We start from the raw sequence: 288358 nt of genomic DNA, 5'->3' as shown, positions 1-288358 counted from the left end.
AGTGCCACAATCACCACACCTAGGGATCCTTAAGTTAGGTGTGTTCAATGGCCTCGGTTGGCTAGCTCTGTGGCTAACGCCCTAGCCCCTCTTATTCTCCCACTTTACACACTTAGGGCATATCAAGGGCAGGACACACCTAGGGTGGTTACACTTGCCTATGGTTAGATGACCTATCTCGCTAAGCTACACCCACCACACCTCCCTTATGCACGAACTGGGTTCTCAAGTGTGGGACAACACCCCAAGTTTGCCTACGGTTCAAACCAACTTCCAGTTTGAGAGTAGAGTTTTGATGCTGAGAAGTGCTTAAAAATAGCCAAAATTTACGAATATCAAGGGAAAAATATTCAACATCGAAGGCGGCGGCTCCAGCTCTAGGACGATTTTAAGCACCAAGTGAAATATGACTCTTAAAAGGCGCTTAAGCGACACTTGTTGATTTTTGATAATTTTTCAAACTGCCGTGTGGGTTGTCAGGAGTTTCCGGCCAATGCGGGATGTCAAGCCAGACACACAAAAATTTACAGCACTCGAATCGGAGCCAGGACAGGGAAATGGCCACAAAAGGGGCAAGATATGAAAAGGTGGACATTTGAGAGGGCCAAAAGGGGTGCCCTTTGGGGGAATTTTAACCCCTCTTCAATTTTTGAGTTTGGGGGCCATCAAAAAACGTGGAGAGAGAATGGAAGAAGAAGGCACCATCTTCATGCTGAAAAATGCACCATGTGGAGATGGAGATTATGATTGCAGCTTGCAAATAACCCACCTAATCGATTATACCCCCGATCTTCTCCCTCTTTGCCAGTCTTATCGCCTGTCTTTGCCTATACAATGGTGGCCTAAATGAAGAGAGCCAATTCTAGTCTTTCTCTCTCTTCCCTTTCTCTCCCCTAAGGGGCTGTTCTTGTGTGCAAGAGGAAAATGAAGAATGGTGAAGGAAAGCTTGTCTGGATGAGATCGGATTGCTTCCGGATGGATGTAGACATGAAGATTGCTGATCTTGAAGGTGCTGGACATTGAATGAGGGCTGACCCACAGTCCCGTACCAAAACCGAGATCTCGAGACATGAAGCCTAAGCGGTAATTCAAATTTTATGAAGAAAAAATGAGTTTTTATGCTATTTGGTTGATGAAATATTGTTCCCATGGGCTGCATATGCATCATGATGTTGTTTGCTATGAGTTTTATCAGTTCATGCTCTGAAAATCAGAAAATCATAAGTGATATGGCTGAAATTAGTGGTATAAAACCCGTAAAACACGCGTTTAAGGGGTAAAATGGGGTTTTTTTTTTGCAAAGTAAAGGGGAAATATGAGACATAACATCAATAAAACCTGAAATTTTGCTGTCAAGGAACCTAAGGGCCACAACCCACAATCAATCTTAATTTTTAGTCATTTTTATTGAAGAAAATAGAGGAAAAAATACCAAAAAATGGTGAAAATGGAATTTAAATGGGAGAAAATTAGGAAATGGTAAAAAGAAAATTCTAGAAAATTACATAAGTGTTTGTGCAATGTAAAATGAAGGTAGAGCATGAGGTTGGCCTTGGTTTACCCTTGTTTCTATGTTTTTGTCCGTGTTTATCGCTTTCTCTATAAAGAAATACACATAAAATCACTCTTACACCTATCAGCGAATGCAAAACATTAAAGGTAGGGTGAGAGGGGAGTTTGAGCGTCAAAATACAATCTTAAATCTGATTTATGTATTGCATCATGCTTATAGGACGTTGTTTTAAAATAAAGGAAAAGGCAGCATGAGTGTAAGGCTCGGTGTCTCTCCTCGTTTCATTATATAAACGCTAGTATGGAAATCATGGAAAGATTGGTTTCACACGATACACAATGTTGAATTTCTTTTGTTTATGCACTAAACCATTCACATTATGCACTATGCATGGTTCATGGTATCAACAGAAAAGCTCCTAGACTGCATAGCAATTATTTTCTTAGGACTTTGACCCACGATTGAGAGTGTGAGGTTATCCTTTGCCGTAGGGTAGAGGGTCGGTTTCCTAAGAGACTATTAAGTGAGGAAGCATGGTATATCTCCTGGAAATATGAGAAATATAAAAGAGAGGAGGTTGTGTTTGACTGTGTTATATGTTTAGTAGCACATCAAAGGGCCAATCCTTGCGATGTAGGAGAGCTGCAATGGGGCCGCGATGTTTTTACTGTGAGGTTGTCTCCATATGTGTGTGATCGTGGCATTGCCAATAAGTATGGGTTCTCCCTCTGAGGAGTTTAAGGGAAACGTTGGACTATAAACTATGAATGCATAGATTAAGCTTTATGGCAGTTTGTCCTTTAGCATTAGATTGACACTCCTAGTTCACGAGGCCGTGAGGGTGTTTGTGTGTCATGAGCATGAGGTTTGGCTAGTGCTATAGCTAGTGCCGGCCCATTTTAGGTCCCATCAGTGGTGCGTCTACCGGGAGCTGCCGATAAGCGGTGGTCTCCAAATCTTGGTCTCATAAGGGACTTGTTAGCTTTATTCTATTGGTCGATAGCCGCCTTGAAGCGGTGGATATCAAGTTAGTCTGATAAAGACCTTGGTCATCAGTATGGCAGTCAATCCAAGAAATCCCCAACACCCAAAGGATACTTTGTCTATCTTGAACAATCTAGTGGGATCTTTGACACGTCGGGTGATTGACTATTTTACCCTTTGCCCTGAAAGTGATACAATGCTTGAGTTTAGGTCACTATGAAAAAATACCCATGGAGCTACCTCTAAGATTAACAGCCCATGGAGATTAGAGAAAAGGGAAAGTGAAAGTAGTGCTACGATGACACAGTCATCTATGATCATTCATGATGATAATGTCATAGAAAAGACTGTGACAATGATGGTTAATATGCACATAGGAGGACATGATGATTATGATCTAAAGATACATCTGATGCTAGTGCCTGACGCAGTTGGGTACCATAGTGTGATTGCCAAGATCCATAAAGCATTGGATGATGTCCATGTGTGTGGAAAACCATTGTTAGTAAGGAAGACTTCATTAGGACCTATCCTAAGTTCTAGCAAAGTGGTGGCAGATGAGAATAGGCTTACTAGAACACCATTAGCAGATGATGGGATAGATTCCCTATTGCATAGTGTTGGACTCCCTAAACCACTTTGTGAGTTGGCAGAAAGGGAAGGTCATGGAATTAGTGAATCTTCCACACCAGTAAAGGTGGAAATGGAAGAGATTAAAGACCCTTACACACTGGTATTAGATCAAGAGGAATATGAAGATTTTGATGACCCAGTCTTGATCCCAAAGGAGAGGATTAAATGCCCTTCTCTTTATAGGGATCTCCCAGTGTTTTATGGGTTGCCAAATGAGGATCTGATGGTGCATTTGAGAGAATACGACCTAACTTGCATTGCAAGTGTTTTCGACGATATTGTAAGAAGTTGGAAATAGTTAAAATGTTGATAATATGCCATGTCACACTGACATTGGTATATAAGGAGATAAGTTGTAAATTTCCAGATCTTTTTGACATATCAATACAATTACAAACTTTCTCTCCCTTCTTGCTCCAAGCTTCCATGGCTTCTTCATCTTTCCTGTCTTTCTCTCTCCAATTCTAGTCTTTCTCTCTCCTCGTCACTCTATTTCTCTCTCTTCCTGCAGTCTTTCTCTCTCCTCTGCAGTCTTTCTCTCTCCTCTTTCTCTCTCCCTAGTTCTCTCTCTGACAAGTGGTATCAGAGCTTCAGTCTTTGATCCATTATTTTCTTCCATTTTCACTCCTATTTTCCTATTTCAAAACCAATTTCAGACAAAAATGGTACAAGACAGTGACTAGTGGAGTGCTGCAGGACAACCACAGTTAGCAATGACTACATCTGGAGATATCCAAGGTCAGATATGGCGGGTAAAGGCTTAAATGGCTGGACGTCATCAAATTTCATGCAAAAATGGAGGTACACAAGTACGGGAGCAGTAGGGGAGTTTCCAAAGCATCTCTGGACCACAAGGACTGCATGCAGAAGCATTAATGGCAGCTTTCTTGGGAGTTTACACCTCCTGACCACAAGGACTGCATGCAGAAGCATTAATGGCAGTTTTCTTGGGAGTTTACACCTCCTGACCACAAGGACTGCATGCAGGAGCATTAATGGCAGCTTTCTTGGGAATTTACACCTCCAGACCACAAGGACTGCATGCAGGAACATTAATAGAACTGTGGCTGTGCCTTCAATAAAGCTGAAAAGAAGTCTCCATGCCTATACTATCATCCATAACCAGGAAATGGCCTGGCATCCATATCAGAAAACAGCATCACTTTTCTATATGATTTAAGACAGTGCGTGTGACTTAGAAGAGAAAGGGCGTGCCTAAAGAGAAGGACATATCTGGCCAAGGCCTGAAGCTCGGCCGTTTTCACTTCTTCATTTTCTTGCACCTGTGACTTGTTAGGCGATATAGTGGAAAAGGAAGGGGACGGCTTGGCCTTGAGAAGGACTAGTTTCCGGTAGCAGGACGAGCAGAGGTTCATGGTGGTGGAAGAACCAAAGAAGCTGCAGTTGCCATCCAGAGCAAGCCATCATGCATCAGAAGGCTCTGCTGTTCCAGGACGAGAGGATGGCGGAGAGGATCATGAGATAAGCTAGCTTCAGGCTTGCTTAACCCGTTTGTCTCGCACAGCAGAATACGGCGGTCTTCTGTGGAGACCGCAATCGAAGCCAACATATTTGTCAGAGTTTTCTTCCTCTGAATTCTTAGAAGAGACTGCCTTCACATTCTTCTCCTCTTCTCCATTTCCAGAATCTGCCTCAGTCAATCCATAAGCAGCCATTGCCCGGTCTGCCACAGAGTTTATCATGACGCCTTTCATCTTGTAATAGAATACAGAGTTCGATGACGGAATCACGTGTTCATCTATAATGCTCAAGATGTCGCGGCATATGTTTGATCCGCCAGGAAGCTCGGCAAGCACTGATCACATTCTTGTAGCCGACTGACAGGAGGTTGCGTTCTTCGACGACGTATCCATCGTGCTCCTCACAGGGTTTATCATGATGCCTTTCATCTTCCTTGCCTGTCTAAGCTCTATGCTACCTCCATTCTCTACAATGTCAGTATCGAAGCTGCTCTTCGTCGTGGATCCGTGCATGCTCTCAGGTGTTCCTAGCGTCTGATACGTTTGATCAGAAAGATCAGATTTGAATCCTTCAGGAGCTTCAATTCCAGCTCTATCAGGAGTCTCTTGCTTGTCGAATTCCCGGACGGGATCCTGGACCTTGAACCTAGCAAGTCCAACAAGGACATAAGATGACGAGATGCATTGTTATCCACAGCATCAAGTTGGTTTTCAACCCCCATGCTCTTATGCCAGACCATCGAATTCATTTGGGGTGACTTATGCAGGCAGCGTAATTGGCAACATGGTGCTCAGGGTGGGTTAGGCGGTAAATCGACAGCAGTTGCAACTGCTTAGAGTGGTAGCCCAATGATGAATTGCAGTGATAGCATAGGATGATGCACTTGGTGATGTTGCATCTACTGCAGTGCGTCCACTTCCTGATGCACCGCCACATGGGTAACTGCCTTCGTGACCATGACCCATTTTAATGTACTGGCCTTTCTAGGGAACATATGCGTGTTTTTCCACTGCTGCTGCAGAAGCAATCTTATTCTGTCCTATAACAGTGCTGGTAACAGCTAGCATTCCCTGAAGTTTTGATGCCATATTCTAGAAGATATAGCAAAGGCACTCCGTGAAGCGGCAGGAGCTTTGGAGGCGCAATAAGAAGGCTTCACTGTTAGTGTCGAGGGTGTAGTCTTCTCCGGAGTTCCCAACAATCGACAGGAGAAGGCCTTCAGGAGAAATCCTCACTCTGCAGTGAAGTATTACCTCTCCTTGGTTGAGCATTGTGTTGGCTAGAAATAGGAGAATCTAGCTCTTTGGGCACAGTGGCACCAGGGCCCCTAAAACATTCAATTCACTAGTGGATGTTGTGACTGCTTTTGGAAGCTGTACAGCCTTGGCATCAACCTGCTTCTTTGCATCTACATCTTGCATTTTGTGCCCCTCCCCAGACTTGCTGAGATGTAGGGTCTTTTCTGGACATTGAAGAACTCCCTTCCAGTTTCACTGCAGTAGAGGCCTGTACACATGTTGCAGCTTCCTGCACCGGCTAGAAGAACTGGGAGCTTTCTTCTTGCTTTGCAACCTTGAAATTTTTCTCACCCACATGCATCTGGCCTCCCTTGGCCAAGGGCCTGCATCGTGAAATCAAATGCATCCTTGAAATCTGTGAGTCGTTGGCGTGGATCTGCATACACTAGTCCAAGTATCAACTTAATGACTACCTCTCTCATGTTTTGTATCTGAGCAGGAGAGAACTTCAGCAAAATCTCCTCAATGTTCACCTTGCCACTTCTAATATCATCTTCTGGTATAAAGACCGAGTACTTATTGTGATTCTGTGGGAGGTGCCACACATACTGAGTATAAGCAAAGTGCACATGGAACAGATCTTGGCTCATTCTCAGAACTGTGAATGCACACATAGGCTAAAATGTTGCATCATGAGGATCATCATTTAGAGTCAAGCGAGAGTTCTTCAAAACCTGTCTGTGAGTTCCACTGTCAAATCGAGGAAGGGCATTCTCCCTTGCAACTAGAAGAGATGGTTTCCTAGCTGCAAGGACACCTGCATATGCCTGTGTTCATTCTGCTTTCATCTACAAGGGTGTTGGCGCCATTCCCTTGCGCATAGGCATTTTCCTAAGGTAGACAGAAGTTGTACATGCTTACAGAGTCCATGAGCAATGGAGGGGAACATTCTGCTGAATTGTTCACTTCACCTCCTCAAGGTTTTGGAAAACAGAATGTTGTTGATGGCTTATCATCACCTGAATTGTGTGGAGAGATTAGCGCAGGGATATTGGACCTGCACTCCATCGATGACATAGAGCTTCTATCTAAGGATGCTATTCATGAACCTTTTGAGGCTTCTCCATGCCTACAACAATCTAAGTGACTCTTAAGCTTCCCACCCGTGTCAACTCATGTTGTGCCCATCAAGAGGAGATACATCATTGGATGACAGACTGTTGCTCAGAATGTAGGTGATGCTAGTGTAGCAGACTTTTCCATTTTCAGATTCAGGACATAAACACATCCTTGCTGGCCTTGAGTTCAGGCTTACATTAGGAGCTACAGTTGCAGAAGAAATGCTTGACAGAAGTTCAGAATGACTTGTACTAATGGACTGAGTATACTCAAGATCACCTTGCATTGAACTAGAAAGGGAGCTATAGAAGAGCTTATTGCAGAATTCTTCCAGAAGACATGTCTTCAGGATGGATCAGAAGATACTGAAAGATCACAGCTTGAAAATGTAGAGTTTCCAAAAGCATTTGGGACAGATATAATTCATGTCAAGGCAAGCAAGGGAACAGATTTGGAAAAGTTTCTACAGAAACTAGTAGCATCATTCTAACGACAAAGGAACAACTGGAAGTGATATTAGACATCATAAGCTTCGAGTGGAGCCATCAAACGTCTCTTTTGGACACATATTTCTCGAACTAGAGCCTATTTGGTACCGGCAGTTCACTAGCAGTTTATTGTGGACAGTTCTGGAAATTCTTAAACAGAGAGGGGTATTGCTACTCCTAAATTCAAACCAGGATTTCTACTTGATACTAGACATCCTAACCTTCGAGTCAAGCTATCATACACCTTATTTGGACCTCTATTTTTCAAGGAACAACATATTTCTTCAACTTGACTACAATGGCAGCTGAGAACAATAGTTCCAGCTCTAGTGAACAACGTTGGCTTCAAATACATGCTAAAATGGACAAATTTGTACAAGATCAGCTTCAAATACAAGCTAATATTGACAAACTTGTAGCTTCGAATGAACAGTGTATTGCTCTTATAAAGGCATATATGGAAAAAATAGCAAGACCTGAACCAAATGCTTATGCTCATGGCCAGCATCAATATGCTGATGGTACACTTGGATCAAATGCTTATGCCTATGGACAACATGTATATGCTGATGAGTATCATCCCATTGAACCTTGGCAGCAGAATGGTTATTATGGTCAACATGCTTATGCTTATGAGCATCCATCTCTTCAGCAAAATAGTTCTTACGGATGTAACAGAAATGATTATGCTTATCAGTACACTTCTAGCTTTGATCAACAGCAAGCAAGTGATTATGACCAGTACAGTGGGATCAATGATCAAAGGCAATATGCTTATGTATATGAGCAGCAAACATCAGTAGAAGCAAATGTATATGCTCAACCAAACTGTTCCTCTGATGTGCAGCAGGGCTATTATCACCATATGCAGTATGAACAGCATGAGCAATATGGTTATGAGTATGGACAGCCATCTGTTGTACATGATGAGCATGGACAGCCATCTGTTATGCATGAGCAGCAAGATGACTATGAGCAGCATGTCAAAAATATCATAGAGCTGACTAATGGTGATGAACAGGTGTGTAAATTGCTATCTAAATCTAAACGTGTTAGACACCTTACTAGTGATACAATACGGGAACTGCATGCTGCGGGCTTATGCTATCGTTGTGCGAAGCCACTATCTTGTAATCACCAAGCCACATGTAGGGCAAAGTCTGCCAAAATAATCTTGCTATTTGAATATTATGATGTAAATGATGGAGAACATCTTGTTGAAGACCATTCTGGTATGAGTCCACAACAAGAAGTTCAGTTCAAGAAGGCAGATTATGGACAGCATGTGGACTTGGAAGACCATCATGCAATGGAGACTTTATTAGTGAGTACTATCATGATGATCGTGTTTCCAGCAGTATTTGATTTCGATCTTATGAAAGTTGATCCTATGCATGGCAAAGATACAACTTTTCCTTTTGATCCGGGAGGCTACAGGCTGATTTTGACCTCCTGTATAGATTAGTACTACTATTGAGTATTAGGTAATCTTTTCTTTTATCCCTTGTAATGCTGTACAGAGTAGTACTCTGTTCTATCCATCTCCTTTTTAGCTTGTTTCTAGGTTTGTTTTTGAGGACAAAAACTTTTGGGAAGGGATGGATTGTAAGAAGTTGGAAATAGTTAAAATGTTGATAATATGCCATGTCACACTGACATTGGTATATAAGGAGATAAGTTGTAAATTTCCAGATCTTTTTGACATATCAATACAATTACAAACTTTCTCTCCCTTCTTGCTCCAAGCTTCCATGGCTTCTTCATCTTTCCTGTCTTTCTCTCTCCAATTCTAGTCTTTCTCTCTCCTCGTCACTCTATTTCTCTCTCTTCCTGCAGTCTTTCTCTCTCCTCTGCAGTCTTTCTCTCTCCTCTTTCTCTCTCCCTAGTTCTCTCTCTGACAGATATACATAGGATGCTCATATTCCCAAGTACCCTAAAGGGAGAGGCAAGGAAATGGTACTGGAGCCTCCCAAGAGGGTCGATCAAATCATTTGAGGAGTCTTGTGATAGATTTCTAGATGAGTATGAAAAGAAGTTCCCTATGATTCAGGTCTTAGGGCGGCTTAGGTAGTTTAGACAGGAGTCTTATCTTTCTATTAAAGAGTATGCTAGAGCCTTTGATAGTACTTTTAAGCTTTGGCCAAGAAGAGCCAGTGCACTACTGGATGATGTGCTATGTGAGCTCTTTCTGAATGGCCTAGAGATTAATACGCAAATCCAAGTGGGACTGCGGAATCCTAAGTCATTAAAGGAAGCAAAAATGCATGCCATTGATTATGAGGGTCATATTCAGAGATGTTGGGAAAACTTTTAGAGTTTTTCCCGCTCAGTACAAGTGCATCCTAGCTTCCAACCATTTCTACAAGGAGATAGCTCACTTGTTGATACCAAGGAAGCCTATGAGGGGAACCTTGGTGGCCAAAATCTCAAAGCAGAAAAGGGCAAGTCTATGAGTAGTAATGACATGCCTCTCAGTGAAAAGATTCCAAGCCATGCAAGTCCCATTAGGGCTTGCAACACTTCCATGAGAGGTAGTTGTGATGGCAACATGGATAGAACCATTGGGCCTATGAGTGTTGATAAGCATTCTGTGTGTGGTTCTAATTTTGTTGCTAGTAAAGCTTTTGAGAGACCTTTATCATCTCCAAGTGAATCATGCTTCCGAGTGGATGTTGTTCCCTTTAGCGAAAGCATGGTCCCTATGAGTAACAAGTTAGAGTGTGGACATAAACAAGTAAAGACATCTTTTGTAAAGAGAATGCAAAATGCTAAAATTCCACCTGTGCTTCATAAAGGTCATAAGGACGTGAGGCCATTTGGCCATAGGGATAAGTTTGCATTGAGTTCATTAGACCAGTGCAGCAAATTGAAGGAATGCAAGAATATTAAGGGAAATGTGAGATGGGTTTGGAGACCCAAAATCTCCAAAAGTATGGCAGGAGTGTCAGATGCAAGGCCAAGGATCCCATCTGGATATATTTTATTGAACCCCCAAGAGGATAAGACTGGATATACATCTGACAATATACACTGCCTTGGGATACACCTATGTGATGTGCCTAGGCTTGAAGCTCTACCTAGGTTGGATAGCAGCACTGATTTATGTGAAAACCCGAATAGGGAGGGTTCAAATGAGCAGAAAGCTATGATTCTTTCTGCCAAAGGAGCCACTCAGCCGCTTGAACGACTAGTTTATTCGGATGACAATAAATGTGGGACATGCGAGCACACTGAGGCCGTTCATTCAGCTCATAGTGCCCAAGAAGGGATCGGCCTTATTGATGAGTTATTTGTGGAAAGGCTTGGACTTGTATCTCTATATTTAAAAAAAAAAACCTAAGATCGAAAAACACAAGATCAAGCTTTTAGCTAACTTGCATGAGTAGCATGGGGCTAGTCGACCTATTATATGTTATCCTTGGCACCCTAGGTAGTCTGATAGGGTGTGATGTATATGCCAAGGATATTAGTATTACATGGACTAAAATGATCTATCTATTTTTAAGTTAGGAGGCTAGCTGCTTTGGATATTACGTCCAAATTTCATTAGGCCAAGAGGGCCGATCTGTTTTTGTCGTGAAGTACTTTATTTCATTAGGCCAAGAGGGCGAGTTGTCTGTTTAGTATAGGTGCGGTTAATGGTTTCTTGTTTTAGTCTTGTGCTAGACAGGTTTGAAGAAGAGCTTGGAAGGAGCCTTTGTTGCGCGGAAGCTTCTCGTGGCCCTATCCAGGTGATATCTCTCCTTTACGAGTACCGTGTTTTTATGCTATATGTGTCTGTGTACTTGTAGGGGATTTTCTTTTCTTGTTGGGAACCGGCAACCAAGGCATGAAGTCCCAGGTTTAGGTTCAGTATATTTGAGGGAGGTCTGAGTAGTTGTTGCCTCCTGTAAAGACATTGTCAGGCATCGAAAGACCTATTTCAGGAAGCAGTCCTAGTGACCCTGTTTTGCTAGCCTGCTAGGCAGCCATTCTAGGAGTTCTTGGTAGTTGTGAGGTAGTTAGAAAATCCTGCTAGAAGAAAAATAATGATGGTAGGGGAAAAGAAACCCTGAATATCTTAAAGGTGATTAGTATATACAAAGGTGTGTAAAAAGGGGTTCTAACCCTATAAAAATCAAAAGAAAAAGAAAGGAAAATTTATATGCAGTTGATCATCACCTAGTGAAGGCCTGGTAGGTTCCTGGGGACGAGTCAAACCCGGGGCCGATGCCTTGTCTTCCTAGGGGTGGCATCTTGTTGGAAAAGAAGAAAGTAAGGAAGGTTGGAGCGAAAATAAAAGTGAGCATCAGAAAAGGATTAAGCGTCGCCTTGCAAGGGCTTGGTAGGTTCTTGGGTACCGAGACAGGATCTGAAGCCGATGCCCTGTTCTCCTTGGGTCACTACGCTCAGCTCCCTCCTTTTTACATACCCGAGTATGGAATATAAAACCCTAAAAGAAGTAATGTATTGAAAGAAAATATTACTTGATCAGGCTATAGGAGTCCTCGCCTAGTAGAAGCTCCTGGTTGTGTTGTCCTTAGTTAGGTAGGTAGTTCAAACCACCACTTAGGGCAACCTCTTTGATAGTTCTTTTTAGTTTGGCCATGTTGGAGCAATTGGTTGGTGACTAGCTTCGGACTTTCTATCAAATTATGCTAGGCCTACCCTTGTGGATGTCATGCCTTGGTTTTGTCAGGGGGTAGGGTGAGATTGTGCTATGTTTAGTATGTATCTATTTTGTATTAGCTTGATGCTTTCTTTGGTTGTTTTGTGTAGATATGTTGTGGGATTCGACGGGCTGAGTCACCCTATCCCGTGGTCGCCAATGAGAGCGGAGTTTTGATGCCGAGAAGTGCTTAAAAATAGCGAAAAATTACAAATATCAAGGAAAAAATATTCAACGTCAAAGGCGTCGGCTCCAGAGGACGATTTTAAGCACCAAGTGAAATACGACTCTTAAAAGGCGCCCAAGCGACACTTGTTGATTTTTGATAATTTTTCAGATTGCCATGCGGGTTGTCAGGAGTTTCTGGACAATGCGGGATGCCAAGCCAGATACACAAAAATTTATAGCACTCGAATCGGAGCCAGGATGGGGAAATGGCCACAAAAGGGGCAAGATATGAAAATGTGGATATTTGAGAGGGCCAAAAGGGGTGCCCTTTGGGGGAATTTTAACCCCCCTTCAATTTTTGAGTTTGGGGGCCATCAAAAAACGTGGAGAGAGAATGGAGGAAGAGGGCGCCATCTTCAAGCTGAAAAATGTGCCATGTGGAGATGGAGATCATGATTGCAGCCTGCAAATAACCCACATAATCGATCATACCCCCGATCTTCTCCCTCTTTGCCAGTCTTATCGCCTGTCTTCGCCCGTACAATGGTGGCCTGAATGAAGAGAGCCAATTCTAGTCTTTCTCTCTCCTCCCTCTCGCTCCCCTAAGGGGCTGTTCTTATGTGCAATAGGAAAATGAAGAATGGTGAAGGAAAGCTTGTCTGGATGAGACCGGATTGCTTCCGGATGGATGTAGACATGAAGATTGCTGATCTTGAAGGTGCTGGACATTGAATGAGGGCTGACCCACAGTCCCGTACCAAAACCGAGATCCCGAGACATGAAGCCTAAGCGGTAATTCAAATTTTATGAAGAAAAAATGAGTTTTTATGCTATTTGGTTGATGAAATATTGTTCCCATGGGCTGAATATGCATCATGATGTTGTTTGCTATGAGTTTTATTAGTTTATGCTCTAAAAATTAGAAAATCATAAGTGATATGGCTGAAATTAGTGGTATAAAACCCGTAAAACACGTGTTTAAGGGGTAAAATGGGGTTTTTTTTTGCAAAATAAAGGGGAAATATGAGACATAACATCAATAAAACCTGAAATTTTACTGTCAAGGAACCTAAGGGCCAAATCCACAATCAATCTTGATTTCTAGTCATTTTTTATTGAAGAAAATAGAGGAAAAATACCGAAAAATGGTGAAAAATGGAGTTTAAATGGGAGAAAATTAGGAAACAGTAAAAAAAAATTCTAAAAAATTACATAAGTGTTTGTGCAATGTATAATGAAGGTAGAGCACGAGGTTGGCCTCGGTTTACCCTCGTTTCTATGTTTTTGTCCGTGTTTATCACTTTCTCTGTAAAGAAATACACATAAAATCACTCTTACACCTATCAGCGAATGCAAAACATTAAACAGTAGGGTGAGAGGGGAGTTTGAGCGTCAAAATACAATCTTGAATTTGATTTATGTGTTGCATCATGCTTATAGGACGTTGTTTTAAAATAAAGGAAAAGGCAGCATGAGCATAAGGCTCGGTGTCTCTCCTCGTTTCATTATATAAACGCTAGTATGGAAATCATGGAAAGATTGGTTTCGCACGATACACAATGTTGATTTTCTTTTATTTGTGCACTAAACCATTCACATTATGCACTATGCATGGTTCATAGTATCAACAGAAAAGCTCCTGGACTGCATAGCAATTGTTTTCTTAGGACTTTGACCCACGATTGAGAGTGTGAGGTTATCCCTTGCCATAGGGTAGAGGGTCGATTTCCTAAGGGACTATTAAGTGAGGAAGCATGGTATATCTCCTGGAAATACTAGATATATAAAAGAGAGGAGGTTGTGTTCGACTGTGTTATATGTTTAGCAACGCATCAAAGGGCCAATCCCTGCGATGTAGGAGAGTTGCAGTGGGGCCATGGTGTTTCTATCGTGAGGTTGCCTCCATATGTGTGTGATCGTGGCATTGTCAATAAGTATGGGTTCTTCCTCTGAGGAGTTTAAGGGAAACATTGGACTATAAACTATAAATGCATCAATTAAGCTTTACGGCAGTTTGTCCTTTAGCATTAGATAGACGGTCCTAGTCCGCGAGGCCGTGAGGGTGTTTGTGTGTCATGAGTATGAGGTTCGGCTAGTGCTATAGCCAGTGCCAGCCCATTTTAGGTCCCATCACAGTTCCAATGGCATGGACACAATACACTACACAGTAAGATAGACACGCCCCCTAGACAATGCACCTTCTTGTCTTTTTTAGGTGAATCCAATGCCCCCGCAACTAGATTTTTAAACTGTAAGAGTATTGGATTCTCAAACTGGGTTCTCAAGTGTGGGACAACACCCCAAGTTTGCCTACGGTTCAACCCAACCTCCAGTTCCAATGGCATGGACACAATTTACTACACAATAAGATAGACACACCCCCTAGACAATGCACCTTCTTTTCTTTTTCAAGTGAATCCAATGCCCCCTAGATTGAGTGAGGGAGTGTAAGAGAGTGAGAGAGTGAGTGTGTGAGGGTGAGGGACTGTGGTGGAGAAGCTCTCCATATTCTCCTCTCTTCTTTTGCTTTCTTCCCTCTTCTCATCTCTTATCTCGCATAGCTATGAAGCATGGAGCTTGAAGATGGAGGGTTGAGGTTTCTTGAGCTTCCATCTCGGATTGTGGAGCTACTGAAAGGTTTGCAAGAGAAGGGTACTCGATTGGGCATGTAGATAAGCTCACTACACATAGGATTAAGGGTGCACATGGCTATGTGAGAGATAGGTATTAGCATTCGACCCTCAAAACGCTTGAGCAATAAGTGGTCCATAGGTCTTGAAAATAGAGTGAAAGCTCCCACAATCAATTTATTAGGGAGATATTCCCCCCCTCCATTTGACCTTTAGCACTTAACTTTCAAGCTTGTTTCTATTTTAACAATAGCCTTGAAAGTTTTGAAGTACTCAAACACATTAGTCTTTTCCTTCATGCAATACACCCATAGATTTCTTGAATAATCATTAATAAATATGATAAAGTATTTGCTATCACCAAGAGGTATATTTTATATAGACCCCCAAACATCTATATGCACAATATCATGTATATTCTTGCTCATATCTCTATCATGTGAAAAAGATTGTATTGCTTGCTTTAAACCAAATTGACATGCTTCACACACTTGATGAAATTATATAACTCTAAAAGTAAGCAATCATATAACCAAACCTTTGGAATGCATAAATTTCAACCTTTGTATATTTGCATGTCTAATATGTTTGTGCCATATTTTAATGTCTACAATAACCACTCATTTGCCTTTAGCATGCATAGCAATATTTATAGCAAGAACTCTAGCATCTAAAGTAAACATGCGACTAACTCTACTTTCTTTTGTGATCAACCTACACTTATCGTTAAAGTCTTTCATAAAACAACCTTTTGTATTAAATCAAACCTGCAACTCTATTGAAAAACACGGGATCTAGAGCATGGCAGTGATTATGGAGGGTGGAAGATGAAGACATAGCTCATGATGACATGACAAGGACTAGACTTGACAAAGATAGATACTTAGACTAGACTAACTGACAATAACAAAGACACTAACTGAAAAGAGAAAGCATCATGATATTGCATTCATCTCATATGAAAGTGACAACCAAGTACAATGGTATATAGAGATGGGTAAGTGCCAGTCTTTCTCTCTATGCCTATGGGATTCTTGTAGCCTGCATGTCCTCTGCCCATCTGCTCTTACAAAGAGGTAGCATGGATGCGATTGCAAATCTCAACACCTCTCCTCAGACATTACAAGGCATAGAAGGACTAATGAGGCTTTTCCTTCTCCATGGTCTTCTTCTTCTTTCACTATAGCAAGGTAGGCCTTCTGGGACCTCTTTCTAGAGAGGCAGAACTTCTTAGTGTGTCCGATCCTCTTGCAAAAATCATAGAAAAGCTGGTCCTTCTTGTCTTTGTACATATTGCCAACATATAACACTTGTTCATCTCTAGAGGCACGTGGTTATTCTTTAGTTTTCAACTTCTTTTCCTCCTCTAACATTGATGCTTGGATATCAAGCTTAGGGTTTGGCATATTGATTAGAGTTGTTGATACATTATTATATTCAAGTGGCAAACTTTTAAGTAGAACACCAATACAAACATCTTCTTCTATTTTAATGTTGATTCTTGCAAACTGGGTTAGAAGTCCTTCCATGTAATTTAGATGTGTGGCAAGTGGTGTGTTGGACTTCATGTCAAGCCTAAAAAATTCAATCAAGAGACCATACTTTGATGACTTAGACTGTGCACCAAACAAAGTGTCAAGCCTCTTCCATATATCATGTGAAGTATTACAGTTATCCACATGGTGGATACAGCTATCGTCTAGCTCCAGTTTGATAATGACATGAGCCCTATCATCATCCTTTTGCCAAGTGATTGCTAGGTCCGCATCACGAGGCTTCTTTTCTTTGCCATTTGTAATGGCCCATATACCCTTCTTCATTAGGACTTGATGCAGGTCTGCCACGTGTGAAACCTGACCCCTTTGAACCTGATGGTTGGAGAGTCTTTTCCCATGTTGGAGTTGCAGGAACAATAGCAAATTAGCTCCAAATTTCTCAAATTTCAGTAGTAGAAGAAATCATCTTGAGTGTGCACAAGTGTCAAGAGACACTAGATGAGTAGTATCAAGAGATACTAGTTATGACAAATTGAGTGTTGCTTGCTTTGTTGGGCTTGAGGTCTTCAAGAACCTTTAGAAATCTACTCCAAATCTTCCAAATCCCCTCCTTGATTTGATGTTGGTATGGTTTGGTAGTAGACTCAAGTGACAAGGTAAAAATGAAGCTTGAGAAGGGCTATGCTTTAAAAGATTTGCTAGAAAAGTCTAAAAAATCTTCCCTCCTTAATGGTGTGAGGATAAATCTTGTTGGAGTCTTCAGTGGCCCAGCAAATCAGAGTGACAATGTCTTAATCCAAGTGGTAAGAGAGAGAAAATGAAGAAGAGGGAAAGCTTGAGTAATCTTGGCTATGGTGGACCTGAGTTTAGGGTTTCTGGATGATTGATTAATCAGTCCGTGCAGCTTGACTAAGCAATCATTTCGGGATCTCTTTGGTGGGGAGTAAGCCTATAGGGTAAGCTAAGGAATTGTTATGGTGGAGGCATCTATGAGGAATAAATATTGCATGTCAACATATCATCACTTAAAGTGATCGAAGCACAATTAAAGCAAGGGCCATCCAATGACCAACAATTGTTGTGATAGGCAAAAGTGAGGGCTTTTTTAAAATGATGGAAGGCATTGTTGTACATTTACATTTCATAAAGATTTCTTATTGTAATTCTCCTCAAAGATTAGGGAGCTCATGCCATGGATGAGAATGAAACCACATGTGAACTGTTGTAAATTTTGGCTAATGGTTGGCCATTGTACTTTCTACTTGTCTTTGAAAGACTCGATTTCTTCAGACAATATATATCACAAGTGTTGTATTTGCAATGCATTGCAATAGATTTTAAAGCTTAATGTTGAGAAATGAATATCATACAAAGTTGTAACCTAGCTAGTACTATTATGTGGTAATTATCATGCTTAGTGACAAACACGTACGTGCTATTTTGCTATACATATAAGGATTTTGAAGCTACCAATCCTTTTATCTTGTTAGGTGAATGAGGAAGTTCATGATGGTTGAAGAGTTGTGAATCTTTGGGCTTAAAAAAGTGTTGCACACATTGTAGGATTATGAAGGAACTTAGTGCAGTCATTGTGGGCTATGCTTCTAGCCTTGGAAACTATGTTGATTATAATCATGCTCCTAATAAACTATGTTGATTATAGCAATGCTTCTAATAACAAGGATTGCACCATGCCAAGAGTGTGGATTAATGTATTGCTCAATCTCTATTCATGAAGTTTTTGTGATGAATTTAGACATCAAAAGGTCGAGGTTCAAGGATTTGGTTTGTTCAATGCTTAGTAAATGTGTGCTACAAAAAACCTTGATATCAAGGAAAGAGTGCTTATAGTTTATTGATAGACAATGAGATTGTGAGTATTTCAAAGATTTTTGTTGTATGATAGCACAATCAAACAAAGCTATCAAAATGCATGTATTTTTGCGAAGTCAACCTTTTACATATAGAGTTGCAAATGTTTGTATCATATACTAAGTTTTTAATGGAAAATATCATTGAATTTTTAAACTAACAATGCCTTATAAATGATAGCGATGTGGATACGTACATTAAGTCTTTTGATAATTGAGAGGATCACACATGTATTGATCAAGGTGTTTTGAGAGAGAGACTAAAGGTCATAGCAAAGGCACCAATTGTGATTAGTATCCAAGCTTGCATGTAACCTAAAACAAACCTCTTACCCATTATATATCTCTTTTAACTATTTTAGCTAAGAAGCTAAGACATCACAAGATTAGTGATTGATCTTGCGTGCAACTTGATTCAACCAATTAACTCTTTCAACTTAGTTGCTAAGATACAATAGGCATGTTATTTTTGAAGTATAGTTTAGAAATAGCTATAATGATTCTCTCTCTCTCTCTCATTCTCTCTCTCTCTCTCTCTCTCTCTCTCTCTCTCTCTCTCTCTCTCTCTCTCTCTCTTCTCTCTCTTTGTGTGCCCCCACTTACATGTTCCCATTTATGCCAAGCATGGAGGTGTCTATCAATGCATATCTAAGAAATGACCTATCCTCTTTGGAATTGGTGTACCAAATATAATTTTCTAATTGTTGTTGCAAGTACTCAATGGAATAACCTCAATAGGGTGAAAATGTTAAAGATCTAAAATCGAAGTGGCCATGAAATCAATCATGAGTATAATTGTGAAGTGTGATGCCATGTACTTCAAAGCGCACTACCATTAATGTTCTAGCAATGAAGGCAAGCATCAATGCTACACAAGAAATTATATGTTGCTTTGCTCACATTAATAAAAATAATTCATTAATGTGCCCTCTTTTAGCTTATGGAAAATTTTTATGGAATTTGTGAAGAATGTTTGCTTTCATTATACTTATGCGAGACAAATAGATGACAATTGTATTGACATGAATTGACAAAAGGGGTAAAAGTAGTACAATAATGCGCATGCACAAATACAAAAACACATACGTGAATGCACTATTAGACATCGATGCATATATGTTGTCAAAGCACATGGCTAACTGCATGCTTATATATGATGGTCTCAATAACTTACATCTTTAAATTGGTGGAATTTTACATGAGGCATGGATCACATTGTTTATTGTGCACGAAGCACACCTTATTTTGTGAGAAAAGGCCACTTCCCTTTGCTCACAAGATCACAAAGCAAACAAGGCAAATCCTTATGAGCTTTGCAACTTCATAAAGGGCGCAATGCATTAGCGGGTCTAGCTTATGTGCCAAATCAACTGCTGTAACATCAATCGTAACACTTTTATAAAAGGAAAAAACAAACTAATATTACCTTAGACTAAGGGGGAACCCTAATGTAGCCCCCTTGCTACCTCTTGTCATGCCATCATCTCCATTCCATTGCCTCCCTCTCGTGCTCATCGTGTGCCCAAGGCTCCGACTTGCCACCTATGGGGTTGGAACCATGGGATGGGAATTGCCAATGTTGCCACATGTTGCCAAGGCTAGACATGTTGGCTAAACATGCCATCTATTGAATACAACACTTCTTTGATCTCATCAAGGTTGAACCCTCGCCTTATATCCTTGAAAATGTTGCCCTAGGTCAAAAACACCAACCTTGTGCCTAGCAATGCTGCCTAAGGACTAGAAACACTGCCTTTTGTGTGCCAAAATACCTACTTGGAGTCTCGCTAAGGTACGAGGGCCAAGGCCCCTGATACCAAAATAGTGGGAGCTTCTCGCTCAACTACCAAGACCCACAGACTGGCCAGTTGTCACTTCAAGTGTTTCAAGCCAAGTGCAATGACTACCTCTCACATAGTTGTGCACACTCTCACACCTATGAGTGTAGTGAGCTTACATTCATGCCCAATCGAGTTGCCTCATCCCTCAAGCTCTTCGGTAGCTCCACAATCCAAGGTGTAAGCTCAAGCAAGCTCGATCCTCAAGCTCCAAGCTCCATTGCTGCACACGAGACAAGAGAAGAAGAAGAAGAAGAAGAAGAAGAAGAAGAAGAAGAAGAAGAAGAAGAAGAAGAAGAAGAAGAAGAAGAAGAAGAAGAAGAAGAAGAAGAAGAAGAAGATGTAGAGCTTCTCTTCCATGGTCCCTCGTCCTCACACACTCACTCCCTCTCTCAAGCATAAGCATAAGCACAAGCAAGAGCTAGAAGAAGAGAGATAGTTTTGACCACACACAAGAATGAGCTTCTCCATTCACTTTTTGCACTTTTATGCATGCCCTACTCCTCTTGGGTACCCATCTCTTTTTTACATGATCGACCATTTTAGCATATGTTCTAGTTCTCTGTTTCCTTCCTATTTACATTGTTCCTTCTTCCAGGCCTGTCTATATTTATAAATAGCACAAGAGGGAGCCTAGTGCTCTTTTACAAGAATTTAGCATGCACTTTCACATAAAAAATGAGTGAGACACAACTTTTGTGGTTGGCCTTTTCACCACTCAAGCTTCGGCATGTGAATTGAGCAGTGCCCTCTCGGGTTGAAGTGTGGCCTTTCCCCTTTTGCACTTACCTTGGACTTTTAGGGTTACTTCTTATGCTTTTGGCCCTTTTCCTCATGTTTTTCTATTCGATCGCCTTTTTCTACTTTTTCTTGTGTCTTTTAATCTTTTTTACTTTTTATGTGCTTTCTTTGGACCGAGGTTAACATTACCCCCCTCCTAGCCAAGTGACTGTCCCATGGCACTTGTTGGTGAGATTGGTTGTGAAGAAGAAACATAAAAAATGGATGAGTGGTTTTGGAGGCCAAGGATAGATTGGGTGGTGATGGGGCCTCTGATATCGATGGTTGATCAGGAATTGTCGAGTGTACTTGAAAAGGAAAAGGAACTGCACTACTTGGGAGCGTGTCTACCTCACCGTGTAGTGCATGGTGTCTGTAAAGTACCAATGGAATTGGGAGTTGGGTTGAACCTTGTGCAAAACCCGTGGTGTCATTCCACACTTGAGGACCCAGTTTGTGTACAAGGGGAGGTGCTATGGGTGTGACTTAGGGAGACATGTCTAACCATAGGCGAGTGGGAGCTCCTTAGGTGTGTCCTACCCTTGATGTGCCCTACGTATGTGAAGTAAGGGAGGGGGACTAGGGATATCATTGTCCTAGGTGTAATGTCTGTGGCACTCCGATGGTACATGAGAATCCTAGTTTGTCCTTTTCTTGTGCTTCATCTCAATCTCTTCTTTTCCTTTTTTCTTTTTTTTCTATTTTCTATTATTTTCTTTTCCCCCTTTTTTGGTATTTTGTTTTAATACTTAATACATGGGGAGGGAGTACACTAGATGCCATCCCTATGCTCTTCATTAGGGGCTACACTATGAGGGGGACTAAGGGACTTGGTAAGGAAGGGTTTACTCTGCAAGTAGCCTTTATGTTGATGCATTTATTTAGAGGTATTGTTGGTAGGAAGGGGCTGTTGCACTTAGTGAAATGGCTATCATTCATATCTTCGAGGATGGCCATACATTGTATTGTGTTGGCCCTAGCATGGCCAAGGGTATGGATATAGTTGAGGCTTTTACCTTGGCCTTCTTTGGGATCTTTTCTTGGTTCTACATCCACAGCAATAGGCCTCTTCATTCCTAGTGGTAAGACTCCTCCACTAGCTCTGTTGGTCCAAGTTGCTACATCATGTTGACTAGGTCTTGTACCCAGGCCATCACATTACTTTGGTCCATTGTCGCATCCACGGTTTCTTCAATGTAGTAGTGGTGGTAACCATGAGGGGCGGGGGTAGTTCCAATGGGGCCTTTCCTTTGCCTTCTACCACGGGTCCTCTAGCCTCTTTTGCTGATGTAGAGCTAGTTCTTCCAAGCGCATCATCTAAGCTCCTTTTGGCTAGCTATTCAATGCAAGAGGGTTGCTTGATCAAACAACATGATGGGGAGAGACATCTGCTTATCCTCTTCCCTCAGTCTTTCCTCCTCCTCTTGTCACTTCTTCCTTCATTCTTCCACCGTCCTTTGAGGTTCTTCTTCTGCCTTTCGATGTTCCTCCTCTTCTTCCTACTTCTTCTTCTTCTTGCTTGGAATTTTCAGCAAGATTTTCTTGTGCTTCCCCTCTCTCGATGGGAGCAAGCCCTCCTCACCTTGCTCACTAATGGTCCTTTCACTTGCACCCTTCTACTACTACTGTGCTTAGAGTTGAGCTTCTTTTTTCCTTGTAGCTTGCTCTATTTCTTCTTTTTGTAGCCTGATAGCTTCTTCGTCTCCCATGTTTCCTATTTTTGGAGATGTTGATGGGCTTTTTGTGACCGAGGAGTGGTGTTTCTCTTGAATAGGAGATCCAATGTCTCCCCTACTTCTTCCTCCCTTTCCATCTCTCTCATAGCTTCTTGGACAATGGCCAAAACACCCCTCCAAACCTTATCATGGATGCTTTCGATACATGTGTTTTTTTTTTCAATTAAGACGTGGTGGTTGGTGACTCATCTCTTGCAAGTCTTTGGCCTGATGACTGCCTTGGCTGATGATTCAATCATTTTGTGGACATATGCATTCATATTTATTTCGTCTAGGGTCCCTGGCTGTGATGCTTTCAAGAATGACATTTATATCCAAGTCATGAGTGCATTGCATCAGTGGACTAGAGAAAGAGCATGCACCATCTTTGCGTGTAGCTGGATGATGGGGTTAGGGATGTTTGGTGGACTAATCCCATCATTGGTGTGCACCTTTGTCTTCACATCTTTAGCATGCCATAAACATCCCTTTTCAGTCTCTTTCCTTGTGTGTTGGTCAACCCCAAAGCCTTCTTCATTGTATCATAGCTAATCATAACTTCTACCCTTTTGCATGAGCCTTCCTGACAGTTACCATGCCATTGTTATTTCTTGTATCAAAGGTTCTCAGGAACTCTATGCACCTACTGCGGTTGATCTTATGGGCAACCTTCTCTATGTATCTATGGAGATTGCATTGATCAACTATTGTCTCACAGTGCCTTCCTTGTTCACCAACTCCCCCAAATTGTTGACCTTATGGTACTTTAGCTGGTTATAGACTTATATTTCAGTGGCCAATCAAGACCTATTGTGCTCTTCCTCTGAGAATGGAAGTTGTCCTACCATCTTGAGTTTCTATTATGGCACAACAACTTACAATTAGCTCATTTGAAAGTACCTTTTGCAAAAAATGAAAAAGTTTAATAACAAACACTACGGAATGGTGCGATGCTCCAATATGGAATGGAAATTTTTTATGCTTCAAGCAATCCATACATTCTAAGAATGAATTTCATAAAAAAGTTTTCTTCAAGTACAAGTTTCATCCTCTTTTAGTTTTGAAGTCCGGTTTGAGGTTTTGAAATTCAAGTTCTTTCCCACTTCACCCCCTCCCCTCTGGGAATGATTAAGATCCTTCCTAGGATTGGAGGATGGAGGGCTAGGGGTGTTAAGCACTTGCTTGTTGTGCTTTATTTCTTCATGGGCCAAGCATAGAACTATGGGTTATACTCTAAGTGGGTGTGATGGTCTATGTTTTGAGTCCTAATGCCTATGTATATAATGTAGGTCAAGACATCGGATAGGAGGTTACCAAAGTTCATCCTACTAGTGATGTGCAATTCTTCCTCAGTCAAGAGTCAATCCAAATAGGGATGGGCCATAACATGTTCTTCTAAAGGTCAGTTGCATGTGATGGCTAATACTCTAAACGAGGTAGGAGCCACATAGGTCGTCGGATAATACTCAGAGGTTTTGATTGCACATCTATGCTCGGTGTTGATCATAATTTGGCAGCCCTCTTGTTCCTATAGGAGATGTAGAGCATACCATTTTCACAAAAAGAAAGAGTCAAACTCAGCTAATCATTTCAGCTCTTCTAGTTCTTGGGTTTTTGTAGAGACTTTGCTCTTCCTATAGGAGGAGAGCAACCATTGTTTGAAAGCTTGCTCTCAAGAAATTTTGTTAGCAATCAAGGCCTCGGCCACCGTGAGAATCTTGATGAACATGAATTCATATTACTCCCAAGTGCATGGTAAGGAGCATACTTCTATTGCTAACAACTCATCGAGGAGGCCTAAATCCAACCATTCATAGCTTTTAGCAAACATGGTGAAGGTAGCATCCAAGCATCTGATGTAGGTGACAAGGTCATCCCTTGTGTCTGCAGCTAAGTGTGAGTCCAAAGTAAGGATGGATCTCTACTTATTGGAGGGTTTAAGGCCTGTGGGAGGTTGGGGTTTGATTGAGATGGATGACTCCACTATTGATGCCTATCCCTTGGGCTATTTAGTGGGGTGTTTGTCAGACCCTTATTCAATGGATTGGTCTTGCTGCTTAGTTGATGCACTACTCGCTACTTCTAGAGCAATTGGAATAGCTAAAGTATCAAGTTGAGTTGGTTCATTGTAGTTGACCGCAATTTTGGTTGATAGACTTCTTGGGGCTCAATGGGTTTGGTTCCTTTTGGGGTAGTTCATTTCTCATACCTAGCTGTCTTACAGTCTTGTGAAGATGGCTTGGAAAGCGGCGGTTGAGTGATATCATGCCACTCATGGACTTTGGCAACTAGATCCAAGTGTTGCCTTCATAGTAGCGTTGAGCATGCAATAGGGCTTTGAGCACCCATCGCGGCTTGACAGTTTGTCGGCTTCTGTAGTGCCAATTGTATCTCCTAGGCCTAGGGCATGTGGTTTTGGGATTATGAGTTCATGTGGATTGGCTTCTAGCAATTGCGATTGTCATTTGGACACCCATTTGAGCCGTTGCTCAGTTGCTTTGGGTGCATGTGCTAGTGGTTGTTGCCAGTTAGTTGTGATGGGTTGTGATAAGGTGCAACCCCCCTCACTCTTGGCACTAAGTTACTCTACTAGTGGCAGTGAGGTCTTAGATGGAGCCATGTTGTCCTTTTACGGAAATCCATCACTATTCGAACATTGCCAATGGCAAGGTGAATGCACTGTGAGTCATAGCTGACATTGCATTGTGCTTATTTCTTGAATGCACGTCCTAGCAGCAATTCCTTACCAATGGCTTTGTTGTTAGGCATCACGTAGAAGATCATCGATAGGCTCTCAATCTCGATAGAGACCACTACCTTGCACTTTCCCAACAATGAATAAGAGTGCCTCCCAAATGGGCTAAGTTTTGTGTTAGTAGGTTGTAACTTGGGTCGACTAATGAGGGTCCAATGATCGTGTGTAAGGATATTACAATCACCTCCCTTGTAAATGAGTGCATCAAAGGCATATATCTTGTGGCAGGTGTAACTGATATGTGCAAGTACGTAGGTGCCACTACTTCCTTGTCCTTGTCCTCTATCTCAGTGATGGTGGCTACTCTTATGTTTACAAGTGGGCCTAGCATTGAAGGATCATGTGGTGGGTGTGCTAGAGGGTAGTTTTTCCTAAGGTAACTACTATTAAAGAAGCTTATGCTTTCCTCCTCTTTTTCAGTTAGGTCATTGGCTCAATGAATACGGGTCGAGGCTTTTTACCTTCCCTGGCTAAGTTGGCCTCCTTGACCTTATGTGAGAGCTTTCGCTCAACCGCCAAGACCCACGGACCGCTTATTGTTCAAGCGTTCCAAGACGAGCACTAATAGCTACCTCTCACATAGCCGACGCGCCATCCATATCTATGGGTGTAGTGAGCTTACCTCCATGCCGATCGAGTTACCTCCTCTCCCGCGCACTCCGGTAGCTCCATGATCCAAGTGCAAGCTTCAAGCAAGCTCCAACCCCCATCCTCAAGCTCCACGCTCCAAGCTCCATTGCCGCGAGCAAGAGAAGAGAAGAGAAGAGAAGAGAAGAGAAGAGAAGAGAAGAGAAGAGAAGAGAAGAGAAGAGAAGAAGAGAGGAGAAGATGGAGAGCTTCTCCTCCTCGGTCCCTCACCCTCACACACTCACTCCCTCACACTCTCACACTCCCTCTCTCAAGCACAGGCTCAAGCAAGCAAGAAGAAGAAGAAGAGGAGGAGAGCCACTTTTTGCCACACACAAGAATGAGCTTCTCATTCACTTTTCAACTTTATATACAAAACCCTAAATCCCTTTTGGGCGGTCATCCCCTTTTTCCCTTTTTACATGGCCAGCCGTAGCCTAGGCCATTTTTCCCATTGTCCTTCTATCTTCCTAGCTTCCTTTCCACCACCCGTCTACATTTAGAAATTGCACGGGTGAGAGCCCGGCGCTCTTTTACAAGATTTCAGGGTGCGCCTTTTTATTTTAAAATGCGCCTTTCTCCTTTTGCATTTGCCTTGGACTTTTAAGGTTGCCCTTGCACTTTTGGCCTTTTCTCCTATTCTTTCTTCAATCGGGCTACCTTTTTTTCGCCTTTACCTTGTGTCTTTTTTATTTCCTTTTGCTTCTTTGTGTTAGGGTTAACATTACCCCCCTCCTAGATGAGTGCCAGTCCCATGGCACTCACCGTTGTAGGTAGCACGCTGTAGCATGCACCAAAGACGTGGGTGACAAGGACGCCTGTGGTTTACGTGGAGGAGTGTTGGTGGTGGTGTGAAAGAAGGTCCTGGGGGCCTGTTGGTGGCCAAGGTGGCTGGTGGAAGGGTTGTTGGAGTTGGTGGTAGGGCTGTTTTGTGTTGGGGATTGCATTGATGGTCAGCACAAGTGTAGGTTTGTTGGGGATTCTGCACATGATGATTCTTTGTGGGCTTGTCGGATGGTAAGGGATAAGCATTCGGAGTTGGGTGTCGGTAAAGAGCGATTGAAATTTCGTTGGAGGCTTCAATACTTGCAATTTGAAAACCTCTCGTGTGGTCTCTCCCTAAGGGGTAGTGCTAGTCTTCTTATCGTGCACAAGACATATTTGATTAGTTTGGGAGACAGGTCAAACTCTAAGCAAGTTGAGAGTATTGTCCTGCACTTGACAACCCAAACTGTGTATATACTTCGGTGCAGATATTATGTAAGTGCTCGTGCATACTTAGATATTACATAGTTAGAAGACCGTGGGCTAGTTTCTCGTAACAATGTGTGGATGAAGCAAAGTTGGCCATGTTGAGAAGAAGTACACGTGAAGGTATATGAGACATCCTTTGCATTGTGACTGCACGACAGAGCATAATTGAATACAGGGACACCGCACTTTCGGTAACTGGAGGCTATTGGAATTGCTTGATGAGGACGGTGTACTTTTCATGGCCAATCGTGCGGTGCTTACCACCACTGATTGCAATGGTACTAAGGCAGAGTGCAAGAGAGAATTGTGCAAGTAGGTTAGGGTGACAGGTCTAACCATAGGCGAGACAAGCTCCCTAGGTATGTCCTACCCTTGATGTGCCCTGAACAATTGTGGGTGATGCTAAATGGCTAGGGGACTAGGGATGGAGACAGTCGACCAAGGTCAGTGGACGTACCTAATTTGAGGACCCCTAGGTGTTGTGCTGTGATCATGGGTGCTTCTTATCTTTTCGTTCGTTTCTTCTCTTTTTTTTTCTTTTTTTTTTCTTTCTTTCTTTCTTTTGTTCTGTTCTCTTTGTTTTTTTTCTCTTTTTCTCTTTTTTTCTTTTTCTTTTTTTGGGACTTGCCTGAGTACAGCCATTACAATATGTTGAGGCTATCAGCCTTTCAATGGGTTGGAAAATGTCAAGCTTCGAAGGCTCAGGAAATGGATATTACAGTGATGATTGTACCCTAGCCTCGTTGTTAGAGAAGCATTTGTTGAGATGGGGAGATACACTTGAGATATTGCAAACCTCCTTGCGACACACGCGATGTTGGTACAATTGAGGTAACGACAGTTATGAGCCAATTATAGAGCTTGATCCAAAAAGAGAGCGTAGCCCATGAATATGCTTTGGGCCATGCGATGTGGGTGGTCGGCAAGGGTGATTTTTGCTTTCGACAGCGTGGCTTTGTCGCGGCTCTTTGTGGGGTCAATGGTCTTGCAGTGATCGGGCATTGAACACTTTCACACAAGAACTTGTATTATCCTGCATCCACTTGTCACTTCGTGAGAGTATATGCTCGCTTGTGTTAAGTACATCAAACAAATGCAATCATGTTAAGACATAAATTTTTAGAATTCTATGATGTCTATTGGGATGCCTATTTCCTTGCTTGTTAAGGTCACATACAGTAACGAGAGGTAACGGGAATGTGTACAAGTGGGGATCTTGCGCCTTTACTCATCAAAAAACAAAATGTTCTGGCATGCTGACTTGTCAAGCTACTTGTACATCAGAGGGGTTTAGTCGATAGTTACGAGGCGGGGTGAGTCCGGTTGGCTAGGCGACCGGGGCGGTGCTAGTGCGGGGCTCCCATGAGGCTTCACAGGGAACATGTCGGCTGGGACATGAATGGTGTAGTCCCGAGCCGCTACCTTTCCAGAATGCCTTTAAAAAATTCATTAAATTATGCCCTATCCCTGGCCGCCTTGTCACTTCGTGAACACCTAGTGCCCGAGCATGCGTTGGGGGTCTGTGCAATTGGCGTTTCCACATTTTGTGTGCCTCCCTGAGCGTCTGGTCCCCTGGCTCGCGGGTTCTTCAGCCTTCGTTCGGGGCGGTGTCGCTTGGGGCCACGTTTCTTGGCGTACCTTTTAAGAGTGGGCACGTAGTGCACTGGGAGAGGGGCATGTGCTGTATGTTCCCGTCGGCTGCGGAGAACGTCCTTGCAAGCTAGCTGCCCTTGGTTCTCCATGTTTTCCTCGCGGGGGGCCTGTAAGATGTGAATCAAGGATTAGGATTTGTTACATGATAAGACCATTCATATGTAAGGGATTATAGTGTAGATTATCAAGCGCATAGGACGAGAAGGGGAGGGGTTGGGCATGCAGTGCTTGTTGTAGAGGGATGGCCCTTGCGATGTATATTTAGCCTCTTGCCATTAGCAGATCTTGGTTCACGCCGAGTTACCTCGGTTGGCGGTCATGGATTTAGGCAGGGCTCCTCCTTGGAAGGATAGACCGGAAAGGGAAGAAGGTGTATAGAAAGGGACTATACCCTGTCTACACCATTAGAGTTGTTGGTCAAGGCTTTCTATGGCGGTAATGTGGGTTGCATGCCCTTCACTTGGAGGTGGGGATGGTCACACGGCTTTTAAATGCGTGATGAGAGGAGGACTTGAGAAGCTTAGCCTGTCAGACCCAACTCTTCTCCCTGCGCTTTACTATCATTGCTTGTGTGTGTTGATATTGTTTATACACGGTGACACAAAAATCAGTGTTTATTTATATACATATTTATGAATCCATGTCACTTCACAAGGATAAGAACCAATTGTAGAACTCGGGGTTGTACTGGAGCGTGGCACACACATCCAACACTCGTGGTAGCTTACTTAGTACCGACAGATATTTTGCCACATCGAGCAGCATGGACCCTTGTCCGAGTCTACTGGCAACATATAACTCCTCTTCAGTGAGAACCTTATCAAACAGAGAGTTCTCTTGGCTAGTTTTAGCTAAGTCCGTACCCCGAATGGCAGTCAGCACTCGAAGGGAAGTTGGTGCTACATAGGTTGGGTCTCTTTGAGACCGCCATTTGGCCAATCGCTCCTCTGAGATTGTCATGATCTGGGCTCCTACTTCGGCCATTGCAATGCGATTTTCACACCAAAGTTGTTCAAATTGACTCTGGCCTGCTGACAGTCGCTTTAGTTGCTCTAGGTCTACGAGATTCGGTTGGCAGAGCACTTCATTGAACGTGACGGTTAAGCACAGTTCGTCGGCTTCCTCGTCAGAGATGAGTCGCATGCGTTCATACAGGAGCCTATCATAGTGCTCGTTAAGATGTTCCTGCTCTTCCCAAGATAAAGGGAAGGGCGGGTAATCTCCAAGCTGCTCCTTGGGGATTGTGCCCATGTCTGCAAGGACGTAAACACGTGCAAACACCTTGAGCTTAGCATCCAACTCAGTTAAGCATTTTGCGACACTTCTATGTTCGACGAGGGCTTGCTTGGTTGCTATCTCATGCAAGGTTCTAGGAGTTTGTCTAGGCTTTAGCATAGCTGGGGGTTCAGGCCTAATTGAGCAAGATTGGTCAATGCTAGGATTGCTCATGCTCTTGGGGTTTCCCTGTTTCTCTTGAGGCTTTGTTATTGCGTCATGGTTCTTCTTGGGTGTGATTGGTGTGGATTCGTCATCCCATCGTGACAGTGTTGTATCCACTCTTGATTGGTCGATGTGAGTTTTATTATCGGTGGATTGATTGTTGAAAGCAACTGTTGATGGCAACAACTGCTTTGATTTTTCAGAGCACACGGATGTGTCTGAGGTTTCACTGCTATTAGCAGAGACATCAATGGACTCACTGGTGGATGGACTTGATGCTTTATTCCCCAGCTCTCTAGCGCTCTTGGTCTCAATGTTCGTGGGGTCCACAACCACCTGTAGCTGCTGTTGTTTTTGATGTTTTCTCCTCTTTTTCTTGGTTAGTGAAGGTGCATCTCTTAGGACCCTGGACTAGATCAACCGTTGATGTGCTTGGTTGGGCCTCAGCATTCTCTTTCTCTAGTGTGTCCTTATGGGACATGGCCGTGGCCTACTGAATAGCCTCGCTAGGTTGTGAGAGCACAACTGCCTCCCTTTTCGGAGAGTCTAGCTCTTCAACCAACTCCCTTGTGTGTAACTCCTCCAGCCTAGGCTTTAGGCACTTTGAAAGTGTTGGAGTTGTCGAGGGAGTTGGTTGCGACACCTCCTCCACAGGTAAACCACTAAGGACACGTTCCGCAAGGGGTGTTTTCACGGCCAAAGATTGTGACTGCTGTGGTCCCTGATTGGAAGTAGTGGTGGCTAGTTCAGTGGACTGGCTACCATTGGTAGACTGCGGTGTCAAGTCCTTAGGTAGATCAGAAGTGGTCGTGCCTTTTGTTGCCCTTTGCACATTCACTTGTGTAGTTTGAGCAGTGGCACGAGGCTGCTGCTGCCGTGCTTCCCCTCTCCATTTAGGTGAAGAGGGTGTAGGAGATTTGGGACTCCTACGTGGGCTTGGCACTGAGACTGGAGAATTTTCTCGTGATTGTTAGATGATTTTGTCATTAGCTATGTTGAGCAATCAGCCTCATCCTGAGCAATGTTGTGCCTGTGGTGCTCATTATCCTCTTGGGAAATCAAAGGCTCCCTGGGCACTAGTGGACCTTGTGCATGCTCGACAGTTACCTCTGCTATCTACTTGCTAAGTACGCCATGCTGGGGATCTACTTTTTGATAGGCCATGTTTGGTTTCTTGATTTCAATAGCGAGGGGCTCAATCACTCCAATATTTTTGGTTCGAGACTTGGATTTTCGTTTAGGTTTCCTCCTATGCCTCTTTGCTTTGGACATAATTTCGGCTTCTGATAGAGGTGGCTTAGAAGGGAGTTTTGGTACCCAAATCCATTGATTGCCTGCATAATACCCTTGAGCACAAAGCAACGCCTTGGATATCCATCATGGCGTTGTGCTAGCTCTCTATTGATGCCTTCGTCTATACGGCTTGGGCTTCTTTCGTGGTCTTCTACGATATTTGTAAGTCCAAACCCCATCCTTGGCCTTGTCTCCTAACCTTTTTGTTTCAAGCATGGCCTCACTCACTGGTTCTCGTTGCTCGACCTGTGCTTGTATCAACTCTTCCAACAAGTCCTTGCCCTTGTTAATAGGCTTGACTGTTATGTCAGCACCTTCCTTGTCTTTCCCTGGAGGTTTGATGAGGTCACCCTTGCTAAAGGTTGTGACTATGCTCACACCCGGTAGTGTCAGGTGTATCCTCTGTGCTACATAGTCGGCCTCACACTTGGTCGCCCTTTTGAAGTGTCTTCCTAGGAGGGTTTCTTTAAAGCAGCTAGCACTATTTGGAGGAACATGAAATAGGATAGGCAAGCTTTCCGTTTCAATTGTCTCAAGCATTTTGCACTTCCCTATGAGTTGTTGTGGATGTCCCCCATAAGGGCTAAGAGTTGCATCAGTTGGTTTGAGCTCTGGTTGACCTAGTAGAGTCCATGCTTCGTAAGTCAAGATATTGAAATCTGCTCCTTCATCAATGAGAGCATCAACACTATGCTCTCTTTTTGCAGTGAGTTTGACCCTAAGATAAGCAGGTGGTACTATGTCTTCATCTTTTGGGTCTTGGCTTGTAAATTTAAGCCTTCTGACAGATGCCCTTGAGTTCTCAACTGCACGACCAGATGTGGATTCTCCACTGATGTCTTGGATCGTCAGTGCAGTGCTATTCAAGGTACATCTCTCGTCAAGAGTGTCATGTCTAGTCATCCTCACATTGATAGCTTGATGATGCTGCATTCTACTTCGACTAGATGCAGTTTGAACACAATGTGCATGTGCTCTTGTGGTGTGGCCTTTTTGTCCTAGATGGCTAGATTGGCCCGTTGAGGTTCTAGGGTCTCTGTTTCTCTCTGTTCGGGTATGGGCTTTTGGTTGCTCTTTTACAAGTGAGGACCCGTGCTCGTGTAGAGCCATTACTACACTAGGGTCTAATTTGGAGAACTTGTCACGGCACGCGTTTTCTCTCCAACCTACTTGGGGGAGGTGCGGAGGGGGGCATAGCCCCCTCTACGGGGGTCCCGGGGGGGGGGGGGGGGGTAGTCCCTACGGCCCGCAGGGCCGTTATGGTAAAAGCCATGCACAATTTGGAGGACCGTTTATACCCAAAATTTGAACTACATGCTCTAAATTTTAGCCCAGTGATGGATTTGTGATGTGCCTTTAGCTCTATGTAGCCTTTGGGGTCAATCTCGGGGTTTAGATGTGTCAAAATTTTTGTTCTAGATACCTGTCCGATTTTGACAATTTTCTGTCCGATTCTCAGATGTTCAATTTTCAAGAGTCTGATTATCAGAATCGGACGTCCGATTCTGGGTGGTCTGATTTTGGTCATGTCCGATTTTGGGAATCGGATCGGACAGGGTAGTCTGATTCTGGACTGATTCGATTTTGGACTGGTCTAATTCTGGGAATCGGATCGGACAAGGTGGACCGATTGCCTCGATCGGACGATAGGACAGGATGGTCCGAGTAGTCCGAGTCCAAGTGTCCGAGTGGTCCGATTTCCAAGATCGGACAGGTTGGTCCGAGTGGTCTGATCGGACAGGATGGTTCGAGTGGTCTGAGTTCGAGTCCGAGTGTCCGAGCGGTCCGATTTCCAAGAACGGACAGGTTGGTCCGAGTGGTCCGATTGGACAGGATGGTCTGGTCTGATTCTGGATTGGTCCGATTCTGGGACTCGGACGGCCTGGTCCGACTATGTGGCCGACGGCCCGTGAGTTGTACGCGATGCCTCTAGGCTGACGTCTACCTCACCAAATCATCCAGCGCCTTCCAGATAGGTGCAGAACATTACAAGGCAATGCCAGACACGCCTGGAATCACTGTGGTGCTCAAATCAAATGGCACTTCAAGGATCTATGCCCCTATTTCTTGTGCCCCTATTTCCCTGTTTCAACCTGTTATACAACAACAGAAAACCCTACTGTTTGCTTCTTTTTCTTTGTTTTTTCCTATCCTAAATGCATACAAATCACAAAGCAATCACCTACACTACTCCATCTCACATTATAAATCTCAAAAAATCAAAAAACCTACTTGCCAAGGAGATCGAATACCATCTTCAACCCCCTCACTTCCTACCTATCTCAAGTACTGGTTCGGGGGAAACCCCTTACTTTGATGCTCGATTCAAAGAGTGCAAGCGCTCAAGGCTTGAATCTGTTGCTCCCCGCAATGGAACTAAAATGTGGGAGCTTTCGCTGAACCGCCAAGACCCACGGACTGCTTATTGTTTCAAGCATTCCAAGCCGAGCACTAATGGCTACCTCTCACATAGCCGACGTGCCATCCATATCTATGGGTGTAGTGAGCCTACCTCCATGCCGATCGAGTTACCTCCTCTCCCGCGCACTCCGGTAGCTCCACGATCCAAGTGCAAGCTTCAAGCAAGCTCCATCCTCAAGCTCCACACTCCAAGCTCCATTGCCGCGAGCAAGACTAGAGAAGAGAACAGAAAAGAAGAAGAGAGGAGAAGATGGAGAGCTTCTCCTCCTCGGTCCCTCACCCTCACACACTCACTCCCTCACACTCTCACACTCCCTCTCTCAAGCACAAGCTCAAGCAAGCAAGAAGAAGAAGAAGAGGAGAGCCACTTTTTGCCACACACAAGAATGAGCTTCTCATTCACTTTTCAACTTTATATACAAAACCCTAAATCCCTTTTGGGCGGTCATCCCCTTTTCCCCTTTTTACATGGCCGACCGTAGCCTAGGCCCTTTTTCCCATTGTCCTTCTATCTTCCTAGCTTCCTTTCCACCACCCGTCTACATTTAGAAATTGCATGGGTGAGAGCCCGGCGCTCTTTTACAAGATTTCAGGGTGCGCCTTTTATTTTAAAATGCAATTTTCCCCTTTTGCATTTGCCTTGGACTTTTAAGGTTGCCCTTGCACTTTTGGCCTTTTCTCCTATTCTTTCTTCAATCGGACTACCTTTTTTTCGCCTTTACCATGTGTCTTTTTTATTTCCTTTTGCTTCTTGGTGTTGGGGTTAACATTACCCCCCTCCTAGATGAGTGCTAGTCCCATGGCACTCACTGTTGTAGGTAGCAGGCTGTAGCATGCACCAAAGACGTGGGTGACAAGGGCGCTTGTGGTTTACGTGGAGGAGTGTTGATGGTGGTGTGAAAGAAGGTCTTGGGGGCCTATTGGTGGCCAAGGTGGCTGGTGGAAGGGTTGTTGGAGTTGGTGGTAGGGCTCTTCTGTGTTGGGGATTGCATTGATGGTCAGCACAAGTGTAGGTTTGTTGGGGATTCTGCACATGATGATTCTTTGCGGGCTTGTCGGATGGTAAGGGATAAGCATTCGGAGTTAGGTGTCGATAAAGAGCGATTGAAATTTCGTTGGAGGCTTCAATACATGCAATTTGAAAACCTCTCGTGTGGTCTCTCCCTAAGGGGTAGTGCTAGTCTTCTTATCGTGCACAAGACATATTTGATTAGTTTGGGATCTCTCAATAATGGTCGTAGCTCTTTTTGAGGATCTAGAGACAATGCCCTCTTAGATTGTGGCTCTAGAGCTTCTCTCCTTAAGCAGGTCATCCATGCATATGGCTTCTTCAAAGACCCTAGCTAGCATGTCCCTTTGTAGGTTCAAATTGCTCACCAAGGCCTTGTAGAGCTCTTTACTTCGAATTCTATTTATGTGAATATAGTGGAGACCACTCATTCATTAGGTCATTTTTCTAGTAGGATTCTCTTAAAGAGAATCTGCACACATGGGTGACATAGTCTTGGATATCCTCCTTATCATTCTGGGCTAACATTCATCAACTTGACAATGAGGGTGTCAGAGTATCCCACTTCAGAGAACCTCTTGATGAAGAGACTCTTGAGGATATTTTAAAATTATTTCATTTGGCATTGTCCAGGCTTGTAAATTACATCCACCCTTTGTCTCCTAAGCAAAATCCAAAAGCTTGTGCTCATTGAGCAAGGTCTGTGTGAGGTGATTTGCCTCGCATATTTGCTCATACTGCTCCACAAAGCTGTATGAATCATTGCAAGCCTAATACTTGTCAAGTTGCTTAGCAACCACAAGTATTTTGGTCAAGCTCTTAGAGCTTGGTGCGATTCCTAATCTTGCTAGCAATGTAGTTGCTAGGATTACTCTACTCTGCTCTATAGCTACATTGTCTAAGAGTTGCTTCATGAGGAGCTCACTCAACGTAAAACCAGCCTCTAATGCTCTCTCCCTCTCAAAATTTGATCTTGCCCTAGTTCTATTGGCAAGAGCTAAGATGCATTGGACCTCATGCATTTCTATGTCTTGTCATAGCTTCTAGGCTCACTACTCTTGGTCGTAGGCGGTAGTCGTAGGCGGCTATACTTTGCAATGCTTTCCTTCCCAACCTTCTCTCTTCCTTGAGATCGGCTATGATGTCTTTGGCTAGTTGACCATTGATACACCATTTTGGATTGCAAGTTGTATTAGTTTACCATTTACTGAATGTTAACTAGGAATTCTCCCAAGTCAAGCTCGTTATCTACAGGGCCAATGCTAGTTCCCAACATGTTGGCGGTTTCATGAGCAACTAGTGTGTCAATCAGATTGATTAGATTGGGCAAAGTTGTGTCCCTAATCGTGTCGGTTCTCTCTCCCTTCTCTGTCACTTGACAATTTGTAGTAGGGTCTCCTACAGCTAAGGCTTGACAATTTGTAGTAGGTCTCCTACATCTAAGGCTTGACAATTTGTAGTAGGGTCTCCTACAACTAAGGCTTATTGGCCCCTATATAGGGTCTAGGAAGGTCAGATTTTGTCAAAAATTGATGTTCGATTTTCACATCTGATTTGCAGGTTTTCTGGTTCGATTCTAGGTTGTTTGATCCTGGACTATCTGAGTCTAATTTATCCGAATCAGTTTTTGGGTTGTCCAATTCTAAAATGATTAGGGTTTTTCGATTGGACAATCTGATTGTGTCCGATTTTGAAAATTGGACGACTTTGGGGTAGTCACACGATTTGATTTTGGGAATCGGACAGTCCTGAAGGGGATGTAATGGCAGCGGAGAAGGAGAAGAGGAAGATGCAGGAGAGAAGAGCACACACAATGTAGGTTCTCTCCAACTAACCTGACAGTCTTATTGCACTATCATATTACATATGAATAAAAAATGGGCGGTCATAGTGTACATAGGCAAGCCCTGAGTCCTTTTACCCCAATAACCTCCCACTAAAAGGCCAATGTGCTTGCGGAGTGAAAATAAAGAAAATAAAAAAAAAGACAAGGTGAGGAATCATGACATCTCACCCAACGCCCAATCGAAAAGCGAGCTATGCAAGAAGTGTCGGGAACCTCTGCAGAAGAAGAGTCAAGCATCCTCAAGTCCATGACATCCAAGAGATAAGCCATCCCATAGCTCCATACAATGGAGCAATCTAAGAATGCTTCTCATGAAGCAAGTACAACTCATCAGTGCACGGTTGCAAAGTATCAAAGTCGCACATAGCATCACCGTGGCGCATACAAGACATCAAAGAGCAGTCAAACTCTCCAGAGTCAATCACTGAAAAAGAGCCAACATCCCAAACACTCATCCAACGGGGTCTCAAGACTACATGTGGACTCAACGAAGCGGAAGACTAACATATGGCTAACTGTCCAGCTTGCAAAACTACAAGAAAATGGTTCTCATGAGCCTACAAGGGGTCTAGCAACTGATCACCAAAATCCTAACCCTGACTGCTATGCATAGCTATGTCATCTGGGCCAATAAGTGCCTCATTTTCACGATAAACAGCTTGCTGTAATGGCACTATACCTACTATAAAATCAGCCATAAAGCGTATTGAATGCTCATCAAGAGGCCTGAGAGGTGTTTGCATCTCATAGAAGATAGCATGATGGCTGTATATGACCTATTGATCATCTAAATCCCATAAGCTGTAGGCCTTAAAGTCACCATCTCCATAACCAATGAGGATACATCTATGTGACATAGGCTCATGTGGCATACGTATAGATGCCTAGCAGCCAAACATCCTCAAGTAATCATAAGAGGGCTGCATGCCACTCCATGGCTCATGGCGTGTAATACCATCCAAGGTCAAGCACGGCATCCTGTTAACCAAATAGATTGCCGTCATAAGGTCCTCAGCCCAAAATCCATGAGAAACCCAGCTATGATAAGCATAGAAGCAACCTTTGCCTGTAAGGTCAGGCACATGCCATGAGCAATCCCATAATACCATGGGCACAAGAAATCAATGCCATATTGCTGACAAGAGGTCCGAAAGCTGGGAGAGAGAGCATGACTCTCATAATCTATCTGCAAGCACCTAGGCTTCCTACCAACATAATCCATAAACCTGTCAAGCATAACTGCAACATCCTTAATCTGCACCAAGGGAAAAGCCCAAACACGGTGGGTAGCATGATCAACAAAGGTCACAAAGTACGACGCTCCACCAAGTGACTCGGAAGGCATAGGTCCATACATTGCACAATGGACAAGATCTAGAGAAGCATGCCTCGTACGATTGCCATAAGCCAAGGGGGCTCTACAAGGACCAAGAGTACAATCAGGGCAAGCATCAAGATCTATAAGTGACATAGGAGGCAGTAATGAGTCTGAGTGAGACAAGTTCTCCATCTCTTTGTGGTAACTTTGTCTACTATCATATACTTTACAGAGCCACTTATTTGGATGCTATTGTACAGATACTTGGGCTTCTCTTGGAGCTTGACCATTGTAGGATCTTATGCCACTTACCCGTCTTGCATTGACTTGGATGCTACTATGTGGTTTGATGTACTGTAGAGTCATGTTTGCCATTATGGTTATGGGTTGATTTCATGGCTGAATACCATATGATCTTATTATAGATGTCTTATGCTTTACCAAACTGTGGTTGGTTATGTCATGTAGTTATGAAAGGTGAGAAGGATCGAAGCTTGCACTCGAGAGCTATGGCAGGAGAGCAAGAGCAAGAAAGAGAGAGACAAGAAATGGGAACTCCAACAGTCACAATGTGTGATTGGGCCTTCCTTTATTCAAACTGTCACTAAAAGAATAAAGAATAAAGTGATGGTGATGGGCGCCCGCCACCTGTAGTGTGCAGTGGCGGTGACTGTCAGTGTAGTAATACACGGGCGGCTAGGCGGAGGTGCCTTTACCCCCAACAACCTCCCACTTAAAGGTGAATCATCCCTAGTGAGGAGTGAAAAGAAAAAGAAAGAAAAGATAGTACAACATGTACACATGTACAACTGGATGGGAAAAGACGTCATCTTATCCCATGCCCATCAACCTCTTGAGGAAGGCAAAGCGCTCTGTAGAGAGGCTTTTCGTGAGTAGATCTGTAGGATTCTGGTCAGTCGAAATCTTGACAAGATCAACAGACTTGCTTGGACATCCAAGAAACAGCACCTCCAGCATAAGTGAATGCATAGTCGGAAGTGGACTTCCTACTATATGCATGTCCTGCATAATCAGAGTTAGTGTACCCCATGACTCCTGTATCCTGGCTGCCATAGCATATGCACATATCTGCAGTGCCCTTCAGGTACCTCATGATACCCTTCACGGCATTCCAATGCTTCTTGCTAGGTGTAGCCATATAGCATGCCACAACACCAACTGCAAAGGAAATATCTGGACGAGTGGCGATCATGGCATATATAAGACTGCCCACTGTAGATGCATAGGAAATTTTGGCCATCTCGGCCCTTTGCTCATCTGTCTGCAGACAATTAGCTTGTGATACCTTCACATAAGAAGGCAATGGATAGCCAATAGGCTTTTTATTTTCATTCCCTTCAAAGACATATGGCCCAAACGGGCATGCCAAAGAGATACATGTGGGATAAAACCCACAAAAAAAACATGATCAAGGGAAGAAGCGAATACAATCAAGGGATAGAGCTAGCCTTGGCACCTCTCGCAATCACAAGTCTACCACGAGTGATCTTTCATGTAGAGTCTCCAAAAGATACATGATAACCTGCGTCATCAAGCTGTCCAGCTGACATGAGACTGTGTGTCAATAGGTACATGACGTACATCCTACATAACAAAACTGCTGCCAGAAGGAAACTGTAGCCTAACATCACCAATATCCACAATATTAAGAAAGCTGTCATCACCTAAGCGCACAAAACCCGAAACAGTACGGTATGAACGAAACCACTCTCGGGAAGGTGTCACATGAAAGGACGCACCTGAGTCCAAGAGCCAACACTGTGCATACATAGAGTGTATCTCTGTCATCTGCGAAGCACAAGAAGAAGCTGCAAGGATATAATCATCATCAACATCCTCAAGCTACATAACATTGATCTCTTCAATTTTAACACTGGACTTTGCAGGCACTATGTTGCGATCAGAAGACTTATCCTACACTTTGTCTTCCCCCTTATCTTTGAGCCTTTCATTGCACAATTCATGGCATTGTGGCCTAATATGGCCCTTTTTCCCGGAATGGTGACAAGTAACATCTGCATTCCTGCCACGAGATTTGCTATGTGACTTCCCACGAGACTTGGACCAAGATTTTTGAGAATCTCATCCACGGCCACTACCACTGGCATGCTTTCCATATCCATCATTCCTGCCTCTAAATGTCATAGCATGCGACACACGAGAAGCATCCAAATTCTTATGGTTAACCTCTTCTTACAAAAGAGCACTCTCAACATCAGATAATTTCAAGGTAGCAGTAGAGGCACATAATGCAGTGCGAAATACATCCCATGACTCATTAAGAGTACCAAGCAAGAAAAGAGGAGTGACATCCTCTGCAAAAGTGATGTCATGCGAAGTCAAGTTCTTAAGTATAGCATGGAATTGGCTCAAGTGAGCAGACATGGTCACATTCTCCTTCATGCGCACATCCATAAGCTGCTTCAGCCAATACATCTGATTCGCTGGACTTTTCTTGTCATAGAGATTCTTGATTTTATTCCACAACTGCCATGCACTCTGTTCTTCCTCAAATACATTGTAATGAACTTGTTCTATGAGAGATAATACAATAGTGGACTTGCATAACTCATCAAGCTCAAGCCATTCCTCATCTGCCCGCTCAACCTCAATAGTTTGATCTACGATTTCTGCACCAACACCTGCCAAATCTGGCTCTTCCAATAAGAGTAATTTGCACCATCAAGCTTAGTGATGTTGAAAATAGCATGATCAGTGGACAAACTCGCCATAATGTAAGCTAGAAGTCTATAGACAATTCAAAATTGCTTGTTGTTTACTGCAGAAAATGACCAAAAAATCACCAAAATCGAGAGAAAATGGCGAGAAAAGTGTAACCAAAGTTGTTGCCCACCAAGTACTGGTGAAAGTACATCATTTCAAAATATTTTAGCATGAAAAACCCATGTCAGCTTAGAGTTATGTGCTTGATGTAATAAATGACAGCAAGATACTGTGAGAGGAAATTGCTGACCAAATCATTGCACCAAGTCAAGAAATAAAAACCAAGACATGACCAGCCATAAATGGGCATAAATCAGCACCAAACAGTCATCAAGACCCTGAGAAAATATCCAAACATGTCACCAAATCATCCGTCAGTGAGTAGGCATACCCCATGGACAATAGGGCAAAGTATACATAACACTAGCAAGACCTGACACCAGTAGGTGTATGCTCACAAGAGTGCAAAGCCCAAGCTCAGGTCAAAAGCAACTCTAAGATATCATTGCATGGACCATGCATCATTTAAGTGTAAGAGATCCCAAAGTCTCAAGTATCTACAAAATGCTCAAAATAGCATAAACCTCATGCTCAATGTCGGTCAAGCATATAAGATGCTCCCACAGGCACAAAAAGGCGGATAAACGAGCTCAACAGCTCAAGCAAACCAAGTCAAAGTACCAAAAACGTGTAACCAAGACAATGCCTCAATAGCATCCAAGGTCGTAATGGAAAAAGCCAAGTCGTAATAGAAAAATCCAAGTCAATGTCCAACTACTCAAGAGAATACTCAAATGAATGTCGAGAGGAGCTCAAACAACTGCCATCCATAGCCAAAGCATAAAGCATTCACCAAGACATCATAACCGGTACTGGGTAGCCTAGGCATAAACCATGTCATAGATGAAATGCTAGCTATAAAGAAGTGGCAGTCAAACCCAAATCGAGCTCTAATCTCAGCTCAAAATCATTTCGGAGCATAAACAAGACATGTGGCATAGTCCAAATACATCATGACATCATACCGAGTAGTCGAGAGCACCCCGTGACCAATAGGCATAACCCAACTGTAGCACAAATAGCTTCAGTCTTGAAGTTTCCAGCAGCATATAACCTTTGTAAATTGAGCAAATCAGTCCTCAATCCAAGCTCAAATCCATAGGCAAACCATAACATACATTTATGTATGTATAGGCACCAATCGGGCATAATTGGGCATCAAATGCCAAGACCTGTAAGCATAAAATTGAAGTAACAGATGGTTGCATCTCTCTTCGGCCGTCTTTCCACCTTGTTGGCTAGACCCAATGCCTTCTCCACCAACTCGGGTGTCAACTCAATCTGTACATGGTGGTTTTCCTCTCCTTTTTGCATGGTCATAGTGTTGCCGTTACCATTGAAGGTCCAAAGGAACTCTACACACTTATTATAGTCCACCATTTGGCCAACTACCTCCATGTACTTGTGCATATTACATTACTACACAATCTATTTTATGGCTTTCTCCTCCATGGCTATATCATCCAAGTTCAAGACAAGCCTGAACTTGAACTGATTAAAGGCCCTCATTTCAACTGAGAGGCCATACTTTGCTTGCTCTTTCTCCAAAACGGCGATTTGCTAGTCTTTTCTTGTCCTACCATAGTGGGTGCCTGTTATTAAGCCATGCTCACGATTAGTTATCTTAAAATAATTTCTTGTGGAAATAAAAAAGATTATGTGCTTATGGACAGTTGAAATGCTTAAGTATAGAAAGAGACTTTTCCTTCAGCAGTTCTATCCATTTTCAAAATTCTATGACACTTTTTCTCAATCACAAAAAGGTCAAGGGCATTCAACGCATGCTCATGGTGATTTACTTTCGCATGAGCCAAGCATAGAAGTTCAGATTTTATTCTAGGTTAGCATAGTGGTCCATGTCGAAAGGACGGATGCCTACTTGAGTGATGTAGGTGAGAACATCTGTGAGGAACTCAATGGAGTCAATTCAACTGGAAATATGTAACTCCTCCTTAGTCAAAATTTGATCTAAATACGGGTGGGTCAAGAGGTGCTCTTCTAGGGGTCGGTTACGAATGGTGGTCAACACCTTATAAGAGGTTTGAGCCACATAAATGGGGTCATACAACGAGGTTTTGATTGCATGTCATTGCTCCGTGTTGGTCATGATTTGGTAGCCCTCTTGCTCCCATTGAAGTCAAAGAGCATACCATTTCCTCAAGAAAGAGGAGTCGTTGTCACCAAGCCATTTCAACTCCTCCATTTCGTGGTCAGTGGCAAGGGCTATGCTCTTGTCATAAGAGGTAATTAGGCGTTGTTTTCGTGCATGTTCTTGGGATATCTCGGTGGCAATTAATTCCTTGCCTTCTTGGGGAGCCTTAACAAATAGGAATTTAGATTCCTTCGATGAGTAAGGTAGCATACGTACCTCTTTTGCTAAAGGCTCATCCAAAAGACCTAGGTCTAGTCGATCATTGCTTTTAGCAAGTGTAGTAAATGTGGCATCCAACCGTCGAAGGCAAGCAACCAAGTCATCGCTTTTATTTTCAGCAAAGTCTACAGTGAAAGTGAGAATTGATCTTCATTCATAAGAGAATCTAAGGCCTATAGGGTGGTTGGGGTTTGATAGAACTAGATAATTCAGCAGCAGCTGATGGTCGCGGCTTTGGTTGTTCTTGATGGTGCAGTTGAGCCATTAGTGCACTCAGCTTGGCTTGTGATGTGAATGTTGAGCTACTAGACATTGATGAGGTTTTAGGGACACTAGCAAGACTAGGTTGAGGCAACATGTGAGTAGCAGGCTGTTGTGGCTTTGGTTGATAGACTTGTTTAGTCTTTGCCAACTTATGCATTTGAGGTTTTGTGGGCTTCACAACCTGAGTTGTTTGTGGGATTAAGGCATTTTCTATCACATGGCTTGGTGTGGTCAAGTTTGAGGGCAACATTTGAGTAGTACCCTTAGCCACCTTGGCTTTAGGTACCCAAATCTAGGCATTACCCTGGTAGTAGCCTTGTGCTTGCAATAAGGTCTTGGGGACCCATTGTTGTTTGACCATTCGTCAATGTCTATAGTTCATTATGTGCCTCCTAGGTTTCGAATATGAGACCCTAGCATTGCGAGGTTGTGAGTGTGCACTTTTAGCTAGCGACTATTGATAAATATGACATATCCTAAGTCATATCCTATGGATGTATGTATCTAAAGTAGAAGCATATGTAAAGTGTCCTTAAGTTGGGGGTATCTATCACTTTTGAGGATACTAGTTGCATGAGACTAAAAAAAAAGAATGGAAGAAGGATAATGAAAAAGGAAGACAATGAAGAAAGCTCGAGCCTCCATATCTATATCTAAATCACCTTTCGCTGCACTCCTCCATTGAATCTATCATCTACTTTCAATTGGTATCAGAGCTACGCTCTGTGTAAGGATCCTCAAAATATCTTGTTCTTGCCAATTCAGCTATGAGCCTTGCCTTCATTGAGTAGTCCAGAGGTTCCAAACTCTGAGCTGCTCCATGCAAGTGCCTAGACTATATCACCTACCATTGATAGGCATCATGTTCTAAAAGATCCACATGACTGGACACAATTGGATGATAGTCCAAAGATGGAAGAAGTCATTCCCTAGGGTATGGCAACGCATAGTCCATATTGTAATTTGGTTGACAAATAGGCATAGGGACCATTCGTGCTGGTGGGACTACCCTTGCTGATGGGCCTACCCTTGATAGAGCTGCAACTTGGCGTGGTGCTTTGCCATTGGCAAAATTTTGGGGACCAGTACTTTTGACACATGGTTGATGAGTTATTTCTTTCTCAGGCTTGGGCTTTGATGGGTTATGAGAATCAAGTCGATGGAAGAGCTTCATCAGTTTCTGAAACCTCCTAGAAGACTCCTTGAATGCATTAGGAACCAAATTCATACCACTAGCTGAGCTTGCCCTATACACCCCTTGCAAAATCCTCTTGTCAATGTCAAACATGAACAACTTGTTCCCTTTCTTCACTTGCTCGACAACACCTTTCTTAGAATCTGGAAGTCCAAAGTCCCTATGCTTGAAGCAATCTTCCTTCGTACACTTGTTGCACATGAATATTAAACTAGCAAGATCCGCGTTTTCAAAGACGAATGCCATGAGGACATGCCATGGGGTAGTGCAAGAAATCGGCACCATGAATGGCCATTAGCAGCTCACACTAATTTCGTTTGGATAAGGCTTACTAAGCCTTAAACACTAAGGCTTACATTTGTTTTGTGTTCACATTGGAACTCGAAGAAACTGGCTATTTTTGTGGAGCTGCTTTCACACTAGAAGGAAGACATGAATTGGTTATTGCCCAAACTGGTTCATAGTCAATCAGATCATACTACAGAGAAGAAGAACTAGTTGGTTTGAAAACTAAAAAAGGGCAGTTTCTATGCAACTTACGGGAGGCTATTTAGAGGTCGATTTTTGCTCAAAAAATTTTGGAAAAATTTTCTATAACTTCAGCTTGACAAATACTTTCATCTTGGCACAAACAATTGCATAAAAATTGTGGAAAAATTGGTTAATTTTAGACCAGTGTTTTGATGCATTTTGGGTCATACAAACATCATGTGGGATCTGAATTGGATGTATCTTGTTGGGAACTGAATGTATGACATGTTGGCATCATGGATGGATGCATATGATAGTTTTTTGGACACATGTATAACAATCATATTGCTAGAAGCTATTTTTACATGCATTTTGGGCTATTTTTTATGTTTTTTGGTCTCGAATTAGACCATTGATGTTCCAGATTGGGGCATGCTGCTAAATACCATTTGTGGGCAGTTTGTTTTGCTATTTTTTCTAAATTTGTAGCAGGCATAATGTCTGACATGGCACAAATCACTCAGATTGTTGGAGATAAATTGAACAAAGACAACTATAGTGTTTGGTCTTATAGGATGGAGAATTTTTTGATGAGTAGAGGTCTATGGGACCTCATAATAGGTGATGATGAATGTCCAGAAGTTCTTGAACATCCAACTGAAGAGCAAAGAAAGCGTATAAGGATTGGACAGGGAAGAACATGAAGGTTTTACATTGGATCTCCATATGTATTTTAGAAGCCTTGATTCCTCATATAAAAAAGGCAAGCACTTGTAAGGAGGCATGGGAAATCATAGAAAAAATGTATGGAACATGTACAAAGGCTTGTAAGATACAACTCAAGTAGAGATTACATGGTGCATGGAGAGGTAATCGCAGTATCAGTGACTATGTGGCAAAAATCAAGCAAATTGCAGAAGACCTTGCATCCATTAATGCACCTGTTTTTGATGATGATGATTTAGTGTCAGTGACACTAAATGGACTTGGACCAGCTTTCAAATCTTTGGATACCTCTATTTCAATTAGAGGAGGCTCTATGCCTAACTTTAAGGAGCTTATTGGATTTCTACTTACAAAAGAAATCAAGTTGGGATTGAATGCATCTAGTAGTGGCAAAAATGCAGGTGGAGATAGTGTTTTCTATCACCAGAGAGGTCGTGGCATCTCATCTAGAGCTAGAGGCTCTTCACTTAGTTGTAGTAATTATGGTTTTGTTCGTGGAAGAGGTAACTTTGGTCATGGTGACTTCATACATAGAGGCAGGGGGAGATTTTTCCTAGAGGTAGAGGACGGTCTAGTCCTTTATAGAGAGATGGCACTTGTCATTATTGTGGGCAGTTTGGTCATTTTGAGAAGGATTGTTATCACAAACAGAATGCCATGTCTAGGGGTTGTGGAAGGATCCAATATGGCCACTATGCATGCACTTATGGTGGTATAGGTTACGAACCTAGAGGTGGATCTACCCAGAAAGGTCCTCATCATCTAGAATTAACAAGTCACCTCTGAGGTACATATAGGACATCAACATTGAATCTGGGACTACCGAAACCTCAAACACCATCATGACCACTTCTGACAACAAATCCGCAGACCAAGTTCCACTCCAGTCATCCTCTGGAGGTGATAAATCCATGGTTGAAAGTTTAACATAAAAAGCTAACTTCTGTTGTTGGTAATGAACAAAGAAAGAGTGGGAGGGAGGAATAAACTCCATAAACTGCTCAAAAGTAGTCCATAAGATATCCATTCTAGACTGCAATCTCTCAACCTTGGCCTAAAATACAAGACATAAAGTGGCATTCCGTTGTAAAACAACCAAGTTCTGCTGAGGCATAGAAGGAATCATGGGAACACTGGGACTTCGGGGAATGGATCGTGACTGTGCCAATTGGTCCTTCAACTGTTTAATCTAGGAGGCTTGAGATTCCACTGTATTGTGAGTTTTCTACAAATCTGACAGCTTCGTATCTAGAAGAGTGTTAAACTCTTGAGCTTATTTGGACATGTCCTCTTTCTCTTTAGAAACCCTAATGACCTCTGACTCAGCTTCTACTAACTGATTTTTCAAAGAAGACATTTCTTCTCTCTGGGTCTCAATCATGTTGGTCTGCTGCTCTATCTACTTAAACATATCGGAAAGGGTGTCTTTGGCAGAGGCTAGCTCTGTGGTTGCCTTATTTATTTGGTTTGGATTGCATCAATTATTCATAGAAAGAAGAATATAATTGTTGAACATAAGCTGTCACTGAGAGTTCAATAAAACTCTAGATGTCTTTACAAAGGAAAGGAATAGCATCCCCTATCACTAAGCAGTTCAGCGAAGCAACTAATATATCCAAAGAACCCTCTCGATGTGCCATGAATAAGTTGTTGCATGTGAGGTAGGCAGGGAGTTCACTTGCACAGGTAGTAGGAACTGACATTGAAGGAACGACTGGTGGAATTGTCTCTACTACACACTTCAAGCGCTTCCACTGAATGACCAGTGGAGGGGGGGAATCAATATCCTCTATGTCAATGGATTCTGGATCTTCTTAAGGTGGAGGGGGAGGGAGTGGATCAGATGGATGAGGAGGTAAAACACCCTTCTTAAGGCCTGAATAGGTCAAAAAAGCATATAAATATGAACCAAAGGTTACACTGGTAACATTCCCTCTAGTCACCTTGACAAAATGCCAGTCCATCTTCGTAAGAAGGTAAGTGCTCCAGTCAATGGCAACCCCTTTTAAAACCATCCTGGAAGCTGTGAAGAGCTCGTTGGACCAGTAGTGAGATGGTATCTTGGCAGGCATGAACCTGTCCTAGAGAAATTGGCAGAGTAGCTTCCAAAGAGGATTAGTGATCATTGAGAAAGACACTCTTGAAATGTTAATCACCTTCTTGACATCGAGGATCTCTTTAGTCTGCTTCTGTAACAGCTTGAGGATCTCTTCATTTGAGAATAATTGTCTGGTTGTGGCAAAGGGTTTCCCTTTTTAGGAAAGGGACAACAACCCTCTAGGTGTTAGGACCATGGAAGTACCACGAACCAAGCTCTATTTCTTACTGTATGACGCAAGAAACTCGTCACAAAGGGCTGGATCGTTTGGAATCAGAGGGAGAGGAGCAGCTACAAAAGATGCAATGCCAGCTTTTGCAATAGGCTCAAATGTCAGTAGGAAAGAATAATCCCTACTAATCAGTGAAACATACTAAATAGGAGGAGGTATACGAGGTGCCATTCAGATATTGAACACACAACACAACTCACAAATGGTGCTTTTAAGGAATCCTAGACTTCAATACCTTGACTGGGTCTCTAAATGAAAAGTTGTTAATTAAGAATTTAATGTGTCTGAAGTGCTGTGCTTTTTCAATACATACATTTTTGTGACGGCTGGTTCATTTTTAATTAAAATTAAGGTGACTCTAAAGCGCACGTAGTGCGTGCAAAGTGAATGGCTGGTTGATTCTTATTTAATTAAAAAGAATGTGTGTTGAGCGTGGATGCACGTGCTATGGTGGTAATTAGGGTTCACTTTAGGAATTAATAGGTGAATTTTGGGGTAGCGGTAAAAATAAACGAGAAGGGGAAAAGAATTTGGTTGGGGTTAATGCGTCGGTGGTATGTTGACTTTTGTTGTTTTTTTTGTTATTTTTAATGAAGAAATCCCAAAAAAATATTTCAAATTTTAAGTATGATGTTTCAACCAGGCAACATGAGGAAAAACTTAACTAAAAAATTTTCAACAAGGTGTCTATATTTTTCCAACATTTTTCTATTTATATTTGGCATTTAACATGCTTTTTTCAAAAATTTTGCCCAAAAATAAAAATTTAACCATTTTGTAAAGCATTTTTAGTTTTTTTTTAAATTCAAAATTTTTAAAGAAGGTGGACAAAATTTTCTATTATTTTTATATTTTTTATTTTTATTTAAATTTAATGATTTTTTACCATTTTTAATGGATTTTAAATGAATTTTGAAGTTTTTGAATTTTTTGCAATTAAATTTTTGAATTTCTACTTTGAAAAGTAATTTAGAAGATGTCTATTTGGTCAAAGGAATTTTTAGCTATTTTTAAATGAAAATTTTAGGAATTTTCATTAATTATTTTTTATTTTTATGTGTTTTTTAGGATGTTTGACAGTTTTTAAATTAAAAAAGGATACCCGATTGCATGTGAACAACAGCTTATGCTTGAACGGTCATGCACCACCCACGAATAAGGCCGACGCGCGTAAACACCTACGTAGACCACGGCCACACCGACCACGTACGAAAAACCACACCTAGTGGCATGTGAATAACTGTTACGAACCCACAAACACATCCCCACACATGAATCCACACATACGTCCACTCATAGTTGGGGGGTAGATATGGGTATCGAAAGAGAGATGCGCGAGGGAAAGGTGGCTAAAGGGGTTTTTTGTGGGGGGGGGGGGGGGGGGGGGGGGGGGGTTTAAGGTGGGGTGGGGGGTAGTGAGTATGGGCGGTGGGGAATTTGGAGGGGGAATGGGTGGGTGGGAGGAAAAGCAACAGGGGGCAAGTTCGATTTTTATGTGTTTTTTCGGGTGTTTGACAGTTTTTAAATTAAAAATGGATACCCAGTTGCGTGTGAACAACAGCTTCTGCTCGAACGGTCATGCACCACCCACGAACGAGGCTGATGCACGTAAACACCTACGTAGACCATGGCCACACCAACCACGTACGAAAAACCACACATAGTGGCGTGTGAATAACTGTTACGAACCCGCAAACACATCCCCGCGCATGAATCCACACATACATCCACTCATAGTTGGGGGGTAGATATGGGTATTGAAAGAGAGATGCGCGAGGGAAAGGGGGTTTTGGGGGGGGGGGGGGGGGGGGGGGGGCGGGTTAGTGGGTATGCGCAGTGGGGAATTTGGAGGGGACATGGGCAGGCGGGAGGAAAAGCAACAGGGGGGCAAGAAAACGGTCGAGGAGGGGGCAAAGATTGCCGCGGGGGGGGGGGGGGGGGGGGGCTCAAAAACGACCGAGCCAGGGGAGGAGGGGAGAACGGCCCGCAAGGGGGGCAAGAATGGGGGCGGGGCAGGCGGGGGGAAGAGAGAGAGAGAGAGAGAGAGAGAGAGAGAGAGAGAGAGAGAGAGAGGAGGGGAGAGAAACCGTCAAGTGGGGGCCACCGGGGGGGGTGGGGTACTTTTATTTTATTTTATTTATTTATTTTAACCCCCCTCGTCCCGCGCATAAACGCAGTGCGAGGTTTAAAAAAATTTTGCAATGGCAAAAAGCAATGGGGGTCTTGATGGCAGCACGGGTGCGGGATGACACGACGGACGCGATGTCGTGAGTTTTTTTTAAAAAATAGGCAGTCACCCACGACGTGAGTAGCTCGACGGGCACAAATTAGCGAAAAAATTGCATAAAACCCAAACCGTGCATCTGAACGAAATGTGGTAAAAAGGAAAATGGTGCCAAAAGTTCAGAGGGAGATAGTGGAAGAAGGCAATTGGGTGTCTTAAGATCAATTTAGGGCGTTCACATGGAAAAAACGAGAGAGAAGAAGGGGAGGGGAGAGAAACCATCGAGTGGGGGCGTGGGGGGTATTTTTATTCTATTTTATTTATTTATTTTAAACCCCCTCGTCCCTCGCATAAATGCAGTGCGAGGTTAAAAAAATTTTTGCAATGGCGAAAAGCAATGGGGGTCTGGACGGCAGCACAGGTGTGGGATGATGTGACGGACATGATGTCATGAGTAAAAATGAAAAAAAGAGGCAGTCACACACAACGTGAGCGGCTCGACTGTCGCAAATTAGCCAAAATATTGCATAAAACCCAAACTGTGCATCTGAACAAAATGTGCGAAAAAGGAAAATGGTGCCAAAAGTTGAGAGGGAGATAGTGAAAGAAGGCAACTGGGTGTCTTGAGAACAATTTAGGACGTTCACATGGAAAAAATGAGAGAGAAGAAGGGGAGGGAAGAGAAACCGTCGGGTGGGGACATGGGGGTATTTTTATTTTATTTTATTTATTTATTTTAACCCCCCTTGTCCCACGCATAAACGCAGTGTGAGGTTTAAAAAAAATTTGCAATGGCGAAAAGCAATGGGGGTCCGGACGGCAGCACGGGTGCAAGATGACGTGATGGACATGATGTCATGAGTAAAAATAAAAAAAACAGGCGGTCACGCACGACGTGAGCGGCTCGACGGGCACAAATTAGCCAAAAATTTTCATAAAACCCAAACTGTGCACCAAAACGAAATGTGGGAAAAAGAAAAATGGTGCCAAAAGTTGAGAGAGAGATAGTGGAAGAAGGCAAGTGGGTGTCTTGAGAACAAATTAGGGCGTTCACATGGAAAAAACGAGAAAATCGGGCTTGACAAAACACATACAAAAATTAATATCGAAAAATCCATGGGCCGAAATGAAACGCAAGAAAAAGGAAAAATGTGCAAAAAGGCATGTTGAATAGGCTTGTCATGTCAAAACACAATTTCAATGGAGATAAAATCTGTTCACATGGAAAAACCCAAAAATTGTATCCGAAAAGAGATTCGGAAATTAATATTGAAGGATCTGTGCACCGGAACGAAGGGCAATAAAAAGGAAAAATGTTAGGACACATATGATCTTTAGGCTGTCACATCAAGTCTTAGTTCGGATGGGGTGAGGAGGCAGTCACATGGAAAAAATAAAAAAATGGAGCTCGAAAACACCAATAAAAATTAATAACAAAAAATCCAAAGGGCAAAACAGGGTGGAGGAAAAAGTAAAATTGTACAAAAGGGTGGCCGGACAAGGCTATCTAGTTAGAATTGAATTCCGAAGGGAAGAGGGCATGTTCACATAGAAAAAGGTCAAAATCGTACGCGAAAAATGCACAAAACCACACAAATTAATTAAGGACAAACCGTACATCAGAATAACAGATGGGTAAAAGGAAAAATGTCCATGGGAAGGCATAGGATAGGATTGGTACATCAAAGCACTGTTTCGAAGATATAAGAGTGTGTTCGCATGGAAATATGCCCAATTTTTCAAAAAAAAGCTTAAAAAATTAATAACGCAAAAACAATAAGCCAAAACAGGGGGATATAAAAAGAAAAAGTGTGTCATTCAAAGGGACGAACATGATTATAAGGTTGGATCGGGAGGTTGGTGAACGTAGAGTATGTTCATATAGAAAATGAAAAAAATTGTGCAATAAAAGGGACCGCAAGGGAAATGGCTGCGACGACGACAGGGGGTATGAGGGTGGGTGGATGGGTGGGTGGCGAAGGGACCCCATAAGGATAGAACTACGACGTGGTAGACCCACATGTTTGGTTAATGACATATGCAAGGGAGGTATACACAACAGACGCGCAGGGACGCCTCCCCATACTTAAGACCTTACCGGTTAGGGTAGATTGATTGACACGGCCTCAAACTTGTCAACCGACTGGATGCTAATGTCCCCACACTTAAGACATAACATGCACTTCCAAACAAAAAGGTAGGGTTAGGAACACTTGACACATTTCATAAATGGTTGAAGGGAACAATCGTTGTTGATGTAGGAAGATTGAAGTCGTTGTCGAGTGGCAGGAGGGATGTAGGCACACCATAGAATACATCCAGCATGGCAGGGACCATGCAAGAGCACCTAGGGAGGTAGCTTTATCGGTAAAGTCCGCCGATTCAAGTGTCGCTGACGAAGATTAGAACTCTCAACTCATGGGCACTCATGAGGATGATAGAATAGTCGCTCACCCCATGACTCACATCACTTGGGGTAATATTTATGGAATCCCAGATCGCACACCCAGTTTAGGAATTGACAATGAGGATGGTGCAGAGGGAGTATGCCAAGGTGAACAATTGATGGTGCATTAGTACATCCAACCTAGTCTGGCATAGGTGCGAGAAAGAAGGCTAGGGAGCCTTGTCGTGGAGTGTATTGAATAGGGTGGCATGGCGTGTCATGGTGGCAGAGTCCCATCCCATGTGTGCATAGGGAAATGGGAATGTACATTACTCCCATGGTCGTAACATCCCTCAATCCACACCTCTCGATGATTGTTTTAAGGACACACCAATCACACTCTAACCCCCCTCTATCGCACACTCTGTTTGAGAATATAGGAGGGCAGCCCATTCCTTACACCCATTGTTGTATCTCTTGTGCGCATTTGATGGTGCATTAATGCATCCCGCCTTCTGCCAGCATATGGTGCAAGAAGAAAGGCCAGGGAATCTTATAGTACAATGCACATGAACAGATCGTGCTTTGTGCATTGAGAAGCACAACCCGTGCACGCAACACTCCATTCACATATCACACCTCTCAATTGAATTTGAAGGGAAATAACTGGTCACTCGGCCCACCCTTCTTCGCGTGCTCATTTGATAGATACAGGAGGGCAACCCGTGCTCACATCCCCATCTAGTTAGGATGAAAACTCACATCACTCAATGTGTTGTTGATGAAGATCATTGGTTGGTTGTCGACAAGGTGCCGATAAAAGGGCGTACCCAGAGAGGTAGCCAACACATCTGGTACTTGATTTTATCTGTAGAGCAGGTCATCTTTGGAAAAGATAATCTACTGTAGGGAAGCAGTCCTTCGAATGAGATGGCTAATATAGCGCACCAAGGAAGGTGGCTTTGGAAAGTTACATCTAAAAAAGTTCATCGGCTAGTGATTCAACTGTTCTGGATTGTGTGGTATTTCCACCTTTTCTACAGTCAGCTTCCCATCCAGGGGTATTTACCACCTTTTCTTGGAACGAGGCCTGCTATGAAAAGGAATTGCTTCCTTTCCTCCCATAGTAGTGTTTTTTTTCTTCTTCTTCTTTCCTACTCCCGAGGGTGTTTCCACCTTTTCTCGAAGAATAGGTCGGCATGACAGGGACCTAAGTCCTTTTCTCCCATGACCAATATATATATATATATTCTTTTTTCTTTTTTCCTTAATAAAGAGAATGGTAGAAATACCATGTATTAGGACTATCCTCATTGCCACTGCTCGATCAAATGAGAGAAGAACAAAGTAAGGATGGGAGGTATCTGGGAGGGGCAAGTAGAACGATGCCGCCTCATGAGGAAGATCATAAGGGCTATCGGGAGCACGAGGAGAAGGACACATGGACCTCTTGGTCGAAAGGAATATAACAATTCACAACCCACAAACTGGCCCTCTTGGCCTTATGAAATAAAACATTAGAACCCAACTAAAATGGCCATCTTGACCTAATGAAATAATCCACTTTATGACCATTCAATAGTGTACTACTGAAACAAACCCTTGGTCCTGATATAACTCTACTAAAGCACAAGATCGACCAAGGATAAAGGCTTCTTGGGCCCTGCACTAAGTGCATCAGGTTATTAGCTAATCCCCCTGCATAGATAGCAAGGGGTGCCCGACAAATATGATGATTCGCAATCCTATGCATCCATGACAGAGTAGGAAGGTGCTCACTTGCTACTTGACTCATAACCCAAACTAACCAGTGGTGTCCGAAATATGACATGTCAGTAAGAAGGCCCCAAAGTAGTGCAGGGCTACTATTAGAAGGTAGTTGTAAGGGCTCCCCTAGACCACAATTAAAAAAGACATCTTCAACGAAAGCATAGAGTATATCTTTCTTGTATCACTTTTGCCTCTCCCAACAAATGATTGAGAGCAAAACATGCAGTGGGTAGCTCTATTTCCAATAGAAAAGCACACTCTTTCCCATACACTAGCTTGAATAGGGTGTGGCCTATAGCTCTCTTAAATGTCGTGTTATAAGCCCACACTACTAGATATAATTTCTTATCCCAATTACACTTGCTTTTCAATACTATCTTGGATAAGATTTCCACCAACTGTTTATTTATTGTCTCAAACCTGACCATTTGCTTGAGGATTATACGGGGTAGTCTTGTTATGCTTAATCTTTAAAGCTTCAGTCAAATATACTATAACTTTGTTCAAGAAGTGTGTATGTTAACCCTAGTTCGAAACCAAGAAAAAGAAGTCCAAGAAAACTCCAAATACAGACACAAAGGAAGAAGCAAGAAGTGAAATGACCAAAAGTGCAAGGGTAGCCACAAAAGCTAAGTCAAAGGAAAAAGCACATTTTTAAATGCAAGGTGCCCATAAAGCTTTTGAAAAAGAGTGCCATGCTCCCTCCTGTGCATGTTGTAAAGTCTAAACGGACAGAGGTGAAGGGCTAAGGCAACTAGAAGGGAATAGAGAAAGAGGACATTGGCAAGATGCCCGATCATGTAAAAAAGGGGATGGGTGCCCAAGGGATTTAGGATTTTGTATATAAACTCAAAAAGCGAATGAAAGGCTCATTCTTGGTGTGTGGCTAAAATGGTCTCTTCTTCTTCCCTTCTTCTCTCCTTCTTGCTTGCTTGTGTGTGCTTGAGAGAGGGAGTGTGAGAGTGTGAGGGTGAGTGTGAGGGATCAAGGAGAAGGAGCTCTCTACAATCTCCTCTCTTCTTCTTCTCTTCTCTTGTCTTGCATGTGGCTATGGAGGATGGATCTTGAAGGTGGAGGCTTGAGGTTGCTTGAGCTCGTATCTCGAATCATGGAGCTATCCAGTTGCTTGAGGGAGGAGGCTACTCTTTCGCGCACTAAGGTAAGCTCACTACATCCTCATAGGATTGAAGGCACGTTGGCTAGGTGACCGATAGTCATCTATACTCACTTGAAAAACTTGAAGTAATAAGTGGTCTGTGGGTCTTGGCGATTGAGCGTGAGCTCCCACTACATTTTGGTTCCGTTTTCACGACCAACAAATTCAAGCTTGAGCACTTGCATGCCTCAAATTGAGCATCAAAGTAGGGTTGCATCCTCGAACATGAGCTTGATATAGGTAGGAGATTTCAGGGTTTTAATCTTCACAACAAGCAAGTATTTTGGTTTTTTAATGGTTAGGGAAGCAAGAGGAATCAATTCACTATGTGGGTTTTGATTTTTATTGCATTTAGAGTAGGATAGGATCAAAAGATTGTGGCAAGATGCTTTAAGGTTGCTGCTGTGAAACATGCCCAAACATGACATAAACAAGGGAAAAATGGAAAAAAGAGTGCTTAAATGTGTCAATGTTGCAAGGGAGTGATTGGAGAGGTCAAGGCTAAGTGTAGCAAGGGTATAAAACCCAAAAGGGCAAGGATCAAGCTCATTTGTGACCACAACATTGAAAGAGAGAGAGAGAGAGAGAGAGAGCTTGGAAATACCTAGCCTTTTCGACGAATTGATTGGTGCATATAGGTGTTCTTCGACCACACCAGGTATACACAAATCTTGATTATTGTCCATAGTAGTGATCTAGAGCTACTTGAAGCATTACATTCTTAAAATCGTCTTGTTTTGATGTTTTTTGTCGATTTTGACTCTTTGATTGTCGGAATCAACAGACCTCACAGTGTCCGATTTCCAGTATCAAATATGTGACACTCGGACAACCTTGCCAGTTTGATCGAACCATTGGATATTTGATTAGACGAATTGCACCCTCGGATTAGATAGTCAACACTCGGACCACCCTACCCTATACAATTTTGAGAATCGGACATTGGACTTGACTATTGTATCCAATTGGATATACCCTATTCGTTTTTGACGATTGAACACACCAGTTTGATTTTGAAAATCGAACTTGACAAAATCAAACAAAGTGAATTGGACACGCAACAATCAGATCATGAAAATTGGACACATGTCAAAATCGAAAGTCCGATTCTAGGAATCAGACACTGTATAATTGGACTTTGCAAAATTGAACTAGACTTTGACAAGCAAAAATTGACAAATTTAGTGCATCCCACATGAAGGACATGAAGGAGAGCACTGCTCGCAACACGGGAATCCGTCGAAAGCATTCTGACCTTAGAAATCATAGTTGGATGGCTAGACATGCCACTGACAGTCCCTACAGCCCCCCTTAGCCCCTGTTAGAGATGATGATTGACCAGTAGACCTTGATTATCCTTGAATGAGTGAAAAGATGCAGCACAGACCCTAGAGACCAATGAGAGTGGCTAGGAACCAAGCCTAATGCCCTATTAGACTGAGTATGTAAACGAGAGTGCGAGAGCCAAACCTACCACCTTGTGTTTGCACTCATATGGTTTTTGACACTTGAAGTGTAGTTAAACTGAAAGCTTGATTTTGCACCGTGCATGGAAAAGAGTACGCACACACACTAATTGAATGTTAATTGAGGATTGTTTGTAAATAACAAGGAACACACTCGGACTTAACAACTCAAACAAACCCATTAGTAGGAGAAGACCCTTAAACTTAGTTAGGCGATCGAGAACCCCAAGGGTAGGACCAAGAGGAAGACATGACATAGGAGTCAGACACATCAAGGACCGACATCATTAGGGAAGTGAATCCACCCGACTTGATCAACCTCATTGACACCTTGGTGGATCAAGAGATCGCAAACATGGCAGAGACCAACACGAATTGTAGACACAACAAAGAGCTTGATCTGGGGGATTTCCCATATGAAATCCAACAAATGGTGAGCGAGTACGACTTGTAGACTTGGGTGGACCACCATGGTAGGCTATCCGAGGATATCACAACAGACCTCGAAGAGGAGAGGAAAATAGTGCGGAAAGCTTTGCAAGGCATGGTGGCATACAATTAGGAATGACAAGCTAGAAGCTTGTGATAGAACATAGAAATGTGGGAGATCCAACAAGTGTTAGCTTTAGCAAACAAAAATTTAACAGGACTTGACACAAAGAGAGAGAGTGCTAGAAGGAGACCTTACGTTGAGTAAGCCTCTCATGAAGCGACTATTAGATAACACATCAGTAGAGTAGAGCACAATAGCACTGGCAAACTCATTGCTCTAGGATTAGGAGTTACCGAAGGCTCCAAGAGCTAGTCGAGGATCCCCATGGTTGTGAAACAACTAGACAAGTACCAGCCGAGCAACGACCCGTATAGTTTTGTAGAGCAGTTTGAGTAGGTCTACGAGGCTAATGGCCTCACGGAGCTTGCCTAGAACTCATAGGCTTTTGGCCTATGCTTAGGCAACAAAGGATGGTTATGGTACACTAGTTTGGACAATGTTGAACGCAATGACTTCAACAAAGGACGGTTATAGTACACTAGTTTGGAAAATGTTGAACGCAATGCTTAGGCAACAAAGGATGGTTATGGTACAATAGTTTGAGGTAGGGTACTAAGACAATTTGATTGTATGGCTCATGAACATAAAGTAGAGACATAAGGAAGATATCAAGGATTATGTGACCCATGTGAGGAGTTTCTTTAAGAGAATCCTGACAAATGAATGACCCAGGGAAAGAGCGGTGTCCATGGTCTTTATCAATGGAATATGAAGTGAGAAACTCTACAAGGCCTTGGTAGGCAACTCAAGCTTGCAAGGAGATACACTAACTAGGGTCTTTGAAGAGGCCATAAGAGTGGATGACTAGCTCAAGGAAAGGATCTCCACAAGCTCAAGCAGTGATGAGAATAGCTCTAGAACCTCAGAAAGGGCAATGACATCTAGTGAAAGATTGGTCCCAAGTAGCCAGGATAAGGGAAAGTGTATTGACTAGAACCAGGAGCTAATGGAGATGAAGGTAGAGCTAGCGAAACTACAAGAGATGATGAGGAGACCTACATGCCCACATGTGCAGTGTGTGTATTATGGCAGAAACCACAGATGAGTTTAGTGTTAGGACCCTAGGTCCCGATCTTGCGCCAATTGCGGTAGGTTCGGTCACGATGCTATGCATTGCAGACTACTGAGAGACGACTCCCATACTCACAACCCTAGGACCAGCCTTATCTAGGGAATAGGCCATTGAATTTCTTTGCGAGGGGAGACCCATTGGCTCTCTTGGCACCTAATGACGCTAAACCAACCATTCCTAGGATGGACATAAATCCCACAAACATACCCTAGCTACCTAGACCTTTCATAACCCATCCATCGAGCGACACTCTAGTCCACTATGTGGAGGAGCCGAATGAGGTGAGCCCTATGTGGACACTTACATCTCTTGTGACGAAGAGGGCAATCCAATCCTCATGGATAATCAACCAGTACCGATGACGACACTAGATAGAGGTAGAGTTAGAGGCTTAGGAGGGTAGACCTAAGATCTGATCTCATATTGGACTTGCGGTCACCCAAGACACATCTCTTCATGCTGCCCTAAAAGGGAAGAAGCTAATCAAGACAAGGCTGATCTTAGATGCGTTGAGTGTGGATTCACATATCTCTTTGCTGATTTCCCTAGATGGAAGTCATCCACTAGCTCAGCAATCATGCCATCAATCCCATTAGGGTTGTGTCAAAACACTTGACAGTAAGGCCACACCCATCTCGTTGCATGTCATGACTCAAGTGCAAATAAAGTAGGCTGATATATCAGTGCCAAGGCCTAGCAACTTAGACATAGCCTCAATCAAAAAGAAGAGCTGTAGGCAAAGAGAAAAGAAAACTGACGTAAAGGTCACACTCAAAATTGAGAGTACCACAACATTGCCTATTGGAAAGAAGGTCACAAATGCAAAGGCAGAAATATCATCTCCAAAGGTTGCTGAGAAGGGGAGTGCTAAGGTAAGGGAGTACCCCAACCTAAAGCACCAACTAGAAGCCATAGAAAAAATGAAGGAGTGGGTGAAAGGAGCACCTTAAGGATGCTGAGCCCATCTTGGAGGATGAGATCAATGATCTCTCAAACATAAGCACACCAATTTTGCCTTCACGACCAAAATCGAGAGATGCAATTGCACCACAAGCAGTGCCACTTAGATAGAGTTTAAACACTACGAGTCATTGAACCAGTCAATACTGTGGGCCAAGAAGCACAGAATTAGAGGACAAGAAAGTGGTGAGCAATCTTCTCACAACGTTGGTAACCACCCATGTAACCCTAAGCTTAGGAGACCTGCTTAGGCAACAACCGATGCTATGGTAGGAGCTAAAGGAGTGGATGGAAGGATTAGGGAAGTGAGCTATCATCAACTTGCAAGACCACGATACAATAACACAAATATTGAGCCTGACACTGCACTCAATGCCAAAATGTTGAGAGTGGAAAAAGATTGAAATTTTGACTAATTTTTCTCATTTTTGAGGCTTGAATGGTTGATTTTTGATGGATTTTGAGTTATGTTTGGTTTTTTCGGAAGTGTTTGAGAGTGTTTTGGATGAAATTGATTATATTTTGGAAGCTCATGATGATTCTCAGTAGAAATATGAGGCTCTATGATGTTCTAGTAGGTTCTATTGAGGTTTTGATTGGTTCTGATACCTTCTGTTTAGCTTTTGTTTTGTTATGATTTTCTTCTGTATGAATCATGGAATGATGATTGATGAAGGTTATGATAGTTAGAATGGTTTTAGTATGAGTTATGAGGTTATGATGTTCTCTGTTGACCCTCTATAGACCTTCTGTAGACCTTCTGTAGAGTCTCTATTCTTGCTCTATTTCTGTTCTGTAAATCCTATGGAGATCTTCTGTAAGTATTCTGTGATATGAGGGTGTACTTTGGAAAATTTTTCTAACTTTTGAAAAGGATGAATCTGAGTTCAAAAGAGCTAAAACAAATGAAAGAAGCAGCTCTTGATAACTAAAGTGAAGTGACAGTAGTGAGCTATGAAGAGTCACTGTAGTGGCTCTGGTGTCCTTTCATACCTTCCATACCTCTTGGAAGTAATATCCACGACCTAAGAAAGATTATTGAGAGTGATTAATTGAGCATTGTAGTGAGGAGATGATGTACTATTGAGTGAGAGAGGAAGAGAGAGCCAGAGATAGCCAATTCTATCAAAACAATGTATCTTTTTATGAGAGATTGAGAGAGAGAACTATGAAGACAATGAATAAGGATCATATGTGATCATTTCCATTCAAAAGTGGTGTATTCTTTTGTGTTTCTTGTTCTATTTATGGATTCTATGAAGAAGTTGAAGATTATACGGAGGAATGAACTGTTGAATTTTCCAGAACCAAGTATGCATCCAATTTTTTGTAAATATATATTCAGATACATATGATTACCTGTGTATCTTTGCCTATCCATGTCTATATCTTGAAGTACTTATCGGGGAGCATACTTAACTCTTGACTATATTGTAATCTCTCCCTTCTTAACAACCTCTTTTTTCCTAACCGTATTGAATCTATGTTTAATGCTTAGAAAACTTGATTTATATATGGTTGATTCTATCAAATCCTTGGGAGATATCTATTATGATGCTACGTGAAGATTTGTTCTTTTCCTTGTTTTGGTTCTCTAAAGAATTAAAAAAAAGCTTTTTGATGTTACAATATAGATTTTCTTGCAATAGAAATCCCTTTTCCTTGGTGTCTCTCTTGGGGCTCCATGTTTTTGGTGCACAGCCAGGGAATCTTGCCATCAACAAGCACCAAAAGAGGCTCAAAATGAAGGAAATGGCATTGCCAAGAAGAGGAGAATTCAATGGACGTTTGCAAAGTTCATTCTTCCACTGAAGAGTTGGAGATTCTTATGGCAAAAGCTACTTTCCACAAGAAGTTCATCCCACAATGGTGGAAACATATTACCATCATGGTGCAAGCTCTATGTGGTGGACTATTTCCTCTTGCAGTTGAAGCAACATAAACTTGTATCTTGGTGGCAAATTGTTTGGGAACAAATAGAAAAGTAGAAACAGAGAGAATGACCATCCATGGAATATTTGGCATTCATTAAGAAGTTTCCAGACATCATTGAGTGGGAGATCATGAAGAAGCTTCAAGAGTCGTGGTTAGTGGAGGTTCACAAAAAGAAGAAAGAAAAGAGTTGAAATTTGTTCGTGGATGCTCGACAGCAGGACACGTGGGATGCTTGGTGTTCTGACAATCTTCTGTTTATCCAACTAGCCAACCCCCACTGGTTCAACAATAGTGGAACCCTACCAACTGGAATCAACAACCCCAAGTCTCAATAGGGACTCTGAATCGGAACCAGAATAGAGGACCTCCTAGATCAACCCAACCCATGTATGCAGTAATCATAGAAGCTTACCAAAACCCTAATACAAGTGCTTCAGGAGGTGAGAATTTGAAGGACTACCTATCCAATTCAATGGCAAGTATTAAGAAAGAGCTTATGGATGTGATTACAGAACAACTACAGACACTGAAGGTAAATACCACCAATATATCCACTCATACGGGAGGTGGGAAAGATGTGATGTGTTTTAATACATGGTGCGAAAAGTGCCATCAACTGGGATATTTAGCCACTGAATGTACCCGAAAACCAACTATTCATGGAGCCTTCTATTCATACTATTTGAGGAAGAACCATACAAAGGATATTTGCTCTCTAAAAGAGATGCATGAATGAAGAAAGAAAGATGAAGACACAAGATTCAACTTACTAGAATCCAAAATGACAACGCAGGATATTGGACCAAATTCTAGGGAGTTTGGTCCAAGGCAATTTCCCTCTCAAAGTTATAGAGGACAACAGTCTAGTGGTGGTCAAAGATCGGAAGTGGAATGTTACAGATGTGGAGAAAAGGATCATATTTCACCGAATTGTCCAAACCCTAGAAGATCTATGGATTGCAAGTCCTTATGCAGTTGATGCAAAGGAGAAGGCCACATTGCAAGGGATTGTCCAAGTCCAGCCCCTGTGAAATCTACTTCTGATACCCAATAAAAGACTCGAGAACTTACTTCCAATTTGGTGGAATTGGAAGTGGCCACAATAACGCATACAAAGAAAGGAGAACCCGTAGTTCCAAAAGAGAACGTTCCTTCTGCCAAGACTGTGAAGTTCAATCTCCCTCAGAAAAAACATAACAATGCAATCCACAGTAAGGAAGTACAGAGCACTACAAAGCCACAAAGAGCTACAGAGACAGGACCAGAGGTCTAGGAAATAGAGGATGCAGAAGTACCTCCTCATGAAGAAGAAGCGCAGATGTTGCCACTCCTAGAAGAAAAAGGGAAGATAAAAGTGGGCGTGGCCCCATTTCCCAGTCGATTGGAAAAGCCCATGGATCCTATTAAAGAGCATGATTTGGTCAAAGACCTAGACAACTTTAAACCAAACCTAACATGTCTCCCAATTGCCGAAAAAGATTTAAAAGCATCTTGACAAAAAGATGCGGCCTAAGGATTGCTCCCCCAATAATAGCAAAGTCCAACAAAGCCCTAGAACCCGTGAAGGAAGTAGATGTAGCTAATGCCTTCCTGGATCCTGGAACCCCGGAGATTAGCATATGGATAGAAGGATGATTTATCATAGATGCATTGATCGATGGAGGTTCATCAGTAAACATAATGACGGATGTGACAATGAAGGATCTAGGCTTGCAAGGAATGCAACCTACATAGTGGCTTATCAGATTGGTAGACCAAAGCAGAATCAAACCGGTGAACATCCTCCCATATGTAAAAACAACCCTTGTGGGAAGAGACTATTGGCTGACATATTTGGTGGTCAAAACAAATTCCCGCAGGACCTCATACCCTCCTCTACTGCTGGGAAGACCTTGGCTGTTTGAAGAAAGAGCAAGGACAGATTGGTTTAAAGGAACCCTAACCCTAGGCAGAGGACCCAACAAAGTGGTGTTGAAATTGTATGGATCGCAAAAAGGAATTGGATCCACATCCATCGAAGTCATAACAAACTCCTCCAATGAAGTAACAAATGGTACATCAGGAGAGAAGAGGCTGTCAAACAAATCTTTCCCAAAAAAATAGAGGCATAGTCCCTAACAGTGGGCACTGTAAGCCAACTACCGAAGGAAGCAAAGTCTTTGTCCATAGGAGAATACCTACTACATAAACCTGAATTAACTTCTGAAATCACCTCTAATAGCGAAATAGAAGCATGGATGTATTGTTCTCCCTGTTACATAGCAATTGCAGAGTCAAAGGCAGAAGCAGAGATAGAAATAGAGCAGAAGCAGAGATAGAGACAGAGACAGAAATAGAGACAAAAGCAAAGTCAAAGACAGAGACAGAGGCAAAAGTAGAGATAGAGACAAAGGCAGAAGCAGAAGTAGACACAGAGATGGAGGACATGTTCTTCTCCTACAGAGCCTCTATAGAAGCAGAGACAGAGCCTCCAGAGGAAGAGGATGAAAATGATGAGGAAGAAAAAGAAGCAGGTTATGAAAGTGCAGTTGAAGAAGTTCCTCTGATAGTGAATGATCTTGTTGATGTCCCTACAGAGACCTCAGAGGTTGAGGATCTTGGGGTGTTGGATGGAATGGCCATGGTTCCATTTGGATTGACCAATGGACCACAAAGTATGCAGAATTTGCATAAGCAATGGATCAAATGTATAAAAATTAAGTTCACCAGTGGATCATGTAGCCTTGACCATTCATTCTGGAGAAAAGATGATGATGATGCCCCTTATCAATAGAAGTCAGAGCCATTAGAGCCACAACTTATAGAAGGTCGATGCTATGTGACATTCTTGGATGCATCCTGTGAAGATGAATCCCTGAGTCCAGAAGAAATCACCATTCACACAGAAGCAAACAAAGCTCTGATACCCTTTTAGCAATCTAAATAGACAAACGAGTCATTTGTTGAGAAGGAGGACACTGGTTCTAGTGGAACATCAGATGATGACACTACTCCCTTGAAGGAGTCAGATCTCTATCTAGAAGCAATTTGTGGGACATTTATCTACGAAGTGGAAGGTGAAAGGCAATTGACGTTCTTGGATACTGACGGTACTGAACGTCACCTGAAAGTGGGCCTAAATCTTCCAGAAGAAGAACTAATGGTCTTGCAAGACCTACTAAAGAAGAACTTAGACATGTTTGCTTGGTTGTAAAAAGACCTGAAGGGATGTGACCCTATAGTTTGTCAACGTCATATTGACCTTGAGCCTGATGCAAAACCTACGAGACAAGGACAGAGGCGTATGAATCCCAATTATTCTACTTTGGTAAAGGTTGAATTATTGAAGCTTCTTGAAGTTGAGTTTATTTATCCTGTGGCTAACAATGAATGGGTTTCGCCCATTGTGGTCGTACCCAAGAAGAATGGGAAACTTCGAATATGTGTGGACTTTCAAAACTTGAACTCGAAAACAAAGAAGGATCACTTTCCCATCCCTTTCACAGACCAATTGTTGGATACAACGGCAAGCTATGAGTTGTATTCCCTCTTGGATGGATTTAGTGGATACAACCAAGTCCAAATCACAGAAGAGGACCAATCCAAAACAACATTCACAACCAAATGGGGAACCTATGGTTACAAAGTGATGCCATTTGGGCTCTGTAATGCTTCTGCTACCTTCCAACGAGTAATAATGGCTACCTTCCAAAACCATTTGCATGATTTCATTGAGGTGTATCTCGATGACTTTTGTGTCTATAGCCTAATCCGTGAGCACTGGGGACACCTAGAGCAATGTTTTGAAAGATGCCGAGAGTATGTGATTTCTCTCAACCTCGACAAATGTGTCTTTGGTGTCTCATCAGGAGTTCCTTTGAGACATATTGTCTCTGCACAAGGGATAGCAACAGACCTAGCTAAGACTGAGAAGATTGTAGCCTTGACAATCCCAACTAACCTCAAGCAATTGGGGGGATTTCTTGGCCATGTGAGCTACTACATAAGATTTATTACACATTTTTCAACCAAGGCAACCCCTTTGCACAAGGTCATAAGGAAAGATGCGGATTTCCTTTGGACAGATGATTTCCTTTGGACAGATGATGTCTTATGCCAAAAGGGCCTCTCTAAATTAGATCAACCAATCTATTATGCAAGTCAGAAAGTAACCGACCAAGAGTGGAACTATATAGTGACAGAGCTTGAGTGCTTAGCAATGGTGTTTGGTTTGGAGAAATTCTGACATTATCTATTGTCAACGCATTTTAAATTCTATATGGACCATGAAGCCTTGTCCTTCTTGATAAACAAAGCAAATGTCAAAGGATGAATGATGAGATGGTTGCTCCTGTTCTAGGAGTTTGATTTTGAAGTGGTCACTAAGCTTGGCCATTCCCATATCTTAGCCGATTATTTGTCATGGATCCCTCAAATTGCAGAAGAAGAGCAAGATGATTTGAACATTCCTGATGCTTCCTTGTTTCTAGTTGAAACAGTTACCCCATGGTATGCCGAGATAGTGAACCTCCTGGAAACCCAGCAGTATCCTCCTGGCATCTCAAGCCGTGAGAAGAAGAAGCATATGTTAGAATCAACCCCCTACACCTTGTTAGGTGGCGCATTGTACAAGAAATGCAAAGATGAAGTACTCAGAAAAGGTGTCGCTGCAGGAGACGAGATCAATATTATTCTTAAGGCTTGTCATAATGAGCCATGTGGTGGACACTTCGTAGGAGGAGTCACGGGTAGAAAGGCCCTGTTAGCAAGATACTTGTGGCCAACCCTCCACAAGGATGCCTATGACTATTGCAAGAGATGCGATGCTTATCAACAATGTCAAGATTGTGGGAGAGAAGGAAGGAGTCTCACTTGAAGCTTTCTTGCTTGCACAATGGGGGAATACACACAAGGGTGGAGGCTGAAAAAAGGTTTCCTCTTCTTAGTTGTGGAAGCCAAAAGAACTCTCTTACAAAGAAATAGAAGAACCCTATATATGGGTCTCAAAACCAAACTCAACTAACTAAGGTGGCATACTAACTGAGCCACGAACTAGAGTAGATAAGGATAGCTGTCATGTAGCTATTATTCATGGGCGGTGTACCAACCGCGTCTGCACAACTGATAAGTCGGTGACATAAATACACAACGGTCACCCTGGCATATCACGAGTGGAGCTCGATATCTCAACACTCCCCCTCGAGCTCAATCCCAATTCCTGCACACCAAGCAGGTCTCTGAACTTGCGCAGCTTCTCTGCGCCCAATGCCTTCGTGAATATGTCAGCTATCTGATCCTCTGTGCTGACATAAACTAGATCGATAAAACCTAGTAAAACCCTCTCTCGCACATAGTGATAATGCACCTCAATGTGCTTTGTTCTAGCATGATAGACTGGGTTATTTGCCAAGTGTATACTACTCATGTTGTCACAATAAATGACAACTGGCCCATCTGTAGACTGATGCATACCATAAAGTAGCTTATGCAACCAACCTACCTCACAAGCAGCCATTGCTGCACCCCTGTACTCAGCCTCTGTGCTCGACAAGGCAACTGTAGGCTGTTTTTTGCTGCTCCAAGTGACTGCAGCACTCCCAAAAGAAAACACATATCCACTGGTAGATCGTCTATCAGAAATACTACCAGCCCAATCAGCATCAGTGTATCCATGCAACTATATCTGAACCCCAGTCTCATAAAATAGTCCATACTGCAATGTGGACTTCACATACATGAGTATGCGTCTAGCCGCATCCAAATGTGGTTTCCTTGGAGCCTGCATAAACTGACTTACCAATCCAACAGTATAGCTCAAATCTAGCCTGGTAATAGTCATATAAATCAAGCTTCCTACTATGCGTCTATACATAGTAGGGTCTTCCAGAAGCTCACCTGCATCTGTGCTCAGCTTCACATTCTGCTCCAAAGGAACTGAAATAGGCTTACAGCCTGTCATCCCATATTTGGACAGCATGTTCAATCCATACTGCCTCTGCAAGAGTTGTATCCCACTTGGTGATCTAATCACCTCAATGCCCAAGAAATAACGCAGCTCTCCCAAATCCTTCATCTCAAACTTCTGCTTCAATAGCATTTTCACATGAAGGATATCTTCATCACTGTCACCTGTCATAATCAAATCATCAACATAAATGACAAGTAGCATAATACCTTTCTCTGTTTTTCTCACATAAAGTGAGAAATCTGCCTTGGACATCTGAAAGCCAATAGTGACAATATACTGTCCTATCTTGTCAGACCATGCTCTAGGTGCTTGCTTCAAGCCATACAAGGCTTTCTTCAACCTGCAAACAAACTCAGGATGAATAGCATGCACATAACCTGGTGGCTGCTCCATATAGACCTCTTCTTGTAAATCACCATGCAAGAAGGCATTCTTTACATCCATCTGATTGTAAAGACCATCCCTTTGATGCAGCCATAGCAATGACTGCTCTTACGGTTGCCATCCTTGCAACAGGACTGAATGTTTCTTCATAGTCAATGCCATATGTTTGTGCATACCCCTTGACTACTAATCTTGCCTTGTATCTATTTCACAGAACCATCTGCATTGTGCTTCACCTTATAAACCCACTTACAGCCAATTGCATTCTTACCTTTAGGCAAAGGTACTAACTCCCATGTAGCATTTGCTTCCAAGGCATCCATTTCTTCGTCCATGGCTTTCTCCCATTTTTCTTTTCCCATGGCTTGCTCAAAAGAAGTGGGTTCTAGTTCCTGTATCACTTTGACCATATAGGCATAGTGAATGGCTGTAAATCTATCATATTTCAGCCTATCTACACGATACCTAGCTCTCGTAGACCTGCGTAAAATAGGTTCACTCCCAGGTGCTCTCAAAACATCCCTGGTCTTCCTTACTCCAGGTGTAACAATAGAAAAAATACCCACCTCATCATCAATGCTCTGTTCTGAGCCATTGAATTCACCATCCACATAAGAGTGACCTGCATTCACATCAAGCATGGGCTGATCAACCTTCTCTTTTCCTTTTCGTGATACCTGCATACCACTATCTGCATTTCTTTGAGAAGATTCTCCTGATCTCAATCTGCCTATCCATGTCGAAGAATGTGAACCACTGCTAGAGGACGCTCCAGGTCCACTAATATTTTGTGACTGCTGCTGTGAATTCTGTCCAGCATTACCATTTTGTGCATCTACATCATCAATCACATTTACTGGTTTATACCAGCTACTCATCTCATCAAAAACAACATCTCTGCTCACTGTAAACTTATGAGTAGAAGGGTTATAGCATCTATACCCTTTTTGCTGCAGAGAGTAACCAATAAAGATGCACTTCTCAGCTTTTGGACCCAACTTGGATCTCAACTCATCTGGCACATGTACATAGGCAATGCAACCAAAAATTTTCAAATGAGAAATATATGGTTTCCTACCAGTATACCTCTCCTCTGGAGTCATCCCATGTATTGCTGCAGTGGGTGTCCTGTTCATTATGTAGACTGTTGTAGCAACTGCTTCAGCCCAATAAAAATCTGGCAAGTCTTTTTCATTGAGCATGGCACGAGATACCTCTCCAATATGCCTATTTTTCCTTTCTGCAATTCCATTTTGTTGTGGGGTATGACTGCATGAATATTGCTGCTTTATGCCATGCTCCTGCATGAACCTTGCAAACTCATTTGAGAGGTACTCTCCCCCTCCATCTGACCTTAGGCATTTTATTTGCAGGCCTATTTCTTTTTCAACCATAGCTTTAAGAGTTTTGAAATGCCCAAACACTTCACTTTTCTTTTTCATAAAATACACCCAAATTTTTCTGCTATAGTCATTAATAAAACTGACAAAATAATGACAGCCTCCAAGAGATGCAGCTTTAGTAGTCCACACATCAGAGTGGATTAATTCCAATGGCTTCTTACTCTCTTGAACATGTCTAGGAAATGGTTTCCTTGCCTGTTTTCCAAACTGACAGGCTTCACATACCTTATGCATTTTTGCAACCTTGAATTTGGGCAATCCTACAACAATATTTTGGGCTTGCATTGATTTAAGTCGTTGTACATTAACATGACCAATGCGTTTATGCTAGATATCAATATCTGCAACTACACCAGTCCCATGTGCAAACATTGCTGCACTCAATTCAGGCATGTCTGCATCCAATGTAAACATTCTGTCATTCTTCTTTCCTTTTGCTATCAAGTGACCTTTATTTTTCATATCCTCAACAAAGCATCCGTGAGGATTAAATCTGACCTGCAAGCCCTGCTCAACCATTTGACCAACAGAAACCAGATTCTTGGTGATATTCGGGACATGAAATACATCGGACAGGTATTTCTTTTTCCCATCCTGCATAGACAAATGAATTTTTCCAATCTACACAATAGGATGTGCAGTATCATCACCAGTCTCCACAAATCCTGGTTTTTTCATTTTTCTTGTATTCTCCATCCATTCTGCATGACCTGTCATGTGGTTTGATGCACCTCAGTCAACATACCATACATCATTGCTTTCTTCTGCACTTGTCACAGAATTATTCATATGCTGCATCATAAACAAGTGCTCATTTCTGTCATCACCCTGTCTACTAGAAGATGCATAATTCCCTTGTTGCAGTTTTCCATTCATGATGTCATTCTGCTTTTTATAGCAGTCTTTAGCCATATGACCCATTTTACCACAGTAGTAGCATTCAACATTACTATTTGCATTTTGGCCTCTTTGCCATCCACCACGACCTCTTTGGCTCCCCCTGCCTCTAGAGTTACCACATCCTCCTCCATAGGACTGGTTTTCTTGAGTTTGCTGCATATTCTGATTTCTACCACGGCCTCCATATCGGCCTCCTCTACCTCTGCCTCTACCTCTTCCAACATTTGAGTAGAAGACAGCTTCTTTTAAAGTTCCTCCTGAAGAAGATGCACCACCATTTCTCTGCTCCTCAGAAATTGGAAGAGCAATCAACTCCTCAAAATCAGGAAATCTTTCACGGACGAAAATGGATGTTCGGAACTGTGCATAATCCTTTCCTAGACCATTCAAGGTCACAGAAACTAAATCATCATCTTCCACTAGAGACCCAATGGAAGCAAGTGCATCTGTAATCTTCTTCACCTTCATGTGGTAGTCATTGATGCTCATATTTTCTCTTTGCACATTATGCAACTCTTGCTTGAGCTGCATTTTCCTGGCTTGCGTATTTGTGCTATACATTTTTGACAAAGTGTCCCATACCTCCTTTGGCATACTTGCATCTTGAATATGCACAATCATAGAGTCTGAAATGTTGATAGATAGCCAGTACATAACTTTCCTCGCTCTCTCATGCCATGCTTTAAATGCATGCATTTGCTGTTGATTAGGAACATCAGGAAGTATTGGTTCTTCTTCATTTCTTGCAACAAATTCCCAATATCCTTTTCCCATAAGGAAATTCGTCATTCTAAACTTCCATGCTTGGAAGTTATTCTTGTCAAGCTTTTCAGTGACAATCTGTGAGAGAGAATCAGACGCCATTACAGAACACTGTAAAAAATTCTGTCATTGCAAAGAACATAGCTTCAGCCTCACAAAGGCAAATCTGCAAAACTGGCGAAAGTGGTATTTGACCACACAGTCACTTCCTAGTGACGATTTTGCATATACAGGAACCAAGGATGATTCTGTAACTCCCAATGTCTTTGCACACGAGCATACGATGCAATATCTGTGGTAACTTTTCACCGACCTGTAGAACAGTGGTCGCACAGCATAAAACAGGGCTTTTTCCTGAGTGCGTGCAGAAAACTTCCGCCTCCAAAACAGGCCCCGAAATGGCCTCAAATCAAAAAAACAAGGTCTCCGCAGGCTAAAGCCCTCGCCCACAGCATATACTGCCGTCTTGCTTCACCGCGAAGGGCGTCTCAACCTGAGACAATGCACTCCTGCGCTTTTCGGCTATGCTACCTGCAGAGATCTGCTCCCAAAATAGAAAATGAAAGCAACACTGCTCCTCTTACCAGAACACTGCGAGCTTGGCTTGCTTTCTTGAGCTTCTTACCACGAACAAGGCTCTGATACCATGTCAAGATTGTGGAAGAGAAGGAAGGAGTCTCACTTGAAGCTTTCTTGCTTGCACAATGGGGGAATACACACAAGGGTGGAGGCTGAAAACAGTTTTCCTCTTCTTAGTTGTGGAAGCCAAAAGAACTCTCTTACAAAGAAATAGAAGAACCCTATATATGGGTCTCAAAACCAAACTCAACTAACTAAGGTGGCATACTAACTGAGCCACGAATTAGAGTAGATAAGGATAGCTGTCATGTAGCTATTATTCATGGGCGGTGTATCAACCACGTCTGCAACTGATAAGTCGGTGACATAAATATACAACGGTCACCCTAGCGTATCATGAGTGGAGCTCGATATCTCAACAAACAAATGGGAAAACCAACCAAAACAAGTGCCATGCCACTGCAACCCATTCTTCCCCTAAAGCCGTTCAAGAAGTGGGGGATTCATTTCGTGGGTCCCATTGATCCGCCCACCAGATGGAAGCAAAATAGATACATCTTGGTTTGTACAGACTACACCACAAAGTGGTGTGAAGCTAAAGCTCTGAAGCGAGATGATGGTAACAATGTGGTCTTGTTCTTGTACGAAAATAACATTACCCATTTTGGCAAAATCCCCTAGAGCTGGTAAGTGACAGAGGTACTCATTTCCTTAATAAGATCATGAAAGAGTTGACGGAACTGTATAAGATCTGCCATCGCAAGTCTACTCCCTATTATCTCAGAGCCAATGGTCAAGTTGAAGTTACCAATCACATCCTCTGCTTGATCTTGACAAGGACAATTGCCGCACATTGCCATGATTGGGATGATCGACTTATAGAGGCCCTCTTTGATGGTTCTTTTAGCCAGTCCATGTTGGAGTAGTTGGTTAGCAACTCGCTTTGGATTTCTATCAAATTGTGCTAGGTCTATCCCTTGAGGATCTTCATGCCTTGACTTTGTCAAGGGGTAGGGTGAGAGTTGTTCTTGTGCTTTGTTGAGATTTTTTCTTTTTGTGGTAGCTTGATGATTCCTATGGTTGTTGTTTGTGCAAATCAATTCTTGGGATTCAACAGACTGAGTTACCCCATCCCGTGGTTGCTAATGAGAGCGGCTTTTAAAGGCTATTTTTGAAGCGAAAAAAAGCCCAAGAGACTGTAAAAGACCAATTTTCATGCAAAATAAAATGGTTGCGGATTGATGAGCTGGAATTCTCCTAGATGGATTTCGATGCCAGTAACCCAACACAAGTCTCAGTTTGTCGATCGGAGTCCGTTTAACACCCGATTTAATCCCCGCAAGGTTTCACGTTATGAAGCAGCTATATAATCTGGAAGCCGAAAAGTGTGTGATGATGGCCACCTTGGCCAGCTTTATATATTTTAACATCACAAAGCCAGCTGTCGAGACAGATCTCAAATCCGAGCTCGTTTGCCACTTCGAAAGCAAAAAAACCACTTCGGTCAAAGTGTAAACTCAAAAAATGTGAACCAGTTTTTTTTTTTAAGCTTAAGCTTAAGCTTAATGAGGTTTATTGTTGAGATGACAAGCTCAACACATGCGGACATTGATGATGGACCGCCTGGTTAGATGGGTCCACACGTCTACACCTAGCACGTCGGTGGTCATTATGCATCTCACATGGCCACTGACTCATTACTTATTATATTCAGGTCGTTACACCTATTTACAGCTGGCATAGTTATAACGCCAGTCGACTAGTGTAGTCGGTTATGCATTGTTTGACTTAGTAGGCCACTTTCTTTTTATGTTGTATCTTATCTATACTTTGTGTACATTGTAAAGAGTGTGAAAGAAGAAGAAGAAATCAGCAAGAAATTTTTTTGGCCTCCATCTCTCTTCTTGTCTCTTGAGTGAGCTTCTCCTTGTGCATTCTGTGTGTGTTCGGCGCAGTATCTTGAGCAATCCCCTCCACCACGCAATTCTTGACATTTATGATATGAAAATCCACCATTTTATGAAATGTGAGCCACTCTCCATCGCTTCAAAACTCATTGAAAATGGCGCACTGTGTAAAAGGATCTAATTTCAGCCTTTCTCTCTCATCTCTCCTCTTGTGGTTTGTTCTGATGGATCAATGTAAAAGAGAGGGGGATGAACTAAGATGGAAATTTTTTATCATGAGATGATGCGGGAGTAGAAAGAGACATGAATCGAGGTTGGATGGATTGTTAACGGCCATGAAAGAGTGTCAATGGGCCTCCAACGTTGAAAAAATTGTATCATAATGAGTGGTTTTATGAGAAAAATATAGATTTTACTATTTTATAATCAATTGTTGTTTGAAATGGTTAGTAATGATTGTATTTGATTTCCCATACTCTGTTTGATCAATCATGTTGAAGAAATCATAAAATATCATTCATATAATAATTCTATGCAAAATACGCAAAACTCGAGACTAGGTGGTTTAAGGAAAAATATGTAGTTTTTGAGGTTTTGTTACGTATTTGTTGTTTCTATGGAATAAAACATGCTAAGAAATTTATTTTACATAAAGATTATTAGTCTAAACCAAAAAACTAGTAATTATCAATAAATTTTTATAAATAAATAGAAAAATTTAATTAAAAAGAGAGAAAATTAGGTTTTTTGCATCATAAAAATAAGGAAAAATAAGATTGATGTGAGTGAATGTATGATAGAGTTGAATCATGAGGTTTAGCCTCAATTCAGCCTTATCTCTTTACTAGAATGAGTTTTTATCACTTTGAATAAAGAAAAATACATAAAAAATCCATGCCTTACACCTATCAATGCATGCAAAATTTTAAACAATAAGGAGTAGGAAGTTATTGAGTGATGAAGTACGTTAAACTCTGATGTTTCATGATTCATATCATATAGAGTTCATGGTTTCTTAAAATTAAAAAGAGACTACTAGCACAAGGAAGCTTGGTCCTAGCCTTGAGCAACAAGAAGCACTATCGTAGGAAGAAAAATCAGGAAAAAAATTATCTTTACACGTTCACATTGATGATTTTCAATTAATATATGTTTGACCACAATGGTCATATTCACACTTGCATTGATGCGCCACATGGTATTATATCCTAGATGCATAGCACCTATTTGTATGAGTGATGACCGAATGTTGAGAGTGTGAGGTATCCCAAGCCATAGGGCTAGATATTTGGTTCCTTAGGAGTTATTTGGTGAGGTTTACATATTATCTCCTGGATCATTTAATTGAAAGAGTGGACTTTGTTTTGAATGTGTTTTATATTCACGGCACAGCTTGGGGCCAATCCTCGAGGTGTAGAAGAGCCACAGTGGAGCCGCAGTGATCAACCGAGGGATGCTCCCTTTGTGTGTGCTATGTGGTGTATAACACCAAGATGCTTAGGGACTCCCTCTGAGGAATAGGAAAAGAATCATTCATTGGACTACAAAATCATATAACCACAAAGTTATTAGATGCTCCTGGCCGGGAGGCCATGTGGGGTGGTTTTAGGTGAGTAGTAGTTGCCTAGCTAGTGCCTTAGAGACAATGTCTGTCCTGTTTTAGGTCCCAAAAACCTCATGTATAGAGACATGCATAATTGTACGCATTCAAGGTCGTAGTGCACTATGATACTATGTTAAGGTTGTGCATGGTAGTGCACAAGTGCATTCATACAATGCACATACACTAGGTTGTAATGACTTTGGGTGAGATGTAATGGTTATGTACACTAGTACACTCCAAGAGTATATGAGGTGATATATGCAAGTGGGATACTAAGTGGCTATGTATCATTGTGAAGGGACTAGTGCACTAAGCACATGCACTATATGTGCATAATGATATGTGTTGTCAAGTAACATGTGGTGGGGGGACTTGCTTGAGCTAATGTGCCAAACACACACCATACACACAAGAGGAAGCTCACTCAAGAACACAAGAAGAGAGATGGAGACCAAAACATTTCTCATCAGATTCTTCTTCTTCTTTCACATACAATCCAATGTACACAAAAGTATAGATAAGATACAACATAAAGGAAAGTGGCCTACCAAGTTAGACAATGCATAACTAAGTTTACTAATCAACCAATGCTATAACTATACCAACTATAGGTAGGTGTAATAAACCAAATATAATAAGTGATAAGTCAATGGCCCTATAAGAGTCACAATGAGTACTGATGTGCTAAGTGTAGATGTGTAGATCCATCTAACCATGCGGTCTATCATCAATGTCTGCATGTGTTGAGCTTGTCATCTCAACACTCCCCCTCAAGCTCAATTATATCCTTGTAACTCCAAGTAAGCTTCAAAATTTTCAAAGCTTCTCTACACCCAATGCCTTTGTGAAAATGTCAAGTATCTAATCTTGTATTTTGATATAAGTTGATCTCACTTATAGGTACCTTCTCTCTCACAAAATGGTAATGTACCTTTTGTCCTAGAATGGGACACTAGGTTCCTAGCTAATTGTATGCTGCTCATGTTATAGCAATGATCGACAATTAGATCATCTCCTTGCATATCCAAATCACCCAATAACTTTTGCAGCCATACCACCTTACATGATGTCATAGTAGCACCTCTATACTCCATAAAACAGCTGTGGGTTACTTTTTGCTACTCCATGTAACTACTACATTACCAAGGGAAAACATGAATCCACCGATAGATCTTTTGTCTCACCATCCCAATCTGCATCTGTGTATCCAAACACTTGTATATCCATACCTTATTAAAAAGTCCATAATGCAAAGTGGACTTCATATATCTCAATATATATGTTGGGGATAAAGGTGCCTCTTCCTAGCCACTTGTGTATTAGTTACACTAACAGTATCCACATTGTGTATTCATTATACTATAGGTGGTGGACGCCATCACTATCACATCATTCTTTATTCTTTCAGTGATATTTGAATAAAGGGAAGGCAATCATACATTATGACTATTGGAGTTTCCACATCTCTCTTCTCTCTCTCTCTCTCTCTCTCTCTCTCTCTCTCTCTCTCTCTCTCTCTCTCTCTCTCTCTCTCTCTCTCTCTCTCTCTCTTGCTCTTGCTCCTTCCATTATAGCTCTTTCTTCTACTCCATGCTTCCTTTGGAGGGCTCTCTCTCTCTCTCTCTCTCTCTCTCTCTCTCTCTCTCTCTCTCTCTCTCTCTCTCTCTTTCTCATGCTCTTGCTCTTTCTCTTGCTCTTGCTCCTTCCATTATAGCTCTTTCTTCTACTCCATGCTTCCTTTGGAGGGCTCACTCCCTTCAACTCATATCAAAGCCATTGCACCAACATAAGGAGCTCTTTTCCTTCATTTTACTTCAGCCCAAGAAAAGCTTTAGCTTGAAGATTCCTTGGCAGTTCAACTCTCTTCTTCCCAAGTATGAATTTTTCTTCCACTTCTTACCTGGTTGCTCCCTCTACTTGGGGCTTGTTCCTGAGCTTCAATACCCTTGGTCCGAGCCTTAGTAAGTACTCAGTATTAATCATCAGGGGAGCAGTATGGCCAACAATATCATTAGTGTAAATTACATCTATTTTTCAACGTGTGTCCCTATCACTCCAGCAATCATTGGCATCTCCTATAGCTCCTATAGCCTCCAATAAAGGTTTAGCACCTAGTAGTGTTTTGGAAGCCATTGGAGCTTCTTTTGCAAGTGCATACCTTAGCCATTATGTCTGTACATTCATGACAATTTGCTATAATACAAACAAGGGCAGCCATTACTTCACTGTTTGAGCTTCATTAATGCTCATACACCTATGCATTAATGATGAGATTCTTTGTACATGTCTTGAGATGCTACTTGCATAGGTTTGAGCTTTCTTTGCTCAATTTGAAGCAAGATTCTTTGCTTAATATACAATGGACAGCAAGTATTTTACTTGAAACCTTTATATATTAAGGCTTATATGCTTCTCATATTAGGCAAATGCTAAAATACGTACTTGGTACTAATATATGGGCTTGAATATGTCTATGCTAACACTTGAGGCTGTGTTTTGAGCCACAATGGATGCTTTGGTGTCTTAGTTTTATTCTTCCATTGCTATTATGGGCTTGAGGAGTACATATTGGGTTCTATGCTACCAAAAATATGCTACTTGGATCTTGGATGTATGGATGCCTTCCACATGATGTTGAATCGCTCTCTTCTAACACCAAGAAGAATAAAGAATTACCAAGGAGGAAGGAAAAAGCCAAGAAGGAAGTGCCAAAGCCGATTCAACGACCAAAGAAAATAATGGTATGGCATGAGAAGAGAGCCCTAGCAAACTATCATGAATTTGATTTGGCAATCTCTCTTTGTGAAGTTAGACCAAATGTGAATCTCTTGCAGCTAATTAAGATGTCTCCTGAAGTACGCAAAGAATTCAAAAAGATCCTGCGTACTAGGTATATTGTAGAACCGTTGGGTATAGCACAAGTAGGAGATGATTGGTTTGAGCATGCTAAAAAGCATTGCCCAAGGGTCACAACCTACGTTGATGGAATACTAGTGGATCATGCTATCGTAGATATGGGATCCTCAGTAAACATCATGAATTCAGAATTGATGGAGAGGCTAGGTCTCACGATTCAAAAGGATATCTCCACGATTCTTAAAATGGTTGACGATAGTCTAAGGTAGCCTGAAGGTTGCATCACTAAGGTCCACGTCATTGTTGCAAGTGTAGAATGCCTTCTGGAATTTAGGGTAATTAGATTCGTAGGGCGTCCTAGCTATCAAGTGTTGCTAGGTAGACCTAGATCTTGCAAGCAGACTATCAAGTGGATATACCCACTGGTCGACTGATATTTGGTAGAGGTGCCAGATGCATTGTAGTTGATGCTTATCCTGAGTCTGCTCAAAGCGAGAGAGCTCCTCTATCCTCTATGGAATTAGAAACATTAAAAGATGTATCTGCTAGTGAGACGTCATCGAGTGATGAATCAAAAGAAGGATCCACTACAAAAAACATCTATCAAATAACATTGAATGAGCCGATAAAGCCTCAAGATTGAATAAGAGACGCAGACGTTATAGAACCAATCAAATTAGGATCCATGCTTAGTTTAGAAAAACGAGAGGACTATGTATCCCTAATTCAAGAGTTCCATGATATCTTCGCTTGGAGCTATGACGAGCTTAGAGGCATTCCTCCTAGCCTAGCTGTACATACCATTCCTCTAAAGGAAGGAAGTTGGCCAGTACATCACAAAGTAATTTGAACTAAGGGACAGGCTGTTCGAGGAGCTACAAAAGTTGCAGAAAGCGGGTTTGATTTTCCATATTCAGCATACTGAATGGTGTTCATCAATTGTGAAGAAAAATAATCAAATCCAGCTTTGCCTAGACTTTAGAGAGCTAAATAAGCAAACGATTAAGGACTACTACCGGTTGACCTTTATTAACCAAATTTTGGATCAGCTAGCGGGTAGGGAAATATATTCGTTCATGGATTGTTTTGCGGGTTATAACCAGATGGAAACTACAGAAGAAGACAAGCTTAAAACAATGTTTATTACTGTCTTCGGTACCTTTGCGTACCATGTGATAGCAAATGGTTTATGTAATGCATCTGGTTCATGGCAACGAACAGGCAATAAGAGCTTTGGTGACATCTCCTCAAAGAAATTGAAGGTATTTATCGATGACCTAGGGGCAACCACCATAAGAGAAAGGTAGTTTATTATTTTGTGGAAGTGCTTTGAGTGTTGCAGACAATTCTGCATAGCTCTTAACCCATGGAAGTGCATCTTTGGAGTACCTTATGGGCTATTATTAGATCATATGGTCAGTTTCATAGGGATCGCAACCGACCCTGAAAAGGTCAAGGTCATAGTCGCCATGAGTCTACCGTTGTCGTGGTGTTACACATCCACACATGAAAAAAATTGCAGAATCTCTACATGATTTACAGGGAGCAGGACTTGTTTACTAAAATAGTTTGAAATCTCTAGCATCATGTTTAGATGACTTAATTCCCACTTTAGATGGATCCAAATATATACTGTGGCTTATTTTGAAGGAAATAAATCGTCCAAGACAAAAGATGGAGAAAAATTATGTGATTTATGAAAATCTTCATTTTCACCTATTTTTGATAGATTTTTGCAATTCTGCACATGCAACCTTGTCAACCATATGTGTTTCAATCGTTTTGAGTATCCAGATGACTATATTCGGAGTTCATATCACTAAGTTATGATCCAAACAAGTTATAGACAAACATAGGGCAAAAAAAATGAAAATAGTGAAAAGCAGTAAAAAAGCATAAGCTTTAAAGCTAAACGCCTTAAGCTTTTATGAGTGAAAAGTGGAGAAAAACTATAAAAGGGAGGACAAGAAGAGAAAGAGGACCATCATCAAATCAAGGGACAAAGGCTAGAGGTGGAGCTTGTATCCCTTGCCTCATTGAAGATCTCGCATCGAATTTGGGAGAGAAGGCTTGAGGTCGAGCTTGCCTACATCGAAGTTTCCGCCATCGAGTCGCTTATGAAGATTGCTTGATGCTCCTCGCCTTCCTTGAAGATCTTTCCACAAATCATGACATCTCACCTTCTTCTTTTCTCTCTCAGTTCGAAATCTATAAACCTATATTTTACCTATATTTTTAAATCAAGAATTTATTCTCCTCATTCAAAATTCTTCAGAATAAGTTTTATTTTGTTCAGTTATTCTCTCATCTCAAAGCGTCCCTGTGGTGCGAGCGACTTTCTCGAACCCCCCGCATGAATCCCATGCGACATCTCACACTCCAAAAGAGATGCATAGCTTTCTGTCCATCAGAAGGGTATTATCGGAGGTCTATCAATGCCCTAGCAGAAAGAACATTGCCACTAACAAACCTATTGTCCTTTAACTATCTATTTGCATGGAGTGATGCTTGCAAAGTATCTTTTGATTATGTGAAGCAGGAGCTAGTAAAAGCACATGTTTTAAAAGCACCTAAAAGGGGCGAAGTATTCTATATATTTTCAATAGCCACCATGTATAGTATCAGTTGATACTTATTCCAAATCTAGGAGGAAAAGCGGTACCATCCGATAGCCTTTGCTAGTTCGGAAGTTGGGCATATCAGAAATTAACTACACCTATATGGAGAAGTTGTGCCTTGCAATGGTATTTGCAACCAAAAAATTCAAGCACTACATTCTCTATGATAAGGTTGTATTTTATGTGAAGGCGGAAGGACTTAGACTGTTGTTGAACAAGTTACGACTGTCTAAATGTTTAGCAAAGTGGTTAATCACTTTCCAGGAATTTGATTATGAGATTAAGAGCAAGCCATCGAAGCTACAGGGCATTGTAGAATGTCTTGTGGTTTTTGGAGAGCCAAAAGAGGTCTTGGTTGAAGGAAGTGACATGGAAACACTGTATAAGATTGATATATCTTCTATTCCCTCATGGTATGCTGCTATAACGCATTATCTATCTACATGAGAGATTGGAGCTACTCTATCAAAATCCGATAAGAGAAAGATTAAACAATAGGCTTTAAAATTCGCATTAATCATAGGAACCCTATATTGACAAGGTGTTGACAATATCTATCGTCGATGTGTGATGTTTGATGAGGTTCCATTTATCTTGGAGGCGTGCCATGACTCCGCTTGTGGAGGGCACTTTGCTGGATGGTTGATGGCCCAAAAATCTTTAAGAGCCGGATATTGGTGGCCATCTATTTTCCAAGATGCATTCGAGTATGTTAAGAGATGCGATACTTGTCAATGGCATGCAACGACCACTTACTCTGACTATGGCTATACTTCCATTTGAAAATGGGGCATCAACTTTATGGGTCCTATTACTCTATCATCCACTGTGCAAAAGCAACATATTATCGTGGTGACTGACTACTTTACAAAGTGGTCAGAAGCACAAGCAACATTGAAGGATGATGTAAAAGCGACTGCATACTTTACAAAGTGGTCAACTTTGTGGGTCCTATAACTCTATCGTCCATTGCGCAAAAGTGACATATTATCATGGCAAGTGACTACTTTACAAAGTGGTCAAAAGCATGGGCAACAAGGAAGGATGATGCAAAAGTGACTACCAATTTCCTATTAGAGCAGATTATGTGTCGATTTGGTATACCAAGATAATTAGTATCAGACCATGGAACCCATTTCCTAAACAAGGTGATTAAAAGCTTGATTGAGGTGTGGAAAATTAAGCACAACAAGACAACTCCTTATAACCCACAGGAAAATGGGTAAATTGAAAGTACTAACAAGCATCTTGTGGGTATTCTATCAAAAATAGTGTCTGAGAAGAAACGTGACTGGGATAAAAAGTTATATGTGGCAGTGTGGGTGTATAGCATGATGTTTAAACGAGCCAATAGCCACACCCCATTCAAATTAGTTTATGGGGAGGAGTGTGTCTTGCCTATTATGATGCACGGAGAGAGATGTTTCCAGGAAAACTTGAGCCCAAATGGGACGGTCCCTACAAGATCGTAAGAATATGGAAGAATAAATCCACAGCATTATTGGCTGATCTTGAGGGAGTGGAATTCAAAAATAAGATTAATCTTAATAAGATTAAACCTTATTATCTCTAAATGCACTAACGAAATCAATGCCTTGCATGTCAATACTAGGTTAATCAAGAACCTACAAGAGACGAAAGAGGTTGATGGGGCGGTTGATCTCTTATTTGGAACACCCATACTTGGAGCAAAGATACCATCAGGGGAAGCTTATTTGGTGGAGTAAAGGATATAAGGCGATTGAGCAAGAGAATGGATCATTTGTTTGGGAGATCAAAGTCTTTTGCCATCACTTCTTACGATTTCTAACAAGCATCCCTATTACATTCAATGAAGAGGGTGGGATGGAGCCTTCCGTACATCCTTTGAACATGCTAAAATTTGATTATAATAATTACGAGTAGAGTTGACAATGGCTGGCTGTGTGAACCCATTATGGACGTACACAATGTACTTTGATGGAGCGTCGAGGAGTCCCAACAAGAAGGGGAGTATAGGGGTAGTCATTAAAGACCCCTGACGTAGAGTCATAATGAAATTAGCAGTTTATCTCAGGGTCGGATTTACCAATAACATGGCGGAATACAAAGCCTTAATCGTAGGGTTAAATATTGCTAAGAAATGTGGCATCTGTCAGTTGTTAGTCAAGGGGGATTCCTAGTTGGTATTGAACCAACTAAATGGGACATACACACTTCGGAATCCTATTCTCTCTATGTATTATCGCACTGCTATGACCTTGCTCAATGAGTTTGAGAGAGTGTCTCTTCAACTGGTTACATGTTATTGGAATCAGTTTGCGAACTCATTAGCAAACTTCGCTTATGAAGAATATATTTTCTTTAACTGTGGTCCTAGTTTGGATATCTCTATGGATGATGAGATAGGACTTGGTCGATTATGGGGGCTTTTATCAAAACATGCCCTAGATGGCAGGCAATGGTTAGTATGGGTAATGCAAAGGGTGGCCGAGACCTATTTGCCTTTGTTATCCTGGACCCATAGGTTGCTTAGACGATATATTATGCGTACACCTCTTACTATTTATGCAAGGGGTATGGGTCATAATTTGATGCATTTACTTTAGGGAAGGAGCCCTATTTTCGTCTGGGGATGGAGCATCTTGTTGTCTATTAATAAGATTTTCCAAGGAGGGATGTATATGAGCTAGTTTGTTGTATTTCTTTAGGCCAAGAGGGCCGGTTTTGCCGAGTCTAAATGTTTTCTTTCTTTAGGCCAAGGGGGCCTGCTAGTTTGCAGTGAAATGTGTTATTTCTTTAGGCCAAGAGGGCCATATGTCTATTTGGTGCATGTAAGTTTAATGGTTTTCTATTTTAGTGATTGCATTACATAGGTTGACGAAGTCTAGAGGGAGCCTTTGCTACGGAATGTCTAAGGGATGAAGTTACTTTCTTTTCATTTGTTGGGGACCGGTAGTTAAGGCATGAAGTCCCAGGTTTAGGTTAGGTATATCTAAGGGATGTCTGAGTAGTCATTGCCTCCTACAAAGGCATTGTCAGGCGCTAAAATACATGTTTTAGAAGGCAGTCCTAGTGACCCTATTCTACTAATGTGCTAGGCAGCCGTTTTAGGAGTTCCTGTTAGTGTGAGGCAGTTAGAGAAGCCTACACTTAAATATCAAGAGAAGAGCAAGTTCTGAATCTATCTAAAAATAAATATGCAAAGATGTGTAAAAAGGGGTTCTAACCCCTATCAAAATAGAAAAGGAAAGAACGAAAAGTTATATGAGCAGTTGTTAATCACCTTGCAAAGGCCTGGTAGGTTCCTGGGGACGAGATAGGACCCGAGGCCGATGCCTTGTATTCCTAAGGGTGGCAACTAGTTGAAAAAATAAGAATAAAAGAAGGTTGGAGCGAAATTAAAAGTGAGTGTCAGAAAAGGATTAAGTGTCTCCTTGTGAGGGCTTGGTAGGTTCTTGGTTATGGAGAAAGGACCTGAAGCTAATAGCTTGTCCTCCTTGGGTCACTACGCTCAGCTCCCTCCTTGTTACACGCCCGATTATGGAAAATAAAAGCCTCAAAGGACAATGTGCTAAAAGATAATATCTTTTTATCATGCTATAGGAGTTCTCGCGTAGGAGGAGCTCCTAGTTGAGTTTTCCTCTGATATGTAGGTAGTTCAAAAAACCACTTAGGATGACCTCTCTGATAGTGCTTTTTAGGCCGTGTTGGAACAATTGATTAGTGATTTGCTTTAGGCTTCCTTTCAGATTATGCTAGTCCTACTCCTCGTGGATTTCATGCCTTGATTTTGACAGGGGCTAGGGTGAGAGTTGTGATACATTTTGTTGTGTATTTTTTGTATAAGCTTAATGCTTTTTATGATTGTACATGTGCAAATATGTTTGTGGGATTCGATGGGCTAAGTTGCCCTATCTCGTGGTCGCCAATGAGTGGTGGATTTTTACCCTAGAAAAGTACTCAAAATTTTCCAAAAAATCCGAATTCCAATGAAAATTTGGATTTTGTCAAAGGCAACAGAGGTGATGGGGTTGATTTTAAGCAACAAGCAACATATGGGTTTCAAAAGTGCTTTAAAGACCTACCAAGCGACGGTTGGGAAATTTTCATAATTTTTCTGAGTATCCGATTGGGCTTTGGGAAGTGGTTGCAATGGGGGACTTTGATTCGGTCAAGCAAAACATTTTAGGAGTCAAATCGAAGGTCGGGAAGATAAAGTGTAGGAGGCCGGCAGACATGTCAAAACCAAAAAAGGCCAACATTGGAATTAAATAGGCAAGAGTTTTGGGCATGCCCTTTAGGGGATTTTTAAGGGGGCAAAAAAAATATATTTTTTGGGGTGGCGGGGGCGCCGAGGGGGGGGGGGGGGCGCGTTTCAAAACGGTGGCCTATAGTACATGCCGCCCCCCTCCATTTTGGAGACATGTGGTGGAGAAGGAAGGGGCTATAGGGCTAAAGAACAATAGGCATGGCAGACCATGTCAATGAATTCCAGGGTTTCTTTGCTCTCGATTGCTGCCTCCAACTTGTGCAATGACTGCCTGGTTGCTGAGATTCAAACTCAATCTTTCTCTCTCCTTTCTCTATCTCTTCCAAATGGCAATTCATGTGGAGGAAATCAAGAAGAAGAGGGGCTGAAGGATGCTTGTCTATCAGTGATCAGATTGCTCCAAGATCAACAGGAGGCTAAGGGAAGGTGTTCAGTACTAAAGGATGATGGTTGGTTGGTCCAATGGTAGTCCGTATTAATTATCAGAAAACATGCAACACGCACATAAGCAGTATGCCTCATTTTTTCAAATGAAATTTGCTTCTTTTTTACGTTTGATGGTCTAAATGAAATTCATATGGAACGAAAATTTGTTTGGATCTTGTTTGCATCATGATTGAGGGCTACACATAAAATAAATGTAGAACCATAACGATACATAGTCGCAATAATTAAATTACAACCCGAAATGTGCCTTTTTAGAGTAAAAATGAAGATTTTGTTGGTTTCGAGTGGGAAAAAGAGATGCACGTGGAATAAAATTTTAATAAAAACCATCTTTTAGCTGTTATAATCAATCAATAATCATATATCAAAAAATAACCTATTTTTATGAATAAATAAATAGTAATAAATATAGAAAAATATAAAAAATTAGGTTTTTCAAGATAAAAAATTAAGGAAAAATATTATTAAGGTTCATGAATGTTTAGCAAGGTTCAGACATGCGTTATAGCCTCATATCACCCTTGTTTATATTAGCAAGGTTCAGACATGAGTTATAGCCTCATATCACCCTTGTTTATATGTCTTAGTGCATTTGTATTGCTTTATACATTGAAAAATAAAACCCTGCACATGCAAAATGCAGCACATAAGCGCTAGGGGAAAAAGAAGGATTGTGAAAGTGTTTAAGTGCAAAAAATGAAGTAAAGTCTAATCTTTTGTTTGTGCACATCATATAGGATGATAAAAATTTAGGTCTAAAGAGACTAGTAGCACAATTAAGGTTGATGCTAGTCTCTAGCAACGTAGCAACAACGAATAGATTGAAAATAATTGAAAGACTGATTTCACACTCCACTTTGTTGATTTGTTTTAAAATAAAATGTTTGCACACAATAGGCATCCACGTTTACATTTTGCATGCCACATGGTATAAAATCCTGAATGCATAGCACTTGATTGCCAAGCATTGACCAATGCTGAGAGTGTGAGTAAGCCTTTGCTGTAGATTAGACGAGCAGTTCCTTAGGGTAAGTTCAATGAGGAAATACCAACTCCTAGATCGTTCGATAAATCAAAGAGTGGAGCTTGTACGCTTGTTCTTTATATTGAGGCAGTGCATCAAGGGGCCAATCCACGAGATGTAGGAGAGCTGGAGTAAGGCCACAGTGTTTCAACCGAGAGGTTGCCTCCTATATATGTGATACGTGATAAATTATACCAATGTATATGGGATCTCCCTTTGAGGAGTAGGGGAAGGCAAATGTTGGACTATGTCCTATTACAAACGCAAAATCAATATTAGAGTTTAGTGTAGCATGTGCCCTAGATGCTCCTAGCCGCGAGGTCGTGTGTGGTTTCTTGTGTGTCTTAGAGGTCTAGCTAGTGCTAGAGAGCCAATGTCGATGTTTTGAGCTTTGTTTGCTCGTCTAGCATTCGAATTTTGTTCGAGTGGAAGCCGTTACTTAACACTTGGATATTACATTGAGCATTTGGTTATGCAGTTGAGCTTGAGGATCTTAGAGTGAGACCATGTGACTTGGTGACATGTACATGCTCTCGTCATACTTTATGTATGCAGTTGATGCTTAGTGGACTGATCTAACATTACTTTTGGGCTGACACCTATCTTTGTCATGATATTGTCAGTGATATATTCATCTTGGTTGGCTATATATTGAGCTTCCGTTACATTACTCAGTCTGTTGTGCCTTTAGTTGCTCTATTCTGTTAGCCTTGAGACCTACTCTATTCATGATGGTTATGTCTATGGTATATATCTCAATCTAACACACTGATCCTTTGATAGTTCTTGGTGCCAGTCACATATTCACTCATTGCTAGTTTGAGCTATTCCCTCACAATTGCAGTTTGTCTTATATTAGTGATTGTCCCTCTTTGGCATTGAGTTCTTACTCTTGTACTTCATTTTCAACATGTTGTAATTGTAGTTTACTGCGCTATTTATGCAAGTAGTCACCTCCATTTGATAGTTCTTTGCATTGAGTTTATGGACAGCTCATTACTTGGTCAGTACCCCTTGTTTTTAGCTTGATCTAGCACAGGTTTTGGGACTAATTTGTAGGTTATTACAGTAGCCTATTTTGCCCTTTTATGCATTTGCCTATTCTCATGGCTGGTGGTTCCAATGATAGTGCTATATTTAATATTGACAAGTTGGATGGCACCAACTATATCTATTAAAAGGCCTAAATTTGGCAAGTTTTAGTATAGAAAATGTAGGTTAAGCCTTCAAAACATGAGGGTATCAAGCTCGAACATATTGATGTAGAGGATTGGGCTAAATTGAACCAGCTCTATAAGTCCACCATCATTTAGTTCCTCTCTAAGCAGGTATTCTATAATGTTGTCTTTGATGGGCAGTTCACATGGGACTTATGGGATAAGATTCATAATGTCTATGACAAGCAAGGACCCACTTCTCAGATGTATTGGTTGAAATAACTCATGGACCTTCACATAAAGGAGGGCACTTCCATCAGCCAACTTAAATGAATTTCATTCTATTCTCAGCCATTTGTCTTCACAAGGCAATGGTAATCTTTCCCCTTTTGTTCATGTTAGTTACATTGCTTGAATCATGGGATTGTGGGAGCTCTCGCTCAACCGCCAAGACCCATGGACTGCTTATTGTTTCAAGCATTCCAAGCGAGCTCTACTGGCTACCTCTCACATAGCCGACTAGCTCCACGATCCTAGATGCTAGCTCAAGCATCCTCAAGCCTCCTCCATCAAGCTCCATCCACCATAGTTGTATGCGCACGAGAAAAGGAAAGAGAATAGAAGAAGAGAAGAGGAGATGGTAAAGAGCTTCACCCTCTTGATCCCTCACTCCCACACACTCACTCCCTCACACTCTCACACTCCCTCTCCCAAGAGCACACACACAAGCAAAGAGAAGAGAAGAAGAGAAGAAGAGAGGTCTCTTGTTAGCCACACAATAAAGAATGAGCTTACATTCATTTTTTGAACTTTATATACAAGCCCTAAAATTCCATGGGCACCCATCCCTTTTTACATGACCAACCTTTGTGGCAAGGTCATTTTTCCTATTTTCCTTTTCTTGCCTCATGCCTTAAGCCTACACCCGCCTATTCCTTTACAAATGGCACAGCAGGGAGCCTTGCGCTCTTTTATAAGAGTTTTTAGAGTTTTTTGAGGCACCTTCTATTTAAAATTGCGCTTTCGCCTCAACTTAGTTTTTAGGGGTCGCCTTTGCGCCTTTGCTCTTTTTTTGTTCTTTTTTTGCTTTTTGCTTCATTGTTCTGCCATCTTGAACTAAGGTTAACAGGGATACATTTTGTACTACTATGTGTGTAAACATGCCTACAAATGGGCTAAAGTTATAGGATATAGAGGATGCACTCTTGAATAAAAAGACTAATAAAAAGAATATCTATGCTTCTTGTACCCCTCATGCTTTGATAGTTAGAAGCAATAATGTGCGATAATCGTTGTCATGGGAAAGACTCTTAATAGTCTTGTTCTCAGTCATGTGGATAGTCTCATAGTAAGTCCTATGGTCGTAAGTCCTCATTGACTTGTCATCATTACTGTGAGAAAGCAAGACATATTTGGCCATAGTGCCATAAAGCGCAAGGACAAGTGCAAAGAAAAGGTCTAGGGTAAAGTACATGACAAAAATGATGATTGCATCATTGTCCCTAGCAAGCCTAGCGTTAAGATTGAAGAGATTAATGTAGTGCAAATTAATTCTGATGATGATTTCATACTTGCACCTTCTTCTCTTGATACTTCACAGAGCTAACTTATGCTTTGTAAGGGTATACTTAGTGATGGATGATAGATTCAGGGGCTTTCGTTCATATGACCCCTGATAGAGAGTGATTCCACTCCTATTGCAGTTTGACTAGATCTGCCCATTTGAATAATGACCGTGCATTAGAGATCGTTGGTACTGGTGATATCCAGTTGCAGTTTAGTTCATGTAACATATTTATTTTTCATGATGTACATGATGTACCAGCTCTCACAAAGAGCCTTATCTCTGCTGGCACTTTGGATGATGGAGATTATGTAGTTTCTCTTGGTGATTCTTTACAGAAGATTATTCATGGGAATCTAGTCATTACACGTGGTGGCAAGTCTAATACTCTCTACCTCTTTCTTCTATTTGGGTCAATTGACCATGTTTTGGCAATGGATGCAATTCCACATGTATCTCTTTGGTATCATTGCCTTTGGCACATGTCCTTGAAAGGAATGAAAATTCTTACCCATTTGTAGTATCTTTCGCCCCTTAACTATAAGTGCTTTGGGTCTTGTAATCATTGTTCATATGGCAAACAGACACGTAATATGCATAAAAATTCTGGTATGACACACATGGATGAACCATTGGACTTTGTTCATTTGGATGTAGGTGGTCCCATGACCTGCAAGTTGTTAGGTGGCATGAAGTATTTCATTACCTTCATTGATGACTATACACATAAGGTCTAAGCATACCTCATTAAGCAAAAATTAAAAGTCTTGCCTACCTTTTAGCATTGCCTTACTTTGGTTGAGAACCAGTTTGGGTGCAGGTTGAAATGCCTTAGGTCAGATAATGGAGGTGAATATGTCTCTAAAGCCTTTGAGTAATTTTGTAATGAGAGCGGTATGAAGCATCAATTGATCGCCTCGTACATCCCACCGCAGAATGGTATCACTAAATACATGAGCATGACAATTCAAAAGTGAGTCTATAGTATGCTTAGTTAGGCATGCTTACCATAGTATTTTTGGGCTGAGGTAATTACTATTGATATACACTTGATTAATCGATCCCCATGTATTGCTCTTGAGTATCAAGTTACAGAGGAGGTATGGTCTAGAAAACCTCTCTTATTTACTTATTTGTGTCTTTGGTTGTGAGGCTTTCTACCACATTCCCAAGGACAAGCACAATAAGTCGCATCCTACACTTCTAGGAAATGCATCTTTCTCGGTTATGGAGACGCAAGTGAGATGGGTTGTTGCTTATGGGATCTACAGGCTTGGAAGGTTATCCGTAGCCATGATATTGTTTTCCATGAGGAAAAAATGCATAAGCAACCTGAGCATGTCGTTGAGGTATGCGTGGTAATATTTCAAGGGAAGTATGTTGCTACTATACAACCAGCTAGATAGCATGTGGTAGTGATTGATGCTCCAATGGCCCAGGTCCCTGATGTACCATAGGATGTATAGGCCCAAGAGCCTATTTTGAGGCAATCTACTAGAGAAAGACAATAGCCTACACAATTTGAGCCCTCTATGGATTATGTTATAGTGACAGATACTCGTGAGCCTCTTACTTATGATGAGGCCATGTGCAGAGGTGATAGTTAATCTTGGGAGAGGGCCATGCAGTCAAAGTATGGCTCACTTACAGAAAAATCATACATGGGATGTGACATGTCCAAAATGCAACATGTCTCATTAGAGGGATAAGAAGGGAAAGCTAGGTACTAATGATGCAAGCAAAAATGGGATCATATACATTATTGTTGATCATTGCTAATCTAAACATGTCAACTCTATTTTTCCAAAGTTTGAAAACGATCCACTTCACATGGAACTGGGTGTTTATTTTTTGGGTGTCAATCTATTATCCACCTATTTTAAGAGATGGTCCACTTGGCAAGTAATGCTTATTAGCCATGCCTTTCCTCATTTTCTTTGTATCAAGAAAGAGTTCTCAATATTATCTCTCTTGATCGGGGAAGCATTGAGTCAAAGACAATAATGTGTACTTAATACCATTGATTGACAATCTCATTGAGGTATAAGAGCATATAAATGTGGTAGATATGAAAAAGAAGCTTCAAGGTTCATGTAGCTCTAGCATGGACTCCTAGGTATGCATATTGCATAGAGATATAATTGTGCTTAGCTAATATGTTATAGAAAGTTCTCCTTGTGTTATGTTTACATGTCCATAACAAAATTCAATTTTCATTTAGACTTATCTATGATGGGTTATGAAGCTTGTCCCCCCTTGTGGTGGTTGGTTGAGAGCTTCAATAAGGAAAAGTCTCAACAAGCCTACCTACTTTTGACATTTATGCTTTTAGCAAGAAGACCCTCTTCATGTAGAGTACAAGCTAGGTAGTTTAATGGAAGGATCAAGAATAATGAAGTCCTACAATGGTAGACTCTTATAGACTAGTACAAGAAAAGGATAGTTGGATCCTCCATTGATCTAGAGTTAGGGCTCATGAGTGATAATGAGATGACAAAGTGCATTGTTGTGCTCCCATAGAAGAAGCTCAATGGCCTTTACTATTTGGAGTACTAGAAGGATTTTTCATCCTCTTGATCCTAGGTGCATATTCAAGAAAACATTGCCCATTCTTTACGGAAACATCTAGTCAAATTAAAGGATATAGAGGTAGCAAGAGATTACTTGATAGGCAAGATTACAAACCACGACTATGGTCTTAAGTGGATATAAACATAGGGCAATAATCATTTGCACCTATTCCATGGATGCGCATGCCCAAGGAAGTCATAATAATCATTTGCACCTATTCCATGGATGCTCATGCCCAAGGAAGTAATAATAATCAATCAAATGATATGATCCACCCATAAACCCACGAGATATGGCTCATTATTAGAAAATATGTCCTCTATCGATAAAAAACTATCTATAACTTAAAAAACACATGATTTGGCATACTTTTTATCAATGTAAGACACTTCTTAACTGCAACATATCATTGTTTTCTAAAAAACCTTGTAAGTTTAAAAAATTTTATGTAGCTTTTGTAGCACATTCTACTACTTATTATTCAGGGATATTTAAATAAGTGCATTTCACATAGTATTACTATCTAAGATCACTCACAAGGTACTCATAAGCTAACTACATGGTGTTTAGTTATAGGGTTTAAGTAATTTGATATGCCATCAAGCTTCTTTCTTGATGGCAAAGGACCTATAAATGTCTTTTTTCGACATTGAAGTTCATATCCTTGATGATAATGTGGAGGAGATAAACCTTTTAAGGGTTCATATCCTCATCCATAATGTGAAGGAGATAGGGCTTATAAGGGTCCACTAGATTGTTGTTTTGGGTTAAGAGATTCATGGAAATTCTCATAGGATTTATGCATCAAAGAGCAATAACCTAGGGATCCAAAATTGAAGGGTGGCTCCTTGAGGAGTATATATCTTGAATACATGGACAATTAAGGTCCTTGCGTATGGATATCTACAAAGTCCTCTACTATGTCAGATGAGGTGTTGTGTAAAAAGGAAATTGCATTGCACCTTAAGGAGAAGGAGCAATTGAATATATTTACGTTTATGACCTACACTTCAAAGTGTATGGAAACATTGGACAAGAATTACAAAGTAAAGGGTGAGAAGGAGCAATTGAATATATTCACATTTATGACCTAGACTTCCAAGTGTATGGAAATATTGGACAATAATGACAAAGTAGAGGGCAATAAGGGAAGTAGATGAAAGAGGAAAAAAATCAACTTCCATCCTTATCTGGTTGGGCGGATACATTATTCAAGTAAGAATGACATTAGCAAAGGAGTAGCAAGAGCTTAGTTTTGGGTACAACAAATAGGTAATGTCTTGTCTTGTGGAGAGTATGGTCCTTGTAATGTCTTGTCTTGTGGAGAGTATGGTCCTTGTAATGTGTGAAATTTGTATCTTGATTCTTTTGCTTGTGCTTTTCTCTTTCGGATTGATAACCTACATCTATTACCATATTTAGGTGATGATGTGTTTGAACATGCTTAGGACCTCTCCTAGGGCACCTTTTTTCATCTCTAGGATGTTTTTTCCCCTTGGTTGTATATATGTACCTATTCACTCCATGATGGTAGAGATACAAAGCATCATACCTCAATTGCTTTAGTTATTGAACATAGCATGATGCCATGTATTCACTCATGCAAGACAACTAAAAATACTTGAAACATACTATGCATGCTTGTATCAATGAAGAAATGATTCATGTGTTACTTATTTGCATGAGAAAGTAGAGAGCAAACATATGGATGAAGGTGACTCTATGGGTAGTCTTTTCACAAATCAAAGATCTTAAGGAGTGGTTGATAGATGTAGATGAGATTTTGCTAGATTGTTTAGTTGTGTAGATTATTGTTAATGTTCTTCTTAATCTAGATTAAAGTTTTGCATTTTCTCTTTATTTGATGATAAAAAACAATCAAATACTTTTTCATTTGATAGTTTCTTTCTATGTAACAAAATAGGTCTAGGTGACTGACTGTATGGGCAATTCTTTCAAAAATCAAAGATTGTAAAGAGTAGTTGATTGATATACGATTTCGCTAGATTGTTTACTTGTATAGATTTCCCTCAATGGTCGTCCTAATTCTTATTAAAGTTTATTATTCACTCTTCATTTGATTATAAAAGTCAATCAAATCCATTGTGATTGGATAGTTGGTTTCTATCTAACAAAATAGATTCATAAGTGATCTATGGGTCGTTGTCTTTTGCAAATCAAAGATCATGAGTAGTTGATTGATATTGTTCAAATTTTGCTAGATAGTTTACTTGTGTAGATTGTTCTAAGTGGCCTCCCCAATTATTATTAGGGCTTTGTAATTAACTTTCATTTGACAATAAAAGACAATCTAATCCTTCAATTGCATTTGATATTTGGTTTCTATCTAAGAAAACAAGTCTAATTTGCATGTTGCAGATCAAGCTTTTATGGCTAGTCAAAAGAGTAAAGTAAAAGTGAGATTTTTTCCTAATTTCAAAAAAATTTACAAATGCTATTCAAACAAAGAAGGTTGATGAGGATAAGAAGAAACTTATAGTCATTCCTAGCACAAAGATTGTAAGGCAAGGGGTCATGTCATTAAGACCTATCCTAGATTGGTTGTGAAAGAGGCTAGCATGTTTGTTGCAAATACCTCTCCTTATAAATCAAAATTTGCAAATGTTGTTTAGAGTACAAAGTTGACATTAAGTATGTAACGCAATTATGACACTTATTTATATGATTCTCTAATGTCTATTGCAGATTCAAGTATGTGGTAAGTTGACAGTAGGGCCACTAATCATATTACTTCTCCACACAATCTATTCACTTCTCTTGAGTATGTCCTTAAAGGAAGTACTATCATTTGTTGATGACATATGCAAAGTTCATAATCTCTCATGTGGTGATATAATTATTACATATAGTTCACTATATCATGGGCTATAGAAACTCAAAAATTATTATCAATGTGTGGAAGAAATAGCACACATAATTACCAATTCCTTGGTCATTTCAAAAGCAAAACTTTGATATGCATATTTTGGTCATTTGAACTTTGCTAGTTTGTTGTATATCTTCTAAAGTTTGATATGGTCTCTTCATTACCTAGTCTTAAGGCAGCTACAACATACATTTGTGAGGGTTGCACATGGGGTAAAATGCAACTTGCTTCCTTTCCAAAATATGCTTTAGTGAGAGATTTTTGCACATTGCATGTTGTACTGAGTGATAGTTATGGTCAAGTGGCAACATTGTCTTTTTGCCACTACAGGTACTTCATGACTTATATTGATTATTACTCCAAACATGCATGGGTATATCCTTTGAAAACTAAGTGTTTTTCTGCTTCAAGAAGTTTGTAAGTATGGTTGAAAATTTATCAAGGTGTACTTTCCATTCTAATCAAGGGGGGAAATGTATATTAGAAGACATGTAATCCATTTATAGATGGATGTGGGATAAAATATCAATGTATAGTGCCATATACAAAATAGTACAATGGTATAGCTAAGAGAAATAATATATTTTTCATTGGGATGGCAAGATACATTTCTCAAGCTTTGCCACATATTTTGTGGCTTAAGGTTGTCTTGTGTATAACTTATGTACTTAAGAGGTGTTCCACCAAGGCATAGCAATGTGTCACTCTATATGAGGCTTAGATGGTAAAAATCCTTTTGTTACTTGTGTGTTTTTGGTAGCTTAGCTTATGCATTCGTACTAGTGCAATGTCACAAATAATTAGATGACAAGGTTGTGAAATGAATCTTTGTTAACCACACTATTAAAAGAAAAGATTTCAAGTCATATCATCCTCAAAATAAGCATATCCTAGTGAGTCTGTAATGTTTTCTTTGTGGAAGATATTATTTATAATTTAATTTAATATAGAAAAGAGACAAATGTATGCTCGTAAGATATTTATGACACTTTATTGCCTCTTTTTAGTTTTGGCCAATTAAATGTAGCACGAAATGATACAATTTTTTAGCCTACATAGGTTTTTAACGAATCCATAGATTAGCCTATTTCTAATTCAACTGTGAATGGTGCACTTCTTACTAATAGAGTAGGGATTGAGTAGTCCAAAGCATGCAAAAATTCCTACTACTAGCATTTTGTAATAGTTAATTAGATGCACCTTTGTCTAGTTATACTAGTCATGGCTTCAATGGTGCCTCATATGCATCAAATCATTATGCATTGGTTGTTCCTACTATATATCTAATGTGGATGAGCCGATCTCTTTTGAAGAGATACAAAGTTTGGCAAATTGGATGGTTATTATCAAATTTAATTATGGTACTATTGTGGAAAATCATACTTGGTTCTCACGTCACTTGCTTCTTGGCAAAAAGACGTTTAGTACTATATGGGTCTACACAAGTGGTAAGATAATCCAATGATAGTGTTCATTACTAGAAGCTTAGACTTGTGGCAAAGGGTTATGCTTAGCAAAAGGGCAATGATTATGATGAAACCTTTGCTTCCACTTGTCATATAACACCAATTTGCAACATTTCTGCATTAGCAACTTATAATGATTGAGATGCACATAAGGCATTAAAACTACAAATTTAGATTGGTGATTTGCATAAGGAAGTATATGTTTTTCAACCTCATGGTTTTTCTTAGATAGGGCAAGAAAACATAGTGTATAGATTGAAAAAGATATTGTATGATCCAAAACAAGCAGCTTGGGCTTGTTATGATAAGCAAAGACATATGCATACTTGACAACATGTGGTTTTTAAAATACTCCAATTAAGAACATCCTATATCTTAGACATGAGGGTGATGTACCTCTAATCATTATGGTTTATATCATTGCCATGCTACTCACTGAAATCCTAATAAGAAACACTCTACTAATCTTAAGGCTAAGTTGAATTCAATTTTTGATATGTCATATGTGGGCCTATTGTATCATTACTTGGGCATTCGGTTCAAGCAATTTGATGGAGGTATTGCTTCATGCCAAATAATGTATGTTGAGATACTAGTATAGAGATTTGATATTGATGACTAAAAGCCTATTGCTACTCTTATGAATATATGTTTGAAGTTGATCCTTCGTAATGCTATAGATTTCTTTGAGTATTTCTCTATCAATGGACTATTGGATGCTTGATTTACACGTGCATTATAAGGCTTAACATTTTGGTTGCAATCTCATATATGAGTAGGTTTATGTGTAGCCCAAGCACTGAGCATTGATAAGAGCCAATGAAGCATACATTTCATTATTTGAGTTATACATAACACCTTGAGCTATTTTATCCCAAGGACGGATAAAAATTTGCCAAATTTACATGCACTTTTAGATTTTGATTGGGTTGGTCATTATGACACTCATGTATCCATAAATGGTTTTTTCTTCATGCTTGGTAACTCTTGCATATCATGGTTGAGCAAGAAGAAACTTGTTATAGCCACTTCTCTTATGACATTGAGTACAATGTAACTTTCACAACTATAATCGAGTGTGATTGGCTCATATGCTTTTTAGCTGAAGTATTGGACAATCATTTACTAACACCATCTTCACTAATAGTGACAGTGCATTGGCAACACCATCTTCACTAGTAGTCAGAGTACATTAGCAGTGGCCCCAAGGAGTCCACCTTATAGAACATGTAAGATATCACATGAGTTCAAAAGAAAGGGTATAATTATATTTAGTAAAATTTACAAGATTATATTTACAAATGGGTTTTTTTATTACAATTTGAAAATTTTCTCGTAAGTTTAGTAAAGTAAAAGGAGTCATTTTAAGGCCTTATAGTATGTAAAGAAAGGGTATTTGTTCATATCATTTGAACACATGCTATATAGATGATTTCTTATAGGTGGAGCTCCCATGCAATGGCATGAAACCTAGTGTTCCCTTTTTGTACCAAGCACTTTGAGGTACATTGTTAGGAGACATCAACTTCATCTATCTATCAACATTGGAAAGCCTTATAGGTCTTTTTACAATGGCTTTGCCTCGTGAGAAGTTTGAAGTTTTTTGTAATGTTTTGGGCTTACCCACCTTTGTGGATTAACCATAGTCCATCAAGCTTGCACTTCCTATATGTGAGTGTGAACTCTTGTTCATCACATTACTCCCAAGGGGGATTTGTTGCCATATTTTGATAGTGATGTGTGTCTACACACTCTAGGGTACATTTTCACTATGTAGGAAGTTTCTCCCTCAATCACACACACACACACACACACACACACACACACACACACACACACACACACACACACACACACAAAATCTAGGACATAGTCTTGTAAATGCTCACTTTGAGACCTCACAATACACTTTGCGTATATGCTCTCAAGCTTTTGCTTCTCAAGCTATGTGTGTACATTCCTACAACCACCCAAAATCCGGTCTCAAACATAAGATTCTTGCATTAATCTAGCTTTTAGGAAACAATCACATGCTAATGTAAGAGATACAAACCTCATCGATGGCAAGTGTGGCTATGTGGGGCATTAATCATCATCTATGAGCTCAATCACCATATTTCAAATAGATGTAGACAAAGAATTGTATTATTTTTAAATAGTAGACTTTAGTGTCATGCACATAAAAGATCTTGAAAACTTGAGATCCATATCTAGTGATAAGTTATTTGAAAATGGATTGGTTCAATATAGAGTATAGAGGTACCCGTGCTACAATGATATGATAGGAATTAGGCTTTGGTTCCATTAGTTGACCCCTCTAATTGATATGTATAATGTGTTCTAGAACCAAAATGTGCTAAGGATCTCTTGCTTTAGAATTCAAAACCAAAAATTGACCTCGTTGATAAGAGTCCACATGCAACTAATGTGCTAGATGTGATTGCACCATATGCACAGTTAACAAGAGAGGATCTTCAAGAAACAAATGCAAATAGTGGAGAGTTTGAGGTATTTGTTCATCTTATATTCTTGAGAATTTCCTTAAAAATCTAGTACCTTTTGTGAAACTATATCACTCATCTATTTTTGTATTTATGGTTGTTGTTTGTGTGTAGTTGTTCATGGAAGGAGAGATTTTGCATCTAGATTTGGGAAAACTAGCTTATGACTAGTGAGTTACTTCTCATTTTGTTTCTATTTCATGAGAATTGCATACTCTTTCTATTACTAGAACTTACTAACAAGGAGAGGGTGGGCAAAGAGCCTAACGATGATAACGTACAATGGCTATGGCATTATGGGGTTGTGGCCATACTTTGTTAAAGGATCTTAGAGACCTACAAGTAATGCACAAAGATGAAGATGCAAGTTACATTGGATCAAGATACACACAAGGAGACCATGTGACATCTTCATCACAATATTCTACTTTCCCCTACAAACTCAAGCTACGCTCCATAGGATGCTTTGATGCATTATGTGACAATCTCAATAGTATTATTGGTAGGGGATTTAATGCATAGATTGGGACTAAGTATAGCTAAATCAAGTGACTTTTACATGCAAGAGTATCCCATGTTCAAAGAAATTGATGTAGATGAGATGGGTCTACACAACATGGCCCAAGATAGAGAAGAGAGTACCTATCAGAGACATTAGATTTGGGAAGTCCACATGAATTAGCCATTTTCAATGGTCTCTCATGCTAGCCAATATCAAATACCTTGACAAATCACAAGTTCGGGGCAAGTACAATGGACTACCTAATAGGATCAAGATCGCTAATACCACAAGCAAGGGACAAGTATAGTTGACTACTTGCTAATAGGATCACCATCGCTAATGCCAAACATCAAGGACATTGAGACCTTGAGGTGATTGATTGGGATAGCAGATATGCTATTAGACAGATACACACCTCCTCCCATCAATTGAGGATAGAGGCTAACAAATTGAGAGATATTCAAGTAGAGAATAAGTTATGTTAGTCTTTGTGTAGCCAATAGCCTAAGATGGAGGAGCACTACATATGTAGATACCCAATGTACTATGATATACAAGGAAGGCATCACTATCTATTTCATGAGAGCTTTAGACCTCTCTATCAAGTCAAAGAGTATGAGGACCAAAGATATCTAGGGCTTTTTCTCTTAGAGCTCTACAAATACCACATAACACTACTATGAGATAGTAGACCAATTGGTCTAAAGGTACATAGCTAGAAAGAAATGTAAGATTCCTTCCATGAACCAATTTCTGTAAGTATACCCATGCTAAGGGTAGCGGAAAAGTGGGATAGGGAAAGGGAGTACATGACATCCTCCACAAATGAAGTGGCACTTCATTATATATAAGAAACACATAAAAATGGTAATTTAATAACCCAGTTTATATGATTGAAATTCAAAAATTGCACTAGCATTGATATCTCATACTTAGACAAGCCTGGGTAACAGCCCCCCCCCCCCCCCCCCCTCAAGACCCAATGCAAGTTGCATATCAAGAACCTATGTGCTCACTCCATCTAGTGGGAGAGGGGCCTAGTGTACATGAAACATTAATTGTCATTATTATATGCATACTAGAAATTGTAGTTTGAGTATTTACCATACAAGATTATTACCTATGCACTCTCCCATGTGGATCTTGTGAACAACCTAGGACATTATTGCATCGGTTATAGACAAGTCCTCAATGCTAATAGAAGAACCTATCTCCCCACAGAAGCCATTGTATAGACCTAAAAAAGGCCCTAAAATGTTTACAGCATGAGAGAACAATAAATAGTTAGAAAGTTTGCTAAATGTGAGTCTAGTCAACACAAAAGAAAGTTTCCTCAAAGTCCTTTCAATATTTTCCAACTTCTTAACCAATTAGCAAATGGCTCTCTAGTTTTAAAATCATTTGTTCAAAAAGTTGCATTGCTTTCATCTAAAGAGGCAAGAGAAGTAGTCTAACCATGTCCATGTTTTTCTTGCTTTTGGAGTTTCAAAGGGATATGTAATTAGGTGAGACATAGTAATATTGAGGTAGGCTAAAGCTCTTGAAACAAGAGGAGCCATCCAAAGTCCCACCATTGCACTTATGACATGTGACAATTTATGTACAATATAAGGTATTTTTATTTATGTGCATTAATTTTTGTAGTAAATGTAAGGATTATATTTGAGGGCTTCATGATGATCCATATCATACAAGCATATACCAATGTGGGTTATGTAGATCAAGTCATTAGTTATATAGAGGTGACTTAAACCCAACAATTGTTCTACATGAAGCTTTTCGTCACTTAGAATATGGTAAGCATAATGTGGTCCTCTAGTGGTCTATTCAAAGTTAAATAAATCACTTTAAAGGATGTTTGGGAAATGTAGGTAGGGTCATACTCATTAGGTTTTATTGCTCGATGCTATTCAACATGAGTCATGAGCTAATAGTTGACCCATTCCCATAGTATGTGTTGTGTGGACCACTTTTGAAATAATGGGAACAAGCTAGACTATCTAAACCATTTAGGTCTTCTTTTGTAGTGTTTAAATAGCAAGGTTTGAATGAGGTAATCAAGCATCCTTTGGGAGCTTATTATCTTGCTACTTGCATATATATCAATTCTTTTCCAATACTAGCATGCTTTGCTGAATTTCCTCCCATGGATTACTTAGATTGAAGGATGTCTAGAATGAAGATACGATTGAAATATGTTCCATGAACAAAATTGTAGTTAAACTTAATTTTGAAGCTATTGAAAGAAATTGGGTGGAAGAAATGTTGTAGAAGAAATATCAATAATGGCCACCATAATCTAAGATTCGACCCACTAGTCTTTGGCATTGCCTTGAGAAACACAAATAAAAATTAGCACAATCAAAATTAGAAAGCATCAAGGTTTCTAGGAAGACACATTGGAAATCCCCTATTTGTAGAGACAATGTATCCTATCTATTCAATTTTGGCTATGAAGAATATACATTTGCTTTTCTTGGCACAAAGCTTATTTCTGCATGAATCAAAGGAGATCTGAGTTTGAACCAAAAAGAGGGGTAGAGCATAAAATCCAAAAAGTGAATGGATAAGCTAATTCTTAAGGTATGTGTTCTTAAGACAACTCTCTTCTTGCTTCTTACTCTTACCTTCTTATTTCTATGGAGAGAGTGTGTAAGAGAGTAGAGAGGGAGAACGTGAACAATCAATGTGTGAAGCTCTTCCCCTTTCCTATTCTCTTTGTCCACCTCTTCTTCTTCATTGAGCAAGTAGAATGATAAAGGCTATGGAGTTGGGGCACACTTGAGGATCATTGCTTAAGTTGTTGAGCCATCAAGAAGCATTCATGAGCAAGCTTGGAGCAATCAAGGCTATGGAGATGGAGCATTGATTGAATCATGGAGCCATTGAGAAGCATTCACAATAGACTACAAAGGAGGTAAATTGGTGAGTTTTCTATGGTATTCATGAGAGAGTGTAATGGTTATGTGAGAGGTAGCCATAGCTGCATCAATTAATATCTTGAAATAATAAGCATTCCTTTGTTAGACATCGAGCTTGAAGCTATTCCATCGAGCTTGGAATAGCTTCAACATTTTCGTTCCATTGTTAGAACACAATGGATTCCATCAACTAGGATGTATACTCTCTATACTGCATGATGGAATAGAATCCTGCACTCCAAAATATGGCATTGACTAGTTAGGGCAAGAAGATAGAGAATGAAAAGTGCAGTGAAAGTGGAAGCACAAGCAGAAGCAAGAAGGGAGAAAGAGCTATGGAGATTCATGCAACAAGAGTGAGAACAACATATGGAAAGTCCAATAATTACAATGTGTGATGTGTCTTCCCTTATTCTATTGCCACTAAAATAATAAAGAATAAAGTGATAGTGATTAATGCCCTCCACCTATAGTGTATAAGTATGCAAGTATTGTATATATGTAAATGTAGATAACTAGGCACATGCGACCTTTAACCCCCACAACCTCCCACTTAAAGGCAAATGTGTATAATTATGGGAAATTTTATTGAAAAGTGACAAAATAAAAAGCATACTTAGAAGTACAATAGGATGAGTAAGAGACATCATCTCATCCTACCTATCATCTTCTTAAGAAAGTATAATGTTTGACTAGGAAACTTTTAGTGAGCAAATCTCTAACATTCATATCCATAATAATCTTGACAAGCTCGATTGACTTTTTCTCTACCACCTCTCTAATAAAGTGATAGCACATCTCAATGTGCTTGGTCTTCACATATGGAAGATCGGATTAAAGGTCAAGTAAATGGCATTCATCGAATCTGAATGTAGTGTAGGAGTCATAGCCATACCAAGATTTGCAACTAGATGGCCTAACTATAAAACCTCCTTGTAAGCCTCAATGATTGCACTATACTCAGCCTTGATAGTAGACAAGGTCACATATTTATTATACCCTAGACATCCAAGAGATAGCACCTACAACAAAGATAAAGACATATCTAGAGGTGGACTTCCTATTGTCTACATGTCCTGCACAATCTGAGCCAGTATAACTATGACTCATGTTTCTGGCTATTGTAGCAAATGCATGTATTTGCAATGCCTTTAAGATATCTCATGATATCCTTCATGATGTCCCAATGTTGACTACTAGGTATATCCATATAATGTTCTACAACTTCCACTACAAATGTGATATTAAGACAAGTGGCTATCATGATATACATCAAACTACCCATTGCAGATGCATATGAAACCTTGGCCATCTCAATCCTTTCATCGTCTGGCTAGAGATAATCTACCTAACCATTAATCTTCACATGAGAAGGTAGCAGATAGCTATCATCATGTATATGGAATCACTCAAGTATTCTATAAATGTACTCCTTCTAGGACAAGTAAAGAAGTCCCCTAAAGAGATTGTGCATAATGTGCATACAAAGTATGTGTGAGACCTACCTCATGTCCTTCATCTCAAATCTCTTCTTGAATTGAGTCGTTAAGTATCTAGCTCAGCATGAGCACACCTAACAATTAGCAAGACATCAACATAAAGCACCAAGATAATAAGGCTTACCATCATGAGCCTTCTTCATGTATAGACATGGATCCATATCACTATGGCAATATCCCTATGAATACATGAAAGCATCAAACTGATGGAACCATTACCTAGTGACCTGCTTAGGTCTATAAAGACTCTTCTTCTATTTACACACTAGATCTTCCTTATCTTTTTCCACAAAGCCCTTAGGTTGGTGCATATAAATATCCTCACACATGTCCCCATATAAAAAGTTGTCTTAATATTTATCCAATAAAGATTCAAATTAAAGCTAAGCAACCAAGGCCAATACCAAGCATAGTCATCTAAAACCACAAGAGAGGAGATCTCATCAAAATTAACTCTATTTTATTGTTTAAAACCCTTGAAAACCAATCTTGCCTTATATGCTAGATCTAGGGTACTCTTCAACTTGTACACTCACTTGCATAGAAATGCACACTTTCCATTAGGCATGGAAACTAAGTCCCATGTATGGTTCTTCTACAGTGAATCAAACTCAAATCTCTAGTGGAGTGTCTCAAAATTGGTTAGAGGGCCTATACGGGATGTCTTCTTTGTCCAATATTGTGATCTGCCACAACAGATGCCTAGGCCATGATATAATCAACAACTATAGCAAGCTATCTCACTAGGGTTGACTATACTGTATTAGAAGGCTCCTCTTGAGTCATAAAAGATAACCCTATATACTTCAATCACATGCTCAAATCTCATATGCATCTTCTTCTCATGGAAAATAATATTATGGTTGCAACAGTTAACCTTTCGAGCTTGCGAATCCCAAAGTCAATAGCCCCTCTCACATGTATCATTGTATCCAACAAAGATGCACTTGATTAACTTCAAATCTAATTTATCGTGCTTGTCTTTGGAAATATGTCAAAAATCCTCACATTAAAGACTTGTAAGAGTGCATATGAGGAAATTTTACCACACTATACCTCCTCTACATTACTGCCAAGAGAAGTCCATGGGAATCCATTAATGAGATACATAGTAGTACTAATTGCTTAGCCACCCAAAAGTATTGTGGTAAGCTTGTTTGACTAAGCATACTACCTCAACCCAAAAGCGTTGTAGTAAACTTGCCTGACGAAGCATATTACCAACTCTTTCCTTAATAGTCTTGTTTATGTGCTTAGCAAAACTATTCTACATGGGGTGTATGGGGTGATTAGCTAATGCTTAATATCCATTGTATCACATAGCTACTCAAAATCCTTAGAGACATATTCACCCAAATTGTCTGATTATAGACACTTTAGCCTATACCTGTTGGGGGTAAAGGTGCCTCTGCCTAGCCGCCCGTGTATTACTACACTGACAGTCACCGCCACTACACACTGCAAGTAGCGGGCGCCCGTCATCGTCACTTTATTCTTTATTCTTTTAGTGACAGTTTCAATAAAGGAAGGCCCGATCACACATTGTGACTGTTGGAGTTCCCATTTCTAGTCTCTCCCTTTCTTGCTCTTGCTCTCCTGCCATAGCTCTCGAGTTCAACCTTCAATCCATCGCTCCCTTTCAACTGGTATCAGAGCTTTGCTTTCCGACTCTTGAGCTTGGTTTGTGGCATTCTCAACATTCCATCGACTCCCTACTTGCATTGGGTCTCCTTCCCAGCAGCCATATCCGACTCTTTCGAGCACCTGTCACTCCCCGGCTTCCCGAGAGCACCTTCCCAGCATTGTTGGGCACCTTCAAGGCATTACATCAGAGGTATTTGATCATTTTCTTCAGGGTTTACTTCCGTTCTCAAGTCTCATAGGCTATAAACAAGATTGGGGCAGCCACCATTGAAGCTCCCTTGCTTCATATCTCACTTGCCTTTGAACAAGACTTGCTGGAGCTTGTTTGAGGCCTTCCTTGGCTTTAATCAGACCCCTCCACAGCTTGGCCACCATTTTTTGCAACCCCAAGACCAGCATTTACAATTGGCAGAATCACATAACCCTCCCATATGTGTCTTCAGCATTGACACTCACAACAATAGCTCTCTCCCTCCATTGGCACTTGGAAAGACTCCATTTCGGGCATGTGAACATGCTTTATGCTTGGTTTTGATGGTTGATGTATTGGCATAGCATTGGGACAGATTTAACACTGTTTTGGGACTGTCATAACAGTCCACAGGAAATTTATGATAGTGTTACACTGACATTTGATGCTACAGCTTGTTTGGCATTGTCATTCGATGCCCGATTGGTCCCATTTGATGCCCGGATGTTAGGGGAATGTATGCCTATTGTTTGGAAACCATTTGGAGCTGATTTTGATGCTGAAATTCTCAGTTTTGAACAGTAAATCACTGCTATACATAGTTGGACTGAAGTCATTTTACTCATGTATACTTATGCCTATGCTTTTCGGGCTATGTTTTGGACATATATAGTGATGTATTGACACTTGGGACTCGACATAGAGCTTGGTTTTAATTCGGGATCATTGGTTGAGCTTGAGCTCGCTTTGCAAAGCATTTGGATGCTCCGTCTTGGATGTACTTATGGCATGTATGTTGCTTATGTCTGATCGGTCTTGACATGCTTAGCCTATGCCATTACTACATGCTAGTTACATTGTTTGGAGCCTATTGCTACTAGAGCTCGACCTTGGATTCTCAGAGCTTACTTGAGCTATTTATTGGCTTGCCAGAGTTGTATCCTGGGATGTACTTGATGTATTATATGCTTATGGATGCTACATACGGATGCTCTGCCACCCACATGTTTCGGATGTACTATTGATGTATTGTCTTAGACTTATGTCATTGGCACTATGTCTTGCCTTGGCTTCAGCTCTTGAGCTCGTACGTACGGCTTTTATGCTAGTGGGAGCATTTTTGAATACTTATCAGACATTGAGTATGTGGTACTTTTATGCATTGAGCTGTTACATGCTATTGAGCAGTTACAGACACTTGAGACTTCGGGACTTCTTACCTTTTGGGATGATACATCATATGTCTTGGTTCACTGTATCCTTATGAGCTAAGTCTCAGTTTTGGATCCGTATCTTTGTGAACTGACACCTACTTGTGTCAAGTTTTGGTAGTGGCATGAACACTTTGCCCCGTTGCTTGGGGGGTGTGCCTACTCACTAGCAGATGTTTGTATGACATACTTGGGTGTTGGATTCATGCTTGTCGACCATCATATGCTTATGCTATGCCCACATGATGCCAGCTTTGGTCTTGGCAGTATCTGATTGCCTTGGGATTCGATTTTGGCACGATTAGCTCAATTTTATTGAAATCTAAAATTTATTACATCAAGCATATATGTATGGATTGACATGGATTTTTCATGTTGAAACACTCTGAAATGATGTACTTTCACTGATACTTGGTGGGCATCAACTTTGGTTCCACTTTCTTTGCCATTTTTTCTCGATTTTGGTGATTTTTTAGAATTTTCTGCAGTAAACAGCAAGCAGTTTTGAACTGTCTATAGTCTTCCATCCTACGTTATGGCAAGTTCGTCCACTGATCATGCTATTTTTAACATCACTAAGCTTGATGGTACGAAATACTCTTATTGGAAGAGCCAGATTTGGCAGGTATTGGTGCAGAAATTGCAGATCAAACCTTTAAGGTTAAGTGAGCATCCGCCTACAACTATGCTAGATGAGAAATGGCTTGAGCTTGATGAGTTATGCAAGTCCACTATTGTATTGTCTCTCACAGAACAGGTTCACTATAATGTCTTTGAGGAAGAACAGAGTCCATGGCAGTTATGGGAAAAGATAAAAAATCTCTATGACTAGAAAAGTCCAGCGAGTCATATGTATTGGCTGAAGCAGCTTATGGATGTGCGCATGAAGGAGAATGTGACTATGTCTGCTCACTTGAACCAGTTCCATGCTATACTCAAGAACTTGACTTCGCAGGACATCACTTTTACAGAGGATGTCACTCCTCTTTTCTTGCTTGGTACTCTTAATGAGTCATGGGATGTATTCCGCATTGTATTATGTGCCTCTACTACTACCTTGAAATTATCTGATATTGAGAGTGCTCTTCTACAGGAAGAGGTTAACCATAAGAATTTGGATGCCTCTCGTGTGTCTCATGCTATGACAGTTAGAGGCAGGAATGATGGATATGGAAAGCGTGGTAGTGGTAGTGGCCGTGGACGGGATTCTTAGAAATCTCGGTCCAAGTCTCGTGGAAAGTCAGGTAGCAAATCCCATGGCAGGAATGCAGATGTTACTTGTCACCATTGTGGGAAAAATGGCCATATTAGGCCACAATGCCATGAATTGCACAATGAAAGGCGCAAAGATAAGGGGAAAGACAAAGTGTAGGATAAGTCTTCTGATCGCAGCATAGTGCCTGCAAAGTCATGTGTTAAAATTGAAGATATAAATATTATGCAGCTTGAGAATGTTGACAATGATGATTACATCCTAGCAGCCTCTTCTAGTGCTTTGCAAATGACAAAGATACACTCTATGTATGCACAGTGTTGGCTCTTGGACTCAGGTGCATCCTTTCATGTGACACCTTGCCGAGAGTGGTTTCATTCATATCGTACTGTTTCGGGTTTTGTGCGCTTAGGTGATGACAGCTCTCTTGATATTGTGGGCCTTGGTGTTGTTAGGCTGCAGTTTCCTTCTGGTAGCAATTTTGTTATGCAGGATGTACGTCATGTACCTGCTTTGACACGCAGTCTCATGTCAGCTAGACAGCTTGATGATGCAGGATATCATGTATGTTTTGGAGACTCTGCATGGAAGATCACTCATGGCAGACTTGTGATTGCGAGAGGTGCCAAGGCTGGCAGTCTCTACCCCTTGATTGTATCAGCTTCTTCCCTTGATCATGTTTTGTCTGTGGGTTCTATCCCACATGTATCTCTTTGGCATGCCCGTTTGGGCCATAATGAAAATGCTTTCTGGTTTGCAGTACTTACCGCCCCTTGATTATGCATGTTTTGATTCATGTGAGCATTGTCTTTATGGCAGGCAAACTAGGTCTACACATAACTGGTAGTCCACGCATGAGTGAGCCCTTGGCATTGGTACATTCGGATGTCTGTGGACCCATGCCTTGTCAATCTATGGGTGGTGCAAAGTATTTTTTTACGTTCATAGATGATTTTTCACAAAAAGTTTGGGCTTATCCCATTAAGCTAAAATCTGATGTCTTGGCTGTGTTTCAGAGATGGCTTGCATTGGTTGAGAATGAGTCTGGGTATAGGCTAAAATGCCTAAGGACAGATGATGGGGGTGAGTATGTCTCATGTGCTTTTAAGCAGTTATGTGATGAGAGGGGTATTAAGCATCAGTTAAACACCCCCTATACCCCTCCCAGAATGGTTTGGCTAAGCGGATGAATAGAACCATCCAAGAGCATGTACGCAGTATGCTTAGCCATGCAGGCCTACCACAGAGCTTTTGGGCTGAGGCAGTTAGTACGGTTGTGCATGTCATAAACAGATCACCCTCTAGTGGTTTGAATTTCCGGGTTGTAGAGGAGGTATGGATTGAAAAACCTCCCTCTTATGTGCATCTCCGTGTCTTTGGATATGAGGCATTTTGTCGTGTGCCCAGGGACAAGAGAAGTAAGCTGGATCCTAAGAGTGTCAAATGCATTTTCCTTGGTTATGGGGATGCAAGCGAGATGGGTTACCGTCTCTGGGATCCGCAAGCGCGGAAAGTCATCCGCAGTCATGATGTAGTCTTCCATGAAGACAAGATGCATAGACAGCCTGAGAGAGTTGTTGAGATCTACAAGGTCACATTTTAGGAGGAGCTAAGAGCTCCTGCATAGCCAATTGGACAGCCTATAGCTACAGCAGATGCTCATGGTCAGGGCATTGGACATGCAGCTCTCGGTAGGCAGTAGAGCCTCCCGTGAGACGGTCTACTAGAGATAGACGTCCACCAGATAGATTTCAGCCCTCGATGCATTATGTCTTGGTTACAGATACAGGAAAGCCTTTCACTTATGATGAGGCTATGCGTAGGGGTGACAGTCACTCCTGGGAGAGGGCTATGCAGTCTGAGATAGACTCCCTGTATAAGAATGACACTTGGGATTTGATTTCCTTGCCTACGAGCAAGAAGGCTTTGCCATGCAAGTGGGTGTACAAGCTAAATAGTACCCCTAGACACCCCAAGTTGGCATACAAGGCTAGATTGGTAGCAAAGGGTTTTAAGCAGGAGCATGGTGTGGACTTTGATGAGGTATTTTCTTTTGTGGTTAAGATGACCACCCTACGCTTTGTCTTGGCTTTGGTTGCTTCGCTTGACTTGGATTTATACCAGATGGATGTCAAGACAGCTTTGTTACATGGGGACTTGCATGATGAGATTTATATGGAGCAGTCTAAGGGCTTTGCAGAACCTGGCAGGGAGCACCTAGTGTGCAAATTGAAAAAAAGTCTTTATGGCTTGAAACAGGCACCTAGGGAGTGGTATCATAAGCTTGATGCCTTTTCGTGTCTTTACATGAAGAAAGCCCGTGATGGTTCTTTATTAATTTTGGTACTCTATGTGGATGATATGCTGATAGTAGGGAAAGCTCATGATGAGCTAGATGCTCTTAAGGCTCAGCTCAAGAAGAGCTTTGAGATGAAAGATTTGGGACAAGCCGCTCACATACTTGGTATGCGCATTAGATGCGACAAGCATCAGGGACTCCTCTACTTGTCACAGAGGAAGTACATTCATAAAGTCCTTGAGTGCTTCCGCATGCAGGACGTAAATCCTACTGGCTGTCCATTGCCTTCTTATGTGAAGGTATCACAAACTAATTGTCTGCAGACAGATGAGCAGAGGGCCAAGATGGCCAAGATTCCCTATGCATCTGCAGTGGGCAGTCTTATGTATGCCATGATAGCTACTCGTCCAGATATTGCCTTTGCAGTTGGTGTTGTGGCACTCTATATGGCTACACTTGGCAAGAAGCATTGGGATGCCGTGAAGGGTATCATGAGGTACCTGAAGGGCACTGTAGATATGTGCATATGCTATGATAGCCAGGATACAGGAGTCGTGGAGTACACTAACTCTGATTATGCAGGACATGCAAATAGTAGGAAGTCCACTTCTGGCTATGTATTCACCTATGCTGGAGGTGCTATTTCTTGGATGTCCAAGGTGCAAAAATGCATGGCCCTTTCTACTATAGAGGTCGAGTATGTTGCAGCCACTGAGGCTTGCAAGGAGGCCATTTGGTTGGGTCGCTTAGTTGGTGACCTTGGTATTGATGCCATCCCTACACTGCATTCAAATTCTATGAGTGCTATTCAGTTAGCCAAGAATCCGGTCTTCCATGCGAAGACAAAACACATTGAGGTGAGGTATCACTTCATACGTGGGGTCGTTGAGGACAAGTCTGTTGATCTTGTCAAGATCTCAACTGACCAGAATCTTGTAGATCTGCTCATGAAAAGCCTCTTTACAGAGTGCTTTGCCTGCCTCAGGAGGTTGATGGGCGTGGGATGAGATGACGTCTTTCCTCATCCTGTTGTACATGTGTACATGTTGTACTGTCTTTTTTCTTTTTCTTTTCACTCCTCACTGGGGCAAATTCACCTTAAGTGGGAGGTTGTTGGGGGTAAAGGCGCCTCTGCCTAGTCGCCCATGTATTACTACACTGACAGTCACTGCCACTACACACTGCAAGTGGTGGGCGCCCATCACCATCACTTTATTCTTTATTCTTTTAGTGACAGTTTGAATAAAGGAAGGCCCGATCACACATTGTGACTGTTGGAATTCCCATTTCTAGTCTCTCCCTTTCTTGCTCTTGCTCTCCTGCCATAGCTCTCGAGTCCAACCTTGGATCCATCACTCCCTTTCAACACCCAAACTAGTTCGCAACCATAGCAAGAAAGCACTGAAACATAGACAAAACATTTGATTTCTACTTAATAGGATAGGCATAAACCTTATGCAAAGAATCATCTATGAATGCAATAAAGTACTTTGTACCACACCTAAGGATTGACAAGGCATGGGGCTACAAAGGTTTGAATGTAGAAGAGCCAAAGGATCACCCGTATGCATAGAACTAGTCTTCTTATGTGAGTTACAAGTTTGTAAACCATATAAAAAAATGATCACATGAATCAAAACAAGAATAATCTAAGGGCACAACATATTGCAAACAGCTCAATACTTTCATTCCTTTCAAAGACATATGCCAAAGGTGACAAAGATACATGTGGAAGATTAGTCACAACCAAAACATGGTCAACACACCAAGAGATAAGCAAAGGGTAGAGGCTACCAATCTTTGCACCTCTAGCAAAAACAAGATTGCCACGGTTCATGTTTTGTAAAGAATTACCAAACGATACGTTGTACCTATCATCATCCAACTATCTAACTAAAAGAAGGCTTTTAGTCAAGGTTGGGACATGATATATATCATGAAGCACAAAAGGAGCACCAATACCAAACTATAATTTGATATCACCTATGCCATTGATATCTAGTACAATGTCATCTCCTAGTCTAACCGAACTCGTAATAGTATGGTAGCTATGAAACCAATGAAGATGCAAGGTAACATAGAATGAAGCCCTCAAATCAAGAAGCCAATACTAAGAATAAGCAGATGGAGCATCACTCAATTGAATAGTATCAAGGAATGAAGCAACAAGGATGTAGTCATCAAAACTATACTCCAAGGCATTTGTCTCCTCTATTTGCATGCTTGGACTTAGACATAATTTCAATGGACTTTGTATTTTCTTATACTTTTCCCTTGCCTTTCTCATTGTGCATTCTATGGCACTAGGGCCTAATGTGACCATGTTGCCTACAATAATGACATGTCAAGGCGGACTTAAGATTTGTGAACTTACTACAAGATTGCCCATGACACTGACTTGCCCCTATTTCGCTATGAATCTCTACCATGGTTATTATTACCATTTCCACCATTTTTGCATCTAAAGGTAAGTGTGTGAGAAGTGTGGGATACATCAATATCATTGTTGTTTAGTTCTTCTGTAAGTAAAGCACTCTACAACATTGCATTTAAAATCATATTCACGAGGATTAGCACTCATTCCCATGGCTTTGGTAATGTGACAAGTAAGAATAAAGATGTGTGTGTGTGTGTGTGTGTGTGTGTGTGTGTGTGTGTGTGTGTGTGTGTGTGTGTGTGTGTGTGTGTGTGTGTGTGTGTGTGTGTGTGTGTGTGTGTGTGTGTGTTATCCTCAATCTTAATGCCCTAATTCCCTATAAGATAAGATGGGTGAATATATAGTGGAATTAAATCAAATAAGTAGACATAGGAGTCCTCTTTCATGTGAAGGTCTACAAGCTTCTTCAACCAATACAACTAACATGCAAGACTCTATTTGTCATAAAGATCACATATGTTCTTCCATAAATCATATGCACCACCAGCAATAGAGCCAACATTAAAATATGCCTACTTAGACAAAAGAGTATGATCGTAGACTTGCATAACTCATCGAATTCATCCCAATCATTTCTATCCCAATTTTCTACCCTTGTACCCCTAGTTTTCAATGGCCTAATCTACTTCTTCTACACCAATACTTGCCAAGTTTACATCTTCTAATGTTGGAAGTTATTACCATCCAACTTTTCAATGTTGAAAATAGCACTATCAATTGATACATTGGAAGTACTTACCATTTTGTTTATAAATGATTGTAAATTATAAGAGTATGGGTGCTATAATTATAACAAAACATTCCCAAAAATAAGCCAAATGGTTGGCCAAGGGGTGGGGAACAAAAGAATACATAGCTGTCCACAAATAGTAAGTAGTAGAGTCCTCAAACAATGTGTTTGCACTCAAAGAAACCGCTCATAAATAGTATTTAGCATAGTTGTCCCCATAAAACTACAATAAATGACTATACAATCTATAGATAAATGGCCAACAAGGTATGCTCTCACTACTAGGAATACATGGGAAGCAACTTGGACATATAGAATGCAACTAGCATTGTAGTAACCACATACCAAATATTGTCAAGACAAACACTATCAAATACATAGATGCATATAACCAATGTGTGCCAAGCATCCACCACGCAACCCACTGACAATGATAGGTACAAGGTATCCAAACTCAAAAGCAAATCATGTGCAAAATCAAAGTGAAGTAGCATTGAGATGTGCACAAGAGGGATAGAAGAGCTCAGAAGTACAAGAACAAGTCTTGCTTATTAAGATACTTATGAAAGTACAACTTAGGCTACTCTCACATGTCAATTGATGTAGAACCATGGGTTGTTTATATAGCCTCAGATGGCTAAGGTTAGGGTTTTCCCTTCCCCTTAGGACTATTCACACTTAGCCACCCTTATCCCCTCTACCATAAGGAGGATTCACATTCTTACACTCTCAACACTCCCCCTCACCACCATAGAGTTCTTCCAACTCATCCCATTTAGCCTTGGCAATAAAATGCTAATCTATATGTTGTATTAAAGATTCATCAAGGTGGAGCATGATAATAGCATGAGCTCATTGATCGTCTTCCACATCATTTGGATTGGAAGGATTAACAGGTCCGGTCCCCATGATGAGAGGCTAGTAACCCCTTTCCACATCTTGTATTTGATAAGCACTTGCCATGGATGGAAGTCATTTCTATTAAATTTCAAAATTTTTGGACAAATATCAGCATAAGTTGAGGTCATAGGAAGGTCTTACTCCTTCCTAAGTGCAAGTAGAAGTTTCTAATCCTTTACAATAGGCCAGAAATAGCTCAATGGAGGCAAATTTAATACAATATGTTTTAGAGAAGGTGGGCAAGTATTTGTGTGTTTATAAGTGGACACATAAATATTACAAAAAATGGTAGAAGCTTAATAGAAAGTGGTTTACTAATTTAAGCTTGCTAATCTATCAGACAGAGCATATCAGCAATTAAAACTATGACCAAATATTTTAGTGTCAGTGTTAACAAACATTAGTTGCAAGCTTAGTGTAATGCTTGCGGTGTAGTCAGCCTCAATGATATCGACCTCATCAGTGAAGCTTAGCTAAGGATATCCAAACATGGAATGGGCTCTGGATGGAGTGCATTAATGATTAAAATCATTGTTAATGATAACAACAAAGAGAAAAAAGCAAGAAAGTCAAGCTTTTAAGCTTGTGGCTATGGCTGCCACATGGTACACAATTAGGGTTTACCTTACTGTGGCAATAGAGGCAAAATTTTTGAGAGCCCTTTCATATGAAGATAGTCCACTATGGGAGCTAATGATTCCCCATGGCATCCACCCAGTTTGCATCCTTATCAGCACGTGCAACAGCTCAAAATTTATTGCCTTCAGATCTACATTTGTTTTGGAATCCTTGCAATGTAGCAGTCTTACGTGAGCAATGTTGGTGTTTGAGTTGACAAGCAGCTACATGCCCAGGGATGGAGAACAAACTTCCAGAAGATAGCGTGCCAAAATATTGCCTTCTTTGCTTGCACCATGTCCACCAAGGTTAGGGGGTCAAGCTGTGGCTATGGAGGCCAAGGGATAAGATAAAGAATATGAAGGCTCATGTGCACTTATTGATAGATGATGTTAAAGGAAGCTAAGGAGATCAAAGATGGCTTTGATACCATGTGAAAAAATAGAGTGAAGCAGCATGGAGATGTGTACAAGAGGGAGAAAAGAGCTCAAAAGTACAAGAACAAATATTGCTTATTAAGTTGCTTATGAAAGTACAACTTGGGTCACTCTCACTCATCAATTGATGTAGACCCATGGGCTATTTATATAGCCCCACATTGCTAGGGTTAGGGTTTTCCCTTCCCCTCAAGACCATTCACACTCAGCTACCCTTGTCCCCTCTAGCATAAGGAAAATTCACATGCTTACACTCTCAACAAATCAATCCACGAGAGTCGGTATATCTACAGAAATAATGTATGCATATATATCAACTAAGCATGTACATTGACCAAGATCAACAAGAAAACTACAAGTGACTCCCACTAAAAATGAATCCAAGATGTCCAAGAGCCAAGTAAAGCTCAATACATAATACTCATAACATCCAAGCAACCAAGATATGTGATAAGTACATTCAGGAGTATATACATCAAAAATGTCTTCAACTCACAAGTGAATAATCATTTGAAGAAATTTTCCAAAGCCCAAATATATCCAATGGAGCTTAAAGACAAAGCTCATTGTGCATCATAAAAGCATGTAGAATACCCAAAGCACTTGTAGGAATTCAAAACATAAAGCTTCACTATTGTATGCTTGCTATCTAAATTGTATTGCAATAATAAACCCTGCTAAAATTGTATTGCTATCTAAATTGTATCTCAAAGTATCCCCATACCATCTGCACATAAAGATAGCATCCCCAAGCATTACATAAGTAGATGTCCCACGTGGTATATATAGCAAGCTATTTCAAATAGTAGGTCAATGGTTGACCAATGCTACTCCAAATAATGCTCTAGACTAAGTCTATGATGTCAAAGAGAAATGCCAAGGGGTTTACAAAGTGCCAAGAGCAATTGTAGATGAAGGATAGAGGGTGATCCCTAAAGGTGCAATCCACGTTGATCAGCTAGGGGGCTATCACAATAGCTCTACACTACAATGGGGCTTTTGCAAATGCTCAATGAGTCTCCTTGAACCCCTGGAAGAAGCTTTGATAGGTCAAAGCTCATTGTTTACCTTGGAAGGATGAAGGGTGGGAAGCCATGAAAAGTTGAAGTAAAACTCTTCTTCCTGGGTTGCAGCAAGTGATGATGAAGCTCCTCTAAAATGATCGGTTTGATATTAATTGAAAGGTGGAGTGAACATGGAAGCAAGAAGGGAGCAAGATGCTATGGAGATTCAAGCAAATAGAAGGAGACTAGTGTGTGGGAACTCCAATAGTCATAATATGTGACATGCCTTCCCTTGTTCTATTACCACTAAAAGAATATAGAATAAAGTGACAATGATGGGCATCCACCACCTACAATGTATAGGTGTGCAAATACATTATATGTAAATATAGGTAGCTAGGTACAAGTAGCCTCTTAACCCCCAAAAAATATTAATTCATTCTGGGCTTTGATTTTTGTTTCAATTTTCATTTCCATGGATAGCATTGGCTTTATAAAATTGGTAGAAGCACAAAAAACTTAAGTCTAAGGTTTAAAAATATCTTCAAAATAAAAAAACTTTAAAGCCTTTGTTATCAGTAGGGAGAAAGATGATGAAAGAACGAGCTTAAACAAAGAAGGGGGCTTATAGTAAAATCTGTAGCTTTTGCTTTTATAAAGTCTCTACATTTTTATTTTAAAATATTAGCTTTTTGAGATTTCTGAGGAGTGGATTTAATATCTATGAGATTGAAGAATAGGGAAGCTCTCAGAGAGAAAGAGAGAGAGAGAGAAGAAGAAGAAGAGGAGTTGCTACTCATGGAGGGAGGCAAAGGAGATGGAAGGGCATTTAAACTACAAAAAATATCCTCCACTCTATCTATGGACAATGAATAGAATAGATATTGCTTCTATGAATCTTTGTTAACCCTCAGACGAACAAGGTGGAAAATCTAGAAAATCTAAAGCAGAAGACAAAGGCCAAGGCAAAAGTGAAACGAAAGACAAAGGCGCGCCAAGAAAAATATAGAAACACAAGAAGTGTAGAAAAGTCCTAAATAAAGGAAAAAGGCGCACAAAAAAAGCGCAAGTCAATACTTTTGTAGAAGAGTGCAAGTTCATATCATGATTTAATTTAAAGAGCATCGGGCTCTCACCCGTGTAATTTGTAAAGGTAGATGGTCAGTGGGAAGGAAGCTAGGAGGACAATGGGAAAAAGGGCCTAGGCCACGGCCAGCCATGTAAAAAAGGGGATAAGGGGATGACCGCCCAAAAGGGATTTAGGGTTTTTTATATAAACTTAAAAAGTGAATGAGAAGCTCATTCTTGTGTGCGGCAAAAAGTGGCTCTCTTGTCCTTCTTCTTCTTCTTCTTCTTGCTAGCTTGAGCTTGTGCTTGAGAGAGGGAGTGTGAGAGTGTGAGGGAGTGAGTGTGTGAGGGTGAGGGACAAGGGAGGAGAAGCTCTCAATCTCCTCCTCTCTTCTTCTCTTCTCTTCTCTTCTCTTCTCTTGCTCGCGGCAATGGAGCTTGGAGCTTGGAGCTTGAGGATGGAGCTTGCTTGAAGCTTGCACTTGGATCATGGAGCTACTGAAGTGCGCGGAGAGGAGGTAACTCGATCGGCATGGAGGTAAGCTCATTACACCCGTAGGTATGGATGGCGCATCAGCTATGTGAGAGGTAGCCATTAGTGCTCAGCTTAGAATGCTTGAAGCAATAAGCGGTCCGTGGGTCTTGGCGGTTGAGCGAAAGCTTCCACATTTTGGTTCCATTGCCGAGACCAACAGATTCAAGCCTTAGGCGCTTGCATGCTTCGAATCGAGCATTGAAGTAGGGTATTTCCCGAACCGGTGCTTGAGGTAGATAGGTAGGAAGAGAGGGAGTTTGAAGAGGTATTCAATCTCCTTAGCAAGTAGGTTTCTGGTTTTTTAGATTTGGGAAAGCATATTGGAGTAGTCTAGGTATTTTTCTTGTGATTTGGATGCATTAGGGTAGGAAAAAACAAACAAAAATAAAGGAAAATAAGCAATAGGGTTTGTGTTGTCATAACATGGCATAAGGGTTTAATTCGTTTGCCAATTTGCATTTTGGAGTTTATCGGCTATTCCAGGTATATACAACTCTTCCCCTCCATCCATAGCTTTGATCTGGAGATGTGTGTGATAGGTCGTGACCTGAATCATGTGATTCGAGTGATTTATTATTGCGCTGGCCAAAGTTGTGTCACATTTGGCCGGTCCGAGTGACGACAATTCTGGGCCGAGTTCCAAAATCGGCCCTCGGCCCACTACCACTCAGACCACTCGACTCAGATGCATCAAAATTTGGCCCTCGACCCACTCGACTCGAACACCCACCACTCGGCCCGTTCAAATCAATCATCCAGAGTAACTTGATATTTAGTCCACCTTACTCGGCCACTCGGCCCACCACCTAACCATTCGCCCTCGGCCCACTCGGCCCTCAAACAACCATACTCGAAATGGCCGAATTTGACATTCGGACCAGTTACATTTGGCCCTCGACCCTCAGACGGGCCGAATCACGCATTCAGCCCCTGCAATTTGGACCTGTTGGACCGAATTTGGATTTTTTCAAAATTCTAACATGTAGATTCTAAAACCGACTAGAGATCCCATAGAGAAAAAAGCATATCATAGATCTATCACTAGACTGAAATCTAGAGCAAGTAGTTCAGAATCTCCCTCTGCACCTCCCCCAAGTAGATTAGAGAGAAAACACGCACCATAACAGGTCCTCCAAATTAGATCCTAGTGTAGTAATGGCTCTACACAAGCATGGATTCTCGCTTGCAAAGAAGCGACCAAAAACCCATACCCGAACAAAGACAACCAAAGACACTAAAACCTCAATGGGCCAATCTAGCCAACAAGGGCACAAAGGCCATACCACAAAAACATGTACAGATTGCGTCCGGACTGTATCTAGTCAAAGCAGAATGGAACAACATCAAGCTACGACTGCGAGGATGACTAGATATGATAGTCCTGACGATAGGTGCATCTTGAATAGCACTGCATAGATGATCCAAGACATCAGTGGAGAATCCAAATGTGGTCATGTAATTGGAGACTCAAGGGCATTTGTCAAAAGACTTAAATTTATAAGCCAAGACCCTAAAGATAAAGACATAGTATCGCCTGCTTATCTTAGGGTCAAACTCACCGCGAAAAGAGAGCACATTGTCGATGTTCTCATTGATGAAGGGGCAGATTTTAATATCTTGACCTATGAAGCATGGACCCTACTAGGCCAACTAGAGCTCACACCGACTAATGCAACTCTTAGTCCTTATGGGAGACACTCACAAGTACTTGTAGGGAAAGGCAAAATCATTGTGACCATTGAAACGGAAAGCTGGCCTATCCTATTCCTTGTCCCTCCAAATAGTGCTAATTGTGGAAAGGAAACCCTCCTAGGAAGACCCTTCAAAAGGGCGATCAAGTGTGAAGCCGACTATGTAGCACAAAGGATACACTTGACATTACCGGGTGTGAGGATAGTCACAATCTTTAGCAAAGGTGACCTTATCGAACCTCGAGGGAAAGGCAAGGAAGGTGCTGAACAAGAGCAAGGACTGTTGAAAGAGTTGATACAAGCACAGGTTGAACAACGAGAACTAGTGGGTGAGGCCATGCTTGAAATGAGCAGGTCAGGAGATAATGCCAAGGACGGGATTTGGACTTACGAATGTCATAGAAGACCCCAAAAGAAGCCCAAGCCTTACAGCCGAAGGTATCGATGGAGAGCCAACACAACATCGAGATGGATATCCAAAGCGTTGCTACGTGCTCAAGGGTATTACGCAGGTAACCAATGGATTTGGATACCAAAACCCCCTACTAAACCTCCTCTATTAGCTAAAGGCCGGATTACATCAAAAGCAAAGAAGCGTAGGAGAAAATCTAAATGAAAATCCAAGTCTCAAGACAAGAAACCAAACATGAGTGCTCGAAAGGAAGAGTCTCAGCCTAGCATGCTTAATAAGCAGATGTTAAATGTAACCATTGAGCATGCACAAAGACCACTAGTGCTCAAGAAGCTTTTGACTTCCCAAGAGGATAATGAGCATCACATGCACAATGCTGCTCATAAGAAAGCTAATTGCTCAACAAAGCAAATGGCACAATCGCCTAACAACCACGAGCAAATCTTCCAGCCAGTGTCAAGTCCACCTAAGAGTCCCAGATCTCCTACACTCTCTTTTTGTGAAACGGATACAGGAAGCACAACACAAGTCGTCAAGTGTGGCCACTCAATTCCAATCTCTACCTACATCCGAGCTTCCAAACGTCCAAGAGGGGGGACATGACACCACCCATAGCTCTCAACCCAAGGATATGCCTGTGCAATCCAGCGTGGCTAGCTCAATTGATGCTCGATCTACACGAGTGAATGCTCAAAAGGCAACAAGAGTTACAATCACTTTTGATCTGCCTGAGGACCTGACACTACAATCTACTAATAGTAGAGCCAATCCATTGAAATAGCTGCTACTACTTCCAATCAGGGATCATAGCAATCACAGCCCTTGGCCATGACAACACCCCTTGCAGAATTTGTCCTTAGCAATTCACCTGTGGAGGAGGTGCCGCACCCAACATCCTTGACAACTCCATCACTTTCAAAGCACCCAAAGCCTATACTTGAGGAGAAACCTCTCAAAGATGTGGCCAAGGAGATGGTGCATCTGACCAATCAACCTAGCAAGGTTGTCCAGCAGGTCGCAGCTAAGTCCCATGAGAGCACACCAGAGAAAGAGAGTGCTAAGGCCCAACCAAGCACATCAACAATTGACCTAGTTTAGGGCCCGAGGTCCTTAAGGGAGGCACCACAATTACCCAAGAAAAAGAGGACAAAACAATGAAAATAATGATAATTGCAAGTGGTGGTAGATGTCGATAAAATCAAGACCAAGAGCACTAAAGAGCTGAGGAATAAAACATCAAGCCCATCCACCAATGAACCCATTGATATCTCTCCTAATAGTGGTGAAACCTTAGGCACATCCGTCTACTCTGAGAAATCAAAGCAACCATTACCATCAACGGTTGCTTGCAACACTCAATCCACTGACAACAGAACTCGCATTGACCAATCAAGAGTGGATACAACATTGTCACAACAGGGTGACAAGACTATACCAGTCACATCCGAGGAGAACCATGACACAATAGTAGCAAAACCTCAAGAAAAATGCACAAACCCCGAGGACATAAGTAATCCTAGAGTCGACCAATCTTGCTCATCTAGGCCTGAGCCCCCAACTATGCTAAAGCCTAGGGAAACTCCTAGAACCTTGCATGAGATAGCAACCGAGCAAGCCCTCGTTGAACATGGAAGTGTCGCAGAATGCTTAACTGAGTTGGATGCTAAACTCAAAGTATTCACACATGTCTACGTCCTTGCGGACATGGGTGCATTCCCTAAGAAGCAGCTTGGGGAATACTTGTCATTTCCCCTATCCTGGGAAGAGCAAGAACATCTTGATGAGCACTATGACAAGCTCCTACATGAACGCATGTGAGTCACCTCTGACAAGGATGACAACGAACTATGCTTAACTGCAACATTCAATGATGTGCTCTACCAACCGAATCTCTTAAAGATAGAGCAACTAAAGAAACAATCAGAGGGTTGAAGTCAATTTTAAAAACATTGGTTTGAAAATCGTGTGGCAATGGCCGAACTAGGAGCCCTGATTATGACAGCAGTCTCAGAGGAGCAATTGGCTAAATGGCGTTCTCAAAGAGACCAAACCTATGTGGCACCGACTTCCTTTCAAGTACTGACTGCCATTCAGGGTATGGACTTAGCCGGAACTAGCCAAGACAACTCTCTTGCTGATAAGGTTCTCACTGAGGAGGAGTTACATGTTGCCAGTAGCCTCGAACAAGGTACCATGCTACTCGATATTGCAAAATATATTTTGTTATTGAGTAAGTTGCCATGAGTACTGGATGTGTGTGCCACACTCCAGTCCAATCCTGAGGTCTACAATTGGTTTCTATTCTCACGAAGTGACATGGATTTGTAAATATGTACATAAATAAACAATGAGTTTTGGTGACCATATATAGATAATATCAACACACACAAGCAATGATAGTCAAGCGCAGGGAGAAGAGTTGGGTTTGACAGACTGAGCTCCTCAAGTCCTCCTCTCACCACACATTTAGAAGTCATGTGACCATTCCCGCCTCCAGGTGGAGGGCATGCAACCCTCATTACTGCCATAGGAAGCCCTCACCAACATCTCTAATGGCATAGATGGGGCATAGTCCCCTTCTATGCACCTTTTTCCTTTTCGCTCTATCCTTCTAGGGACGAGCCCTACTCCACTCCATGACAACCAGTCCATGCAACTTTGCATAAGCCAATATCTGCTAATGGGGCTGGAATACACCCCGCGGTCTAAGCAGGACGAACATCATCACGGGGGTCGTCCCTCTACAACAAACATTGCATGCCTCACCTCACCCCTCCTTATCATATGCACTTGTAATCCACAGTTTAATCCCTTTCACGCGAATGCTATCAAGCCTCGGGGCCTAACCCTTGGTTTGCATTTTGCAGGTCCCTCCACACTAGCCATCATGGAGCACACAATGCAACTAACATGCAAGGAAGCTCTCCTCAGTAGAAGGGAGCATAAAGCACGAGCGCCTCCACCAGAGCGATATGTGCCTACCCTTAAGAGGTACACACCAAAAAGAGGCCCCAAGCAACACTGCCTCGGATGCAGGCCAAAGACTTCCCAGGCCAGGAGAACAAAGGCTTAAGGGCATGCCTGGGGGGTAGCAAACCTTGCCGTGCAGGCCCTTCACAAACACTCGGGCACCAGGTGCTCAAAAGAAGATAGGGAAGCTAAAAACAAGAAGGAATTTGATGAGATATTTTCTTGAAATGGTAGCGGCTAGGGACTACACCATTTGGGTCCCAACCGATAGCTTCCCTGCTGAGCCTGATAGGAGCCCACCACCAGCACAACCCTAGTCATCTAATCACCCAAATTTCCCACCTCATACAAATGGAATATGCCCTATGATTGTATAAGTTGCTTGCCAAGTGCTACCTGGCCATGACTTTTTGTCTCTAGATGGTTAAATGGGGACAAGTTTCCCAACTGTACAAACCTTCCATATCTACGTTTAATATATTTCATGCCTTTAGCAAAAGAAAAAGATAATCAAGCACATGTGATATGTATCTAAGTCAACACCATGGAATTCAGATAAGTGATGTCTCTTTGAGTTGCACCTGTTCATTATAGTTGAGGCATATGACGTGCATGTACTCTCACAAGTTGTCAAGTGGATGCAGTATGACACAAGTCTCTATATGAATGCGTTCAATGTCCAAGATGCCACAGACCACCAACCCCACAAAGAGCCATCATAGAAAAAGCAACAAAAATCCTAGGAACAAAGAGCCTCGATGGAAGCCACACTGCCAAAAGTGAGAATCACCCTTGTAGACTGCCCACATTGCATGGCCCAAAGCATAGTCATTGGCTACCCTCTCTTTCTGGGTTAAGCTCTACATTTGGCTCATGACAATTGTTACCTCAATTGTACCGACATCATGTGTCGCAAAGAGGGTTGCAAAATCTCCAGTGTATCTCCCCATCACAACAACTATTTCTCTAGCAACGAGGTTAGGGCACAATCATTGCTGTAATATCCATTTCGTGAGCCTTCGAATCTCGACATTTCCCAACCCATTGAAAGGCTGATAGTCTCAACATATTGCAATGGTTGTACTCAGGCAAGTCCATAATAATAATAATAATAATAATAAAGAAATAAAGAAAAAATAAAATTTTAAAAAAACACCCACGATCATAGCACAGCACCTAGGGGTCCTCAAATTAAATACGTCTAGTGACCTTGGTCGGCTGGCTCCGTCCCTAGTCCCCTAGCCCTTTAGCATCACCCACAATTGTTCAAGGCACATCAAGGGCATGACATACCTAGGGAGCTTATCTCGCCTATGGTTAGACCTGTCACCCTGACCCATTTGCACGATTCCCTCTTGCACTCTACCTTAATAACATTGTAATCGATCGTGGTAAGCACCACACGAATGGCCATGAAAAGTACATTGTATTCATTGAGCAAGTCCAATAGCTACCAACTACAAAAAGTGTGGTGTCCCTGTGTTCAATTATGTTGCATTGTGCTGTCACAATGCAAAGGATGTCTCATACACCTTCCTACTTACTTCTCCTCAACATGGATAACTTTGCTTCATCACATGTTGTTATGAGGAACCAGACCCGTAGTCTTCCAACTACATAATATCTAGGTATGCACAAGCACTCACATAATATTTGCACCAAAATATATGCACAGTTTGGGTCCTCAAGTGCAGGATAATACTCTCAGCTTGCTTAGAGTTCAACCTATCTCCCAAACTAATTGAACTGCATCTTGTGCACGATAGAGAAGACTAGCACTACCTCGAGGGAGAGACCACATGTGAGAGGTTTTCAATTGCAGATATTGAAGACTCCATTAAATGCCTCATCAGCTCTTCATCATCACTCAATTCTGACCTCTTGACCATTCCTATCATGCAAAGCCCACCAAACAATCGGCCCATGCAGAATCCCCACAAACCACCACATGTACCAGCCCCAGCACAATTCCAAGCAATGAACAGATCTACCCCCAACTCCAACCACCCTACCGCCAGCCACCCACACCAACAACGTAGCCCCGACGACCTTCATCTGCCCACCACAAGAAATCCTCCAAGGCAACCACAGACATCCTTGCCACCCACGTCTTCGATGCATGCTAAAGTCTGCTACCTACGATGGTGAGTGCCATGGGACTGGCACTCGCCTAGGAGGGGGGTAATGTTAACCCTCAAACGAACAAGGTGGAAAATCTAGAAAATCTAAAGCAGAAGACAAAGGCCAAGGCAAAAGTGAAACGGAAGACAAAGGCGCGCCAAGAAAAATATAGAAACACAAGAAGTGTAGAAAAGTCCTAAATAAAGAAAAAAGGCTCACAAGAAAAAGCGCAAGTCAATACTTTTATAAAAGAGTGCAAGCGCATCATGATTTAATTTAAAGAGCGCCAGGCTCTCACCCTTGCAATTTGTAAAGGTAGATGGGCGGTAGGAAGAAAGCTAGGGAGATAGGAGGACAATAGAAAAAAGGGCCTAGGCCATGGCCGGCCATGTAAAAAAAGGAGATAAGGGGATGACCGCCCAAAAGGGATTTAGGGTTTTGTATATAAAGTTGAAAAGTGAATGAGAAGTTTATTCTTATATGTGGCAAAAAGTGGCTCTCTCTCCTTCTTCTTCTTCTTCTTCTTCTTGCTAGCTTGAGCTTATGCTTGAGAGAGGGAGTGTGAGAGTGTGAGAGTGTGAGGAAGTGAGTGTGCGAGGGACAGGGGAGGAGAAGCTCTCTATCTCCTCCTCTCTTCTTCTCTTCTCTTCTCTTCTCTTCTCTTCTCTTCTCTTGCTCACGACAATGGAGCTTGGAGCTTGGAGCTTGAGGGTGGAGCTTGCTTGAAGCTTGCACTTGGATCATGGAGCTACCGAAGTGCGCGGGAGAGGAGGTAACTCGATCGGCATGGAGGTAAGCTCACTACACATGTAGGTATGGATGGCACGTCGGCTATATGAGAGGTAGCCATTAGTGCTCGTCTTGGAACCCTTGAAGCAATAAGCGGTCCGTGGGTCTTGGCGGTTGAGCAAAAGCTCCCACAATCTCAATGATTGATTATCGTGTCTTTGTTTTTTTTTAAATACAAGTTGCTCACTCTGTCTCCATCCTCTACCTCAGCTTGCTTGGCCCAAGCCACTCAAGCCATCCACTTCCCTTAACTCAGACACTCCACTAAGCACCAAGCCTAACAACCAAATAGGTCCTCAATCTTAATCTCATAAGCCCTCATTCTTAGTCCTTGAAGCCCTTGGCCTTTGGCTATAAGGCTACCCCCATGTAGGCAACTCTTGACCAATTGTGGCCCCTACTCAACCTTCCATCACATAGGCTCTAGGCCAACTTTATGTCTACTCCAACCCTCAACCAAATCGCATAACCACGTGGCTTCTTTAGCCTTCTTGACCCTCGGCCCTTCCATCATTAGATGGCTTGATGAGGCCCACATGGCCCTACTCCAACCCTCATCCACCTCGTGCTCACTCAGCCCTCAGATAACAAACCTTGTAGACAACTCAACCCATGAGGGATACCTTGTCAACAACTCAACCACAAAAGGCTAGTTTTGCATTGCCTCCTAACGCCTCAATCATGAACTCATGCCTCAACTTGAATCCTTCGAATGGATCAACATAATCATTCATAACCACACAAAAGATTAACCAGTGTCACTAGCCCTTGGCTAGACTAGTTAGGCCACATTGACTCAAACATGACCAAAGCTAGGATGGCATCAAGCACCTCCCACACTCAACCTAAGCTATGTTCAAATGGGCAATTTTAGATTGTGGACAACCAAGGCACGACTAGTCAAGATGGCCAAAAATAACTGTAAAATGCATTTCCATGGTTGACTTCATGCACTCCAATCTACATAGGATGTCCCCACGTCACTGATTTGTGATTAGGGCCCTTGATCTGCGGTGCCATTAGCTCATTTCCCATTAAGACTCCATCATCACTTGAGCCCTTCATCATGGCATACTTGAATGAGTTTGTCAAAATCATATGGTTAATAGACTCATGAATGAGCATGGATAAATGTGCCTTATGAACTAAAGAGCCTATCTATCCTACTCTATCTCACAAATGTGGTCATCTGCTTGAGCCTTGAGGCCACTTGGAATTTGAGCACTTGGTTGCTCATCACACCATTGGTGCCCCTACACCTTTTTGCTTTAGCAAAAGAGCTAAATTTCCATTATTCATGCCATAGATGATGTATTATACAATTATTGACTACCCTTGAGGCATATTAACTACCAATATTTTAAGGGTGCAAGATCATGCCTCTAAAGATGGAGCACTTGACCAGTCTCTTGAGACTAGGGTCTTAGCATGAATAGACAAGAGACCTTGTTGGACACTAGAAAGAAATCCATTGTGGGTTGAATAGTGCTAATTTGAAGCCTTAGAGAAAACAAACTCTTGATTTAGGCATACCATTAGACACAAGGCCATGCAATTTCAAAGCAACAAGGGACACATGTCTCACCCTCATTGTCAAACTCTTGAAACTCCCTATCAACTGCAAACAAGATGGAAGAATTGTGCCTCAACTAGGGATCACAAGTATCTCAATCAAAGCCAAGAGTCAACTTGCTTCAAGTACAAACCTAATAGAGGCGAATCATGTCAACCTATTGATAATCAACTACATTGAAGAACTCATGGATAGACTTCCCCTAAGTCACTCTACCTCTATGTGGTTCAAAGTCAGATTTGGGCACCTATAAGTTCTTCACCTAAAATTTATCTCAATAACCATCTAAAATTCACTATAGAAGTGCATGGGTGTATAGACTTATCAAAGTATCACTTTTTTACAAGTAAATAAATTTTAGTTCTTCTTTAGTGTGTTGTGTTGTTGGATTCTGTATGCTATGTTGTGTAGATTTTTACATGGTTTCATAATCCAAAGGGGCTCTAAGAATACAAGAGTACATGAAAGGTAAGGCCTCCAACAACAAAAAGGAGTGATGTCTACAAGAAGTAATTTTTGTCACATAGGAAGTGGTCCTAGTAGACCAACAATTCAAATATGAAGGATTCATCCATCAACCTTCACTAAAGGCAAGTTAAATGGCACAACTAAACATTTTGGAAGTCCAACATTGCAACTTTTCTTAATTCTTATGAGCCTCTAGTTATAATGCTAGGGACCATCAAAGTTGGATGTAATGGTTCCTCCCAATGTTGACCTACTATGAGCTTTTGAAACAAATAAACATTATGCTTTAAGTATACAATTTACAAGAACTTTGGTAATTCTTTGACCTTGATTCAAGATATAATCAAAGAATCAAAGGCTTGAAACACATTGAAGAGTCAGCATAAAACATGAAACAAAATTAGTATACAAAACATGTATAGAGAAGTTTGTTAAAGAAGAGATAGTAGAAGCATTCATCACTTGAATCAAGAATTTAATTAATAAGATCATTAATTTTGGGATACAAAAAACTAGCAAGGGGATACCTAGACATATAAGTCAAATGTAATCCATTAAAGTTTGATGAACATGTAACAACTCTTAAAACTCCAAGGAGGCCTTAAGTTTCGACCTTTGAGGCATTTGGTGCATTAACAATGATGGAGGAGGAGTTGCAAGTTAAATTTGAAAGTATTGAAGGAGATTCTATATGCCCACAATATCAAGAGAGCTATCATCACCCAAGCGCACAGAACCCAACACAGTACGGTATGAATCAAACCACTCTCGGCAAGGTGTCACATGAAAGGACGCACCTAAGTCCAAGAGCCAACATTGTGCATACATAGAGTGTATCTCTGTCATCTGCGAAGCACTAAAAGAAGCTGTAAGGATATAATCATCATCATCAACATCCTCAGGCTGCATAACATTGATCTCTTCAATTTTAACACTGGACTTTGCAAGCACTATGTTGCGATCAGAAGACTTATCCTGCACTTTGTCTTTCCCCTTATCTTTGCGCCTTTCATTGCGCAATTCATGGCATTGTGGCCTAATATGGCCCTTTTTCCCACAATGGTGATAAGTAACATCTGCATTCCTGCCACGGGACTTACTACGTGACTTCCCACGAGACTTGGACCAAGATTTTTGAGAATCCCGTCCACTACCACTGCCCCCACTGCCACTGCCATGCTTTCCATATTCATCATTCGTGCCTCTAACTGTCATAGCATGCGATACACAAGAGGCATCTAAATTCTTATAGTTAACCTCTTCCTGATGAAGAGCACTCTCAACATCAGATAATTTCAAGGTAGCAGTAGAGGCACATAATGTAGTGTTGAATACATCCCATGACTCATTAATAGTACCAAGCAAGAAAAGAGGAGTGACATCCTCTGCAAAAGTGATGTCCTACAAAGTCAAGTTCTTGAGTATAGCATGGAACTGGCTCAAGTGAGCAGACATAGTCACATTCTCCTTCATGCACAGATCCATAAGCTGCTTCAGCCAATATATCTGACTCGCTGGACTTTTCTTGTCATAGAGATTCTTGATTTTATCCCACAACTGCCATGCACTCTGTTCTTCCTCAAATACATTGTAATGAACCTATTCTATGAGAGATAATACAGTAGTGGACTTGCATAACTCATCAAGCTCAAGCCATTCCTCATCTAGCATAGTTGCAGCCTGATACCCGCTCGACCTCAAATGTTTGATCTGCGATTTCTGCACCAACACCTGCCAAATCTAGCTCTTTCAATAAGAGTAATTCATACCATCAAGCTTAGTGATGTTAAAAATAGCATGATCAATGGACGAACTCGCCATAATGCAGGCTGGAAGACTGTAGACAGTTCAAAATTGCTTGCTGTTTACTGCAGAAAATGACAAAAAAATCACCAAAATTGAGAGAAAATGGCGAGAAAAGTGTAACCAAAGCTGCTGCCCACCAAGTACTAGTGAAAGTACATCATTTTAGAATATTTCAGCATGAAAAATCCATGTCAGTCCATACATATATGCTTGCTGTAATAAATTACAGATTTCAGTAAATGAGAGTTAACAGTGTCAAAATCGGACCCCAAGTCAATCAAATACTGCCAAGACCAAATCCGGCATCATGCGGGCATAACATAGGCATATGACAATAGATAAGCATGAATCCAACACCCAAACATGTCATACAAACATCTGCCAGTGAGGAGGCACACCCCCCCAGTCAACGGGGCAAAGTGTTCCTACCACTACCAAGACTTGACACAAGTAGATGTCAGCTCACAAAGAGAGGGACCCAAAGCAAAGAGTCATCTCATAAGCATCAGAGAAACCAAGACATATGAACCATGCATCATCCTAAAAGGTAAAAGATCCTAAATAGTCTCAAAAGCTCAAAGAGCATAGACCGCTTGCTCAATGGCTTTCAAGCATCCAAAGACGCTCCCACTAGCACAAAAGCCGTAAATATCAAGCAACAAAGCTTAAACAAAGCATGTACAAGCACCAATGGTGACAAGTGTGCAAGATCAAGCATCAATGGTACATCCCGGACATGTAGGCGGTAGAGCATCCATATGTAGCATCCATAAGCATGTGAGACATCAAGTACATCCCAAGATACAACTCTGGCAAGCCAATAAATAGCTCAAGTAAGCTCTGGGAATCCAAGGTCAAGCCAAGACCAAGCTCCAGTAGCAATAGACTCCAAACAATGTAACTAGCATGTAGTAATGGCATAGGCTAAGCATGTCAAGACCGATCAGACATAAGCAACATACATGCCATAAGTACATCCAAGACGGAGCATCCAAATACTTTGCAAAGTGAGCTCAAGCTCAACCAATGATCCCCAATCAAAACCAAGCTCTATGTCGAGCCCCAAGTGTCAATACATCACCATATATGCCCGAAACGTAGCCCGAAAAGCATAGGCATAAGCATACATAAGTAAAATGACTTCAGCCCAACTATGTACAGTAGTGATTAACTGTTCAAAACTGAGAATTTCAGCACCAAAATCAGCTCCAAATGGTTGCCAAACAATAGGCATACATTCCCCTAACATCCGAGCATCAAACAGGACTAATCGGGCATCAAATGACAATGCCAAACAAGCTGTAGCATCAAATGTCAGTGGAATACTGTCATAAACTGCCTGTGGACTATTATGATAATCCCAAAATAGTGTTAAATCAGTCCAAATGCTATCCCAACACATCAACCATCAAAACCAAGCATCAAAGCATGTTCATATGCCCGAAATGGAGCCTTTCCAAGTGCCAATGGAGGGGGAGAGCTGCTGTTGTGACTGTCAATGCTGAAGACACATATGGGAGGGCTGTATGATTGTGCCAACTATAAATGATGGTACTGGGGCTGCAAAAAATGGTGGCCAAGCTTCGGAGGGGTCCGGTTAAAGCCAAGGAAGGCCTCAAACAAGCTCCAGCAAGGGGAGAGCAGCCCACATATGAAATGAGAGCTGGGAGTGTAATGGCTACCCTATTTCAAGAGGGCTGAAAACTGAGGTAAACCCTGTAAAGAGTGAAGTAATACCTCTATGTGAATGCCTTGAGGGTGCCCAAAGGGGCCAGGAAGGTGCTCGGGAAGCCGAGGAGTGACGGGAGCTCAAAGGAGTCGAATATGGCTGCCGGAAAGAAGACCCAATGCGAGTGGGGAGTCAATGGGAAGCTGAGAATGCCACAAACCAAGCTCAAGAGTCGGGAAGCCAAGCTCTGATACCAGTTGAAAGGTGAGAATGATCAAGGCTTGCACTCGAGAGCTATGGTGGGAGAGCAAGAGCAAGAAAGAGAGAGGCTAGAGATGGGAACTCCAACAGTCACAATGTGTGACCGAGCCTTCCTTTATTCAAACTGTCACTAAAAGAATAAAGAATAAAGTGATAGTGACGGGCACCCGCCACCTGCAGTGTGCAGTGGTGGCGGTGACTGTCAGTGTAGTAATACACGGGCGGCTAGGCAGAGGCGCCTTTACCCCCAACAAAGCCATGCAAAAAAGGTATGTATTTTGTGCAACCCTTGGAGTAGGCTCTCCAATAATCCATCACTATGACAATTAACAATAGTAGAAATGTCCTATCAAGTGTACATTTACTATCTCTTTGTTGTTGCAAATAGTGGAGTCAAAAACTATTCAAATGTGCGATACACTCCATTGATTAAGAGAATCGAATACTATCAGTTTCTTGTGTAATTGACCTTGGCCATGAGGTATAATTTATTGAGATAGGTGAAGAAATTCTAAACAATTCCAACAAGCTTATTGGCAAATAAGAACGGAGCGACAACATGAACAAGTGATCTTATCGACACAACTAGAGTGATCATAAGAAAAAATTGGTATGAAAGGCTTGGTCACATTAGATTTGCAATATGGAAGGAGGTGCATAAGCATGGTAAGGTTACTCACTTAGAGGTCACATTAGATTTGCACTATGGAAGGAGGTGCATAAGCATGGTAAGGTTACTCACTTAGAGGTCACATTAGATTTGCAATATGGAAGGAGGTGCATAAGAATGGTAAGGTTGCTCACTTGGAGATGAAGGATATAAGTGAAGCTTACATTATAGGAAAAGTAAGGTTTGGTCACATTAGATTTGCAATATGGAAGGAGGTGTATAAGAATGGTAAGGTTGCTCACTTGCATGTAGTGATAGAGATGAAGGATATAAGTGAAACTTACGTGATAGGAAAAGTAACAAAAAATAGTATTTCCATACGAAACTAAAAATAAGGCAAAGGTTCTTTAGATGTGGTGCACATTATTTGTGTGCTAAGATGCCTACAATTGATCATCATGACTTTAATAGGAAGGTGTGGATTTTTTTCACGTGTCATAAGGCTTAAGATTCTGGTTAGTATCAAGAATAGCTACAAATCTTTAAAAGTTAAAACATCAAAAGGCGTGAATATATTCTAAATAGACAATATTGGAGAGTTCAATTCAAAGGAGTTTGAAGGATTTTAGCAATAAGAAAGGAATCAAAGGTGAGCTTACAATGCCTAATACATTTCAACAAAATGATGTTGTTGAATCCTAGAACCAAATGTTTGCTAAAAATGGCAAGCTACATGTTGAAGGGCAAGGCATTGCCAAACCACTTTTGGATCGAGGCTAGTAATACTCTACTTTACATTTCAAATTAGAGATGCACAATTGTTCTGAAGGGGAAAACACTACATGAGCCCTTTACTAGTAAGAAAGTATATTTCATTATTACAAAACCATTGGTTATGATATGCACATGCTCTAGATGAGAGTTACAACAAAAGAGCACCAAATGTAACTTATTGGGATAATGATGAGTAGAAGGCTCCCAAAACATAGGGCTAAGAGGCAAAGAATAGTCAAAGCAAGCCACTATTGGTGTGAAGGAAACAACATAACGTCATAGAGGCCAAGAAAATCCCTTCCACTTTATATAAAAATAAGTAGTACACTATGTACTTATCCAAAAAGCAAGGAGGACCAAACATCCTCTTCCAATGAGAACGAGAAAGTTCACCAACCTACCAACACATCACTAAAAAATTCATTATTGTGACAAATGTAGCTTCATGATCAAATAATCCTATTACCTATGTTCCTGGGAAAAGGAAGATGGTGGATCAAGGAGGTCTCATGGAATACAGAAGTAAAGGAAGGCTTCTACTCAAAGAGTGAACATGGCCTTGATGGCCAAGATTATGTAAGAAGCATAGGAGCAAACTCACTTGGAAGAACTAGGTACAAATCTAATATGCAAATCAATTGTGCAAGCAAAAGTAGAATATCATAACAAAGAATGACACTTGCAATGGATTGGCTAATCAATCAAAAGATTATTAGTATACTGACTAGGGTTTGGAAGGTAAAGCACAATGCCAATGGGACCTTAGAAAAGTACATAGGTATATTGATTGAACATCAAATTTCATAGGTTAAAGGAGTCAAATTTTACGAATTCTTTGCTCTAGTTACCAAAACAACCACTATTCACATAGTACTAGCAATGACTATCCAGAAGAAGTTGCCATGTTACAAAACGGTGAGTCGGTATCTTAAATGGAGACCTAAAGAAGGTGTACATGGGTCAATTACTAGGGTGTCATGCATCCCATTCAGAGTATAAACATTGTGAGTTAAAAACTGTATTTTGGGCTAAAACAAGTCTTAAAGCATGATATTCCGCAAATAGGTATGTTATTTTTAAGTTTAAAACTCAAAGCTTGTGCCTCAAATGTTAATTGGTGTATTTAAAGAATGGTGAAAAGTTTGTTGCAATTTTCTAATGACTTTCTCATTATGAGTGACTATGAATGTATGATCCATCAGATAGAAAGGGCTTTTTAAGCACAATGTTTGAAATGATAGATTCAATTTGGCAAGAGCCATGAAAGATCTTCATATTTTAGTTACACCTATGGAAATCAATGTAAGTTATCCATTGAGGATACCTCACTAGTGGTAGAAATCAAAAGGTATGAGTTGGTAAGCGATCTTATCTATTTAAGTAACCCCTAGCCATATAGTAGCTTTGTGATTGGTGTTTTGAGTAGTTTCTCAAATAAGCATTGTAAGAATCATTAAAAAGTTGAGATGTGGGTATTCATGCACTTGAAGGGAACTATTGACTATGCCATCACTTACTCTAGGGTCTAGCCCTGTGACTTAGGTTGGTGGGGATATTAAGAAATCAAAATTTTGTTATGTTTCCTCTTTCTATTGGATGAGCAAGAAGCTCCCAATGGTTGTATCATCTTCTCCTGAGCCTAAGCACAAGGCGGCTTGTTTTGTTGTATGTTAAATATTTTGGTAAAGGAGGATCCTATGGTATATGATGGAAGTGCAAGATGAAGAGCCAACTATAATAACATGAAGTGTATGTGAAACAATGTGGTTAAGGAGGATCCTATGGTACATGATGGAGGGGCACGATGAAGAGCCAACTATACTAAGATGTGACAACTATATTTGAATTGCCATTTCCAAAAAAAAATCCAATTTTCCATGTGTGCATCTAACATATTGAGATTCAATATCACTATATGAGCAATGATATTAGAGCTAGTATACTATTTTCAAGTGAATTACGGAACATGCATCTCCGCCAAGGCACCAAAGGACTTTCTTTAAGTTCATCTTCAATGACTCGATGTTCAATTTTGTAGAAAGAGCTCACTTGCATATGGGCATTGGGGGGGGATGTTAGATATGCTCAATACCCCGCTATTTCAAGGTGCTACCAATGATCCATGATGTTAAAAGTTGGAAGGCCCTATCATTGGGTGAGTCATGCCTTTTATGTCAGATGAGATTTATACAATTGAACGAAACAAAGTGACCTGTACATTGGTCCAACCAGTGGGTTACGTGGAGTAGGTGAAATGGTAGCAACTGGGGGCATGTTACATTGAGGTGTTGGGTGTGAGATTTATCTATCACCCCTAGTAAATGGATTATTTCCTATAGTATATTCCATAGAACACTCCTTGGCCAACTCATGAAGGTTAACAGTATGGTAGGTTAGTATTGGAGTTATACGGGACCTTGTTAAAGGAAAGATTCTCTATAATATATTGGCTAAAACATTCCTTGGACAGCTATATAACTCATTGTTAAATAAAAGATTCCATGGAATATATTGGCTAAAACATTCCTTGGCCAACCAATGAAAATTAATTATATGGTATATTGGTCATGCCAACCTACCAACTTTGCAAGATGCAAAAAGGTGACCATCATAGAACCATGATCATCCATCACCCATCCAGTCAGCTAGAAAGATTTAAGCTCTTCACCTAGATGATCAATTTAATTCTTCTCTAGTTTGCTTTGTGCTCTTTTTTTCTTATTTTATTGTGTTCACTACCTGTGCAACTTTTCAAATCACCATTTTCCTACCTCTCTCTATCTCTCTCTCTCTCGTGGATAAAGTTTACTACCTACCCAAACCTAATGGAAATCTACATCTATTGTGCCTTGGTTTGTTATATCCCATGAGAATGTGCTACAAGATGAGACATCATCCTACAAACTAAGTTCATGGGAATCTCAAGTAGTAACATAATTGGATGTTTTATAGAGGGGATCCTAGTGGCCCAAGAAATGAATCAACCCAAGAAGCCTAAGGAGTCAAGTTGGATGAGTTATCCTCCTAGTATAAATGGGATCGCGATGGCTCAATAAAGAAAGTTAGGAGGTAAACTAGGAACAAGGACCCTAACCTAACCAACAAATATTGGGTTTTCCCTTCAAAACCATGTTGGCAACTTCAATATCAAGAGGTTCATTATAGCTTCTTTGAGTTGATCAAATCTCTCTTGGTGTTTGAGTGCCCATATGCTCAGGGTGTTCTCCTTCAAAAGGGATTAGTCAAAGATGATGCTACGAGATAATAATCCTTGATGAAGATTCAATACCATCCTATTAGTCCCAAAAAACATTGAATTTCCTTCATTGTCTTAGGTAGCAGCCAATTTAGGACGTCATTTAGTTTTGCCAGCTCTACTGAGATTCTATTAGCAAGATTGTGTATCCTAGTATATTTCATTTTATTTGAGAATAATATAGATTTGCTCTTCTTGACATAGAGTTGGTCCTCCACGAGGGGTTTATAGCATGATTTAGATGATCCTCATGATTATCCCACTAATTTGGAGTATACTAGTACATTGCCAAAGAATACCAACACAAAGTCATCTAGGTATGGCCAAAATATATATTGCATCAATCAATTAAATATTTTTGTGGTATTAATCAATCCAAATGGCATGATTGAGAATTCATGGTATCCATATCTAATATCATTTGAAGTCAATATAGAGTCAAAGGAATCATTTCTTCTTTTAGGAAAGAATAGGCACACCCCATGATAAGTTATATGGTGGATAAAATCTTGCTCCATCAATCACCTCAATTGTTCCTTAAGCTCAATGGCTTTGATTATCATTGTGCCATCTTTGAGTGTGGAGTAGCCATTTAAAGGACAATGGTAGCATCAATATCTTCTAGTAGATTAAGAAAATGAAGTTAAAAGGGATTGAAGGTTAAACTTTTAATTGCCTTTATGTAAGCCTAGATATTTATATTACTTAGCCTTCACAAGTTAGCCCTAGGCATAAGTCAAAGTTAATATGAGATAGCATATTCGCTTTGTCTTACTTGGAGGAGTTTCTCCACACATGTTGCTTCTATAGTGGGATGGTGGTTTTCTTTTTGAGATATACTAAAAGAAGCTCATGGATAGAGACTTTAGGGCCCCAAGGGAGCTAGGGCCATGAAAGACATGATGTTAGAGGGAGTTCCTCCTAGGTTGGATTTACCTCTAAGATGGCTAAAAAGCCAATTTTAGAGGAAATACCTCTTAAACTTGGATTTTAATAAAAACCATCCTTGTTTTAGTGATTGAAAACTACATACATGTGTGTGCGTGTGCGTGTGCGTGTGCGTGTGTGTGCGTGTGCGTGTGCGTGTGCGTGTGCGTGCGTGTGCGTGTGTGCGTGTGTGTGTGTGTGTAATTTCATAGTCTAGGAGGATGGAAGACTTATGACAAAAGACTTGGAATGATAAAATTAGGGTTGCTCTCTTCAAAGGATCAAAGTTGTGGCTCATTGTGAGAGGAGATGATACATAGAGTTGGACTTGATACTTGCACGATTGATAGATGGAGATACGATGCCTAGTAGCCCACTGTGATGTAGGCTTATATATGATTACTTCCAAGATAGATAGATAGGCACATAAGGCTTATCAAAGGAAGCCACTTACATGATAAATGGGTGGAGATATTGAGCCTATATATGAAGGGATGGAGATATCATGCTTATTAGGCTCATACATGATTGCTTGCATAATGGATGGATGAAGATATTATGCCTATCAATGGATGGAGATTATACTAGGACCCAGAGAAATGGTACAGACACATCCCTTTCAAGATAAACACTGTGACATACTTTTGGAGCATTGGCATAGAAATGGCATCCATTTTTGGTTGACTTCTAGAGGAGATTGAAAACTTTCAATGTACAAAGTTTTTACTCTTCATGTGATTAGTAGCGCATAGGAGCTTCACAACTTTTACATGGGCTAGTTCAAGGATTGCCCTAGAGCCTAAGGAGTATAGAAGGAGAGCACTAGGATGTCTCCCATGGTAGAATTGAGTGGATGACAATGACTTAGGGGATAATAGCTAGGGTGATGAGGGTAGAGGCCTAACATGTGGATACAAGGACTCTTACAAAGGAAGAAATCCTTTCTAATTTCTACTCAACACTTGAGCCTGATTTCCACCCCCATAATTTTTACAAACAATAAATTAAAGGAGTTTGTCATGAATGGGACTCGATTGCTAGTATTATTGCTTGGTTTGGGGAATGTGAGACGTTATTGTGTATATATATGTATGACATACTTGCATACTCTAAACAAAGGTTGTCCACACTCCAGAGAAGATGGGAGAGACATCACACGGTGAGGATGTACGAGAAGATGATTCCAATATCTTCTTTCACTTGAAGTGATGTATGTTTTGGCATTGCATGTCATGTGATTGGCTATCTATTCATCCTAGTATTAGGTTTCCCTTTTGGATATATGTTGTAGCATTAAAGCCATATCTTAGCTTAATTTTAATGATTACCTATTCTATTCTTTTTGAAAATAGAAAAAAACTTAGGAATGGAGTTGTAGCTTAGTTGGCACTATAAGTTGGCTCTCATACTCCTAGGGTAGTCAGTAACTAATAGAAGGGGATGTACGATCCTAGTTGTATCCAACTAGCAATCCCTTGTGGCCTTAAAGTAATCTCCTCTTTATTATTCAAAGTTCCCATTCTCAAATGTATGTCAATGCAAAGGTCACATCCTTTCCAACTTTTTGAATGGCTAAAAGGCCAATCAAATGATAGCAGTTGTTCATTAAAATTACTTCCCTCATAAAATAAAGATATTTTGGAAATTCCCATGAAGGTAATGCCACTCCATGGGAGTCTTTATGTGATAGCCTAAAGTATGTTACATTCATATTTGACTTGCCTATGATGGACATAACATACATAGATCCTAACATTACTTTGTATATGAATAGAACCATAGTAAAGCACATGTCATCATAGAAGGCGATTTAGATGAGAAATGGAATGAAACTCATGAGAGAGAGAGAGAGAGAGAGAGAGAGAGAGAGAGAGAGAGAGAGAGAGAGAGAGAGAGAGAGAGAGAGAGAGAGAGAGAGAGAGAGAGAGAGATGGATATAAAACAACTTCTGAGACAAAAACAATGGATATCAAGGTGTATTAGGAAAAGTGTAATATGTGACATACAATGCAAAGTAGAGTGCAAAGTGATGTATTATACAATGACAATTCATGAATAAGAGGGGTGACTAGATGAAGCACTAAATGACTAGCTATGTGACTAAACGATGGGTTGTTGTATATGTCAAGGATACAACCATCTAGCATAATCTTGTCTTACTCCACCCACTCAATATTGGTAGGTATAATATATTATACATCCTTGATAAGATGTTATATTGATAGCATTGGGGCTAGTGTCTCAATGCTACGAGGTGCTGCTCCTATATTTATGGATCTCCATCACCTATTTGATGTAATCTTTATATCTAATATCCTTGCATCCTTTGTCACACAATGCAACTCTAATCTCCTCTACTCTCTATAGTGTCACCCCTTTATGTGGGGGTAGTCTGCATGATCATTGTCTAGAAAATGTTAGCGAGGGGTGACTATCTAACCACTTGCATGGTGCCCAACTAGAGTAATGATGTGTGGAGCCTCTAAATGTTACGAAGGAATTGATCTAAGTGTCATTGATATGGAGACTCCATGATTGGTCTAAAGGGAGGTGTTCCCTAAAAATAGTGTAGCATATCTCGACTAGACTGCGCTCTAGGCATTGCTACTACGTATCTAGCTCTCCAGTCCTACTAGTATAATTTGTGAGTTCTCTCAGCTCTAGGGATGTGAGCTACTCTCCTTGTCTCGATTGCTTGTTGGTTGACCAATGGCTATGTCAAGATTGTGGGACAGAAGGAAGGAGTCTCACTTGTAGCTTTCTCACTTACACAATGGGGGAATACACACAAAGGTGGAGGCTGAAAACAGTTTTTCCTCTTCTTAGTTATGTAAGCCAAAAGAACTCTAGTACAGAGAAATAGAAGAACCCTATATATGGGTCTCAAACGAAACTCAACTAACTAAGGTGGCATACTAACTGAGCCATGAACTAGAGTAGATAAGGATAGCTGTCATCTAGCTATTATTCATGGGCAATGTACCAACCGCATCTACAACTAGCAAGTCGGTAACATAAATGCACAACGGTTACCTTGGCATATCACGAGTGGAGCTCGATATCTCAACACTCCCCCTCAAGCTCAATCCCAATTCCTACACACCAAGCAGGTCTCTGAACTTGCGCAGCTTCTCTGCGCCCAATGCCTTCGTAAATATGTCAGCTACCCGATCCTCTATGCTGACATAAACTAGATCAATAAGACCTAGTAAAACCCTCTCCCGCACATAGTGATAATGCACCTCAATGTGCTTTGTTCTAGCATGATAGAATGGGTTATTTGCCAAGTGCATACTACTCATGTTGTCACAATAAATGACAACTAGCCCATCTGTAGACTGATGCATATCATAAAGTAGCTTATGCAACCAAGCTACCTCACATGCAGCCATTGCTGCACCCTTGTACTCAGCCTCTGTGCTCGATAAGGCAACTGTAGGTTGTTTCTTGTTGCTTCAAGTGACTGCAGCACTCCCAAAAGAGAACACATATCCACTGGTACATCGTTTATCAGAAATACTACCAGCCCAATCAGCATTAGTGTATCCATGCAACTATATCTGAACCCCAGTCTCATAAAATAGCCCATATTGCAATGTGGACTTCACATACCTAAGTATGCATCTAGCCGCATCCAAATGTGGTTTCCTTGGAGCCTGCATAAATTGACTTACCAATCCAACAACACAGCTCAAATCTGGCCTGGTAATAGTCATATAAATCAAACTTCCTACTGTGCGTCTATACATAGTAGGGTCTTCGAGAAGCTCACCTGCATCTGCGCTCAGCTTCACATTCTGCTCCAAAGGAATTGAAATAGGCTTACAACCTGTCATCCCATATTTGGACAGCATGTCCAATCCATATTGCCTCTGCAAGAGCCATATCCCACTTGGTGATCTAATCACCTCAATGCCCAAGAAATAACGCAACTCTCCCAAATCCTTCATCTCAAACTTTTGCTTCAATAGCATTTTCACATGAAGGATATCTTCGTCACTATCACATGTCATAATCAAATCATCAACATAAATGACAAGTAGCATAATACCTTTCTCTGTTTTTCTCACATAAAGTGTGAAATCTGCCTTGGAAATCTAAAAGCCAATAGTGACAAGATACTATCCTATCTTGTCAGACCATGCTCTAGGTGCTTGCTTCAAGCCATATAAGGCTTTCTTCAACCTGCAAACAAACTCAGGATGAACAACATGCACATAACTTGGTGGCTGCTCCATATAGACCTCTTCTTGCAAATCACCATGCAAGAAGGTATTCTTTACATCCATCTGATGTAAAGACTATCTCTTTGATACAGCCATAGCTCTAGGTGCTTGCTTCAAGCCATATAAGGCTTTCTTCAACCTGCAAACAAACTCAGGATGAACAACATGCACATAACCTGGTGGCTGCTCCATATAGACCTCTTCTTGCAAATCACCATGCAAGAAGGCATTCTTTACATCCATCTGATGTAAAGACTATCTCTTTGATACAGCCATAGCAATGACTGCTCTTATAGTTTCCATCCTTGCAACCGAACTGAATGTTTCTTCATAATCAATGCCATATCTTTGTGCATACCCCTTGACTACTAATCTTGCCTTGTATCTATTCACAGAAACATCTGCATTGTGCTTCACCTTATAAACCCACTTATAACCAATTGCATTCTTATCTTTGGGCAAAGATACCAATTCCCATGTAGCATTTGCTTCCAAGGCATCCATTTCTTCGTCCATGGCTTTCTCCCATTTTTCTTTTCCCATGGCTTGCTCAAAAGAAGTGGGTTCTAGTTCCTGTATCACTTTGACCATATAGGCATAGTGAATGGCTGTAAATCCATCATATTTCAGCCTATCCACATGATACCTAGCTCTGGTAGTCCTGCGCAAAGTAGGTTCACTCCCAGGTGCTCTCAAAACATCCATGGTCTTCCTTACTCCAAGTGTAACAATAGAAGAAATATCAAACTCATCATCAATGCTTTGTTCTGAGCCACTGGATTCACCATCCACATAAGAGTGACATGCATTCACATCAAACATGGGCTGATCTATCTTCTCTTTTTCTTTTCGTGAAACTTGCATACCACTATCTGCATTGTTTTGAGGAGATTCTCCTGATCTCAATCTGCCTATCCATGGAAAAGAATGTGAACCACTGCTAGAGGACGCTCCAGGTCCACTAATATTTTGTGACTGCTGCTGTGAATTCTGTCCAGCATTACCATTTTGTGCATCTACATCATCAATCACATTTACTGGTTTATACCAGCTACTAATCTCATCAAAAACAACATCTCTGCTCACTGTAAACTTATGAGTAGAAGGGTTATAGCATCTATACCCTTTATGCTGCTGCAGAGAGTAACCAATAAAGATGCAATTCTCAGCTTTTGGATCCAACTTGGATCTCAACTCATCTGGCATATGAACATAGGCAATGCAACCAAAAATCTTCAAATGAGAAATATCTGGTTTCCTACCAGTATACCTCTCCTCTGGAGTCATCCCATGTATTGCTGTAGTGGGAGTCCTGTTCATTATATAGACTATTGTAGCAACTACTTCAGCCCAGTAAAAATCTGGCAAGTCTTTTTCGTTGAGCATGGCACGAAATACCTCTCCAATATGCCTGTTTTTCATTTCTGCAATTCCATTTTGTTGTGGGATATGACTGCATGAATATTGCTGCTTTATGCCATGCTCCTGCAGGAACCTTGTAAACTCATTTGAGAGGTACTCTCCCCCTCCATCTGATCTTAGGCATTTTATTTGCAGGCATGTTTCTTTTTCAACCATAGCTTTAAGAGTTTTGAAATGTCCAAACACTTCACTTTTCTTTTTCATAAAATACACCCAAACTTTTCTGCTATAGTCATCAATAAAAGTGACAAAATAATGACAGCCTCCAATAGATGCAGCTTTAGTAGTCCACACATCAGAGTGGATTAATTCCAATGGCTTCTTACTCTCTTGAACATGTCTAGGAAATGGTTTCTTTGCCTGTTTTCCAAATTGACAGGCTTCACAAATCTTATGCATTTCTGCAACCTTGAATTTAGGCAATCCTGCAACAATATTTTGGGCTTGCATTGATTTAAGTCACTGTACATTAACATGACCAATGCGTTTATGCCAGATATCAATATCTGCAACTACCCCGGTCCCATGTGCAAACATTGCTGCACTCAATTCAGGCATGTCTGCATCCAACGTAAACATTATGTCATTCTTCTTTCCTTTTGCTATCAAGCGACCTTTATTTTTCATATCCTCAACAAAGCATCCATGAGAATTAAATCTGACCTGCAAGCCCTGCTCAACCATTTGACCAACAGAAACCAGGTTCTTGGTGATATTCGGGATATGAAATACATCCGACATGTATTTCTTTTTCCCATCCTGCATAGACAAATGAATTTTTTCAATCTGCACAATAGGATGTGTAGTATCATCACCAGTCTCCACAAATCCTGGTTTTTCCATTTTCCTTGCATCCTGCATCCATTCTGCATGACCTGTCGTGTGGTTTGATGCACCTGAGTCAACATACCACACATCATTGCTTTCTTCTACACTTGTCACATAATTGGTCATGTGCTGCACCATAAACAAATGCTCATTTCTGTCATCGCCCTGTCTACTAGAATATGCATAATTCCCTTGTTGTAAATTTCCATTCATGATGTCATTTTGCTTTTTATAGCAGTCTTTAGCCATATGACCCATTTTACCACAGTAGTAGCATTTAACATTGCTGTTTGCATTTTGGTCTCTTTGGCTCCCCCTGCCTCTAGAGTTACCACGTCCTCCTCCATAGGATTGGTTTTCTTGAGTTTGTTGCATATTCTGATTTCTACCACGGCCTCCAGATCGGCCTCCTCTACCTCTGCCTCTACCTCTTCCAGCATTTGAGTAGAAGACAACTTCTTTTGAAGTTCCTCTTGAAGAAGATGCACCACCATTTCTCTGCTCCTCAGAAATTAGAAGAGCAATCAACTCCTCAAAACTAAATCATCATATTCCACTGGCGACCCAATGGAAGCAAGTGCATCTGCAATCTTCTTCACCTTCATGTGGTAGTCATTGATGCTCATACTTTCTCTTTGCACATTGTGCAACTCTTGCTTGAGCTACATTTTCTTGGCTTGCATATTTGTGCTATACATTTTTGACAAAGTATCCCATGCCTCCTTTGGCATACTTGCATCCTGAATATGCACAATCATAGAGTCTGAAATATTGATAGACAGCCAGTACATAACTTTTCTGGCTCTCTCATGCCATCCTTTAAATGCTTGCATTTGTTGTTGATTGGGAACATCAAGAAGAACTGGTTCTTCTTCGTTTCCTACAACGAATTCCCAATATCCTTTTCCCATAAGGAAATTAGTCATTCTAAACTTCCATGCTTGGAAGTTGTTCTTGTCAAGCTTTTCAGTGACAATTTGTGAAAGAGAATCAGATGCCATTACAAAACACTGCAAAAATTTCTGTCACTGCAAAAAACACAGCTTTAGCCTCACAAGGGCAAATCTGCAAAACTGACGAAAGTGGTATTTGACCACACAGTCACTTCCTAGTGACGATTTTGCATCAACAGGCAACAAGGATGATTCTGTAACTCCCAATGTCTCTGCGCACAGGCATACGATGCAATTTCTACGGTAACTTTTCACCGACCTGTAGAGCAGTGGTCGCACAACAAAAAATATGGCATTTTCCTGAGTGCGTGTGGAAAACTTCCGCCTCCAAAACATGACCCGAAATGGCCTCAAATAAAAAAAACAAAGCAACCAAGGGCTAAAGCCCTATCCCGCAGCATATACTGCCCTCTTGCTACACCACGAAGGGCGTCTCAATCTGAGACAATGCCCTCTTGCACTTTCCGGTTGTGCTACTTGCAGAGACTTGCTCCTAAACTCGAAAAATGAAAGCAACACTGGTCCTCTTACCAGAACGCCGTGAACTTGGTTTGCTTTCTTGAGCTCCTTACCACGAACCAGGGTCTGATACCATGTCAAGATTGTGGGAGAGAAGGAAGGAGTCTCACTTGTAGCTTTCTCACTTACACAATGGGGGAATACACACAAAGGTGGAGGCTGAAAACAGTTTTCCTCTTCTTAGTTGTGTAAACCAAAAGAACTCTAGTACAGAGAAATAGAAGAACCCTATATATGGGTCTCAAACCAAACTCAACTAATTAAGGTGGCATATTAACTGAGCCATGAACTAGAGTAGATACGGATAGCTGTCATCTAGCTATTATTCATGGGCGGTGTACCAACCGCATCTCCAGCTAGCAAGTCGGTGACATAAATGCACAACGGTCACCTTGGCATATCATGAGTGGAGCTCGATATCTCAACAAGCTATTCTCATCTCATGTGGCATGTATATGTCTAGATTAGGTCTCTTAATGAAACATTGAGAAATTTGTTTAGATGCATAGCTCATCCTTTGTGTATAAAGATGATGGCCTTTAAAAGAACCCTTAACATCATAGGAGGTGTTGCGAACCGTACTTTGATGATCTCATGTGGCATTGATGGTTTGCTTCCATAGATTATCCACAAGAGCATTATAATTTGTGGTCTCCTAATTTACATCCATAAGTATGTATCCAAACTTCTTAGGGTCCAAATAGGTGATCCATACATCATGGTTGATTTGAGAATGTATCAAACAACCACATGTGTGGGGCTCATTGAAGTGAGTTTACACACACCTGCATGTGCACATGCATGCACACGCATGCACACACACGCAGAGGATTTAGGAATACAAGACAAAAAGAGAGAGAAAGATAAAATATATCCCAACCATGTGTGGTAAGAGTCAGATAGTCCGAAGATGTGACAAAAAACACAATGTAAGTAGCTATTAACTTAGCTCTCTCTTCTTATACCCCCCCTCCCCTCTGCCCCTTGAAAACAAATAAATAAAGAAGAATGTTATTCTTTGCAACAAGGCTCTATGTAATTTTTCATTTTTGCTAGATGTAAAAATTAAAAATCCCTCGACATGTAAGTACACAAGCATGCATGGAGGGAGTGGACATAGTGATTCCTTATCCATATGTAAGTCCATCTCATGGACCCACCTTTATGCCACAAAGAGGGGAGAGAGACACAAATTAACAAGTGAGATGAACCAACCTGTGAGTAATATCCAAGTTGCCAATCAAGTACCAATGCTTGACAAACTTGCCCAAATTCCAAACAAAGTGAATATTTAAGTAACTAAAGTCGTCCATATGTCAACATTGTAAACCATAGCACTCCAATAAGTGAAATTCACTAGTGCAAGGAATGCCTTTAGTGGCTTCACAAATCTCTATCCAATTTTGCAATGTGCGTTTACCAAGTTTGGTTGGCAACACTAGCTAGACCAGTTAATGTAAATGAAACCATCCACATGTTAACACCTTCAACCATGACAACCCCCAAAAGTGAAATTCTCTTCTTCAAGGAAGGTGTCTAATATTGAAGCCCCAAGAGGAACACCAAGAAAACGGGGAATCTACAACAAGAAAATCAATATTGTATCATCAACAAGCATTCTTTTTCTATTTTATGTGACCACAACAAAGAAAAGAACACCAACATCTCAATTCTTCACACAACTTCATAGAAACAACTCTCCCACATGGATTTATCACAACAAAACTTCAACACATTCTTCATATTTTTCATAGAATTTATCAAGAGACCATGAAAACACAAGAGAATATACCACTTTGAATGGAAATCATCAAATAGTATTCTTCTTCAATAGTTTTATAGTTTTCTCTCACAATCTCTCACTCCTAGATACATTGTTTTGCATAGATTTGGCTATCTCTCGCTCTCTACATCTCTCACACATGCTCTCTCTCAATAGTAAAATGGAATCATTAAGACGAATAATTCATAACTTGTCTTTGGTCGTGGATACCCCTCCAAAGAGGTATGTCTGATATGAAAGGTCACCAAAGCCATTACAGTGCCCCTTCGTAGCTCAACAGTGTAACTGTCACGTTAGTCTTTACTTAAGTCTTCAATAGCTATTTCTTTCACTTCTTTGAGCTATTTTAAAATTGTATTAATCTCTTTCCAAGTTTAGAAAAATTCCCCAAGCTACACATCCGTTCAACATAACACTTACAAAGGCATACAAAACAGAATATAATAGAGAGCGAGGCTCTACAGATGCTCAACAGAGGGCCTATAGAACCATATAGAATGTCATTAGAAAGCATTTATCTAAGCTAAAACCTTTCAAAACCATCAAGAATCATTCAATAAGCTTCCAAACAATCTCAAACTCCATCAATCATTATTCCATCCCCTCATACAAAAGGAAAACATAACAAAACAGAAGCTCAATAGTGTCCATATGGTTGCGAGTATGGGAGTCTCCTCGGTAGCCTGCAATGCAAGGTATCATGGCCAAACCTATTGCAATTTGTGCAAGGTTGAGACCTCGGGTCCTAACACATTGACTGGCAGCAGGCAGTTTCTGCCACAATACACGCATTGGATGTGAGGGCATATTGGTTGTCTCATCATCTGTATATATATAATCAGAGAGAGAGAGAGAGAGAGGAAAGAGAAAAATAAAGAGAAGAAAAATATATAGAGAGAAAAGAGAGCAAGAGAAAAAACGATATATATATATATAGAGAGAGAGAGAGAGAACAAAACTGAGAGAAAGATACAAAGAATAAAAAAGAGGAGAGAAAGAGAGAAAGGAAAAGAAAAATGAGGAGAGAGAAAGATAAAGAGGAGGGAGAGAGAACAAAAAACCAAGAGAGAGATACAGAGAAATAAGAAAAGAAAAAAGGAGAGAGAGAGAGAGAGAGAGAGAGAGAGAGAGAGAGAGAGAGAGAGAGAGAGAGAGAGAGAGAGAGAGAGAGAGAGAGAGAGAGAGGAATAGAAAATATAACTCTTTAATTTAAATTTTATTCCCTTTTTTTCTCTTTTCTTTTCTTGGTTGTAGGTTTGGGAGGCCTTGAACCTCCAGAGGGCTTCTTGAAGCTACCCCCTTTCCAAACCTCCCCTTTTTAATTAAACCCCCCTCTCTCTCATGTGCAGGCTCTCTCTCTCTCTCTCTCTCTCTCTCTCTCTCTCTCTCTTTTAATTAAATCAAACTTTTCACAAACGACCCTTTCTTCCCCTTTTTAAATCAAAAGTTTTTTTCTCTCTCTCTCAATTAGATTAAAAGATTAAAAAAATCTATTATATTTTATATTTAATTAAATATTTTAAAAGATTTTTTAATTTAGAAATTTTCAGCATAGTTTTTCACATACTTTGAAAGAGAGAGAGAGAGAGAAGAAGAAGAAGAAGAAGAAGAGAGCGGGGGAAAAGAGGAAAAAAATAAGCCCTTTAAAATAAAACATTTTTGGACAGTTTTGACTTGAGACACACACACACACACAATTTAAGAGAGAAAAAATAGGGGGAGAGAGGAAAGAGAAAAATAGAGAAAAAATTAAAAATATGGAGAGGGAAAAGAGAGTGAGATAAAAAAATTTGAGAGAGAGAAAGCGAGGAAAAGAAAAATGAGAGAGAGAGAGAGAGAGAGAGAGAGAGAGAGAGAGAGAGAGAGAGAGAGGGGATGACAATTGAGGAGAGAAGTAGAAGAAGAAGAGAGAATATAAACATAGAGAAAAATATAAAATTTAAAAGAGAAAAAAAATTAAAGAGAGAATGAAGAGAGAGAGAGAGAGAGAGAGAGAGAGTGAGAGAGAGAGGAAAGAGAGGAGAGAGAAAGACAAGAAATTAATTGTTGAGTGAAGTTGCACTGCAATATCTTCGCTTTCCGTTTCATGGTATCTTCATGTGAAGCTGCGATGAAACGACCTTGCATTTTATGTGCGAAGTATATGTTTATGTATACATGTGTTTGTTTGCACTTAAGAGCAAAAAAATATAAAAGGCTATGTTGATAATGTCTATAAAATTTAAGGGATACTTTAAGAAATTAAAACTATCGCAAAACAACCTAGTGTTTTATGTACGCGAAGTATAGTTTATGTATATGTGTGTTTACATACCCTTAAGAGCAAAAAATTATACAAGGCTATATATGTTAGTAATAGCTATAAAATTTAAGGGGTATTTTGAGAGTTTCTACAAACCAAAAGAAGATTTTGGTAACTTTTTAAACACTATTAGTGCCACATCACCACTAAAGGCCTTTTGGGGGGGGGGGGGGGGGTTGGCAGGCCAAGAGAACAGACAGGCGCACACAAACCACAAGAGGCATTGGGTGAGCTCGCTTTGCATTGTTATTCGCGAACCACCTTCGTCATCGTCATGGAGATCGAGCAGAAACAATCGGAGCTCCTGGAGCAGTTCGTTGCTCTTGCGAAGACGGCCCGAGGCCGAGCCGCTGCAGAACTCATCACGCATGCTACCTCCCATCCTTCCCTCTTCGCCTTCGCGGAGCTTCTCTCCATGCCGCACGTCCTTGAGGTAACCTCTTTGCCTTGAGGCACGCTTTCTTCATTTAAAAAGAAATTTCAGCCTTAAGATCTGTGAAACATGGATTGCTTCTGTCGTAAACCAGGAGGAACAGTTGCAGTAGAACTTCTAGGTTTATCTTTGGCGCGGTTTGTATGAAAACTAGCTTTAACTGGCATGGCTAGTTTCTATCTTAAGAAAGCTTAGAACTTGGTGCACGGATGCCAAGGAAAGATTTGGTAAATTCTCATGGTTGCATCAAACATTTACTACCTGACACAGAATGCTACGAGTAGAATGATGTATATGCATTCCCATGGAACTTTGAGTTCAACATCTTGTTACAGAATCCGTCATATAAAAGGCTATGGCTAAGGCTACAGGTTGATGGTAAGTAAACCTTTACCAGTCCGTGGATGGGACGGAAAAACTAGTCACTGTATGCAAGTCAATACAGCCCAAAGGGAAAGGAAAGACCACACAGTCTTGCTTATTCCATGATTATAGGCTTAAGACCCTCTATTCTACTGAGAAGGGTCATCAAACATGTAATTAACACACGAAGTACCTGATGAATATCTCACCCTTCAACTACAAGAAAGTAAAATAACTTCATAGATATTTTGGCCTTGTTGGAGCATACAAAATTTGTATCTTTCTCTTTTTTAAACATATATGTCTCCCTTGGATCAACTCCTAAATTCTGTTGCCACAAAGCCCATTAGTGCTTGCTTTCCCATGACTAGAAGATACTAGGCAACAACTCATGATCACTATATTGCTAGTAGATGTGTAGTCACAGACCTTATAAGTCATTATGATGGGCAAAGAAGAGACAAGCCTTGTTAGTCAATACTATGCTTCTCATAGTCACATGGTATCTGAATCCATCAGATTTGCAATCTCCATGGCTCAAGATGGTAGAGGTACATAGTAAACCTCATTACTTTATCATGTTACCAATAAATAATTATCCCAAGAGCTCAAGCTATTTGTCAATAGCTTCACCTTCTTGGATCTATTATGATGATTGCATGAGGAAATGATAGGGTTGGCATAGAGAAAACACATATGTGTTTGACAACGATGAACAAGGACAAAAACTTACAAGTTCGAAGTGAATGGATAATTATAAATGAGATGCATTGGGGAAGCTCAACTAGCAGGGGACTGTCCAACAGCCACCAGCTCTTGTGGCGGCAGGTTGAGTCTCAATCAGCAAGCAAAAGTTGAAACACATTCCTTTGGGCAGCAAGTGTAAAGAAATACTCAGACAAAGAAAGTAAATACAAGTATATGACAATATTAAGTAACACAATGATAAACAGTAGAACTCAAATTTGAACTATGCTAATTTGATTACAATAATGTTGAATCTCTGTGTCTTGGTTGGATTGGAGTAGTGATGAACTGAAAAGTGTGTCATACTCTAAATAGATTTCGAAACAAAGTCAGCAGCCTCAGGAAACGATCAGCTGCTGTAAATGCAGACAATGGAGTTTGGACAGACTGAAACTGGCAGTATGCAGCAGGGATGCCTGCACATGAATGAAGATGCATGACAGCTGCAATGAACCCTGAAAATGCAGATCTCTAGTCAGGGTAGCAGCTCGATGACGATGCCTGATGTCAAGGTTGCTGCTGTGTGCTGAAAATGCAGCTGTCTGCTGCCCCATGATGGCTAGGTGATAGCCATAGATGCTGATATCAGCTGTTGGCAGGCCTGAACAGTGAAGACACAGCCCTAGACTGATGGTGACAGTTGCTGAATGCTGAGAGAAGGTTGTAGACTGGTTGTGATCAGCAAAGGCAGATTGAAGTAGGGTGGGATAGGTTGCTAGCTAGAGGTAGGCTGGTTGCACCACAAATTGAGATATTCTCTAGAAAAGGGTGTGGACAACAGTGGAAGAAGGTGTTGTGAAGAAATACCCTAACTAAGAATCATAAATGAAAGTGTACGACAAAGCATAAACTCAACAGAACATAGTTAGGGTTAGGGTAACTCATGGACAATGAACACATTGGAAATCTGAATGAATAATTGAATGCTGAATATACAATGCTCATGTAGCAAACAAACCGTGCAGGAATGAAAATTATACCCAAACTCTTATGTCTTGAGGACCAAGGCAGAGGTGTTGAGCGGAAGAGTTTGTTGTACTCGTGATAGATCCGGAAACGCAGCAAAGATAGCCTCTACATGTTGGACGATAGCTGTAAAAAATAAGAGGCATGCTTTGATACTGGTTAAAATAAGCAACGATGCAGAGAGACAGTAGGGTTTGCGGGGAGTAACACAGTGTATGGCAAACACTGAGAGAGAAGAGAAACTAAAAAAATACAAGAATATGGTGATGATGCACTGAATTGTGCTATGAGAAGAAAAGCCAATACAACATAGTTGAAGCTCAAAAGATAATTGCACTGTCCTGTTTGAGTTAGGTGGCAACACTTGTGGGAAATCTGCATAGTGAAGGGAGCGAAATGTAATCCTTCGCGTAGTGGGCTATCAAAGTAATCACTCGAATGTGAAGGACAGTTGTCGAGGGAGCGAACCGTAGTCCTCTAATGCTGTCGGAGATATGCAAGATGATCACTAGCTGTCGAGGGAGTGAATCACAGTCCTCTAATGTTGAGGAGTGACCTTGGCAACAAAATGCAAACCCTAAAGTGTTGGAGTTGTCAAACGCAAGGAGAGTAGCCCAGATGTTGATGCTAGGTGGATAATAATGACGCTAGATGATGAAGCATGAGCCAAGCTATAAAAACGCAAGTCCTACCAGTCTTTGTGACAGACAAGTGATCCCAAGTGATGGAGGAGGAGCCAAGCTTCAAAAATGCAAGTTTGTGTGGCCCCTGTGATAGACAAGTGATGTGAGGTGATGGAGGAGAAGCTAAGTTGCAAAAACGTAGGTCCTAGTAGTCCTTGTGATAGGCAATGGAAAAGGGTGCTGACGCCAAGCAAATGATGGTGACGCTAAGTGGAAGATGGTCTAAATACAAGGCTTGATGATGAAACTAGGCGCCTATAGCAGAAGAGAAAGGGTGAAGGCGGCCATGAGCCATGAACCGCAATATTCTCTTAAAGGGGTGTGAGGGTAGTGGGAGGGACTGGTGAGAGAAGGGAAGTAGTGGTGCTTGAAGAAGGTGATGAAGAATGATTGAAGAGGTGTGGGAATGAATGAAGTGACTGCCTATTTATAGGCATAAGCTGTCTAGGGTGGTGCACTGTCATGAAGATATGTATTTTTGAAACCTCACTTAACATGTGGAATAATTTTTAATCATATGGTTAAGTAAATGTTGCACATGTGAGCTGTAATTAGGGTTAGAGTAAATTTATGAGCCCGAGACCAGAGGAAATCATGGGATGTCAAAGGCAAAAGTTGCTATAAGTTATGTCTCACAAGTACTTGGTGGTATCTGGTGCTAGTTGTTGGCCTAGATTATTCATTTGGCCATAAGTGTCAGTTGGCAACACTAGAGAAGTGGCGTTTAATGGTACCTAACACCAATCTGATGGTCAAAGATGACGCAGAGATACTCCAGAATGGAAGTTGCCTAGCCAATTTAATTATTGGCCAGTTAGATTATTTTTTAAGGCTCTGAAATAATTATTAGACTGATTTTCAGTATTTAAAGATAGAAAATTAATATTTAATCATGGATAATGCTAGAAAAACCATTTGGGAAGGTTGCCACTTGTAAAAAATGCCCATGCAAGATTGAAAAACGTCTTTAGAGGTTGAAGAGAGACATTTTTAGTGTATTCAGCCTGTAAGAGAGAGGGAAGAGATGCTACTGGTCTGATTTGCAGCCATGAGAGAACCTTTTGAGGCAGCTAGGGGCAGGAGAAGACCAATCAACAGTAGGTGACGACTTCTATAGGCTGTTGAGATAGGGCAGCAACAGTGAATGACTGATTTTCTTCAGTTCTTTGCATCTACAAGTTGTTGAGATAGGGCAACAACAATAAATGACAGATTTTCTTCAGTTCTTTGCGAAGGAAGTTTGAATTTTCTCTCTCCTCAGTATTCTCTCTCATCTCTTAGCCTTTCTACAGCCTTGCTCCAAAGATTTCAGCATTGAGATCACCAAAGGTTGTGCAAACCCTAATCTGTAGTAGAAATCAGGGTTTAGCAATAGCCTCGAGAAGCGTGCCATAAATTGGAAGCCCCAAGACTTGGATTTAACAGGGCTGAAGCTGTTTTTAGCCTATTCGAGTGAAGGGACTAGCAAATAAATGAATTTGGGGCATTTTTCCATCTCCATCAAAGCAGGTGAAAACCAATTGATTGCTTGAATTAAGGGGCAAATCAAATTACAGACTTGCTGGTCATTTTGAACAGCAAGGGGAGTTGGAATACTGAAAGGGATTGGGAGAATTCCATTGTACATCGACTTTTTCTCCAATTAAGTTAAATAAATACCAAAAAGGGGTGCCAGTTTTAGGGCCAACAAGGTGTCCAATGTCCAAGATTATATGGTAAAGTGTATTTTTCAGTTTTGTGAAATTGCTAATTGTTGTAAATAGTGCTTAATCAGGTTATTTATCACCCTATTTGAGGAGGAAGGCTGGTCACATGGTTCCATATCCGGGACACCACTCAATCCCTTGATTTGGTGGGCCCCAGGCACCTGATTGCAAGCCAAAGCTTTGTGCTAGTGCTGATCTTTACTCTCAGCTGAGAAAATACAGTAATATGTCTTCATATAGTGAGATGGACTCAAGTAGTGATGATGCCTCTCAGTATGAACATTCACATGGGAATGAAGGAAATGCAATGCTTGACCTCTGACAAGGCTCAGACCATGGACAACAAGTTGAAAATGTTGTTGTTGGGCAAGATGTACGGCCTTCAGGACACAAGGAGGTTGATGACTAGCAAAGTGAAGAGGAATTTGATGACTAGTTCAAGAATTGGATGAGGACAACAGCAAATCTCTTTGCTGAATTGGCAAAGGGTCCTCAATTTACCTGATTTTTGAATGCTGTAAAAAAGGACAGCAAAGGCAAGAAGAAGAAGAAGTTTTCTACACCTTCGGGACAGCAAGATGCATCGAAGATAATGCCAAATCCTTCGTTTGAAGCTCCCAAAGGTGTAATGAAATAAAACAGTCGGTATCTACGGGGCAAGGAATGCAAATGCAAGGCCATCATGGAAGTGCCAATCCAGTGGATTTTGGACAGCCGGGCATGCATGCTATGATGGGGCAGCTATGATATTTTGGTGGAAGCACGATTTTTCATGCTATGGTTGGACAAGGGCTGCATATGGGAATGTATGACACGAATCCCTATGGTATGCAACAACCAATGCATGGTGTGCAAGGCCCAAGGTATTCGGGTGTGACTAGAAATATGCAATACCCTATGTATGGGAGCATTGGCTTGATGTTTGGGGCACAAAGTAGCATGTTTGGTGCTGCATCTATACCCCCAAATGCTTATGGGGCTTGAATGAATGCTGGTCATGCAAATGTTTCTTTTGGCGTCGGTTTTGATGTAAATTTAGTAAATGCACATTTTTTTGTAGCAGCGAGTATATGATAGCTTGGAATAAGCTGGATGCTAAAGAATGTTGTGGTTGATGCATTGTCACTTAAGCCACAAATTTCAGTTGTCAGCATGGTTTATCACACTGAGTTGGATTCCATGAAAGAGCAATATGTTACTGATTCGGACTTTGCTAATGTTTATGATTAGCTTTTCAATGGCCAAAGGCATGGACACTTTGTGCTAAGAGATGGATTTCTAATGATGCATGGACGACTGTGTGTCACAAAGCAGTTAAGGCCTAGAATTATCATTGGAAGTCATGCTGCTCCGTATGCAGGATACAAAAGTATTGATGCCACAATCAAGGCAATGGAGCATTTCTTTTATTAGCTAGCTTTGAGGCATGATGTAGAACAGTTTGTTAAGACATGCATCGTATGCTAGAAGGTAAAGCATGATAGCCAAAAGATGTCGGGTTTGTTGTAGCCGTTACCTATTCTAGATAGGCCTTGGCAAAGCATTGCAATGGACTTTATTTTTGAGCTTTCTAAGACACCTATAGGGAATGATGAGATATGGACTATCATTTGCAGGTTTAGCAAACAAGTCCATTTCATTCCGGTGAGGAAGAAAATAAAGATCGATCATATGGCACGATTGTTTTTGCTTCACATCTTTAAGTATCATGGTATGCTAGAGTTGATCATTAGTGATCGAGACCCCCGGATGACCAGTTTATTTTGGAAGGGGTTGTTTGAGAATATGGGTACCATGTTGAAATTCTCATCATCCTTCCATCCGTAGACAGATGGTCAGTCTGAGGAAGCAAATTCTAGAGTATTAGATCTTTTGAGGTGCTATGTTTTAGACCACAAGACATAGTGGGAGCAGTTTTTGCCCTTGGTTGAGTTTTCTTACAACAACACAATGCATAGTTCTATGGGCAAAGCTCCATTTGAAGTGGTTGAGGGTGGCAAGAAGGTACCACCTATTCTGCAAACTAAGGATAAGATCTTTGAGGTTGATCGTTACGTGGAAAACTTGGATGCAGCCTATGCAAAGTTAAAATATGGACTTCAAAGATCGCAAGAAAAGCAAAAAAGGACAATTGATCATCACAGACATGCTTTACAGTTTGCAGAGAATGATTATGTATTACTGTGTTTTGAAAAGGCAGGGCTGAAAAATATGAAAGGAAGAGAAAGATTGTATCCGAAGTTGAGTATGAGATACTATGGCTCTTCTAGGTGTTGGAGAAGATCAGCGATGTGGCATATTAGCTGAAATTACCTCCACATTGGCGGATACACATTCCTCTCATGTCAGTTTATTGAGGCCTTTTTATGGTGATGTGCCAGAGGATATGTCTGCTGAAATTCAGCTTGAGGTTGAGGAATTGGATGAGATTTTGGTACCTGAGTAGATTTTGACACATAAGGAAAGGAAGGTTAAAGGTAAAGTTTCCAGGAGATACTGGGTTTGTTATTACCTGATGGTCAAGGGGGAGGTAGCACTTTCACTCCTCCAGTTATGGACAGTTCTCGTATGTAGTGGATCTTGGATGTATTCAGCATGCATCCAAGGTATTGCGTTGACAGTATGCTTGCCATGAGGTCACTACTTAGTGTACTAGTCACTATGAGATATATGCAGATGAGTATGAGTTTCACTCGGGAACTAGACCCTATTCAACATATTGAATGGTGTTCACCAATTGTGATTAGGAAAAAGAAGAATAATCAAATTTGGCTTTGTGTAGAATTTAGAGAGTTAAACAAGAAGACTGTTAAAGACTACCAATTAGCGGGTAGGAAAATATATTCGTTCATGGATTGCTTTGCGGGATATAACCATGGCGATTGCTGAGCAATATAAGCTTAAAACAACATTTATTACTGTCTTCGGTACCTTTGCGTACCATGTGATGACATTTGGGTTATGTAATGCACCTGGTTCGTGGCAAAGTAGTTTTTGATCAGCTTGAGAACCGTTTATAGTCACTTTTTATATCAGTTTTGCATCAGTTTTTGCATTGATTGCTGGTTAATTTTTGCAATGAGTCTGTGATCAGTTTGGGGCCACATTTGTAGCAGTTTGTGATTAGTTCTCAGATTAGCAAGTGATCAGTTTATGATTAGATTATGCTATGTTTTCAGTGGTTTATATCTAGTTCCATGGACTACAGCATATGTTATGATGCCATTGATGTTTTAGCCATGGTTTATGCTTGGTTATGCTATGCTATGATTTGGTTTTGCCAGATGAGTTGAGTCCATGAGAAATAGACATGTCACATGATAATCTGACAATATTTTTTATAAGATTCTTTGTGAGTCTTATGGTATGTTATAATTGGTAGGAAATTTTCAGCATGTGTTGGGCATATGGAATGGTTGGGCAACAGTGCACAATGTTGTATTAACTATGATGCCTTGTGAAAATTTCAATCCACTATTTTGCTTTTGATGCATTTGGCAGTGCAATCATGGACGATTGCAAGGATTTTAAGGGGAAGGGTTGTCATGAGGACATGTATTTTTGAAACCTCACTCAAGATATGGAATACTTTTTAGTCACATGGTTAAGTAAATGTTGCACATGTGAGATGTAATTGGGATTAGAGTAAATTTACGAGCTCGGGACTCGAGGAAATCACGGGATGTCAAAGGCAAAAGTTGCTATAAGTTATACCGCAGAGGTACTTGGTGGTATCTGGTGCTAGTTGTTGGCCTAGGTCATTCATTTGGCCACGAGTGTCAATTGGTGACACCAGTGAAGTGGTGTTTAGTGGTACTTAATGTCGATCTGATGGTCAAAGATGACGCAAAGACACTCGAGAATGGAAATTGCCTACCTAATTTAATTATTGACCAGTCATTATTTTTCAGGGTATCAAAATAATTATTAGACTAATTTTCAGTATTTAAAGATTGAAAATTAATATTTAATTATGGATAATGCTAGAAAAACCATTTGGGAAAGTTGCCACTTGTTAAAAATGCCCATGCAAGATTGAAAAACGTCTTTAGAGATTGGAGAGGCATTTTTAGTGTATTTAGCATGCAAGAGAGAGGGAGGAGATGTTACTAGTCTGATTTGCAGCCATGGGAGGACCTTCCGAGACAACAAGGGGCAGGAGAAGACCAATCAACAACATAACAGCTTCTCAGGCTGTTGAGACAGGGCAACAGTAGTAAATGACTGATTTTCTTCAGTTCTTTGTATCTATAAGTTTGTATCTACAAGCTGCTGAGAGAGGGTAGTAGCAGTAAATGACAGATTTTCTTTAGTTCTTCGTGAAGGAAGTTTGAATTTTCTCTCTCCTTAGCATTCTCTCTCATCTCCTAGCCTTTCCACAGCCTTGCTTCAAAGATTGCAGCATTGAGATCACTAGAGATTGAGAAATTTCAGATTTCTTTGCTATAAATCCTAATCTGTAGTAGAAATTAGGGTTTAGCAATAGCCTCGGGAAGCGTGCCATAAATTGAAAGCTCCAAGACTTGGATTCAACAGGACTGAAGCTGTTTTTAGTCTATTTGAGTGGAGGGACCAGCAAATAAATGAATTTGGGGCATTTTTCCATCTCCATCAAAGCGGATGAAGGCTAATGGATTGCCTGAATCAAGGGGGAAAATCAGATTAAAGACTTGTTGTCATTTTGAAGAGCAAAGGGAGTTGGAATACCAAAAGGGATTGTAAGAATCCCATTGTACATCAACTTTTTCATCAATTAAGTTAAATAAATACCAAAAGGGACACCAGTTTCGGGGCCAACAGGGTGTCCAATGTCCAAGATTATATGGTAAAGCGTATTTTTCAGTTTTGTGAAATTCTTAATTGTTGTAAATAGTACTTAATCAGGTTATTTACCACCCTATATGAGGAGGAAGGCTGATTACATGCACCATTGTTTGGATGCCTGTTGAAAAAGTGGCCATACGAGCCCTTTTTGGGGTTGTCAGTGCGGAACCCTAAATAAAGTGTTTGAATTGAAGAAGTGGTTTCTCAATGGCAGCAAGTGCAGTCGTGTGTGGTGGTGGGTCAGTGTCCGATAGGCAAAGGAGAGAGAAAACAACAAATATAGCTGTAGATGATGACATGGCAGCCGGTACAACAGCCAGATATGGAAAATGCAAGTAGATCTGCAGTTGTTTGTAGCAGGGTAGCAGCCAGCAGGTGAAAATGCAGCAGTTAGATGCTACGTGGCAGCTCGTGGTAGTAAGAGAGTGGCTTGTAGCAATTGTTAGGGTTGGACAACAGCAATGGGTGATGAAAATTTTGCTATGAAACCTAGAAATAGGCGCTTGATAGATGTAGATGGCAATGGGCAGCTTCAGTTGAGATGTCCTTCACGAATGGGGTGTGGGTAGGGAAGCTAGAGGGTTTGAAACCTACAAAAATGAGATTGGAGTGAATGGAGGGCAACATGCCTATTTATGGAAAGTTTTGAGACCTTGTATTCCGCACTGTTTTAGACTCTCTTGAAACACAGATCATTTTAGGGTTTTTAGAAATTATGCAGTTTTGGGGCTGTTTAAGTGGCTAATTCAGCATGTAATACTTATTTTAGTTCAACACCCTCTCTTAGGTCCATAAATTGAGCTAGAAAGAAAGGCCAACCGAAAGGTTTTAGTGTTTTTGTTTTAATGTGTTATTACCCCAAGGTATTTAATCCCAAAGCAAACATGGCATCAAACAAAGGGTATACCGTGGTTGCCTAGTGGCCTACCAAGACTACAAAGGCGATGGATATCTTATCAAGGGAGTCCAAGTGGTCACCCTAGAGAGGCCAGGGCATTCGACAAAGGATGCATGTCGGTTGCCTAGTGGCCTACCAAGTCTTGTAAAGGCGGATGGAACCATACTGAACCTTTTTTTAGGGGGTTTTGTTTTGTTTTTTTTGGGTTTGATAATGATTGTTTCAAAAAGTAGAGGTGGCGGTTGATTAAGTAACAGACGGGACACTAGTAGCCATACCCAAAAGCTTTTATGAAATGAGGAAGCTATTCCTATTACTATTGAATGTTGATGACGAAGGAAGAGACCAATGGTGTGTGTGGCAAATATGGTATATATGTGGAGAGGTAAAAAGGATGTGTGGAAGCAAGCTAGTGAAGCTAAGCCAGCAAGGGAGACTACCTTGGAGATTGCTATGTATAATGCCAAGAATATGGTGGATCAAGAGTCGACCACTCAAAAAGACCAAAAGAGGATAAATGCCCATAGATGTATGCTTATAAAAACAAAATACCAGTGCATTGGAGGTATGCAAGAGGCAATCCAGGTGTGATCATGCTCATGCAAAATACTATGCAACGATGCTACTTGGATAGAGCCCTCACATGAAAATTGTTCATTGCCCAAGCGCCCTTTTATAATCATGTCATCCTGATGATGCAGATGAAGATACAAAGTACAAATACAAATATGTCTAAAGCAGAAGCTATAAACAACATCTTGTCATTACCAAGACAAGAAAGCTCTCCTCTCAAATTGGAAGGAAAAGCTGACTCTCCCCGTCAATTTGAAGAAGTAGGGGATAAGGTAACCCAAGTTGATCTTGGGTAGAATATACGACAATACCAATTGGTTGACCGTCACCGTGGTTATTATGTTTGCAAAGTAGTCGGATGAAGGAACAAACTTTAGGCATATGATGTGTAGCTCAACTTACTCTCTTGTGAGTGAAAGTGGACCCCTACATGCCGCTTTTGTGATGTAATGATCGGACTGCTTGCAAGGGCAATGACAAGCTGGTTGTTGCAGTAGACAACAGCGGGAGAGTTGCATAGAAACTAAAGTGCCACTAGTAAGCTCCTCAAATAGATAGCCTCTGTGGTACCATTAAAAAAGTTTGATACCTAGCTTGACTGTGGAAGCTACCACCATCTTCTACTTATGGTTCCCCCAAGAGATGGGTGCCATGCCCAAGGTAAAGAGGTAGCCTTTATGGTATCATAAAAAAAGTCCGCTGATACTTAGCTCAGTTGTGAAAGCCACCATTGTCTCTTTCTTACAGTTCCTGAAAGAGATGGGTGCCGTGCCCAAGGTAAAGAGGTTGCCACTATGGGAACGCTGGGTATTAGGATCTTTTGCTCAGTCAGAGTTAGTGCACCCTTGTAAGTATAAACGGGAACCATTAGTTTAGCCATAAGAATAGTACACTATAATTTCTTAAAATACGAAAACGTATAATCCAATTTGACATTCTAGGTGTAGTGAAAGACTGACTAAGCCGACTGAGTAAGCTAAATTTGGCCTAGTGAGAATCAACCAAAGAAGCTTCCCTATTATAAATCTATAGGTGTGCTCATCAAAGGGTTGACTGAGGGTATTCTCAGGAAGATGGACAATGGGATCAAGAGGTGTGGCCACAGGTTGTGTGTGATCTGTGTAATATTGGCTCACTAACTAAAGAGCACATTTCTGTTGTGGCACAAAAATACCACCTCTAGATTGAACTACCTCAATCCCTTAAAAATAAGACAATAAACTAGGGTTTGTCATCTCAAAAGTAAAAACAAAGCTAGGTCTTTATTTCTACTATGGCAATAGAATTTAAGCAAGTGATAACTAAATTATTATCGCCTTGGATACATGTCTTTAAAAGAAATGAAAATACTTCCTTGTGGGATAGAATGATATTCATGAGTTTGAAGAATCTCATCCATCCTTTGAAACTAAGACCGTGGTGCTTGCTTTAGCCCATAGAGAGCTTTTTACTAGCGAAAGACCTTGACTTTTCGGTTAGTAGAAGAATATTTGGAAGGTTGCTCGACATAGACTTCCTTCTCTAGATAATTGTTTAGAAATGCACTTTTTACGTCCATCTGTTAGATTGACCAACTGTAGTGAGTGATGAGCGCAACCAATAGGTGATGTTAACCACGTAGAAGGAGCAAAGGTCTCTTCATAATCAATACCTTGATTTTGTTGAAATCTTTGCACTACAAGGTGAGCCTTGTATTTGTCTAAAGTCCCATCAGCTTTTATCTTAGTCCTTAAAATCCACTTCGTCCGGATGACTTTCTTGTGACTCGGACGATCCACCAAGGACCAAGTCTTATTTCGGTCAATACTCTCTAGCTCTTTTTCCATGGCCTCTTTTTATTGGGGGTATTGAAGAGCCTTTTGCTAGCTATCCGGCTTAGAATGCGCTTTGTAATCAGCTGTAAATAGCAACGCAAATGAAGACGAAGGTGCAAACTAGGCAGATCTTCTAGGGCCCTTTGAAGTGGAATCCAGTGGAAGGATCCTCGACTCTTGCATTGTTTGCTCGTATCAGCGAGGTAATGGATCTCGTGGAGGGAGACTTGGGAGAAACAATATGTGGGTGGATCGAGAGCGAGTGGTAGACCCGGCTTAGAAGGCACTATCTTTGAAGGAATAATGTGAAAAAAGAGCTCGGAGTCTGGTATAGAAGATTACACAATGTCCCTCTTATCAAACACTACATCTCTTCTAACGATCACCTTCTTTGTTTGAGGATCGAAACAGATGATAGGCGTTTGCTTCAAAACAATATTCTACACAAATCAGGAGATCAGCTCGGGGGCCTGTCTACCATATCATTAGGGACGTGTGTGTAAGCAGGACTCACGAAGACTATAAAGTGAGAAGCTAGGCCCACAGCCAAAGAATGTCTCATACGAAGTTCATTGAGAGGGATAGTTGTAGTCGGATACTAGTTGAGGATGTACATTGAGGTGTTAACAACCTTGATCCAAAGTCGCTCAAGGAGCTATGTTGTGAATAGTACGGAGTGTGCCATGTTCATGATGGTCCGGTTCCTACCCTCTACAACTCCATTTTGTGAAGGGGAGTTGGTAGAGGTAAGTTGGTGTGAAATACCATGCTCTTATAGAAAGTTAGAAAACTTGTGGGAGGTGGACTTGCCTCCATTGTCACTCCTCATGCATTCTACATGATGACTAGTTTGATTATGGATCAACTGCGCCTAAGTAGCCAAATATGTGAAGGCATCCGACTGATTCTTGAGAAAGTACACTCACATGTAGCGAGAATGATCATCCATAATGAAAAAGAAGTATAATGCACCGTTCAAAGTCACAATGTTTGTTGGACCAAAAAGATTGACATGAATCAATCTAAGAGGCATCTCAGCTCTATGCATAGATTGTTAAGGGAAGGGGGTATGGTGCTACTTCTCGAGTTGATAAGCTTATTGACATGCTGCGATAGCTTCAAGCAGGAAAGGCCATCAACCATCTGTCGATGCGATAGCTGATAAAGAGAGCTGTATTTGAGATATACTAAGCGAAAATGCCAAAGAGGCTTAGTGCTCATAGGCTCCTATGTTGTGGCTAAAGCTTGGAAGCGGTGGAACTCAAAGCCCTTGGCTGTTAGCTCGAAAAGAAATTGTGTCATGTGGTATAAGCAACTAGGTTGTGCCTCTTGTGAGCAATTACTAAACTAGTCTGACAGTCAAGGACCTTGATTGTGGTCAATGTAAAGAAGACTGCTTGACCCAATAGACAAAGTTGTTGAACAGATAAGAAGTTGATCCCTAGTTGGGAGACATAGTATACATCATTCAAGGTAGGGCGATTCGGGCCATGGTTAGTGGTTGCACGGGCTGGGGAAATGAAAATGTCCTTAATGGGGGTCATATGATTGATAGCTCCATTATCCACAATCTAAGGATAGCTAAAGTACTTAACTGTGACCAATGAGCCTTTGCAGTCACCTCGTTAGTTGGCAACTTGCAGATATGGATGAGGCTTGTATCCTCAAATGTTTCTTCGGAGACGATTCGAGTCTTTGCAGAGCAGTTAGACAAGCCCTTTGGTGTTGAGGAGAACGTTATCGATTGTCATGGGGACGTAAAATTTTATGATGCTTTAATCTTATTGATAACATTTGATTAAGTTATTAATCAAACGTGCAAGGATGTTTAGCACATATGATGCACATGGTAGTAATTTCATGGTAACAAGCTAAGGATCCTAAGGATGTAGTGGGTGTCAAAGGCAAAAGTCTTGATAAGCTATGTTTGATAGGTACGTGGTGATACTCGGTGTTAGATTTTAGCCTAGACCAATTTATTGGCCACTAATGTCAATGGGTGGTGACATTAGAGACTGTATTAATTAATTAATTAATGTCGGTCCAGAAATCAATAATTGCTCAGGGATACTTAGAAGACAAATTGACCCAGCCAATTTAATTATTGGTTGGTGAAATTAAATTTTTGAGCCCTAAAATAATTATTCAATTAATTTTCAGAATTAATATTGTGAAAATTAATTTAATAAGCTGGATGATGTTGGAAAATGGTATTAGAAGGTTGCCATTTGGCAAAACTTGCCCGTGTAAGTGGAAAGAACTTTTTTAGGGGCTTGTAGAATTCTATTCCAGCCATTGTGAGAGAGGAGGAGGTTGTTAGAGAGCAAGGAAAGCTGCTAATGTGATTTGCAACCACTAAGGATTAGTCCTACAGCAAGTGGCATCAATTTGGAGCCCCATAGGAGTAGGTGATAGCAGCCCAAGGTTCTTCTAGTGCAGATGACAACATGGGAGAGGTGGCTGCAGTTTTCTTGGTAGTCTAAAGCTGTAGGTGACAACTTTTGTGCATGTTTGAGTAGGGCAACGGTAGCTTTTCAGATTTTCTTGGAATGAAATTCTAAAATTTCTCTCTCTATAGCATTCTCTTCCATCCCCTAGTCATCTCTCAAGCTATTTCAACTTTTTCTAGCAGTTTGAGCCATCAGACGGTCAATATTTGTTGTGAACCCTAATTTATAGCAGAAATTAGGGCTTTGATAGCTGCCTTGGGATGCATGCTCAGAATTGAGAGCCGAGGACTTGAATTTTAGCAGCTAAAATTAAGGAATTTCAAGGAGTCTCAACAGGCGATCCAGACAATATCAGATTTAGGACTAAATTTGTCTTTCAAGGAGCAGGGTGAAGACCGATTCCAAGCAAACGAAGGAGCAAATTGGTTTGGAGGCTTACTTGTTAATTTCGACAACAAGAGGCACTTGGACTAGCATAGGAGATTAGAGGATCTGAGTTGTACTCCTTCCATTTGCAATATAAGACAAAGAAATACCGCAAGGGGCTCTAGTTTTTGGGCCAACCGGGTATCCAATGTCTAAGATTAAAGTGGTAATATTTGCATTTTTAGTTTATGTGAATTTTATGCTCGCTGTAATTAATGCTTAATCAAGTGATCTATCATACTATTTGAGAGGAAGGTTGGTTTCATCAACTGTGATGGCTGATCATTGTTGGTGTGGGTTTGGCCTTGCCATTGTCGCTGTTGAGGGTTGCTACCACCTTGCCTACGCTACTGGGGATTGCTCAACTAAGGGGCAGGGGTTTGAGTGTTAGCTTTGGGTGTTGTGTATCTTACCTTTGATCTACACTTGTTGTCAAAGTGGTTAGCCTTTTGACAATGTTGACAATATGAATTTTTTCTCGATACATTGTCACTCGGGTTTTAGAGATGACGACCTAGGAGTTGACACCCAAATTGGAAGAATGTAGGCATGGTGGATTGTGAGATCACCTATTGCACAAAATGGAAGTACTTTCATAATAGCCTATCTAGAAACAATGTGAGTTGATCGTGTGAGGACTTAGGTGCCCTCGTGCTAGAGAACTCGTCGAGAAGATGCTAATACTTAATCAACTTAACTTTCAAGTTATCTTGGTTAGTGATTTTTAGGTTTTGGAACTCATGATCCAAATTGATATGATAGGTACTATTCGGAGCTGCATAGCAGTTAGTTAAGTGTGCCTTGTGCTCGGATGCTAGGTCAAAATGTTGAAGCTGTGAATGAAATTCAAGTAATAGACCTTCCATCAGCTAGACAATACTGGAGGCATTCCTAGCCTTCCATGAGTGGACAACCTCGTATGGAACCGGTATGGGATCATGTTGGGTTTCCAACTTAGTAGAGCTGATGAAATGGATTTGTCATTTGTGTAGATGCGATAAATGTGTTTGGTCCTTTTTGTCCATTAAATGCAAATGATGAAAAAGATAAATCACAAAAATCAAATTGATCATGAGATTTACATGTGGAAGGAAAAGATGAAGGAGCAATCACCATAGTTTCTTGCTTTATGTTTACCTTTTCTTAAGTTCAAAAAGAAAATTCTATCCTCTTTAGGGCTTAGGAACCAATACTTGGTATGAAGAGTTTATTCATCTTGAGCATCACCAATATCTTGCAGAAAAGAAGAAATAAACTCAAAGATTGAGTAGTAGTAGCATGCATATCTGACATTGGAGTGAATGAAGGTGAAGTATGTGGAAAAGATGAATGAGGTAAAGACGAAGATGATGGTGGTAGAGAGGAAAATGGTTTGTACTCCATGCCGGTTTCCATGTCAGGATGGCTAGTCCGTTGTGGAGTTCCCTCCTCCTTGCAAAATCATTAGACTGGTGCACTAAATTGAAAGGGGAAAACACAAATTTACAAATCTATTGTTGAGCTCAATACAAGAGGATGAGATTGTATTTGGATTGTGAGATCTTGTATAGTCTATGGACTACATGGTAGTTTGAAGACTTTCCAGCCATGTTGGATGGAGGAGCAAGTTGTGAAGCCCACTCTGTTTGGTGTCTCATGTGCTAGGCTCGAGAGCATCATGATGATGTGGTGAAGATGTGTTCGAAGTCATCTTGCCCTCTTGTTGTTCTTGATTCTTGCGAAGGGCTTTTGAATCAAAGACCGAGGTTTCGAGGAAGAGAACCTTGCTTTGATACCGTGTGAAGAAATACCCTATCACAGAAACATAAATGAAAGTGTATGACAAAGCATAAACTCAACCAAACACAGTTAGGCTTAGGGTAATTGAGAGACAATGAACACAGTGGAAATTTGAATGAATAACTAAATGCTGATGCAGCAAACAAACCGTGTAGGGTGTAGGAATGAAAACTCCTTGAACTCTCGTGTCTTGGGGACTGAGGTAGAGGTGCTGAGTGGGAGAGTGTGTTGTACTCCTGACAAAATCCAAACGCAGCAAGGCAGCCTCCAAATGTTGGACAGTAGCAAATGCAGTAGTGTGTGGTGCTGGATTAGTGTCGGACAGGCAGAGGAGAGAGAAAACAGCAAACAGAGCTGCAGGTATAATGTGGCAGCCTATACGGCAGCCGGTTGTGGAAAATGCAGGCAGATCTGCAGTTTGTAGCAGGGCAGCGGCCAATAGGTGAAAATGCAGCAGTTGGATGCCACATGGCAGCTAGCAGCAGCAGGAGAGTGGTGTGCAGCAATCGTTAGGGCTGGATAGCAGCAGTGGGTGATGAAAACTGCATGATGAAGGTTGGAAACAAGTGCCTGATAGATGTAGACAGCAATAGGCAGCTTTGGCTGAGATGTCCTTTGCAAACGGGTTTTGGGCAATAAAGCTAGAGGTCCTGAAACTTGCAAAAACTAGATTGGACTAAATGGAGGGTAGTATGCCTATTTATAGAAAGTTTCAGGATCTTGTATAATGCACTGTTTTAAAACTCTCTTGAATTGTGCACCATTTTAGGGTTTTCATTGATTAGGCATTTTTGGGACTGTTTAAGTGGCTAATTCAATGTGTAATGCTTATTTTAGCTCAATAGGTGTGAGCTAATGGAGAGTTTAATTTGCAAAATAAGGATAGACTAAGTGATTGTGCAGTCTTTTATTTACAGATGTGGATGCAACTAAAGTTTGGGGGTTTGCCTATGGGACACAAAAACTTTATATTAGTTTGAGTTTTGGGGTTGTTTAAAATGAGCTAATTAAGGTTGCAACTGAAATGCACCTTTTTAAGCTGAACACTTCCTCTTAGGGCTAAAACTAGAATCTAGGAGGGACTACAAGCATAGCTCACATGAGATTACCTCAAGTTAATCCACATCAAAGAGCCAAGGTATTGGTCTAGAGGTGCATAATGGATTCACTATAGACATGATGATTATCTTACCTTGGGAGCCAAAGGGCCACCCTAGAGAGGCCAAGGCACTTGACAAAAGGTTGCTTATCGACTTGCAAAGACGATGAAATCGCTTTGAACTATCTTTTTTTAAATTTTCTCTTTTGTTCCTCCCATCCATCCCCCGCCCGCCCACCGGCTATCCAAGCACGTTTTAGCGGTCCATCGAGAAACGAATCTAAGCGTCGTCGCCCAGCACTCCCATGGAAAATTCCGGGGTTTGTCGCCTAGGGTTTCCCAAGTCCGCCTCGCAATGAAACGTTCGCGGCCGAACCCACTAGGATCGGCCTGAAATCTGAGTTCCTGGTGGTCAAGGTCTCCTGATAGCATTATGGTGTCGGGATTTGGACATCCTACGTTGTATAGAGATACCCAAGCTGAAGCAGATCCATGCCGCACTTGGTTCAAAGAGAATGGGAAACGAGAGGAATGCGCCGCTCAACCTCTATGCCCGAAGGGAATAGTTCCATTCCGGTCCCCTAAAACGGCATGAATCGGGTTCTCACTTAACAATATCTAAAGTCGAACGGTTGTAAAGCCTTGTGAGAAGCCTCCTAGTTCTCTGGAACCACCTTGCCGTAGGACGGACCCATCAGGGGCTCCACCCATCCGCTTCCCTCAATGGCCATTCTTTAGTTATCTTAATTAGGTGGTAAAAAAATTTCGATTACTTTATAAAAATTAGAGGGAGGGGAGCAAGTCTTATGGCGGCGGCGTCGAGCAAGGACGTTACAAACACAGAGAGAAGAAACTTTGAAGTGAATGAATTCTATAAATGAATGTAAGAGTGTATAGAATGCCCAAGGGTAGAGCAATGGAGTATTAGAGAGTGACGTCCATTGGAGATAGATCCTAGGTGCTGTGACCACTAGTTGGAGTGACGAAAGGTGAAGAAACACCAAATGCTGATCACTAGAGTTAGGAGAGATTGAGGAGATTGCAGTAGGAGGTGATTGATGAGGTTAGCAATGCCAAAGAGTTGCAAACACAGTAGAAAAGAGCCCTCTTGGAGGAGAAGGATGAACACCAGCTCTCGCCTATGGGAGAGAAGGGCCAAATGCAGGCTGTAGAAGGTCGCTTCATGCAAAGAAAGGATGCTGCCAATGGTTGTCTAGTTGATCAGGATCAAACGCAAGTAGTAGGAGACAGTTTGATGGTTGGTGATTGTTGATAAGACCAAACATAGTAGGAGGGAGGACACCAAATAGTGGGCAATAGTTGTGGAAGAAGGCGATAGGCATCGGAGGAGTTGTGAAAGGTGTGGCAGCCATCGCAAATGGAGAACCACGACTTGGATGAAGGCTGTTGGTCGAAATTTGCAAAAGAGAAGTGAAAACTTGGATAAAAGGGATGAATCTGAATGGTGGGCAGCCTGTCCATTTATAAATGTTAAAGGGTGCCCCAAAAAGCTGGGTTTTGGGGGATCATTGAAATTCTCTTGAAAATACGAAAGGCAACCACATTTTTGAAGGGAAATGCATTGCAGTGGTGGTCCACACTTCTTATTCAAGGGAAGTCACCTACCAATTGAGTCTAGTTTAAGCAAATATTTGCTTCAAATTGGTTGACAAGTACCTTTGAAGTAGGCATTATGACAACTTGGAATCATTTGAACTCCAAAGATTGCAAGAGCTTGGATCAGTATAATAAGAAGTTTTGGGATGCATTGCTGCGAGTTATTTCTTATTGCACAGTACCCTCCATGAGCAGGTGGAGAAGTATATTTGTGGTTTGCCAAAGGGTATTTGGGATTTTTGCATTAAGTTCATTGTTTCCAAGATGTCTACCAAGCCACGTGCCACTGAGGCCAAGGCTGAGAAAAAGGGTAAATTTGGAAACAAAGCTGAAAATCAGAGTAGATTTTGCCACACAAAGAGCGAAAGATTAGGGGTAAGGTTTCTAGAAGGTACTTAGTGAAGTTACACAATTATTTAACAATGGATGTTATATGGATGGGGGAAGATGACTTAACAGACCATCTTTAGTTGTTGCAGCTTTACCTTGATGCTTTCTAGTTAGAATCGACATTAGTTCAGGCTCAATCAGGTTCAATAGAGCAAGGTTTCAGAGTATTACTTGATGCTCATGAGGGAGCTAGCACCTTTGCTCCTCAATGATGGACAACTCTAGATGTAGTGGATCTCGGATGTATTCAACATACGTTCAGGGACCTATAGTTGATAGTATGTTTGCCAGGAGATCATTATTTAGTGTACTAGTCACTATGTTTGGTATGTAGATGGGTATGGCTTTCACTGTAGCTTTGAAATTGCACATTTGCATTGATTAATGATCATCGGAGATTGATAACGAAATTGCACATTTGCATTGATTAATGATCATCGGAGATTGATAACGAATGCTGGTTTTTAGTATATGATTATTAATATTTAGTGGTATTCAACTGGTTCTGTAGACAACAGCATATGTTATGATGCCATTGATGTTTTAGCCATGGTTTATGCTATGCTATGGTTTGGTTTTGCCAAATGAGTTGAGCTTATGAGAAAGAGACATGCCACATGATAATCTAGCAATGTTTTTGAGATTCTTTGTGAGTATTATGTTATATTACGTTGACTGGTAATTTTTAGCATGTGTTAGGCATATGAAATGGTTGAGTAGCAGTGCGCAATGTTATGTTAACTATGATGCCTTGTGAAAATTCTAGTCCACTATTTTGCTTTTGATGCATTTGGCAGTGCAATCTAGGATGATTGCAAGGATTTTAAGGGGGAGGGCTGTCATGAGGGCATGTATTTTTGAAACCTCACTTAACGTGCGGATTAATTTTTAATCACATGGTTAAGTAGATGTTGCATATGTGAGTTGTAATTGGGGTTAGAGTAAATCTACGAGCTCGGAACCCGAGGAAATCACGAGATTTCAAAGGAAAAAGTTGCTAAAGGAGAGCGTGATGATGTGATTTGCACCCACTATGGATCAATCCGACAGCATGTGACAACAATTTGGAGCCCTCCAGGAGCAGGTGATAGTAGGCTAAGATCCTTTTGTTGCAGATGGCAGCATACAAGAGGGGGCAACAATCTTTCTGGTGGTCTTCAGCTATAGGTGATAGCTTCCATTGGCAGTAGCAGTTTTTCAGTGTTTCTGGCGATGAGATTCTGAAATTTCTCTCTCTACAGCATTCTCTCTCATCTTCGAGCCTTTCTACTACCTTGCTCTGGAGATTACAACATTATGATCATTAGAGGTTGAGAAATTTCAGATTTCTTTGCTGTAAACCCTAATTTGCAGCAAAAATTAGGGTTTCGCAGCAGCCTTGAGAAGCGTGCCAAAAATTGGAAGCTCCAAGACTTGGATTCACTAGGGATGAAGCTGTTTTCAATCAAATTCAAGTGGAGGGACCAGCAAATCAATGAAATTGGAGCATTTTCCATCTCCATCAAAGTGAGTGAAGGCCAATTGATTGCCCAAATCAAGGGGCAAATAAGATTGAAGACTCGTTGGTTATTTTGGACAACAAGGGGAGTTGGAATACCGAAAGGGATTGGGAAAATCCCATTGTACATCAACTTCTTCTTCAATTAAGTTAAAAAAATACCAAAAGGGGTGCTGGTTTTGAGACCAACCTGGTGTCCATTGTCCAAGATTGTGAGTTAATTTGCATTTCTCAGTTTTGTAATAAATGTTGTTGTCGTAACTAAGTTGTAATTAGTCAATTACTACCCATTGACGGAAGGAAGGCTAGTTTCATGGTTTCATTGTCGGGATACCATCAAATCCTTTGAATTGGTAGGTCCCTGGCACTTGATTGCAGCTTGGGACTATTGCATTAGTGTTGAAATTGCTTTTAGCTGTGAATTACAGCAAGCATGTCTTCACATGGTGATATGCGATCAAGTGGAGAGGATGCATCACTCCTTGGTTAGTCATGTGGTGAAGGGGGAAATGCAACGACCGATGTTGGGCACGGTTCTGTGCATGAACATCAAACTGAAAATGTGGGAAATGACCCAAATGCTGACACTTCAATGCATAAAGAGGTCGATGACCAGTAAGGGGTTGAAGAATTCGATGATAGCTTCAAGGATCAGATACATACAACAGCAAATCGTTTTGTTGAATTGGCAGAGGATCTTTGAGACCAATCAGAAGATTTTCCAACCAGCTGGGTACCTCCATAACAAGTTCACAGGCATACATTCAGACCAGCATGTTGCATTTTGACCAGGACAGCCTGTGTCAGCCCATATTAGGCTGTGCTTAGTAGGGACAGACCCATTTCAGGCTGCATTTTATGCAGTCCTTTCCTTCATTTGCTGTGTGTTCACCTGAGACAGCTGCTGCATCAGCCAGGCGGCATTCTTCACCAGCTGAGTGACAGTTTGCCTGTGTCGACAGCATCAAACAGCCCCTGAAGTTTGCATTTCCTGCAGATCTTACTGTGTTCTGGGCACTTGTGGCAGTTTTCAGCCTGTTTCAAGTTGTGTTTTCAGTCTACACCCAGGAGGAACATGTGTTTGCGGTCCCGCCTGCCTTCCCGACATTGTATATTCTGTCTACCCTACTGACATCATTCTTTCTGCTGTACAGCAGACCAATTTCCAGTTGTCTTCATCCCAGTTGCAAAGGTTTCTTTTGTTTCCTTGTAGTTTTTCTTGAAGGACATCTGCAACCAGTGCTCATTCTTGGTAAGGGTTGTGATAACCTGATTTAACTCAAATGTAACAAGCATTAAATGCACAAATCTGGAAACACACGCTTCACCACTTAATCTTGGATAGTTGATACCCAATTGGCCCCAACAATTGGTGTCCATTGCAGTGTTTTTTAAATCTTGTATTGCTATAAGGTTGAAGTACACTCAGATATGGGCTAATCTCCTTCAATCTTTCATACAATGGCTGTCATAAATGACCAGCACTTCTTGAGCACGATTTGTCCCTTGATTGTATAACAAACGGAGCTCAGTTTGGATCTTCAGTCTCTTGCATGTGGGCCACAATAGTTTGAGATGGGCTACCCCTTGGATCGATTTTTGCAAATTAACGCCTTCAGTTACTACTCCGAGCAATGGATCTTGAGGTGGCTGTGGAAACCCTATTTTTTGTCATAAATTAGAGTTTCAGCAGCAGTTTCTTCCATTGCCCTTCACCCCAAGCTAGAAATGGCTGAGAGCTGCTGAGGGATCCATTGAGAATGAGAAAGAAAGTTGTACACATAGAAATTTCACAATTCTACCTCTGAAAAGTGCTTGTATTAGCTGCTGCCCTGATTCGGGACAGCAAAAATGCTGTCACTCTGATTTGTGGAGCCTAGACGCTGTTGCCTGCCCCAAACTGAAGTCGTCTGATGCTGATGGCCTCTTGGGAAACAGTTGCCTGTTGTAGAGGCTTTGTTGGCTGGTTGGAATTGCACATAGACTATTGGTGCCCGCTGTAACAGCACTCTCTCCTCTCTCTCCTCAATCCAAAATGCGTTGAATGGCTGGAATCACCCTCATTTTGCCCCCAAACTGTCCTTTCCCAATTTGCACGGGTAATTTTGACACCAAGTGGCAACTGGTTTTGCCACTTGACAGGCTTCTACTTGTAACTTTCAGCTTTGATTAATAAAATTTCAGAATTTAATTTCTGAAAATTAAATAATGATCAATTTGTCCTTGGCCAAGAATTGGCTAGTGCCCATTCACAATATATGTGTTAAACCCCTTGGGACATTTAATGGTCCTGACATTAATTGTCCTTGGACTAGCATTAATTTAATTAATTAATGCCTAGTCCCATAATGTCCCCGTTGGACATTTAAATCCCCCAATTAATGGCCTAGATCCATTTTGACACTAGTACCCATAAATACTCCAACATATATCCATAATGTTGGAGAGGTTTGGAAGAGATTGACGACTCTCTACTACATCCATACATTTGGGCATTGCCTATCTGTCGAGTTAAAGCTATGGCATCTCTATCTCACAGATAACCCCATGAATGAGGGATCACATCTACAAGATGGAAGAGATTTGAGATGAACTTATATTCCTTGGTAAGGATATTCCTTTAGAGGTCCTAGCTATGTTACTTCTCTCGTATGTTCCGTTGTCAACATAGGATCTATTCTACATTAGTCTTCTCACCTCTCATAGATGGGAAACTATCACTTGGAAGAAGCTAGTCCCATTGGATTTTGGTAGTACCAATGCATGTAGTTGTGCTTTTGCGGCATCATCTACAAGGACATGACAAACAAGCAAAAGGAAGGGAAGAAGAAGAAGAAGTTGGAGTCATCTGTAGACTCTGGCATAACTTTTAAGTAGCAATACAGAAGATATCCCAAGTATCCTCATTCTAGGAAGACCTTGCAATTTGGGGAGAATTGTTGGAGGAAATACCTGTTAGCAGATTAGTCAGCTCAGGTGTCTGTGCTGCAAAGGCTGTGACATTTCATGTAGTATTTTTCTGGCATTTTTTGTTGCCCTTTTTAGGGTTGGAGAGCATTTAATGCTGTTGGTCGATTGCATTTATTGCTCCCCCCATTTTATGCCTGTATATTGTTGGGCTCCTTCTCCTCTTTGTGTACTTCAGCCATCACTTGTGAATTCTTCAGGGGAGAGAGGAGCTGGTGCCAGGGTGCCCACACAGCCAGTGATTCATTGTTGTATGCTGCTGCCTCGTGTTCGATATGGATTCCGTTTCCCGAGCATACATTTGAGTTTTCATTTGTATTTGTGTTCATTCATTCATTCATTCTCGTCTTGTGTTTCAGCAGTTTATTTCAGCATGTTGTTTATGCTTTCATTGCTGCACCACTTCTGACATGGTATCAGATTTCAGGCTTCGTGTTTCTGCTGTGTTTTCTTGCTGATTTTAGGAATGTTTTCCCTCTTGCTAATCAGGCAGCTGCTGCTCCAATCATGCGACTAGTTTTGCCTGCATTTTTTGATAATGTCAGTATCCGTACAGCCTGCACATCCATTTCAGCCTACGTTTTGGTGTTTCTACATCTCCTCCTGGCTGGGCACTTACATCATCAGGCCGTTTTTGCTATTTTTGATTGTTTTTGACCGATTTCTTGACTTTTTACAGCAGCTTTTGTCTTATTTTGATCAGATTTTGGGTTATATTGCATGTGAACTCTTGCTTTTTGTAGTTTGTGCTCGTGGTTTGGCTGTGTTCCCTCTCCCAATCCCTTATTTTCTCTACTTCTTTTCTAAATCCTCTCCAACTGGCTCCTCCATGCACATCTACTAATGACAAGCTCCATCGACCGGATTATTACACGTGGAGTGCAGTGATGAAGGCTCGGTTTTTTCAGAAGCGGTTATGGTACATGGTTGGCAGAGCTATGACACGTCCTTGACAACCTTCTCTTGTTCCATCTGATTTTGATGAAGACAACCATGAGGAGGCAGTGCTCACATGGGATTCAGATGATGCCCGTGCTTATTCGGCCTTGCTTCGGTGTATTTCGAAAGAAGTCTTACCGGTGGTCACCTCCTGTACGACAGCTTCAGTCGTATGGTCGAAGTTACAGTTGATGTATGAGGTTCCTTCCACCATGAGGGCCATTACTCTCTATGGCCAGCTCCAGTAACTGAAGTTTGAATCCAAAGATACGATTCAATCCTTCCTACTTCGTATTACCCAACTCTAGGACCATCTTCGTACTATGCAGTTTGCCCTATCAGAGGCACATCTTGTTGGTACGGTACTCTACAAGCTTCCTCGGGAGTTTGATGGAGTGGCGAATGCTTTACGAGCGCAGACATCTACGACTCCTGTAAGTTTTCTTCATATGTCCTCCATGCTACTTGAGCATGAGGCTACTTTGTGACTAGAGGGGAGGCTTTTGTCACATTATGGAGGTTCAGGTGAGGCTCTTGTAGCTTCAAAGAAGGGTTCGAAGATGAAGAAGTCGAAGGCCCAGTGTTACCACTGTGGCAAGAAGGATCATTTAAGGAAGGACTACAAAGAGTTAGCGGTTTCTAGGAAGAAATAGGAGCAGAAGGCGAAGCGGAATGTGGACTCCTCTGATGACTCATCCTCTGCCTCGGATTTCAATTCCGATCCTCCAGCCAAGGCGAAGTCCAAGGCACGGAAGGGTTCCTCTTCTTCAGATCGTGGAAAGGGCTTGGTGGTTCCTTGCTCGGTTGCTTTCTAGTGGTGGTGATGAGGACATCCCTCACGACTCTCCGGTGCTAGAGAGGGAGAGTGAGAGGGTGGTGAGATGGGGCAGCCATGCCTCATCTATATGTCTATACAGATGCACAGGATCCAGAGAGGGACATTTCTGATACATCAACCGAAGTCTGGCAGGGACAAATCTTGGAGTTGGGATTGACATCCAGGTTCATGATGGGCTAGTTACTTGACAGAGAGGAGGAGGCTTTCCTCTGGAGCTCACGTGAGGGGGCACTTTGGCAGTTTTGGCCGAAGGCGGGGATTCCATTGTCACATGTTCAGAGACATGTTTGGCACATTGGTCTTGTATGTCGTGAGTGACATAGGTGACATAACACAGAGAGTTGCTATGATTCTTCTCTATTTTTAGGTGGTGCTGTTATGATTGACATTGACGTCAGATACTCTTCGAGGCATCTTGGTGGTGGATTGGCCACTCATTGCTTGGATATCCATGGTTCTTCTGGTGGTTCTATGTTGTAAAGTTTATGATTCCCAATCATTGTACTATTGTATTGTATTAGATTACCCCTGATCTGAGAGAGGGTGTTAGCAGATTAGTCAGCTCAGGTGTGAGTCTTTGCCCTTTTTAGGGTTGGGGAGCATTTAATGCTCGTCGACCAACATTAAATGCTGGCCGACTGCATTTATTGCTCCCCCCATTTTATGCCTATATATTGCTGGGCTCCTCCTCCTCTTTGTGTACTTTAGCCATCACTTGTGGATTCTTCAGGGGAGAGAGGAGCCGGTGCTAGGGTGCCCACATAGCCAGTGATTCACTGTTGTATGTCACTTTCTTGTGTTCGATATGGATTCTGTGTTGGGAATAAAGGGCCATCGTGCCTTTTATATGTGCACGGGTGTGAACACACCCTTAGCACGTTGTACTTTCATACATATATCTATCTAAAACCTGAAGTGGTACACTCGTCATTGTACTGAAAAACGTGTTCACTCTATACTCTGCTCTCTCGCCCTCCCCCTGTCTCTCTCACTGTGCGTAATGACTGTCTGCATCGATCTCCGTGCCTTATCGATTCCTTCAAAGTGGTATTAGAGTGCATAGTGCACGCTCCCCGAGATCAGAGGCAGCTCACGTACAGCAGGTGGGTGTTTGTTTGTCGGCAGACAGGAGAGTGGAAATAGTCACTTCAAACTGGCCAGTAGGCGGCAGGTCCAGCTAGTGACAGCTAGTCCAGTGTGGACCAGGGGCAGCAGTGGGCAGCAGCACGTGTGACGGGCAGCAGTTGCAGACAACTGGACTTCGTGTCCAGCGCTACAGCCTGGTGACAATGACCAGACCAGGCCTGATGAAACGGGCTGCAGGCGATAGTCTTCAGGAATGCGATAGGTCAGCGACAGACTGGCGATAGCTTCCGACGTGCAGGCGACAGCTCCCGTGGCATCAGGCGGCAGTTTCTGCAAGGCGACAGGTCACGTCAGCAGGCGGCTGGTCAACGGGAGCACATTCATCATTTTCCTTTGCAAATTTTCTTTTAATTTTTTTTTTCAAAGGTTCCTTGCAAACAAGCCCTTTGCTCACTGACGGGCGTTTGTGCGTGTAAGCATTGTCAAGATTTTGGGCAGATTTAGGCCCAGAATTTTGGGGCTTTTCACATTTTTTTAGTGAAATTCTTTCAATTTCACTGAAATTAGTGCATGCAGGACTTGGAAAATTTGGGGATTTGTCGAGATTTTATGCGCGCAAGATGCAACGGTGATATTTGTCTCAGAAATTGCAGGAATTTGTGACATTTCGTCCTCGACATTTAGGGCTTTTCATGTACATGCACAAATTGGGCTGAAATTGACCCAATTTCTCGACATTGAGGCAAATTGGACCTGTGCAATTTGGGGCTTTTGCGATTTGGGCAAAATTTGTGCAGCATTTGGTCATTTTATGTACATGCAGGTTGAATTCCGTGCAATTTGGACATCAACACTTGGTAAAATTTGGGGGTTTTACTGAAATTGCTTTACTTTGGCAAAATTGGATAGTCCTATGCATGACAGAGGAAATGCAGATGTGTGTTTGATGATTTTGAGCACAAAATTTTGGGGCTTCTCACCGTTCGTGTCAAATTTTATGCCCGTGGGTACACGTACAACAGAAATTGCAGCTGAAATTTTGGATTTCTCATGTAAAGTTATGCACATGCCTTTTGGAATAGTTGTAATTAGTTGGATAATGCTGTAGCACTTGGTTTGGTGCTTCTGAAAACTGAATTATAGATCTGAAATCTGTACTTCTGCATGGTCATTTATTGCTGATTGGTACTTGTTTGTACCTTGGTCACTTGGGTGAAAATTTAGGCATGCATTTACTGATTTTTTGGTCACTTTTGAGCTGAAAACCATGGCTGGCAGCAATGACAGCAGTAATTTGATGCATATAAAGAAGCTTGAAGGCGCACATAATTTTGTAATGTGGCAAAAACAGTGCTACAATATCCGTTACAAAAGAAGCAGGCAAAGCCGATAAAAACTAAAGGGGCAAAGCCTGTGGACATGGATCAGGACGATTGGGATGAGTTGAATGAGCTTGCACGCTCAACTATAGAGCTATCGATTTTTGATGTCTTGCTCTTCAACATTGAAGGTTTGGATTCTGCATATGCTATATGGACTAGACTGGAAGAACTGTATGCACAGAAGAGCGGTGCAAGTAAAGTGTATTAGCTGAAAAAGCTTATGGATTTGCGTATGAAAGAAGGTACAACAATGTCTACTCACTTGAGTGAGTTTAACTCTATTTTCAACCAGCTGGTTGCCTTGAAGTTTATGATTGATGAGGAATTTAAGGCTACTTTCTTGCTTTGCACTCTACCACAGAGTTGGGATACATTCAGGACTGCCATGAGCAATTCTAATGTGATCCTTTTGTATGCTAATGTAGAGAGTGCTCTACTTATGGAAGAGATGAATCGACAGAACAATGCATCCAGCAAGTCTTCTAGTGCTTTGCATACTAGGGGCAGATCACAGCAAAAGGGCAAATATGATGGCAAGGGATGTAGTAAATCACGTGGCAAAGATGTTGAATGCCATCATTGTGGCAAGAAGGGTCAGTTTAAACGTGACTGCTACAAATGGAAGAAAGAGAAAGGAAAAGGCAAGAAGACAGATGATTGCAAGGAAGAGAAGAAGGACATTTAGGCTAAGAAAAGCAGTGTAAAAATTGAAGAGGTGAATGTAGTCACTCATGACAGTGACAGTGGGAGTGATGTACTCTTTGTCTCTTTACATTTTGGTGCACATGCTCTACTTGCAGATACAGACGATGGCATGCATACTTGGATTCTTGATTCAAGTGTTTTTTTTCATGTCACCCCTCATCGTAAGTGGTTTTCCGTATATATAGGGGGTCGACATGGTTTTGTCCATCTTGGGGATAACTATGCTTGTGAGATTGCAGGTATTGACAGTGTACAGTTGCAGTTTCAGCATGGCTCTGTCTTTACACTTCAGCATATACGACATGTACCTCAGCTCAAGAAGGGCTTGATCAGCACAGGGCAGCTAGATGATGATGGTTTTCATACCACCTTCGGTGATGGAAAATGGAAGATCTGTAAGGGATGTAGGGTTGTTGCCAGAGGTTGCAAGAGTGATATGTTGTATCCACTTCATGTATCTAGTGTGCATGACCATGTTGTTGCCGTGACCGAGCAGCCAAGTGTTTCTTTGTGTCATGGCCGGTTGCGACACATGAGTCAAACATGAATGAAAGCTTTCTCATTTGGGTTACTTGCCTTGTTTTCATTATGCTCATTTTGAGCACTGTGATCATTGTATTTATGGCAAACATGCACAGACTTGTTACAAAAAGTCTATTTCTTTGAAATCTTTTCCTCTAGAGTTAGTACATTCAGATGTATGTCAAATGCCAGGATTATCTTTAGGGGGAAATAAATATTTTGTCACCTTTGTTGATGATGCTACACAGAAAGTATGGGTTTACCCTATTCGTAGTAAGGATGAAGTGCTTGACAAGTTTAAAAAATTCTTGGCATTGGCTGAAAATCAGACAGATAAGACACTTAAGTGTTTTTGCTTTGACAATGGTGGGGAATATGTGTGCAAAGTCTTTCAGGCATTTTGTGACAGCAAAGGGATAAAGAGGGAGCTCATTGCCCCTCATAATCCATCCCAAAATGGAGTTGCAGAGCGTATGAATCGGACCATATAGGATAAGGTCCGTACGATGCTGTCTCATACTGCATTACCCCATGGTTTTTGGGTAGCGGCTGTTATGATAGCCGTTCACTTGATTAATCGGTCACCAAACTAGTCTTTAAGGGGGGGAGTTCCCCAAGAAGCCTAGTCGGGCAAGCCACCTTCATATGCTCATTTGAAAGTGTTTGGTTGCGAGGCTCTTGTGCACATTTGTAAAGAAAAACACAACAAACTTGAGCCAAAGTCTTGTAAATGCATTTTCCTAGGATATGGTGATGAGGGTGAAATGGGGTATAAATTGTGCGATCCCGAGAAAAGGAAAATAGTATGCAGCAATGACGTTATCTTCCGGGAAGATCGCATGCACAAACAACCCAAAAAGATTGAGGAGGTCCGTAGGGTTGTATTCCGGGAAGAAATACCTTTTGGATAGCAAAATGTGCCCACTCTATAGCAGCAAATACCTGTTGTAAATGAACCTGTAAATGCAAGAAATGATGCTGGAAATGATCAGGCAGCTATTACCCATGAAAATGAGCCATTACATGTGTAGGAACAGCTAGGACAACAAGCTGTTAATGCTGATTTGCCGGGCTGAAATGCCAGGACAGCATGCTGAAAATGGAAATTTGGAGCAACAGCCAGCAAACAATGACCATTGGGTTAGGAGATCGTCTAGGGCTACTAGACAAACTGACAGATTTGTTCCTGGTGCAATTAATGTGACTGAGTATGTCATGTTGACAGACTGTGGTGAACCGTCTTGCTTCAAGGAAGCAATGGATAGACAGGACAGCAAGAAATGGTATAAACCATGCTGTCAGAGATGGAATCTCTTGAAAAAAATGGCACTTGGAACTTGGTGCAGTTACCTAAAGGGCAAAAAGCCCTTCCATGTAAATGGGTTTACAAAATGAAGGTCACTTCTGGTTCCTCACCAAAGTACAAAGCAAGATTGGTTGCAAAGGGGTACAAGCAGGAGCATGGTTTGCTCATTGCCGATAGATGATGGGAGTTGGATAGATGATGGGAGTTGGATAGATATATTTATATAAAGGGGTACAGATGTATATAAAGACTGCGTTTTTACATGGTGATCTGCATGAAGACATATATATGCAGCAGCCTAAAGGGTTTGTTGAACAAGGGAAAGAACAAATGGAATGTAAAGTGAAAAGAAGTCTATATGGGCTGAAACGAGCACCAAGAGAATGGTATCATAAGTTTGATACATTTATGCAGTCCCACGGCTTTCATAGAAGTCAAGTGGATCATTGCTTGTACACTAAGAAGGTAGCAGATGGCAGCCTGATTATCTTGGTTTTGTATGTTGATGACATGCTGATTGCTGGCAGGGATACTCATGCCTTGGATTCATTGAAGCAAAGTCTTCATGGTAGTTGTGACATGAAGGATCTAGGTGATGTAAATCACATTCTTGGCATGCGAATACTCAGAGATAGATCTAAAGGTTTATTCTATCTATCTCAGCAGGAGTATATCTCCAAAGTTTTGCAACGCTTCAATATGGAAGGGGGGAAACAATTGGGGTTCCATTGCTTCCATATGTGAAACTCAGTGCAGAGGACAGCCTTACATCTGATGATTAGAAGGTTGAAATGGCCAAGATACCATATGCTTCAGTTGTTGGCAGTTTGATGTATGCTATGGTTGCTACACGTCGTGACATTGCTTTTGCAGTGGGAGTGGTTAGCAAATACATGGCAACCTTTGGCAAGAAGCATTGGGATGCAGTGAAAGGTATTATAAGATACCTCAAAGGCACAAAGGAGTTGTGCATCTGCTTTGGAAAGCAGAAAGCATCTGTTGTTGGCTTTACGGATGCAGACTATGTTGGTCATGCGGACTGTAGGAAGTCCATTTCTGGGTATGTGTTTACTTTCACAGGAGGAACGTCTCTTGGATCTCCAGGCTACAAAAGTGTGTTGCATTGTCTACTACAGAGACAGAGTATGTGGCTGCCACTGAGGCATGCAGGGAGGCTTTATGGCTTTCACGTCTGGTGGGAGAGCTTGGCATCACAGAGTTACCTGTTCTCCATTGTGATAGTCAGAGTGCTATCATTCAAGCACGGAATCTTGTCTTTCATGCAAAGACAAAGCACATACAAGCGAAGTATCACTTGATCAGAGATGTACTTGATAGCAAGAGCATTGAGCTTATCAAAGTGCATACAGATGATAATCCTGTAGACCTTCTCACGAAGGGTCTTCCAGCAGAATGGTTTGCTCATTGCCGATAGATGATGGGAGTTGGATAGATATATTTATTTCAGCTTTGTACATACTTAGACTTAGCTGATTCTTTTCTCCTCTTAAGGTACATTGCCCTTAGGTGGGAGATTGTTGGGAATAAAGGGCCATCGTGCCTTTTATATGTGTACGTGTGTGAACATACTCTTAGCACATTGTACTTTCATACATATATCTATCTAAAACCTAAAGTGGTAATTTCGTCATTGTACCGAAAAATGTGTTCACTCTATACTCTGCTCTCTCGCCCTCTCCCTGTCTCTCTCATTGCGCGTAATGACTACCTGCCTCGATCTCCGTGCCTAATCGATTCCTTCATTCCGTTTCCCGAGTATACATTTGAGTTCTCATCTGTATTTGTGTTCATTCATTCATTCATTTTTGTCTTGTGTTTCAGCAGTTTATTTCAGCATGTTGTTTATGCTTCCATTGTTGCACCACTTCTGACAATACCCTCATCTTTGTTTGGGAGCGAAGGGTAGATCTATATTGGAGCCTTAGTCTACCTCTACTTTCATATCATTTATTAGCGCTGAGTCAGTGTTTCTTCATATTCATGAGGTGGAGGAGCCTTCTTTGGCTATCTTGTCTTCTAAGTAGCCTTGGTTCATCAACTGTGATTTATCGAGTCATATGACTCTTCGAGGAGACTTGCTGTGGGATCTCCATCCATCATAGGGTATAGCCACTATTGGTGATATTTCTTCGGTGCCTATTAATGGTGTAGGTATCTTGCCTCTATTAGTTGACTATTTGTCGAGCTCCCTTTGGAGGCCCTTCATGTTTTGAACTTGGGCTTCCATCTTCTCTCCATTTATGACCTTGCTAGACTCGGGACTAGAGTTGCGTTCATCGAATAGGCTATTGTTGTTGAGGATTCTTCTTCAAGAGCCATTCTTGTAATAGGTTGGTAGGAGAGGGGGCTATACATGCTCCGTTCCCCTTACATTGTGAAGGGTTCCCCATAGTTGTCTCCATATGCCGTATGGCAGGGTTTGTATTGTATGAACTGTACGATATGAATCCATACAGATTCGTAGGAAAAAACAGGTCATTTTTGGTATACTCTTTTCTCTAGCCTATAAAAGATGATTCTCCGCTCCATCCTTTTGCACCAAATCAACAAGCATTCTCATTGCTCAAGCCTCTCTCTCTTTAACCAAGCTATCTATCCCACCCCCTTTCTCTCTAACTTTCAGGCCTCTTACTCTCTCTTCTTCTTCTCACGGCTCAAGGCTCAAGCCTTTTACTATCCCTTGAGCCTCTTTCTCACTCGTGACACTTCTTGTCCGTTGGCATCATGACTCGTGAGAAGCACGAGGCCTTTAATTTGCATGCTATCCATGTGGAGAGGAACACAAAGAAGTCCAACTTCTACCATTGGATGTGCAAGTATTGTAGGAAGTGCTACACAAGTGGTGTGACCTGACTTTTACATCATCTTTCCAAGATGGGGGGGCAAGTTGCTCTGTGCAAGGAAATCCCTCAAAACATTGCGGAGGAGATTCTTGCCAAGATGAGAGGGGGATTCACTAGAGGAGGAGGAAGTGTTGTATCAACACCAACACTTATGCCTACTAATGGGGAAGCATCGAATGTGGGCATATCTTCGATTGATGCGAGCGAGACCTCCACCATTGGTGGTGGGGGCTCCACATTTGCATCCGGTTCCAACAAAAGATAGAGTAGAGGCTCATGTGGCACCGGAGAGGCAATCCTCTCTCTCTCAAGCTCCTGGGAGTCGTATATGGATCGGTTGCTTTTCTTAGATAAGGCAATGACTTGTGGACATTGAAATTACATGCACGGTGATTGAGTGCAATCTTGCATTTAATGTCGTAAAGCAAGAGCAATGGAAGAACATGGTAAAAGCCATTGCTAGTGTGGGTCCATGAGAAGGATAGAATGGTGCCACATACAATGACATGAGGATGAAAAAGATTGATGAAGAGAAGAAGATTGATAAAGCCCTTGATCCTATATGGGCTGCATGGACAAAATATGGTTGCTCCATTCTCATTGACGGATGGAGTGATTGTAAGAAATTGGGTATTATCAACATACTCGTCTCATGTCCACTTGGCACTTACTTTTTGTGGGCTGTAGACACTGGCAAGAGGGGGAGGAAAATGACAGGCGCATTCATCTATTGCCACATTTGACAAGCTATCATTAAAGTATAGATCGTCTTTTAAATGTGTTTCACTTTCTTTCATTATTCATAATTATCTATCTCCTTATTCTGTGTAATATCTATCTCGATTCTCTTTTCCCCCCAAGCCTTTGTATCACTTGATTCTTGAAAGTTGAATCTTTGAAGTTTTGAAGCTCAACTCTCTCTTTCTCTCTCTAGGTGTTGTGATTTGTGGTGGTAGGATATGGGCTGCTTTTAGCTTGGATAACTCTTGTTCTTGTTGGGCTACCCTCTCTTCAAGGGTAGCAATATGGTGGTACTTCATTGTTAGGTGCTCCTCATACTTCAAGGTTTTGCTTTTCGCCTTTACGAGATGTTCTTAGAGTTCCTCAATCTTCTCTCGGAGTCCTAAAACTTTGTGGTGGAAGTCTTGGGTGAACTCGGTGAGTGCATTATCCCACATCCATGTCTTGAGTGTCATGTAAAAGCTGAAAAGAAACTAGTACTGTTCAAATACATCCCAGCAGGCTGCTCCATCTCTGTTAGGGGTCTAGGGATGGACAGCAGCAAATAACAAGGCAAAGAGTATCATCCTTGAACCCTCATGCTGTCCCAAACAGAAGCCCAGATTTACCTGCATAGCTCTGAAGTTCTATTAACAGCAGCAAGTCCAACTGCTGAGCAGCTGCTTTACTAGCATTGAACACAGTTCAGGACATTGGCGCACCAGGAAACATAGCAGCTTGCATTCACCTTAGGGTAGCAAGTTGGATCATTTGGGTGATTTATTGACATTCGAACAGCAATCTTCCTTTTTCTAATTTCCCTATTGGTGGGAAGATTCATGCTGACTCGTCACTATCCCTGAAAAATGATAAAAGTGCACAGGTGGAAAGTTTAATGATTGTACTGATTACAAGCAAGTAATGAAAAGGGGAACCAATAAAAGAGAATTGGATAATGACTATATGCTATATGCTTTGCCAACTGAATCAGAGTCATTTGAATCGGGAACTGACTAGAGAGCTTGATAGTGACAATTTTATAAGTTTGGTGTAATGAATTACATTTGCTTGAATTATCTTTCTTCTTGTCAATCAAGATAAGGGCTTCCTAGCCTGTGATTTGACTGGATGGGCTACTGCCCAAATGTGCAGTCTGTCATATTTGCCTAAACACTATATCCTGACAACTTACCTCAGCACAACTTAATTTAAGCCACATTTTATTCATGCTGAATAGATATGTCAAAAGTGGACAAGACATCACCTCATAATAGTTGAGGTATCATGAGAGGTGATAGAAATTGTATCGTTTATGGTTTTTACTTCTCCAGAGGTTAGGTTATGAAGCGGTCTATTCACTTAAATTGTTGTGTATTTGCAGTTACAAGGAACTGAACACTCCAAGTTTTTGGACCTTCTACGCCTCTTTGCCCATGGAACATGGACTGACTACAAGAGTAAGTCAACTAAACTAGAGTCGAGTCAAACTCTTCTTTGCATAACGCATCATCTAACCTGGATGATGGTAAGAGTAAGAAGTCAGCTTGGACCTGCATTCATTTTTTCTTGGAAATCGTCAGATCCATTAAACGGCTTCTTGGGTATGCTTTTGGTTAAGGCTTCTTTTGTATTTTGGTTACTGTCCTGTAAGAAAAGTTAAATAATTTCATGTTTTTAATGTCCATGCTAGATCATGCCTCACAACTTCCTCGGCTTCAAAGTGAGCAAGAGCTAAAGCTGAAGCAGTTGACAGTGCTAACCCTTGCAGAAACAACTAAGGTTCTCTACAAAATTGTTCTCACAAGAGGATGGCTGGATTTTACTGAGCCATAAGACTAAAGGTGTGTGTCGCCTTGTAGGTTTTGCCATATGACCTTCTGATGAAGCAATTGGATGTGTCTAATGTTCGAGAACTTGAAGACTTGTTGATCAATGATTGCATGTATGCAGTAAGTGACTCCACCCATACTGTGCCAAACAAGAAACGAGAGAAATAAGCAGGAAAACATAGTAAGATGGAACAGAGACAGGAAACAGAAGTGAGACCCCTTGGAATCGTTGGAACAGGAACTTGGGGAACAGCATATGTATAACATATGAATATAGTGTGCATATTATGAAAAGAATTATATAAGTGCCTACACATGTGTCTACATAGTAGATAGGTTATGATTTAAAGGTAGAAAGCCTTACCAAAAAAAAGATTTGAGAACTTTTTCCCCCAACTTTTTACTTAAGAACTAGGAATGGCCATCTCAAACTGGGAACATGACAGGTAATGGATGGAATGGGACAGGGAATGGCTGCGAACTTTCCCTGCCCATTTCCTAGTCTAGCAGTGCCCTGGAGCACAAGTTGGGGTACAAATGTTGCCTGTTTCTATGCACAAAATGCATGAAATTATGCTCCTGGCTTCCTATTAATCTGCTACTAGGTGTGGTTTGGTTCTCAATAATGGGCCTTTCCTTACTCATGGGTGGCCTCAAATAAATACAGCTGGCTGAAGTGTACTGTGTACTGTAGCTGGTCCCTGGTTGTCTCCTTGATTCACTCCTATCATCGTGGTACCAATACTTGTAGATAATAAGGAGCCTACGTAGGTACAGCTCCATATGCATTACAAGTTGCAATTTGGGCTTATTATATTCTAGCATCTTCCACCATTTAATTTCAGCTCATATCTTGGCCTCACCTTGCTAATAAGATTGCTAAAGCTTTAGTGTGTGCAATTTGCATCAACAGGACATATCTTTCACCATTGTGTTTTCTGCTGATTTATTTGCCTGGATGGCTAAATGTTGATGATGGTGTATAGCATTTCTGCCAAGCATGATTTGTTAAATTTGAATGCTATTGCTATTTAAATGAAGGTGCCAGCATGGCGCAACTGGTTGAACAAGCCTCAAGTTGCTTTTAGCTTCTATTAGTTGGTCTGGTTTCAGAATTTGTAGCTGGCATCCAAGTGTAAAGCCACCTAAAATTTGCGACTGAGTCAAATGGAATCATTCTTCATTGCCACTTTCATCTCTCATCCCTCATTGTCAGTCTTCAGTGCTAACGATCCTATCCTCTTTGTTGTCAACATAATTGCCATCATCTTCTGTTGATCGTTCCACACTATTAGCCTGCTGCACATTATGCTGTGCAGCTGGTTTTTGTGTCCGTAAATTCTGCTTTTTTTTCCCAGCAGTGTTTTTTACATCAGAATATGCACTTTTTCTCTCTCTCTTCCAGCTGCAGAGGTTGTCAGTGGGCTGTCTGAAGCTGCCAGTAGGCTGTCTAAAGCTGTGTCTTGATGATTTCGGACCTCATCATAGCTGTGTTTTGCATCACAGCCTGCTGCCTTGCTGTCACCCAGCTGTCTGTCATCACATTCATGCCTCATCCTCTTCGGAACTGCGGTGTGGGGCGATCCTCTTCGTCTTCACTGCTGCAAGAGTGGTCTACATCAGTTTTCATCATTGAGCATTTGGCTTGCTGCACTTCAGATCCATTATAGAGGACAACACTCTTTGACACTCCCCCTCAGTTTCCATGAGAGAGTTGCTGTTGGACAGCCCTCCGCTCCTTGTCCATTAGTTGTATCACATCCAACATTGGTTTATTCATCAAGTTTATTCATTCAACATTCATTTCTTCGTTCGTCTTCTTCTTCATTTTCTTTCTTGTCTGAGTTCATTCATGGTGTTAGTCGTGTTGTGCACTCTGTGTTTTCTCTACAGACCCTAGTGTATCCTCATATGGTATCAGAGCCAATGCTCTTCTAAACAGTAACTTGCACGTGCTCACCTTGCACCTTTAGGGTGCTATTCACACAAACATGAAAGCTTACATCCCCTCTTAAGCAAGGCGTTTTTTAACCTTTTCACCTATCTAATGTACCCTTCCACAACTGCAATTGCTGCTTCCTAATATCTTCTCTGCCAAGGCCTCCTCTAGCTATTAAGATCTTATTGTGATTTTGCTACCTTAGTGGACTTTGATTTTTTTTGGGGGGGATATAAGTTGGCCTCAAGCAAACATTTTTGAGCGATTGAAGAGTAGTGGTGGTTTTGACAAATAGTGGGGCTTGTTTAAGCTATGACAAGGCTTGAAGAAAAAATTGATTTAATAGATTTTTTAATGTTAGGTATGCTTTGCTAGAGGGAGGGATGATTTCTTCTCCACAATTGCCTTCCCTATGGAGGTTGCCTAACTAGACTCTAAGACAAGCTCTTCTAGATGGTTGTGGCTAGGTGTGAGTTACTGCTCTTTAACTCTTTTTCAGTTATCCTTTTATAGATGCCTTGGTGGCCAAGTATGAAATATTCTTCTCATGGCCATGTTGAACTCTTTTTCTTGTCCTTAGTGGACTTTTGTGGGGGGAGATAGATTCGTCTCAGAGCAAATATTTCTTGAGTGATTAAAGAGTAGCGTTGGTTTTGGCAAATACAATAGCTTGCTTCAAGGCCTGAAGAAAAATTTGATTTACTAAATTTTTAAATGTATGGGAGATGTTGATAGAGGAAGGGATGATGTATTCTCCACAATTGCCTTCCCTTTGGAGGTTGCCTAACTAGACTTTGTGACAAGCTCTTTTGGATAGTTGTTGCTAGGTGTGAGCTACTACTCCCTTGGTGGTGTTCTTCAAGTATGAAATCTCTTTCCCATGGTCATGCGTAGCTCTTTTTCTTGTCTTTTTGATAGCTATAATGTTGATGAGTATACTGCAATCTTTTATTCCTTCTCCTCCTTGTCATACAGTGGCAATGATAGATGTCCCATTCCCTCATCATGCCGCTCATTCTTGAGTTTTGGTCTCTTGGTCTTCTTGACTTTCTTTTCCTTATTGTTCATCATCAGCTTCTCTTTTCATAGCCTGTGGACGAGCAAGATGGTCCTCATGGCTCTTGGTAGTTCTTTTTGGGCTAGGTTTATCTGCTGGTGGTCTTACTTCATAAAAGATCCTTATTTCATGGTTACTTCTATGAGAAGTGTGTGAGTGGCACCAAGGCTAATTTTATGGTTGCTTCTATGAGAAGTGTGGGAGTGGTACCAATATTGTGAGAGCTTGGTAATGTTAGCTTGCCTATGTTAGTCATGTTAGTATGCCATCTCTTAGTTGTGAGCTCGTGTTAGAGTCTGATGGAGACAGAGAAGCTCTAGTAGTTTTGGGTGCATTTTCTTCAGCTGTTGGCTTTTTGTGTGCATTCCTAGGTTAGCTTCTACTTTTTCCAATTTGTCTCTATTTGCCGAACATTGTCCTTCCCATCCAAGATTTTCCTGTGGCCTCTTGGTATTTTTCTGGTCTTTTTCCAATGCAACAAGCATTAAATGCTGGTCAGCCAGCATTTATTGCACCTACAAGTGGAGGTCGGCAAGTTTTTGGCTTTGTTGGCTATTCATAGTTTGCCTCCCCCGCTTGGCGCACACACACACTCTCTTTAGTCTTCATTTTGTCATATGCAAGTGTACACTCAGACACTCAGACACTCCGTCCTTGGTGCTACAATCGTCATTAGTCTGATTTGGTGCCTCATAAACACTTTGGTTTGCGTACTGGGATTGATCAGTCCATCCCCTTTTGTATCAACATTCTTCTTTAGTATGTGCAATAATATTTCTTTATCTTTTGCTCTGTGTGTGTGTGTGTGTGTTCGTGTTTCTCTTCTGTTGTGCACTCACATGGTATCATTGCCCAAGTGAATATACAATTTGGAGATTTCTTCTTCAAGGAGTAGGTGATCTCTCGCTGAGGAGCAATGAGTCATCAAAACACAAGTTTTCAGCTTGCATTTGCTGCAAACTCAGCCTTTATAGGAGGTTTTGTGCGGAGTTGACCCCATGTGGCAGCCAAGTGACCCCATCTTGTGCAGTGCGACATCATTTGGATGCCAGATGGCAGCATATAGGTGCAAGCAGCTACTTCCAGACATCAGGTGGCTCCTCTCTCTTTGGGTTTTACTAAAACACAAATTCTTGGGTGGATTTGATAGTTTCTTGGTGTAGGTGACCTCCTTTTGGTGGTAGGTGACAATATTCTATGTGCAGGAAGCACATCTATAGTCATTGTAGCCGACTGCTTCTTGTCTTCTATGTTGTTTCCATCAAAACGTGGATTTTTGGGTGATTGTAGGATTGAAGATGTCTTACCAGTTCATAAGCTTTGATGGCTTAGAGAAGGAGCTTCTTTCCAAACACTCTTTTGAGTGGAGATGCAATCATCATGACTCATCGCGGGGGGTGGGGGGAAGAGAGAGAGAGTCTCCCATTTGCACCCATCCCCTTCTATTTATCTGTCATAGAAGGCTCCATCTGAAGTGAAGCTACCGTCCTTGAAACCCTCAATGCAGATACCTATCTTACCTACCTTATCCAAAGAAGACAAAGTGGATGGTTGAAACTATTCGTTGTGGTTGTGTAAGATGGAATGCATTACATCTTTGTATTAGCATAAGATGGTTTTCCACAAGATTTGCCTTGAGAAAAAGTTGTGGATCGTGAGTATTCATAATGACTTCTCCACGAAGGAGCATATCACTAAGATGGAGGACATGAGGGGGTGAGCTTGCATCTCTTGGTTGGATGTATCCTTTGAAGACATGGCTATGATTCTTTTGACTTAATTTGCCTTGGTTTGATGTCTTCTACACTGACCTTATCAAATTGAGGATCCATGAGAGACTCTTATGGGGGAGCTTCCACTACTTGTCTTGGAGCATGATGAGCCACTCCAAGAGGTTGGGGCAAGTAATTTTGGCTCCGCCAAGGCATTTAATGCAAGTAAAAGTTGAGGAAAGAAGGAAGAGAAGGTTAAGAATAGGAAGAGGATGACAAGAAGAATGAGGAGAAGCCTAAGTGCCCACAATGTGAGAAGGGCACTCATCGTGAGGAGAAGTGTTGGTAGAAGTATCCCCATTTGAAGCGGAAGGAGAAGGATTTGAAGGCCACCCTAGCAGTCTGTCTTTGTGTATATCTTTGCCGAGAAGGATACAACTTTTGATTCTTCTGCAAAGGAGAAGCCTTGGCTCGTGGACAATAGGGCCTCTTCTCACATGACATATAGATAGGATTGGCTTTAGGACACTAGTGCCGGAGGGGGCACTATCACCATTGGTGACAATTCTATCAGTTTCGTTTGAGGAGTGGGGACTATTCCTTTATTGCTAGACATATAGTCTTCTTCAGCTAGAGTCCTTTGTGTAGCGAACTTGGGTTTAAACCTATTATTTTTTCATGGTGCTCATGGCCTTACATGGCTTGGTACTTTGTTGTCTTTTCACAGGATGCAGTGACCGTGGAGGATGCTTCTATAGGTGCAGTTCTTTGGGCTAGTTCCCAGGAGGGTGGTCTTTATACACCCAGCCTTAGCCATGTAGTCTTTCCATGAGCTTGGGTTGCTTTGGCATGCTCGTTATGGTCATTTGAACATTGATGCTATTCGATGGTGAGCTTCTCGGAAGAAGATGGTGGAGGGATTTCCAAATTTTCATCCTATTCACACTTTTTAATGCCCTAGTTGTTCGAGGGGCAAGTAGCATAGGTAGCCACATCCATAGGTTGCCACTAGGAGGGTTTCTGTTGTGCTTGACTTGGTTCATACCGACCTTTGTAGACCTATGGGCATAGTCTCCTTTGGGAAGGCCAAGTATTTGATGTTGATTGTTGACGACTTCAATAGTTATGTATGGCCTTATTTTTTGGTGTACAAGAATGAGGTGTATTTCCAATTTTGCAAGTGGAAGGCGTTTGTAGAGAGGCAAACTACTTCCGAAGTGCGTGGCATATGAGCAGATCATGGTGGATAGTTTATTTCTAACCTCTGTTCTCAGTTTTGTAGGGATCATGATATTCGGGTGGAGTATTCCCATTTGAACACACCTTTGGAGAATGGTGTGGTGGAGTGTGTGAATTTTGGACCATGCTAGAGATGGCGGATCGACGTTGAAGCATCGGGATCTTCCTCATTCCCTTTGGGGTGGGGTGGTGGCTACTGTGGTTCACATCCCCAATCACTCCTCGACTTCTACATTATAGGACATGACTCCATATGAGGCTTTCTTTTGCAAGAATCCTTTTGTGTCTCACTTTTGCATCTTTGGGTGTGATGTAGTTGTCCATGTGGACAAGAAGAAGAGGAAGACAAAGCTTGACTCAAAGTCCATGAAGCTCATCTATGTGGGCTACAACACTACCATAAAGGGCTATCGGCTCTATGATCCGATGACATGGAAGATTGAGGTGAGCAGGGATGTGATCTGCGATGAGACTGCGGCCTCTGAGGATCCTATTGATGGTCCTATTGCAAGTGATTCTTCGCCATCGATTGGCCCTCCCCCTCTCTTTGTTCCTCTCCTCCCTTTCTGATTGCCTCATAGCACCCCTTCTTTATCTTTGGCTGCTCCCCCTCCTCCTCCTCCACCCTCTACATTGGCTTTCCTACCACCTTTGATGGATGTGATTACTTCTTCTTTGCTAAGTACTTCCACCCCTTTAGCTTGCTCTCCAGAGTCTTCTAGAGACGCTTAGCCGTCAGAGGGGGAGTCTTTTCTAGGTGAGAAGGATTTATCTTCTCTTAATGAGGGAGAGTCCCTTATGTAGTTAGATACATTGTAGGTATCGGAGGCTACTTAGTCTTCCTTGCACTAGGATGAGTGTTTTCAGATTTCTCTTTAGTATAGATGGCTCATGTAGGATTCAAGTGTTTCTCACTTTCTTGCTGTTGGGATAAAGGCCTTGTTTGACCTCCGTGTATAGCACACTCACACTATTTAGTTGTACATATGAATGCACCCTCAATATGCCCTAAGTATAAATACATTTTATTCTTTGTGTACCAACACACTGTTGGTACACTCAAATCTAATCGTACTTTCACTCTCCCTCTTTGACTCAAGCCGTCACTCTCACTCTCACTCTCGCTCCTCCTTGAACTGTTGTACATCCCCAGCTGAGCTCCAACAACTCGTATCAGAGCTTAAGGTCTTACATGCTTTCCGAGATCAAGGTGCAACCGACTAACACACGACAAGGCTAATGTCCAGCTGAGCAGGCGCATGTGACAGTCCAACAGGTGGCAGCTGCAGGTCGACGTGGAAACCAAGGGACGTGGGCTATTGAAGACCAACGTGATGGGCAGTGGCAGGTTGATGACTTGGAAACGACGAGTAGTCGGGCGCAGGCCTGACATTCGGGCGGCTGCGTGTAATAGGTGATAGGTCCAACACAGGGATTGGGCTGCAGGTCCAGCATGACAGTAGGGCGTGATAGTCGACGGGCGACCAGCTGCAGCGGTCACGTGACAGGCGACAGGTAGGCGACGCCAAGGGGTCGTCAGATGTGACCCGGCTGATGGGTCAATGGACCCCCGTCATTCCATTTTTAAAAAACCAAAAATCTTATTTTCTTCCAAATCTCCTTTGAAATTCCTTCCTTTAACCAAGGTTTGCTCATTGGAGGCATAGATCTCAGATTTGTGCAAATTCCAGCTTGAAAATTTGGGCCTTTTGTTGGATTTGATCTCGTCCATGTCTAGCATTGACATTCAGGTCAGAAATTGCAGACATTGTGGGTAGTGACCTCAATTAAATTGGAGATTTTGCCAAATTTGTTAGAATTTCACTCTTTTGAGTAAAATTTCTTAACATTGGATCCCAGAAAATTAGGGCTTTTCATATATTGGTAAAATTTTGCTCAGTTGGGTTAGATTGGCTGACATTTATGCACTTTTGGACCTGAATTTTTGGGGCTTTGTGCAAAATTTGGTAAATTTCTGCATTTTTGCTTGTGTGGTGGCTGGTTTATGTACGAACAACAGAGATTTATTAGTGTTTGAGGAAGAACAACAGTGTGTTTGTTGGTTCAGCTCATGCTTTTACAATCCAAGGCATTTACTCTTGTGTTCATGATAATAATGGTTGCAACTTCTTCCAGTTCAGACATCAGGACTTTGATGGTCATGGCTTTTACCTTTGGAAAGATTGTATGCAGGGCATATTGTTCCTAAAGGATTGTGAGGATGCTTTACAGATAGATAAACCCGCACAAATGTCTGATGTAGATTGGGCTAGAGTAAACAAAAAGGCTATGGCTTACATTAAGATGGGTGTCACTGATGACATCTTGACAGACATTAAGGGTTTAGATATAGGTTATGCAATGTGGGAGAAGCTGAAAACTATCTATGAGATCACCATACCTGTTAATCAGGTGCATTTAATGAGCAAGTTGGTGAATATGCGATTGGATGAGTCAAAGCTTGCAGCTGAGCACTTGAGTGCATTTACAGGTATTTTAAATCAGCTCAAGGATGCAAATTTGGATTTTGATGATAAGTTGAGGGCGATCTTTTTGATCATGACACTGGCTGACTCTTGGGAGACCTTGGTGGTTTCTCTCAGCAATAACCCCAATCTCTCATATGATGGGGTGAGGGGTTCAAGCTTGAATGAAGAAATTAAATGTATGTCTAGTGGAGAAGGCAACAACTCAGCTTATAATGTAAGAGGCAGGGCTGAAAAGAAAAATGCAAATGTAGGACAGAGAAACAGAAGCAAGAGCAAAGGAAAGGAAAAGAGTGACATGACTTGCTATCACTGCCGTCGGAAGGGCCATAAGAAATTTGATTGTAGGTATTAGAAGAAGGAATAAGAGAGGGAGAAGAATGTAGGAGACAAAAAGGAGGAGATGCATCTGAGGTGAGCAAAGGCAAGGAAAAAGGCTAATGTAGCCTCCAGTGTGGTCATAGAGGAGCTTTCGGATATAGAGGTTGATGTATTATGTACAATTGATTATGCCCTTGTATGTTACATGTAGGATACGCAGATTACCCAAATTGATGTGATTGATGCACTTCTGTCAGTTGATGATGGTGTCACTCAAACGCCGATTGTAGACTCTGGTGCCTCTTTCCATGCAACTCCTTGCTTGGAGTGTTTTGCTATGTTCAATGTAGGCAATTATGGAAAGGTGTATCTTGGAAATAACCATGCTTGCAGCATTGATGGGATTGGCATTGTACACTTGTCTTTAGACAATGGGCAAGAGCTTGTATTGAAAGATGTCAGATATGTTCTTGGTATTAAAAAGAGTTTAGTATCTGTTGGTCAGCTTGACTTGCATGGTTACACTACATTGTTTGGTGGTGGATTGTGGAAAGTGAAAAAGGGTTCCATGCTGATCGCAAAAGGAATCAAGAAGGACACTTTGTATTGTCTGCATTGTAAAGCTTTGAATGGTAGGTTTCTTGCAGTTGCTGAAATTGGCAGTCACTTGGAATCATGGCATAAGAGATTAGGCCATATGAGCCAGAAAGGTCTTGATGTCCTTACCTCTCTAAAGAGGGTTGATGGAAACGGCTCTAAACTTGACTTTTGTAATGAATGTGAGTTTGAAAAGCAAATAAAAAATTCATTTTACTTTGGTGTCTCTCGTAAGTCCAATGTCTTGGACTTAGTGCATTTTGATGTATGTAGTATGCCCGTGAAATCGTTGGGTGGTGTTGCATATTTTGTGTCCTTTATTGATGATTGTTCCAAAATGATTTGGGTATACCTGTTGAAAAAGAAAAGTGAAGTGTTTGCTGTTTTTAAAAATTTTCATGCATTTGTGACCACTCAGACAGGTAGAAAGATGAAATGCTTGAGAACTGATAATGGGGGTGAGTTTACATTTACTGAATTCAAGTTCTTTTGTGACTTGCATGGTATTAAGAGGGAGCTTACAACTCATTACAGCCCTTTTTCAAATGGGGTGGCTGCATAGAGACAGGGAACACCCGTTTCGGCACATAGTTACGGATTAATGCGTTCCGAGAGGTTTGAGCCCAAGAAATGCTGGCGGAACGTTCCAGCCCGTTCCTTGACTCATTCCCGACCGTTCCTTGTCTGTTCCAGGGCCGTTCCCTATTTGGAACAGTCGTTCCAGCACAAGATATTTTTAAAATTTTTTATTTTTACTTTCATTTGGGCGGACTCGTTTCACGCTTGTTGCCCATTGCGCTCTCGTCGACTCCTTGGCCCGTTTCCCACCGAATGCACCCGGTACTCGCGAGTTGTGCTGTTGCTCTTACCCGCCGTCTGCACTCCCGTCAACTATCCCTGGCTTGCGTTGCTCCCACCGACTGTCCCGCCTGCCCCACCTGCCCCGCCGATTGTCCCGTCGATTGTCTTGCCTGCCCCGCCTACCCCCATTGCCTACTGCCACCTGCTCTCGAGACCCGCCTACCTCTCCCGCCTGCCTGGCTCGCCTCTCTTACTTGGCGTGACTCCCGCCCATGATCAGGTGAGGTCTTGAGGATCATTATCTTGATTCTCCCCCAGATTTGGGGCATTTTGGATCAGACTTCAGTTGTTGGTAGTTGCCCCAAAATTTGGGCCTTTCTCAAGGATTGGAATTTGGGACTTAAATTTGGCTGCAATGTCCCCAAATTTGGGGCATTGGGATCCATCATCTTGGGATCTAAAAGAGCTCCCAAATTTGGGGTATTTTAAATCAGTCATTGTCCCAAATTTGGGAGCTGAAAATGGACCAAATTTTGGGGCATTTTCAACAAGGGAATGCAGGCTGGAATGCGCCAAATTTGGGGCATTTTGAGTCAGTCATTGCCCCAAGTTTGGGAGCTGAAAATATGCCAAATTTTGGGGCATTTTCAGCAAGGGAATGCAGGCTAGAATGCCCCAAATTTGTGGCATTTTCAGTAAAAGGAATGCAGGTTGAAGTAGCACCAAAGTTCTGGCATTTTTAGCATTGCTAAAAATTTAACACACGCATGTTGAAATTTTGGCTGCAAATTTCTGCAAATTTATTGAACTTTACTGATTATTTGTCACTTTTATATAGATGGCAGCATTGACATTTATGGGATCTTCATCATCCTCAGCAGGTACTTCGTCAACAACTGGATGAAGTCGAAGCACTACTTGGTCATGGTGGGATGAGGTAGATGAAGGGGTGCCATTGAGAGGTGGAAGGGCTCGCCCTTGGAAATGCAAACTTTGCTCTTATGCTTGCACTAGTGGGGCTGATAAAGTGAGAGCCCATCTTTTACACGAGGAGGGGAAAGAGGTGCGTTTTTGCACCAATGTATCAATTGAGAAAAGGCAGGAGTTACTTGACTGCATAGCCACTTCTATGGGGAATTCACATGCTAGGAGGACTCCAAATATAGTAATGGATCCAACAACATGGACTCCAAGGCCAGTAGGGCACGATGCTTCATATAGAAGATCACCAGTATTAGTGGCTACACAGCCTTCTTGTGGTCCATCAGTGGCAGCAGGTCATGGCGTTAGACAGAGTTCTTTACACACTTCATGGGAACCAAAGAAAAAAGAGGAAACAGATGCAGCAGTGGCACGCTTTTTTAACCATGACTATATTGCATTCAAATCAGCCAAGTCACCCTATTTTTTAAATATGGTGACAAAGATTGCAAAATATGGACCCACATATAAGCCCCCTTCATCAGAAACTATCAGGACTACATTGCTTTAGAAGGAGAAAGCAGCCATAGAGATTGCAACAACAAATATTCGCAATCAATGGGCAAGAAATGAAGTGACATTGATAGTAGATGGATGGAGTGACACACGCCATGGGTCCATACATGGTGTTGCCCATATTCTCGTGGAGATGTATACTTTATTGGTAGTCATGATGCTTCAGAGACTGGAAAGAGTGCAGATGTACTGGCATTCGAGTGGTGCAAGGCAGTGCAGGCTATTGGGGCAGAAAATGTAGTGCAATTTGTGGCAGATGGTGAACCTACAAATAGGGCAGCAGGAAACATTTTAATGGCAATGTATCCACATATCACCTTTAGTCCATGCATGGCGCATTGCTTGAATAACTTGTTGAAGGATATTGGGGACTTGCCATGGATTGCATCTCTTGTTACGAAAGGCTACAAGATTATCACATTTATATGTAATCATCAGTACTTGCATGCTGAGTTTCACAATAGAAGTGACAAAGAACTTCTCAAATACTTAGATATACGATTTGCATATAACTTTCTTATGCTTGGTTGATTGCACTATTGCAAATGTGCAATTAGGGAGCTATTTGCTAGTGATGAGTATGAAAATTGGACTGGGGCTGCCACTACTACAACTGTGTTATGTAATGCATGTCTCTAATAGAGATTTTTGGGATGAGGTGAATCGCACCAACCAAATGGTTGATCCTATTATGCACATGTTGAGGCTTGCAGATGGCGTGGATCCATGCATTGGAAAGATCTATGAAGGTATGGATCGCATGATTGAGAGGTTGGAGAGTTTGGAACCAAATGCAGACAGGTATGAGCAGATCAAGGAGTTATGCATCAGCAAATGGAATGAGTATGACTCTCCTATGCATGCTGCAACATATGTGCTTGATCCTGAGTTTCAAGGAAAGATGCAAGAAAGAGACCTTGAGGTGGTGAAGGCTTGGAACACATTGCTTGCCAAGCTTTATCCTAGCTGTGAAATGCAACACAAAATTAAAAATCAGCTCTCTGTGTATCGGCAAACATTAGGGATGTTTGGTACAGAGGATGCACTAGAGGATAGGACAAATATTGGGGCTGCTTTGCTGCTTTATGGTGGGAGGACTAGGGGCAAAAGCTCCAGAGTTGCAGAGTTTGGCTATTTGTATTCCTAGCCAAACAATTAGCTCTTCTTGTTTAGAGCAACTATGAAGCTCATTCAATCACATTCACTCAAAGAAGAGAAATCGTCTTGGTACAATGAAGACGAATGACCTAGTTTATGTGAGCTCCGATCTTCGCTTGCTAGCTCATACATCACTTGCAAAGACTGATTCTTTTATACGTTGGGAAAAAGATGATGATGATGATGATGATGATGATGATGATGATGATGATGATGGTGATGGTGATGGCGAGGATGTTGTTCAGCAGGATGAGCATTCAGGCACAATGGAGCCATCTTCCATGAATCAGAGCGCTTAAGCCTTAGCAACTAGCCTTTTGGAACTTTAGAGTATTGACTTGGAAATTGGGGCTCTTGTAACTTGGATCTTTATACTTTAAAGTTTAGTGCATACTTTGTGTCTTTGCAATGCACACTTGTTGGACTTATGCAACATTGTTGATTACAATGTTGAATCATGAATGCGACAATTTATTTTTGATTACAATGTTTTGAATCTTTATTATTGTTGAAACTTGATTATTATGTCTCTAATTTCACCAATTATGGTTGATATGGTATCTCTTTCTAGATTCTAAGGCTTAAGTGTTGATTCTCTCTCTCTCTCTCTCTCTTTCTATATATATATATATATATATATATATATATATATATATATATATGTCGTTCCCTCTGTTCTCGTTTCCTAACTTTGGGCGTTCCCCCTGTTCTAGGGGGTCCTGTTCCTGGTAATTATGGGTGGCTGAAAGATATAATAGGACTTTATGTGAAAGAGGGCGGTGCATGTTGTCCACTGCTAATCTCCCTTATGAATTTTGGGGAGAGGCACTCAAAACCATGGTTCACATTTGCAATTGCTTTTCAAACATATCCTTAAATAATGGCATCCTTGAGGAGGTTTGGTTTGGCAAATTGGCCTCATATGACCATTTACGCATATTTGGTTGTGATGTTTTTGTGCATGTTAGAGATGAGCTGAGAAACAAACTTGACCCAAAATCCACCAAAGGCATTTTCATGGGCTATGGTGATGAGGGTGAATTTGGCTACAGAGTGTGGTTACCTTAATCCAAGAAAATTATTCGCAGTCGTAATGTTGTGTTTAATGAGGCGAAATTGCTGAAAGGTACTTTAGCCTCTAATGAAGATATGAAAAAGGTCAAATTTCAGAATTTGCAGCCACGTATTACTTCAGAAAATGAGCCTCATGGTGTTGTACCACAAGCTGAAATTGATGATCAGCCGGTTATTTTTGAGCCAGATGATGGTGGACAGCAAATAGGAGCACAAGGAGGTCATGGACAGCAAGATAGACTTGCTGATTATGAAAATACAGGTGCTGGTAATGAAAATGAAGGTGCTGTACAGCATGAGCAGCATGCTGAAAATGGCCTACAACAGCCAATAAATGTTGAAAATAACATACCTCCAGATGTAGACCCAATTCGTAAAAATGTTGATCCTTGGGTATGCACGTCTACACACGTAATAAGGCAACCACATAGGTTTGACCCCTCCTTGCATATTGTGTGTAGCTTATAGATGAGGGTGAGCCTTTTTACATACAAAGAGGCCAAGTCATGCGAATTCAGCAGTAAGTAGGAGCTAGCTATGGAAGAAGAGATTAAATCGCTATATACAAATGATACTTGGGATCTTGTGTCGTTGCCCAAAGGAAGGAAGCCTCTTCCAAACAAATGGATGTACAAAGTAAGGATAGTTGATGGGAAACCCAAGTACAAGGCAAGATTGGTTGCTAAAGGGTATGCATAGAAGGAAGGGATTGACTTGCAAGAGGTCTTTTCACCTGTTGTGAAAATGACCACTCTACGTGTGCTTTTTGCTCTCATTGCTGTATTAGACTTAGAGCTATACCAAATGGATGTAAAAACAACTTTCTTGCATGGTGACATTGATGAGGAAATTTACATGAAATAGCCCGAGGGCTTTGTAGTTCTTGGAAAAGAGCAGATGGTGTGTAAACTAAAATGCAGCCTATATGGGCTGAAGCAAGCACCACGGCAGTGGTACAAAAGGTTTGACACTTTTGTGCTATCTCGTGGGTTTACACGCAGCCATGTGGATCATTGCTTGTACATGAAAAAGGATACGGATGGTAGCCCCATCATATTTGTTTTGTATGTGGATGATATGTTGCTAGGTGGGAAAAGAGAGACTAGCTTGCATGCTCTCAAAAATCAGGTGAAATCAACTTTTTTCATGAAAGATTTGGGGAATACAGAGCATATTTTGGGCATAAGGATTCGCAAAGATAGAATGCAGAAATTGTTGTTTTTATCTCAAGAAAAGTATATTAAAAAGGTATTGGATAGATTTGACATGGCTGAAGCTAAGTCTTTTAGGATACCCTTACCTCCTTATTTTAAGCTTAGTAAAGCCAACAGCCCAAATGGTGATGTGGAAGCAAATGCTATGAAGGGAGTCCCTTATGCATCATCTTGTGGCTTTCTTATGTATGATATGGTTACTACTCGTCTAGACATTGCTCATGCAGTGGGAGTTGTTAGCATGTTTATGTCAAATCCTGGCAAAACACATTGGGAGGTTGTCAAGTGTATTCTTCGATACATAAAGAGTACACAAAGAAAGTGTATTTGCTATGGGCAGGGTGCACTTAGTTTGCAGGATTATTGTGATGTAGACATGGCAGGTGACTTGGACACTCGTAGGTCCACTAGTAGGTATGTCTTTACAGCTGCTGGTGTGCCATTTCTTGGTGTTCCAAGTTGCAAAACATCGTCGCACTGAGTACTACTGAAGCGAATATATATCAGCTACTGAAGCTTCTAAGGAAGCTATATGGTTGAGTAGACTTGCAAAGGATCTCGGCATGTCTATGGGTAATGTAGTTTTGGGATGTGATAGCTAGAGTGTTGTATATCTGGCTAAGAATGCCATGTTTAATTCACACACAAAGCATATAGATATGTGATATCACTTTATCAGACAGATTTTGGAAGATGGTCTAATCACATTGACTAAGATCAAAACATAAGACAACCCTGCAGATGTTCACACTAAAAGTCTAAGCAAAGCTCAGCATGAGCATTGCATACGACTAGTGGGAGTTGGTTAGAGGTTCACTTCAAACCTTTAAATGGGAGGTTGTTGGGATAAAGGCCCGTTTGACCTCCTTGTATAGCGCACTCACACTATTCAGTTGTACATGTGAATGCATCCTTAATATGCCCCAAGTAGAAATACATTTTATTCTTTGTGTGTTGGTATATACTCAAATGCAATCGTACTTTCACTCTCCCTCTCTGACTGAAGCTGTCACTCTCACTCTGACTCTTCCTCAAACTACTGCACATTCCCAACTGAGCTCCAACACTTGCAGGCCATGCAAATCAGCTCGCTTACATGCCCATTAGGATAGTTCACTATGTGTTAACTATGCTCTTATGCCACAGATTCTCCATGATAGAGAGTCTACTATCATTCAAGAGGCTCTTGCACAAGATATTTGGCATTAAGCTATGTTGCAAGAGCTCAATTCTATTGAGCAAAATTAGACTTGGGAGTTTGTTCGGCTTCCATGGAAGCGGAGGTGATAGGTGTGAAGTGGGTCTATAAGACCAAGTACCTTACAGATGGTTCCTTGGACAAGCACAAAGCTAGACTTGTTGCCATGGGTTTCACTTGTAGAAAGTTGGTTTGGAATATTTTGAGACTATTGGACTACAGCTTGGATGTCTACTATTCAAGCTATCTTGGCTCTTGTAGCCCTCCATTGCTCGCCTATCTATTAGAGGGATGTCAATTCTGCCTTCTTGAATGGCTTTTGTGGAGGAGATTTATGTTTCATAGCCTCCAGGTTTTTGTGCAGGGGAAAGAGGACCATGTCTACAGATTGTGAAAGGCTCTCTATGACTTGAAGTAGGCTTCTAGAGCTTGGTACTAGAGGATTGATAAATTCTTTCTATAGACTGGCTTCCTTCGATCAACTCCTGACCCCAACCTATACCATAAGGTTGAGGGTGATAAGTGTATTTTGATCATATTGTATATGGATGATCTTATTATCATAGGGAGTTAGGCGCAGGAGGTTGATTTGACTTGGGAGATTTCGAGACAGGAGTTTAACATAATGGATCTTGGGATCCTACACTTCTTTCTTGGATTGCAGATTTATGAGATGACACATGACATTTTTATTTCCCAATGTAGGTACCACTTTGAGCTTCTTTTGAAGTTTAATATGGTCGATTATCAGTCTATTTCATGCTTGACGGACCTAGAGTCCAAGATTTTGGCAATAGGAGATCCCCTCACAGATGCCACTCATTACAGGTGTCTTGTTAGCTCCCTCATCTAGCTTATTCACACACGGACGGATATATTTTTGTCGTGGTATTGTTGTTTTCTTTCATGAAGACTCTCTCTCAAGAGTATTGAAAAGCGGCTTGCGAGTTCTTTGCTACTTACAAGTTACAGGGGACTTGATCCTACGTGATCATGTATGGAGAGGGGGTCACTCTCTTTGGTTGTAGTAACTCAGACTGGGTATGTGATGTGGATTTGAGATGGTCCACTATAGGCTATGTCTTCTCCCTTGGATTGGGAGCTATCTCGTGGAGCAGTAAGAAGTAGCCTATGTGGCCTTGTCTTCTATATATGTAGAGTATCGTGCATTATGTTCTACGACTATGGAGGCGGTTTGGCTTTGCCATATATTGGCAGAGATTGGCTTTCCCCAACGTGGACCTATAGAGCTGTGTAGGGTGCTCTAGCTCTGGCGGAGAACCATGTGTTCAGTATCACTATGTTTGAGAGCGAATCATGGATTTTGAGTTAGCTGTGGCATACTGTCCCACAGCGGACAACGTAATGGATCTCTTTACAAAGCCTTTTTTAATCTCTATGCTTCATCACATGAGGTTGTTGGGTCTTCAATCCCTCCCAAGATTTGAGAGGCGGTGTTTGTGAAGATATGCTAGGGTTTGCACTGAGGAAACACAACATGTACAAGAGAGAAGAAACTTTGAAGTGAATGAATGTTGTAAATGAATGTAGGAGTGTATAGAATGCCCAAGGGCAGAGCAATGTAGTGTCGGAGTGTGATGTCCATTGGAGAAGGATCCCAAGTGTTGTGACCACTAGTCGGAGATGAGAGAATGTTGAATAATGAAGGGTAGCAAATTGGTCACCAAAATACAGTAGTTGGAGGTTGAAATCTAGTAAGGCCAATTAAGTAATAGTGACCTAGAAGACGGAAGTAAGGATAATGTATCCAATACATCTCAAAATAGTACAAGCTTATCCAACCACTCCAGGATGTTGATGATGATGGAAAGGTGATGAGGTATCCAAGTGAAGAAGGACGGTGGTGTAATTCGTCGATGAAAACAACTTAGGATTTGTCTAATGGTGCTCTGCATAATGGGATGTAGAGTTTGCTATATGATGAAGAATGCTTATGGAGCAGGTGTCACTTGGACAGTGTCCCTCGTGGAGAAATTGTTCACTTGCCCAAGTGTCCTAGTACAAAGATGATAAAATCACGTGATGCATATGAGAAGGTACAACAAGGGGAGAAAGTCTGATGTTGAAGACAAGTGCCGAAACTTGTAGAATACCAAGAAAGATAGAAATTCTCTCTCAACTTGGATGTTAATGCCGAAGAAGAAAGAGGAGCCAGAGGATATCAATCTTCATGTGGTGCTGAGAACCATGTGAATGAAGATGATGAAGCATCCCTACTAAAAGAGTAAGTATAGAAGACACCGCCATGATAGCATCAAGAGAGATGTTGCATGATATGCTACGGGAGGGAAAGTCTCCGTGTTGGTAGGAGAGCAAAACTCCAAGTAAATGTAACCATGAAAGGAACAATGCTCATCGCTTGTCTCCAGCTTAGGAATGATGGATGCAAACTTGTATGTGAGCCCTTTTCCAAAATTTAAAACCTTGTAAAAGAGATCAAAATCCTACAAGCACAAAGGTGAGTAATGAGATGCTTCTAAAAACAAAACTGAAAATAAAAGAAAGTAAAGCTAAGTATAATGCAATGAGTATGTAAGTATGCGGTGTGAGGTAATGTGGTGGATAAAATGGAAGTATTTGTTCGACACCTTGTTCAAGAAGAACGTGACCTAATGATTGTTTAACTTCCGGGAGTCAGTAGTGGCAAACTCGACGAGTAAGTGTCAACATTCGGTCAACTTGACTTTCAGATCATTCCCTTGCTTAGTGGAAGACTCCTAAAGCTCAAAATCAAGATTGATACTTCGAGTGCAATCCCGAGTTGCATAGTGGTCAATGAGATGACTCTAGCACTCAGATGTGAGGAGAAAATGCTGTAATTGAGAGTGGAACTCAAGAAGAAACCCGTGCATTAACTTAACATTGGTTGTGGGATTGCGGGCTCTCCATCGACGAATGTGATTAAGGTGAGCTTATTGAGGGTCTAATGGTACCAATGATGAGGCTCAAAGTCCTTGAGATTTAAGTACTTGTTGCATGTACGCAAATCCATAAGCTTTTTCAGCCAATACACTTTGCTTGCAGCATTGTTTTGTGCATACAGTTCTTCCAGTCTAGTATAAATAACATATGCAGAATCCAAATGTTCAATGTTGAACAACAAGGCATAAAAAATTGATAGCTCAATGGTTGAGCGTGCAAGCTCATTCAACTCATCCCAATCTTCCTGTTTCATGTCCGTGGGCTTTGCCCCTTTGGTTTTGATTGGCTTTGCCGTTTCTTTTGCAACAAGATATTGTAGCATTGCGTTTGCCAAATTGGAAAGTTATGTGCGCCTTCAAGCTTCTTTATGCGCATCAGATTACTGCTGCATTGCTGTCAGCCGTGATTTTCAGCCCAAATGTGACAAAAAAACCAGCAAATGCAGGCCCAAACTGTCACCCAAGCGACCAAGGTACAAACAAGTACCAACCAACAATAAATTACCACGTGGAGGCACAGATTTCAGATCTGTAAATAAATTTTCAAAAGCACCAAACCATGTGCTACAGCATTCCACGACTGATTACAGCTGTTTCAAGGGCATATGCATTACGTTACATGAGAAATCCTAAATTTTAGTTGCAATTTCTGTTGTACATGTACCAACGGGCAGAAAATTTGACATGAATGGTCAAAAAACCCCAAAATTTGACATGAATGGTTAAAAAGCTTGTTGAGAGCTTCGCTTGTTAGTTGACTCACTTCTGACGTCTCGAGAAGCGTGCACTCCTTGCCTGCTCTGATACTAGTTTGTAGTGACAGGTTTGGCATGGAGATCAAGACAATCGGTCGTTACGCGAAGTGAGAGACAGAGAGAGAGTGAGATAGAGCAGAGTAGAGAGTGAGCACGTTTTTTAGGTGTAATGACGGGTATATACCTCTAGGTTATATATATATGTGTGTGTGTGTGTGTGTGTGTGTGTGTGTGTAAGTACAAGTGCTAAGGGTGTGTTTACACCCGATCACATTTAAGGGCACGAGGCCTTTATTTCCAACAGAAGAAGGTGACAATTGATGTATATTCGTGGACCACCCTCTTCACCCACTTGAGCCTCCCAATGTTCTCCATGAGCAAGTCCAAACAATTATGATGAAGAAGGTGACAATTGATGTAGCTTTGCAGACCACCCTCTTCACCCACTTGAGTTTCCCAATGTCCTCCATGAGCAAGTACAAACACTGACTTGCACATGGAGTCCACACAATCGTGGGAAACTCGGCCTGAAGCAAACGACCCATGTCTCTGTACGATGTATGGTACTGTTTGTATCGTATGGTATGTATCCATACGGATTCGTATGTTAAATTGGGCCCTTTTTGGCCATCTTGAATACGAGTCCTGTGTTTTGCCTGCGGTCCTGCCTTTACTCCTGCACGTTCCGCCTGTCTGCGTGGCACTTTTTGGGGGGTGGGAAGCCTTGGATACCTCATCCCACCCCCTTTTCCAGCGTGCACGCGCTTGCCCCTCCCTTTGAGCCCCCCGAAAAAAAAAAACCCTCCTTGGATTTTATCCAATTGGTAGCTCTCTTTGATTATTGAACCCTCTTTGAAGTTTAACTGTTGAACTTTGACCCTTCTCTCATCTATAAAGGGTGCTCTTGTCCTCCATGCTTTCACAACAATTCAACAAGCATTTACCATTCTCATCTTCCTCTCTTGGATCTTGAATGGACTTGTGATTTGTCATTCTCATCTCCCATCCCCTCTTTCCCGCACCCTATCAAAGCATTTACCATTCTCAAATCTCATCTCCCATTCTCTCTATGCCGTACTCTATCAAAGCATTTGCTATTCTCATCTCCCATCCCCTCTCTCTCACTCTTGCTCTTTCGACTTATCTCAATGCTCGGGCCACTCGAATCTCCCTCTCTTTCAACTTTCAAGACTTAAGTTTCAAGAGTCGAGGCCGAAGTATCTCACTCTTATTCTCTCTCTCTCTCTCTCTCTCTAAATAGAGCTAGGCCTTCCATACCAACATGAGATTGTACCATTTGGAGCTCATTGTTACTAGATAGAGCTCTATGTTTTATACATAGCCATAGTTAGTTTCATTTCTTATTTTGCTTTGTTCTACATATTTTGCCCAAACAGTTTGTACCATCATACACATGATTGTAACTCATGGTCTCATAGGTCATTTTGGCCTTTTGTAGATGTTAATATATCATATCATTTCATTTCATTTCTCTCTCTCTCTCTCTCTTTCTCTCTCTCTCTCCCTTGGGCCTCTTCATCTGTCATTGGCACCATGACTGCTGAGAAGCATGAGACCTTCAATTTGTACGTGATCTATGTGGAGAGGGACACAAAGAAGTCCAACTCCCACCATTGGGCATGCAAGTATTGCGGGAAGTGCTATACAAGTGGTGCAACTGAGCTTCTTCAACATCTTTCCAAGATAGGGGACGGAGGGGGGGGGAGGCAAGTTGCTCCATGCAAGGAGATCCTTCAAAATGTCGCGGAGGAGATTCTCACCAAGATGATAGGGGGATCCACAAAAGGAGGAGAAAGTGGCTAATCGGTATCAACTCTCATGCCTACTAATGTGGAAGCATCAAATGTGGGTGTATCTTCAACCGATGCAAGAGAGGTCTCTACCATTGGTGATGGGAGACTCCATATCCGCATCCGGCTCCAGTAAAAGACAAAGAGCGGAGGCTTATGCGGTATCGGAGAGACAATCCTCTTTGTCTCAAGCTCTCGGTCATGTATGTGGATCGGTTGTCTTTCTTAGAGAAAGGCAATGACTTGTGGACATTGAAATTGCATGCATGGTGATTGAGTGCAATCTTGCATTCAATGTCCTAAATCAAGAGCAATGAAAGAAGATGATAAAAGCCATTGCCAATGTGGGTCTATGTGAAGAATGGACTGGTATCATATACAACAACATGAGGACAAAAAAGATTGATGAAGAGAAGGAGAGGATTGATAGAGCCCTTGATCCTATTCATGTTGCATGGATAAAATATTTTTGCTTCATTCTCACCGACGGATGGAGTGATTATAAGAAACGAGGCATCATCAACATACTCATCTCATGTTCACTTGGCACTTACTTTTTGCGGAGCATAGATATCGGCAAGAGGGGGACGGGTGCATTCATCTACTGCCACATTCCACCAGCTATCATTGAGGTACACATTGCCTTTTAAATTTGTTTCACTTTCTTTCATTATGATAATTGATTTATGTATAACTAACTATCTCTCTATTTTAATTTCTCTTTAATATCTATCTCGATTTTCTCTTTTATCTCGGGCCGTAAGGCCCCCAACCCCCATCTCTCTTCATTCTTGAATCTTGAAAGTTGAAACTTGAAAGGCTCAACTCTCTCTTTCTCTCTCTTACCTCCAGGTATTGTTAATTTGTTAGTATACTTGTAATTTGTAAATTGTGCTTGTAGGTGGGCCCCTCAAATGTGGTGCAAGTTGTTACCAACAATGCATCAAATTGTCGGCGCATGGGCTGTTTGCTTTAGGTTGAGTTTCCCATGATTGTGTGGACTCCATGTGCAAGTCATTGTTTGGACTTGCTCATGGAGGACATTGGGAAGCTCAAGTGGGCGAAGAGGGTGGTCCGCAAAGTTACATCAATTGTCACATTTTTCATGGTAAATGTAAATGTGCTTGCGATGTATCATGAGCATAGCACAGTGGAGTTGGAGAAGCCTTCTTCAACTTGCTTTGCTTACATATGGTTATTACTGGAGTGCGTTTATGAGGTGCGGTCCACCTTGTGCCAAATAGTGGTGTCCACTCTATGGAACGAGTGGGATGAGCATGAGACAGAGGAGGCCAAAGCCATGTATTAGCACTTGTGCCTTAATGAACAGTTTTGGAAAGAAGTCCGTGCCATTGTCATTGTCATGACTCCCTTTTATAGGGTATTATGTATGATTGATTGCGAGGGGTGCACCGTGGGTCTTCTCATTTACTTCTTTAGAACGGCATTGGTGGAGGCACGTGCTTGTACAGTGATCATAGACACAGCGTGCACATGTTTTAGAGATAGCAAAGAGGAGATGGGCATGGATGCGTAAGCCCATTCATGGTTTTGCCGCATTGGTACATTTGGCCTACAAGTCGTTGGCGGTCATGGATGATAGAGAGTTCCGTTTTAACCAGCTTGCTTATTGACTCGTGTGGTCCTTGTGGATGACCACAATGTAGTGCTAAAGGAGCTAGGATGCTTTGCAGATCAAAGAGGGCATGTGACTTTTGCTTCTCCCACTTGTTGAAGGAGAGAGTTACTTGTGAAGCCTTTATTTTGGTGGTAGAGAGAGCATGTGGCTTTTGCTTCTCCCACTTGTTAGAGGAGAGAGTCACCTGTGAAGCCTTTATTTTGGTGGCAAAACTTTGGATATGTATTGGGAACCCTTCAACCCTTAGCCATGAGGGTCCTTGCCTAGGATTGCTCTTCGGGTGCATGTGAGAGAAACTGGACTGCCTATTCTCTCATTCACACAAAGATTCGCAATTGGCTTAACACACAACAGTTAGAGCGGCTAGTGTATTGCCGCACTAACTTACGCATGATGAGGGCTATGATGAGCATGGGTAGTCCGAAGGAGGTAAAGTTTAAACACTTAACCATAACATTGAAAATTTGTTGTTTTAAACTTTGAACTTCGAAGTTTATACTTTACAATTTAGACTTTGGCATTTACAATCTTACGTGCATCACTGCATTGTGTAGGTAAATGTTGATACATTCAAGTTGACGGGTGACAGTCTTCCGAGTATACATCAGGAGGTGTACGAGGAGGAGGAGATGATTTTTGCAGAGTTCTATAGAGAGCTTATAGCGGTAGATACTTGTGATACTAGCAGCCAGCGTGCTCGTGGGTGAGGAGTTCAAGTAGGTGGTAGTAGGGGCACGGTCATTCGACACCCTTCATCATTGAGGAAAGATGGTTCGAGTGGCTTGCAGACATATGTAAGGCGGGGCTCAAGTAGCTCACATCTTGTGCCTCATGATGACATCCCCTCCTTGTCTACACAACCAACACCTAGAGAGCCATCATTTGATGATGATGGTAACCTCATTAGTAAGGATGAGTACGAGTGTCTCTCATCATCCGATGGCGAGGAGTCATCTTCAGGCTCTCTTGATAAGCATTGAGATGGTTTTGATGATGATGATGATGATGATAGTGATGTCTCATCATAGATTCATAGGTCTCTCTCTTTTTTGTATCAGATATACTAGACTATAGTTATATCACATGTTTTGCGTAGCCCATGCGACCACGATGATCACCGTCATGTATTCATCTTATTCTGTAATGAAATGGCTATTTCTGCTTTAAACATGTATTTCATGATCTATCATTGAATGATTTATGGTTTTTGTTATTTAAAAAATCATATTAAATTTTTGTACTAATATCGTACTGTATCTTATAAAATCATAGGGTATCATTTAGTACTGTATTATATTGTACCGTACCGTATCGTACCTTTTGTACTTGACAACTATGATGCCCATGCATGTGCTTGCAATCAAGAGACATACATTCTCCATGCATTGGGTTTTACTTGCAACAAGAGTGTCACATGAAGGCACCTTGTGACTCATGAGAAGCCATGGGACTAGAAGAGGTGCAGTTGTATGGTGAGAGTGGGAGAATAGCTAAGATGGAGGGAATGGGAGTTATTTATGAGCTTTAAGTTGGTATATAATTCTTTTCTTATGCCACAACCAGACATGCCACATGCCTCAGTGATTAATGTTGCCACGAAGTCAGACAGCCATGAAGCATCCCTTGTCTCACATGTGGCTTCCCATGTGATGTATTGTGTCAATTGAACCCTTTGATAGCCTTTCTATTCCTAGTTGCTGCCCTAGATTGTAATTGTGAAGTTGACACCTAGCCACTTGACTGCACCATGAGCCAATTTCCCAACCATCCACCTCTTTTAGTTTCAACGGTTGTCGTAGACCACCATCACACCACTTGTTGCTAGAGGAAAGATTGCCTAGCTAGTGTACCACTCTTATCACGAATGCCCCTTGATCCACGGGTTAGAGGGGTCACACAATAGACCAGGCAACCACACTCCATAGGGCATGATGCCCACCACCCCCTCGCTGTGCCTAACATCCTTACCTCTTGCAAGTTCAAGCTATCATTGCTTGCAATTAGAGATGAGTTCCCTTGTCTCACAGTTAGCCATGAAACAATTTTGTGTATGTCATTGTATCTCAGCCTAGAGAGCAGGTTGATGCTATGATACCGATGAAAAGTTCCCCTAGAACCAAATTGCACATGAGACATGATAAAATCCATACCCACAATAAGAAACACAAAGTGGATGGGCATCAAATGCACCTCCTATTGGTAGAGCCAAAGGGGCTCACCTTGAGTGTGGGGGTCAATAGTATACTAGGCCATGGTTGCATCCCAAGAGCTGACATCCCATACCACTAGCCCACATAGTCCCAATCATAGCAGCTAAGAAACACATTTCTTTCAGTTTGAAACTTACAAAACGTTTCTTGAAGTATAAAACATTTTTGAGAGTAAAAAACGTGGGGGGTTTTTTTTTTCTGATTTGGAACCCAAAACACTGTTTTTTTTAACAAAAACTATTGGGCAATGTTAAACATGATGATGATGATGATGTGCAATGACTCCTGAGGCTCAAGGTTTAGGTAAATGACTAATTTTTTTGTGATTTTGTTTTGTTATTGGACTTTGTCAATCTAGTGTTCATTCTTGTCTTGAGAGTTGATTATTATACGACTTTAGTCTCATTTATGAGTTATTTATGATATATTATGATTCATTTTTGATTTTGACATTTTGTTAGTTGGTTTTGAATTGAGAATCATGATGTTGCAACTTGACTCAGTCCATATTCTAGATAGGCTATTTACATGTTTATTTCAATTTTCTTTGTATTCAACAACCAAACTTGCTAGAAGACCAATTGACTCTATTATCACTCAAGCTCAATTGGCCATTCTTTGTTTAAGAGAGATTTCCATAGAGGTTTAGAAGCTCTTTTCCTAGTCAAAACTATTAAAAATCCCTATATAAGAAAACCCGCATTTGTTATTTTACCCCATCTCGAAAGAAACTTACAAAACACGTTTCTAACGTTTCGTTTCTAAACATTTCTGACGTTTTTGGTTGCTCTGGTCCCAATGTGTGGATGCGTTAGCCATTGGGCTAAAGTTCAAGAGTAGTGATCGCACAATGACATGCTCAAATGGGCTTGAGAATCTTATAAATAGGACTTGTTTGCTCCAACCTTAGTGTCCCTAATGCATTTACACTAGGTAAGTCTATGATCCAATGTTGACACCAATGCTGCTGGCCCATCTAAATGTCCAAGGATGTAACAACATACTAATGAAGTATTTGCTTAATGCTTGAGCTTCAAAGCGAGCTTCTTTAGCTAGCTACATTGGGCTCCATATATAGATGTAATATAGAACAGCAGCAGGTGGCTTGCACACATACAAGGCATGATAGACCGTTTAGAGAGAGTGAAAGAGACACCACACTGTGGCACTCATACCCAAAAAGGCAATTTTAGTATTGACAGCACACACGAGTGTGTGCATATGCAAGGAATGCTTGTTCTACAAAATTGTATCATAATACCAAAAAAAAAGAAGAACAAGTGTATGCACACTTTTTCGAGGTAGTATGTTAAATCATTATGTGGATGATTGTAAATCTGGTGAAAACCCATTGTGAAGTATGATGGTAAAGAAATTCGGTGAAAACCTATTGTGAAGTATGATGATAAAGAATTTTAAAACCTTGGTTAGTTTAGAGACCATTCGGGGTTGTTACCAGTTTTAAGTGAGAGTCTCTAATGGTCACAATCTTCATAGGCAACTAGATGGTGGCAAACCTTCTGCCTTTGAATGAGGTGTGTGTCTGCCTGCCCGGATGACATATATGCCATTTTAGCTACTTCTTAGAGGTGTTTTGGGCATAAATGCCAATTGTAAGGCTGTGAATGCCAGGTTTGAAACTTAACTAAGATTCTTGGAAAGATTTAAATAGGCCAATAATTTTCTCAGGAATTCCAAATTTAAGGTTGAATGAATAGCTTCCAATGATGAACTGTAATTTGACATAAGAAGATGATAGTCTATTGGACAACCAGTTTTGTACCTGCATGTGCTGCATACTGCAGCTTTTTGGGATGCCAGTTGGAGAATTAGAAAGGTGGCATTTAACCAGTAAATTGTATTTTACCATGTCAAGGAAGAAAATAAAGGTGTTATACTGAAAATGCCCAAGATTAAACTCTCGGTTGCAATACTGTAGAAGGATGACCTTCCATTATTGAATTGTAATTTGATATTTCAAGTCAGGTAAGCAAGTAGACTAGTTCAACTGACACACGAGTTTGTCGGCATAGGGTTTGAAAGAATTATAGTTTGACATTGACTTTTTAAGTCTCTTAATTGAAAGAACTGTGTACTAATAGCACAGTGATTCCTCAAGCCTATTTTGTGAAAATTGACAATATTATCTTCTGTATTTTTTACAGGGTATTGTTAAAGGCAAACTTGATCAGCGGCGTCGCTGCTTTGAGGTAATATTTAGCTTCTATTTTGCTTCTTGTATACCAACTGGTTAAAAAAAAACATCTGTAAATAGTCTGTTGGATTGGCACATAATGGATTATTTAGCTAGTTTCAACTCAATGGTCTTTTATATTTAAGAAGATTTTCTAAATGGTTTGGGATTATATATTCGTGAGTTTAAGGATGATGTTGTTACTATTCTAAAAATTAAGCCGAATTCAAGCATCGGATGAGATGCTTTAAGTTTCGGATGTTGAAGTCCTAATAGATGAGAGCTAACAACCATTGCAAGTTAGGCATGCAAGGAGTTATAAGCAAAATAAATGAATTGAGTATCAAATGATGATACTATACTAAGACATTGAGTAAGTAAGACACAACTTCTAACTTTCATTACACAAAGAGCAAAAGAAAGAATAATGACGCATAATCTAATCCTCAGACTGGTATATATAATTTGGAGCACTAGAAATGGGCTATACTTGGGAAACGTCTGCACACCAGGGTCTCCACATTGAATAAACCCATGGCGAGTTTGCATCCTTGCCCACGACTGTCTGTGTATTCATCAAATTGGGAGAGTTCTTGGATTACCCTTAGTAAATTTTGAACCATGATCTCGGCACTTTTTGCTACGTGGGAGCGACGTTTGAATGCCCGCTAAGGAACCCCATGGAGAGGAAGATGATGAAGGACTTGATGATGATCCAAAGGGTAAGAGGCTGCTTTAATTAGGCCCATTCATGATCCAACAACTCCTTTGGTTGAGGTGCTACGAGCACGATCACTCACCATTTGGCAATTTTGGTTGGCCATTGACTAGTCCAACTAATGCCACTTGACTTGCTGATTGTATAGTGGTTATAACTTATGTCTGTGCCTTACAGAGTGTTTGTTTAGGTCTAGACTTGGACTTGTTGAGAAACTAATCACTTCTATACACGTTGTACTGGAGTGTGTTATAAGCAGTCACATAGCACCACTAAAGCTTATTCTAGATGTGGAGCTTGAATATAGGATAGTACAAAAGAATGTGGATATACTTAGATAAGTGTCATTTAGCTTGAGTTTGAAGACTAATTATCTTCTAGAAGTGACTTTAACTATTAGTATCTTTCATAAGATGCAAAAGTCTTTGAGCTCGAATGTGCCATTTGAATTGTTAGGTACCTAAGTGATTCTTGTAGTGGTTTTTGAGAGCTCACTTATCAACATTTTTCTTGTGTAAAATTGTCATGATGACTTGAAATTTTATTACTTTACTTAATGTTGGATTAAACATTAATTGAATGTGCTAACGTGTATTGCAAATTTAAGGTGCAAGTTAATTGTTTCAAAGTGTGGGACCCAAGACCTCGAACTACTAGTTGGTGCCATCACTCAAGTTATCTTAGTAAAATCCAGACATTTGAGTCATGACGGGTGGAGATATTGGAAAATCTCTATTGTTAATCCTAATTTACAACATAAATTAGGGTTTGATAGTCACATTGGGATATGTACTTAGAAGTGAGAGCCGAGGACTTGAATTCCAACAGCTAAAATTAAAGAATTTCGGGGAGACTCAAGAGGCAAGCCAGCCAATATTAGATTTGGGGCTTAATTTGTCTTTCAAGAAGTAAGGTGAAGGTCAATCCCCAAGCAAACCAAGGGGCAAGTTGGTTTGAAGGCTTGCTGGTTAGTTTTGACAGCAGAACGTAGTTGGATTGCATTTGGAATAAAAGCTGAAAGAAATACTGGAAGGGGTGCTAGTTTTGGGCCAAAAGACAGTTGATTGTCCAAGATTAAAGTGGTAAACTGTGCATTTTCAGTTTATGTGAGTTTGATGCTTACTGTAATGTTGATTAATCAGGTCATTACTACCCTCTCCAAGAGGAAAGGCTAGTTTTAGAAACTGATTTGAATAGATGACAAATCTTCAATGCTCTTAATTACACTTACCTATCATAGATACATGTAAAAGAAAGAGCCAAATGGAGAATACTGAGACAATAGAGATTGAAAGAAATCTTAGAGCGGAAGGGCTGATCCCCCTTGTTGGCAAGAGATAAGTAGCTCCTTACTAAAGGTGTTTTAAGTAGCATGCTAGATTTCTCACATATAGTGTGGACTTTGACATTGTCATTGATAGGAGTGTTGAGCTAAAACACGCTTTACTGTTGATTAGTATTTTTAAACAGTCCCAAAGCATGCTTAATTAATGAAAAACATAAATTTGGTGTGTGATTCGAGAGAGTTTTGGTGGTTCCCAAAAACCCTAATTTTTGGGGCACTCTTCAACATTTATAAATAGACAAGTTTCCTACCATTCACCTCATCCCTTCAGTGCAGGTTCTCACTCATCTATTGGGTTTGATCTATCTATCATCGCGAGTCCACAAATTGCTTGCTTCTTCGTATGTTTGACTCTTCATCAATCAGGTGATAGGTAGCAGCCCTCCCTCATCATTAGGTGCCAGCCTTGCAGTGTGCATTTGGGCTTTTCACTCCTAGGTGGTAGTTGGCGACCATTCTCTGCTTGTTGGCGATCATCTTCTCCTTGCTGGTGGCCATCTTAGGCCGTGTTTGCAGCTTCTTGTTGTGGCGCTCTCTCCAGGCACCTTCCCTATTGTCGCCTCAATCATTTGATCCTCCGGTGATCAACATTTGGTGTTTTCCTCGACTTTTGCACTCTGGCTGGTTGTCACAATACTTGGGATCTGTCTCTAGTGGATATCACTCTCCGATACTGCATTACTTTGTGTTGGCATTGTGTACACTTTTACATTCATTTACAACATTCATTCACTTTAGAGTTTCTTCTTTGTGTGTTTGCCTCTGTGTTTGAGTTTGGTGTTTTGCCTTTACGATTTGAGTTTTGCTTTTCTTTGTTTGAGTCTTTGTGTTTAAGTCTTGGTTGTACATGCTGTTTTTGCTTAGTACAAATGTGACATTAAAAGTGATATTTAATGTCACATTAAGGTCATAAATATGGAATGTGACATTAAAAGTGACATTTAATGTCACATTAAGGTAAATCTAGGGGAACATGCACGAGAATGACCGTCCGGGCTCTTGGGCGCCCGAACGGGGTTAAGGGGAGCCTAGAGAGTAAGGGAGTCCAAGAATAGGAGGACTTCAGGAAGTTGACGGCTGGCAAAGGGATCCAGGCAGGGGGCCAGCACTTATCTAGGGCGTGGTTGGGAGGAGAAGGGCTCGTGCTTTTCAGCGTTTTGGAGTTTTCTGACTCTCCGTCATCTATCATTGGTTCAGATTATGCCAAAATAGCTGTTCCAATGACAGACCAACTTAAAGGGAAAGGGAAAAGTTTTAATTGGGGAATAGATCAAAATGAAAGTTTTCAAAAACTTAAGGTAGCTATTGCTACAGCTCCAGTACTATTAATAGTGGATCCCAATAAACCATTTGTGGTTGAAGCTGATGCTAGTGATAAGGCAATAGGCGTGGTCTTATTACAAGAAGGTCGACCAGTTGCTTTTGAAAGCAAGAAATTAGATCGTGCAAAACAGAATTATTCTGTTTATGAGAGGGAGCTGTATGCAATAGTACATGCAATGAAGAAATGGAGGCACTATTTGTATGGTGCCAAACTTTTAATTTTATCGGATCGTGAAAGCATTAAGTGGCTTAATGATCAACCAGATTTACACGGGCGTAAAGCCAGATGGGCCGAACTCCTCCAAGAGTTCGACTATGAGATCAGATATAGAAAAGGAAAGTATAATATAGTAGCTGATGCACTCAGCAGAATGCCCATCATTAATGAATTGAGTTTTACTTAGTTCACTTCCAACTTGCTTGAATCTTTAAAAGGAAAATGCCAGGTTGATCCGGCATATTCCAACATATGCGAAGCAATAAAAAATGGGGATCCAACTGAAAGTGCTTCTACTGAGGGAGGAATATCTGAGGATGTTCAAAAAGGAAATGGAGCATCAGGGGTTGCTCAAACTGGATTCAAGTGGAAGAATTTTACCATTGATAATGGTTATTTACTCTACAAGGGTAGGGTATGTGTCCCGAAAGATATAGAAATAAGGCGCCAGATACTCTTTGAGTGTCATGATACCCCTAGTGCGGGACATCCAGGAGTTAATAAGACTTATAGTCTTATTAAAAGGCAGTTCTATTGGCCTGGAATGAATAAGGACGTCCTTGACTATGTGGTCAAATGTAATAAATGCCAGGTTAATAAAGCTGAAAAATTAAAAATGGGAGGACTTCTCCATCCATTAGAAATTCCTTCGGGAAAATGGGAGAGTATCTCCATGGACTTTATTGTTGCTCTACCTAGAACACAGAGGGGGCACGACTCTGTGTGGGTGATTGTGGATAGGTTATCCAAAATGGCTAGGTTTATTCCAACTTCAACTGATGTTAAAACACGAGAATTGGCTAGATTGTTCGTAGAGAACATATACCGATTGTATGGCCTTCCGGCAAATATAGTTTCTGATCGGGATAGAAAATTTGATAGCCATTTTTGGCGTGCGGTATTTAGGAAATTGGATACTAAACTTAGCATGAGTACGGCGGATCATCCGCAAATAGATGGGCAAACTGAAAGGGTTAACCAAATTCTTGAAGATATGCTTAGGGCATATGTAAGTAAAAGGCAAACTAATTGGGAAGAGTATTTACCGATAGCAGAGTTTGCATATAACAGTGCCAAGCACTCTTCCACTGGATATAGTCCATTTATGTTAATGTATGGGTTTCAGCCCAGAGCTCCTTTTGCAGTAGAACTGCATAAGGAAAAGGTTCAGGCAGCTAAAGATTTTTTGGAGGATATGAATAGTATGTTAAAATTTGCTCAAGAAAATATTAAAAAAGCTCAAAATAGAGCTAGAACATATGCAGATCCTCACCGAAGAGACATCTCCTTTGAAGAAGGAGAATTGGTCTATCTTAAGGTGCCTGAACAAACTAAAACTATTAAAAAGGGATATTGTCCAAAGCTTTCACCAAGGTATTGTGGTCCTTTCATAATACTTAAAAGGGTGGGAGAATTGGCTTACAAGCTCCAACTACCTGCTGGTAGTAAAATACATCCAGTTTTTCATGTAAGCAAATTAAGGAAGAAGCTGGGTGATTTGGATAATCTAATCTTAAATGATGATATTGAGGAGTTATTCTATGACCAATCTAATCCACATGAACTAGAAAAAATATTAAATGTTTGTAATAGGCGAACGAAGAATACTATTTATCAAGAATGTTTGGTTAAGTGGAAAAATTGTTCAGAAGAAAGCTTAACATGGGAGCAAGTAAGTACTTTAAAGAAAAGGTTTCCCGATTTACAGCTAGACCTTCAAAGTATCGTTTTTGAGGATGAAACCGATTCTTAAGGGGAAGAAAATGTGACATTAATGTGACATTAAAAGTGATATTTAATGTCACATTAAGGTCATAAATATGGAATGTGACATTAAAAGTGACATTTAATGTCACATTAAGGTAAATCTAGGGGAACATGCACGAGAATGACCGTCCGGGCTCTTGGGCGCCCGAATGGGGTTAAGGGGAGCCTAGAGAGTAAGGGAGTCCAGGAATAGTAGGACTTCAGGAAGTTGACGGCTGGCAAAGGGATCCAGGCAGGGGGCCAGCACTTATCTAGGGCGTGTTTGGGAGGAGAAGGGCTCGTGCTTTTCATCATTTTGGAGTTTTCTGACTCTCCGTCATCTATCAACAAACCATAGCATATCTTCACATGGTATCAGAGTCGATGCTCTTCTAAAGAGTATACTATGGTGATTGTGGAGGCTAGTCTGTGTGCGAGACTCACACATGACTCGATTTTGACTCATAATGTCTTAGGCATCTTCTTTTAGGGATCCTATGACACCCTATTAGGATTCTCCATCATTGGAGGTTGTGAGAAGGCATTATGGTCGCGAGAAGGAGGTCGACAGACCTTTACCTTTACAATCTTCTTCTTCTCATTTTGGTCATTTTATAAATGAAGAGTTTGAGAAGTACTTGCATATCATGTACGAATCGGTTTACACTCCTCCAACGAGTGCTACTATTCTGTTTGGACGGATTGGTGAGACTGGCCATCTTCTTGATCTTGGAGAGACCATGACATTTGGCGTGTTTGGCGATCCATCTCCTTCATCTCAGCTAGGCCTTGTGTTAGATTTCTATAATCCGTTTGAGTTGTATGAGCCAAAACCCTCTTCTGTTTCTCCTTTTGGTGTGTAGGATTCCGATGGTTTTTAGTATGCTAACTTAAATAGAGGAGCTCTCGAAGTAGGTATTCTTCTTCAGGTATATCTCTACTATCTGTTTCATTTGAGCAAGTAAACCATAGTTCTCAACTCTCTCCCATCCCACCACTATCTTTTCCACATTCTAATCTACTCGTGTCTTCATTCCAAAATCTTGGATTTCATTTTGCTTCCGCTCAAAGCACACTAGGGGTTGGATCTTCCATCTTTGCTTCTAACACTTTCTCTTTCTCCATCCCACCATCTACCTATCCTCCATTCCCTCCACCTCCTTGTGATCGTTAGGAGGAATCTCTCTTATCCTTTCACTCTCGGGTGATTGTGATGGGCATCTCTCTCACTACCCCCCGATACCCACAAACCCCTCGCAAGACCAAATGCAAAGATCTCTCACTACCCCCTGATATCCACAAACCCCTCGCAAGGCCAAATGCAAGGATATCCTTTCTTTGCTTACATGCCCACATTTGGATTCACTTTGTACACTTCTTGTATGCATGGAGGGCACTCTGGGATTCCTTTCCAAGTGTATTCCGCTCCTCCATCCTATCTCCCCTATTTACCCTACTCCCATTACACGCCTTCTTCATCTCGTAGCATTGCCACTCCTGTTGCAACGAGCATGAATGCCTTCATGGTTAAGACATGTTTTAACGGGTTGAATTTGACCACTTGGTTAAACTTCATGCAACAAGTTCTTTAATCTTAGGGACTTTGGGACATCGTCGTTGGTACTGAGTCTATGCAAGGAGCCTATGCCGAACCCTTGATTAGCTCACCTTGATTACATTCGTCAATGGAGTGCCCGCAAAGCAGCCAATGTTGAGTTAATGCAGGGGTTGCTTATTGAATTCCACTCTATTGGCCAAAAAATTCCAAAAATTTAAAAGTGTTGGATATTACAATTTGTGATATTGGGATTTTTAGGAAGACTCTACAATTTCTAAAATATGTAGAGCCACACAATTTCCACTGGTAACAGTATCCTCAGCTCGGCTTCGAATTTTCCTATCATATCTAATTTAAAATAGAAGCTAATAGGCGGATTCTTCATTAACGTTGTAATTTCTTGGTGCATTATAGTCAAGTTCTTACTCCTAGAAAACCACAACAGACAGTTGTGATTGCCTCTACTCCGGCTGGCCAATCTAGTGGAGCTACATCTTCCGTTGCTGCACCATTTGCTCCATTTACCCCAGTAGCTACTGGACATGTGGCACTTGGACAACCTCAACAGTCTATATCCTTCATGAGTAGTGAAGGATTCATTGATTGATTTGCTAGTGGCTCATCTATTACACTTTATGCATCCGTTCCTAGAACATCTATTGCATGTTCTAGGATCCATTTTCCACCTTGCCGTACGCAATTGTGGCCACACACACAACCTTTTTCTCTTTTTTAGACTTGCACTGCATACTTATATGCTCATTGCATTGCACTTAGCTTTATTTTCTTTTATTTTTAGATTTGTTTTTGGAAGCATCTCGCTACTCACCTTTGTGTTTGTAGTTTTTTAAATCTCTTTTGTAGGGTTTTGTATTTCAGTGTAGGGCTAACATGTAGGCTTGCACGAGTCCTTCTGAGTTTGAGATAGGAGCTGCGCACCATTTCTTTCATGGTTCTATCTACTTGGAGTTTTGCTGTTCTACTAGCATGAAGGCTAAGGCGGATCGTGCAACATCTCTCTTGATGCTATCATGGCAATGCCTTTTATCCTTGCTCTTCCAGTAGGGATGCTTTGTCATCTTCATCCACATGGTTCTTTGCACCACATGAAGACCGATATCCTTAGGCTCCTCTTCCTTCTTTAGTATCAACATCTAGGTTGAGAGGGGGTTTCTATCATTCTTGGTATTCTAAAGATTTTGACACTTGTCTTCGACATTGACATTTTCCCCTTGTTGTACCTTCCCTTGTGAATTGCACGATTTCATCATCTTTGTACTAGAACGCTTGTGCAAGTGAATGATTTCTCCATTAGGAACATTGTCCAAGTGGCACCTATTGCATGAGCATTCTTTAGTATGTAGCATACTATGTATCCCATTGTGCATAACACCATTTGACGGATCCTAATCTTTTACCACCGGTGGATTATACCACCATCCTCCTCACATAATACTTCATCACCTTTTTCCTCGTCATTAGGGTCAGTGTTACTTAATTGGTTGCCACTTGTAAAATTTACTTTCTAGAAAAAAAAACCAAAAAGAAAAAACAAATCGAAAAAAATAAGTTTAAGGTGATTCCATCAGCTTTTGTAGGGCTTGGTAGGCCACTGGGTGGCCGACGAGCATCCTTTGTCCGATGCCTTGTTCTCTCTAGGGTGACTACTTGGACGTGTGTTTGTGGTCTTGCTAGGCCAGTGGATAGCCAACATGCACCCTTTCTCTGATGTTGTGGTTGCTGTGAGATGGGACGCCTTGGGATAAACATCGCTGCCCTAACCTTTTAGGCTCAGTTTTGGGCGTGAGAGGGGAGTGTTGAGCTAAAACACACTTTACAATTGATTAGCATTTTTAAACAGTCCCAAAACACACTTAATTAATGAAAAACATAAATTTGGTACGTTATTTGAGAGAGTTTCAGTGTTTTCCCAAAACCCTAAATTTTTGGGTCACCCTTTAACATCTATAAATAGACAAGTTGGCTCATCTCTTCAATAAAGGTTCTCACTCTTTTGCTATGTTTGGTCCATCTATCATTGTCAGCCACAAATTGCATTCTTCTTTGTGCATTCCACTCTCCATTAGTCAGGCGACAATAGGTGGCAGCCCTCCCTCGTCATCAAGCGTCAGGCCTGCAGTTAGTATCCGGGCTTTTCACTCCCAAGCAGCAGCTGGCGACCATCATCTCGTTATTTGCGGCCATCTTCTCCGTATTAGCAGCCATTCTACTGCGACATATCTACAATAGAGACTCTCTCTAGGATTTGAATAGAGATTGTGTATACTCTTTGTGGAAGATGGGAGAGAATATAGTGTAGTTTAAAGACTGAGGAGGAGGAGATATGCTTTTCTCAAGGCATGTGATATCAACAATTTTCCCTTCTCCAAATGTAGATGGTCTAGTATTATAGGTCTCTCGATTGGTTTGTTTTGACTTGAGGAAATAAGCTAATGGATTGGGATTTGGGGTTTTCCAAAAAGACAATTGACTATTTTGAAGAGATTGATGGCACCTCGGGTATAAAGAACTTCGGATTGGTTTCTTTCTAAGGAGAGTTCAAAAATAGTTGTAATATTTGGACTTTGTAATAGACTTTCTCTCGTTATATGTTTTTTAATATGGAAGTTCTTATAGGGCTGCTTTGTATTTTGCATTTTGCCTTGCGATATTTCTTCGAAGTCTTATTAATAGATTTTTTTCTCCTCTTTGAAAAAAAAGAACAGATGCTAGGCAACTTCATGCCAAAATGCTCAAACTAAAAAGAAAAATTGGAAACTAGAATCTAATGAAGAGATTCTCTATTAGTCATATGTATTTTTGGTAAAATTGGATTTTCACCTAAGGTTCTAAATTTCTATAGTAAATCTAAAACGGTTTGAGATAGTTTTGGAATATCTTTGCTTGGCTAGAATGTAGCATCCAATGAATAAATTGTGATACAAAAAGGCTAGATTGATTGCCACAATTCAATGGGAAATTTTTTTCATCCTTTTCACTAAAAGTTGACATTTAATTAGATACACATTTATTTCGCTTTGTAATAAAAACATGTCTTGAATTGTGCAATAGAGCTGGTTATACAGTTCCTATATCTTGACCTACTGTGGATCCTCATAATCATGTGATTGTGGATTCGGCAACTTTATGGGATTGGTTGAATGCCAGAGCTCACTCTTCTCTCCTTTTGAGTTTTACAAATTCTTATGCAAAATGACCAAGTTGTGGCTTACGAGAGCCCAATTCCTCATGATGTAGAGAAGAACTTGTAGGTCTATTAGAAAGAGCTCTTGGTTGTAATTCATGGATTCTCTACATGGAAATATTATTTGTTGGGGGATGATTTTACAGTGTTGACAGACCATTAGACTTTGATATACTTTTTAACACAAACAAAGTTGTTAGAGAGATATATGCGATGGGCAAACTCTCTCTCTACTTTTCATTTTCAGATTGTACATGTTGATGGTAAAAAGAATATTGTGGTTGACGCACTATCATGTAAGCCACAAATTGTAGCGATTAGCATGGTTTATCACATTGAGTTGGATGCCATGAAAGAGCAAGGTACTGTTGATTTAGACTTTGCTAATGTTTATGATCAACGTTGCAATGGCTAGAGACATGAGTACTTTGTGCTTAGAGATGGATTTCTAATGATGCATGGATGACTATGTATTACAAAGCAATTGAGGCCTAGAGTTATCACTTAAAGTCATGCGCCTTGGTATGTAGGACACAGAGGTATTGATGTCGTAGTCAAGGCAGTGGAGCATTTCTTTTATTGGTCAACTTTGAGGTGTGATATAGAGCAGTTTGTTAGGACACGTATTATATGTCAAAAGCTAAGGCAAAAGATGCCGGGCTTGTTGCAGCCCTTTCCTATTCTAGATAGGCCTTGGTAGAGCATTGCAATGTATTTTATTTTTGAGCTTCCTAATACACCTATAGGGAATGATAGGATATGGACTATCATTTGCAAGTTTAGCAAACAAGCCATTTCGTCTTGGTGAGGAAGAAAATATAGGGTGATTATATAGCATGATTGTTTTTGTAGCACATCTTTAAGTATCATGGTATCCCAGAGTTGATTGTTATTGATTGAGACCCTCGGATGACTAGTTTATTTTGGAAGGGGTTGTCTGAGAATATGGGTATCACGCTGAAATTCTCATCATCCTTCCATCCACAAACAGATGGTCAAGCTGAGGAAGCAAATTTCATAGTGTTGGATCTTTTGAGGTGCTATGTTTCGGGCCATAAGATATGGTGAGAGTAGTATTTGCCATTGGTTGAGTTTGCTTACAACAACACAATGTATAGTTTCAATGGCAAAGCTCTATTTGAGATGGTTGAGTGTGGCAAGAAGGTACCGCTTGTCTTGTAGAGTAAGGATAAAATCTTTGAGGTTGATCGTTATGTGGAGAACTTGGATGCATCCTATGCAAAGATAAAATCCGCACTTCAGCAATCACAAGAAAAGCAAAAGAGAGCAGCTAATTGCCATAGATGTGCTTTGCAGTTTGTAGAGGGTAATTATGTATTGTTGCCTATTGAAAAGACAAGGCTGAAAAAGATGAAAAAGAGAGAGAGAGATTGTATTCGAAGTTGAGTATAAGATATTATGGGCCCTTCCAAGTGGTAGAAAAGATTACTGATGTGGCATATCAGCTGAAATTACCTCCACATTGGCGGATACACAATGCCTTTTATGTTAGTTTGTTGAGACCTTTTTGTAGTGATATGCTAGAGGATGTATCTATTGAAATCCAGCCTGAGGTTGAGGAGTTGGATGAGATCTTGTTACTCGAGTAGATCTTGGCACATAAGGAAAGAAAGGTCAGAGGTGAAGTTTCCAGGAGATATTTGGTGAAATTCTAGAATTATTCACTAATTGATGCAAAATGGATGACTTGGGAGATCATCCTTAGTTGTTATGGCTATACCTAGATGCCTTTTAGTTAGAGCTAGTTTGGGCTCAATTGAGTTTAGCAGAGCAGGCATTTGGAGTACTGCCTAATGCTCGAGGGGGAGGTAGCACTTCCACTCCTCCAGTTGTGGACAACTCTCATATGTAGTGGATCTTGAATGTATTCGGCATGCATCCAAGATACTGTGGTGACAATACTTCCACCATGGGGTCACTACTCAGTGTACTAGTTACTATGAGATGTATGCAGATGAGTATGGTTGTTAGTGCGGCTTTGAGACTATACTTTTGCATAAGTTTGGAATCAGTTCATGATTAGTTTGGCATGAGTTTTTTCCTTAGTTTTGAGATAAAATTCTGATCAATTTCAGCTTAGTTTTTGATTAGTTTGAGAACGGTTTATTATCACCTTTGGCATCAGTTTTGCATCAATTATTAATTAGTTTTTGCAATCAATTTGTGATCAATTGTCATATCAATAAGTGATCAATTTATGATCAGATTACACTTTGCTTTCCATGGTTTACAGCTAGTTCCATGGATAGTAATATGTTAGTGGTTGTCATTGATTGTTGTAGCATGATTTATGCTGAGAATATGCTTTACTATGGTTATGAAGTCAGAACAGTTTAGAAACATGAGTTATGGATGCATTGAATGGGTTCTAGCATCAGCTCTAGATTGTTTTTTAAATTTATGTCATGTTTATGCTAGTTGGAAATTTTCAGCAAGGTTTAGGGCATGTGGCATGGTTAGATAATAGTGGCCAATGTTGTGACTGTGATGCCTTATGGAAATTCTAGTGCAATCTGTGTTTTCTTGGCACAATGTAGTGCAATCAAGGACAATTGTAGGGATTTGAAGGGGGAGGTATGTCATGGGGATGTGAAATTTTGAGATGCTTTGATCTTGCTGACAATATTTAATTAATTTATTACTCAAATGTGCAAGGTTGATAAGTTATGCCAATTGGATTTTGGTGGTCAATTGGTGTCAGTGTTGACCCTAGGATAGTTGTCTGGCCAATAAGTGTCAATGGTGACACTAGGTATTAGCATTAATTAATTATTTAATGCCAGTCTACTGGTCAATAAACGTTGGGGACCACTCCAGCTTGTAAATGGCCTACTCGATTTGATTATGGATGGGCACATTTAATTTTTGGCAAGGTCAAAAGGGTTGAAATTAATTGTCGAAATTATTTAATTCTAAAAATAATTTTAGTAGTTGGATAGTGGGTTTAGAAGGCTACAACTTGGCACAATTATCCATGCAATTGAGAAAAAATATTTTTTGTTCTTGGTTTGAGACATTCAATGTATTTACCGTAGAATCCTCGTGGCAGCACACGGTTGCATTGAATGTAGATCGTACATGCAGAAATCAGATCTACGCACTTTCCTACCTTGAAATTCGGAGAATACTCTCTCTCTTTCTCTTTCCAGCTGTCTCTCACTTTCTCTTAGAAGATCTCAGCATTTCCCAGCCATTCTAAGCAGATCTCAGCCAAATTTGGTGGACGACAGGAAGAATTCTGCTGTAGATCCTAAAATTTTGCAAAAATTAGGGCTTACTAGCCACCTCATGACCCATGCTAACAAGAGAAGGCATTGTACACTGAAATCAGCACCTGCAATTTATTGTATTGATAGGGATTTCAGATGCAAGGTCATCCATTGTGAATTGGGGCAGCATTTGGCCAGTTGGTGATTCCATTTATATAAGTCTTGGGTGAAAATCAATGGGCAATTGACCCAAATTGCTTGCTGATTGTTTGTACAGCAAGGGGGTTTTGGGTTAGGTAAGGAGATCGGAGAATCTTGGCTTGTAAATGATCTATTGGCAATTGAAGTTAAAGAAATACCAAAAGGGGTACTAGTTTTGGGGCCAATAGGGTATCTCTTGTCCAAGATTAATGAGGTAATGTGTGCATTTTAGTTTATAATCAATTATTAATCTGCTGGCTTGTAAATGATCTATTGGCAATTGAAGTTAAAGAAATACCAAAAGGGGTACTAGTTTTGGGGCCAATAGGGTATCTCTTGTCCAAGATTAATGAGGTAATGTGTGCATTTTAGTTTATAATCAATTATTAATCTGCTGGCTTGTAAATGATCTATTGGCAATTGAAGTTAAAGAAATACCAAAAGGGGTACTAGTTTTGGGGCCAATAGGGTATCTCTTGTCCAAGATTAATGAGGTAATGTGTGCATTTTAGTTTATAATCAATTATTAATTGCTGGAATTAAGTGCTTGATCAAGTTTTACCACCCTATCTGAGCAAGAAGGTTGGCTTCATGGCTCCATTGTGTGGATATATGGTTAGAAGGCCACTATACGCAAAGGATGGATACGCTTGCTTTTAGTGGCCATGGTTAAAGGGCCAAGGGGCATAAGGGATTTTCCCAACATAGCCATAGATGGGAGGTGCGGTGTGCATGGGTGGCATCTCGTGGAATGAAGTATGAGGGTGCAGAGTAGCATATTCTTGTGGGTAAGAGGGAAATTTCTAGTGAAGACCTAACACCAGCTGTGAATGATCTCAGCTAATGTGTGCAAATGAAAAAGAACTTGGGAGAAGATATGGAATAAATGAAGAAATAGAACCTAAGGCAGATGAGCAAGTGCAGTCTAATTTTGCTTTATCCAAAACATGTGGAAGAGGACCGAAGTGATCATATGAAGAGGAACAAATGGGAGGTAATTGAGAACTATTGGCACTAATAACATTGTCATATATAATAGAGAGAATGTAGGAGGAATACTTGAAGACATGCTTCTGCCCCTAGAGTGGCCTCTATTAACATTACCATATTGAGAATCGGTCATGATCTCCATGGTTATTTTTAAACCGGATCTTGCTGAATAGAAAGAGCAACAAGGAGCGTTTTCGATGCAAATCAAATGGATTGTACAAACTTGACATGAGGCGTGGCTGAGATGATGACAATAGGTTGCCAGTTGTCCTGCAAGCAATATGTCCTCCTGAGTGAGGAGGTGGCCAGCCTCACTAGCTTAATACTTTTATTGATGCATAGTGCTTGTCAGAATGCAGAGGGAAAATGGAGGAGTGTAGTCAGGCCACCCTCTATGTAAGTGTTCTGTGAACTTTGTGTTCGACATTTGCTGCATATTTGGTAGGCCGTAAGATGAGGTGGAAGAGGTATTTTCCTCAGTGCATGATTCTGTCTCGGGGCCTCTAATGTGGGAGAAGCTGCAAAAGATGCCATAGGCTCAAAAGGTGTCTCAGCCATTGTGAATTGGTTTTGTGTTACCCATGTCATGCATGCCATCGGTGCAAAAGGTGTCTCCAGATGGGACTTGATGGCTGGAGCATGGCTGAAAGAACTCAAATATAGCAGCAGCAACTGTCAATGATGAGTTGGCTGTCTAAACACACAAGAGATGCAATGTGGACATAAGCAAATTTGTTGATGTGGATGGTTGGGAGCAAGGACAGCACCTCGAGATGATGGTAGATGTGACTTACTGTAAAGAAACGGTAGGGTGTTTGGGGAGAGGTGGAAGTTTGTAGGACAAAGACCAAACTAGAACTTAGAAACATGGAAAGTAAATGAAATGATAAATCATGTACAATGCTTATTGCTGATACAATGGAGGAGCCTTAGGTTTCCATCTTCGGGACCAATGAGTCACAGTTTTCTACTTTAAAAAAAGATGGAGGAGCCTTAGGGTTCTATCTTTGGGACCAATATTGAGGTGAGCAAAGTGGAGTGGATGAAGCCAATCAAAGCTCTGAGATGACTGTAGCATCCAGCTGATCAAGAAGAGGCAGGACTTGTGGAGGGAGCAAAATTTTAGGCAAGGGGATGTTGGAGAAGAAAACTGGCCTTTCTTCTTAGAAAGGGTGGTAGATGACGTGAGCTAATTTAATGCTAGTTATAGCAAGCATAATATTCACAAATTTGAAATAAATACATTACCACATTAAACTTGGACAGCCATCCCCAAAACTTGCCCGTTGCAGTATTTTTTCAACTTGTATTGCTTGAATTTGTAGTACACAGAAATATAAGATGATCAATTGAGTCTCTACAAATTCCAACATATTGGGTTGTCACCAATGACCAGCAGCATCAGCATTCAAATTACCCCTTGAATTTGACACAATTCGGGCACAAATTGAATCAAGAACACTTGCACACTGCTCAACTTCAATGAGAATGTACGATTTCTATCAAATCTGTTGTAATTGATTCAATTCCAGCAGCTGATCTGATCCTTGGGCTTCCAATTAATGGGCACTTTTCCCGAGGTGGTTGAGAAACCCTAATTGCAGTACTAATTAGGTCTGAATTCAGGTAAACAGTACTGACTATCTTCAGATTTGCTGAGATGAGGGAGAAGGACAGCAGAGGAGAGAGAAACCTTCAATCTAATGCCAAGAAAGTACTATAACAGCAACCCCTTTGTGTTTTAGAGAGAAAATCAGGTCACTTCCTGGTTTTTGGAGTTTTATGGGAATCCCTATTTACTATGCCAGCAAGTGTCAATGACATCTTTTGTAGGGTTTCTTGCTATTTACACCCTTAAAGTATATTCGAGATCAAGTTTCCTTGTGCTGCTGAAGCTTGAACAGCTGACTCCCTATCAAAAATTGAGTTCTCCACCCTGAGATCTACCCGAGATAACCCAAAATAGCAGAAAAACAGCCCAACATGGAAGATACACTTGCATGCAGCCCAAAATTGACTCCAACTTGACATTAGGCAAATTTCCATTTTCAGTGGAGCCTCCACATGTAAAAACCAGCTACATGCATTGAAAATAACAATAGACGGTGCTTATCTCCAATTTTAAATTCCTAACCTCTTTGAACTTGAAAGTGTTGGAACTTTCCATAAACCTTAGGACATTAAATCATTTAAGCAACCCCCATGACACCAAAAGCCATTATCAATGGGAAATTTAATGTCCTTGACCAAGATTTGTCGTAGGTAACCCATTGCTGCCCTTCCACAACAATTTGTGTCAATGTCCTTCACAGTGAAGGCTAGGATAGTCAGTCTCACTATGACACACATTAACTTAATCTCACATTTTCACCTCACATGTGCACAACTTAACTATCTGAACTCAAGTATCGAAAGAGGAATAAGTTTCAAAAAATCACATCCTTGTTGCATACCTCCCTCTTAAATCCTTGTAAGTATCCTCGATTGCACCACAATGTGACACAAAGGCATGAGTTGCTATTGGAAATACATACCCATATCATAGTCAAACAACATGTGCACCTATTGCTTAACCATTGTCATGCCCTTTGCATGTGTCAAATTCTAGTTACTTAAAACTGTTAGATTTATTTATTATCATGTGTGAACATACATTATTGTGTGTAAAAGTGTGTGTTCAGGTGTGAACACCTTTTATACCCCTTAGCATTAAATAGAGTGTCAAAGGTGTAGATGGATATCTTTGCTTATATATTCAGGCCCTATCACTTGTATTTTCATTTAGCAACTATCACTATCAATTGTGTGTATGTGCAAGAGCACGTCTCCCCCCCCCCCCCCCCCAACAACCATGGAGTTCCATCCGCCATAGTTTACTGGTCACATGTGAGCTCCATACTCAATAATGGTATCAAAGCAAGAGAATCCAAGAAGCATGTTGCTATTGCAAAGTATGGCGTGAAGAAAAAGAAGTTGAAGAGGAAGACCTAGACCTTGTTGCTTCTCTTTCTGCCACGTTGCGTAGCCACTTCAGCTCCCTATGCCACTAGACCTACATCGTCACTATTGCCTAACTCACCGTGCATCTATCTCCAGCTACGTGCTACCTCTCCCTGTGTGCTTATGCTACAAGAAGAAGAAGAAGAAGAAAAAGATAAAGAAGGAGAACAAGAAACAAGCAACAGAGATATTGTTGAGCACTGCCTACTTCCGCACGAGAAGAAGAGGAGAAACTATTGCGCTTATTGTTTGTGTGTGCCCTGTAGTCTATCCTCCATGATTGAGCTGTTGCTTGTTTGACTTGTTGAGCATTGCCCCAGAAGGGTTTGACCTATAACCTGTCTCACATGCATTCATGTCCTACTTGTTGATATTCAACTCGTTGCTTGTCCTTGATTGTTGACTAGTAGACACGACATTTAGATGGCCCATCACATATGTCTCTACATGCTTTGGCACTAAAGTAAGGTCTTTCAATTAAACCTGACTCAGTTAAGGTTAAAATCTCATTTATTTTATAGAGACATTTCATACAGAATTGGGGCTTTGCAATTCACTCAGATTTTCTTGAAATTTCATAATAAAAATTTGGGGCTTTTTTAATCTAAGACCAAATTCTCAAAATTTTGTTGGGGACAATAGGGCTTTTCACGTTGGCACCCTCCAACATCCAATCAGGGTATTCAATGGCGCATTTGCAATCATCCGAGTGCTCACACTTTAAACATCTGGCGAGAAATGACTTACCAAGCATTCAGTGCTTGGTAATACTGACGAAAGTGATCGACATTGATGGCAATATCCTTGAGATCAACATCGAGGGGGGGTTTTTTTATCCCAATAAAAATTTTAAAACATAAAAATTCAAAAAAAAAAAAAGTGTGGTTGGAATTAGAATTTGGCCATGCTCATGCATGTGCTAAGACCTTCCCATCACTTGTTAAAATTGTGTGGGGTCCTTTGCCCAAATTTTAATGCAAATTGAGTTGTGTTTCTTTGTGTTTCCTTTTCATCCAATTTACAAAGGAGTTATGTTTTGAGGGTGGATCTTAACTACCTTGCACACCTTTGAACCACGTCTTACTTCGGGTCCCTAAGCTTCTCGGTAAACTATGTGATGACCTACCTCATGTTATATCTCTCTTACTTAGGTATCTTCTTTTCTAGAATCATTGTATGAGATTAGACACTACCTCTTTGAGGTAAGACCTTCCCTTTTCCTTTTTTCATATGTTTCGTATCACATGTTCAGTTGCCCATGACCCAAAGGGGGGTCTATTAGATTTATTTATTATTGTGTGTGAACACATATTATTGGGTGTAAAAGTGCGTGCTTAGATGTGAACACCTTTTACATCACTTAGAATTAAATAAGGGTCAAAGGTGTAGGTGGATACTGTAGCCTATATATTCATGCCCTATCACTTGTACTTTCATTGAACAACTATCACCACCAATCTATCTTTCAGTTTGTGTGTATGTGCAAGAGTCTCTCTCTCTTTCTTTCTCTCACACCTCCATGGAGTTCCATTTGCCATAGCGTGTTGGTCACACGCGAGCTCCATACCCAACATAAACTAGTTACGATCCATACCATCTTGCATCACTTGCAAATGTACACCTATCACTTGTACTTTCATTGAACAACTATCACCACCAATCTATCTTTCAGTTTGTGTGTATGTGCAAGAGTCTCTCTCTCTTTCTTTCTCTCACACCTCCATGGAGTTCCATTTGCCATAGCGTGTTGGTCACACGTGAGCTCCATACCCAACATAAACTAGTTACGATCCATACCATCTTGCATCACTTGCAAATGTACATTGCAAACTAACCATGTGTCACATACATTCCTTGCAAATGCACATCATATCCAAATGTACATTCCATGTATTCCATGTACTGCATACATGGTCATGGCCTTACAAATGCACGGTTTCAAAGCCTAGATGCAAATCATGCACATTTGCATATCAACTCACAACGATAGTACACTAAAGAGTGATCTCGACAGTAGAAACATATAGTACCCTGGATGCAAGCCAGGTACATCTGAGATCCACTATGTGACTGAGCTATCCATCACTAGTGGAGTGGAGGTGAAACCTCCTTGTTGAGCAGTGAACCATTGCACAGCTGGTAGGTTCTAGAGTCCAGAACATCCTGTTTAGAAATGTAGGACCTCCTTTGGAGACTCATATGGTTGCATGTTTAGAAGGCCCACTTCAAACAGGTCTTTGGTAGAGAGTACTTTCTGGTGCACGCCACCCTGGTAAAGCTATAGAGGTCCATCCTCCATTACACCCAGAGGGCATCTGGAGTGGCATGCCACTGCCCATTGTCACTAGGAGCTCAGACAATTTCTTTTGCATGGTATCAAGCTTGTTCCTCACGTTGTGGGGTGCTACCCCTTCTTTCCCTAATACTCCCTTGACTGTATTGAGAGGCTTGTACCTTGAGTCTTTCTTTATGTGATTCCAGCTATATTGAGAGCTCTTTCACTTCCTGGCCTATGCATCGTGTTTTGGGTAATATGCTTGGCTAAATTCTTTACTGCAAAAGACATATTCTAGTCTGTTACAAGTTCACCCATACTCAAAATTTCATATTTAGATTTTTATTATGAGTAGGGATTTGGGATTTCCACAAACATTTTGAGATTGCAGCTTTACTTGTAGAATATATGTGGTAGTCTTAGCAAACTTGGCGATTTGCAAACGTTCACAGGATTAGGTATCTGAAGGTTATCCATTTTTGTATATGAGAAGTTTTGTTCCAGATTATTGAACAAAACCCAAGGAAATAAACTGAACCACTTAGCATACCTATTCCTGTGTCAGGCAACAAGAGGCGGCACCTATCCCTGTATTACATCAAACTTTGAGTGGTTTTTTGATGCAAAGACCAACGAAAGTCTTTTGGAATGAGAGGCTTAAGCAGATTGTTTTCAGTTGTGATGCAGGTTGCACCGTTAATTTTGACGTGTTTCAGAATTGATTCTATCTTAGCTGCTGTCTGTTCAACTCTCAATTGATGTTAAGCAGCGTCTAAGAAATTAATCTTTATGCAGGTTCAGTTTGCTGCTGGAAGAGATTTGAGACCTGGGCAGCTAGAGAGCATGATTCAAACATTGGCTAACTGGTAAGTCAAGCTTTTTGTATGGTCTCAATGTATTTTCCTATGGGCTTAGGAGACTGCATAAGCTTTGGAAGATAAGACAAACTATCTTTGTTACTGGCCTTGTTATGGGCTCCAGGTCCGTTGAAACTTATTGATTATTTCAGATTAAGCATTCGCAGCTTATAGCAAGAAAATGCCATTGAAATATAATCCCCATTTCAATACATGAATTAGGAACAGGCATGGCTTAAAAATGGACAAATGCAATGAACAAAAACCACCCACCACCACCACCACCACCACCACCACCACCAATAACCCCAACCAAACCAACGCCCCCACCCCCCGAAAAGAAAAAAATCCAGATGAAAAGATCATTTTGGGTATACCCAAAGTGTTACAATTCACAAGTTTCTGGGTAAAAATGTGAAAAATGTAATGCTTAGTTGCAGCCTTGCTGCTTGTTTAATCCTTTTTCGATCTGTACGTCTTCCTTAGCATTATGATCTGCCAAGCTGCGATGCTGCCAGTGACTAAAGAGTCTCTCAGAGATTGTCCAAACTCTCCATGGGAGATAAAAGAGGACGCAACCACAAATGGTGTGGCACTATAGACCTTACTTTCTCTTTGTTAAATATTCTTTCTTTTGGAATTCCCTTACAATGCTATTAATAGAATCCTTCTTTTATCTAGGTGAAAAAAAAAGAATTGATTCCATATTATGGCCAACATAATTGGCAGATAGATCTATAACACGGCTACATTTGGTGGTCCAAATATACCAAGCAGTGATGCCAGCTACGAGCTTCCATCTATGGCTATACCCCTGAGTCCACATAATTGCAAAAGTCCAGTCTAGCAATCAAGAGCTGACTGAAATGAGATCCCTTATGTATCTTCATATCTATAGGCCAGGCCATTGTTCGTGGCCCATGCGATTGTTCCTCATGTCACAATCATACTTTCTTGTGTCGTGAAACACTATCCTATGGGCTCTCCTCCATGCATCTTGAGCCTTGGAGCAATTGCATATATAGTGTCTCTTGTCTCCTTAGGCTTCCTACATCTAACATAAGTGACTATATCTTTGCCATAATCAAAGCCTAGTCCCAACTACTAGGCTCCTATTGGCTAATTACCACAAATAGAGTGAGATCTTCCTAGGTTTAAAGATAGCCTCCAACCTTCTTAAGAACTCAGCAAGAAAAGGCAGTGTGATACATGTGCAATCCAATGTTGAGGTAGCATTAGCATCACTCTAATCCTCCAACCTTCTTAAGAAGTCAGCAAGAAAAGGCAGTGTGATACAGTGTGATACATGTGCAATCCAATGTCGAGTTAGCATTAGCATCACTCTAAACGTGGTAATGTGTATCCTTCTCCCGAATTTAGAGATGTATCCAAAGAAGGGGATATCTTTGGGTGCCTTGGAAAAATAATCTCAATAAATCTATTTCCCAAGTTCCACTATAATATTTCAAACGGCATGCTCCTATATGCCCAATAACTCAAGCCATCCCTCATGCATGTTATAGGGTTTGAGACTAAATATCAAGTTTGTCACAATGAGCCACAACCCTAATTCTCTGCCATGAGCAACTTGTAAACTCCAAGTGATTTAAATCCTCTCTCTCTCTCTCTCTCTCTCTCAGTAGCCAATATTGTGAGGAGAATGTGTACTTTGTTAAATAAACCAATCAAAGACATGGAGATGTTTGTATTGGTCCTTTGCTCTAGGGGGGCCCACCTTTCTAATGCTCTCAATTAAGTCTCTAGCCCCTTTGATTTCCTAAAGCCTCTATCTTGTAATTGAGATAGGAGCTCTAGAATTTCTCAAGATTAGGAAAATGCCTAGATTGCACCTGGCTAAGTCTATTCGAGATAAGGATAGGTGCACTCCCTCCTTTTGATTGGCATGGATTTTGGCGTGTGCTCAGACCCAACCACCTAGAGCTGAACAAGTGATTAGGATCGAAATGATGAGATTGGATATTGAGAGAACTTTGGATTAGCCTCATGCAACTAGGCATGAAGACAACACTTTACTAGATACACTTTTTGCAGCTTTGATTGGCCACATGCTAATCATACAAGGATACACCTTTTGCTTGGTTTTTAATCCATGATTGGTGAGATTTGCACTTTTTCACATCAAGCACGGGTAGAGAGAGCAATACGAGGATATTATGCTAGAAGATAGGATTTGAAAGCTATGTGGAATAGAGATAGAGTTGGAGGAGCATTGCATATATGGCTACACTATGTGCTTTCAGATCAATGGATGTTACTATTCCCTTGTTGGAGAGGATTTTGAGTTGTAGAGTCATGGAGTAGAGTATGAGAGGTCTCTAGGGTTCTTCTTTCTTGAGCTTTGACAGTAGGCCCTTTGAAGAGACATGAGAACAATACATCTAGATCCTTCTTGACTAAGGATGTTGACAAAGTTGCTGACACCAATGATCAAAAGGATTTCTTCCCTTGCAATGACCACCTCCCAATTCCAAAGAGTTCACCTTCACAAGGGAGTTCCCTTCAGCAAGCCATATCCCCTTGTCAAATGAGGTGTTTGAGAGCTCAAGGCGATGATCCACAATATAAGTGATGGTCACTTGCTAGACGAGATGCTAGAGGCCCACTCTGAAACTTTAGCCTCTCTATGTTGGAGTAGTTAATGTGGCTATGAGATTGGCAGCAAAAAGGAAACACAAACACAAAGACAAAGGAACAGAGAGGGATTGCAAGAAAAGAAGAAAGAAATTTACACTGAACAAAGAACAAATGCTGAATACAAAAAGAGGACTGATGAGTCCGTGCACGCAGCCCACAACATTAGTGAGGGCACCAGATTAGGCTGATGATGATAGTAGCATTGGAGACGGAGGAAAATGATGGAGTCAAAGTGTGTACCTGCCAAGGAAGAAGGAAGATGATTTGCCAAGTGGGCGGGGGGGGAGGTGGAAGGCTATGTATAGCTAACTACCCCCAAATTTGCCCGACTTGCACCTTGGGCTCTAAAAATGGGCCGATTGGCATTCAATGTGGATCCACGACCAGCAATAAATGTTGGAAAAATAACTTGGGATACGACAAAAATGGCAAGGTGGTTGAAAATTATCTAGCACATGGTAAGAGCCTCGAGAATGCAAAAATTACTTAGGAAAAGCACATAGAATGCCGACAAAAGAAGAAAATGCATAGAGATGCACTCAAATGGCCACTCTAGAGTGAGATATCTCTTTGTAAAAACAAGGGACAGACATGTCAAAGCTCCTAAAGTCCTCGTTTGACCCAAACTGTAGCTTACAGGTAGGAGATTACAAGGCACAACAATCATGACTGCTAATGTCCCCTCTTAAATCTTGGATGAAGTTTGTCGATGAAGACTATCGATGAAGAAGCTCCTCATGATTCTAGGAATCCCCTTTGCAACACATGGGGCTAGGGAATCTAGAGCCCTATCACCAACACTATTAGTTGTCTTCTCAAGCATGCATTTAGCTTTCAAGAGAGAGAGAGAGAGGGAGGAGATGTTGCTGGTGTGATTTGCAGCTATTGGAGGACCTTCTGAGGCAGCCAAGGGCAAGAGAAGACCAATCAACATTAAGAGACAACATCTATAAGCTATAAATGACTGATTTTATTCAGTTCTTCATGAAGAAAGTCTGAATTTTCTCTCTCCTTAGCATTCTCTCTCATCTCCCAACCTTGCTTCAAAAAAATTATAGCATTGAGATCACCCGAGGTTAAGAAAATTCAAATTTGTTTGCTATAAACCCTAACTTGTAGCAAAAAATAGGTTTTAGCAGCAAGCTTTGAAAACATGCTAGAAATTGGAAGCTCCAAGACTTGGATTCAACAGGGGTGAAGCTGTTTTCAGTCAAATTCAAGTGGAGGAACCAACGAATCAATGAATTTGGGGCAATTTCCATCTCCATCAAAGCAGTTGAAGGTCAATTGACAGTTCGAATCAAGGGGCAAATCAAATTGAAGACTTGCAAGGGATTGGAAAAATCCCATTGTACATTTTCTTCTTCTTCTTCAATTAAGTTAAAGAAATATGGAAAGAGACGCCAATTTTGGGGCTAACAAAGTGTCCATTGTCCAAGATTGTAAGTTATTTTTCATTTCTTAGTTTTGTAATAAACGTTGTTGCGTGATCTCCTTTGCAAGAATCGTCCCAGTGTCCTCACTTAGGTGATTATACCATGTGAGTGCGTAGCGGAAAGAAAACAAGAACACTAAGATAAAGGAATAGAGAGAGACTGCAAGGAAAGAAGAAATAAATCTACTTTGAACAAGGAACAAATACTAAATATAGAAAGAGGGCTGACCAATCCTTACATGCAGCCATAGCATAAGTGAGGGAACCTAATCAAGTTAATAATGACAACAACACTTGAGATAGAGAAAGGTGACGGAGTCAAAGCGTGTATTTGCCAAGGAAGAAGAAAAATGATTTACCAATTGTGTTGGGGGTTGGGGGCGCTATATATAGATGGCTTGCCCTCCCACTTTCATTATCTATTATTGATCATTTGTGATTTTCCATTCCTCCTCATTCTCTCATCCCCTTGCTACCATCTAGTGCCCACGCTGATACGTAGAGTTGCATGTTGGGGCCGATTGTTGCAACCTTGTATCTTCAATCATTGCAGTCACATTGTTCCTTCTCTCTTGTGTGTTCTCTCTTTGTCTCCTCCTCTCCTTGTTCACTTTACTCTTGCTGTTGTGCACTCTCACATGGTATCAGAGTCACAGATGGGAGCCGGAGATCTTGAAGAGGAGCATGTAGTCTGCAACAAAACTTGCTAGGCATCATCCTCATATGCAGCAAACCTTGTGTTTGGAGTCACAAATTGTAGGGCACAACCCATATTTTTCTATATTTGACAAGGATTTGTTGCATTCTATTTCTAGGTCTGTATTAGGTTGGGCAGCATCATTACTTGACTTGGGAGGCATCCATTAGGCTGGGCAGCCATTATATTGGTTTGGTTGCAATGTTTTGCAGTTTTAGGCCTGCGTTTCAGTGTTTGCAGCCCTTCTATCCCTACGTTTTGTGCAAGCAAGTCATCAGTCCTCCTACCTAGCACATTTGCAAGGTGGGTGCACCTTCTCTTTGCTAGGCGGTCTATTTACAAGCAGACAAACTCATATTTCAGCTATGTTTTACACTAGTAGGTCTTTTTTGACCAGGGTGACTTTTTTTCGATGTGGGGCGGTTTCTTCCTCAAGTCTAATACAGGCAAATTTGTGTTTCCTGCAAGCATTGTACTCTGCGGCGCTCCTAGTACGATACCAACCCTTGGATTGGTTGCATTTATAGGTTGAAGACTTGTATTCATCTACGCTTAGTGCTTCCTCTTGCTCCACATCGAGTTATATCTCTTCCCTTAGATACTCCCCATCTACACTGATGTTTATCAGTCCTTTTTTATGAGCACATGGATAGACCTCGTACAAGTGGAGGATATCCTAGTTGCGGCATTTTCTTTGTGTTCTTGTAGGTACTTTATTGAAGGACATCTATGCCCGACATGTATGCTTTAGGGGATTGCATGGTTCGGGGTGTTCAGACCAACCACCATCCTATCACTCTTTTCTGCTATATTCTACTAGAGCTTCTAGTCCCCAATTGGAATTGATGGCATCTCTTGAGGAGATTTCAATCCTACCCTCTCTACCTGCATCCAATAAGCTAGATGGAACGAACTACCCTCTATGGTCGTGTTGCATGGAGTGTCTCCTCAATGACTGTGACCTTTGAAATTTATTACCGTCCCTATACCTTGAGATACCATTGATCCTTATGATGGTGTGACCACGAATTAGGGAGCTTTATGGGATCGGTTGAATGCTAGATCTTACTCTCCTCTCTTTGAGTTGTACAGAGTCTATGCTCATGTATGTTACATGTATCCGCACCAATACAGAGGTTTAGAGAAGATTGGCATCTCTCTTTTGGATCCAGACATTTGGGCATTGATTCTCCCTCAAGTTGAAGCTCCAATAGCTTTTGTAGAATCCCCTACAATGAGGGATCACATCCATAGGAAGGAGTAGCTATGGGATGACTTGCATACCTTGGTATGAACAATTCTTGGGAGGATCTAGCTGTGACACTTCTCTCATATCTTGTGTCACCAACATGTGATGTGTTCTACATCAGTCTTCTTACTTCTCATAGCTGAGAAACTCTCACCTGGGAGAAACTAGTTCTTTTGGTACTTGAACAACGTCACTATGAGAGATTCTTTCGGAGCCTATGCACATAGCTGTGTTTATACGGCCTTATCTCTAAGCACAGGACATGCCAACCAAAAGATAGGGAAGAGAAAGAAGATGGAGTCATCTTTTGGGCCTGATACAAATTTTGTGGGAAAGCGTAGAGGATATCCCACACGTTCTCATTGTGGAGAGACCTCACACCCTAAGGAGAAGTGTTGAAGGATATACCCTCACGTTCTTGCAAGAGCAAAGGTTGGATCTACATTAGAGCCTTTGTCTACTCCTTCATTACCCACTATTACCACCAAGTCCATGTTTCTACATATTTATCATGTGGAAGAGCCTTTTGTGACTGTCTCATATTCTAAGCAGCTTTGGCTCATTTGCAGTGTTGCATAGAGTCTTGTGACTCCCCAAGGTGATTTGTTGTAGAATCTATGTCTTTCAGAGAATATCGTCACTATTGGTAACCCTTCTTCGGTACATATTAGTGGTGTTGGCACCTTGCCTCTATTGTTTGACCATTGATTGAGCTCCGTTTTTTAGGCCGTAAATCATTTGGACTTGGGTCTCTCTCTTCTCTTAATTTGTGGCCTTCCTAGACTCGAAACCCACATTGTCTTCATCGAGCCAACTATCTTTGTTAAGGATTCTTCTATAGGAGCCCCTTTTGACGTAGGTTGGTAGGAGAGGGAATCGTCCATGCTCCATGAAACCAGCCTTTCTTCTCAATGTTTGGTAATGGCAATGGTAGAGAGAGAGAGAGAGAGAGAGAGAGAGAGAGAGAGAGTGAGTGAGTGAGTGAGCGACAACTATAGAAAGTGAGATGCACGATATGTGGATACAAAAGAGTTATACCACTCTTTAGGTATTTTGATAGTTATATGTAAATAACTAGAGTACATGTGCTAAGGGTGGGTTCACACCTGAGAATATATAAAAGCCACAGTGGCTCTTTATTTCCAACAACCTCCCATCTAAAGGCAGTATGCTTGAAGATTGAGAAAAAGAAGTAGCTAAGTCTAAGTATATATACAAAGCTAGAAATATATAACTAACCAATCTCCATCATTTGGCGGCAATGAGCAAACCGCTATGTTGAAAGATTTTTTGTGAGAAAATCTACAGGATTATCATCTGTATGTATCTTGACAAGCTCAATGCTTTTGCTATCAAGTATATCCTTGATAAAGTGGTACTTTCACCTGTATGTGCTTCGTCTTTGCATGAAAGACGGGATTCCGTGCTAGCATGATAGCACTCTGACTATCACAATGGAGAACAAGAGTTTCAATAATGCTAAGCTCTCCCACCAAGCGTGAAAGCCTTGAAGCCTCTTTGTATGCCTCAGTGGTAGCCACATACTCTACCTCTGTAGTAGACAATGCAACACACTTTTGTAGCCTGGAGATCCAAGAAATTGCTCCCCTTGTGAATGCAAATACATATCCTGAAGTAGACTTCGTGTAGTTATCATGACTAGAATAGTTTGCCTTTGTAAAGCCAACAATAGATATCTTCTACTTTTCAAAGTGGATGCACAAACCCTTTGTGCCCTTAAGATATTTCATGATATCTTTCATTGCTTCCCAATACTTTCTACCAGGATGTTCCATGTACCTACTAACCTCTCCCACCACAAATGCTATGCTAGAATGTGTAGCAACCATATCATACATTAAGCTACCCACAGTTGAAGCATATGGGATGTTGGCCATTTTAGCCTTTTCATCATTTGATATAGGGCTGTCCTCTGCACTGAGTTTTGTATATGGAGGCAATGGTAGACTAATTGCTCCCTCTTTCCCCCCCCTCTTGGTCCCCCTCCTCCTTCCATATTGAAACATTGCGGAATTTTGGATACATACTCCTATTGTGACAAATAAAGAAGATATTTCAATCTGTCCATGAGTATACACATGCCAAGAATATGATTTGCTTCACTGAGATCCTTCATATCAAAGCTATTATGTAGGTTTTATTTCAAGGTGCTTAACACATGAACATCCCTACCACCAATCAACATGTCATCCACATACAAAATCAGTATAATAAGGCTGCCATCTACTACCTTTTTGGTATACAAACAATGATCCACTTGACTTCTCTTAAATCCTTGAGATTGCATGAATGTATCATACTTATGATACCACTCACGCGGTGATTGTGTCAAGCCATACAAGCTTTTGTTGAGTTTACATACTATCTTTTCTTGTCTCTAATGTAGATCACCATGTAAGAAATTAGCCTTTACATCCATCTGTATGAGTTTCATATCCTCATATGCCATCAAACCCAATATGGTTCGTAAAGTAGTTGACTATGGGAGAAAAGATATCATCAAAGTCAATCCCATGTTCTTGCTTCTATCCTTTGACAATCGGCCGTGCTTTGTACTTTGGCGAGTATTCAAAGGCGACCTTTATTTTGTAAACCCATTTGCATGGTAGGATTTTCTGCCCCTCAGGCAAATGCACTAAGTCCCGAGTACCATTTTTCTTTAGAGATTTCATGTTTGACAACATAGCTTTATGCCATTTCTTGTTGTTCTGTCTGTCCATTGCTTCTTTGAAGCATGACAATTCACCATAGTCTGTCAACATGACATAATCAACAACATAATTCACACCAAGAATAAACCTATCTGGCTCTTTGGTATTTGTTGTTGATCTATGGACCCAATGATTAGTGTTTATTGGCTATTTAACTTGCAAATTTGCATTAACAGCTTGTGATTCAAAAGGTTCAACATGCTGTACTACCTGTTCCAGCTATTCCAATTGCACATTTTCTTGCTAAAACTGTGACATATGAAACTAGCCTTCCTCCTCGGATAGGGTGGTAAATCCCTGATTACAACTTAATTACAGCAACAACAAACAGTTAATGAAAATCTGAAAATACAAATTTACCAACTGATCTTGGACAATGCACACCCGATTGGCCCCAAAATTGGTGCCCCTTTCGGAATTTCTTTAGCTTTATTGAAGAAGAAGTTGATTAACAATGGAACTCTCCCGATCCCGTTCGCAATCCAAACTCCCCTTGCTGTCCAAAGTGACCAATAAGTCTTCAATCTATTTTGCTCCTTGATTTAGACACTTAATTGGCCTTCACCCACTTCATAGATCATGGAAATGCCCCAAATTCAATAGTTGACTAGTCCTCTACCTAAATTTAGCTGAAATTCACCTTCAGCCCTAAAAAATCCAAGTCTTGGAGCTTCCAATTTTTGGCACGTTTTCTGAGGTTGTTGCTAACCCCTAATTTCTGCTGTAAATTAGGGTTTACAATAGAGAAATTTGTAATTTCTCAGCCTCGAAGGGTCCATATGTTGAGATCTTCAAAGCAAGGCTTTGAAATGGCTGGGAGATGAGAGAGAAAGTTGTAAAGAGAGAAAATTCATAGTTTTGTCGCAAAAAATGACTGAAAATCAGTCAAATGCAATTGCTTCCCTACCACAACAGCTTATAGATGCAAAGAACTGAAGAAAGTCATTTACTGTTGCTACCTTGTCTCAACAACTTGTAAATGTTGTCACCTGCTGTTGATTGGTATTCTCTTTTTTTTTTGCAAATAAAGTGTGGCTAATTATATTACTTCAAAAAACCTTGAATACAAAGAAGTGCTCTTGCTCAACAAACTAGCTAGAGTTGATACAGAGGCACAAAAATATCAAATATATAGGCCTCTCAGGGCAGTCTAGGGGGGATGGGGCCAAGAAGCTGTGGAGGAGGGATGTATTGCCATTTGGGGCTGCCTTGTATCACAAAAAACAAGTCTTGATAGCCCCAAGTGGGCATGAAGTGAAGACGAAGCTCTTGATGAGCTCGAGACTTGCCCTGTACCTGGTCCTATATCAACTGCGAAGGGAGTGGACGATGGAGGTCCAGAGTTTTGCCAAAGTCGCCTATACAGAAAGTCTCTCTTCTCCAAAAACCTCCTGATACTGGGCCTTTCAAATATGCCATCTAGTGAGACTCCCTACAATCTCTATACCTTAGAGCGGTTTGCTGTGGGCTCTAGTACCTGGCGGATGGGTAGAGCCTCCAAGTTGGCTACTGCGCATGACCCAGCCTCAATAAGGAAAATTGTGTCCTGCATCCCAACCTCATACAAAAGGTGATGACCCTGGCTGACCGCTTGTCAGCAAAAAGCTCCCCAAGAGATACATCCAAGGCTGGGTGCAATGCGGCAGAGGATGCGGCATGCTCCTCTTCACACTAATGGCACCACCTTGCACGACCAAAGGCAGTGCTTTGGAGTTTCCAGAAGCTACTATGTGCAATGTCTACATCCTCCATCCTTTTGCATCTGGGCTAGCCAACTTCCTATCTCCAGGCCTCCATGTGCCACCAGCCATACAAAGTACGATACCCTCCTCAGCCTCCATCTCTACCATAGGTGGCGCCAAAAAGTCCGTTGGAAAGCAAGTGTAATGTTGTGCTCTGCCCAATATTTGCTACACGACGATGCCCAATCCATCTCCTCCTGCATTAGTACGTGTATTCCAATCCTAGCTATGTACTCTAGAAACCTCGGTGGCTTCTTGGCAACCGTAGTGGTCGGCCATAGCCACTCTCCTAGATTTTACTCCAGCTCATTCAACGGTCTACCCTCCCAAATCCAGAGGCGCCACTCCTAGAGCTCCTTGTAGAAAACATAGGGATCTAGTGGCCATGTCTTCCCCTAAAGGCCCACCACCGAATCCTTCTCCACGAAGGAATAGCCATCCCCTTATCCTGTTGCCCTCTGTTAAGGGCCACATGCCTTCCCTCCTGAACGGTGAAGAAAGTTCCATGGAGGGTGTTGCCCATTTTCCTTGCCACCTGTAGGGGGGTACCTGTTAGGGAAAACTTAGTGGTCCATACCTCCCCGAGCTCTACCGGCTCTCGTATTGGGGGGCCAAGCCACTCCTGCGGTATTACTTCATCAATCTCCCTTCTCCTCAACTCGACTCCTCTCTGGCAATCTGATGCCCGTTGCAACAGCTCCTCGTCCACCAACCTGTACACCTCTCGCCAGGCCTTGATGGTGCGAGCCGGGCCGGCCTTCCAACCAGCCCATTGGATATGGGGACGGTCGTCAATTTGTACCCCCTCTTGATCTTTGACTTGGGGATTCTAGATCACTAGCTGGTGATCTATCTCCTCTTGGCAACATGGGGGTCTCTGAACTAGGGCCTTACTGATTGGTCTTCTCTAGCCCTTGGCTGTCTGAGAAGGTCCTCCAATGGCTGTAAATCAGACCAACAACATCTCCTTCCTCTCTCTTGTAGGCTGAATATACTAAAAATGTCTCCCTCTAATCTCTAAAGACGTTTTTCAGTCTTGCATGGGCATTTTTGACAACTGATAGCCTTCCGAAATGGTTTTTCTAGCATTTTTCATAATTAAATATTGATTTTCAGTCTTTAAATATTGAAATATAATCTAATGATTATTTTAGTTCCCAGAAAAATAATCTAACTAGCCAATAATTAAATCGACCAAGCAACTTTCATTCTCGAGTGTCTCTACACTATCTTTGACCATAAGATGGGCGTTAGGTACCATTAAACGTCACTTCTCTAGTGTCACCAACCGATACTTATGGCCAAATGAATGACCTAGGTTAACAACTGGCATCAAATACCACTAAGTACTTGTGCGGCATAACTTATAGCAACTTTTGCCTTTGACATTCTGTGATTTCCTTGGGTCTCGGGCTCGTAAATTTACTCTAACCCCAGTTACACCTCACATGTGCAACATTTACTTAACCATGAGATTAAAAATTAATCCACATATTAAGTGAGGTTTCAAAAATACATGTCCTCATGACAATATATCATGTGCAACTTCTTGCTGATCAATTACGGCATCATTCCCTACATTTATAGGGTTATTTACAAAAGATGATTGTTGTTGTACAGCAGACACTCTTTGTTGTTCTACAAATATTTCTTCTTGGAACATAACCCTTTTCACTTTTTCCATCTATTTGGGCTATTTATATATGCGATCTTCTCAGAAGATTACATCATTGCTACGTACAATTTTCATTTTTCCGAGATTCCATAACTTATATTCCATTTCTTCCTCATCACCATATCCTAGGAAAATGCATTTACAGGACTTTGGCTCCAATTTGTTGCATTGTTATTTGCATATGTGCACAAATGCCTCGCAACCAAACACTCTCAAGTGTGTATATGAAGATAGCTTGCCCGACCATACTTTTTGAGGAACTCTCCTCCCCAAAGACCGGTTTGGTGACTGATTTATCAAGTGTACAGTTGTCATAATAGCCTCTGTTCAAAATCCATGAGGTAATGCAACATGAGATAACATGGTACAAACCTTTTCCTTAATAGTCCTATTCATACACTCTACAATGCCATTTTGGAATGGATTATATGGGGGCAGTGAGCTCCATTTTTATCCCTTTACTATCACAAAAGGCCTAAAAGGCTTTGGACATATGTTCCCCATCATTTTCAGCAAGTGCCGTGAATTTTTTAAACCTATCCAAAGCCTCGTCGTTACGACGGATCGGATAAACCCATACTTTGCATGTGGCATCATCAACAAATGTGATAAAATATTTCTTTCACTCCAAAGACAATCCTAGCGTCTCACATACATCTGAATGTACCAACTCTAAGGGTGAAGATTTTAGTGAAAGAGATTTTTTATGTGATGTTTGAGCATGCTTTTTATAAATACAGTGATCATAATGGTCAAAATCAGCACACCTCAAGCACGGCAAATAACCCAAATGAGAAAGTGCTTTCATTCCTATTTGACTTATGTGCTCCAACTAGTTATGCCATAAAGACACACTTGGCTGCTCAATTATGGCGACAACATGATCATGTACACTTTTAGAGCCTTTAGCGAAAATTCTAGAGCCCTTACATATCTTGCATTTGCTATCCCCAAAAGTGGTATGATAGCCCTCATTATCTAGCTGCCCTGTGCTTATCAAGCTCTTCTTGAGCTGGGATGCTTGCCTCACATTATGCAAAGTGAATAATGAACTATGTTGAAATGCAAACTGCACATTGTCAATCCTTGCAATGTCACATGCATAATTGTCTCGCAAGTGGACAAGACCATATCTACAACCATTGTAGTCAGAGGGCCACTCAGGGTGTGGTGTTACATAGAATAAGGCAGCTAAATCAAGAATCGAGGTGTGCATGTTATCATTAGAATGTGCAATCAATGACTGTGCACTTAAAGAAGCAGCAAAGAGTACATCATTGCCATTGTCACTCTTGTGACTGACTACATTGACTTCCTCTATCTTCACATTGCTCTTCTTTGCATGTTGGTTGTCCTTTTTCTCATCTTTGTTATCATCAATGTTTTTACTTTGCCCTTTTATTTCTTCCACTTAAAGCAATCTGGCTTAAAGTGTCCTTTCTTGCCACATGATGGCACTCCACATTTTTTCTAGAGGACTTGTTGCGTGCTTTGTTGTCAGAATCGCCCTTCTATTGGGATCTGCCTCTAGTATGCAGTGCATTAGAAGACTTGTTTGTTAAAATATTTTGCCTATCGAGCTCCTCTATGAGTAAAGAACTCTCCACATTTGAATATAACAGCTTAGCATTAGAATTACTCATTCTTGTCCTAAAAGTGCCCCAACTTTCAAGCAAAGTGCATGGCAAAAGGGTTGCCTTGAACTCCTTATCAATGTGAAACTCCAAAGCAATCAGCTTGTTGAAAATAGAGTTAAACCCATTCAAATGTATAGACATGGTTGTACCTTCATACGAAGGTCCATCAGTTTTTTCAGCCAATGAACCTTGCTGGCTACACTTTTCTGAGCATATAACTCCTCAAGTCTTTGCCACATCACATAGGCAAATTTCAATTTCTTGATGTTGGAAAGCAAAGTGTCTGACACTGAAAGCTCTATGGTGAAGCATGCAAGTTCATTTAACTCTTCCCACTCATCTAGATCCATGGTTGCTGGTTTTACCTCTTTTGTCTATATAGGCTTCACTTGTTTCTTCGGCACCAAGACATTATAGCACTGCTTCTGCCATATAGCAAAGTTATGTGCACCCTTAAGCTTCTTAATGTGCAAAAGATTGCTACTATCATTGTTGTCAGCCATGATTTACAGCTCAAAGATGACTCAAAGGTCAACAAATGTGAGCCCATTTGTCACATAAATGACGAAGGTACAAAGCAAGTACCAACCATCAATAAGAAAACAAGTAATTGCAGAAATTTCAGATTTGAAAATTAATTTTCAAAGGTATAAAATGCTTGCTACAGCACATCACAAGCAATTACAGCCGTGTCAGGCTAATACACCAATTGCATGAGAAAGCCCCAATTTTTAGCTGCAATTTTCTGCTCCAAATGCATCTAGAGGCACCAATTTGACTCTCAAGGTCAAAAACCTCAGAATTTCTCTACTCAAACAACATCAAACATAACTCCCAAATGGATTGCACAAATGAATTTTACCAAAATTTCACAAATTTTGCAAAAGCCCCAAATTTGTCAGGGGTCTTATGTGCTCAGTTTGCATAGAAACTTTTGCAAATTTTACAAATTTTGCAAAAGTCCCAAATTGTTCGAGGTCCAACGTGTCAAAATTCCAGGGATTGCACCTATTCCATTGCAATTTCTACACGTATATGAAAGGGCCCAATTTCTAAGGCCCGAATGTGTCTAAGAATCCGCAAATTTTAGTTTGCCAAGTAAAATCTTCATGTGTACGCCGAAATCCCCAAATTTTGGGAGTGGAAGTGTGCCCAATCTCTAGGATTTGTTAAACTATGCTTGTGCGCGTGTGACAACCCGCAGATTTTTAACAAAGGATAGGCCTTTGAAAAAAAAAAGATTACTTTAAGAAAAAAACAACAGTCGACAGTTGATTGCCCATAACACCTATGCTGACTTGGATCGCCCTGCGTTGTCGCCGAACTATCCTAGGCTGACCTAGATGATGTGCCACTTGCTTGTTGAGGGCCTGTTTGTCTTGCGCTAACCTATCTTACTTGTCACCTGCCTGTTGAGGGCCTATTGGCTGCCGCTTGACTGCTTAGCTGCACAAGACCTATTATGTGCACACTACTTGCGTGACTGACACCTGACTAAGATTGACGACTTGCTGAGTCAAGGCTTGAACAAGCTTCAGAAGCTCTGTTAGAATGGCCTTGAGCTCTGATACCAATTTGTGGTGATCTACATACATCGAAGATTCAATGTCTGGCAATGGCAATGGACACACACACACACACACACAGATGCACGATATGTGGGTACAAAAGAGTTGTACCACTCTAGGTTTTTTTATGGTTATATGTAAATGACTAAAGTACAAGTTCTTAGGGTGTGTTCACACCCGAGCACATATAAAAAATACGGTGGCCCTTTGTTCCCAACACACACTTTACCACTTAATCTTGGACATTGGACATGTGGTTGGCCTCAAAACCGGCACCCCTTGTCGTATTTCTCTAACTTGTATTGCTAAAGTCAAAGTACAATGAGATCCAACTTGCTTACCTTCTTTAATCTTCCATACATTTTGGTGTCCATAGAAACCAATAAGCCTTCGAATTAATTTGCCCCTCGGTTTGCTTGGGGATTGGCCTTCAATTTGCTACTTAATCCTTCCTCCAATGACATGTCTTGCCACAAATGTGACAAGTATACTCTTGAGCTTTATCTTTCTTGGTTTTCTTATACTTCTTTTTTTTTGTTTATTTTTCCCCTTCCGTTGGAAAGATTGTCCTATCAAACTTGGAAGCTTTTTTACATTTTAAGTTTTTTCTCCTAATCCATGACCGTTGAAACCAACTCCTCCCACTCAAGGATATCTAGCCTCCTTGAAGTAATCAAGGTAAATGTAAACGCCCCGAACAACGTAGTATGCTTAACAATTATGATATTTGCTTGTTTTCGAGATTTAATATAAAAAAGAATAAACACTTAAAGCTGAAAATAAAAATTACTCACAAAATTACAGCCATGAAAATGTAAAAGTAATGGAGACAAGATTCAGGGTTGAAGATGGGCAACACCTCTCCGAAGGAATGTATTTTTGCTCAACCCAAGTTCCTAGGGAAGAGCTCAGTTACAATCAACCTGAGAGTGAGGAGAAGTAATTCTCACTCTCACAGGATCATTCAAAGATGTACAAACACACATGCATTATCTATTATGCAATGAAAAGAACTGATTTCTTTACAGTATGAGAGAAGAAAGAGGGAAAATCAGCCTTTCTCCATCGTTGATCAGCAGTACATAGATAGGGCTTGCTTCTTGTTGCTAAAATGGAAGAAAGAGCTTGAGAAGGAGGTGCTGTAATGAATTTACAGGCTTGCTGTCCTTTGAAACAGTAATGATAGAAGAGGGAATATGGAGGAATTTGATAATGGAGAAGTGGGGGATGATGATGGGGATGGATGGGGCCAGTTTCTGGCTATTTGTGGGTGCTGTACATGAGTTTACAACAAAGAAAAATGATGCTAAATGAAGAAAAACGAGCTCTTATTTATAGGAGAGGGAAGAGCTAGTACAAAAGGGGAAAGTGGAGTAGCACAAGACAAGTGTCCAGCCACATGTCATGAGATGTGACAAGTGGTGGGACACTTGGAAACTTGTGTGACAAGTGTCTTGACACTTGTCTCTTCTCTATGGCCTTCCTTTTTGGGTTGAATACTGTCAAGAATAGAAACAACCAAATTTAGTAAGCACAGTCAGAGTACAGAATTTACTATTTTTAGAATGACATCCTTATTTTTTAAGACTAGCATTTTTAGGCTAATTCGAGGCTCCTAAAATTTAGGGACCCCCCAATATGAGTGTCATATGAAAGCTTTTTCCGTGTACATCGCAAAAACGGTATCAGAATCTTCATGTGACTTTCCTATGCAAAGAAATGTGCATTTCAAGCTTTCAGCCCACATATACACATTGTACAAGCATTTCATGATCATGCCATCTTGTTTGATTGTAACTGTCTGTTCTGGCGGATCTAGCCCACACTTAAAGGCATCAATCGTTTCTGTGTGCGAGTCTAACCTTGATATGCGTGAGTTCTGGTCACATGCGCCTAATCGGGCCATATAGATGGAAGTGTGAACTATCTTTTCTCTAACCCACTGCGTGGGTCCACCATAACTTGTGACCACTCATCAGTGGCCAGCTCCAATGCACTTTTCTTTATATCTAATTAGTGCAAAGGAAACAAATTTAATAAATCATTATATAAACAAATTAATGAAAAAGGATACAAACTCTGTTTCTATAGAGTTGTGACAGTCCTTTGGCTTTTATTCAGCTCTCCTCAGCTGAAAAGCTTCTTGATATGGCTGAAGAATGTTTGGGTAATCCTTCACGAAATTTTCATCTACCCACTGTGCATCTGTTGTGGGTAGATTCTTGAATTTTAGTAAGAATTTTCATGTCACAAGGCCACTTCTCGTGGTTCGATCCTTGTGAAACAAAATTTGTGCAGGTTCCAAGAGTTGCTCTGTTTCTTCAACTTCTGGGGGATCTTCAGTAATGGGTTCCTTTGGTTCTGGTCCTATGTAAGGTTTTAGTAAACTTACATGAAAAGCATTGTGTATTTTCCAATGAGTAGGAAGCTCAAGTCGATAAGAAACTTCATTTATTTTCTCAATCACTTTGAAGGGTCCAAAGTATCTATTGGAGAGCTTTGGAAAAGATGAATTTTGACCGGAACCTTGTTTGAGCCTGCTTTTATCAAACTTTAGCAAGACATATTGACCTTTTTCAAAAGCCAAAGGTCTTCTTCGTTTATCTGCTTGCTTCTTTTGTCGCTCTTGGGCAACTTTGATAGTGGCTCGAACTTGATCCATTGTTGTTTTTAAATCTGAAGCAAACTCATCAGCAACAAAAATCTTATCTTTAGTGCGAATAATTGGAGGAGGAATCACTTTACCCTGTACTATTTCATTTGGAGCTTTCCCTGTGGATGAGTGCACTGTATTGTTGTAAGCAAACTCCAATAATGGAAGATATTTCTCCCATTGTGACTTATGTTCACTAATATAAGCTTTCAACATATCCAAAAGAGTGAGATTCATCACCTCTGTTTGGCCGTCAGTTTGAGGATGAAAAGCTGAGGAGAACTTTAAAGTGGTTCCCAAATTCTCAAATAAAGCACGCCAAAAGTTACTTGTGAATTTGGAGTCTCTATTTGAAATGATCTTTGAAGGCATACTATGTAATCTGAAGATATGTTGAATGAAAAGTCTTGCAGCTTGTGCGGATTTCAATGTTTTATGACATGGAATAAAATATGATTGCTTGCTGAATCGATCAATTATGACCCAAATCATATCATGACCTTGAGGTGTTCTTGGAATACCTGAGATGAAATCCATTGTGATAGATTCCCATGGATCTTTGGGCACTGGAAGAGGTTGCAACAATCCTGGAGTCTTCTGCCTATCATACTTGGATTTTTGGCATACTAGACAAGCCTCAATGAAGTTATGTGTATCTCTTCGTAATGTTGGCTAATAAAAGTAGCGCTCAATTGCACTTAGAGTGGTTGCCCTCCCTCTATGCCCTGCATAAGGGGGTTCATGACTTTCTTTAAGCACCTTTTGTCGAACATGAAGAGTAACACAAAGGCGATTGCTCATGAGAAGGTAACCGTCTTTGATGGAATAATTTGGATGAAAACCTCCTTGCTGTAAATTTGACCAAGTTGTTGCAAAATCAGTATCTTCATCATAAGTATTCTTGATCGTTTGAAAATCTTCATGATGAGCCACTGTAATAGTTGCAATGCGAAGCACTCTAGAAAGTGCATCAGCAACTACATTTTGTTTCCTTGGAGTCTACATAATTTGAAAATGAAACATAGACAAGAAATTTTCCCATCTTGCATGCTCCTGCAAATGCTTTTGAGTCTTGAAATACTGCAAGCTTTGATGATCAGTTTTAATAAGGAATTCATTGCCTAAAAGATAATGTTTCCATATCTTCAAAGCATGAACCACTGCTAAGAGCTCCTTTTCATAAATGTCATACTTTTTCTCCACATCATTTAGACGGCGGCTTTTAAAGGCTACGGTATGGCCTTTCTGATTTAGCACTGCACCAATACAATCACCGTAAGCATCTGCTTCCACCACAAATGGTTTTACAAAATCTGAAATGATAAGAACAGGTCCAGAAGTAAGAGCTGTTTTCAGCCTTGTGAAGACTGTCTTCTCTTTTCCTTCCATTTGAAAGAGGTCTTCTTCTTTGTAAGGTCATGAAGTGGAGAAGCCATATGTGCAAAATGCTTGATGAAGCGGCGGTAATAAGAGCATAAGCCAAGAAACGATTGCACCTCATATACATCATGAAGATGAGGCCATTCTTGGATTATCTTGATCTTTTCAAGATCCATCTGAATCCCTTCAGAAGAGATGATATGCCCAAGGTAATTTGTTTTATGCATGAGAAATTCACTCTTTTTACCATTTACCAAGAGTTGATTTTGTTGAAGTAATTGTAGAACAATCTCCAAGTGCTGATGATGCTCCTCTTTATTCTTGCCGAAGACAATAATATCATCAAAGAAAGTACCGACATATTGTCGATGCTCTCTAAAGATGCGCTCCATCATTCAATTAAAGGTGGCTGGTACATTGGTTAATCCGAAAGGAACCACCAAGAACTCATAAAGACCGTATGAAGTGCAGAAAGGAGTTTTGTGTACATCTTGTGGTATTACCCTAATTTGATGATAACCACTCTTTAGATCAATGCGGCTGAAAATCTTTGAGCCTCGTAGACGATCCAAAATGTCGTCAATTCTAGGAATAGGAAACCGATTCTTCACAGTGATTTTGTTGAGGGCTCGATAATCAATGCACATCTTGAATGTGCCATCTTTCTTTTGAACAAGAAGAACCGGTGAACAAAATGGTGAGCTACTTGGCCTAATTAGCCCACGGTTGAGTAGGTATTCGACTTGCTTTCTGATTTCTTCTTGTTGAGAATGGCTCACATGGTATGGTGCTATATTAGGAGGAGAACTGCCCGGAATAATATCAATATGATGGTCTTCTGGCCTTTCTGGGGGAAGCTGATAAGGAAGATCTTCCGAAAAACAATCTTTATACTTTTCCAAGAGCTGAATTCGCTCTTGGTTTTTGGCATTCATATTATCTTTTACATCAGTGACATAAAGCAAACAACATTGAACACAATCCTTAATTGCTCTAGAGACTTGCATATGGCTTACCATAGGTATGTTGTCTCCAGAAACTCCAGCTTGGATCTCGTACTTCTCGCCTTTGTTGGTGAGTTTTACCTTCTTTTTCTGAGAGAAGATGGTTGAATCTACTCTATGATTCCAGGGCATGCCAAGAATCATATCGCAACCATCAAGGTCTCCGATACAGAAGGTATCTTCGTCACTGTAGCCTTGAATTTGAAACTTGAGCTTGCCAATGTAGGGTGTCACAGTTTTCATTGTGTCACCTTCATTGGCATTTAAAGCTTGGCCGGAGTGTCCATCTCTTCATTCTTTAATCCAAGCTCTTTAGCTAATTGTAAGGAAATGACATTTTCATTCGCCCCAAGATCTATCAAGAATAGTGCTTGCTTACCTTGCAACTGTCCCCAAGCTTTTAATAATTTGCGCATCTTTGGAGTGTGAGTTGTGTTTGCAACTACATCACTGATAGCATTGATTTTCACTGGAGACTCAGGTTTGTTGTCAGAAACGGTGCTTTGTCCTTTGTTTGAACATTGCTTTGCTATGTGGCCTGTTTGTCCACATTTAAAGCACTTCCCTTTTTTCATGAAGCGCTGCTTTTCTTCTTCGGAAAGTTACTTTGCTTGTGGGTATAGATTGGAGCGAAATTGAGGAGCATTAGGAGGTGCATAGGGCTTCATCTTCTTTTGATTTGATGGCTACTTTTGCTGCTGTTTTTGTTTTTCTTTGGGGCTGAATACTCCTCATCATTAGCTACTCTCTTCTTATCATTCTTTTGGAATGATTTGTTGCCATTGTGCTCCATTTCCCATGTCTCAGCATGGTCAATGAGTTTCCTGAGACTAGAACAATGATAATGATTAAGAGCAGTACGAAGTTTAAAATGCAAACCTCCTTGAAACTTCGTAAGCTTTTCCGAACTGCTGATCTTTTTGAAATGTTGGACCTTCAAAAGTAGCTCCCAAAATCTCTTGGTATAGTCACCAAGTGACTCATTTTTCCTTTGCCAAAGCCGATCCCATTCCATTTTTACATCTCTTTTGAAATGAATAGGAAGAAATTGGCTTTGTATCATGCGAACAAAGGACCGCCATGATTTTGGGGCAGCATGATCATATTCCAACCCCGTCCACCAAGTATGGGCTAAGTCGGTCAAATGTAAAGCGGCAAACTTAATCTTTTCTTTTTCTTTATATTTGTCACGACCATACAAAATTTGAAATTGACGAATAAACTTCAGAAGAAGATCAGGATTTCGGGAACCATCATATATACTGAACTTGATCTTCTTTTCAAGTTGAGATAGTGACTTAGTCTTCTTCTTCTTCTTATGCCTTCGTCCATGCCCGGATCTTGAGGTTGAAGATGATGAAGTGCTTGATGGGGATGAAGATGGAGACGAGGGTGAAGAATGTCGACGCCTTTGACGATGATGAGGTTTTCCACGAGAAGGGTGTGACTTTTCGTCACTAGAAGAGGGTCTATCAGAGTAGGCGCCAGATGACTTTGAAGAAGAGGATGAGCTTCGACGTGATCTCTTTCTTTGTCTTAAAGTAGAATGGGACTGCCTCTTAGAAGTAGTTGGACTTCTTGATCGGCTCCTTTCATTGGTATAGCTTTGTCTCCTTGAAGCAGATGGGCTTCTTTCCTTGAATTCTTTGGGATTCTCAACTTTTTCTAGTTTGAGAAGTTGCTCACGAATTTGCTGATTCTCCTCTCTAAGACTTTGAATGGCTTGAAGGATAGCACTCGACTGATCCATTGAGACTCTTAAAAAAATATGCTCAAGCACTCAATGCAAGGGCTGAAAACAAACAAACTTATAATTGTAAGCACTACCAGTGTTGGGGTGAGGACCGAGCCAAAGCTCTGATACCACTGTAAATGCCCTGAACAACGTAGTATGCTTAACAATTATGATATTCACTTGTTTTGGAGATTTAATATAAAAGAGAATGAACACTTAAAGCTGAAAATGAAAATTACTCACAAAATTACAGCCATGAAAATGTAAAAGTAATGGAGACAAGATTCAGGGTTGAAGATGGGCAACACCCCCCCGAAGGAATGTGTTTTTGCTCAACCCAAGTCCCTTAGGGAAGAGCTCAGTTACAATCAACCTGAGAGTGAGGAGAAGTAATTCTCACTCTCACAGGATCATTCAAAGATGTACAAACACACATGCATTATCTATTATGCAATGAAAAGAACTGATTTCTTTACAGTATGAGAGAAGAAAGAGGGAAAATCAGCCTTTCTCCATCGTTGATCAGCAGTACATGGATAGGGCTTGCTTCTTGTTGCTATAATGGAAGAAAGAGCTCGAGAAGGAGGTGCTGTAATGAATTTACAGGCTTGTTGTCCTATGAAACAGTAGTGATAGAAGAGGGAATATGGAGGAATTTGATAATGGAGAAGTGGGGGATGATGATGGGGATGGATGGGGCTAGTCTCTGGCTATTTGTGGGTGCTGTACATGAGTTTACAACAAAGAAAAATGATGCTAAATGAAGAAAAACGAGCTCTTATTTATAGGAGAGGGAAGAGCTAGTACAAAAGGGAAAAGTGGAGTAGCACAAGACAAGTGTGCAGCCACATGTTATGAGATGTGACAAGTGGTGGGATACTTGGAAACTTGGGTGACAAGTGTCTTGACACTTGTCTTTTCTCTATGGCCTTCCTTTTTGGGTTGAATAGTGTCAAGAATAGAAACAACCAAATTTAGTAAGCACAATCAGAGTACAGAATTTACTATTTTTAGAATGACATCCCTATTTTTTAAGACTAGCATTTTTAGGCTAATTCGAGGCTCCTAAAATTTAGGAACCTCCTAAAATTTAGGGACCCCCCAATATGGGTGTCATATGAAAGCTTTTTCTGTGTACATCGCAAAAACGGTATCAGAATCTTCATGTGACTTTCCTATGCAAAGAAATGTGCTTTTCAAACTTTCAGTCCACACATGCACATTGTACAAGCATTTCATGATCATGCCATCTTGTTGATTGTAACTATCTGTTTTGGCGGATCTAGCCCACACTTCAAGGCATCAATCGTTTCTGTGTGCGAGTCTAACCCTAATATGCGTGAGTTCTGGTCACAGGCGCCCAATCGGGCCATATAGATGGAAGTGTGAACTATCTTTTCTCTAATCCACTGCGTGGGTCCACCATAACCTGTGACCACTCATCAGTGGCCAGCTCCAATGCACTTTTCTTTATATCTAATTAGTGCAAAGGAAACAAATTTAATAAATCATTATATAGACAAATTAATAAAAAAGGATACAAATTCTGTTTCTATAGAGTTGTGACAGCAAAACATAATGCACTAAATCGGAGTAGGAACTACAGAAGAAGAGTTATCACCGTGTCCTCTTGGGTAATTGCTATGTATTCTAGAGCTATATTTGCAATCACCAAGGCTTATTGACATGCTCCCACATGGAAGCAGATTTAGACGGGTTCAACATGTGCATTTGTAGTCCCAAAGACATGCGCTTCATTACAGCCAGTCAATTGTACAATTGATCTAATTCCAGTGATATCTCTCAAGCAACAGTCAAATGCTCAATGTGAGCTATCATGATGGGAGTGCAAGAGAAAAATAGGAAGGAGCAAATGCAAACATTAAGTTTATCCCAATGTGTATGTACTTTCTCAAACAAAGTATTCTCATGAGTAGAAAGCTTGGAGGCATCACGGGCTGTAGGATGATCTATAGCCTTGATCACGAGGTTTGCCAAATCATAGGGCTCCAAGATGGCAAGCATCATTATCCACCAGATGCAATAACTCTCCCCATCAAGCTTTTGATTGCACGGAAGAGCTGGTAACATGGGGACCGTATGGTCCATAAAAGCCCAAAACACCATGTTGATGTCATAAGACATTGTTACTTGAATAACCTGTTCAAAAACGAGGGCAGCTCTGTCTGACTCTAGAAATGCAACTTGCTAGGGCTTCCTCCACTCGTCTTGAACTTGTTTCAACCACCAAATATGATGAAACTCAAAATCTTCTCCAAAAGGCTGAAAATGCAGCCTTTCATCCTTCATGAACAATAGAAACCTGCAAAAAATAGTAATTTTTCTTCCTTCTCACGCTTTACCTATTCACCTCAGCCTTTGAACTAACATGTTGTCTGTCGACCAAAAACTAGTGGGCAAAGTTTAAGGCCTCTTGACAGATGACTCTAAAGAAGACCATAAAAGTCAGAGAAAAAGCAGTGGGGATGAATGAGCATGAGTGATTCTTTCACCTCCCAGCCTTGCCTAGTTTATTGCTGGCCAGACCCGTCGTGATCTGATTGCCAGCCGTCAAACCTTGGTGAGTCCCACTATTCTTAGACTCTCTTAGTGTCAGAGTGCAGCGGTGCGGAAGCGTAGGACTGAGAGAGAGAGAACGCAGAGAGAGAAGGGAGAGAAAGAGACAGTGGACGATGAAGATCTGCTGTATATAGAATGCTGAATACAAAGATATACACGGGCGCAGTGCGCTGGACTGCGTGTCTCCACCTCGACGATGCGACCTGCTGTCCACCTCGAAGTCTGCTGCAGTCTGCACTGTCTGCTGTCTGAAATCTGTGAACAGAGACAAAAAACTGCGCGGCACCGGTCTGTAATCTGCGACAGAGAAGAGTGTCCAGACTGCTGGAAACGTCGACTATAAATAGTCGAAAACTGCCATGAACTGGGGCGCCAGAAAATAGGGCGCAGCCTGGAATAAGTCGGCTGCATTAAATGCAGCCGACTGGGCTGCAGGCAGTCGGACTGCCACGTGGCAGTCCGACTGCACAGTCCGACTGACTGTGCAGGCTATGATCTGTCTAACACCCCCTCTCAGAGCCTGGACAGGGCAGAAGCCTGAGGGATCTGGAATGTTGCCGAAGTAGAGCCTGAGGAAGCGCCTTCCTAAACAAATCCGCAAGATTGTCCTCCGTCTTGCAAAACTCCACAGTGATGGTCTCATCCAGAAGCTTTTCTCGGATGAAGTGGTACTGAATCTCAATGTGCTTCGTCCGGGCATGAAAAACAGGGTTCCTTGCCAAGGCAATGCAACTCTCATTGTCACATCGCAGCAATGTAGGACGAGTCTGGGGGCACCCAAGCTCCTCCAACAATCTCCGAAGCCACACAACCTCGCATGTGGTGGAAGACGCGGCCCGATACTCCGCCTCAATAGACAAAAGGGCTACCGTGGGCTGCTTCTTGCTACTCCATGAAATAACACCTGCACCCAAAGTAAAGCAGTAACCTGTTGTAGACCGCCTGTGGTCCACATCACCAGCCCAATCCGAGTCACTCCAACCTGCAAGTACAAGATCTGACCCATCTGTCCCTGCGGGGTAATGAATCCCTAAATCAGACGTCCCCCTCAGATACCGAAGTATCCTCTGAGCAGCCTGCCAATGCACCGTCTTAGGTTCACTCATGAACCCTGCCAAGAGCCCAACAGCAAAACATAGATCAACCCTGGTGTTGAGAAGCCTAATCAAGGACCCTATCAACTGTCGATAGCGGGACGCATCCGCCAAAGGAGAAGCTGAATGGGAAGTGGCCTTCCAGTTCGGATCCATAGGAGTAGAGAGGGCCCGACAATCTTCCATCTCAAAAGACACCAAGAGCTCCTGTACATATCTCTGTTGGGATAGAAAGATCCCCCTCTGAGACTGATAAATCTCATGGCCTAAAAAAAAATGGAGTAGCCCCAAATCCGTCATCTCGAACGTCCGATGTAAAGCTGACTTTGTCTCCTGGACTTGCTATGCATCATCACCTGTGACAATCAAATCATCAACATATAATACAAACAGTATACAACCATCCTCGGAAGTGTGAACATACAGCTGCGGATCGGCCTTGGACCGTCGATATCCCAACTGAGACTGGAGGAACGAATCAATCTTCTCGTTCCAAGCTCGCGGGGCCTGCTTGAGGCCATACAGGGCCTTCTTCAACCTGTAGACTTTCCCATCTGAAGAACCAAAGCCAGGAGGCTGCTCAACGTAGATCTCCTCCTTCAAATCACCATTCAGGAAGGCCGACTTCACATCCAATTGATAAACAGGCCATCTCCTATGGCCAGCCAAAGCAAGAACAGCTCTAATGGTTGCCATACGAGCTGTGGGGGCAAAGGTGTCATGACAGTCAATCCCTGGGCGCTGGGCAAAACCCTTAGCAACAAGGCAAGCCTTGTGCTTATCCAAAGTACCATCACTGAGATATTTGGTCTTGAAGACCCACTTGACTCCAATCACCTTCTTCTTCGGGGGGCGTGGCACAAGTGACCAAGTGCCATTCCTCTCAATAGCCTCCAACTCAGCTTTCATAGCTTTCTTCCATGGGGCGGACTATAAAGCCTCCTTCACGGAGGTGGGCTCTCGGTCCTGCATAACACGGGACATCAGACAATAATCGGAGCAAGCAAGCTCCGAAGAATGCGCCTGGTGCCTCCGTGACTGTCGCGGACCATCCTGCGGTCCCCACTCCTCAGGAACCCCTTCGATCCCTGAATCACGGAGTGTGTCACGGGCCCAGCGAGGAGGAGGCCGAACCTCCCCTCGTCGTTCTCTATCAGTAGAAGACTCTGGAATATCCACCGGTGGTAACTCCTCAGAGGTGTCCGGTGGAACAGTAGACTCTGTGTCAGAAACAGAATCATAATCAAAAGGCACGGGCTCCAGTGGAACTGTAGAAGGAGCCCAACTCTCCCCTGGATCTCCAAGAACGGGGTGCTCCTCACCTGTTGAAGAAGCCGGAACCTCCACAAACCGCACATCACGGCTAGTGTACACATCCCGCTTGACGGGATCATACAGTCGGTAGCCTTGGGACTGGGAGCTGTAGCCAACAAATACCTGTTTGCGGGAAGCCGCTTCAAATTTATCATGGTGAGCCTTGGGAATGTGAACATAGGCATCACACCCAAAGACTCGAAAGTAAGAAACATCTGGCTTCGTCCCAAAATAAGCCTCAAATGGAGTCATCCCTTCCACGGCCGAAGTAGGGGATCGATTAAGAATGTGGACTGCAGTAGCCACAGCCTCGGCCCACAGAACCTGAGGGGTCTGTCGGTGCTCCATCATGGTGCGCGCCATTTCGATCACACTGCGGTTCTTTCATTCTAGAATACCATTTTCTTGAGGAGTATTGGTATTGGCAAACTCCTGGTGAATTCCTCTATCTGCACAAAACCGAGCAAATTCATTAGACACAAATTCACCGCCCTTGTCGGATCGCAAGGTCTTCAACTTCTGGCCTTATCGGTTCTCCTCAAAGAGAAGCCAATCCTTGAAGTGCGAGAAAGCTTCTGACTTTAGTGCCAAAAAGTAGGCCCATGTCATCCTGCTGTAGTCATCCACGATCAACATGAAGTACGAGCTCCCACGTAGGGACTCATTCCTCATAGGGCCACATAGATCCATAGATACTAGCTCCATCGGTGAAGTAGAACGCCGCGAAGCGGTGTGGGGAATGGCATCTCTATGCTGCTTCCCCCGTATGCAGGAGGCTGCTGGCTCACCACTATATCCGGCAACCCTCGAACAAGCTGTCCACGTGACGCCCTCCGAAGATAGTCATAGTTCAGGTGACCAAACCGAGCATGCCATAACTCAGACTGTGACTGTGAGGTAAGAAGAAGAGTAGAGAGGGCAGTGGAAGACTTCAGTTTGTAAATGCCGTTCTCCTTATATCCAGATGATAGAACCTTCCTCGATTCACGATCAAGGACTCGCACAGTAGAACTGTCAAACTCCACCAAAAGACCAAGGGAGCAAATCTTATGAACTGAAAGGAGATGGTACCCTAATCCTGGTACATGCAAAACCTCTGAGGTATGGGTGCCACCTCGTCCATCCGGAATAAGCTGCATCTTACCCCGACCTGCAACAGAAACTGAAGAGCTGTCGCCAATGAGAACCTGCCCACGCGAAGGTCGCAGCTGGGCAACACCATCTGATGAAGGAGTCATGTGCCGTGAGGCACCACTATCAACAATCCACTCTCGAGCTTGGGGAGCCGTCATCGCAGCATCAGAAGCATTCGGTGAAGCGTCCTCAATGACAACTAGATGTAGAAATGCAGTTGATGAGGGTGCAGCCACCGCTTCAGAATCCTTGGTATCCTTCTTCTTGGTGTCCTTCGTGTCTTTGTTAGGGCAATCCTTCTTCCAATGGCCAGTCTTTCCACAAATATGACATGTGGAGTCTTTGTCCTTGTCCTTCTTGGACTTGTTATCCCCCTTTTTCTTCTTTTGGTCCTTCCCCTTCTTTTGGGAGGCTTGACCTGTCAACGCTTCCGACTTGGAAGCATTCTGTCCCTTTAACTGTTCCTCTTGGTCCAAGACCATAGGAACCAACTCTTCCCAGTGAAGAGTAGACTCTCGTCCCGAAGCAATAAGGGCAGAGTAAAATGTACCGAATCGTGGCGGCAACTGGGATAATAGTGTGATCGCCATGTCTTCGGAGGAAATCGGCTTCCCCGCATTCTGAACCTGCATCTATAGCTGCCTTAGCTTGTTAGTGTGTTCCCTTAGTGAAGAAGACTTATTTACGGACAAGGTCCGCATCTGTACCTCCAAAGAAACCCTCTTCATCAGGGTCATCCGATTGTACATTTGATCAAGCTCCAGCCATATCTCACGAGCCACCGTCAAGTGCTCGATGTGAGCGATCACGGCTGTAGTGCATGATAGAAAGAGAAAGGATCGAATCCTGACATTCAGTTTGTCCCAATGAGACTGGGCCCTGGCTAACTCCGCACGAGCATTGGAAGAGAGTTTGGACTCATCTCTTACCGAAGGCCGGTCAATATCCTCCTGTACCAACTCCGCCAAATCATAGGACTCAAGGATGGCCAACATCATAACGCGCCAAATGCGGTAATTGTCGCCGTCGAGCTTCTGATCTATAGGAAGAGCTGGTAAGACAAGCACCTTCCGGTCCATAATCGCCTGGAACTCCAAGTCCATCTCTGTAGACATCTTCAACTGCAATGCCTACTCAAACGCAAAAGCAGCCCCCTCTGACTGGGTACACTCAGCCTGCTAAGGCTCTTCCGCGTCTCGAAGCTTCTTCACCCGCCGGAGGCGATGAAAAAGCAAAACCTGCACTTTTAGGTTGAAAACTCAAACTTCCTCCGCGTCAGACAGCAGTAAACAGCAGCAAATCCACCACCTGTACTCCTTTCCTGTGCGCCCACACTCGTTTCAGCCTTGTTCCAAGGCGTAGCCCTCCTGTCTGCCCTTAAACGCAAAAAACGCAATTTTGTGTCGCGATGGAAACTCCACTTCAGGTTGATTCTGCGCTCAGTCAGCCCTCAAACACTGCTCTGATACCATGTCAGAGTGCAGCGGTGCGGAAGCGTAGGAATGAGAGAGAGAGAATGCAGAGAGAGAAGGGAGAGAAAGAGACAGTGGACGATGAAGATCTGCTGTACATAGAATGCTGAATACAAAGATATACACGGGCGCAGTGCGCTGGACTGCGTGTCTCCACCTCGACGATGCGACCTGCTGTCCACCTCGAAGTCTGCTGCAGTCTGCACTTTCTGCTGTCTGAAATCTGTGAACAGAGACAGAAAACTGTGCGGCACCGGTCTGTAATCTGCGACAGAGAAGAGTGTCCAGACTGCTGGAAACGTCGACTATAAATAGTCGAAAACTGCCATGAACTGGGGCGCCAGAAAATAGGGCGCAGCTTGGAATAAGTCGGCTGCATTAAATGCAGCCGACTGGGCTGCAGGCAGTCGGACTGCCACGTGGCAGTCCGACTGACTGTGCAGGCTATGATCTGTCTAACACTTAGTTCTAGGCTCCCCTTAACCCGGTTCGGGCGCCCAAGAGCCCAGACGGTCATCCTCGTGCATGTTCCCCTTGATTTACCTTAATGTCACATTCAATGTTTGTGACCTTAATGTCACATTAAATATCACTTTAATGTCACATTAATGTCACATTTCCTTTCCCTTAAGAATCGGTTTCGTCCTCGAAAACGATACTTGGAAGGTCTAACTGTAAATTGGGAAACCTTTTCTTTAAAGTACTTACTCGCTTTCATGTTGAGCTTTCTTCTGAACAATCTTTCCACTTAACCAAACTTTCTTGATAAATAGTATTCCTTATTCGTCTATTACGAACATTTAATATTCTTTCTGGTTCATGTGGATTAGATTGGTCATTTAATAGCTCCTCAATATCATTATTTAAGATTAGATTAGTCAAATCACCCAGCTTCTTCCTTAATTTACTTACATGAAAAACTGGATGTATTTTACTACCAGCAGGTAGTTGGAGCTTGTAAGCCAATTCTCTCACCTTTTTAAGTATTATGAAAGGACCACAATACCTTGGTGAAAGCTTTGGACATTGTTCCTTTTTCATAGTTTTAGTTTGTTCATGCACGTTAAGATAGACTAATTCTCCTTCAAAGGAGATATCTCTTCGGTGAGGATCTGCATATACTCTAGCTCGATTTTGAGCCTTTTTAATATTTTCTTGAGCAAATTTTAACATATTATTCATATCCTCCAAAAAGTCTTTGGCTGCCTGAACCTTTTCCTTATGCAGTCCTACTGCAAAAGGAGCTCTGGGTTGAAACCCATACATTAACATAAATGGACTATATCCAGTGGAAGAGTGCTTGACACTATTATATGCAAACTCTGCTATCGGTAGATACTCTTCCCAATTAGTTTGCCTTTTACTTACATATGCCCTAAGCATATCTTCAAGGATTTGGTTAACCCTTTCAGTTTGCCCATCAGTTTGCGGGTGATCCGCCGTACTCATGCTAAGTTTAGTATTCAATTTCCTAAATACCGCACGACAAAATTGGCTATCAAATTTTCTATCCCGATCAGAAACTATATTTGCCAGAAGGCCATACAATCGGTACATGTTCTCTACGAACAATCTAGCCAATTCTGGTATTTTAACATCAGTTGAAGTTGGAATGAACCTAGCCATTTTGGTTAACCTATCCACAATCACCCATACAGAGTCGTGCCCCCTCTGTGTTCTGGGTAAAGCAACAATAAAGTCCATGGAGATACTCTCTCATTTTCTCGAAGGAATCTCTAGTGGATGGAGAAGTCCTCTCATTTTTAATCTTTCAGATTTATTAACTTGGCATTTATTACATTTGACCACATAGTCAAGGACGTCCTTATTCATTCCAGGCCAATAGAACTGCCTTTTAATAAGACTATAAGTCTTATTAACCCTTGGATGTCTCGTGCTAGGGGTATCATGACACTCAAAGAGTATCTGGCGTCTTATTTCTGTATCTTTCGGGACACATACCCTACCCTTGTAGAGTAAATAACCATTATCAATGGTAAAATTCTTCCACTTGAATCCAGTTTGAGCAACCCCTGATGCTCAATTTCCTTGTTGAACATTGTCAGATATTCCCTCCTCAGTAGAAGCACTTACATTTGGATCCCCATTTTTTATTGCTTCCCATATGTTGGAATATGTCGGATCAACCTGGCATTTCCCTTTTAAAGATTTAAGCAAGTTGGAAGTGAACTGAGTAAAACTCAATTCATTAATGATGGGCATTCTGCTGAGTGCATCAGCTACTATATTATACTTTCCTTTTTTGTATCTTATCTCATATTCGAACTCTTGAAGGAGTTCGGCCCATCTAGCTTTACGCCCATGTAAATCCGGTTGATCATTAAGCCACTTAATGCTTTCATGATCCGATAAAATAAAAAGTTTGGCACCGTACAGATAGTGCCTCCATTTCTTCATTGCATGTACTATTGCATATAGCTCCCTTTCATAAACAGAATAATTCTGTTTTGCACGGTCTAATTTCTTGCTTTCAAAAGCAACTGGTCGACCTTCTTGTAATAAGACTGCGCCTATCGCCTTATCACTGGCATCAGCTTCAACCACAAATGATTTATTGGGATCCACTATTAATAATACTGGAGCTGTAGCAATAGCTACCTTAAGTTTTTGAAAACTTTCATTTTGGTATGTTTCCCAATTAAAGCTCTTTCCTTTCCCTTTAAGTTGGTCAGTCATTGGAACAGCTATTTTGGTATAATCTCGAATAAATCTACGATAAAATCCAGATAAACCTAGGAAGATTTGCAGCTCTTCCAGGTTCCTTGGAGATGGCCATTCAATAATTGCCCTTACTTTTTCTGGATCCATGTTGATTCCCTCTTTCGAGATAATATGTCCCAAATATTTGACCTCTTGTGCAAAGAATTCACATTTAGTTTTCTTCGCATAAAGGGAATGTGTTCTTAACAGTTGGAATACTAATTGTAAGTGTTCCAAATGTTCTTCTTTTGATTTACTAAATATCAAGATATCATCCAAGAAGACTAGTGCAAAATGTCCTAGATAGGGCCGTAAAACACTATTCATCAGCTTCATAAAGGTAGCTGGTGCATTAGTGAGGCCAAAAGGCATCACCAAAAAATCATAATGCCTGTATCTAGTACGAAATGCTGTCTTGGGAACATCTTGTGCCTTAATTATTACTTGGTGATAACCTGATCTTAAATCTATCTTTGTGAAGAATTTTGCCCCTTGTAATTGATCAAAAAGATCTTCCATTCTGGGCATAGGAAATTTATTCTTTATCGTTATTTTATTAAGTGCTCTATAGTCAACACAAAGTCGCATAGAACCATCTTTTTTCTTTACTAGTAAAATTGGTGAAGCCCAAGGTGAATTATTGGGTTGTATAAACCCTTTACCAAGGTAATCCTTAATTTGTCTTTCAACTTCTTGATGCTGTGTTTCACTTAACCTATACGGTGGTTTAGAAATAGGGTGTGTATCCTTATTTGTGTCAATTGGGTGATTTATATCACCCCTATCTGGTGGAAGGCCACTTGGTAAATCAGAAGGAAACACATCTTTAAAATCATCTAACAAACTACTTAATTCATTATTTACATTCAACTCACAAACATAAGAAAATTGTTGCTTTATATTACAGAAAGTAAAAGTGTTCTGTACAGGAAGAGACCATAAGATATATACCTCACAAACTTCCTTCTTTATCAGCTTCTGAACTTCAGTAGAAGACAGCAAAGGATTATCAGATACTTCATGTTCACCTTGAATGACAAAAGTCTTACCATCCCTTTCAAATTCCAGTGTATTATGATGGTAACTACGTTTTAAGGATGGTTCCAATCCCCATAGCCACGCCCTCCCTAGAGCAATATCAGCTCTTTCCATGTTCATAATTTGGAAATCAAGTTTATCTTTATATCCTTGAATTTCAATTTCCAAATTGGATACCATTGTATCCCATATTTTATTATCTTGGCCTTGCATCATACGAACAACATATTGATGCCCACTCTTTTGTTGGTGAAGTTTCAATTTTTTAGCAAGTGCATAATTTATAAAATTATGTGTAGCAGAGTCATCAATCATGACTCCCAACTCTCTTTCCAGCTATCAATCCATGTACTCTAACTAAATCATGTGGCCCAAAAGTAGGCTGCCACATAGAAGTTGACATACAACACTTGTGTTGTACATCCATGTGCAGGACCTCTAAAGATTTATACCTTTCATGCCCCTTTAATTCTAAGGTCTGCACTACATGGATTTGTTTTTCTTTTTCCTTGGCCTTGTCCTTATCCTTTCCTTTGTCTTCGCCCTTTTTCTTTTGAGGGCAATTCCAAGCAGCATGGTTAAGGGATAGGCAATTGAAACACAACTTTTCTTTTTGGCCTTATCAAAGTCATCAGGACTTAACTTTGGCCTCACATATTGTTTCTTTTCAAGAGGTTATTTTTAACCTTCAAAAAATGGCATTTTCCTTTTAAATTTGCCTACAAATTTTGAGGTTTCCAATTCCTTAGACTTGGGCTCTATATCAGTGAGACTAGTGAGTGTACCTGGACGCATACTATCTTCATTAATTAATGCAAATTTAATTGCCTCTTCCAGTGTCTTAGGTGAACTCCTTTTTACTTCCTTTTTACAGGCTTTATCTAGTCCCCTAATGAATCCTCTTGTTTTTTGAAATTCATCTATTCCTTCCAATTTGAGGATTATCTCACGATATTCCTCCAAATATGTCAATAGGGGTCTTCCCTTTTGTCTGACATAATCCCAATCTTCCCAATTTCTTTCCATTTCATTTTTAGGAAGGAGTTCTTTTAAAAAGACGGATTCAAATTGAGCCCAAGTTTCAGGTATTTTATTTGCCTCCTTTAAAGTTCGCCACCACTTACCCCGTTCGGGCGCCCAAGAGCCCGGCGGTCATCCTCGTGCATGTTCCCCTTGATTTACCTTAATGTCACATTAAGTGTTACTTTAATGTCACATTCAATGTTTGTGACCTTAATGTCACATTAAATAGCACTTTAATGTTGCATTAATGTCACACCTCTCTCCCTTAAACAAACCCAACCGCCCCTGCCCCCCACCAGGGGTCTTAAACATTCCCGAAGCAGCAGTTCCAAAACAGGGGTCTTAAACATCGTTTCGGTGTACTATGCTTCATACATACAATTTACAAAGATATAATGGTGTCAAGATTGTGGATTGTGATAGAGGCTTTGGAGGATGGCACTCCAGGGGACACAGGAGTGTGCTGTGTGCAGGGCTTCCTATGGTCTTGAGTTCAGTGTCGATTGTTGATTTACCATTTGCAGCCCTTTTCCTCTTTTATACATCATTATCACTGCTGTTAGGAGGATCATTTCTGGACCTTCAAGTTCCTTTCTCCAATTTGATTGTTTGGTGGCAAGTGTCTCAAAATGCTAGATGATCTGAGCAGTAGGGATATGCTGCACTGTCTCCTTGCAGAGAGGTTGCAAGTCCTCAAGCTGATTTTCAAATGCTGTCCTGAAATGCCTTCAATGTTCATCAGAGTTGTAACAGCAGTCTTAAATCAGAAAGTATGATTGTTAGTATCAGTTTCCATGTGATTGTAGAGATTCTTAAGGAAGCATTTCTGAATGCAGACTGCTAGTTTTGCTGACTAAGATGCTCATCAAATCTTTGCCAAATATTTGTGAAGAGACACTTTAGCGAATGGAAATTAACTGAAGTAAAGCAAACAAGTCTGGTATCAATATGAGTTAGGCTGCATTGCTTCCATCAAGGAAAGCATATTGGGAGCAACTGGTGGACGCTTTTCTCCTGTTTGCCAATCTTTAACTAGGAGCAACTGATAATGCATCTTCAAAAACTCACGAGTCTCAGGCAATCTATTTTCCCATGGCTTTGTGGAGTTTTGCTTCCACCATTTGCTTGTCTTATACATGCTCTGCTATCCAAGATTTAGAATCAATTGACTGATAAAAACTGGCAGCTAACATATGTCAAATGAATTTGAGAAGAAACACCGGGCTCATTCCTAGATGTATTCTATCTTCATGAAGACCATAAACAATCGTTTGAAATGGCTCAGCCTGTAGTCTATTTAAGTGTCATATTTGTCATTGTTAGGCGTAAACACCATTTCCTCCAAGCTTGTGGAGAAGTTAAAATAGACCCTGCCATGGTATGAGCTCAGCACCGTCACAATGCTCGGCGCTACCCCCCCGCTTTGTTTGAACGCATCCCACCCTTGTCTGGATCACGCCTTGTGCCCGCTCCCCAATGGGGATCACACCCCTCCCCCCGCCAGTTTGCATCCCCCCTTGATCGCGCCCCTTTTTGTTCTTCCGCTAGTTCGCCCCCCCTCGCTTGGGCATCTGTCCCCTGCCTCTGGCCGCCCACATGACTGGCCATCTCGCTCGCTTGGCACTCCCCCCCCGGGCGTGCTTCCCCCATCCGAAACCTCAGACCCGTCCGCGGTGGATAAAAAATAGTAGTGTTTTCCCCTCTTCTCTCGCCATTGATCCCCCCTACCCTCCAGTTGCTCCCTCTATCTGCAGCAACTCCCTCCCTCAGGTAGCACCGCAACGTGATTGGTAGTTCTCTCAGAAGGGACGCGCAATGGAAACCTCTAGTCAGACACCGGCACACTTTGCGAGTGCCCCCCAATCAAACACCTTGCATGTAGTCCTCTCTGAGGAGCAACTCTTAGCCATCCGAGCTAAGGAGTTGGAGCTAATGGAAACAACGATTTGTGGTCAAGTAGTAGGACATTCCCTAGCTAGGGCCCAGCTTCAAGACTGGCTTTACTCCATGTTGTGCATCGGCACAGTGTAGATCATAGAGGTGGTCCTATTGGGCCAAGGGATCTTCATGGTCTGGCTCAGCTTGGCAGACGCAGCTCGCGAGTTACTCGCCAGTGCACCATATGAGTTGGAGCTAATGGAAACAACGATTTATGGTCAGGTAGTAGGACATTCCCTAGCTAGGGCCCAGCTTCAAGACTGGCTTTACTCCATGTTGTGCATCGGCACAGTGTAGATCATAGAGGTGGTCCTATTGGGCCAAGGGATCTTCATGGTTTGGCTCAGCTTGGCAAACGCAGCTCGCGAGTTACTCGCCAGTGCACCATATGCGTCCACAAAAGGGGTCATATACATGGTCCCTTGGTATAGTGACTTTATTGTGGAGGCATTTGCACTCCACAATAGGTTTCTTCGGCACCCGGTTACCCTTCTTTTCTCTGGCCTGACAATTGAGTATCACCAGTTGGTGGAAGGTTTTGGACGGCGCTTTGGCACTGTCCTTCCCGTGTCTTTCACGGATGTAGTGACAGCAGCAGGAGTCCCAAAGGTATGGGTGGCAGTGAAAGAGGTCAAGAATATCCCACAGTTCCTAGAGATTGAGGCAGGCGGGCATTCCTTTAGGCAGCAGGTCATTGTGATTAGGCAACCAAGGCAGTGTCTGCACTGCTACGATTTTGGGCATCAGGTAGCAGTTTGTACGCGTTTCAGTGCCAAGGCGGCTCCCTTGACAGGCCCATAGGTGGACGCCGATCGCTTTGCTCAGGTCTAGAGATGACAGAGAGGGAGACGGCAGGGGGGCACAGCTAGCTCATTAGACCCAGCCTCGTCAGCAGGGTGCAGGTTGGTGAGTGACGCCCCCTCGATAGAGCACTCAACAACCCCCCTTGTCCGTTCCACCCAGCAAGACCGTACACATCCTCCACTTGTGCCACAGACCACCCCACCTGAGTCCCCATAGTCCCCTCACCCATCCCTCCACACCCGCCATGCATCTCTGTCCATCCCACCATCCCTCCATCCTCTTTCCCCCTACCACCCCCCCTATCGAGCACCCCCCCTGATCCGCACCCGGTTCAGGTGACCCCTCCCAGACGCACCCCCATTTCTCCCATAGGAGGTGATGAGCCACACACACCTACCTCTTTCGAGCACCAGTAGTCTTTCACCTCCCGCACAGCCACCAGCTCATCCACCCCTGCTACTCACTATACCTTCCTGAGACATGCATAACTGTTGCCTTGAGAGTTTTTCCATAGTGGCCCATGTTCCTACTTGAGAGTTGCAGAGCGCAGAGAGTTTCCACTACCTCTAGAGGTGGGGATCTTCATGGTTCGTAAGTCAAGGAGGGGCAAGGTCCATCTACTAGCACCACTGGATGGACCAAACTACGCATTTTTTCTTTAGGCCTCTCACTCAGGGGAATGGATGACCACACAGATTGAGGAGTAGTAGAAGAGTCAGGTGGCGGATCACATCTCCCAGTGGATGGGAGATGAAGGATTAGCACTATTAGCACAACAATTGTCACAAGGGTGTGAAAATTTGATGCTTTCCTTATGTTTAATTGACATTTGATTAAAGGATTAATCAAATGTGCAATTAAAAGATGCACACGTGTTGCACATGTGAGGTGCAAGCTACTTTTTCACAGTTGAAGGCCGAAGGACCATGTGAAAAAGATGGGTGTCAAAGGCAAAAGTTGTAACAAGTTACACTTGTTAGATTCTAGGTGAATTTTGGTGTCCGTTTGCCCCTAGGACCATTACTTAGCCATTAAGTGTCAGTGTTAACACCAGGGACTAGGCATTAATTAATGGATTAATGCTCGTCCAAGGGTCAATTAATGCATGGGACCACTTTGGGTTGCAAATGGCCTAGCCAATTAATTTTTGGATGGGCAAGGTCAATTTTCTGGGCATGGATTAAGGGCTGAATTAATTTTTAGAATTAATTAATTCTGAAAATTAACTAAATGGCTGGAAATTGCTGAAAATGGATTAAGAAAGCTGCCACTTGGCAAAACTTTCCCATGCAAGTGGGGGAAATGTTAAATAGGGCTGAGGGGAGAGGGAAATCTCGTTTTTCCATTTTGGAGCTGTTGGAAAGAGGTGTTGGACTGTTGCTGCCAGCTTTTGGGGCCACTTCCCAGCCATTGGAGACCATTTTGGTGATGGAGATTGCATATTCTTGACCTTGGGAAGCTGGCAATGCTGTTGATGCACTTTCTCCTGAAAATCATAGTCTCTGATGCTCCTCTTGTTGTTGGTGCATCCGTTTGGGGCTGGTACAGCAGGGCAGCTGCTGATTTTCATCAGTTCTTCGTGACAAATCTCAGAATTTTCTCTCTCTACAGCATTTCTTCATCTCCTTCAGCCTATGTTCAGCCATTCGGAGGAGATCTCAGCTATTTTTGGTGGGCTGATCTGTAATTTCTGCAGTAAACCCTAATTTATAGTAGAAATTAGGGTTTAGCAGTCGCCTTGGGATCCGTGCCAGAGATTGAAGGCACAGGGGACTGAAATCAGTAGTTGATAATTGAAGATTATCGAGGGATTTTAGGAGCCAGCCCATCCTGAATTAATTTGGGGCAGCATTTGGCCAGCCAAGGGTCAAATTGGAGAAGAAGTCATGGGTGAATCAAGGGGCAAATGACCCAAAAGGCTTGCTGGTCATTTATGACAGCAACAGCAATTGGTTAGCAGGAGGAGATTGAAGAATCTCGAGTTGTACTCCTTCCAATTGAATGAAAGCTGAAGAAATACCGCAAGGGGCGTCAATTTTGGGGCAATAGGGTATCTACTGTCCAAGAATGTTATGGTAACGTGTATATTTCATGTTATGTGCATTTATTTATTGCTGTAATTAACTCTTAAATTAGGTTATCACCACCCATTCCAAGAAGGAAGGTTGGTTTTAACAATGGCCTGGTTACATGATGGACATTAATTGGTGGGTTGGTGCCGAGGTCCCACACTTGAGCATTATCTTTAGAGCCTCCCCCACAGTGGAGAGCTTCGAGAGACGTGATCGAGTGGTCCCTAGCACAAGCGGCCCGTATCTACCAGTGTACAGAGTCGCGATTCTCAACATGGCTGATAGTAGCACTTGGAGCATCTACTACCTCTATGGTCGGCCGAGGGCCACCATGGAGAATTGAAGTTCACTGTCTAGACCAGCGGCAAAGCGCACCTGCATGCCTCACAGTCTCTCCTCCACATCAGTAGCATCCACACCGAACAGATGCTTGTTCGGTTAGTCACAGGTTTCCCCATGAGCTACACATTGCATCTTGGAATGTGAATAGTCTCCACTACAGTGAGACACGTGGTTCCAAGAAGTTGATTGTTTAGCAGGAGCTGCAACTTGCTCTTGCTGGACGGATCGACATCTTGCTTCTGCAGGAGCACAAGCTCACCTCCACCCAAGCCCAGCGGGTTGGGAAGGTACTTCCGGGCAGCTCGCACACTTACTCAGAGCACGCCATAGGTACCCATGGCAGGAGTGGAGGGGCTTGCATCTCTATTGGCCCGAGTCTCACCGCCTATGTACGAGATCTCGAGACGGTAGTGGTAGGAAGGGTTCTATGGATCAGACTAGATATTGGGGACTCTTGCATTGGAGTCCTCAATGTCTATGCCCCTACGGAGGTTAAGGCACGCAGTAGGTTTTGGGTGGAGATCATAGATGGACTCTCAAAGGTGTGGACTCCTGGATCATTGGAGGAGATTTCAACAACCTTGAGGCTTTGGAGGACCAGCAGGGTAGAGGCAGAAACTACGAAGGCTTGGCTGGGGAAGAGTAGGAGGCATGTCAAGTCTTTTTTCTTGCAGTCGGAGTACGCGATGCTTGGAGAGACCCTGCCTTCCACAAGAGGGAGAGGTCGTTGGATTTCTCTTGGGGATACAGACGGCTAGGTGGAGTCCTGCTGGAGTGGCTGGATAGGTTTTATGTGGGAGAGTGGGGAGGCTCTCGTGGTGGCCAGATTCAGCAGCTCGCAGGCACCACATTGTTTGATCATTGTCCGGTTTTCTTGACGCTTGACCCCCTAGCATCCGCCCTAGACACACTATCCTCTTGGATCGCGGACTCTATCTATAGCATAGTACGGGGAAGTTTCGGAAACGGGGGAAACAGAAACGCGAAAAACCAGAGTTTGGGCCAAATTTTGGAAATGGGGAAGCGACATTTCGGATTGTACACTAAAATAAATACAATATTATGTGGGTATGTCCATATATCAATGCCTACAATAACATGTACCCAAATTTCATTACACATGTCACGACTCACGAGTGAAGATTGAAGAGTTAAGACTCAATGTTTGAAACTTAAGATATCTTAACATAATTAAGACTCAAATTTCAAAACTGAAGGCAACAAATGAATTATAATTTATGACTCCTAAATCATCTATGATCTAAAGAGAATGGAAGACTGACATTAAGAACAGTGGAGACTGACATAAAAAATAATGAAACAAGAATCAAGATGCATAATAAGTGAAATCAAGATATAATGATACATGTAACTATGTCATGTGAATAATCAATTAAAACCCCAAAGTCCAGTGAGCCTGAGCACTGTGTACTAGTCTCTAGACTCTAGTAACTATTGAGTAATAAGTATCAACATCAATGAATGACTGGCAACTGTAGTCTGGACAACAAGGCCTGATGTCTTTGTTGGAAACGCATGCCAAGTGGTCTTTCACGCGTGTTACGCTTCTTGAATTCTCCAATCCACAATAGTTCCACTGCCACTTCTTAGATCCGCCGGAGCCCTCGTATCCCTTGATTGGAGTGATGTGTCTCCAATATGGATTCAACGCCATGATTAGCCTTTAGGTAATGGGGGAAATAAGAAAAAGAAGAAGAGGAAGAGGAGGAAAAGGAAGAAGAAGAGGAGGAGGAGGAGAGAGAGGAAGAGGAAGAAGAAGAGAAAGAGAAAGAGAAAGAAGAGGAAGAAGTAAAGGCCAATGGGGAGAAGAAGAGGAAGAGCAAGAGGAAGAGGAAGAAAAAGAAGAGGAGAATGAGGAAGAGAAAGAGGAAGAAAAAGAGGAGGACGAAGATGAAGAAGAGGAGGAAGAGGAAGAAGAGTAAGAAGTAAAGGTAAATGGGGGGAAGAAGAAGAAGAAGAGGAGGAGGAGGAGGCGGCGGCGACAGCTGGAGTGCCCCAAATTGGACCAGAGGATGCCAAAACGTCAGTCTGCCGTTTCCGTTTCGGCCCGAAACGGCCAGTCCGTTTCGGCAGCCCGAAATGCCGTTTCGGGATGCTAATATCTATAGGAGGAAGGAGGTGACTAGACAGATAGAGCAAATTTGGACCAAAGAGTGGGATAGGAGGATCGGATAGTAGAGGAGGTTGCAGAGGTCCTAGCCGAGTCGAGCAAAATCTGCCAAGAGGAAGCCATACAGACTAGGCAGCAGTGCTGAGAGAAGGAGAGAGCACACTTGCAAGACCTTGCAGCCACGCAGAGATTATTGCAAGAGGCACCAGGGGATCCCACCCTCCACGCGCAAGAGGTACGCGTGTGAGCAACCATTATTGGCATGGAAGACAGGCGCTCGGAGTTCTCATTGTGAACCTCAGCAGCCGTCTGGGCGCGGAAGGGGGACACGATATGCAGGGAGTTCTTCCAAGCGCACCAGCCTCGCACCGCAGGAGAGCAGATATGCAGCCTTCAGGATCAGTATGGGAGGACCCGTTCTAGTCCAGATGAGGTGACAGAGATTGCCATCAACTACTACACGCGCCTTTTCAGCAGGAGACAGCTTCAGCCAGAGAACAGAGATGTAGACAACAGGTATGGGATCACATCCCGTCCCTCATCACAGAGATGGGACGCTCCCTTCTAGCCCCCTTCATAGAGAAGGACTAGAGGAGGCTTTCCATACACAGGATGGGAAAAAATGCCCGGGGGAGGATGGCCTCTCTAAGGCCTTTTTCACTACCTACTGGGAAGTGGTGAAGGACCCCCTACTGCGGGCCTTCCAGGAGATTTTCACTTCAGGGCAGATACCAGGGAGTCTCGGAAAGCCTCGTCAGTCTTCTCCCCAAAGTGGGAGACCGGTTGGAGCTCTCCCAGTGGAGACCGATCACCTTATTGCGAGTGGCCTACAAGGCACTGGCAAAGATGATTGGTAGGCGACTATGCCCCATGCTTTAAGATATTATCCATGACACACAGACAGGCTTTATCCAGGATAGGAGCATCCTTGACAATGTATTTACCTTCTTTGAGGCGAGAAAGTGGGCTTAGCACAGTGGGCAGAGACTGGTCGTACTACTCTTGGATTTCGAGAAAGCTTATGACAGGGTGGACTGGGATTTCCTAGAGGGCACCATGGTGAGGTTGGGATTCCCCCGGGCTTGGATTTGTGGGGTCTCTGCCTTGTACAGATTGGCCACCAGCAGGGGTCTCATAGGCGGAAGACGAGGAGAGAAGTTTTGGCTAGAGATATCGGTTCGAGAGGGTTGCCCCCTGGCCCTATACTTGTTTCTACTATTTGCAAAGGCGATGTCTCACCTTCTCAGGTCACGTGTGAGGATTACGCGACCTTCGATTTCTAGTGAGAGAGGAGATTGAGTTGCTAGACTCAGAGTACACATATGATAGAACCCTCTACATAGAGGACGATGAATTGATGTTGGAGAGAGTGAGGCTGGCTCTTAACGTGTTTTGCTCTACAGCGGGAGCAAAAATCAACTGGCGAAAGTCAGTTGGCTTCCTCACAGACCCGGAATCTAGCACGGAGTGGGGCATCCACCTGGGATTTAGATGGGTGAGCAGAGCACAAACCGTCCGGTACCTAGGGTTCTAGACGGGACTCGACATTACTCCTGCCAAGCAGTTTCTTCCTGTCCTGGATTCTATTCAGAGGAAACTGACCTACTGGAGCACGGTTCGCCTCTCACCAGCCGAATGAGCCATGGTGGTTAACCAAGTCCTCCTAGCGACGGCCTAGTATATCGCCTCGTGTTGGTGCCTTTCCTCATCGTGCGTAGTGCAGCTTCGCCGCCTTAAGCGGAATTTCCTTTGGTCAGGTTTTGATGGTTCCAGGGATTCTAGGGCCAAGGTGGCGTGGGCGACCATCATACGACATAGGTCAGAGGGAGGGCTTGGGATCATCGACCCTAAGTATCAGAGTTTGGCCCTCTTGGGCAAGCTAGTTGTTCGTGGTCTCACACCAGGCGAGCAGACCTGGAAGGTCCTATTGCAAGAGGGCCTCAGGATTGTAGACCGAGGCTTGGCGGGGAGTGAAGGCCGTCCCTAAGATGGATCTTCACGTTTGCCCAGATCACCTTTCCTTCGCTGCTTACTCCGCGTGTGGCAGGGCCTCTGAAAGGCCCTAATCTAGAGGTCCCTAGGCTGCCAGGAGGAAATAGACCGTCAGCCGATGATCTGAAACCCCCATGTCAAAGATCGGAAAGGAGCACAAATAGGTGAATGCCCCCACATCCAGTGGGTTGGGTGGGAGGCCGGCCCAGCTCATACCATCAGGACATGGCGGGAGGTATACAAGATGGCAGACGAGGAGGTGTTGCAGCAAGTATCAGGCTGCCAGAGAGGAGTAGAGTTTAGGAGAAGGAAGATAGATACTACAATACCTCCGGAGTGGCTTCCTCCCCCGATACATGAGCCGATAGAGCCCGGGGAGGTATGGGCAGCTAGGTTTTCACCAACTGGCATCCCCCTTTAGGTGGCAGGTAGAGTGGGTGGCGTCTCATAGAAGACTTTCTTCATCGTTCAGGAGGGAGGACGTCTGGCCCTTGATAGAGGGCAGTAGGATGAGGGGATTGCCGCCCTTTCATGGAGGAGGATTCAGGTGGTGGGCCTTTAGGGGAAGACATGGCGACTGGACCCCTATGTTTTTTGGAAGGAACTTAGGGAGTGGCGCCTTTGGATCTGGGAGGGTAGACCACTTGATGAGCTGGAGTGGGATCCATGAGAGTGGCTATGGCCGGCCTCTACGGTCGCCAAGAAGCCACTAGGTTCCTAGAGTACACTTCTAGGATAGGCAGACATGTACTGACGTAGGAGGATATGGATTGGGCGTCGTCACGTAGTTGACACTGGGCAGAGCACAACATCACGAAGCCCTTTCGACAGACCTTCTAGCACCGCCTATGGGATAGTTGGAGGCCGAGGAGGGTGTCGTACTTCTTATGGTTGGTGGCACATGGAGGCTTGGCGGTGGGAAGTTGGCTTGCCCAAATGCAGGAGGGAGATTGTAAGCGCTGCACACAGCAGCCTTTGGAAACCTCAAAGCACTGCCTTTGGTCATGTGAGGAGGCGCAGCTCATGTGGAGAGGAGCATGCCGCATCCTTCGCCGTATGGCACCCAGCCTTGGATATATCTCATGGGGAGCTTTTTGTTGGCAGGCGGTTAGCCAGGGCCGTTACCTTTTGTATGAGGCCGGGATGCAGGACACAATATTCATTATCGAGGCAGGGTTGTGTGCAATGGTCAGTTTGGAGACTCTACCCATCCACCAGTACTGGAGCCCATAGCAGACCGCTCGAAGGTATGGGAGATCATAGGAAGTCTTACTGGATGACATATCTGGAAGGCGCAGTGTCAGGGGGCCTTCGGCGGAGAGAAACTTTCAGCACATGTGACATTAGCAGAGCTCTGGACCTCCATCATCCACTCCCCCCGTGGCCAATGGGACCAGGTGCAGGGCGAGTCCAGGACTCGTCAAGAGCTCTAAGGTCACTTCATGCGCACTTGGGGCAGCTAGGGTCTATTCTTCATGATGCAGGCAAGCAGCCCCAGTTGGCGATATATACCCTACCCTACCCCCCCCCCCCCCCCCCCCCCCCAACCACCACAATGGATTCTTGCCCCCATCTCCCCCAGACCGCCTTGAGAGGCTTGTATACATGATGTATTAGTGACTTTGCATCAGCTCCAGCTAGTCTGTTGAGCATGAGCACTCTGTTGTAATCAGTATTTTGAGTAATATAATCAGCCACATTTTACTTGCCAAAAAAAAAAGACCCTGTCATGGTTGCCTATAGCCCAGTGAAAATGTCACACTTGTCATCATGCACAAAACTCCATTTTCTCTGAGTTCTGTTCTTTTAGTTAAGAAGCAGGCTTGCTGAGGTTCATGTAGAGTTGAAGGTATTTAATAGCTCAGCTCTAATGTATAATTTCTTGTCTCAGTTGTCTGTTTCTGGGGGTCTACCAGACCATTTAAGATGTTGAAGGACGTCTTTCCAACATCTTTGAACATAGTAGTGTCAGGAAAACTAGGAGCTTTACTGTTCATATGTCCAGACAAAATGTTGTTCGTTGTGAAATGAATATCAAGGGAAATCACTGCTCTAGTCAATCAAACATAATTTTATGAGTGGTGGGACCTCAAGTAAGGTGATTCAAAGAGGTTTAGTTATAATAGAATGGATAATAGTGCTTGGATGTGCAGCTTAGTTCATAGAGCATTGGGCTTTTAACCTTGGGCCTGGTACTTTCTTAAAGAATTTGATATGTGATTGAACAGAGTGACCGTAGTCAATGCCTTTCCAGTACAATCAGCTCTGTGCTGTCTGTTTGAGTAACCGCCACTTTCCAGCACAATCAGCTCTGTGCTGTCTGTTTGAGTAACCACCACTTTCCAGCACAATCAGCTCTGTGCTGTCTGTATCAGCATTTGTTTTTGCCTTTCAGGGCATAATGAATTGTGAATCTTGTTTTTTTATGTAAAGTGCATTCAGCTCATATTATGTTTGTGCAGCTTGAGTACATCAGACAACCTTCTTTTAACAATTCAGGAAAAGATAAAATGGGCTGACAGCATGAATGAGATTCATGTTAAACATAAGAAGGAAACTGAAGACAAGGCTGAAGAGATGCGGAAAACAATAAAGGCAAGTATTAACTATGGCTAGCTAGGTAAATGAAAATGCCCTGTGCCAGGTGTCTTCAATCAGAAGACACCTAAGCAATAGTACTACAGTCCTATGTAGACGCAGGTCTTTAGTTTCTTGTACATGTTGGCAGAAGCCTTTACACACCAACCTGTAAGCAGGCAGAGATGGAGTTGCGAGGGCAACAAGAAGTGGGTTATGTGGAAGAAGGAGCATTGGTCATGGACTACGAAGAAGATAGGGGCCGCCCAAAGAGGTGCTTTCCTTTTTTTCTTTTTTTCTTTTTTTCTTTCAAATAAAAGTTTGTGGGGGTTTTGTTGTGTGTGGGAAAAGGGGAGCTATGGCATGCACAATCAGAAATCTTTTCTTTGTGGCATTTTAACACTTTGAACTGATCTGCTGGCAGAAGGCGTTGATGCTACTGCCCACACATGAAAGATGTTTCTACTTATATCAATTTCACATGGCCAGAGTCGCACCCCCAACTCAGATGCACCTACAAGGAGGTGAAGGGACTGCCCTTAGATGTTGGGGTCTCTGAGATTTTTGAATCATTGAACCATCAAGTGCATCTCTCAGATGCAGCATCTCAATTTTGATAATGCACTAAATGTGCATGCTAATAATGACAACAATGATTTGTTAGTTTTGGTTTTGCCCCATGTTAGGGCTGTTGAGAATGTTGCAGCTGTGATGTAGTTATCCAGAGTTTGAATATCAACCATGTCATGTGCCAGTGCTGCACATGATATACTTTGTATATTAGAGGATCTTCTTGGGTTAAGATGGGCATACCAAAGCATTTTTGAAGCCAGCAAGATGGTTTTCCAGCTTATGATTCAGCTATGCTAAAAGGAAAATAACAATTGAAAAGCTTGTTGGTTGAGTAAGGGCGCATTCCTATGCTGAAAACTAAGTAGCTGCATGTTTGTCTTCCTAGTGAAGTGCTACCCTCTCTGAATTTTTTTGCGGTCTGCAATAATATGCTATTTACATGTGAACCATATTTACACCTCTAGAAGTGATGCGGAATTCTCTTTGCATGTCATTATCCTTTTCAGGCTGGTTTGGTTCACAACAGGTCAAAGTTGATTGCTAAAAATGGAAACTGTTTTGAGAATCTGCAAAGGGTGGTACTAAATGTCTGGGGGTCTACCGACTTTGGAGTGTTCTAATTTCTAACTAGGGCATCTGAGTCTCTACTCAATATGTTGTTGATTTTGCAAGACATACCCTAACAATGCTGGTAGAATGATCGGAGCAAAGTGCTTCCTGGAAATAAAATGCAAGTATGTTGGGGACTACTCTCTCTGAATTTTTATGCGGTCTGAATATGCTGAACCATCTTTACACCTAGAAGTGATGTGGAATTATCTTTGCATGTCATTATCCTTTTCAGGCTGGTTTGGTTCACAACAGGTCAAAGTTGATTGCTAAAAATGGAAACTGTTTTGAGAATCTGCAAAGGGTGGTACTAAATGTCTGGGGGTCTACCGGCTTTGGAGTGTTGTAATTTCTAACTAGGGCATCTGAGTCTCTACTCAATATGTTGTTGATTTTGCAAGACATACCCTAACAATGCTGGTAGAATGATCGGAGCAAAGTGCTTCCTGGAAATAAAATGCAAGTATGTTGGGGACTACTCTCTCTGAATTTTTATGCGGTCTGAATATGCTGAACCATCTTTACACCTAGAAGTGATGTGGAATTATCTTTGCATGTCATTATCCTTTTCGGGCTGGTTTGGTTCACAACAGGTCAAAGTTGATTGCTAAAAATGGAAACTGTTTTGAGAATCTGCAAAGGGTGGTACTTAAATGTTTTGGGGTCTACCGACTTTGGAGTGTTCTAATTTCTAACTAGGGCATCTGAGTCTCTACTCAATATGTTGTTGGTTTTGCAAGACATACCCTAACAATGCTGGTAGAATGATCGGAGCAAAGTGCTTCCTGGAAATAAAATGCAAGTATGTTGGGGACCATGTTTTCTTGTTTTGAATGCTATACAGAAAAATTGTGCAAACAATAGATTGAGGACCAGCAATGCTGCCAATCTTTCCACATCTTGAAAAAAATGTTGCATTGTCTCATGATTTCAGAGTACTGTTGTTATATATGGTTCTTGTTAACAAAATATACTTCATTTGTGGGATTCACTTCTGTTTTCACATTTATTGGAAATGTTGTATACTATTTTTATTTTGGGAATGTCTTGATTAAATGTGTTCATTAATAAATATGGCGACCTTGAGTGCGATGTAGAGAGAGGATGCTTGAGAGTTGCATCCCATAAGCAATTAGATAATTGAAATGTTTTTGTTTGCCCATTTAAGAGGCACACCTTGTTCTCTTTTCCTCTATGCTATCAATAAGCACCTTGCCTTTTTAGAAGCTCCCTACTTCAAGTAGACGTACACAGAGATAAAAACATTTCATAGCTTTCTTTGATGCAACCATTGCAATGCCAATCCTTACAATGGCCATTTTAGCCATTGGAGCAAAAGTCTCATGATCAATACCATGAGCTTGCGCCTACCCTTTGGCAACCAATTATGCCTTATAGCACTCAATAGATCCATTTGCCTTATACTTGACCTTGTAAACCCATTTGTAACTAGCAACTTTCTTGCCTTCGAATAAAGGTTTAACTCCCATGTGTCACTATTTTCATCCATATCACAATGCAATACTCATTGCGCATTACCTATCGTATCTTTGAAACAAGTGGGTTTTACATATTGTATAACCTTAGCCATGTATGCATAGTGATAAGCTACATACTTGCCATACGTCAATTGTTGCATTGGCTTTTTTATTGTACTTGACTTGTGTATTTAGAGCTTGCATAAAGATTTGGAAGAATTAGGAAAGTAGGGGATGATAGATCTAAAGAAATTATAGATCTCTATCAATTATTGGTATTTATTTGTGGACTTTGATCCATCACATGAATTTGCAAATAGATTTGAAGAATGCTTGGGATGACTTTGACCCAAAATGTATAAGCTTCAACACAAGACATAATAATCTTACAATAAATATTCATGGCCATTTATAAGTTTGTAGAGGATGTGCTTACTTGGTGTAAGTAAAGAACAAAGTAAACTTAGGTGTGTGCATCTAAATAAATTGGCCACCTTGAGAATCAACATGGGTATAAGGAGCCATTTCATAAGTATGAGAAATTATTTTATTGGTTAATATTTTATAACCAGATAAATCTTCATATTTTTAATTTTGTGCTTAAAATTTGAGTAGGTTTAGTTAAAAGTTTAGGATTATATATTTGTCCACCTTTTTGTGTGCTAAGAAGGTTTTAGGTGCTTATGCACCATTCATAGAAAAGAGAATTTAATTAGGTTAATTTTGTCTCAGATAAATATTTATTAATTTCATGACATATGTTGACAATTTTGTTGTGTTACCTATATAAAGTATTGCTTGTTATCCGTTTGTGGATATAAATTTCACAAACTCTTTAAAGGTTACCAAATCAGGGTTAATATGATATAGCTCTTATTGAAAAGATGGGGCTTATTAAATATTTTAAGCCTTGTTTCAAAGATGAAGTAAGACTTTAGTTGGGATAAAGGAAAAACAATTTGATTTATGAACATAATTATTATTACTATTTATGGGTGTCCTCGTATAATACAATGAGATCTAGATAGAATAGCAAGGGTAGGTTGTTGAAAGGGTACATACTTACATTCTTTAGTATAGAGGTATTTGAGGAAGTTCACTTATGATTTAAAAAAGTGAAATGAGTAGATTTGTCATTTGAAGGTTGCAAACCAACACTTGATATTGCATATCTAACATAATTATTAGTCATTGATGAAGATAGAGAGAGACCACAAAACATGCTTTCTTGAGCAAACCAATAAAAAGGCTAAAACATATTTTGTAATGGAGAAAACAAGGGCTATATGTTAAGAGGTGAACATGGTGAGGGAGACTGAACTTTAGGGAGAGGCCTATCCCTCTTCTTGGAATTATTTCATAAGAATACTACTTTAGGGACCCCACCAAATTTTAGGACAATAGAATTTCAAGATAAACCACTATACTCAATCAAAACATTGTCATATAATTTCATTTCATCCAATTTACATTTAGCTTTTACATTTAGCCACGAAGAGGTGTGAGGTCACTTAAGTTTAGGCACAAGCAAAAAATGAAACTTGTATGGTTGATAGGTGGAACAATCAACCTTGAGTTCAAGAGGAGTTGAGAAAAAGCCCACTAAAAGTGAGACATGGAGAGTTGTAGATTACATGATAGGCATACCACTAATATCCAACACATGGACATAATCTCTTAGAATACCTTAATATTGCATATGCTAATTATGGGCATTATGATGAAGCTTTGACATGCTTTGGGCACATGGGAGAGGAAGTTTTCTCCTAAAGTGCAATCACCTTGCCATTAGTGGCTAATCATGAGCATGGTAATAAAGCTTTGATATGCAATGAGCACATGTGAGAGGAGGGCTTGTCCTCAATATGCAATAACCTTTACTTGCATAAGAACAAGGAGATACAAACCATGGTTCAAAGATTGGGGCTGATGAAAAATCATTATATTGTGCGAGCAAATGGATTGGTGAACATGTATACTAATCTTGGTGCACTTGGAAAAGCATAAAAAGTGTTTGAGAAGCTTTTGACCCAATTTTTAGTCTCTTCAACTAAACTAATAATTGGAAATGTTGAGCATGAACATAGAGTTAAAGCTTTAAAATGCATCAAGTGCACACAAGATTAGAACCTATCTCAAACACAATCACCAATGTTAGGATCAACCAAGACAAGCAAAGAGATAGAAGCCAAGGTGTACAAGCTAGGCTAATGGAAAACCATGATATTGCACTAGGCAATGCATTGATGGGCATGGATACCTAGTGTGATGTGCTCACACAAAAGCACATAAAGTGTTTAAAAGCTTCCAAAATGAGATGTGTTCTCTTAGAATGCCCCAATTGTTAAGTTAAGCATGAACAAAAAAATCAAGGAGGAATTGAAATCTAAATGTTCAACAGCATTAGAATCATGATTTAGTTAGTAGAAAGAATATGTTCCTTCCCTTTCCTTCTATAACATCCACAAAGCTTTGAAATGATACAACCTAATTGCTAGGTGCAATAAGTATGGAGGCACACTAAGTAGAAGTATTGTGGAAATAGGAAATATGTTCTTCACTCTAACAATTTTGAATGGTATGAACCAACCTAGATCAGTAGTAGCCATGCTAAAAGCTACTGCTGGCTATAAATACTTGAGATAGATCTCAACAATTCATTAAAGAAATTCACCAAATAAATATTGCCTTGCAATCTCTTGTTTCCTTACTGCATCAAAATTTAAGAAGTCACAAAGAGGATCTCCTAGATCCCCACAAGACTATTGACAAGCACAAGAAGTAATCCAAAGTAGAGATCAGGATATCTATGTAGATGCTCTCATTGACATTGGATCTGCCATGAAAGTGGATCCCCAAGAGCTTTTCCCTCACAACAGTTAGATAAAAAGAGCTTCACTCTTGGTATAACTCTCTAATAACCAAAATTTCCCCATTATCAACAAAATATAAACATGGCTCTATCTTGGCCCCATCGAAATCCCAATTGAAATCTAGCTTATGCCTAGCCTCAAGTATGATCTTATTTTGGGGGACTGAAGTTTTAAAGCATATTATGATATCCTACACCTTCTATGAAAGGACCATCCAACTCATGTATCAAGACAAAACCACTACAATGCTCTTACTCCCAAAAATGGCCAAAATAATATTCATGTTGTAGAAAGATGACACTTCTAGGGCTATCACTTTAAAACATGGTTTGATACCACGCCCTCCAAACACAAGCCTGAGATTTCTGAACTTAAGCAAATGGTGCTCAATTCTTGTTCTAAAGGTCCTACGGCTTTCAAGGAAAAGAGTTCCCGCTTTGCTATCACTCTCCCTACGAAGGAGAATGCCATTCCAACTAAAGCTTCTCATCTAGGTGTGAAAGCTGAGGATCTTGAAATCTACAAATAACAAAACCAAGATTTTCTCCAAAAAGATCAAATTTGATCTACTTCCTCCCCATGGGTATGTCACACCTTCTATGTTAACAACCACAGCGAGCAAAAATGTGGGAAGTAGTGACTCATCATCAAGTACAAACCCCTCCATCAATATTTAATTGGTCATGGCCACCCTCTACCTCTCAATGATCACTTGCTTAAGTGCCTTGGCTCTACTCAAGTCTTTAGTCAATTTGATATAAGATCTGGCTTTTGGGGAACTTACTATTGCCCTCATGATTGCTACGAAACTACCTTCTGTGTCCCACAAGGACGCTATCAATGAATAGTACTTTCATTTGGCATCAAGACAACCCCAACTCAATTTCAATAATGGATTGACATTACTTTTTCCGATCTCTCTTTTGTCTTGGCCTCATTGATGGCCTTCTTATATCTTGCGCCATTGTGGAGTAGCATATTCTTCATCTTGGAGCCATTTCTGTATTCAAGTCACAAGTATGATCTTATCTCCAACGAAGTTCATTCTTTTCATTACAACGGTCAACTTCCTAGGCCTACAAATCAATAATGGAAAAGTATGTGTAACGTCCCTGCTCGACGCGTAGGAACCCCCCTGCCCCGCCCTTTTTTTAAATTAAGTGAAATTCCCCCTCTCTTCTACTCAAGAGGTTGATGAA

General features: G+C 41.4%; 1 protein-coding gene across 3 annotated transcripts; it reads left to right on the top strand.

Annotated features, from left to right (window-relative positions):
• Nucleotides 1-149474: 149474 nt before the first annotated feature.
• On the top strand, nt 149475-282643 carry FUS5 (Proteasome component (PCI) domain protein). Of its 3 annotated transcripts, none has more exons than XM_087666402.1 (9): nt 149475-149732; nt 186276-186351; nt 186585-186673; nt 186754-186843; nt 214539-214583; nt 235171-235241; nt 281512-281648; nt 281810-281900; nt 282054-282643. In XM_087666402.1, the coding sequence occupies exons 1-9, from the start codon at nt 149574-149576 to the stop codon at nt 282058-282060; spliced, it is 765 nt and encodes a 254-aa protein (XP_087522528.1). In that variant the 5' UTR covers nt 149475-149573; the 3' UTR covers nt 282061-282643. The 3 variants fall into 3 exon arrangements, with proteins under 3 accessions (XP_087522528.1, XP_087522529.1, XP_087522527.1); XM_087666401.1 differs by having other exon boundaries at nt 149476-149732; nt 282051-282637; XM_087666403.1 differs by lacking the exon at nt 282054-282643 and having other exon boundaries at nt 281512-281644; nt 281778-281900.
• Nucleotides 282644-288358: the final 5715 nt, after the last annotated feature.

The sequence above is a fragment of the Lygodium microphyllum genome, chromosome 25, assembly GCF_053477565.2.
Source record: "Lygodium microphyllum isolate KBCC chromosome 25, Lygodium_microphyllum_v1.1.10, whole genome shotgun sequence".
Lineage (NCBI taxonomy): Eukaryota > Viridiplantae > Streptophyta > Polypodiopsida > Schizaeales > Lygodiaceae > Lygodium > Lygodium microphyllum.
The sequence above is the reverse complement of the archived record's forward strand: the minus strand, read 5'-3'. Positions and strand labels throughout refer to the sequence as shown.

What these genes read in the sequence shown, in the direction of transcription:
- FUS5 (XM_087666401.1), top strand. Translation starts at nt 149,574, where the DNA reads ATGGAGATCGAGCAGAAACAATCGGAGCTCCTGGAGCAGTTCGTTGCT. An exon ending in AGCGGCGTCGCTGCTTTGAG is followed by an intron (nt 214,584 to 235,170) that starts GTAATATTTAGC and finishes ATCTTTATGCAG; the next exon opens with GTTCAGTTTGCTGCTGGAAG. An exon ending in ATTCAAACATTGGCTAACTG is followed by an intron (nt 235,242 to 281,511) that starts GTAAGTCAAGCT and finishes ATGTTTGTGCAG; the next exon opens with CTTGAGTACATCAGACAACC.